Here is a 287,013-nt window from a genome sequence, read left to right on the forward strand (position 1 = left end):
CCAACCTGACGCGCAGTCGAAAAGAACAAATCGCGTAGTTGAAACGAGAAGTCTAAGGAGACTGGCTCTTATTTCTCCTTGACATGAGGTTGGATTAGCTACTACACGTAGTCAGGGAGTCTGGAGACGGCATAGTGAAACTTGGAAACTGATCGCATAAGTAAGTTATATTATTTATTTATTACTTATTTATTGCAAATTATAGACCTGTTTCCAGAATGAGATTTTCACTCTGCAGCGGAGTGTGCGCTTATATGAAACTTCCTGGCAGATTAAAACTGTGTGCCCTACCGAGACTCGAACTCGGGACCTTTGCCTTTCGCGGGCAAGTTCTTTACCATCTGAACTACCGAAGCGCTTCGGTAGCTCAGATGGTAGAGCACTTGCCCGCGAAAGGCAAAGGTCCCGAGTTCGAGTTTCGGTCGGGGACACAGTTTTAATCTGCCAGGAAGTTTATAGACCTGTTACCTGATGTTTTAAAACACGTCGTACATCTTACAAATTCCGGATTTCATTTTTTTACGGTTTTCTTTTCTTTTGTTTTATCTACAACATTTACAAAGAATGATTCTTCTCAAAATAACAATTTAATGTTGAAATATAAATAAATTTCGTTGTTTTTTTAAGAAGAATATAAAAAGGTGATAGGATAGAGGAGAGATTTGTTAGTACCTCCACCGAATGTTACTGACCGTGAATACCTCGGAATGGTTACTTCGAGCCGTTGACCGCCAGTCACACGCACACACGCACACACACACGCACACACACACGCACACAAATGGTTATTAGTGGAGAAATAGTATTGCTTATCGTATTTAGTACTAATCCTTTGTATTAACTTTAGCTGCCCATCCGTGTACAGCATTTGGTGATTTCTTGGCTAGATCGCCAGCACCTTATGCATATATACTGTCACATCTCGGCTTCCTCTTGCTGTTCCTCCTCATTGTCACTGTTTTCTGTCACTTGGAGTATTGCTGTCCACCCTCTGGAGATTGTTGTTACTTTGCACATAGGCATGTCTGTTATGTCGTGTCCGCATGTACTCTTCATGTGTTGTTTTTGAAATACTGTTTGTCAGTACGTTTAATAGTGCCCATTGTTCTTCGTCTCTTATTGCTGTGTATATATCTATGTCTGTTTCTGTGTAGTATATGTCTATTGTTCGCGTATTGCCCGCAGAAAAAGACAGTCTGTTCTGGGGAACCTTCCTCCGCGCATGTGCATGTAGGTGTGTCCCTCAGACTCACGCGGTTTAAGTGCGTTACATTCAAAATACAGACTTCTGAAGGTGTTCTAAGCTTTACATTGTATATCTGGAAGGAGTTGTTAGGTCTCATTTGGTGGCGAATAGCTACTGCCTTACCGAGGTCGTGTACACGTTGAGATACAGGCAGTCCTCGGCACCCGATGCGCCCCCCGGCATCACCTGCAGGCAGTCGCTGCCTTCCTCCAGGGCATCCCTCACTCCCTCCCAGCCGGGGTGCGGTTGCGGCGGCTGCAAGCAAACACAACATAGTTACTGTATATCCTTTCATTCGGCAGGAGGTCTTTGGGACGACGGCCGTTTACTATTGTGACAAAATAAAACACTTACAGCCGTCCTTACGATTTTATCTTATTTTGTTGCAACCAGTTTCAACGCTTCAGTGCGCCATCTTCAGGCCTGTATGCATAAAACAGTAACGATAGCGACATGTGGAATAATCGGGTCTACTGCCGGATGTTTGTGTCGCTCTGGCACAATATTTGCCCAAGTCGGGCGCGGATGTCCGAGGGAACACCGGGGAAGAGACAACACATTACTAGTAGCGCCACGCGGGCGCGGACGGCAAAGAGAGCACCCAGCGCCCTCTGGGCATAAATACTAGAGAAGATCCTTCAACACGGCAGTCTCAGGTAGCACCTGAAGAAGGCAACGAGTTACTTCGCCGAAATATTGTGCCAGAGCGACACAAACATCCGGCAGTAGACCCGATTATTCCACATGTCAAGATCTCGCCGGGAAAGCTTGAAGAGTTACAGTAACGATAGCATTATCAACTTATCAATCGAGTTACATAGAAACTGATTACACACAGAATGAGAAACAATGCAAGACACTATTACATTCAACTGAGAACATTTATTGGAACCATTATTATTCTAAGAATTATTATTGGAGCAATTTACACCGAACGTTTGATAGAACGAACAGATACATCCATTGCCACATATCAAAAATATACCATAACGAATTTCCACTCAATATATTGTACAATTATACTATCTATTAAAGACTTCTTTAAAAATCTGTTCATGATTTTCATTGGCCAGTCGTATATACATTATCTGCACAAGCCTGAAATAACCTTCTGTAAGACAAAATAACTGTATAAGCTGATAAATGGAAGGAAATAATACCTTGAAAAAAAGTAGAGAGAAGGAACTTGACCTATGTGTCGTGGCGGGCCGGAGTGGCCGAGCGGTTCTAGGCGCTTCAGTCTGGAACCGCGCGACCGCTACGGTCGCAGGTTCGAATCCTGCCTCGGGCATGGATGTGTGTGGCGTCCTTAGGTTAGTTAGGTTTAATTAGTTCTAAGTTCTAGGGGACTGATAACCACAGATGTTAAGTCCCATAGTGCTCAGAGCCATTAGAACCATTGTTTTAAGTCCCATAGTGCTCAGAGCCATTTGAACCATTTTTTTTTTGTGCGTCGTGTCAGAGTATAAAATGCTTATGAAACTTCCTGGCAGATTAAAACTGCTTGCCGGGCCGAGACTCGAACTCGGGACCTTTGCCTTTCGCGGGCAAGTGCTCTACAACTGAGCTACCCAAGCACGACTCACGCCCCGTCCTCACACCATTACTTCTGCCAGTACCTCGTCTCCTACCTTCCAAACTTTACAGAAGCTCTCCCGCGAAACTTACAGAACTAGCACTCCTGAAAGAAATGATATTGCGGAGACATGGCTTAGCTAAAGCCTAGGGGATGTTTCCAGAATGAGATTTTCACTCTGCAGGACGGGGCGTGAGTCGTGCTTGGGTAGCTCAGTTGGTAGAGCACTTGCCCGCGAAAGGAAAAGGTCACGAGTTCGAGTCTCGGTCCGGCACACAGTTTTAATCTGCCAGGAAGCTTCATATCAGCGCACACTGTGCTGCAGAGTGAAAATCTCGTTCTATAAAATGCTTAGTTGTACACAGATGAGGGGCGTACGCTATGTCATATCCATAAAATGAATGTCCAAGACGTGTTATAAAGCCAAATGTAAGACCCACCTCAGATCATAACATACGTGGAACATATGAAAGAGGTTGGGTTTGGCTGTTTTGGCGGAGGAGACCAGACAGCGAGGTCATTGGTCTCATCGGATTAGGGACGGATGGAGGAAGGAAGTCGGCCGTACCCTTTGAAAGGAAACATCCCGGCATTTGCCTGGAGCTATTTACGGAAATCACGGAAAACGTAAGTCAGGATGGCCGGACGCGGGATTGATATGAAAGAGGTCCACAACAGTTTCCTAGTGGGCCTCTTTCATACCTTTTACTTATGTTATGTTCCAGTGGAACAGTGGTAGCGTAAAGTTCCTGACTGCCAGTCAATTCGCCAATGCCATGGATCAAATTCCGAAGGTCTCTAAAATGTCTCATGTAATGAGGGCATGTGAGACTGTCGATAGTGATCCGTTCGTCTGTTGGGGGTGCCAAACTCGTCGGCCCCCTTGCAGATACTCGAGAGGAGCGGGCTATGTGCCAGCACCAGGTTTCATCTTCTACCACTTTCCCCCCCCCCCCCCCTCCCCGACTTCTTCACCAGAACAACCGAACACTACCACTGTACAAGCACTCACAACAGTCATCGACCAGACAAATGTGTATACTCGACATTACGTAACAGATCGGAGGAAGGCAACGTCAAACCACCTTCAATAGGCCCTTTGCATAAGGCGACACTGCAGCTCCCTCTATCTTAGCCACTACGTTCATCCGCTAAAGGACTTTATATCAGCGTAAATGACGAAGTGTACAGCAGGTATGCCAAGAAAGTAATACTTTGTTAAGAGACGCATTTTTGATGGGCAATAACGGCTACTGCCGGCCGATGTGGCCGAGCGGTTCTAGGCGCTTCAGTCTGGAACCACGCGACCGCTACGGTCACAGGTTCGAATCCTGCCTCGGGCATGGATGTGTGTGATGTCCTTAGGTTAGTTAGGTTTAAGTAGTTCTAAGTTCTAGGGGACTGATGACCTCAGATGTTAAGTCCCATAGTGCTCAGAGCCAATAACGGCTACTCGGCTCAGTGAACTGTGAATACCTCTACGACACTCTCAATTTTTTTGGAAAAGATAGAGTACTATCAGTGTCTGCTTTCAAAAGAATCCCTTAAAGCTGTACTGGAAGAGAAGTTGTGTTGAGATGTGGGCCTATACAACCTGTGTGACGCTGCTGATATCAATTTTTTGCACTCTCAAACTTGAAGAAAAATGCCTGGCTCCAATATCAAGTAAATAAATCGATTAACAAGTAACTCCGAATAAGACCACATACCGTCTGTGAAAGGAGATTTAGTCTAGATGAATATATCTTGCGACAAATAAAAAGTTTATTACAAAAAAGATGTTGGCAGATATCTGACGGTAAACCTAGATCAACAACAGAGTTTTCAACATCAAGGGAATATTAAATCAGAATATGCATCCAAGATTATTGTGAGCAATTAAACCAGCTCATGCTGACTGAAAGAATGTTGAGTTTAACCATTTTTTTGATTCCCGATAATCTTGTTCCCCCCCTTCCCCCCCCCCCCCCCCCCCAAAAATCCATATCAACCTCCCTCCCCCTTTAACAGAAATGCAGAGAATGAGAAGTTACTTTGTCAAAGCAACCTATTTGGCTCTTACCTAAAAAGCTGTATGACAACGTAATTATGCATTGCATATTCGCACGCAGCCTGAGGAACGTGATAGAAGCATAACAGGGCACGGCCGTATTTTTCTGCTGATGCATCTCATCTAAAGGGCCAAGGCAGTCCAATATGGACCGAACTGAGCCTGTACTTTGGTCTCCAAAATGATCTTATCTCAGTCCTCCGCATTCTTCTGTGTTAGGTCATCTCAAAAGGGAAGAGTGCAGCATTCCCATTGTTACGACTGAAACTCTGGAGCATCGAACTGTACAGTCTTTTGAACTCACTACAGGGACGAGCGCGGTACTGCAGCTAAATGCGATTATGACAAGTGAAACACCTCCTTTTACACGTGTGAACGTACAGTAAAATTGAAACATGTGGCGTGCTTGAGTAGTTCCGTACGTCTTGTTTAGGTAAGCCATGGACGAAATCTGAGCCTAATTTGTTAGCTGTAGACTTATTGAAAAGTTTTCATTTAAAATGCATTCACACTACCAGGGATGATATTTCACGATGAAGTCAGTACAGACTCGTAACCAAATACTGATTATCAGCCCGTAAATGGCTCGTATGCGGACCAGTGGAGAATGAAACGTTTTGGTTCTATTACTGTGTGCCGGCCGGAATGGCCGAGCGGTTCTAGGCGCTACAGTCTGGAACCGCGGGACCGCTACGGTCGCAGGTTCGAATCCTGCCTCGGGCATGGCTGTGTGTGATGTCCTTAGGTTAGTTAGGTTTTATTAGTTCTAAGATCTAGGGCACTGATGACCTCAGAAGTTAAGTCTCATAGCGCTCAGAGCCATTTGAACCATTTTTATTGTTGTGTACATCCAGTTTTCGCTACTACATGGTCCAGTAACATTAAACTGACCATCTCATCTACTCGTCGTTAACAAGCAATAACCGCTCACAAACGAAATGCGGCATCACTATCGGAGAAGGATACATAAAGCAAGTCCGGGGGGACGCGGAGAACAGTGCAGTCGCTTTCGTAATGCAGAAATGGAGCGATTAATCTGACATGCAACAAGACATGAATATTGGCTTTCGGGCCAAGGGTAGAAGCGTTTCCGAAACGACTATGTACGTAAATTGTGGTTAATGTATACCGTGCATGGAAATATGGCGCTATTCAAAATCAGCGCCGAGGCAAATGTGGTGCACTGTGGGCCGTAGATGACAGGGACGAACGATGACTGCAGAGATATATACTGGTGAATAGACGTGCTACTGTTGAGCAACTGACCGACCAGGTGGATCAAGGATCTACCAACAGTGTCTCCTCAATGATGGTTCAGCGAACGTTGCTGCGTGTGGGCCTCTCTCGTGCACCCATAGTGACTGCTAGTCATCGGAGAGGAAGGTTGGAATTTGCACACCAATTCCGCGACTAAACATTCCAATGCGTGGCGACTGGTGGCCTTTTCAGGTGGGACACGTTTCATGCTGCATAAGACAAACGGCTACTTGGTGTGTATGGCGTGAAACGTATGAAAACAAAAGGGTCCAGGCCGGACGAGGGAGCATAGTGGTTTGGCGAACGTACCCGTAGAATTTCCTTGTAATCTCGTCATTATAGAAGGCCCAATGGATAAACACAAGTGTGCATCTATCCTTGCTGACCATGTTCAACCCTACATGCAGTTTGTTTTTCAGTGGCACAATGGAACCTATCAGCAGTATAGTGCAACGTGCCACGCAACTTTTCAATGTACGTGGTCGGTTCTAAGAGCTTCAGAATTAGTTTACCGTACTCCCCTAGCTACCAACAAAGTCAGAATATTTAGCACTGAAGGATGTGGAGATGAGGTCTTGCAAGACCCAGGATGATGAGCTGAAATCGGTCTGCAAATTTAAATACCTGGCTGCTTCGTACATACAGAGGGATGAAGGACTGGAAAGCGAGATACAACAGAGAATAAATTGCGGTTGGAACAACTGGAGGAAAATGAGTGAAGTGTTGTATGAGAAGAAGGTGAGCACTGGGTTGAAAGGGAAAGTGTACCAGTCGGTGGTAAAGCCTGCTATGGTATACGGGGCAGAGACATGGCCAATCACAGTAGCCCAGGAAAGGAAGATGGAAGTGGCGGAAATGAGAATGCTGGGGTGGATGTGCGGGGTAACAAGGAAGGACAGGATTAGAAATGAATTTGTTAGAGGAGCTGTGAAGGTGAGACCCATGGAGAAGAAGATACAAGAGAGCAGACTAAGGTGGTACGGACACTTACAGAGAAAAGGGGGAGAGTATATCGGAAACAGAGTTGAAGATAAAAAGATTGAAGGAGCGAGAAGGAGAGGAAGACCGAAGATGAGATGGAAGGATAAGATATCCGGGGACCTAAGGGGGAAAGGATGGAAAAAGGAAGAGGCAAGGCATAGAGTACTATGGGGGAGAAGGATCCAGAAGAGCAACGCCGACCCTACGTGACGTGGACAAGGCGGCGATAAAGAAGAAGAAGAAGAAGAAGAAGAAGAAGAAGAAGAAGAAGAAGAAGAAGAAGAAGAAGAAGAAGAAGAAGAAGACTCCCCTAGCTACCAACCGAGTCCTTCCTCGGGCATGGGTGTGTGTGTTGTCGTTAGCGTAACTTGGTTTAAGTTAGATTAAGCAGTTTGTAAGCCTAGGGACCGATGAACTGAACAGTTTGGTCCCATAACACTTTACCACAAATTTCCAACACCCCCCCCAGGATTTTAATCCAACTGAGAATCTGTGGGACCATCTCTATCGGTCTGTTTGCAGTTTGGATCCTCAACCCTGAAACCTGCGGTAGCTGTCCATGATGGTGGAGTGGGGATGGCTCTATCCCTGTCGGCACCTTCGAGAACCACACTGAACTTCTTCCTGCGCAGCTCGCGCTCTAACGGGTGGTTATTGGGGCTTTTGACACTGGCTGGAGCGTATAATTATGATACAAGCGGTATAAAAACATAAAGAAACTGAAATATACTTTATTTTCCTGTTCATCAGCTTGAAGCATACATATACGCAGCAGTACACTGTGTGTTGGAAGCTTTCTTACCTTGAAGCGCAGCTCACCGAGCGGAGGCGCTGCGAAAGGAACGCCCGAGAAGCGGTAGTAAGCTGTGCCGTTCACTGTAGTGGTGGCCACTCCCCGCAGGGTGCCTTCGTTGGTCTCCACTGTGACGTACTGACCCGCCTGCAAAGAGACAGACAAAAAACAGTCACCTTCAAGTGATATTACCGCTTTTAACCTTGTTAATTACCTGGATTCAGCAAGGAAGAGACTCTGCGAATTTCTTCTGATATGCTATGTACCCGTGGTCTAGGGGTAGCGTCTTTGATTCATGATCAAAACGTCTTCGGCCCCGGGTTCGATCTCCGCCACTGCCTAAATTTTGATAATCAGCATTGGCGGCCGAAGACTTCCGGCATAAGAAGTCAGCGTCATTCTGCCAACGGCCTTGTCAAAGAGGGCGGAGGAGCGGATAGAGGTTCAGGGCACTCTCTTGTCCTAGGAGTGGGAAATTGCCCCTAAAGGCGGAAGAATCAGCAATGATCAACGACATGAGGATGCAGAAGGCAACCACTGCATTAAAGACACGTAACGTGTATCCACAGGACATGTGGCCTGAAATTGAAGAAGTGACATGATGATCTCTCCACTGGCGAAAGATTCCGGAATAGTCCACCATTCGGATGTCCGGGAGGGGACTGCCAAGGGGGAGGTTACCATGAGAAAAAGATTGAATAATCAACGAAAGGATAACGTTCTACGAGTCAGGGCGTGGAATGTCAGAAGCTTGAACGTGGTAGGGAAACTAGAAAATCTGAGAAGGGAAATGCAAAGGCTCAGTCTAGATATAGTAGGGGTCAGTGAATTGAAGTGGAAGGAAGACAAGGATTTCTGGTCAGATGAGTATCAGGTAATATCAACAGCAGCAGAAAATGGTATGACAGGTGTAGGATTCTTTATGAATAGGAAGTTAGGGCAGAGGGTGTGTTACTGTGAACAGTTCAGTGACCGGGTTGTTCTAATCAGAATCGACGGCAGACCAACACCGACAACGATAGTTCAGGTATACATGCCGACGTCGCAAGCTGAAGATGAACAGATAGAGAAAGTGTATGAGGATATTGAAAGGGTAATGCAGTATGTAAAGGGGGACGAAAATCTAATAGTCATGGGCGACTGGAATGAAGTTGTAGGGGAAGGAGCAGAAGAAAAGGTTACAGGAGAATATGGGCTTGGGACAAGGAATGAAAGAGGAGAAAGACTAATTGAGTTCTGTAACAAGTTTCAGCTAGTAATAGCGAATACCCTGTCCAAGAATCACAAAAGGAGGTATACTTGGAAAAGGCCGGGAGATACGGGAAGATTTCAATTAGATTACATCATGGTCAGACAGAGATTCCGAAATCAGATACTGGACTGTAAGGCGTACCCAGGAGCAGATATAGACTCAGATCACAATATAGTAGTGATGAAGAGTAGACTGAAGTTCAAGACATTAGTCAGGAAGAATCAATACGCAAAGAAGTGGGATACGGAAGTACTAAGGAATGACGAGATACGTTTCAAGTTCTCTAACGCTATAGATACAGCAGTAAGGAATAGCGCAGTAGGGCGTACAGTTGAAGAGGAATGGACATCTGTAAAAAGGGCCATCACAGAAGTTGGGAAGGAAAACATAGGTGCAAAGAAGGTAGCTGCGAAGAAACCATGGGTAACAGAAGAAATACTTCAGTTGATTGATGAAAGGAGGAAGTACAAACATGTTCCGGGAAAATCAGGAATACAGAAGTACAAGTCGCTGAGGAATGAAATAAATAGGAAGTGCAGGGAAGCTAAGACGAAATGGCTGCAGGAAAAATATGAAGACATAGAAAAAGATTTGACTGTCGGAAGGACAGACTAAGCATACAGGAAAGTCAAAACAACCTTTGGTGACATTAAAAGCAACGGTGGTAACATTAAGAATGCAACGGGGATTCCACTGTTAAATGCAGAGGAGAGAGCAGATAGGTGGAAAGAATACAATGAAAATCTCTATGAGGGTGAAGATTTGTCTGATGTGATAGAAGAGGAAACAGGAGTCAATTTAGAAGAGATAGGGGACCCAGTATTAGAATCGGAATTTAAAAGAGCTTTGGAGGACTTACGGGCAAATAAGGCAGAAGGGATAGATAACATTCCATCAGAATTTCTAAAATCATTGGGGGAAGTGGCAACAAAACGACTATTCACGTTGGTGTGTAGAATATATGTGTTTGGCGATGTACCATCTGACTTTCGGAAAAGCATCATCCACACAATTCCGAAGACGGCAAGAGCTGACAAGTATGAGAATTATCGCACAATCATCTTAACAACTCATGCATCGAAGCTGCTTACAAGAATAATGTACAGAAGAATGGAAAAGTAAATTGAGAATGCACTAGGTGACGATCAGTTTGGCTTTAGGAAAAGTAAAGGGACGAGAGAGGCAATTCTGACGTTACGGCTAATAATGGAAGCAAGGCTAAAGAAAAATCAAGACTCTTTCATAGGATTTGTCGACCTGGAAAAAGCGTTCAACAATATAAAATGGTGCAAGCTGTTCTAGATTCTGAAAAAAGTAGGGGTAAGCTATAGGGAGAGACGGGTCATATACAATATGTACAACAACCAAGAGGGAATAATAAGAGTGGACGATCAGGAACAAAGTGCTCGTATTAAGAAGGGTGTAAGACAAGGCTGTAGCCTTTCGCCCCTACTCTTCAATCTGTACGTCGAGGAAGCAATGATGGAAATAAAAGAAAGGTTCAGGAGTGGAATTAAAATACAAGGTGAAAGGATATCAATGATACGATTCGCTGATGACATTGCTATCCTGAGTGAAAGTGAAGAAGAATTAAATGATCTGCTGAACGGAATGAACAGTCTAATGAGTACACAGTATGGTTTGAGAGTAAATCGGAGAAAGACGAAGGTAATGAGAAGTAGTAGAAATGAGAACAGCGAGAAATTTAACATCAGGATTGATGGTCACGTAGTCAATGAAGTTAAGGAATTCCGCTACCTAGGCAGTAAAATAACCAATGACGGACGGATCAAGGAGGACATTTAAAGCAGACTCGCTATGGCAAAAAAGGCATTTCTGGCCACGAGAAGTCTACTAATATCAAATACCGGCCTTAATTTGAGGAAGAAATTTCTGAGGATGTACGTCTGGAGTACAGCATTGAATGGTAGTGAAACATGGACTGTGGGAAAACCGGAACAGAAGAGAATCGAAGCATTTGAGAAGTGGTGCTACAGACGAATGTTGAAAATCAGGTGGACTGATAAGGTAAGGAATGAGGAGGTTCTATGCAGAATCGGAGAGGAAGGGAATATGTGGAAAACACTGATAAGGTGAAGGGACAGGATGATAGGACATCTGCTAAGACATGAGGGAATGACTTCCATGGTACTAGAGGGAGCTGTAGAGGGCAAAAACTGTAGAGGAAGACATTGGAATACGTCAAGCAAATAATTGAGGACGTAGGTTGCAAGTGCTACTCTGAGATGAAGAGGTTAGCACAGGAAAGGAATTCGTGGCGGGCCGCACCAAACCAGTCAGTAGACTGATGACAAAAAAAAAAAAAAAAAAAAAATGCTATGTGCGGCTGAAACCACTCATAATGATTAATTACGTGGAGAAGGGCTTACCAACAGCTTGTTTTTGTGCGGGAGCACTTGCGCCTGCTCTAGAGAATGCATTATGAATGGTTACAATGTCTGTGTCCGTACAGTGCCTGTATCTTCAAGTTACAATGTACAACGTAATGTAATACTGTATAAACACAAGGATTGCAACCATCCATGATGCATAGACTACTCGACCGATTAAAACGAGATAAAATATTTGTCTCACCTTGCGCAGGAATCAGTAAATTCGCAAGCGTAATGATTGTAAACACACGGTAGGTTGGATAGGTCCTGGAGGCGTACACTAATAACTGAAGTGGTTAAGGCGAACGCTCACGATAAGTAGGAAACCAGTTCGAATCTCAGTCTGGAACAAATTTTCTTGTGTTGCATACGGCTGACGAGATTGCATATTCCCGAAACGTAAATACATTTCGTAATGCGAAAGTCAAAGAATTCGTAAACGTAAAATGTCGACGTTCTGAGCGTGTCAACTGGTTTTAATGATAAAAGAAAGCTCTTAGAGCCGGCCGGAGTAGCCGAGTGGTTCTAGGCGCTACACTATGGAGCCGCGCGACCGCTACGGTCCCAGGTTCGAGTCCTGCCTCGGGCATGGATGTGTGTGATGTCCTTAGGTTAGTTAGGTTTAAGTAGTTCTAAGTTCTAGGGGACTGATGACCTCCGAAGTTAAGTCCCATAGTGCTCAGAGCCATTTGAACAATTTGAAAGCTCTCAGAACAGGGCAACAAGACGAAAAATCGAGTATATCTGGTTACAAAACTGCAGTTATTTTAGTGAGGTCCTTGTGACATTTTGACGTACGATTCCGTCATCATAAATGGCAAACATACGTCGTCAGCAAGATACAGCTGAAGAGGTTCACGATTAGCTTGCGAACCTCTGTAATGACTTCGCTGCATTATATTCAGCGCCAGATGGGAGTGTGGATGTCACGGTCACTTTTACCAGAGGCCTAAACAGTGAACTTCAGTCTCCTAGACTTAGAAACAGTGAAGAATACCGCTGCTGAATGTGACAATATTGGCAGCGTTAAAGAAGCGTAGAAAATACACTTTTATAGTGAAATTTATTTTTTCTGCGTCTACAGACTGAGTGCCAGTCACGGTCGTAATTAAATCAAGATCTATGGGGCAAATTGATGAGAAAATAACAAAAATTTTGCAATACCCAATGAAATCAGTCGTGTTCGTTGCTTGATTCACTAGGAGAATTTATGATTGAAGAATGTACATCTGAAAAATGTAGAGAATACTGTTGTTTGTGGGACTGGTCATAGAAAAATGCCACCAAATGGTCACTAATTTAAAAGCTTCGTTAAAGACCGTCATTATGGAAGACTGCCTATTTACAACATCACAAAACTACCTCCAGTTTGAACATAGCTCCTCCAGACGTTGAGTGGTCAGTTCACTCGACGCCTTGGATCATTTAGAAAAGAGGGAGAATCGCGACACACTATGGTCATTGGCAAGCACAAACACGATGTGCTCGTTTCTGCCACTCTGTCCTGTCTCCGCGTTGACCCAAAATACTTCACATTCCATATAACCGACTTCCGTCAGTACTGTAGGGCCACATGGCCACCTGGTACCTCTACTATCCCGTCTACAGCGCTCTCTATAGCGTCCAATGTGGTCTTTTCAGGGGTTGAATAATATTTTCTCTGGTGAGCTTATTTTAGTCACGGCAGTGTGTTCCGCCTTGGGACCTCTTTAGACTGTCGCCTCTAGCCAACTTTGTAACATAATTTTAATAATAATTAATAATTTCATGAACTGTCTGAAAAGCTTGTAAGATTTTTGCGGGGTACGTTCTGCTGAGAAATAATTCTTAAGAAAAAAATTCTGTAAGTTGCACCGGCTATTCAGAATTTAAATTAGCCTATTGGGTTTTCACGCGCGAAAATTCAGCCTGCCACAGACGGTTTCTTCAAAAAAAAAAAAAAAAGGGCAGAGAGGATCGAACCTCGAACCTGCTGCCATTCATGCTGGTTGGAACTCGTTTGCTATTGATCGACAAAACACCCTAGTGCCTTAAGAACAAGAGTACTGCTCATAGTAGTTGTGTACCGTAGTATACTCTCGTTTTGCGCTTAGGGCGAGTTGGTTCGGACCCGTTCCGCCTCAATCGCAGCCCCGCGAGAGCTTCCTTGTTTTTTCCCTTACAGTGTCATGTTAGATCTTGTGCGCGCCGCAAAGTTGTCTTTCAGAGTTTCATGTTTGTGAATCAGTTTTGAAGTTCCATGTACGGGTACAGTCAGTTTTAGTTTTGACAAGTCCCCACATCATGTGCAGCCAGGTTTGTTAGAAATTGATGATTGGCTTGTCAAAATGATCAAGACACACTGAAGAACCAAAGAAACTAGTACACTTGCCTAATTTCGTGTAGGGACCCCACGAGAACGCACAAGTGCCAAAATACGACGTGGCATGGACTCGACTAATGTCTGAAGTAGTGTTGGAGGGAACTGACAACATGAATCCCGCAGGGCCGATTATAAATCCGTAAGAGTACATGCGGGAGATTTTTTTCTGAACAGCACGTTGCATGCCATCCCAGATAAGCTCCATAATGTTCATGTCCGGGGTGTCTGGTGGCCATCGGAAGTGTTTAAACTCAGAAGAGTGTCCCTGGAGACACTCTAGCAATTCTGAACGTCTGGGGTATCGTAAAGTCCTGCTGAAAGTGCCCAAGTCCGTCAGGATGCACAGTGGACATGAATGGAAGCAGGAGTCCCATATCACTCCAACTGCACACGCACTACACCATTACGGACCCTGCACCAGCTTGAACAGTCCCCTGCTCTCCATACTCCTAGACATCCATCCGCTAGATACAATTTGAAACGAGGCTCGTCCGACTAGGCAAGATGTTTCCAGTCATCAACACTCCAGTTTCGGTGTTGACAGGCCCAGACGAGGCTTAAAGCTTTGTGTCGTGCAGTCATCAAGGGTACACGAGAGGGCGTTTGGTTCCGTTAGCCCACATCGATTATGTTTCGTTGAATGGTTCCCACGCTAACATTCGTTGATGCCCCAGCACTGAAATCGGCAGCAATTTGCCGAACATCTGCACTTCTGTCACGTTGAACGATTCTCTTCAGTTGTCATTGGTACCGTTCTTGCAGTATATTTCTCCGAGCGCAGCGATGTGCGAGATTTGATGTTTTACCGGATTCCTGATGTTCATGGTACAGTCGTGAAATGGTCTTAAGGGAAAATTCCTATCTCATCGCTACCTCGGAGATGCTGTGTCCCATCGCTCGTGCGTCGACTATAACAGCACGTTCAAACTCACTTACATCTTCATAACCTGCCATTGTAGTAGCAGTAACACATCTAACAACTGTGCCAGAAGCTTGTTGTCTTATACAGACATTGCCTACTGCAGCTCCGTGTTCTGCCTATTTACGTATTTCTATGTTTGAATACGCATGCTTATACTTGTTTCTTTGGCGCTTCAGTGTAATTTTGGAATAGGTTCATACGGCTTACTTCGATTCTACATCACATACGTTTCATATCAAATTTTTAGACCCGCTTCAGGTTGATAGTTCAGGTATACATGCCGACGTTGCAAGCTGAAGATGAAGAGATAGAGCAAGTGTATGAGGATACTAAAAGAGTAATACAATATGTAAAGGGGGATGAAAATGTAATAGTCATGGGGAACTTGAATGCAGTTGTTGGAGAAGGAGTAGAAGAAAAGGTTATAGGAGAATATGGGCTTGGGACAAGGAATGAGAGAGGAGAGACTAATTGAGTTCTGTAACAAGTTTTAGTTAGTAATAGTGAATATCTTGTTCAATAATCACAAGAGGAGGAAGTATACTTGGAAAAGGCCGGGTGATACGGGAAGATTTCAGATTGCATTATAGTCAGAGATTCCGAAATCAGGTAGTGGATTGTAAGGTGTACCCAGGAGCAGATATAGACTCGAGTACAATATAGTAGTGATGAAGAGTAGGCTGAAGGAAGAATCAGTACGCAAAAAACGGTGATACGGAAGTACTAAGGACTGACGAGATACGCATGAAGCTCTCTAAGGCTATTGATACAGCAATAAGGAATATCTCAATAGGCAGTACGGTTGAAGAGGAATGAACAATCTAAAAGGGGCCATCACTGAAGTTGGGAAGGAAAGCATAGGTACAAAGAAGATAACTGCAAAGAAACCATGAGTAACATAAGAAATACTTCACTTGATTGATGAAAGGTGGAAGTAACAGAAATACAAGTCGCTGAAGAATGAAATAAATAGAAAGTTCAGGGAAGCTAAGACGAAATAGCTGCAGGAAAAATATGAAGACATCGAGAAAGAAATGATTGTCCTTAGAACTGACTCAGTATACAGGAAAGTCAAAACAGCCTTCGGTGACATTAGAGGCAAGGGTGGTAACATTAACAGTGCAACGGGAATTACACTGTTAAATGCAGAGGAGAGAGCGAATAGGTGTTGAGAGTACATTGAAAACCTCTATGAGGAGGAAGAATTGTCTGATGTGATAGAAGAAGAAACATGAGTCGATTTAGAAGAGATACGGGATCCAGTATTATAATCAGAATTTAAAAGAGGTTTGGAAGACGTAAGGACAAATAAGACAGAAGAGATAGACAACATTCCATCAGAATTTCTAAAATTAATCATCGGGGGAAGTGGCAACAAAACGACTATTCACGTTGGTGTGTAGAATGTATGAGTCTGGCGACATACCATCTGACTATCAGAAAAGCATTATCCACAAAATTCCGAAGACGGCAGGAGCTGACAAGTGCGAGAATTATCGCCCAATCAGCTTAACAGCTCATGGATCCAAGTTGCTTACAAGAATAATATACAGAAGAATGGAAAAGAAAATTGAGAATGCGCTAGGTGACGATCAGTTTGGCTTTAGGAAAAGTAAAGGGACGAGAGAGGCAATTCTGACGTTACGGCTAGTAATGGAAGCAAGGCTAAAGAAAAGTCAAGACACTTTCATAGGATTTGTCGACCTGGAAAAAGCGTTCGACAATATAAAATGGTGCAAGATGTTCGTAATTCTGAAAAACGTAGAGGTGAGCTATAGGGAGAGACGGGTCATATCCAATACGTACAGCAGCCAAGAAGAGTGGACGACCAAGAATGAAGTGCTTGTACTAAAAAGGGTGTATGAGAAGGATGTAGCCTTTCACCCCTACTTTTCAATCTGAACATCGAGAAAGCAATGATGCATATAAAAGAAAGGTTCAGGAGTGGAATTAAAATATTCAAGGTGAAAGGATATAAATGATACGATTCAGTGCTGACAGAGTGAAAGTGCTATACAGAGTGAAAGTGAAGACGAATTACATGATCTGCTGAACGGAATGAACAGTCTAATGAGTACACAGTATGGACTGAGAGTAAATCGAAGAAAGACGAAGGTAATGAGAAGTGGTAGAAATGAGAACAGCGAGAAACTTAACATCAGGATTGATGACCACGAAGTAGATGAAGGTAAGGAATTCTGCTAACCAATGACGGACGGAGCAAGGACATCAAAAGCAGAGTAGCTATGGCAAAAAAGGCATTCTTGACCAAGAGAAGTCTACTAATATCAAATATCAGCCTTAATTTGAGGAAGAAATTTCTGAGAATGTACGTTAGGATTACAGCATTGTAAGGTTTTGAAACATGGGCTGTGGGAAAACCGAAACAGAAGAGTATCGAAGTAGTTTAGATGTGGTGCTACAGACGAATGTTGAAAATTAGGCGGACTGATAAGGAATGAGGAGCTTCCATGCATAATCGGAAACACTGATAAGGAGAAGGTACAGGATGATAGGACATTTGTTAAGACATGGGTGAATGACTTCCATGGTACGACAGGGAGCCGTAGAGGGCAAAAACTGTGAAGGAAGACAGAGATTGGAATACAGCCAGGAAATAATTGAGGACGTATGTTGCAAGTGTTACTCTGAGATGAAGAGGTTAGCACAGGAGAAGAATTCGTGACGGGCCGCATCAAACCAGTCAGAAGACTGACGACCAAAAAAAAAAGATATTTGATTAGTTTTATATTCCTGGCTTTTCTACGTCATTTAATGTGGCTCCTGAAATATTTACTGTTGCTGCTTTGTTTTACAGAGTGTGAGTACAACTGACCGATTTTGAAGTTGTTAATTACAGCTGAGGTGTAGGCTGCACCTTTTATGACAGTACTGTAATTTTTCTTTATGCCTCTTCCGGATCCGGCCATTCCACGATCGTGCGTATTTTTACAAAGACTATATAAATTTTTTTTGTAAAACTCCGCAGAAACTTCTGTTTTGCGTCCTTAGAATCAGAACCCCCAATTTTAGTTTGACTCAGGAAGTATATGATTAGGTGTGCTCTTCGCATTACGCAGTCCATGGATCTGTCACTACCCCACTCTTCTCAGGTTCACACATTTTACAGCTACCTCCAGCAGCACACTCGATCGTTGTTATCTTTATGATTCCTTGTTGGCAATTGCCAGAGACAGACGTGATACCCACTTTTTTCACCGATCACTGTGCCATAATTCTATTCTTAAATCATGTGGCGCAACCAGTGAAACCCTATGACCTCCTACCCCTGCTAACCAGTCCGGTGAACACATTTTTCTTAAACGACCCCTCCCTCGAGATTATCGTTCGAGAGGTTTCGACCGTAGCTTGCGTTCCCAAAAACACCACCTTTCCCTATGGATTGGTGATCGAGGCATGCAAAACAACTGCTCCAGAAAGCGTTAATGCGTTACGGTGCTCAGAGGATGACGAATCTTCGACCGGCCCAGGAATTTTATTATTCGGTCTTACGACAGCTTTAGAGGAGGCCAGACGAGTACTGTTATGGATTATGGATGTTCGCCATATTAAAGCGAAGCTTCTTCAATTAAAGAGACAATAAATGGGCCGGCCGGAATGGCCGAGCGGTTCTGGGCGCTACAGGCTGGAACCGTGCGACCGCTACGGTCACAGGTTCGAATCCTGCCTCGGGCATGGATATGTGTGATGTCCTTAGGTTAGTTAGGTTTCAGTCGTTATAAGTTCTAGGAAATTGATAACCACAGCAGTTAAGTCCCATAGTGCTCAGAGCCATTTGAACCATGTGAACAATAAATGGAAAGATTGACGATGCGATCAAAATCCCGCTCATTACTACAGGTTGAACTGACTTTTCTCATCTGGTTATGGCCGCGTCGAAAGTGAGTATGTATCGCGTCCCTCATTCACGAGAGTGCCATTTCCAGAGCGATCTATAATAGACTTAACGACCTTTATGACGTCCGTGCTAGTGATACGATTTTCCCTGATGCATTTTCCTCTCCTGCATTAAATTATGAATTTATAAATTACTTTTGTCGAGATGATATACGCGTATATTTCCTCATTGTTTCTTCACCATCGCAAAAATCACCGGGGTTCTAAGGTATTCCTAAGAAATTGTTTGTACCTTTTTGGCCTCTTATAGGTGATACCATTAAGTCGTCGGTAAATGTGCTGATATGGAATGGTTTGATTCCTGCCCCTTAAACGGTTTTTAATATCGTTCTAATTCCGAAGATAACCGGACGTCCAGACATTCACCAATTCTGCCCTACCACACTCCTTAATTTCGATTACAAAGCTGTCTCGCCAGCGGTTAATAGCCGTTTGTCGATATTGCTGGAGAAAAATCTTGTAGTTAAAATGTGTGCCTGAGTGTGCGATCTTTACTCCTGTAGTCGAATGCCGGGACATCGTCTCAGTGGCTGCAGCTTCTTCTGTTTATGTAGCACTACTTTTCATTGATTTTGATTAGGCATTTGACCGGGTCATCACACTTTCTTGATACAGGTGATCGAAGCGACCGGTCTCAGCCATGCTGCGTGTCAGATATTATCCAGTCCTTTTGCTGGTACTCAGGCGTCGATCGTGATGTAAGGACAACTTAGTGCCCATGTTACAGTCCAACGGGCCTTACGACAGGGAAGCCCCCTCTCATTTTGCTTTATTCCTACAACCTCTCTTTCTCTGTATTGCTACTCAGTATGCGGCCGGAAGATACTGGCTGAAATGTTTTCGGTGCGGGCATACGCGGATGATGTTATTGTATTGCTACGTCACATCGATGACACATTGTCGCTCAAGGACAATTTGATTTCTTTTATTCTCTCTCTGTGCCCGTATTAATGAACGGAAATGCACCCTATTACCAATTAGGATTTTCATCAAGCTGTCATTCAATGAGCAACGGAGATTTCTCGCCACAAATCGTTGAGGATTACCATGGGTCATTGTCCGATGAAAATGGCTGCACTTAGTTGACTGCGCACTTTGCGAAAACGAACGCAGTTCCCTTTAGCTACTTCACAAATTACGAATCTTAGATTCCTACATTTTCACTGAACTGTATTATGTTGCACAAATATTCCCGCTCCCCCCGATGACGACGCGCAAATTTATGAAATTATCTGGTCGTTTCGTTCGTAAAACTTATTGTGATAGGGCTTCCTGACAGCGTACAGTGTTCGGGCTTCCGATATCTAAGCAAGGCTTCAGTATTGTTTATACCGCGTGTCTTCACGTGTTCTCGAGCAACTCATTCTATTGTATCTCGCTTATTTACGTCTCTTCGATCGGCCATTCTGACTTCCCTGAAGATGTTTTCCGGATAAATTCTAAACTGCAGGACGTAAGTGAGTTTTGTGCTGTAATAAGTTTTCCGTGAGCTGATATTTTAACAGTGACACGGCGTATCACCAGATCTTTGATTTCCCCTTGGGGGTGCAATCATCTCTCACCCTGTTGAAATTTCCGCCCCATTGATATCCTGGAAAACAGTGTGGTTTGACGTTGGTCTTCCTGTCCTCCCGATGAAAGTCACGTCATCATGATACACGTCATCAACCGGATACATTACCACGCAGTGTTGTCTTTCTGACGAGAACAGTGACACCAGACTCACCGTTGACTGGCTTTCCTTACCATATCAGCTGAAGCTGGCTCCTCGGTTGAACCTCTGCTCTCCACGAAGTTTTCCATTGTCCCTTGGATGAACACTAATACGATCGTATCGCTCCTCAGACACCACGCCCACTATATGGATGGGTGACAACAATCCTTACTCCAGCGCTATTCACCGACATATGGTGAACACGCACTGACAGAGGCTTCCAAGTTACCGTGCTTTATTTGTGAATGCGTTGCACCTTGTCTTTAATTGTCACAGTATTGGGTAGTTTTTGTTTTTTCACCCCCTTGTTCTGGAGTATTCGCTCATTGCCTTCTTCATAGTGAAAAACTTTTCTCGGAATTTTTTTATTTTGTATATCAAGTTTTATTTAAAAAATAAAAATACCAGACCAGTACCATGTGAGGGGACTGCACAGTGATGGGTGGGGTCAGGTCTCTGGGTTCGACCCCTGCGCACATTGTCTTCTGCCAGACTGAAGATGACTATGACCGTTCTTTCCTCATGGTGCAACCATTTTATGTTATAGAGAAAAAGCGATAAAACGCTTGCGTGGAAATTGAAACGTCAGGTAATCGAATACCACTCGGGGAGTTAGGTTTTCAGTTTTTCTTCTTCATAGCATTGAAAAACCCGTTAAGGGACATTTCAAAGGAGCTGAAGGTTGATGATATGAATTTTTTATTTGTAATTCGTTATCAAACTAATTTCGATAGAGACTTACAAACGAAAAATATCAAAGCACTTAACAAAATTCTAATCCACAACCTCCTGCACGTGATCAATATGGCTTTCCCAATACACTACCCCAGCAAACTATGGGGTAGTATTATGTATAAGGCAATAGCATATCACGCCAAATTCAGATAGTTTCAAAACGGTATCTCATCGCTGGTTACTCCTCCTTGTTAGTCAACAGCCAGAAACAGGGGAAAATAGTGATAATGACTAGGCAATAAGCATATCTGTTTCTCAAGTCATTCATGTAAGAACAAAATAATCAACAAAATGCCACGATCATTATTCACAGTAGCGGCTCAAAGTGTCGTCTATCAACCTGAAAGCACGCGTAGCAACACTATGCGATGGAGTTTCCAAATTTTCAGAAATCACAGGTTTTCATGACTTCATTAAAAGTTAAAATTATCCTCGCAGGAAGTTCTTTGACAGAGCCACGCGGACAATTTTCTCCACATACCACCACAACGAATAACTAAAGAGTAAGGTCTGACGAACGAGCTGGCTAGGGAACTGCACCACCTCGGCCAATTCACCTCTTAGGATACAAAGCATCTGAATGATCCCATAGTGCAAGTTCGTCGGTGCGCTATTATGTTGGTACGATATTACCTGACGGACCGCTGGAGGATCGACTTGTAAATACAACGAAAGGCCGTTTACATGGAACGCTAAATAGGTTCTCCCGTTTAAACAGTAAGGAAGTGGGACGATACCCAACAAACAGTCGCCTACGATACCTGCCCGGATGTTTACGCCAAAATTATGCTAATAACATCACATTCGTGCCATGTGTATTTTCATCGTTCCAAAAGTGGCTGTTTGAAGCGCTGATTGACCCTTCTCTAGTGAAACATGCCTCCTCTGTCAACAACACCAGGGTTTCGAAATTCGGAATTTCGATGCATTGATCCAACTACCACAGGGAATACTGATTCCGAGAACGGTGTTCCTCCTCCCAATCTTGCACTTTCTGTAAGTAGTACTGAAACAGGTTCTCGTCGTGTGGTACGCCTAATACTAGAGCGTGCATCCCTGTAACGACAAACGAACGGATATATTTTACCATGTTTAGTTTTCAACAATAATTTCAGTACACTGGAATAACTTTAACTAATCCCGACGAATTTCCAGTGGCGCTCTGGAAATAATAGCACAATTTGCAAGAACCATATAAATACGTTTTCTTCGAAATCAACAGTCACACTTAACATTGTCGTCCAGTGTCGACTTTGTTTATAACAAAATTTCCCCTCTCCATTAATTGTCTATCAACGGCTACAAGCGTATTCGCACTTAGAATAAAGCAGTTCGGAAATCATGTGTCGTAAACTGTGTGGGTCTTCATTACGTTTGGATCCGCAGAGCCGTACGCTGAACGCAAATCGACGTATATTTTACAAGTCACATAACAGTCGCTGAGTGCACCCACTTTCCAAATGGAAGGTAACCTGATGCATATCGGCGTATTCACCGAAGGAATATAGATGACACCTATCTCCATTGTTGACCCCATCGCTCCTCTTTCCCGGTAGATTCGTAGCTAATGGGACACTTCCGACAACGATGGACTGCATCAATGTGATTTCCGAAGATGGTCGAATGACTAGCGGATAAAAGTCTAATACAGTAATATCATTTGCTCTCGTAGTGTGCATGACAGCGGACGAAACTCTTCAGTCGTTGCCTAGGGTTCGCTCCCTATTATCGTCAGTTGTTTCATTTTTGTATTGATCTCTTGTTAGTTTTGAGGAGACCAAATGAAGAACACGTTTGGCAACACGGCCTCTCGCAGACCGCTTGAATTTGCGCGTGCAACGACCCGACTGGCTAACTTCACTGCAAGATAACTCGGAAACGGCGCAACGTATCGAATTCTTTTCTTAAGAATTATTTCTTAGCACAACCTTCTTTGCACCACCCTTACAAGCTTTTCAAACGTTTCTAGCCAAGCTGTATTTTCTTATTCTATTTTGAAATTATAGCATTCACATTATGTGTAATGCAGTATTTTTCTGAAATTACGAACACTGCCTTGGAAAAGTATGGTTTGTCCAACTGTTAAAAAAATATTCGAAGGTACAATGTGGTCATGTACCTATGAACAAATATTATAATCTAACTTAAATGGAGATCTTCTCAAAATTGTATTTAGAAGTCTATGTGTTACTCTATTAATCTACAACACACGATTAATCATCCAGTGGAATCAAATTAAGAAGACGTGTTATCAAAAACCAGCAACAATTTAAAAATACACTCCTGGAAATGGAAAAAAGAACACATTGACACCGGTGTGTCAGACCCACCATACTTGCTCCGGACACTGCGAGAGGGCTGTACAAGCAATGATCATACGCACGGCACAGCGGACACACCAGGAACCGCGGTGTTGGCCGTCGAATGGCGCTAGCTGCGCAGCATTTGTGCACCGCCGCCGTCAGTGGCAGCCAGTTTGCCGTGGCATACGGAGCTCCATCGCAGTCTTTAACACTGGTAGCATGCCGCGACAGCATGGACGTGAACCGTATGTGCAGTTGACGGACTTTGAGCGAGGGCATATAGTGGGCATGCGGGAGGCCGGGTGGACGTACCGCCGAATTGCTCAACACGTGGGGCGTGAGGTCTCCACAGTACATCGATGTTGTCGCCAGTGGTCGGCGGAAGGTGCACGTGCCCGTCGACCTGGGACCGGACCGCAGCGACGCACGGATGCACGCCAAGACCGTAGGATCCTACGCAGTGCCGTAGGGGACCGCACCGCCACTTCCCAGCAAATTAGGGACACTGTTGCTCCTGGGGTATCGGCGAGGACCATTCGCAACCGTCTCCATGAAGCTGGGCTACGGTCCCGCACACCGTTAGGCCGTCTTCCGCTCACGCCCCAACATCGTGCAGCCCGCCTCCAGTGGTGTCGCGACAGGCGTGAATGGAGGGACGAATGGAGACGTGTCGTCTTCAGCGATGAGAGTCGCTTCTGCCTTGGTGCCAATGATGGTCGTATGCGTGTTTGGCGCCGTGCAGGTGAGCGCCACAATCAGGACTCCATACGACCGAGGCACACAGGGCCAACACCCGGCATCATGGTGTGGGGAGCGATCTCCTACACTGGCCGTACACCACTGGTGATCGTCGAGGGGACACTGAATAGTGCACGGTACATCCAAACCGTCATCGAACCCATCGTTCTACCATTCCTAGACCGGCAAGGGAACTTGCTGTTCCAACAGGACAATGCACGTCCGCATGTATCCCGTGCCACCCAACGTGCTCTAGAAGGTGTAAGTCAACTACGCTGGCCAGCAAGATCTCCGGATCTGTCCCCCATTGAGCATGTTTGGGACTGGATGAAGCGTCGTCTCACGCGGTCTGCACGTCCAGCACGAAGGCTGGTCCAACTGAGGCGCCAGGTGGAAATGGCATGGCAAGCCGTTCCACAGGACTACATCCAGCATCTGTACGATCGTCTCCATGGGAGAATAGCAGCCTGCATTGCTGCGAAAGGTGGATATACACTGTACTAGTGCCGACATTGTGCACGCTCTGTTGCCTGTGTCTATGTGCCTGTGGTTCTGTCAGTGTGATCATGTGACGTATCTGACCCCAGGAATGTGTCAATAAAGTTTCCCCTTCCTGGGACAATGAATTCACGGTGTTCTTATTTCAATATCCAGGAGTGTATTTTAAAATAGAACTATTGCCTACCAACGTAAAAACTCGTTTTTAAAGATAGACAGCACAGTTAACATACGAAAGAAGTTCAGTTCATTTGCAGATGCACAAGGTTGGAACGTAGGACATCCGCAACTGAGAAAGATGATAATTAATTCATAGAGATCCGCTTAAATTGTACTAATATGTATTTAAACCACGATCAGTTTCGAGATTTTAAAATCCCCTCTTCAGGTGTATGTAATTACAGCATTTGGTAACACACAACATGCGGTGGGGCCAGTCAGTGCAGAGGTTCGAATCGTTGCATGTTGGTGGAAACTGTCCGCTGCTAGCCAGCCGCACGTTAGGAACGCCAACCACTACGAAACCTCGACAGTGGTCCGGGTTTAACTAAATATTAGTACAACTGAAGCGAATTTCTCTAAATTAATTACCACGTGTTTCATTGTAAAGAGACCTTCCGTTTCAAGGTACAAAATGATACACGGCTGATGAAGTATAGCTTAAACAACCTCAGGTTATGTAACCTAGATTTAAAAACTTACTGAATTTTACTCATCATAACACCATGAAACTGAAGAATTAACAAATCTTCAAAGTGTTGTTGTTGTTGTTGTTGTTGTGGTCTTCAGTCCTCAGACTGGTTTGATGCAGCTCTCCTTGCTACTCTATCCTGTGCAAGCTTCTTCATCTCCCAGTACCTACTGCAACCTACATCCTTCTGAATCTGCTTAGTGTATTCATCTCTTAGTCTCCCTCTACGATTTTTACCCTCCACGCTGCCCTCCAAGGGACATTTCGAAAGCTTCTGTCCTCTTCTTGTCCAAACTATTTATCGTCCATGTTTCACTTCCATACATGGCTACACTCCATACAAATACTTTCAGAAACGACTTCCTGACACTTAAATCAATACTCGATGTTAACAAATTTCTCTTCTTCAGAAACGCTTTCCTTGCCATTGCCAGTCTACATTTTATATCCTCTCAACTTCAACCATCATCAGTTATTTTGCTCCCCAAGTAGCAAAACTCCTTTATTACTTTAAGTGTCTCATTTCCTAATCTAATTCTCTCAGCATCACCCGACTTAATTCGACTACATTCCATTATCCTCGTTTTGCTTTTGTTGATGTTCATCATATATCCTCCTTTCAAGACACTGTCCATTCCGTTCAACTGCTCTTCCAAGTTCTTTGCTGTCTGTGACAGAATTACAATGTCATCGGCGAACCTCAAAGTTTTTATTTCTTCTCCATGGATTTTAATACCTACTCCGAATTTTTCTTTTGTTTCCTTCACTGCTTGTTCAATATACCCATTGAATAACTTCGGGGAGAGGCTACAACCTTGTCTCACTTCCTTCCCAATCACTGCTTCCCTTTCGTGCCCCTCGACTCTTATAACTGCCATTTGGTTTCTGTACAAATTGTAAATAGCCTCTCGCTCCCTGTATTTTGCCCCTGCCACCTTTACAATTTGAAAGACAGTATTCCAGTCAACATTGTCAAAACCTTTCTCTAAGTCTACGAATGCTAGAAACGTAGGTTTGCTTTTCCTTAATCTTTCTTCTAAGATAAGTCGTAAGGTCAGTATTGCATCACGTGTTCCAACATTTCTACGGAATCCAAATTGATCTTCCCCGAGATCGGCTTCTACCAGTTTTTCCATTCGTCTGTATAGAATTCGCCTTAGTATTTTGCAGCTGTGACTTATTAAACTGATAGTTCGGTAATTTTCTCATCTGTCAACACCTGCTTTCTTTGGGATTGGAATTATTATATTCTTCTGAGGATATTTCGCCTGTTACATTTGTCCTCTAGCCATCCCTGCTTAGCCATTTTGCACTTCCTGTCGATCTCATTTTTGAGACGCTTGTATTTCTGTTTTCCTGCTTCATTTACTGCATTTTTATATTTTCTCCTTTCATCAATTAAATTCAATATTTCTTCTGTTACCCAAGGATTTCTACTACCCCTCGTCTTTTTACCTACATGATCCTCTGCTGCCTTCACTACTTCATCACTCAGAGCTACCCATTCTTCTACTACTGTATTTCTTTCCCCAATTCTTGTCCATTATGATCTCCTTGAAACTCTGTACAACCTCTGGTTTAGTCAGTTTATCCACGCCCCATCTCCTTAATTTCCCACCTTTTTGCAGTTTCTTCAGTTTTAATCTACAGTTCATAACCAATAGGTTGCGGTCAGAGTCCACATCTGCCCCTGGAAACGGGCCGGCCAGTGTGGCCACGCGGTTAAAGGCGCTTCAGTCTGGAACCGCGCGACCGCTACGGTCGCAGGTTCGAATCCTGCCTCGGGCATGGATGTTTGTGATGTCCTTAGGTTAGTTAGGTTTAACTAGTTCTAAGTTCTAGGGGACTGATGACCTCAGATGTTAAGTCCCATAGTGCTCAGAGCCATTTGAACCATTTTGCCCCTGGAAATGTCTTACAATTTAAAACCTGGTTCCTAAATCTCTGTCTTACCATTATATAATCTATCTGATACCTTCTAGTACCTCCAGGATTCTTTCATGTATACAAACTTCTTTTATGATTCTTGAACCAAGTGTTACCTATGATTAAGTTGTGCTCTGTGCAAAATTCTACCAGACGGCTTTCTCTTTCATTTCTTAGCCCCAATCCATATTCACATACTATTTTTCCTTCTCTACCTTTTCCTACTCTCGAATTCCAATCACCCATGACTACTAAATTTTCGTCTCTCTGAATAATTTCGTTTACCTCATCATACATTTCATCAATTTCATCATCATCTGCAGAGCTAGTTGGCATGTAAACTTGTACTACTATAGTAGACATGAGCTCCGTGTCTATCTTGGCCACAATAATGCATTCACTATGCTGTTTGTAGTAGCTTACCCGCATTCCTATTTTTTTATTCATTATTAAACCTACTCCTGCACTACCCCTATTTGATTTTGTATTTGTAACCCTGTATTCACCTGACCAAAAGTCTTGTTCCTCCTGCCACCGAACTTCACTAATTCCCACTATATCTAACTTTAACCTATCCATTTCCTTTTTTAAATTTTCTAACCTACCTGCCCGATTAAGGGATCTGATATTCCACGCTCCGATCCGCAGAACGCCACTTTTCTTTCTCCTGTATCGCACAGCACTTAAATATACAGCACTCGCAATATTTACTAACGCTGCACAAAACACAGTCTTATGTCGCACATCAACAAAAATAGTAGAAATTGCAGGGAACTGCTTATGCCAGATATCTGCTACTTAGTGACATGGGTCACTTAGGAAATGTGCAGACGGTGTACTCACCACGCAGGCCGTGAGGCTGGCCAGCAACAAAGCCAGAAGTCCCATGTCCTCTAAAGATAGGTGAATGCAGCTCACTAGGTGCCGCTCCTCTTTACAAATAAATACCTCTCATTATCTCAGAGGGGTACTTCAGTCTATTTGCAGTGGTGATGGCTCACCGATAACTGAAGAAGAAGAAATTACAAGGATAAACTGACAAGTGTCAGATACGAAAGGGGAATACCTATAATGTCTGGCTCTTCCGACAACCCACTCAGCTGATTATCGTACCTGCATTACGATAAAACGTGAGATGAGTTTCGAATGGGCACACTTTTACACCTCTTGACAATTAACGATATGCTGTGTTCAAGCGTGTCCGTGAGAACTCTCGCCCTGTAGAATAAACGGCATAAAGTGGAGTACTAAATAGGATCCAGAAATGAATAGTCCCTCTCTTCGATCTTACTAACAGACTGTTTGCTGTCAACTGCTGACTTGGTTTAAGGAAGTACCTCATTGGTATACCAGAAACAGATGTGACTCTTCTAAACGATTAACAGCAGATCATTGATTTAAATATAACTTTTTCATTTCTGCTTCTTTGTGACGCCATGTTAACTGTCGTAGTAACATTTCATTTGTCTTAATTTTTTTTCATACCAGTGTATTGACTATTGGAATATTTTTAGAGTGATTTGGATTATTTTTATTCGTCAGTCGTAACACTAAAAGGTTTGAAATGGCCAATCTATCGGTTAAAAACCAAAATACGAAATGATCTATTTATACGGAGGTGTAAAATGTGCGCATTTGATAATGGTCTCACGTTTTATCGTAATGGAGGTACGCTGACCAGTGCAGTGGGTTTTCGAAAGAGTCAGAAATTATAGGTATTCCCCTATCCTATCTACCACTTGTCGGTATATCCAGTGTTGCTACTACTACTACTACTACTGCTACTACTACTACTTCTCCTACTTCAGTTCCTATTCTGCATTAGAAACTATATTCGTCAAGGTTTCTAACGCGTATCTCAAAATTAACCGTTTACAGAACATTTACACTGAAGTTCCAAAGAAACTGGCATAGCCACGCATATTAAATCACAGAGACATGTAAACAGGCAGAGTACGGCACTGTAATAGTCAACGCCAAGTGTTTATTGTAGTTGTTAGTTCGCTTCCTGCCGCTACAATGGCAGGTTATCAAGATTTAAGTGAATTTGAGCGTGGTGTTTTAGTCGACCCACGACCAATGGGACACAGCATCTCCAAGATAGCGATGCAGTGACGATCTTCCCGTTCGACCATTTCACGAGTGCACCGTGAATATCAGGAAACCGGTAAAACATCAGATCTCCGACATCGCTGCGCCCGGAAAAAAGATGCCGCAAGAACAGGACCAACCATGACTGAAGAGAATCTTTCAACGTGACAGAAGAGCAACCCTTCCGAAAATTTCTGCAGATTTCAGTGCTGGGCCAGTAACAAGTGTCAGTGTGCAAACCATTCAACGAAACATCATCAAGGGCTTTCGGAGCTGAAGGCCCACACATGTATCCTAGATGATTGCACGACACAAAGCTTTCGCTTGGCATGTGCCCATCAGTACCGACATTGGCCTGTTGATGACTGGAAACATGTTGCCTGGTCGGACAAGTGTCGTTTCAAATTGTATTGAGCGGATGGACGTGTACGAGCATGTAGACAAACTCATGATTCCATGGACCCCGCATGTCAGCAGACGACTCTTCAAGCTGGTGGAGGTTCTATAATAGTGTGGGACCCTGATACATACAGATACGACTCAGACAGGTGACACGTACTTAAGCAACCTGTCTGATCATCTGTATCCATTCATATTCATTGTGCATTCCGACGGACTGGAGCAATTCCAAAAGGATAATGCGACACCCCATACGTTCAGAACTTCTACGGACTGTCTCCAACAACAGTCTTCTGAGTTTAGACACTTCCGCTGGGTACCAAATTCACCAGACCTGAACATTATTGAGCATTTCAGGGGTGCCTTGTAACGTGGTGTTCAGAAGAGGCCTCCACCCCCCTCGTACTCTTACGGATTTAAGGACAGCCCTCCAGGATTCATGGCGTCAGTTCCCTCCAGCACTAGTTCAGACATCCGTCGAGTGCATGCCACGTCGTGTTGCAGCACTCGTGCGTTCTCGCGGGGGCCCTACAAGATATTAGGCAAGTGTAACAGTTTCTTTAGCTCTTCAGTGTATAAGACCAGTGCTTTCATATGCCCCAGAAACTTGGCCATTATCAAAAGATACTAGAATGCCTTTAACAGCAAGGGACTCCGACAATCATTGACCCAACCTGTGAATGAGAAATATGGAGGAGATGTATAATAATTAACAGTCCACTATACATACCAGAGCTCAAAACGTAAGGGGGGAAAGTAACTTTTCTCATGAAGTTTAACTGCCAATTAAGACAGCTCGACGAAGCTTGGGCCTTACATACACTACTCGACATTAAAAATGCCACACCACCACGAAGATTCCGTGCTACAAACGCGAAATTTAACCGGCAGGAAAAAGCTGCTGTGGTATGCAAATGATTAGCTTTTCAGAGCATTCACACAATATTGGCGCGCCGGCCGGAGTAGCCGTGCGGCTCTAGGCGCTTCAGTCTGGAACCGAGCGACCGATACGGTCGCAGGTTCGAATCCTGCCTCAGGCATGAATGTGTGTTGATGTTCTTAGGTTAGTTAGGTTTAATTAGTTCTAAGTTCTAGGCCACTGATGACCTCAGAAGTTAAGTCGCTTAGTGCTCAGAGCCATTTGAACCATTTGAACCAAGGTTGGCGCCCGTGGCGACACCTACAACGTGCTGACATGAGGAAAGTTTGCAATCGATTTCTCATACACAAACAGCAATTGACCGGCGTTGCCTGGTGAAACGTTGTTGTGATGCCTCGTGTAAGGAGGAGAAATGCGTACCATCACGTTTCCGACTTTGATAAAGGTCAGATTGTAGCCTATCGCGATTGTGGTTTATCGTATCGCGACATTGCTGCTCGCGTTGGTCGAGATCCAATGACTGTTAGCAGAATATGGAATCCGTGGGTTCAGGAGGATAATACGGAACGCCATGCTGGATCCCAACGGCCTCGTATCACTTGCAGTCGAGATGACAGGAATCTTATCCGCATGGCTGTAGCGGATCGTGCAGCCACGTCTTGATCCCTGAGTCAACAGATGGGGACGTTTTCAAGACAACAACCATCTGCACGAACAGTTCCACGAGGTTTGCAGCAGCATGGACTATCAGTTCGGAGACCATGGCTGCGGTTACCCTTGACGCTGCATCACAGACAGGAGCGCCTGCGATGGTGTACTCAATGACGAACCTGGGTGCAAGAATGGCAAAACGTCATTTTTTCGAATGAACCCAGGTTCTGTTTACTGCATCATGATGGTCGCATCCGTGTTTGGCAACATCGCGGTGAACGCACATTGGAAGCGTGTATTCGTCATCGCCATACTGGCTTATCACCCGGCGTGATGGTATGGAGTGCCATTGGTTACTCGTCTCGGTCACATCTTCTTCACATTGACGGCACTTTGATCAGTGGACGTTACATTTCAGATGTGTTACGACCCGCGGCCCTACGCTTCATTCGATCCTTGCGAAACCCTACATTTCAGCAGGATAATGCACGACCGCCTGTTGCAGGTCCTGTACGGGCCTTTCTGGATACAGAAAATGTTCGACTGCTCCCCTGGCCAGCACATTCTCCAGATCTCTCACCAATTGAAAACGTGTGGTCAGTGCTGGCAGAGCAACCGGCTCGTCACAATACGCCAGTCACTATTCTTGATGAACTGTGGTATCGTGTTGAAGCTGCATGGGCAGGTGTACCTGCACAAGCCATCCAAGCTCTGTTTGACTCAATGCCCAGGCGTATAAAGGCCGTTATTACGGCCAGAGGTGGTTGTTCTGGGTACTGATTTCTCAGGATCTATGCACCCAAATTGCGTGCGAATGTAATCACATGTCAGTTCTAGTATAATATATTTGTCCAATGAATACCCGTTTATCATCTGCATTTCTTCTTGGTGTAGCAATGCTAATGGCCAGTATTGTAGAAAGAACTGTCATATAAAATATCTCAAAGAAATATTTATTGGGACAAGGAGAAGTAACACTTTTATTGAAAGACAGTAAGTACTCTGAAGTCTCGCCTTATAATCATGGCCATAAGAATCTAAAGGTACTCGATGCCTTCAAGAGAAATGTACTGCGAAGATTCATTATAACTACACTCCTGGAAATGGAAAAAAGAACACATTGACACTGGTGTGTCAGACCCACCATACTTGCTCCGGACACTGCGAGAGGGCTGTACAAGCAATGATCACACGCACGGCACAGCGGACACACCAGGAACCGCGGTGTTGGCCGTCGAATGGCGCTAGCTGCGCAGCATTTGTGCACCGCCGCCATCAGTGTCAGCCAGTTTGCCATGGCATACGGAACTCCATCGCAGTCTTTAACACTGGTAGCATGCCGCGACAGCGTGGACGTGAACCGTATGTGCAGTTGACGGACTTTGAGCGAGGGCGTATAGTGGGCATGCGGGAGGCCGGGTGGACGTACCGCCGAATTGCTCAACACGTGGGGTGTGAGGTCTCCACAGTACATCGATGTTGTCGCCAGTGGTCGGCGGAAGGTGCACGTGCCCGTCGACCTGGGACCGGACCGCAGCGACGCACGGATGCACGCCAAGACCATAGGATCCTACGCAGTGCCGTAGGGGACCACACTGCCACTTCCCAGCAAATTAGGGACACTGTTGCTCCTGGGGTATCGGCGAGGACCATTCGCAACCGTCTCCATGAAGCTGGGCTACGGTCCCGCACACCGTTAGGCCGTCTTCCGCTCACGCCCCAACATCGTGCAGCCCGCCTCCAGTGGTGTCGCGACAGGCGTGAATGGAGGGACGAATGGAGATGTGTCGTCTTCAGCGATGAGAGTCGCTTCTGCCTTGGTGCCAATGATGGTCGTATGCGTGTTTGGCGCCGTGCAGGTGAGCGCCACAATCAGGACTGCATACGACCGAGGCACACAGGGCCAACACCCGGCATCATGGTGTGGGGAGCGATCTCCTACACTAGCCGTACACCACTGGTGATCGTCGAGGGGACACTGAATAGTGCACGGTGCATCCAAACCGTCATCGAACCCATCGTTCTACCATTCCTAGACCGGCAAGGGAACTTGCTGTTCCAACAGGACAATGCACGTCCGCATGTATCCCGTGCCACCCAACGTGCTCTAGAAGGTGTAAGTCAACTACGCTGGCCAGCAAGATCTCCGGATCTGTCCCCCATTGAGCATGTTTGGGACTGGATGAAGCGTCGTCTCACGCGGTCTGCACGTCCAGCACGAAGGCTGGTCCAACTGAGGCGCCAGGTGGAAATGGCATGGCAAGCCGTTCCACAGGACTACATCCAGCATCTGTACGATCGTCTCCATGGGAGAATAGCAGCCTGCATTGCTGCGAAAGGTGGATATACACTGTACTAGTGCCGACATTGTGCATGCTCTGTTGCCTGTGTCTATGTGCCTGTGGTTCTGTCAGTGTGATCATGTGATGTATCTGACCCCAGGAATGTGTCAATAAAGTTTCCCCTTCCTGGGACAATGAATTCACGGTGTTCTTATTTCAATTTCCAGGAGTGTATTTGTGAAGGACGAAGATGGAGTAGGAGGATGTTAAAAAAATAAGCGGTGCAAGATACACAGGGAGTGAACAAAAATATGGAAACATCAAAAACACAACACAATACAATGCCTAATGCGGTGTAGGAAAACCGTTTACTTTCATAAGAGCTTCCATTTCTGTCGGAATGGATAAATATGGACCCTATATGGTTTTCAAGGGAAACGTTTACCGTTATTCCTGCAAAGTAGTGGAATGTTCATGTAACTACGACGGAACTGGATAGCGATCACCCACCCTTCCCTCCAAAGTTAACCACAGATGATATACGTTGACTGTGGTGACCAGGGGATATGCGACAATTCAGGCTCGTGCCCACAAAACTGGCTCCCGACATTGCGAACTATGAGAACAGTGTCCCTGTCATCCTGGAACACAGCTTCACAATTTGGGAACAAGTATTGTGCCATGCACTGGGCCTCGTCAGCCGAAACGGGCACATAAACCTTGGCAGTAACGTGACCTCGAAGATTTACCATGAAGCCCATGGAGTTCCACAATATGGCTGCCCAGACCATTACCGAACCCCCGCAATATTTTACTCTTGGGATGCAAACTCGGCCAGAAGTTGGGAATAGCGTGAAACAAGTTTCATCCGACCGAATGACTTTCCTCCAATGCTCAAAATTTAAGTTTTTGGATTCGGCACCACGTTTACCAGTTACGGGAATTTGCATATCTGGAATTGTAATTCGCCCTGATATTCCTGCTAACGAAGCTCCCTTCAAGTTCTGGTACTGACTGGGGTCGCGAGGCGAGTGCGACCTCCAATTCTGCAGTGACTTGTGCGGCTGTTGTCCTCATATTTTTCATCACAATCCTCTTTACTGACCGACTGTCATGGCCACTCAGCACACACAGTCGTCCGCGTTGTGACTTACCGGATGATGTTTTTCCGCTATGCCGGATTACGGTATATTATCTGACAAATTTATGAATCTTACACGTATCGTGTATTACGTATTTTGTAATAACGCCCAAATGGCTGTGCATTCCACAAAAGTTCTTAGCAGCATTTTCTTCGTTTATCCTTATCTCTAATGCAGATTCCTCCGTAATTAAAGCAAAATTTCCAAAGTTCCCCACTCATTGACAGGTTTCTTCTAAGGAAGTATCCGAAAATTTACGATCGTGACTGAGTTAATGTATATTCTATGCATTTGTCATCAGTTTCCACTGTTTTTTAAGTTCGTTACCAGGATATGTAATGAATGCAACATCAGCGATCCAACGTTTCAAGTAGCCTCACCGAATTAATGAATTCTATTTCAGGTTTTTATCTCGTGATAACACAAAATTATCTTTGTTGTCAATAGCTTCAGCTCTTAAAGAAGTACTTGGCGTCTACATGTAAAACACCCAGAAGTTAAAAGGAAATGAGCATCCTTAATTTAAGTTTTTATTCTTAAAAAAAAAATTACCTCAAGTAGAACGGAGTGTTGTGCCTGGAAGACAATGTACATAGGAACACAAGATGTTTGCTTGTTGGCGTTTCAGTCTAGCGATTGATTTTAGAATTACGTGAAGCAGTCTCTCGCATTTCCTGCTTCTTTGGGAGACATGAGGTTGTGTTTTACCGTGTGTTTGTAAATCTTAAGAGTTCTACTTATTTAAATATCGTATAATATATTAAAGGAATTTAAATTAAATGAAACAACAAGTTTAGTGTTACCAGTCACCGTTTTATTGATTTCCACGACGCATTTCAAAGGTTTAAACCTCCATCATCGGGTGGATTTACATTAGTTAGTATGACATTTGTGTGTGTGTTGTGTTACGATTTTGGAGGAATTTGTGGCACTGCCTAGTGGAGGAACAAGACACTATTTCAGAACATGGTTTAGAATTACTTTTGACAAAAAATTAAACTGATATCTAACGATAAACATAAAATAAGTAAAATAGAGTACCTGCAGTGGTCACAGGTTCCTTTCGCTGTCGTAACACATCACATGTATACTGTCACATTTGTAAACAAATATGGCGTCTGGAATCTGCTGGGTGCTTTAAACAATTATTCTGTAACAATGTTGCTCCGATGTATATTCTTTGCACTATGCGATTATGTGTTCTCTTCTGTTATACGAACCTTGCACCCAGCCGATTCCAGACGCCATTATAACTGTTTCTACAGGATTCCCTCCCTGTAGACTGACGTTCTCATGCCCTTCTTAACTTAATTCGCCTCCCACGAATGCATACACGTTTTGCTCCATAATCTATTACAGAATTCTATCTTGTTAAGAAATGTCTCCCTAGCAGACCTCCAAACGGCAAACTACCTCTGTCCCTATAACATGAACTGTATGTTTTACAAGCAGATTCTTTGCAATCTGCAATTCCAACTCTATTGAACCTTCAGTCTTTGCTATTATTAGCGATCCCCCTTATCCTAATACCGTCTCTTGGGTTACATTTCCCAATGTTCCATAAACTTCCCTTTTTTACTAAATTAATTTGTGCCCCACTATCTATTAAAAAATTCATTAAATGTCTTTTTCCTTTGGTGAACCCTAACTCTATAAAATCGTTTCTATTTGTGCAGTCTGCTGTAAACACCGTACACCGTACTGGATGTGGCGCAATGCGACTGCCTCATTGCGCCTGCTCCTATTTTACCGACCACCTCTTTTTTTTTCTTTTCTTTTAGTTTCGTCAACCATGGGCATTCGTTACACTGTCTTGCGTAATGACCTCTCTGGTTGCATTTAAAACATATTACATCACTTGAATCTCTACACGGTGCTTTGTGCTCTGACAAATTACACTGAGTACACTTAACCGGTGTTGAACACTCTATTACTCTAAATGCCGCTTAAGTTCTCAATTTATCTCCGCTAGCCTGTCCGCCCTTTCCTGTTCCAAGTTCGCTAGCCTGTCTGTATTTTCTTTCTCTTCCGGACGCTTTCTATCCGCGTCTTTTTCTAAAAATCGTACACGTCTGTGTGCACGACAGTCTTTCGCCATTTGCCCTGGCTTTCCACAATTATAACATGATGGACTTTTAACCTTGTCCATCCTTGGTGTTCTAACCGTATTTCTCTTGATCGGCTTCTCTTTAGCCGATGCTATCGCGCTTTCCTCCGTAGCAGCAATGTCAACAGATTCAGAGAGTGTCACGGACTCTCCTATAGCACTCACTATTATTTGGACTCTGTCGTCATAGAGTCCCTGTATGAACACTGCTCTTCCTAATTTAAACACTAGCGCAACACTCCCAGCCAATTCAGCTTCTGTTATCACACCTCGGATGGCTTCTCTAAAAAGATGTTGTAATACGTCAATACGTGAACCCTAATGAGCAGTGCTTTCACCTCTTTCCTGACGACTTGCAAACAGTTTACACGCATAGTAATCCAACGTGCGTTTACAAGCGTAATTTTCAACAAGTATAGCACATACATCGGACCAAGTGGTTGTCAAGTCTAATAACTTACTTCTAGCTGCACGCACTACGTGCGCCTTGACAAACTTCAGTAACACACCGTGCTGTTCAGGGGTCACTAACTCAAACGCACTATCACAGATGTCTAGAAACTCGGTCAGCTGAAATTTATTACCATCAAAAGGCTGAGGCAGCAACTTTAAAGCATCCCTCAAGCTAATGTGTTGCCTGATTGGTAATGATTGCGTAACATTATTATTGGTTGATTCTGCCTGCCCTGACTGCGGCATTTCGTACCAACAATATTTGTTTTACCTTATTAAGTGTCTTTGTGGTCTGCGCTGATTCGTGCACCACTTCTTGTTGCTCGCGTCGGCTCGCAGCCATGCTTTCTTTGCTAGGCAGCCACGCGCCTCGTTATCTGCTTCCAGCAGCTGACGGGCCTCTGCAACCCTCCCGAAGACCGATAGCACCCCCCCCCCCCCACCCTCACTGGAGCGGCGTACTGTTTACGTCTCGCCGTCGTCCGCTTCCCGCATGTCTAACCCACGCCCTGACAGACCTTCACAGCCCGTCGAAGTCGTCTTCTTCTTTCTTCCTTCTCCGCCACAGTACGCCTGGAAAGGCATGCTGTGTTACGCCTATTCGTCAAATCCGTGGCCTGGCTAACCTCGGTACTGTGTGGAAGAACAATAAGGCTAAGGCTTCCACAAAAAGCCAACACCTGATTTGTGCCAACCCCACACCTGGCACAAAAAAAAAAAAATGTGAATCGTCATTTGTCGCGTCTGTAGTTTCCTGCGAGGGAATCAGGATGGAAGCTAGACGCTAAATTCAGTAATGAGATGGCTCGTCCAGCTTGAAGTCCTGGTGCTGGAAAACAAGACGGAAATTCTTTCCAGATAAGGGAACTCGGTGGGATAAGGGACGTATACTACTGATGAAATAACTGAGATGAAACACGAGGTAGGATAAGACTACTGTCGAACCCTAAGAGGCACCAACACATTGAATGTAAGTTGGCCAGTCCTGCATGTACCAAGTGCAGCTAAGTGCCACAAGAAACTAAGTCCCGTCCAAAGGGCAGAGTAACTCAGGTCCAGCGTCTGAGGCAACTGTCGAAGGAATTCCTAGCATTATATATGACGGTAGTATCTGTTCTTGAAAGAACAGTTACCGTAGATGACCATGCAGATTTGCTAGAAGTGAAATGATAATTAAATGTACACCCTAGCTGTAAACAGGCGTTAATGTACTTCATTTGAGACATGTTGAAAATGTGTGCCCCCACCGGGACTCGAACCAGGGATCTCCTGCTTACATGGCCACCGAGGACACAGAGGACAGTGCGCCTGCAGGGACTTATCCATTGCACGCCCCCGTGAGACCCACATTCCCAACATGTGCACACCACTACATTCCTAGTGCGTCTTATAGATGTTTGCCCATCTCACGGGGAGCGCGCAAGGCATAAATCCCTGCAGGCGTACTATCCTCTGTGTCTTCGGTGGCTCAGATGGATAGAGCGTCTGCCATGTAAGCAGGAGATCCCGGATTCGAGTTCCGGTGGGGGCACACATTTTCAACATGTCTCAAATGAAGTACATCAACGCCTGTTTGCATCTAGGGTGTACATTTAGTTATCATTTCGAATCCGTAGCAGCACCAGCGGCCCTACTTACATAGGCTCGTCTGATGGAATCCCCCACGATCAGGCCCGAACATTTTATCGTTGCTGGTCATGTAGCTCCAGCGTCCCTTGCCACAAAAACGCAACATCTCCTGCTGCCCAGCGCCATGACTGACATTAGGTTGCTTTCCTACATGTTCATTTTATGCATTCTTATGCACTTCTACTCACATCCGCGACCCATTCGCGACACAGCTTCGTCTGTGCGAGTGCTACGACAGTTGCGTTGTCGTGGGTTGAAACTTCCCGTTTCCTGATGCACCGCAACAAGACGAGAAAACATCCGTCTGGAAGGTGTGTTCTTGTCAGGATATCATTCTCTGTACAGTTCCGCTGCCTGCGTAGCATTTCGCCTACCTTCAACAACAACAATAAAAGAAACGTTATGTTGATGCAGTTCGTAGGAAGGACAGCCTTTACTGTATACCTACTCTACACAACAGTATTTAAAAGGACTAAACTGCTGTACTAAATGTGCCCTTACATAAGAAAACAGTGTTCCAATTACTGTTCTGTATTCCCCATAGATGAGTAGCATTTCTACCTTCTCTTCGTTGGTGTACAGTCTAGTCACACAACTCTTCAACTGACGATGGTTGACGGAATGAAGGGTGTGCATTCTACTTATGTTTACATGTGTCTTCTGTCAGCGTCAGCACGTGGATGTGTTACGTTACCCAAAGTACCTGCACTAAGCGCTAGGAGCGTCAACGTAAATAATATGTTATGTAATTAATAACTTTGTACTTAAGTGAATGGTACACATTGATACATTTTTGTATATGTCTTTAGAGAGGAAACGAATTACCGAATAAAATATACGGGGTTCCACTTTAAAAAGTCATACCGCTGTTCATATCCTTGTAAAAAAACAAAGTTACAACGAAAGAAATCATGCTGATTGACGGCCCCCTGACGGCTAAAGAACATTTGCTTGAAACGTTTTGTAATTTGCATCTGGACAAACAGTTATTTAGGGTGGCCAAGATAAATGGGGACCCTGTATACTACTGAAATTTTTGGGATATAGATTTAAAATAATTCTGGAATCTGTTGTAAGACTTCACTGAAAACAATAAAAACTTTTTCAGAATTTTAAAATATATGTAAACTGAATAGAGTACAATATGTTCAAGAGGTGGGCATAAAGTACCCCTGCGCTAGTTGGTACTGCGAGAGGTGAGGAATCAATACACTCCTTGCGATAAGAACTACAACACTGCGAAGGATATTAACGATACATGTTGACTATACAACTTAGATATTAACGATATTTTACTTATTGTGCATGTACAGTACTTTAGGAACAATACATTATTAAATCTGTAATTGATTTAGGGGCGTACATGATGGAAAATTTAGTACACCCAGCTGCCATATCTAGCAGTAAAAATGGATCTAACTAGGCTGGGCATTAAGTCGAATTTAGCTTGGATAGGAAATACAGGTACGTCATACCAAGCTGCTTCACCCCTATGCCATAGTTTGTCATATTGTATGGTGAGAAGTGGAGTGTCAGTCTTTCGTCAGTCTATGACTATGATCAGTAGGTGAGACATCTGGAGAATGTGCTGGCAGGACCAACGGTCGAACACGCTGTGTATCGTGGTAGGTCAGCATCAGGGGCAGCATGTGATCTTGAGTAACGGTGTTAAGAGATAACGTCCCAGGGTCTTCGAAGACAATCAACAATGACTGACTTTAACACTGTTGTCCAGGCCTGTGAACCAGAAGTGTGCCCAGTGGCATCCCATACCATCGTGTCTGGTGCTGGGCGTGTATGCCGATGACGAGTGCGACGTGGCAAAGTTGTTGGAGCCCAACACGCAGATACATCATCCTGACGCTGTACATAGCAAGTTGACTGAGAAGACGTCGCGCTGCCTCCCCTGTGTCAAGTGTTAACTTGAGCGCACCACTGCCGGCGCTCCTCTCTGCGGCCGCGCCAAGAGAGGGCGCAGCAACTTTCACCATGGTGAAAGAGAGTGGGCCCTCCGGAGCTGAGCACACAGTCCATGTGCACACTTGTCTTGTTGCAAGGCCGCTTCCTGATTCGAGGTATATGACGCGGCTGTACGATCCCGCACGGCCGAGCGATCAGCGTCTTTTCTCATCTGCGCTAGTCGCGTGGAGCCAATGACATCCTGCATCGAGTTCAGTATGCCATTCCTGAACCCACCGGTTCAATATTCATATTTCAGTCGTGCGATCCCGACTAATGATAGCAGCAATATCGTAGGCGATAAACTGCATTCTCGATGGGTCATGATCCTGCCGCCCGCATCTCGTGGTCGTGCGGTAGCGTTCTCGCTTCCCACGCCCGGGTTCCCGGGTTCGATTCCCGGCGGGGTCAGGGATTTTCTCTGCCTCGTGAAGGCTGGGTGTTGTGTGATGTCCTTAGCTTAGTTAGGTTTAAGTAGTTCTAAGTTCTAGGGGAGTGATGACCATAGATGTTAAGTCCCATAGTGCTCAGAGCCATTTGAACCATGATCCTGCCAATATCGAAATGTGACACGTTCTATTAGGCGTTTGTTCTTCTTACGTCTCCTTCTTCTTAGGCCTCCTTCAACAGTCCCACTCTAGAATAACCAAAGTATTATCAAAAAAACTTTAAAACCTAAAGCTGAGATATATATATATATATCCTACATGTTCATTTTATGCATTCTTATGCACTTCTACTCACATCTGCGACCCATTCGCGACACAGCTTCGTATATAAAGTGCACCAAAATAACCTAATAATAAGTCACACAATTAAAAGACACACTTTATTTTACAAGGGTTGACTGAAAAGTAATACGTCCACCTTCGTGACTCTTCAACAGTTGGCAGCATTGGTATGCGGCAGGTACTGGCTTGTTCCGTAGCCTCTCCTCTACAGCTACAGTTGTCGGGAAGCATTAGCATTGAAAGGTTGTGTTGTTACAATGTAAGGTACGGAACCCTGCGGAGACGGTCGGTCAATGAGATTTAAGCAACGTGCAGTCATTGAATTCTTGACAGCAGAAGGTGTCACCCCAAAAGGAGATTCATCGGAGAATGAAAGCAGTTTATGGTTATTGTGTTGATGTGAGTACTGTGCGTCGTTGGGCGAGTAAGATTGAAGATGTTGAGGTGGGGACATCTGACCTGCGTGACAAACAATTACTTGGACGTCCTGTCACAGCAACCACCGATTTTCACAAGCAAAATGTTGACAGATTGATTCAGGACGAGCGTCGTATCACTCAGGGGGAAATTGCAATAACACTCGGTATTTCACAACAACGTGTGGGTCACATTATTTCTTTGTTGTGCTATCGGAAGATCTGTGCGCGTTTGGTACCCCGGATGCTGACTCCTGAAGTGAAAGCGCACAATCTTGACACCATTGCCGGCCGGTTTGGCCGAGCGGTTCTAGGCGCTTCAGTCCGGAACCGCGCTGCTGCTACGGTTGCAGGTTCGAATCCTGCCTCGGGCATGGATGTGTGTGATGTCCTTAGGTTATTTAGGTTTAAGTAGTTCTTAGTCTAGGGGACTGACGACCTCAGATGTTAAGTCCCATAGTGCTTAGAGCCATTTGAACCATTTGACGCCATTCTCCATTCAGTTGTGACAGGAGACGAAACGTGGGTACTTCATTACGAACCGGAGACGAAACGTCAGTCTGTGGAATATCGACACAGACTCGCCCCAGAAAAAGAAATTCATGACGCAGACCTCAGCTGGAAAAATCAAGGCCACAGTGTTCTGGGACGCAGATGGTGTTATCCATGTTGAGTTCCTTGCTCGTGGAACAACAATAAATTCAGAGCGTTACATCACAACGCTGGGAACTCTGAAACGACGGCGAACAAGGGTTCTAAAGGAAAAGAAAAATGTTTCCCTGCAGAATGACAATGACAAACCACACACTTCACGAGCCACCACAGCAGAACATCAGAGACTGAATCTCACCACCGTATGGCATTCTTCATATAGTGAAGATTTAGCACCATCTGACTTCCATCTGTTCCCGATAATTAAAGACGATCTGCGGGGACGTCATTATGCTTCTGATGAAGACGTTGAGAGAACTGTGAGGCTGTGGTTGCGGAAACAGAGTGTCGACTTCTTCTGTGACGGTTTCAGAAAACTTGTTCACCGTTGGCAGAAATGTATCCAATTGGCTGGTGAGTGGAAAAGTGAGTATTGGTAACTAAAGATCGCATTCTAAGGATTATTTCTGCGTTTGATTTATTAAAATATTCCCATCCAAACCCAATTAACGAAGGTGGAGGCATTACTTTTCATTCAACTCTCGTAGATGGTAGTTTACAAATAACGTTCAAGCAAGTGCTGAACATTCTCGGTTACAGGAGAAAGGGCGCAACCAGCCCCCATGGGAACATAATACCAACAGCGGCCGCCTTCAAGCACGTAACATAATGTACGCTTTGAAAACAGCAGCTTTTCTCAAACAGAGGAGGACAGTTTGTAGCACCACAGTACAACTACTGTCTTTCAAAGCCCTTAAATAAAACCCATCCAACGCTCGAGCCAGCCCTATTAATCAAAACAAAATTCTCTTGCAAATAACTGAGGGAGAAAGCCCTTAACAGAGATCTTAAAGTGATTTAAAAGAATTTATGCAAGGAAGACAGCAGCAGTATTGTTTAACGCCCGTGCAACAGAACGCCCGTGCAACAGAAACCAACTTACGCACGATCACAAAATTTTTGAACATGATCTAAGTAGTGAGAATCTATTTCACCAGCTAGACATTAAAAATGAAAATAGACATTTAATAAAAGAACTGTAAAAGGAAAAAAACCTCTAGACAAAATTAATCACGCTGAACTTACCGCAGTTAGTTCTACTATAAATATGATTTGCACAAGATGCGAGACTGAAATGTTCCTGGAACGGGCAAAAGTCACAATTGTAATTATGTAAGACTGCAGTGGCAGATACTCAATGTGATTCATCGAACCAGGAAGTATAGCTTACATGACTCTAGCAAGCTGGTTCCCCACCCATCACGAAGGCATGGAGAAACCGAAACATAGGACAAACCTCTGCTGCACCGCGTCTCTCTTCAGGCTGACTCTGGTAAAGAACAGCACGAGGAGAAAGCAGCGCTAACTCGGCGCAATACAATGTTTACTTCCTACAGCGCCACAAACTCTAAGCCGGCAGGCGAACATCATTCTATTAAAACCACATTACAAGAAGTCAACGCAAGTGCACTACCAGAACAGATAACAAACAACACTCGAATGCGATTTCTGTGTGAATGCTTCTACGTAATCTTTTCTTATATTCACAACACATATGGTTTTTATTCCTACCTGATTTTTGTGGTTGCGCTCAAACACTGATGGTTTGCATATCCAAGCAAGTTGCACGTTTCATGCCACTTTGACCGTGCGAGGTGGCGCACTAATAAACAAACAGAACTCACATTCGGGAAGACGAAGGTTCAAATCCGCCTCCGGCATTCTAGATTTAAATTTTCAGTGATTTCCCTAAATCACTTCAAGCGAATACCGGGATGGCTCCTTTCAAAGGTCACATCCGATTTCCTTCCACATCCTTAATAAAAGCTATCCGAGCTTGTGCTCGATCTCGAATGACATGATTGTCGACAGAAAACTTAGTCTTCCTTCCTTCATACCAGTGACTTCCGTTGCACGCAGTTTTCATGGTTTTGCATGTTTTAATGGCCACTGCTGTTTCTTAGTAAGAAAAAGCTGGTTTCGACACTTCTTTTTACAGTGTTCTGAAAGATGATCTTGTATTCACAATACAAATAATTCGTATTACGATATTATTGCCTGTGAAAACCTTAGCATGGTTTGATAGGTTACCCTAAAAAATGGCCGTATATGACGTTATGGAAAGAAAGTAAGCGAAAGATCTTACCTTTTTTATTTTTATGTCTCCAGTATCTTAAAATACCCATATTACGTATAAAGATTAGTTTGGGTGATTCAGAACTTTCGTGATATACTTCCATCAATTAAACTTACCGAGTTGTAATCTCAAGAATTTAACGATATCCACGTTTTCTATGTACTTTGCATCATACATTATACAAATGCTCGGAAGAAATCTCGTACAAGTTCGGAAACTCATATGTTGTATGTTTTCAAAGTTTAACGATTAAGAATTTTCTAGGAACCGTTCACTAATGCCCATGAAATTTCATATATTCTCGCTCTAAAAGTAAACTTATCACTTATTACAATATTTCTGTCATCTGCAAACAACACAAATTGAGCATCTGATTATCATATTGATGATGTTTATTGATATACAGAAGAAGAAGTCGTCCGTCTGGGTAGCTGCGTGGTCAGCGCGGCGGATGGCTAAGCGAGGGGCCCAGATTCGATTCCCAGCTGGGTCGGAGTTTTTCTCCGCTTGGGAGCTGGGTATAAGGTCATAAATGGCATTTCACTGTTGAGATGGCTGAATGGCCACGTCTAGAAAGCCACCAAAATAAATTAAATGGACTTACAATGACGTGGAAAAAGTTTTGGTGTAGCGATATCCACATATACAGCTGGCGGTAGTATCACACACACGTGGTATAAAAGGGCAGTGCATTGGTCCACCTGTCATATGCACTCAGGTGATTCACGTGCAAAGGTTTCCGCCGTGATTATGACTGCACGGAAATTAACAGAATGTGGAATGCTAATTGGAACTGGGATGATGGTTCATCCCATTTCGGAAATAGTTAGGGAATTCAATATACCGAGATCCATACTGTCAAGAGTGCGCCGAGAATACCAAATTTCAGGCATTTCCACTCACGCAGTGGCCGACAGCCTTCCATTAAAGACCAAGAGCAGCGAGGTGTTCAAATGGCTCTGAGCACTATGGGACTTAACATCTGTGGTCATCAGTCCCCTAGAACTTAGAACTACTTAAACCTAACCAACCTAAGGACATCACACACATCCATGCCCGAGGCAGGATTCGAACCTGCGACCATAGCGGTCACGCGGTTCCAGAGTGAAGCGCCTAGAACCGCACGGCCTCACCGGCCGGCGCAGCGAGGTGTAGGTAGAGTTGTTAAAGGAACAGACAGGCAAGAACAGACAGGCAACACTGCATGAAATAACTACAGAAATCACTGTGGGACGTACGATGAACGTATCCGTCAGCACAGTGTCGCGAAATTTGGTATTAATGGGGTATAACAGAAGATAATCGATGCGAGTGCCTTTGCTAACGGCACGACATCGCCTCTCCTGGGCTCGTGACCCAATCGGTTGATCGCTAGACGACTGGAAAACTGTAGCCTGGTCAGATGTATCCCGATTTCGGGTGGTAAGTTCTGATGGTATAGCTCGAGAGTGGCGCAGATGTCACAAAATCATGGCCCCCAAGTTGTCAACGAGCCACTGTGGAAGTTGGTGGTGACTCCATAATGTTGTGCGCTGTGTTCAAATGAAATGGATTGGGCTCTCTGGATGTTCATCTACTTGGAGACCATTTGCACCCATTCATGGACTTGCCCCAAAACAACGATGGAATGTGTATGTATAAAAATGCGCAATGTCACTGACCCAGAATTGTCATTGGTTTGAAGACTTTCTGAACAATTCGAGTGAATGGTTCAACCACCCAGATAGCCCGACATGAATCCCATCTCACATTTCTGGGACACAATCGAGAAGCCAGTACGAGCACAAAATCGTACACCGCCAACACTTTTGCAGTTATGGACGGCTGTAGAGGCACCATGGCTCAATATTTCTTCAGGAGACTTCCAGCAACTTGTTGGATCCACGCCACGTCAAGTGGCTGCACTACGCCGGGCAAAAGGAGGTCCGACATTATATTAGGAAGTTTCTCACTATTTGTGTCACCTCAGTGCACCTGCCGGGTTCCCCAGAGCTTACCGTGAGAGCAGAGCTGCGCTTACAGCAGTTTTATCGCTGACTGCATCTGAATCCTAGAGATTAGGACATACACTACCATTTCGCATGTTGATCTTCTTCTAGTACAATCAGTGTTGTCGTTTCACACTCAGTTTCTTTCTTCCATTGGTCGATATGACAGGAGACACTTCGACTTACTGTACTGTCTGCAGAGGGGTTTGTTGTGCTATCCATCACTACTTCTTCCCCATCCAGGGACAAAGGTATCTCAGGGGAACTAAGAGCAGCATGACATGAAAGTTTGGAGGATATTGGTACCTACCTTGATTATTTTCCATTATCCTCGTTGTTGTTTCCAGTCTAAAGGCTAGTTTGATGCAGGTCTAAGGCTCGTTACGTCTTTGTAGCTACTGCTACATCCACTTAAACCTGCTTGCTGTTGTCAAGACATGGTCTCCATCTGTAATTTTTAAGCCCCACACTTGCCACCATTACAGAGTTAACTAAAACTTGATGCCTCAGGATATATCCAACTAACCAATCCCTCATTTTAGTCAAGCTGTGCCTTGATACTCTGTTCTACTTGATTCGATCCAGTAGTTCCGCATTAGTCATTACACCTACAAGTCCATTCGTCAGCGTTCTTCTGTGGCACCACATTTCAAAAGCTTCTGCTGTCGTCCTGCCTGAGCTTTCACTCAAGGCTACACCCTAGTCAAATATTTTGGGGAAAGCCTTCTTAACATAATAATATACGTTAGATGTTACCAGATTTCTCATTTTCGGAAGGCTGAGAGGTTGTTTTTGGGAGGAGACCAAACAGAGAGGACATCGGTGTCATCGGATTAGGGAAGGAAGTCGGCCATGCCCTTTTCGAAGGAACCATGACGGCATTTCCCTGAAACGATTTAGGGAAATCACGGAAATCCTAAATCAGAATGGCCGGACGCGGGATTGAACCGTCGTCCTCCCGAAAGCGAGTCCAGTGTGCTAAGCACTGCGCCATCTCTCTTGGTTCCGGAGGAGTGATTTAGCTGCGCTGCGAACCCTTGTCCACGTAGATGTAGGTGGGGATATACACACTTACCTCACTAAACCTAGGTTGGTGTAGAATACTGTAGCAAATTTTGTTTGTCGCAGTACAACGAGTTCTCGTCTGTAAGAGTCGTATGTTTGTCGAAAACAATGGTCGTTGGAAACCCAGAACCCTAGTCTGAATAGTGTAATTTCGGAGACCTCTCATACAGCCCTTCGCTTTTCTGAATCCTGTCTTTCATGTAAATGTTCCTACACGTGCTTGCTGATCCTCTAACTTGCGAAAGGAGAAGTCCTAACGTTTCAGTTATCTCGACTCATCCACATCTAATTGTAAGAGGAACAATCTCTCTCGTCATCTTTGCTGTATATAAACGAGATGGAGCATCCTTCTCCTGTAGAAAAAGGAAGGAAGATTTTGTTTTACGTCCCGTCGATATCGAGGCCATTAGAGGCGGAGTACAAGCGCGAATTGGTGCCTTTTCCAAGAATCCATTCCGGCATTTGCCTGGAGCGATTTAGGGAAATCAAAGAAAACCTAAAACTAGATGGCCGGACTCGGGTTTGAAGCGTCGTCCTCCCGAATGCGGGTCCAATGTGCTAGCTACTGCACAACCTCACTCGGTACGCCTGTAGAATACCGTGTTGTCAGTCTGGCTCCAAATGAGCGTGGGAAATTGATTAACTTTCTCATACGAAGCCTGTATAGCTCATGCGCATAACGGTTGCTGTGGATATTGGTCGCTAGAAAACGTGGTTGGAATGCCTGTTACGGAAAGTCACAGAGAGAACTGGAAACGTACACAGAATAAGAGCACAGTGTAACTTGTGTATCTCGATATTAAGAAAATTCCCGTTCAGTACTGTAAAAGTCCCAGATTGACTCAAGAGGCCTTCTACAGAAGACAGTACTTTCCCATTCTGGTATCATGGGAAAGTTTGTATGCAGTTCCAATTTTTGTACGCTATCTCTATCACGATCATTATCTACCTCAAGAAACAGGAGTGTTCTTAATGAATGTCTCCCTGGTGGTATTTCATTACATTTTCTTGATAACAACGACTCAGTGAAGTAGTTGTTTCCCGAATGCATGTTCTCAAGAGTAAGCACTGATCTCAGACAATTCCAGCCATCGGATCTTTATCTTTTAATGTACGAACATTTAATTCACAGTGAACAGGTCATAGGTTTCAAGTGTTCCTGAAAGTTATTTAAAAGTGGTACCAACCGTTATCTGGAAAAACCATCACACCTCTGTACAACTGAGCATGCGTCCAGTCCGTCAGAGATAGAACCGTTAGAGAATCCTGCTGTAGATTTTATCTCAATCTTACCAACGCAGTAACATTTTTTAGATGATCGGTCTTTCGACTGCTTTCATGCTGAATTTCCATTTTTCCTCCATTCTTCCAACCTTTCTATATTTAGTCACCACTGCAGACAAATTGGCCCATAATTTATCGTCTTTGACCCTACTATTTTTCCTCTCTCGCGCTCCTGCCAGTTCCAAGCCAACTATTCCTTGTTGCTACAGCAGACTGTCCCACTAGCCCATACCTTCTCCTGCTTAGTCTTCTTCCCTCACTTGTTCTTTTCACTACTTCTTCATTACGTACCCGCTCATTTTTATATTTCTTAGATAGCACTGCATTGGGATTGCTTCAGGTATCTTCCTTAGATTTTCTGTGATCCACGTTTCACACTTTAACTACGTTAATGTCTGATCTCAAACAATAGTGGCGCAGTGGCCAGCACTCGGATTCGACACGAATAGTGTTCAAATACGCGTACGCCCACACAGATTTAGATTTTCTCTGATTTCTCTACATCGCTTCGGAAAAATGCCACGTTGGTTCCTATGAAAGTGCACGAATGATTTCCTTTCCCATCCTTGAAGTATGCCCAGCATCTGCTACAGCATAATGATCTCGATGGTGTCAGGACTTTAATTCCTGATATACCTTCCTTCCTTCAAATGGCAGCTTAAAAGACATAGAATACGTCAGAAAAATAATCTATGGTAATATCATCTAGGTACAAAGTGACTCTGCCATAAATAATAATACTAGACTCGTGCCGCATTCCTGTGAAGACTGTTGTAAAATTTTTGCGAATCTTCATCGGTCAAATGTGTGCATAAAACGCGTTGTACACAATTCGTAGGCACATATCAGTATAATGACAGCTATGGCGAAAGTGAACTTCCAGATAGCTCAAGAATTGTCAATGACTCTCAGTCGTTAGTCACTGAAAATCTAGACAAAATCAACAAATCAACAAATGTCACTAGAAAACAGGAAAATTGTGAAGTGTGCATGTGATCCTGGCTATTACGGAATTGTTAACTTCTTACTTTCATACTCCGATATGCACATTTCTGAGAGCAAGCCATGTTGATCCGTAATCTTTGGTTGTGTTGCCACACCGTCGCTGTGTTGAGTGTGCTTAGAGAGAGCATTATTATTATTAGTCGAGATGTGTTGAGAAGCAGACGTAGAACTGAGTATTCAGGAAATTTTTATCTGTAATTGGTCTGCTATACATTGAATACAAACTGTCTAAAAATGATTCAATAAGATGTGAGTATTTATGAATTTTGTAAAGAATTGTGATTCGAGGTAAACACACAGCTGTGCACATTTTCGCATAGTTAGCACTCTGTGTCATAAAATTAACTGTAGTACCAAGATTAGGTTGAAGCATTCACCTCATGGACCGCTCACAGCTAGAAAAGTTACCTCTCCACCCCTGTACATACATTTTGTGAAAAAAAAGCAGAGGTCACTTTGAGTAGGTTAATCTTTTGTGTAAAGTAAATTTTTGAAAAATCAGTCAGAATTGTTTCTAAAACCAGTTATTTTTATATAAAGTCAATATTGTTCACGCTCTTGAAGGTGAAGTTCTAAAGCAATTCTTTACAACAATATTGTTGTCGAAATTTTTTTTTGTAGAACATTATTACCCAAAATTATTCCTATGTTAGAAATTTTATGTTGCCTACGTCTGCATTGCCTGTGATGGTACACTCGCTTTTGAATATCATTTTTAGCTTACCGTTTTAACTTAGCTTTGTTGAGACGCTGCTTGCTGTGCTCCACTATCGAGAGGACATTATTACTGTACCGAGATAAATGAAAGAACAGTTCAGAGCCGTAGTCATACACTTACACTGTACATACAGAACAGTGTCATTGCAGCCGCGCGGGGTAGCCACGCGGTCTCATGCGTCTTGTCACGATCCGCGTGGCTCACCCCGTCGGAGTTTCGAGCCCTCCCTCTGCCATGGGTGTATGTGTTGTTAGCGTAAATTAGTTTAAGTTAGATTAAGTAGTGCGTAATCTTAGGGACTGATGACCTCAGCAATTTGGTCCCATAAGACCTTACCACCACAATGTCATTGCAGAGTTAATCAGTGATCATGTCAGATAGCTTACATTATGCAAAGCACATTTCAGTGAATAGTGTGATATACCCATGTGAAACATTTTTCGCCTTCTGAGTCTTATTTCGCAAGTTAGCTACATAAATCAGCAGTGAGCTTTTTTAAAGTAATTTGGATAATTTATGCAGACAGTACTTAGTAGTTCATCTGTCGTGGAATGTGTTTTGTTTTTATTTTCGCGTATTTTTGAGATGTTGAAAACTGTCCACTGTGTCGTCAGGCAACACACGAGTGCTCACTCTACTGCGCAGTATAGGCCTTAACTAATGGCACTTTTCAGTAATTAGTTTGAGACACACACACACACACACACACACACACACACAGAGAGAGAGAGAGAGAGAGAGAGAGAGAGAGAGAGAGAGAGAGAGAGAGTTATAAGGGACAAAAATTACAATATGCAATATGTTTGGGAGCAACGCATCTCGTTACAGCCAAAGTTCTGTTGGTTGAAGTCTCTAATTCATCTACGCAGGGTATCTTACATGAGACAACTTTCGTTTAAAATCAGCTCTAATAAACTGCGTAAATGGATTAATACGACTTTTCAATTAATAGAAACGAGCATATATTCAGGGACTTTAAGTACGACTTCAAGTAAATAGGTTTGACGTATAGTTTCTAGAAAATGATTCTAGGTAAAGGTGATAACCGTAATTTTATTGATGACGTTCACTTGAATGTTCACTGTTAAAAACAGGCAACATCCTGAAGCAACCACTATCCACTCTGATGGCTAGAATATCATTGACTGTTGATAGCGGACTCTACATTCTAACTTAATGAAATTTCCATCCAAGGGTAGCACCATGACCACGGATGTAGTGACTATACTATAAGCACCACTTTTAGACTGCGTGTGATCGCAATTTCGTATGTAACTTTAGCAGCAGAGAGATGGTAAACCCTGCTACATATGCGATCTCTAAAGTGCTAGATGCGAAAAGAAGACAAATATGTTATCTTCTCCTGCTTTAAAACTCATAGTGAAATTACCAGTAATGAAATAATTAACCCTCTAACCAATTAAACGGCGGCATCAGGGAACATCAATTAGACTTAAAAACGAAAGACTGTGTTATAAACGTGTGCTATGTAGATGCATGACATAAATGTGACAGTGATATTGTAAGTACACAACAATATTCAATAGCAATAAGTTACCCGAGGTTCCTTCAGCCCACGAAATGATGGAAATATTCTCTTTTGGACGTAGTACATATTGAAATTCTGATTGTTTAGGCAACTATTCTGTAAATTTCAAAAATGATATCGAATGTCCTCTGATCCAAGAATGTAGGGAAAGAGGAGGGCGGGGGGGGGGGGGGGAGGTAGAGGGGCCCGGACCTCAGCTGTCACCTATATGAAATCACGCGCGATCTAGCTGCTGTGTAGTAAAATTGAAAGATATTTTGATTTTCAGTCAAACGGTGAAAAAGTGATGCACACAATCGATTGTTTTAAACTATCGATATAATGACACAACTGTCGGCCGTCACCCATACCTACTTTAGCAAAGACCAACTACTGTACTTTGTTGGTCTTACTTGTGCCCAGTTATTGTTTTGTTAATTAGTTAAGTTCTTACTTGGAGATCAAATTAATTTTATTGTTTTTGTGCTGTGCGCTGTTGTGACAATTTCTATTTATGGATAAGTTTGCAACAAGAAAGTGATTTTGATTCGTCAAATAGCGTTATGGTAAGTTAAAAACACGTTTGCACGGCTGTGTGTGTGTGTGTGTGTGTGTGTGTGTGTGTGTGTGTGTGTGTGTGTGTCACATCTCCTCTTAAATCACTGGACCGATTTCGACCAAACTTGGTACACATATCCATCACTGTCAGGCAACGAACGCTATTGGGGTAAGAACCACTTGTTGATCATCGTTGAAGAGATATGAAGTCATAAACAATGAGACGCATGAAAAACTGCCACATCATGCATGACGTTTAAATTTACTACTTCCTTACTACTAACTCTGTTCGCAACACATTTCGCAGAGAGTATCCACATATGCCGCTAACTGTACACACAAATACATAGTTCAAAAGGTATGACGTCATAAATACTGATATGCGTGATAAACGTCGAGGCATACATGGAGTTTTCATACAGTTATTCTTCACTACTAAGACACCCTCTTTTCGTCGAGTCAACTTAAGGAAATTCCGAACACTTGGCAGGGCTTTCATAGTTTTCACCTGTGAAGGGTCAACGGCGGTAGGCGAAAACGACAGCAACAGATTGAGCTATGAAGTGGCGTTCCCATAGATATTTGCGCACCGCCAGGTCCAGGTTTGTCAGCTAGTATTTCAATACTTTACAAGGCAGAGCAGTGGCAAACATCATTATAAATGAAATTAAATTGAAATGATTGCATAGAAATACACTTGGTTGTGCCTGTATCGCCCAAGTGTCGTGTTGATCGGTAAAAATATCACCCAAATGGCGATGGCCCTATTTTCTCAAAAAATTACTCAAACTCCTATTATCAGTAGCCCAAATGGCAGAATGTCGCCCATTCTGGTCAGCGTGGCGCTGATAATTGCAATTCTAGATGACTTAAGGTAATAGAAGAATTTTAATTAATGGAAACATACTTTAATTAAATTCGAGATTGAACTGAGGAACGTGGGATGCTGTGATGTGCTGAACGAATTCTGACTTGGTGTCAGATAAGCCGTAAATTTAAATACAGGACTGTAGTGGGTGAAATATAGCAATTGTCTAAATACATTTGAAATAGTTTAACTTCAGAAATTATTGAACCCAAGCTTAAGATTTTCTGTTAGTGAACATTGTATTAGAAGACTGAACTGTGATTTGTTAACAAAGAGGCAAAACATACTATTAGAATTTTAATTTGTTTGGTAAAAGAGTGAAGTTATCATATTACCAAATAAAAAAATTTTTATTTGTGCATCTTTGTACTTCACAGATACCACACATTTATATTCTCGGGTATATACGTTATATTTATTTTAAGAAAAGCTTTTCTTGCTTAATTTATAAACCAAATGCTATTTGTATGAAGGTTTCCTGAAACCAAATCATGTACACAAAATTAAAAAGTAGATGTGCCCTCAGAACAAATGAAAACATGAATCTTTTTAAGGTCCTTTCTAACAAATTGATCGGACACTCCGTGCCCTCCATTTCCTTTGACAAAATTCTGGTTACGTCTTTTTTGAATGTTCTAGCAATGTCAGTAATGTTCCTAAATTCTCTAAAAATTCTAGAAATATTTTTAAACATTCAAGAATTTTCTGGAAATTTCTGCAGTGTTTTCGAATGTTCTGGAATTGGAGGTGAGATGTTACAGAAAAATGTGAAAAGTGCTTGAGTGATCTTCAGTGTTGTGGGAGTGGAAATCCCGGAAGAGATGTTGTAAACGTTACTGTAACACTCAAAAGGCATAGTTCAGCTCGATTATGTTAGACTCAAATAACAAGACAAAAAGTATTAAATTAAGCTCGAGGAATACTACAGGTCGCAGGGAGTATTGAAACAGAAGAACAGATCGTAAACCTACTTTTCAGGTCGTAGACATTTTCGAGATAGAGGACGAGTCAAGATGCAAGGTTACTCTTGTCAGCTAATGGGCCGAAAACCTTATTAGCCTACGGCCTGCGAGATCTGTGGCGGGGAGTGAGCAGAGCGCTCTATGACGTGATCATGCGAGATTACGTTGTAGTGCTCCAGAGTAGCAGTTCGTCCAGCGGTGTGTAGTATCGTTCTGGAGTCAAACAACAGGTCCGGATATAGAGGAGGAGGAGGAGGAGGCCGGGGGCGCAAAATTCATATTCTTGAAGAAAGAAACCTTGTTTCACAAAGCGCCTAGCATTCTACGCACGTTTGTTTATCGATTATTGATATGATTTTGAAACGCATCCTTGTTGGTTTTTGAACATTTATGATTCGTTTTGAACATTATTTGAAAGTTGATTTCTGAACTAATCATATGTTGATTTTTGAGTGCGTGCTTAGTGTACGTGATGTCTCTGTCAGGGGAAACCCCGTCGCATCAAACCCGAATTGGTGAATACCAATAGCGGTTTTGTGTTGATTGTGTGTGCAAACGATAAGCGTAGTTATAATTATTAGTGAAACTGGTAGATTCAGACATCCAGAGTGGAAATAAACGACTAAAAGGGATAAAAGAAAAATTACATATTATCGTCTCGGTATATCCAAAGAAATGAAATTTTGACAAACTTTGTGCCGTATCGCTACACCACTAAGGGTCCGTTGTAGCCGCTTAAATTCTATTCTCGGAATAGCGTGGGAAACACGTTGTATGAACATGTAATAATCCCTAACCGGGAGATTAAACGAGGGATAACCGAACCGGTAATTCTGGCAGGTTTAGTAAAGTTAAAAGGAGAATAAGTTTTGAAAATGGCAGGAATAGTTACAAAGTTAGTGATGATGAGGTTGATTGTTAGAAAGAGAAAGAAGAAGAAACTGGGACATCACATGTTATATAGAGGAATAAGACGATTCCATATGCATATAAAAATTTTTTACTGCCAATGCTTTTCGATCTCATGCTTGAGAAACTCGACCGTATGAATGAAACGTGTAACTATTACGTAATATAAAACTTTTTGCTTATAGTAGGTATGATAGGCATTTGATATTGGTACTTCGTGAATCATATTTTGTCGTGTTATTTATGTAAATGAAGTAGATGAAAATAGCTATTTGTGAAAAAAAACAGTCTCGCTTATTTGGCGTGTGTTACAACTGCTGCAATATTACAAATGCCTACTTCGTTTTGTCTAGCAGACAGTGATAAAACAGACATAATGCAATCGAGAAACCACACAACTCTTGGATAATATTCTTATTCACAGCTTTTTCAGTATAATTCAACATTTTGATTTCTTATCTAGCAAAACGTTTGACGGGCTTTGATGAGGTAATGCGTTCTCTTGCAGAAAGGGAAGCACACTTTGTAAGGCTGCAGCAAGATTAGAGAGAAAAAAAACGCTGGGACCTAAGCGTCGAAGAAATGTGCAGTGTCTTCTTGTCTTTACTCGTTTTATATTTCCCATATTTAATTTCATCTCACACAGAAGAGGAATTTATTAGCTAATACCTAAAAAAGACTGCAGATTTTCTTAAGACTAATAGCAAATAAGAAGTGCAAATTTTCTTAAGTGTCCTTATTCTTTCAGTCACAAATAATCCCACCCAGTATTAACTGCGAGTTTATTCTAAGGGAAATGTGATGTCAAACCGACTGACTGGGAGTAGGAGAGGCAGCACAAGGCATTTTAATTACCACTGTCCTGAATATAGGTTTGATGGTTTCCATTACTGAATATGCACATTTGAATTCCACAGAGCTAAATACAGTGATGTGCAATAAAAGTATGCTGTGTGAAGAGGCGTGACACTGCACTTTGGCGCACTTGAGTCCAAATGACGTGTCTTTCATTCCCTCGAACTTCTATATTTTGTACCTCAAACTCATCAGATTGAAGTGCTCCACAAAATGAACAAATTTTTGAAAAAATCGGTTTTCCTTTAAATATTTGACGTCCTATCTCAAACTTTCGAGTGGGAGAGTGGGGAGCGCTACTATAAAGTTTTTGCCCCGGTTGGGGATATGTCGTAGATCCTGGGCTGGCAAATAACGAAGTCGGAAGCATGTCGAATTAAGTGTGCCTATCGAAACGCTTGTCGCCAGGACACTTCCTTATTGTCCAATAGATTTCCGTCGCACGGTATGGAGGAAACAGCGGATAGCGCTGACCGCCCGCTCCACCCAGACCACAACCTTTTCTGTAGTTGTCCTATAATTTACTGATCCATGTTTATGAGATAAATTAGTGGCCAAAATCAGGCATGCAACTGTTAACTTTAGGTAGATAGGTATCTGAAAGTTACTGATAGACGATCATTTTAATCGGAAGTTGTACATACAGTATGTTAAGACACAGTGCTCCTTTCACTGAGTCTTTCTTTATTTTAGGGTTATCTTGTGTGTATTTTAGCATGTACATGTACCTCTGGTCTGCCGTGTGCAGATTATTCTGATTTAGTGGGAAAGGCAATGCCTGTTGTCCAAGCTTTACATATTGCTGAACCATACAGTCGAAAATTCTTAAAACGAAACCGGCTTAACATCTGCCTACTCGTTAATTCATCCATTAGAAATATGGAATATATTACTGTAAAGGCCGGCCTCTGTGGTGGAGTGGTTCTAGGCGCTTCAGTCCGGAACCGCGCTGCTGTTACGGTCGCAGGTTCGAATCCTGCCTCGGGCATGGATGTGTGTGATGTCCTTAGTTAGGTTTTAGTAGTTCTAAGTTCTAGGGGACTGATGACCTCAGATGTTAAGTCCCACAGTGCTTAGAGCCGTTTGAACAATTACTGTAAAGGACAAGGAAAAATGTGAAGATGAATGCAAAGTACTAATCCTTTTATGTAATTGTTGCTAAGCACTAATTCTTTACATTACAAATAACAGGATCCGCCTGGAAGAGATGTAAATGTACTTGTGTAATATAAGCAACAAAAAATCTGGTGTGAAAACTCCAAGTTGTAACTGTAGTGAAGTTTCTGCGAGTTTCTTAAAGGACATCTACATACAAACGCCGCATGGTGCGTTGTGGAGAGTACGCTGTACCACTACAAGTCGTCCTCTTTCCTGTTATGCTAGCAGGTAGAGCGTGGTAAAAACGACCGCCTGTATACCACCATATGAGCCCTAATTACTCGTATCTCATCTTCGTGGCCTCTACGCGAAATATGTGTTGGCGGAAGTGGTATCGTTCTGCAGTAAAGTTCAAATGCTGGTTCTCTAAATCTTCTCAGCATCCTTCTTCGAAATGAGTGTCTTCTTCCCTCTAGGGATTCCCACTTCAGTTCCCGAAGCACATCCGTAACACTTGCATGCTGATCGAATCTACCGGTAATAAATCTAACAGTTCGCCTCCGAACTGCTTCGACGTCTTCTTTCAACCTGGCCTGGCACGGATCCCCCACACGCAAGCAATAGCGTTAAGTTACATGTTTCTACATTCAGAACTAGCTCTCATTCGTCACACTAACTAGAAATTTTGTCTAAGTCATCTTGTACCATCATACAGTCATTGATAATCGACACCTTCCTGTACATCACAGCATCATCAGCAAACGATTGCATATCGCTGCCCATCGTATCCACCAGATCATTTTTGTATACAGACAACAACGCTCCTATCACACTTACCTTGGGCACCCAGTATGTTCCCACTGACTCCGATGAACACTCGCCGTCGAGGACAACGTACTAGGTTCTATTACTTAAGAAGTCTTCTACTCAACCACATATCTGGGAGCCTATTCCGCATGTTCGTACCTTCGTTAACAGCCTTCAATGGCGTACCTTGTCGAATGCTTTTCGGTAATGTAGAAGTATGACTTTTGGCAATGAAATAAGGAATTTGCTGGAAGAGTGAAATTCTATGACTGGCGTGTGTTGCTGTGCGTAACCCGACCGTTTCGTCGAAAGATGCTTTGAGAAATGTGGAAATTTCACTTACCGGAGTGTAGTCTTGGGAACACTTGATTGCCTGTGGTCAAATGAGTAGAGGAGGGATGTGCTTGGAAAGATTGGCGAGGAATCCCAGATGCACATGAAAATACGCAAAAACGTTGGACACGAAGCGGTAGCACTAACTGTTTACCGCTCCCGTGGGGATGATCTTCCTGACTATCCTCAGTCACGCAATGCATATTTAAGTGTAGAAACGGAGTGTCGCGTAAGCGGCCCCGTTACAAACATTCAAATATTACGAACAAATTTAAGAGAAAATAAAAGTTTAATATGGACACGCACTGTGTCTATTGTAAATATTGTAAATGTATATGGCCAACTAAACACCCGTTGTCGTTCTGATATTCAGTGACAAGAAACTTTCTAAAGACGTCACTCATCCTGCTCTACAACTATTTCATAAAATCGAGCCATTGCAGAACATACAATGCCTACAAGAGTGACGACCTGGTTGATTCGTGACACCCTGTGTTGGACAACAAGAAACTGAATCCACTCCTTTTGCATGTTGCTGTCTGTCAGCTCTACAATCTCCTGTCACCTGTCGTCCGTAGCTCTATGCTTTATTCTTCTAAAGAATAAAAAGATAATGTTTACAATGAATCAATAACAATAACTCATATGTCGGTTCGTGATAAGGTAGCATTTAAGCTTAAGTCTGATTATCTTGTGAGATGAAAGTTCAGTCGTAGTTTACATACAATATAATAATAAAGCATTTCCGAGAAATGTTGGCAGCTTCCCAAATCCAAAGATGACATGATTGAATGTATGTGCGGCTTCAAATATTCTACGTGAACTTGATTTTTGTATTTCGTGTAGAGAACAAATGCTGAAGCTGCAGCTCCTGCTACTGTTCTCTTCTTTCTTTGGGCTGTTCCTGACAGCACATTTGGTGCAACGTGGTTTCATTCTTTGTAGTATAATGTATGATAATTATAAATTAAATGAGATACAACTGCTAATTATTTAATGCTTTAAGCATTTCATTGCCCTAATTTGTCTTCTGAGTTCTTTTACAACAAAAGTTGTTTGATAGTGTGAATCAAATCGGCTGTCTTAATATGAGGATGCCACTGATCAGCCGCCATTGTAGCAGCTTTAATTGCACATCACATCATCAGTGCTCGAACCTGCCTTCACATTCGATTTTGATTACTTTTATGAGTCACTTTTCAGTAAAGCCAATACTAACGTTGTAATTCTTAATTATCTTCCCACAGCCGGGCATCACATTATTAACAGGAGGCCGGCTACGGTTACTAACAGTTTCGCCGATTTTCCACCCTCTCCCCTTTTCCCCAGTCACTCAATTGTAATTTGTCATTTCTCGCTTTGTTTTCTTTACTCATTTCTCAGTGTGTTTTCTTTGCTCATTCCGAACAGCATTCAGAACTGTATAACAGGGAGGGTAGGTTGCAAGAGCCAGTTGCTGTCTGCTACTGTAGTTTCGTCTGCTCCACAAGGTTTGTCAATAGCTATAGAGGAAGTAGAAAGGCAGAAAGAACCAGCCTGGTCATCGGAAATGGTACAGCAGCACATGTTAGGTTGGCAGGTAACGACGTCTACATCTTTCGTTCGCCCCCCCCCCCCCCCCCCCCCCCACCACCACTACCCCCACGCACCACCACAGGGAAACCAGAAGCGGTTAGGTAGGGTGCTGAAAGGGTGACAGTTCTGCTCGATCTTCATGAATAGGGACTGATCTGTGTATAACCCACGGATGGCGGAATTTGAATATTTTCTGTCATTTCATTGCAGTTTCTTTTGGAGTCAGGGTTAATCATATTAGTTATCGGGAGGATAAATTTCATGTGGAGTTTTAGTAATTTTTTTCTTTTTTTTTTACTTTTGGTAAGCATACTGTGTGCATGAATGAGCTGGGTTCCATGTGTGAGGTAGAACAAAAGAGACTTGGCTTCCAGACCGATTTGGTTGTGGATTCACTCTGAAAATATAGACCACATTGATTAAACAGTAGTGTGATAGCCGCGAGTTTATATTTTGATTTGTTATTGAGTTTTATGAGTAATTCCAATTCCAAAGAAATCAGGTTTGACCTGGTGTGAAAATTATCAAATTACAGAATTATCAGTTTAAAAAATCGCAGCTGCAAAATACTAACACGAATATTTTTGCAGATGGATGGAAAAGCCGACTAATGAAAGCCGACCTCCGGGATGATCAGTTTGGATTCCACAGAAATGCTGGAATACGCGAGGCGATGCTGACACTACGAATTATCTTAGAAGATAGGTAAAGGAAAGGGAAGCCTACATTTATACCACTTGTAGACTTAGAGTAAGCTTTTGACCATATTAACTGGAATACTCTCTTTCAAGTTCTGAAGGTGACAGTGGTAAAATACAGAAAGCTGAATGGTATTTACAATTTGTACAGAAATCAGATAACAGTTATAAGCGTCGAGGGTCACGAAAGCAGTGGCTGAGAAAGGAATGAGCTTATCCCAATGTTATTCAGTCCGTGTACTGAGCAAGCAGTAAGCGAAACAAAAGAAAAATTTAGATTAGTAAATAAAAGCCAGGGAGAAGAAATAAAAATATTTACGTTTGCCGATAATACTGTAATTCTGTCGAAACAGAAAAGGAATTGGAAGAGTATGTGTTTCCGAGGGAATCAGAGTGGGAAACGAGACAATTAAAGTAAGAGATGAGTGTTGCTATTTGGGCAGCAGAGTAGCTGATGATGGTCGAAGGAGAAAGGGTATAAAATGTAGACTGGCGATGACAAGGAAAGTGTTTCTGAAGAAGAGAAATACGTTAAATCGAATGTAGATATGTCAGGGAGTCTTTTCTGAAGGTATTTGTATGGAGTGTAGCCATGGATGGAAGTGAATCATTTAAGAAAATAAGTTTAGACAAGAAAAGAATAGTAGGCTATGAAATGTGGTGCTACAGAAAAAAGATGAAGATTATATGGGTTGATCATGCAACTAATGAGAAGATACTGAAAAGAATTGGGGAGAACAGGAATGTGTGGCACAACGTGATTAGAAGAAGGGATCAGCTGGTAGAAAACGTTGTGAGGCATCAAGGGATCACCAGTTTAGCACTGGAGGGAATAGTAGAGGGCAAAAATTGTAGAGGGAGACCAAAAGATGAATATACTGAGCAGATTCAGAAGGATGTAGGTTGGAGCAGTTACTCGGAGATGAGGCTTGCACAGGATAGAGTAGCATGGGGAGCTGCATCACAGCAGTCTTTGGACTGAAGACGACAACAGCAAACAACACATGTGTTTTGGTAAAAATACTTGTGTTTGATAGAACTTGGTTCCACGTGTGAGGTGGAACAAAAGAGACTTGGTTTCCAAGATCCGGTATGGTAATGGATTCATTCTAAATATATAGAATAAATATATTAAAATACACTCCTGGAAATTGAAATAAGAACACCGTGAATTCATTGTCCCAGGAAGGGGAAACTTTATTGACACATTCCTGGGGTCAGATACATCACATGATCACACTGACAGAACCACAGGCACATAGACACAGGCAACAGAGCATGCACAATGTCGGCACTAGTACAGTGTATATCCACCTTTCGCAGCAATGCAGGCTGCTATTCTCCCCTGGGGACGATCGTAGAGATGCTGGATGTAGTCCTGTGGAACGGCTTGCCATGCCATTTCCACCTGGCGCCTCAGTTGGACCAGCGTTCGTACTGAACGTGCAGACCGCGTGAGACGACGCTTCATCCAGTCCCAAACATGCTCAATGGGGGACAGATCCAGAGATCTTGCTGGCCAGGGTAGTTGACTTACACCTTCTAGAGCACGTTAGGTGGCACGGGATACATGCGGACGTGCATTGTCCTGTTGGAACAGCAAGTTCCCTTGCCGGTCTAGGAATGGTAGAACGATGGGTTCGATGACGGTTTGGATGTACCGTACACTATTCAGTGTCCACTCGACGATCACCAGTGGTGTACGGCCAGTGTAGGAGATCGCTCCCCACACCATGATGCCAGGTGTTGGCCCTGAGTGCCTCGGTCGTATGCAGTCCTGATTGTGGCGCTTACCTGCACGGCGCCAAACACGCATACGACCATCATTGGCACCAAGGCAGAAGCGACTCTCATCGCTGAAGACGACACGTCTCCATTCGTCCCTCCATTCACGCCTGTCGCGACACCACTGGAGGCGGGCTGCACGATGTTGGGGCGTGAGCGGAAGACGGCCTAACGGTGTGCGGGACCGTAGCCCAGCTTCATGGAGACGGTTGCGAATGGTCCTCGCCGATACCCCAGGAGCAACAGTGTCCCTAATTTGCTGGGAAGTGGCGGTGCGGTCCCCTACGGCACTGCGTAGGATCCTACGGTCTTGGCGTGCATCCGTGCGTCGCTGCGGTCCGGTCCCAGGTCGACGGGCACGTGCACCTTCCGCCGACCACTGGCGACAACATCGATGTACTGTGGAGACCTCACGCCCCACGTGTTGAGCAATTCGGCGGTACGTCCACCCGGCCTCCCGCATGCCCACTATACGCCCTCGCTCAAAGTCCGTCAACTGCACATACGGTTCACGTCCACGCTGTCGCGGCATGCTACCAGTGTTAAAGACTGCGATGGAGCTCCGTATGCCACGGCAAACTGGCTGACACTGACGGCGGCGGTGCACAAATGCTGCGCAGCTAGCGCCATTCGACGGCCAACACCGCGGTTCCTGGTGTGTCCGCTGCGCCGTGCGTGTGATCATTGCTTGTACAGCCCTCTCGCAGTGTCCGGAGCAAGTATGATGGGTCTGACACACCGGTGTCAATGTGTTCTTCTTTCCATTTCCGGGAGTGTAAATACATTAAACGGAATTGCGAGAGCCGCAAGTATGAACTTCAATTTGTCCTTGAGTTTGCCACTTGAAAGTCGGTAGCTTTGTATAGCCACAATGTTACATGGTTGTTGGTGTCATATAAGCCCATTATTTGGTAAGTTACAGTAAATGTATGCACCTTCAGTGCGTGAGTAATGTGTGAATGTGTTTTAAATCCTATTGTAAATCGATGCCATTTCATTGTGGGATGCAGAGTTTCAAGCACGTGAGAACAGGATAAAAATATACTGCTTCATTTAACTAATCATTAATATGAAAGGCAATGGCAAACCGCCTCCACTAGGACCTTGCCTAGCAAGGTGGTGTGGGTCTCCCGCATCGTTCCCCTACGCTTTGTAAAGAAGCGTGGGACTTCATTTTCATGTTGTCCATAATATGAAATATATTTACTTAGCTGATTTATTTGGTGTTTCAACAACTGACCAGTTTAAAGAATTTTCGCGATTTGTGCTACTTGATTACATTTAAATCATTATCGCAGGGAATTTTCGGAAATCTTCTGACTCCTTCAGCGTTCGTTGAGCATTTGCGTGCTTGACATTTTTTCTTCAATTTTGATGAAACTAAAACACAGCTTTTCTTTGTATGCTTTATGCCTTACGCTTGCATGTGTTGATCAATTCACATTGTATCTCCTAGACTTAGCACAGGTACACTCTATTGCATAGACCTTACGTTTTAAGACAGAAGTAGCAGCAATAGTAGTAGATTTTTATTCGGGATGTTGTGGAGTGAATATGTGTAGGAATGTTAGATTCATCTTCCTAATTTCCGTTTTCCGGCCACTGTGGCCAAACGGTTCTAGGCGCTTCAGTACGGAACCGTGCTACTGCTACGGCCGCAGGTTCGAATCCTGCCTCGGGCATGGATGTGTGTGATGTCCTTAGGTTAGTTAGGTTTAAGTAGTTCTAAGTGTAGGGGACTGATGACTTCAGATGTTAAGTCCCATAGTGCTTAGAGCCATTTTTTCCTAATTTCTGTTTTTCTTGTCCCATCCTATTCACCCCAGTACAATGTTTAGATTCAATGCATTAGGATAATTCGTTAAATGCTCATGTAATGTAGAGCATCGCATCTATTTATTAATACCTGAATACAGCTGTTTTGCCTGGACTTGGTCCATAAATAATCAAATGGCTAAATAAGCTTTGTGGCTCAAATATTCAAATATTTCATGTTTTCAACATTGCAATTCCTCATGCTTAATGTACTTGTGGATTAGTAAGCTGAAAGATTCATTTATTTGCTCCTCTTGAATCGTGCGTTCCATGTCTGTCTGTATTAAATAACGCGAACGATAAGCAAAATTTCCATTCGCTATCGAGAGAAATGAAATAATGCCGTATACATTATTTAATGTGGTCTCCCAGTGTTATGATGTTTTTCCAGAGTACAATCCGTCCCGGTAAACTGGCAAAGACTTATATTCCCAACAGGAACGCAGTAGTTCTACATTATTGCTGTAGTAATAGACAGGTTTAGTTTAAAATTTCAGTATAGGTCATATTAATGTCTTCATTGTCACTGCCTAGTGCAAAGCTGCTCATTCCCATTTTATTTTAACGGGAAACATTAGGCACTGTCTTTTGATGGGCTTGTAAGCTGAAGACCGGTTACCAAGATCAATAAACTACTGAAGGACAACCGCAATTAATATTATAAATACTCACAAATAAGGAACTAAAGTGTAAGACATATATTTTGTTGCGACGACATTTTGGTGCGACGACAAACCGGAACTTAAGTAATAAAGTCGATATGAACAATTTTAGGGGATGTATAACGGGGAAGATGGTCTACATAGAAAATTAAGTTTTATTAACAATAAGAACAACAGTATGTTTACATGGTAACTAAACGTTACATTGAGTGTATTTCATTTTCCCGCCGTCCTCAGTACACCGCACACAACTGAAGCACTTTGGCCTGTGTGTGCTCAGCACTAATCTTCATATTTTTGTCACCTGTGACGTTTGCCTGATTTGACACAGCTTGGAAACCTTCCACCGCTGTCCTGCACTGCAGCTACGCGATTACTGCAGACTTCCTACGGCGATCTGCTACCTTCCGCATAAGTGGCTGTCTTCTTGTTTCGCCGGGCCACTAATTCTTATGCTGCTGGTGTAGCTGAGATGTTGTCGGGACAACACACGCCGAGGAAACTGGAAAAAAGTAAATGCTAATTTAGACAGATTTTAGAGACGCACATCAACAAATGGCTAAGGTTACAGATCAAAATACCGAAAATTTAATACATAGGCAAGGCCCTTTCCCTGGCCTATTGTGCTCGGTATTTTTCACTTCGGATCGCAGAAACATTAAAAACATTTAAATAGTGTCAGCTGTAAAAGAATTCCGCTTAGGTAAGTACTTCGTGTTGGCAAATAGAACAGAGACAGCGAGGTAACTAAAAGAAAGGACGACTGCTCTCGGGATGCTTAGGATTCTCATCGATAAACAAATGGTAGCCTAGCATTGACAGCTCCGACTGTGTTACCGCTTTCGTTGTACAAAACATTGTGCCTGCTAGAAGGCGGTGAGCCATTGCAGTTGGAGATTAGTTTAACGCAGGGGTGCTGAGCTTGTCGATCGCGATCTACGAGTCGATCGCTATGTTTTTAAGAGTCGATCTTCCAAAACCTTTCAACAAAATCTGTTTAAATGGGCTGCTTTTGTAAAATATGACTTTGTTGATAATGAATCTTCGCACGGTATTTGCAGGCGGTAAATCTGACAACACTGACTTTGCCTCTATCGACTCGATTTGCTTTACGCCTCGTTTAAAGCTCGTGCCAAGTAACAGTCTTTCCTCTTGCACAGTTACAGAAATTAAATGTGAAATACTTTCCCCAAATACAACCAGAGCTGTTGGATCAACAAACATCATTGAATCAAGAAACTGCAAAGAAGTACAGGGCCAACATGATAGCACTAAGACAGACTTTGAAAACCAATTTTCAAATTTCAGCGTAATGGAATCTGTTCTTCCTGTCATACCTCAACTTTTCCAAAAACGGGTGTGGAAGTCGTTATAAGTGGAATGACTACCCTTTTTCTCTTTTAGTGAGACTGATCTTGAAGAGGGAATAATTGATTTCAAAGTGACATTTCCTTAAGGTATTAATACAATGGAGATAGCTTTTGATAACTAGTAACTGTAAAAACCTACTCTAACGTTGTAAAAGTTACTTTGTTCGTATGTTTCATCGCTTTTTGGATCAACTAATCTATGTGAGACAGGATTTTCAACAATGAACGTATGTGTAGAATTAAACTGACTGATCGTCGTCTTTCTGGATGTGTAAGGGTACCGCTGATAAATTATTCACCAGATTAGAAAAAACCAAGTATAGCACTAAAATTTTCATCATTTATAAAAATGTATAATTTAATTTTTTCACACTTTAATGTCTTGGAAAATTGAGTGGTAGGCCTACAACTTTTGATGGTGAGAAAATTAACATTTATGTATTTTGTTCGATTAAAATGGTTTATTTTCGCTATGGTGTTGTTTTATGCTTAAACCTTTATAAATTTTTAGTCAGTAGATCTCTGCATGGCCTAAATTGCTTGTAGTAGAACTCAAACCTAAAAAGGTTCATCACCTCTGATTTAAAATTTCTTTTTGCATGCCTACAATGTGCTACGAATATAGTCGAAACACTGACATAGGGCCGACACTATGGAGATCCACACCTTACATCAGTTTCGGATGTTTGAGGTCATTTATGTAGGAGACAGAGACTTTCAGCGTCGTATTTGAGAGACTTTCAGCGTCTTATTTGTTACTAGTTATATATAGCTAATGAAATGAGGTAGGAAAATTTGGAAATATTTAATACTGAGACAGGAATTTTGGGGAATCAACGAAAGAAAAGTATGTCAGAGAGTTTGATAGTTTTCTAAGCATAACGCGATACGTTCAAACCTGTTTCCCCGACGGGGAAATTTAACCAGATTCGAAATAACGTAACTCTGGTCCAAATTAAAATAAGTACAGATTTTTCATATACTTAGAGACACAATAGAGAACTAAACCACATGTTAATATCCGATTTTGGCGTGGTCTTTGATGAGCTAGTTATTAGCACTAAAAAGGGCTTTGGATTTATATATTAGAAGAAACAATCTTATGGAAAATATACTTACAGGTAAGCATAACTTAAAAGATTTAAAACCTGTATTACTGTATATTTCAAAAGTCTTCAACAAATTTGCAATAGATAATCTGTATGACTGTTTTAAGCTTAAGGGCTGTGAAAGACACTGGATGAGCCTCAGCCATACAAACTATTCACGCAAACTAAGTTGGCACACGGCTTGGTGGCTGACTGGAGCGACTGTAAATGGGAAATGCCTTTATGGTCGCTCTCATTTTCCACCGCATGGAGTGTCAACTTAGTTTGCGCATATAGTATTCTTGGTATGCACGCATCAGTAAACTAGAAGCACATAACGGTAATAACGTACGGACTCCATATTGAGATGTTGAACGAGTTTGACGTGCCTGTCGTTTTCTACCCGATGCTGTATCCAGATGACAAAATCAAAACGATCATCTTAAATTCTGGGCGCGTCCTGTTTCAGTCGCATGGCAAACGGACGAAGAAGCTAAATTCAGTTGCGAGGAAAGACCAGGCTAATTGAGACCGGCAGGTCACAACAGAGGTAAAGTGGCATCGATTGAACTGTGTTCCACTAGAATTGTAACAGCTGGAAATCCAGTAATTTAAAAAGAAATGTTCAAAAATGTTAGTTTAATCTTGCTAAATTTTGATGTCCTCTTAATCATTAGCCTGATTTATTATTGGATTCCTTTTTACATTATCAGCTGATAATACATCGTTAACTTTAGCCATTGAACTTGTTACTGATAGTAATAATTAGCTGTCAAATAATAACAACTAATACCTGATTAACAGCATTGCACAAGTACTGCGCAATATTTTCTTCACTCCAGGTAACAGAAGTTACAAATGACGACAATGACGAATCTTTACACAGTTGTATTTCACAAATGTTTCTATCATGCATTGCATATCTACGTAGAATATGAGTGTGGTATGAAAATGCTAATAACAATGTGCACGTGTGTGTGTGTATGTTTCCCTTTTCATAATAGTCTTTGCTGTTGTGACTTGCATTGTATCTTGATTGCTTTCATCTTTGTTGTGTCGTGTTACTTGTTTCATACGATATATGTATTGCCTCTGTTAGGGAACCGTGGGAAAATAAATGTTTTGTTTTGAGTTTTAAAATGGGGCTCTGAGCACTATGGGACGTAACATCTAAGGTCATCAGTCCCCTAGAACTTAGAACTACTTAAACCTAACGAACCTAAGGACATCACACAACACCCAGTCATCACGAGGCAGAGAAAATCCATGACCCCGCCGGGAATCGAACCCGGAAACCCGGGCGTGTTGAGTTTTAAAACTAGGCTATGTAAATCATTCTCGGAGTGTTAATTTTAGCTGTGTGATTGAGTGGAGGAATTCGATTTAACGATGCCAGTTGAGAACATAAATAAAAAAAAAGTTTTAACTACCTAAATTTGTGACTGTCTATTTATAAATCAACGAAGCTCTAGTTTGCAGATTAATGTTTATTGTACAACGTTTAATGATAACAGTTTCGTTACGTCTAAAAACCAAATGTGATATTTAACTGAGCTGCTTATATTAATTACCTGAACCGTTATGACTTTATATTATTCTGGTATCAAATATTCAGCTCGAAATAAGTATCTTGCTTTGTATTTCAGAAGTTCTGTGGACCACATAGTAGTGCTGTACTACTCTTCTCCGGAATAATAACACGAAAAAGAGCAAACTAGTCAGTATATACTGTATAATACTGTATATACTGTATAAGATTTCAATGTACTTGTGACCATCGTAGCTAGTGGACTAATAATGTTTTTTTCTACTCATTTTACTAAGGTATGAAGCTCTTCTTTTCGTTCTTCCGTGTTTGCAATTTAAAAACTGGGTTGTTTTGGAAATCAGACTTATGCAAACACAATTAGTTTATTTTTATATTTATCCAGACATGTTTCGACACCAATGAGTCATCTTCTGTGGGTAAAATTTTTATTTCTGTGGAGAACAAAAACAAATTAGTAATAATTTAACTACTGTAGGCCTAAGAAATACAATATTTGCAATTTTTTCGTTTGGTTTAGAAACTCGCCTTAAAATTACATTGCTAAGTGAATTGTATTATTATAAATCGATACTGGTGCTCGTTTTCGTCATTTTTTTGGCAGCAAGTCAGCTGTAATTTGGCCATGAAGAAAATTATTGCGTATTTGTGGAGAGCTGTTTCGAGGGTAGAGGTTATGTACGTTTCTGTAATTACATTTTTCGTCCTGTTTCGTGTCCCTGGTTGGTGCTATTTAGTGCTCTGTTTTCACTCAGTTTTTCACAAATTTCCTTTCTCTACTTCATCTCAAATGTTCTTACACAAAATGTGGTGAAATGTGATCTGAGCAGACACTTCTGACAACATACTCAGTGAGAGGTGTTATGTTATTGTTGTTGCTCACTTTTTCACCGTTGGTCTTGTGTTTGTTATGGCGCTGCTAGAGAGAGAGAGAGAGAGAGAGAGAGAGAGAGAGAGAGAGAGAGATATGGAAAGAGGGGCGCGGTGAGAACCAATAAAAGCAGTAGTTGTTTCTTTTTTTCTTTTACTGCTACGTTTTCTGTGGGGAGTCACCTTTGTATAGTTCATGTGTGTATTTGAGTTTGTCCAGTGGAGTGATGTTGAGCGTGTGTAGCGTGTGAGAGTTTGTGTGCTTGGGGATGGTTGGAGCTGATGGGGATCGTTGTACTTGTGGCTGTAGGTTTCCTGAAAATTCCCAAATTATATTTGTTGTTGATTCTGTGTATGGTAATATCTAAGAAATTACTCTTAATTTTCTCCACAGTGTTTTGTTGCACAGTGTTGTATTTTCATTCAGGACTCTCTTTCCCTGTATTCTTGCTTTTTGTATGTGGTAGTTCTCCTCTATTGCGAGTTTTTATTAGAGACTGTTGCTTTCTCTGAGAAACTTAAGATCAGTCTCCATGTTTTTTGAGTGGTCTTTTTCTTGTATTAGATGATCTGCAAAAGTGCAGTGTGTACTATTAGGACTCTCAGGTGTTCAGAGTATCTCGTTTTGAAATTTCTGTATGTTTGGTCTATGTAGACCGACTGGCATGAACTGTAGGTTAACTGATATATTCCAGCTTTGGAGAATTTGTCTGCAGAAGTGTTCTTAGATTCTTCTGTACTGTATTATTTGTGCGGAATGATATTTGTAGCCCTTGTTTCTTCAGTATGTTTCCCACCATGTGGAAGATTTTGTTACTGTATGTTAGTATGTGCCATGCAGTACTCTTTGTAGGGCGTTCCTGGCAACTTGTGTTTGTCTGAATCTTGTGTTCTTGGTTCTCTGTTGCGGCTGGTGATTTGTTGATAGTTTGTTCTATTTAAATTTGTTTTTTAATTTTGTTATTTAGTTTGTTTATCATTTGTGTGTTGTACCCATTCTCTCTGGCTATTTGATATAATGTATTTTGTTCACCCAAAAATAAAATTCACCACTGAGACAGAACAGGGAATGAAGCTTAATTTGTTAGACATTACCATACACAGAATCCACAACTAATATAATTTTGGAATTTTCAGGAAACCTACAGCCACAAGTACAACCATTCACATCAACTCCAACCACCCCCAAGCACACAAACTCTCAAGTTTCAGACACATGCTACACAAGCTCAACACAACTCCACTGGGCAAACTCAACTACACATATAAACTATACAAAGGTGACTCCCCACAAAAAACATAACAGGAAGAAAAAATAAAAAATCTTCTATTTTCTTGATTCCCTCCCCACCCCTCTTTCCATCTCCCCCCACCTCTCTCTCTCTCTCTCTCTCTCTCTCTCTCTCTCTCTCTCTCTCACACACACACACACACACACACACACACACACACACACACACACACACACACATATATATATATATATATATATATATATATATATATATATATATATATATATATATATATATATAATGCTGTCACAAAAACGACGAAAACGAGCATTAAAATACATGTATGATAATACAATTCAGTAAGCGATGTAATTTTAAGGTGAGTGTCTAAACCAAACGAAGCAAATTGCAAATATTGTAATTCTTAGGCCTGCTGCAGTTGAATTGTTATAAATGTGATATTGTACTTTACAGAAATAAAAATTTGACTCACAGAAGTTGACACATTGGTGTTGAAACATGTCTGGGTAAATATAAAAATAAACTAATTGTGTTTGCATAAGACTGATTTCCAAAACAACCCAAAATTTGTTTGTTTGGCGAAGAGGATATTTATATGTACAAAGCTAATAATAATCAACTGTCATGTGTGGTTTTAGTGACTTGAGAAATTTTTATTACGTTTCTCAATTAATAGTTTCATAAAATAAGGTACATAGCATGTTAGTGGACAAATCGGTGAAATAAAATTTCCTCACACGTCATTTCAGATATTATATGGAAGTGAAATTACAGGTTCATAAAAATGCTGATTAGAGATCCCGCAATTTTTCAGAGTTAAGGAATCCTCCTCCCCATTAGTCTTAATTCGGTCCTGAAGACAACAGGTATATAAAGGCTGTCTCACCTATCTTCGACGACGCACAGGTAACCGGAGAGGAAGACGTCCAGCCTCTCCTTGAACTCGGGGAGAATACAGGCGGCCAGGTGTCGGCAAACGCCAGATCCGCCGGGCGGCGTGGTGCAGTTCTGGAAGCTGCCCTCCGTCTGGAACACACACCATAGGCTGCATTCAGCTGCCACATCTCGGACTTTCCAGTATCGTAAAGGTGTACAGAACGGCCCAAAAACATGTACACTCTTTGATAATTAATGTTAATGGAACAAAATGTCATACCGTTACAGTTCTTGAACAGGGGAGAGGTTTTTTTTTATGTTATAGGTCTTATAATTAAAGTTTTCCGTGAGACATTTAAGTCTCGTCTTTATCTGCGATAAACTAAGAACTTAAAATTTACGCCACTGCCAGGACTCCAACCTGGGTCTTCTTGCTTACTAGGCATAAACGTTAACCATTACACCACCGCAGCTATATTGCAAATATTGCTGCACAAACTACATACGTCGAGTACCGTCCCCAATACAGACTTCATTTCTTCAGCTTATTTTTCCCGGGCATTGGGTTCTCCTGCATTGGACTATCACCCCTAGTAAGCAAGAAGACCGGCCGTGGCACAAATTTTAATTTATTTTTCTGCTTCCATCATTATCGCAGATAAAGATCAGACTTAAATGTCTCAGGGAAAACTTTAATTATAAGATCTAAAACATCACCTATGGTACAGGACTTTCCCATTACGTCCAGTGCTGGGGTGTCATTCCAATGTCGGAGAGCCCTATCAATAGTGACAATGTAGGGGGAAAATAAACTGAAGATATGAATTGAAGTTTGTGTTGGGGAGGGCACTTGACTTGGGTAGCTCGTGTAGCACTGTGCACTCTGCGCTGCGGTGGTGTAATGGTTAGCAATTCTGCCTAGTAAACAAGAAGGCACGGGTGCGAGTCCCGGCTGTGGATCAAATTTCAATTTCTTTTTTTTTGCTCACACCATTATCGCAGCTGTTTTCTGTGTTCAAAGTGACCCCCATTAGCAGCCAAGCAACATCGGAGCCGCTGTATTGTTGACCGAACTGCGACTGTTAGCGTTGTCAGTATGACAGCCGCACACGACGCCTGGCTTCTGCTGATAAACTTCATTTTTCAAGGTCCTCCATACGTAGAACTCAAGAGGTGTAATGTCTGGAGATCGTGGTAGGGTACTCAACAGCTACTATTCGACCTATTCATCGTCCAGATAGATTTTCATCCAAGAGCCTCTGAAGCCTCTACGGCAGTGAAGTGGAGCGCCACTTTGTTATAGGTAATCCGTTTCATTTCCAAATACCTCTCGGTTAGCAGGTGAAGATGCAGCATATGAAGGTACACCTCTCCAGGTACGCTACCTTCAAAGAAGAATCGACCAATCAAGCAGCATGATGGCAGAACACCCCACACATTGACATCCTGCAAAATTTACATGTTTGTCCAGGTGAACATGAGTATTTTTAGTAGCCCAGTACGAGCAGTTGTGACGGTTTGCCGTGCAAATCAGTTTGAATTGCATCTCATCATCCCTGCAAACCGTTTATCCTCGCGAGGCATGCCTTCAAAACAATCGCAGTACGCTATCCTTCGATTTGGGTTATCCTCCTTCTTAGCGTGTGGCGATCTTGGAATGTACACTTTCCACTTTGCAGCCTTCAGAACTCGTCGTACTCTTGATCGGCTTAACCCGCCTTCACGTCCAACCTGCTTCACAGATTTTTGAGGTGACCTAGCAAATTGTTGCAACATAATAACACGGCAGCTGCACTTGTTAATGTTTTTGGTCAGCCAGACCTTTCGTTAGGCACATCCTGAACAGTACTGTCGGCTTCAAATTTATCCAGACTACGATAAATTGTTGTACGTGTTGGTGGCTGAGTTCCGTTCGACCTCCATCATGTTTTCATACGCCCAGTACCACTTCAATACCGCCTTCCAATGCTGAAACGACTATCTTACTTCATTCATTGCTACAGGGTCACCTGCTAGAAAACACGCACCGAGATCAGTTGAGAATTAATGGGTTGCACTACCTCCCAAAATTGTTACGATATCTCATTTTGTTGCAAGGATATTTCTCTGGACCCTATGTAAAGGCTACTTTTTAGTGTGATAAGAGAGAGAGACATTGACTGATAGAAAATTTAAGAATCTGGATGAAATGAATCAATGTTGGCACAGTTTAACACAGGTACATATCGACAGAAAGTGAGCAAATGATCAGTGTTGCTATGATCTCTGATGGTCACAGCCGCAACCTCATTTCGTTAGTGTTGTCGTCATTTGACTATGTTACCAGGCCTTACAAAATGTACACCACTGTCCATTAAAATTTGCAACACCATGAAGGTGGCGTGCAACGAACACCAAACTGGTGTGAAGTGTACAACTTGCTTGCCGCGCGGAGTGTCCGCGTGGTCTAAGTCGTCATTTCACGGATTTCGCGGCCCCTCCCGTCGGAGGTTCGAATCCTCCCTCGGGCGTGGGTGTTAGTGTTGTTCTTAGCACAAGTTAGCTTAAGTAGAGCGTAAGTTTAGGGACCGATGACTTCAGCAGTTTTGTCCCTTAGGAATTCATACACATCTGAACATTTTTTGTACTACATGCTTGTTTACGCAAATGGTTAAGAAAACAGCGCAACTGCACAACATAGCACAAAGTAGATAACGCCGTCTACATTCTGTAAATAAGGAAAGATTAGATAGCGTGTTTCTCATACAGAAATATGATTTTTAGTGTTGCTTTCTTGTGAAAAGATAGATTTATGCTTCAATGTAGAGAGATTTCTATCAGCGCATGTCGGTAGTCCACCGTCGGAGGATCACCCGCTTTCGAAACTGTGGTTTAACGTCTGCGACACTACTTTCCCTTTGTTCAGGATCCCACGAATGTCTCTGAATATGGAATACACAACGCTATGAAGGGTCCCAGTTGCCACCTGCGACTAGTGCCTGGTAGGACAAACATAATATTCGCTCATCTGTGTAGGGTAGTACAGCGACTTCACGTGCCTGAGTCAGAAAGTAAACTTGCAAGAAAAGTATCCACGAAGGAAGTGTGACGTCCTCTGGACCGCTACTGAGTGTCTGGTTGGCCACCAAGGGACGGCTACCCTTGACACGGCGGAAGGGAGAAGCGTGGGACGTGTTCCAGTTCTGCGTACATCATCACAATGGACGCACCCCTGATGGGGTCTCCGGGCAGGAGATCGAATTTTGCCACATTTCGTGGAACGGCGTAATGTTATGGTGACCAAGTGGGTACAAAACACGATCACCTCTGGTTCGCCTAAGTTTCATTTATGACGTGGTAAAACTGTTGCTTGTGGTCTACGTTCGAGCACTCCAGACGTTATTATTCAACAAATTTATGCAAGACCATAAGTTCTACAAGTCTGTCAACCGTTAAAAACACCTCGTCATGGGTTACCGAGAGTCTGATTACTCTGGCATAGCCGCGCAGAGTGGCCGCGCGGTTAGAGGCGCCATGTCACAAATTGCGCGGTCCCTCCCGCTGGAGGTTCGAGTCCTCCCTCAGGCATGGGTCTGTGTGTTGTGCTTAGAGTAAGTTATTTTAAGTAGTGTGTAAGTCTAGGGACCGATGATCGCAGCAGTTTGGTCCCTCAGGAATTCACACACATTTGAACAATTCCGGCCTATCATTGAAGCTTGTAATGACGTACTGGCATGGGTCATCAAAGCTCAGTTCTGCTCGATGTCCAGCGAGGTTAGAATCATTGTTGCTGCAAAAGGCGGCTGCCCAGTATATTAATTTTTGCACTCTGTACGCCACCAAAAAATGTTCAGATGTGTGTGAAATCTAAGGGGACTTAACTGCTAAGGTCATCAGTCCCTAAGCTTACACACTACTTAACCTAAATTATCCTAAGGACAAACACACACAACCATGCCCGAGGGAGGACTCGAGCCTCCGCCGGGACCAGCCGCTACGCCACCCAGTCATCTACAAATTCAATCATGTTCTTTCTACTATTTTGCATTGCACAGTAAGTAAAATTTAATTTTTAGCTATCTTTTCTACTGCTGCAGTTTTAATCACCAACAATACGTAGAGAAAGTGCCCTGCCCCGGAATGTTAGTGAGAACGACATCGGAGAATACCTCGTGATGGTGTGAGAAAACGTCAGCGGCACTTTGCGGAGTTTCACGGGGCCATTACTGTTGGCCAGTATGGGGCGGTACTATCAGTTCGTGCATTATTTAAGTGTCTGAGATGCTCGCATATTACTTGCTGCTGGACTGAATGTTAACGTGAGGGAAACCACAGGCATGGTCAAGATTCTGGTCAACCAGCTCTGACCACATAAAAGAAGGGTCGCCGTATTTTACGCTAGACACAATGTTATCCATTCACTGTAGCACATGATATCATGACACAAGCTGTCGATTCACTGAAATAAAACCGACGATTTGTTGGGCACTGTCAGAAGCCTGGTTAGTAAATCTGTGTGACTAGCGTACACTGCCGTTAACACCACAACACAGAGCTGCGTTTTGAATGCCATCCGGAAATATAGACTTCCGACTAATGGCGTGGAATAATTTTGAACCAAGAATCTCGGCTCTGCACTACCTGGAATGATTATTATCAGAGATTATGAAGTCCTCGAAGGGACATAGACCAATTCTACCAATGTTCTGGAGCGAGAGGTCGGTATTACCGCAAGTGTTATTGTGTGGCGAGCCATCGGGTGCGACTTCAGGTCACTTCTGGTAGGCCGGCCGAAGTGACCGAGCGGTTCTACGCGCTTCAGTCTGGAACCGCCTGACCGCTAAGGTCGCAGGTTCGAATCCTGCCTCGGGCATGGATGTGTGTGATGTCCTTATGTTAGTTAGGTTTAAGTAGTTCTAAGTCTAGGGGACTGATGACCTCAGATGTTAAGTCCCATAGTGCTCAGAGCCATTTGAAACATTTTTGATCTTCTGGTAGTCCCAGTGACCTCTGGCGGCACAGAGGTGGCTCACAGACGCTCTGCGTTCTCCGATGTTTCCTACCATTAAACTGTATTTCGGTACCATCTTTCAACAGGACAATACTCATCCACACACTGCACGTTATTGTCTTAAATGGTTGGATGATGTTGAAGTAGCCAGCAAGATCTCCCAATTAGTCCCATGTGTGGGACCAAGGATGTCAAATCTATACCGGAATCAACATCGGGGCTATGGAGGGCCAGATTCAGTAGTTACAGAACAATGTATTGCGAATACATGGAAAGAAGGATCCTTTATTGTGTGATTATATGATAGCGGAACAAATACTGGTAGCATTTACTTCTGTAAAATATCTGGGAGTATGCGTGCGGAACGATTTGAAGTGGAATGATCATATAAAATTAATTGTTGGTAAGGCGGGTGCCAGGTTGAGATTCATTGGGAGAGTCCTTAGAAAATGTAGTCCATCAACAAAGGAGGTGGCTTACAAAACACTCGTTCGACCTATGCTTGAGTATTGCTCATCAGTGTGAGATCCGTACCAGGTCGGGTTGACAGAGGAGATAGAGAAGATTCAAAGAAGAGCGGCGGCGTTTCGTCACAGGGTTATTTGGTAAGCGTGATAGCGTTACGGAGATGTTTAGCAAACTCAAGTGGCAGACTCTGCAAGAGAGGCGCTCTGCATCACGGTGTAGCTTGCTGTCCAGGTTTCGAGAGGGTGCGTTTCTGGATGAGGTATCGAATATATTGCTTCCCCCTACTTATACCTCCCGAGGAGATCACGAGTGTAAAATTGCAGAGATTCGAGCGCCCACGGAGGCTTTCCGGCAGTCGTTATTCCCGCGAACCATACGCGACTGGAACAGGAAAGGGAGGTAACGACAGTGGCACGTAAATTGCCCCCCCGCCACACACCGTTGGGTGGCTTGCGGAGTATAATTGTAGATGTAGATACGACTGTACTACACCTTTACCATCCGAATCAAAGTATGCATCTACACCCAACAGGTTATAAGATCCAGAAGAGGGAACATCAGCGTGCTTGTATTGCCAGTTTCACCGTACATTTCACTTTATTCACAAAAATAAAGTCAGATAATATCTCAGTGCATCAGGTTTCGTTCAAAAGCAATTAAAACAAGGAGTACAGTGATATATAGAGCATTTCACGAACTTTAGAACAATGTTAAATGAGATGAACGGTTACGTTTTACAGACCATACTTGCTTTGCTACCTCTGTTGAAACGAGATTTAGGAATATTGATCACGCAACAAAATTACGTGCTTATCTGTGTATTATCATTTGCCGCAAACCTCGTTTTGATATCTTAAGCCGTTCACGAAAAAAAATGGTATTACGTCTTACGCTATTTACCTTGCATATACGGTGGTTTGAGTGAATAGTGAGACAGAATGTAGTACCGGGCCGTGTGGATACTGGCAGAGTGACTTGCGTAGTTACGTGCATCACCATGGAAATGTGCCCGTAATTTAGCGTGCACTTAGTACATATTTAAGCGTTCCATAAAGTGGGCATCACAAGACCCACTAAAGGAAATGGGAAGAAGTTCTGTTTGGACGCACAGCAAGGCACATATTAATACTGGTTTCAAAGTATTATAGCGTCTAGAGATGTCAAGGTATTATAGCGTCTAGAGCTAAAACAAAATCGGCTGTTCATACTTTAATTACAGCCACTGCAGTATATGCCACCGCAGGTACTACGCAAAATAAAGAAATCGGTCATTGTGATTGATAAAATGGATGAGAAAACGGGAGGAAAATGGAAACTGCACATTTCTGCAACGTGAAAGTCTTCTAGAAAACGAATATTCGTGTATACATTATTTGAAAATGTGTGAGGTTAATTCATGATTTCTACCAGAGATTGCACAATAGAAATTAACGAAACAGGGTACCGTGATGATAAAATTCATTGCACATAGCAGGAATTATTTGTTACCTGAAGATCCCTTGCTACCCCTTTTTTGATACGTCAAGATCATTTCCAGTGTCAATTCTGTTTGAGTCTCTAACGGAAAAGCTTTCTTGGCAGTTTTCAGGTGGTTTTTCTTATTGATTGCAGTTTACGTGGCAGACTTCGTTTAGTGCTTGCTTCTGCTCTGACAGTATTGATTGAAACTCTCATTTAGGCTTTGCACCAAGTTAATATATTTTTCCTTCTTTTCCATCGAAAACACTTCATCAGGTGCCGACAGCGTTCCCTCTGCGTTCAGGTTGAAAGAAAACACATCCGTGAAAGCTTGCATTCGTGTATTATCGGATGCGAGTTCAAGCACCAATATATGTTCGCCTTCATTTCCATACAACATGCATACGCAGGGTGGAGTTAGTAACTTTAGACAGTCTGTACAATAAAGCAGCATCTGTTCTGAGCTAAAGGGAAATGCAGTTAAGTTTCCCACAATATGTTATTACAAGTGTCCATTTCCTTTATAGGAGGAGCATATTTCCATACATTCCGTCAACATAAAAATGTTTTTCACTTTAGTCTCATGAACACCCAAATCCCAAAAGAAAGAGAAGGCAATCAGTGGATTAGAAGGGACGTGCTATTAATCAAGATCATTGAACCTTTCTCCATTTGGAACTACCATTTTGTTCCATACCATCTCTTGCGTATTTCCATACTACGGCGCTATCAAGAAAAACCTGAAACGTTCGTAACAGTAGCTGTAGCAGCAGTGCAGGTCCGGAGCCTGTCACAGATCTGTTCCCTCGAAAACTGAGCACCGTATCTACAACAGGGGACTGGTTCGCTGCAGAGGTAGAGGTACTACACATCTGCGCCAGCGGTAACACTCTTGCTAAGACAACGCACAGCTAGTGAGCACTTACCTGGCTCTCAGCGAGCTGGAAGTGTTGGTCGGTGCCGTTAACATTCAGTGTGACCTGAGATCCGTTCCGAAGTGGACCCAGCCACGTGATGTCCCCCAGCGTTGGCACGACCTCTGCAAAAGACCACAAAGCGAATACCAGAATATGTGATGCTTCATGCATATTTCCGTATTATTGTATTTCTTAACCACTATGTTGTTTCACTGTTGGTGACTGACCAAGATATTTGATTTCTTTTACTGTTGGTCCAACACGTCGCTCCACAGAGGTAAGGGGCGTGATTTCAGCGGCATAACCAACATACTTTCAAGCAAAGTGCCTTGAAAAAGCAGTGTATTTCGAAGAGATTGGTTCAGATTCACAAGAAAATAACTTCTAAATAAATGAAGATGGAAACTTCAGACAAATTTAAACTTGCACATCGAAACTAAAAGATTATATAAGTACCGATTCATGTGTAGGTATCTCCGGCGCAACTGCTAGAACGTGCCGAAAATTTCAGTTTTCGACCCGCCGTTGCTTGTGAGGGCATTTCTTAGCAATAATTCAGAGTGGCTTGATGGTTGGTTGCAAGTATTTCAACTGGACACCACTTCGGCGACGTCCGTGTCCCTACTCTGGGGTAGGGAAACCTACACTTTAACGTGGAACCCGAACCACGTGTCATAGCTGGCGATTCCTCAGGTCGTTAAACGGTGAAGGCTAGGTTAAAGACTGGAAATTTCCGTGGTTTGAAAGGAATTCGATCCGCTTAGCTCCCGGTTACCGCTAGACCATAAGAACCGATAATTCTTAACAATAACCTGCCTAAATGTCGAACCGCCCGTGTCGGTACATGGATATCGCATTGCATCACTGGCCTTCTAAGTCACATGATCTCATGCTAAGAGTCTTTTTTTCTTTTTTCTTTTTTCGTGCCGTTTTGTCAAACACTCTGTTTACGTGCTTCCGTTTTCAACAACTTTGGGAGAACTGTGACACAAGATAGCCACGTCAGTTAAGGAAAACTATGGAAGTTTTACTTTCGTCTACAAGGAATGATGTAGACACATAACTGAGTGTCTGTACACTGGTCATAAAAATATCGCAACCGACAGGGAACTTTTTGTCTCATTCAAATCCGATAATAATAACTGATTTTAAAAACAGGTCCATGTCAATTAGTTTCCGAGCAAACATTGCGATGGGAACTGGATGCGAAGGGCATCAGAAGCAGACTGCTTCGCAAAAGGCCTTTGTTCATAGTGACACATAAGACTGCACTAAACAACACAAAATACGGCCAAAAGTTGATTTTAAACGCGAAGTGTGGTCCGACGAGTGGTGATCTTGCCTCGTGGTGTGCACCAACGGGTCACTGTAGCGTTTTACCTCCAGATGTGGAGGTGGTCCTGTGAAAATTTGGAGGTATTTCTAGTACTACCACTTGGGCCCACTTCTTCAGGTTGCCGTGAAAATGAGGCAGAATGTTTATTTCAGTCTTACTGGTGACAAGGCGTTGCTCTGAATTTGCTGTGCACACTTCCAAGATGATAACAGTTATAATCACAGAGCAGGAAGGGTATTTTCGTGGTCTGGCGAACACCCAGGCACTCTACCCCACCTCGACTGGCTGTCTTAATCCTTTATGTGGCAGTGGTAAATATACATTGAGATGACAAATGCAATTGGTTAGCGATATGCACAAATACTGGTGGCGGTAATATCACGTACACAAGGTATAAAAGGGCAACGCATTGGCGGAGCTGTCTTCTGTACTTAGGTGATTCATGTGAAAAAGTTCCCGACGTGACTGTGGCCGCAGGACGGGAATTAACAGACTTTGAACGCAGATAGGTATTTGGAGCTAGACGTGTGGAAAATTTTATTTCGGAGATCGGTAGGTAATTCAATATTGCGAGGTCTACAGTGTCAAGAGAGTGGCCAGAATACCATATTTCTGCTATTACCTCTCACCATGGACAACACATTGGCCGCACGCCTTCACTAAACGACCGAGAGCAGCGGCTTTTGCTTAGTGTTGTCAGCACTTATAGACAAGCAACAGTGCATTAAATAGCCACAGAAATAAATGAGTGGAAAAACTTGGCCGTGTCAGAGGGGTCCCGATTTCAGTTGTTAAGAGCTGATGGTAGGGTTCGAGTGTGATGCAGACCTCAAGATACCATGGAACCGTCAACAAGGCACCGTGCACCTGGTGGTGGAGTATGCTTTCTCACTGGGTCCTCTGGCCCAGAGGAACCGCTCATTGACTGGAAATGGTTATGTTCGGCTACTTGGAGACCATATGCGCTTACAGATTTCATGTTCTCAAACAACGATTTCACCGGGCCATAGTTGTTCGTGTGTGGTTTAAGCAACTTTATGGGCAATTACCGCGAATGATATGGCCACCCATATCGCCCGACATGAATCCCTTCGACCATGTATGGGAGATAACGTAGAAGTCAGTTCGTGTACAAAATGCCAACACTTTTGCAATTATGGACGTCTATAGAGGCAACATGGCTCAATATTTCTTCATGGGACGTCCAACGTCTTAATGAGTCCACGCCACGTCAACACTCTGCTCTACGCCGGACGATAGGAGGTCTGACACTATATTAGGAGGTATTTGATGAGTTTTGCCACCTCAGTGTATACACTACTGTGTTACATGCTGTGTATTACTTAATTTAGTAAAGTCTATTGATATTATTGGTATTAATATTTCCACAACAGTCTCTATAATAAATATGAATAAAATTCTCATGTGCCTAAGTTATTAGGCGTGAGTTATCAGTGAACAAGTCAGAAATGGTAAGAATATTTACCGATAGGCTTAGAGCCGCTCGTCTACATTTCTGGTTTCCCGTCCGCTAGTATTAGTCTCATGTGGATTTTTGTGTTCTGGTATCTTAAGTTCAGTTCACAGTAACATTTAGTACATTATAAAGTTTAAAATCAGTATGGGAGATATTTTTAATCATACTTACAACTAGTTTTGTTCTGCACCGTACATGTCAGCACACACATTGTCGTGAATTCAGCTCTCAGTTACAGCCTACTTTACTGGTTATATGCTGAGAAATGCTTCTTCAAATGTAGAAATAAATATTTTCATAAATATTTTCGCAAACATTAGAGATAATATAAAACATTTTTGCTGACAGTGAACTTATAGTATGATTACTCAAAATATGCAACACGACTAGTTTATGCACACTCTTGAATGTAACTGGTATGTTATTTACTTTTTTTGTTTGGTGTTTAGAGTTAGAGGGATCTTATTGGCATTTGTCAATGTTTCTTTTGCCTATTGAATGATGTCAAGGAGATGGAGGAGCTGCGTGGCAGATAAAGTTCGGCCATTGGCTGGGAGAGGAGGAGTAAATTAGTGTTTAAAGTCCAGTCGACAGCGAGCTCATTAGAGACGGTCCACAAACTCTGATTAGGGAAGGATGGGGAGGGAAATCGGCAGTGTCCTTTCAAAGGAACCATCGTTGTATCTGCCTGAAACGAGTTAGGGGAATCATGGAAAACCTAAACATTGATGCAGAAGGTTTACCTACTCACATTTCCACAATTTCAAACACTTCTACAGTAACTGACGGAAGTCTGAATAACAAAGTGCCAAGTCGATCAGTGGGTCCAACGATTGGTACACAGGCAGCAGGTTGGGTAGGCTGTTTGCATGTGCTCTAAGCAGCTTTTCAAACAAGCCGCGAAACGCACTCTGTTCATGGTGAGGCTGAAAATGTGAATTTGTATGCATGGTCTAAAATTGAACCCCAATCTTTTGGGGACTGCCGTCCTTCTGTGGACATTGGTGTACCAGCAGAAGTCGAAATTGATAATTTCCTGTAGATTCTTTTCGAACTTACTAGTAGAATTACTATGTACAATTATGAGCTACTGATTGTTTTGTATTAATATTCACCACTCTATAATTCATGATTGTAGTAGAAGTACACTACTGGCCATTAAAATTGCTACACCACGAAGATGACGTGCTACCGACGCGAAATTTAACCGATAGGAAGAAGATGCTGTGATATGCATGTGATTAGCTTTACAGAGAGTCAACAGATGGGGACGTTTGCAAGACAACAACGATCTGCACGTACAGTTCGACGACGTTTGCAGCAGCATGGACTATGAGCTCGGAGGCCATGGCTGCGGTTACCCTTGACGCTGCATCACAGACAGGAGCGCCTGCGATGGTGTACTCAACGACGAACCTATGTGCACGAATGGCAAAACGTCATTTTTTCCGATGAATCCAGGTTCTGTTTACAGCATCATGATGGTCGCATCCGTGTTTGGCGACATCGCGGTGAACGCACATTGGAAGCGTGTGTTCGCCATCGCCGTACTGGCGTATCACCGGCGTGATGGTATGCGGTGCCATTGGTTACACGCCTCGGTCACCTCTTGTTCGCATTGACGGCACTTTGAACAGTGGACGGTACATTTCAGATGTGTTACGACCCGTGGCTCTACCCTTCATTCGATCCCTGAGTAACCCTACATTTCAGTAGGAAATGCACGACCGCATGTTGCAGGTCCTGTACGGGCCTTTCTGGATACAGAAAATGTTCGTCTGCTGCCCTGGTCAGCACATTCTCCAGATCTCTCATCAGTTGAAAACGTCTTGTCAATGGTGGCCGAGCAACTGGCTCGTGACAATACCCATCCAAGCTCTGTTTGACTCAATGCCCAGGCGTATCAAGGCCGTTATTACGGGCAGAGGTGATTGTTCTGGTTACTGATTTCTCAGGATCTATGAACCCAAATTGCATGAAAATGTAATCACATCTCAGTTATAGTATAATATATTTGTCCAATTGTTATGTCGGTATCTGGGCCGACACCGTGAAGTGGAGATGGCTGAAAATGCAAGCTACACTAACGCTGTAGCCGATAGGGCACGCAAGGCTAACGCCGACGGGCGTGAAGTCTGGAACATGAGAACTTATAAATGAATAAGAAGAAAAGTATGTAGATGCTTATTACTTATCTTTTTATTAGTCCTTGGAATACATCTATCTTGAATACCCGTAAGCTATAGGCACTGATACAAATGGCGCCTTGCTAGTTCGTAGCCATTAACTTAGCTGATGGCTATTCTGTCTCTCGGCTAATGAGAGAGAAAGGCTTCGTACATCTGGTCGGTAGCTAGGTTCTCGTACAACTGGGGCGAGTGCTCTCTCGTATCACGAGACCTGCCTTGGTGGTGGCGCTAGGTCTGCGATTACACAGTGGCGACACGCGGGTCCGACATGTACTAAATGGACCGCGGCCGATTTAAGCTACCACCTAGCAAGTGTGGTGTCTGGCGGTGACACCACACCAATGAATGCCAATTTATCATCTGCATTTCTTCTTGGTGTGGCAATTTTAATGGCCAGTAGTGTAGATAATAAATTGAGCAGTTCTATTTAATACTGCTCTTTGGAACACATTCTGACATGTACCCTCTGACTGTTATGTTGGATGAAAATTTTTTTACTTAAGGATTAATACTACAGAAAATATTTAGGGTTATTTAGAGCAGCGGGTGCACGAGCAAGTCTTTCCTGAAACCCTTACCTGTTGTGGCCACTACGGTGATATCCAAATCTAGACTGGGCTCTGAAACAAATGGAAATGACATTAGAATTAGATCGAGAGTAGTTTATTCTATAAGATGTATCAAAAAGTTTCCGTTTGAGGGCGTTGGGACAACTTAAATGCCACCCAGTGCGACTCCGATGTGGGTGTGTAAGCACCGACATGCAGAGAAATAATTAGTGTGGCCTTCGAACGAGAAATTTTAGATCGTCCCTTCTAATACACATCGTGCACTGAAATAAAATTGTTGCTTTGCTCTGTTATAGCTTACATCTTTGACACTTTTCAGAATTCAGACTTTAATTTTTATCTCCTTGACTACCTTTCTTACTTCTTCTATTTTTAATAGTGGATGCCTTGGAAGATACCAGAATATAAGATTGAGAGTAGGATGGGCAGAATACGGGACATCTAATCGAGCAACATAATCGTAGGTCGAAAATGCACCCTTGTGGAGCTACGCCTATAAAACGGCAGCCAATCTCCAAAGAGAGAGTGAACATGTGCACATTTAACACAAACTAATTTGCCCCAGTTGATCCTCGTTACCTTAAAGAACACTATGAATAGTTAAATTAACTCAAGATAACTGTTGAATTAAACTGTCAAAGCTAGGCTAGAATTAAATTTCTACCCTAGTGTGGTTTCGTTACACACGATTCTTTGTTATTTTTACTGTAGGAAACTGGATTATTAACTCAGTCACTACAGATGTATTGTAACTCCATTAAGTTGTCAAGGTAAAAAGCTGCACTTCAGAAATAGGACTGCAGCAAGGTAATGATATTTGTATTGTATTGGGCAGTGCTTTTAATCATTACATCAATAGAGTAAGTGCTTTAAATTTCGCTAACTAACTGAGAACATGAACAACTTCTGTTCCGTAAAATAGATCAATGACTATAAACTAGGCATCAACAAAAATGAAAGAAAACATGTCAAAGACTCTTATTTTCTCATATTACATTTTTACAGCAAACCATTTAAGTGGATCAACTCAGCCTAATTCTGCATCCAACATTGCTATAAAGTTGAATTGTCGAAGATATCCTGAAAATATTTTGCGACGAGCTCTTCTGGGGTGTTGACTTCCATGCACTCTTCGTTGCTAGCTAGCCATTCTGTGGCCGTGGCTCGACAACTTGCGTATCCCACTAATCTGGGAAACATCTGTACTATTCGTCGAAATCTTTCTCTTCTGTGGCAGTGCTGCCATTTTTCTTTCGACCTCTGTGTCAAGTGCCCGAGGCCAATGTACAGCAATTGTTTCTCGTCCTATAGGCTGGAGGCACAAAGTACCCAGTTACACGGCTTTCAGTCTGCTATAAATGTTTAAATCACACAACTACTGTCTGCTCATGTAAAAACGTCCCACATAATGTCAGAGTGTCACATAATAATTACTTTCCAGCATTTTTTGATCTGGTTCTTCATTTTTCTCATCAAATATTATGTAGTTAATTAAATTTTACTTTTACTCACATTTCTTTGCTAATTTGGAGATGAATCAGTGGACTGATAGTGACTTAAATTTTTCTGCTCCAAGACTTGAACTGTCCTAGATGACTTACCTGTAGCTACTTCACGACAGGAGTAGCTCACCGACGCACTAAAACATGTCAACATTCCCACTTGGTCCTGAAGGTGTCTTCCATAACGAAATTTTCCGCATTGAAATAAACTTAGGACATCGAGCAATTGTCTGGTTAAGGACGATAGTTTCTGTTCTTCTTTGCTATGTGTACCGTGTGGTACCTCATTACTAGAACGTTTCCTAACCCATTATATTATTGACATGTAACTGAACTTATATTTGCATCCCTCTGAGCTCTTTTGGTGGGTTACAGTATTATTTTCAACTGACACTGAGTTTCGCTGTAGATATGCCTCGGTATGCCTTTGAGCAGTGTAAATGCATTTGTCAATAGCATAAAAGTCAAAAGGAAGTCCGCACGAAATTCAAAAGGAAGGAAGAAGCAATCAGGATTAGCATTTAACAGTTCCAAAGAGTGACGACGACAACGGCTTGCTGTCGTGGTAAACACCGGCATCCAAGGCCACGACCAAAGACGACAGCTTCGCAAATAGGCCCCTTCCACATTGCCATTAGGGGGCACGCCTGTTGCGGCCCTGCTTGTATCTGCGATGTTTCCTGGCCCCAAGTAGCCCGAGCTATATCCTTCCTCCACGACTGTATTGGTCGTGGACACCATCACTTTCGGAGCCCACATGTGGCACCAGCAGTCCACCGCGAGCAACGGACGTTCTCATCAGGATTTGGTATCCAGTGGGCTCAGACCTTTTCTGTGAATGTAATCTGAGAAATTACCGATTGATCGAAGAAGTTTTGCAGTGTCTCTATGACGAAATTATCGTCTACCCTTGTGGTTTCATGGGAAAAGTCTCTTTTACGTTTTTGCTAATAGCGTGTTTATTGTCATTTGCCTACCTAGGATATTGCTCTTGCTAAATGAGCCCTTGTCAGGCAACTTCAGTCATTGGCGACGAGATTTTTGGTGAATTTCTCTCTAAATTTTCACAGTTCCCCTATTAGATGGTGTTCTTTAGACAATTTTTCCCTACATGTGGTGTACTAACATACACTTCTCGTTTCAGTATGTTCGCTGTCAACATAGACGTAACCACCCATTTGCTCATAAGATTACAGTATTCACAAGAACCTTTGTTTCAAACGATTGCCCCAGTCACCACGACTCCATAGGTCTGCCATCGTCTTTCCCCACACCGACTCATGCGGCACCGCCATTCCCATTTTCCGCATTTGATAACAAAGCCTAACTGTCGGTACCTGTATACCTCACCTGGAACAGCATTTCATTGATGTTGGAATTTCAGGTGACTGGCATTAACGAGATTCTTATAGCCTTACTGAGGTGATGAAGTGTATTGCCTTATTCAACACCCGAATACTGAAGTCGAACTACATTATTTGTCTTATGATCAGATTAAAATTATATTAATGGTACAGGTTGACTCTGAAATAGAAGATAGTAGCAAACAGCCACATTTTACAATGCTATATATTTATTTAGATAGGGTCGATACCGGTTTCGAACCGACAGATTCATTTTCAGACGGCTAGTTCACGTTTTACATTAGCTTTCGCCTTTTTCTTCGCCAACTGACGAAACGATTTTAAGTGAAATAACGAATTATTAAAGGAATGATGTTTCGGTTACTTACGGTGAAAAATCCACACCATTATGTTCCAGTACAGACCGCTTATGATCTAGCAGCAGCGAAAACAGTATCATGTACTTTCTTTGTATATGTATGCACATAATCTAAAGCACCACTTACACACTCAGACGTTTCATCACATGGAGGTATGTATACAAAGATGGCGATATTACAACCATAACGATGCCAAAGACATCCACTCTCAGAGATATTTCGTTATATACATGTATGTGACAGCAGAAATTTTTAAATTGCTAATGTTGCATTACTTAATATTTATATTGAAAGAAAGCCGATTAAAATTAAGATAAATAAATAAAGCGGTTATAAAGCGTTACTGCAGTGATATTCCGTAAATATTATGGTATTCATTGGAATCAAAGTAAATGATAAGGGCCAGATTTACATAAATAAATATTACAACTATTGACATATTATGTAAATATTATGGCATACACCGAAACGACGGTAAATGGTTTGGGACGGATGTGCAAATATAAATATTACAACAACGGATATTTCATTATTTTTTATTATTATTGCTTTAAATTAGAAACCAGGTGAACGAAATTTTGAAGAAAGAAAGGCTGCATTGGCTAACTCAGTTTGTTCACTGAGGACATTTTATCGTCATTTACTTTTATGTACATATATTTCAATCTCTTCAGAGCAGGTTCATAAAACTATCTTTCTCAGAATGGTAGAATACTTGTACATGGTCTTCAATTCTCTTTATTCCATGACTGTTAGTAGTTGTGTGCATGAAAAATGTGGATTTTGAAATGTTGTTCAAACGTATGGGGTCTATATGCTCTTTGAACCGAGTCTCAATGCTTGTATCAGTTTGTCTTGTATAGGAAGTTGGGCAACTTTGGCAGTTGAGTTTGTATATCCCAGATTTTTTGTTTGGGAGGTTGTTATTCTTTAAGTTGTGAACTGCTAACTGCTGGAGTTTGTTGTTTGTGTAGAAGCTTATTTTTTGTGATAGTTTGTCTATCATGAGAGGGCTGTATCCATTGTTTGAGGCTATGGTTTTAATATAGTGATTTGTTTTTATTTTTGAACAGGTTCAAGTGGAATTCTGCGTAGCCGATTCAATGTGGTCTAAAATAACCCATCTTATGCTGGTTTGGATGAAAAGATGAACTGTTGATACATACATCAGTGGATGTTGGTTTTCTATAAATCTCAAAATCTTGTTTATGGTTTTATTGGTGATTTTTACATCTAAGAAATTGATGCTGTTGTTGGTCTCGTGTTTAGTGGTGAATTTAATGTTTTTGTGCTTGCTACTCATACTTGTTGCTAATGTGTCTATTTCCTCATTGGTACCATGTGTCATCATCATTTCTTTTGTAGTGGATGATTTTGCTGTTGATGTGGTTGTGTGATTGTTAGCTTCAAAAAATATCAGACGTGTATGGACACCATCTGGTAATTATCCCTCGAGGTCACTCAGGACCGCACTGTTTGTTGAAAGTCTGAAGTGAACGGAAGACACGCGTACAAGAGGGTTACTGAGTTGAGATCAGTTTGCATAGCCTCATTGGGTGCATGGGTTAATATCATATATGGCACCAATGAATCAGCATACGATTGCTTACACTATGAATTTGTGCACTGAAAACAACCGTCTGGAAGAAGGGTTGTACTATCCATTCCCAGTGTGTTTAGCAATTCCTTGTGAGGGAACTGAAGAATTTGTGGTGAGCTAGTGTCACATGAACTTGGGAATCTAGTAGCTCCATTAATATAGTGCTATTTTGTCAAAAACTGACATTTTGAGCCCGTGGCTGTGTGCTCACCTTGGTACTGTCATATAATTACTTCAGTTGTAATAACAAAATATACAGACAGAAAGATGGGTTGGCAACGGGTAGCACCCTAGCTGGGATGTTGGCAGATATTTGCATAAATCACTAATTTTTATCACCTAAAATATTCGAAAAACTGTCACTCAAATGGCCTGCAAATATTTATAAAATTAAGCGCAAATAATACAAAACATGTTTAAAGTAACTTACAAATTAATTAGAGAAATGAAAAAAATTGATAGAAGGTTGCAAACGAAATGACAGAAAGGACAATTATATTAAAATCTCTTTGTTTTTCCTTACGAAATCTCATTCTTCGAATATGTTAGAAAAATTTTCTACACTGAAGAGCCAATGAAACTGGTACACATGCCTAATATCATTTAGGACCACCGGGAGCACCCAGAGGTACCGAAACACGACATGCCACAGACTCCAAGAATGTCTGAAGTAGTGTTGGAGGAAACTGACACCATGAATCCTGCAAGGAAGGAGATATTTTCTGAATAGCACATTACAAGGTGTCCCAGATATGCTGAATATTGTTCATGTCTGTGTAGTTTGGTGGCCAGCGGAAGTGTTTAAACTCAGAAGAGTGTTCCTGGAGCCACTCCATAGCATTTCGGGATGTGTGGGGTGTTGCATTGTCCTCTGGAGTTGCCCCAGTCCGTCGGAATGCACAATTGATATGAATTACTGCAGGTGATCAGACAGGATGCTTACGTACGCTTCATCTGTCAGAGTCGTATTTAGACGTATCAGTGGTACCATATCACTAAAACTGCATAGGCCTCACACCATAACAGAGCATCCAGCGACTTCAACAGTCCCCTGCTAAAATGCAGGGTCCATGGATTCATACCTGTACACGTCCATCCTCTCGACACAATTTGAAACGAGACTCGTCCAACCAGGCAATATGTTTCTAGAGATCAACAGTCCAAAATCGGTGTTGACGGGCCAAGGGGAGTCGTAAAGCATTTCGTCGTGCAGTCATCAAGGGTACATGAGTGCTCGTTCGGCTGCGGAAGCCCATATCGATGATGTTTCTTTTAATGGTTCGCATGCTGACACTTTTTGATGGCCCCCACAGGACAGATATCAATGTTTGACTGTTATAGAGGTTTCAGTGGGGAGTTTAACGGATTTAAAATAAGGATAAGTGCTCTATAACGCCCCCTATAGATTATATCTGTGTGCCAGACTGAGACTCCAACTTTCGTCCTTAGTACTGGGTTCAGATTTAGAGTCTCAGTCCGACACATAATTTTAATCTACCAGGAAGTTTCATATCACCACTCACTCTGCTGCAAAGTGAAAATTCTCTCTGAAAGTGCTTTATAGTTGTAATACCTGGTGGGGTCCCAACAAGTGCTGCTCTATAATTGTGAAAATCAGTGACTTTTCGTCATGTTGAGCTTAGATTGAGTTATTTTCAATTTCTCGTCATTTCTGAACTTAGAAGAAGTGAATTTTGGGAATTTTTCCGCTATGTAAGGCTAGTAGAAGTAAGCTGTTGGCTCTTGTATTTGAAATTAAATGTAGCTCTGGAGGGTTTAATTGTTTAAACTGTGATGTCAAATTAGAGAAGGGGTGTTGCTTAAAATCTTAATGTGAGATAAATAGTGCTTAAACATAGCATTAGTGGACATAGGACAGGTTAGTACGCTTATAGATACATAGTTTTAAATTAAGTTCCAAAATAACTAGTTTGAACTATAAGATCACAAGGGCTGTTGTGTAAACTTACGGGGAAAGGTAGGTTTACAATTTTGGTACTGAAAAAGTACGAAGCGGGACGACACATGTGTTGACAATTTTTGTCTGCCAACCTCAAACTTGATGCAACAGCTGTTTAAATGGTAACATGAAAGTGGAAATTCTGGAATTCTATAAATGACCTGACAGCTACAAAGAGAGACACACATCATAGTGAATAATATGTTGAGGGAAACATGTTAAGTAGATCAGCATCTTGGTTGCTGCTGTATACTGTCACAGAAACTGTTCCAGTATCCCAGGTCGGCCATCTTGGATTCTGTACTTAGCAAAAGTGACCCCAGTGTAAAATCTGATGGCCATCTTTAATTCTACATTTAGCACAAGTGGTCTTCGTCCACAAACATGGCAATGCACCATTTTGGATTTTCGAATTTTCCTCCAATTTATACTTAGCTCAACAACAATATTTCGACAGCGACGCCCCACCATTTTATACACAGGGTAAGTGATCTATGTCAGAGGGGTGGGGAAATCAGGCAACTGCAGATGATGTCAGAGGGGAAGAGGGTCGGTTGAGGAAATTCAAAAACTTATCATTAATATCTTCAGTAATATACTTTTGCATCAAAATCCGCACTGCCTATCTGCTAGTGTCGATGAGGATTTTTGCCATTCAAGATTTTCCAGAAACAACTGAGCCTCACAGACACACTACGTTGCTGGCTTCAGTTCTCTCAGCTCTGTATCGTGAGACCTGTAACCCACGAGCTCTCCTCTCTCAGTACCAGCCTCTATCGCTATACGACTCGCAATAATGTGTGGGCAATGGTTTCTTCATGAGTCCCAGCACACATCATCCACCTTATGGTACGGAATAGTGGAGGTTCAGCTGCGACCTCGAGGATTCTGCGTGTTGCACTGTTGCAGATATCCCACGTTCAACGTTTGGACTCGACCAACAACTGCAGCAGGAGCAGCAGTGCTTGCGAAATGGGAGCCAGGCGGTCAGCACGACACTGACACTAGTGGCCATATTGGGGCCTACTTCGCAGCCGACGTCCCCATGCCCATGGTCGTCGACAGCAAGGATCCATGCACTTCGCTTCCAGCAGCTGTCGACGATGACTCCCCTTGACTCCACGACGGTCAACCATCTCTCCTGGTGAACTAGTAGTCCACCTGCCTAATGCCCTGGATATGCATGGCCGAAGAATGACTCTATAGCTGTTATTGTATCGTCAGATAGAAACGAACAGTCATGGGAATATGCAGTACCCCCAGTAAGATCAGAGGTGCCCATTTCGCGAACAAGAGTGCCCACATCGACTTTAGGAGGTGCAGCTATCACGACGCTACCTGCATCCACGACGTCAGGTGGTCACAAATACACCATTCCGTATCATTCTGCCACGTATATCTTAGGACATCGCAAAGCTACAGCCAAGCCAATTGAAAGCGACGCACCATCCTGGACACCATCGCGGGCAGTCTATCACAGGCTGTGTAGTAATTCGTCAAGCCAACGATCGCTTGGATACATAAAAGTGTTATCATTACCGTTTTCGGAAATATTTAAGACTCTGAACGTGCTTAATTCACAAAAAAGTTTTCTATAGATAAAACAGACTTCGAACATCATTAATTCATTTAACAGTTCTACTAATGTCCTTTACCATGTGATGCTATGATGTCCATCCATTGAAATATTAAACGAGTTTATATTTGTTTTATCTGTACGAAACTTTTTGTGGATTAAGCACATCTGGAGATGGTGAATCTTTGTCGAAACCGGTAATGTGAATATTTTTTTATACATCTAAGTGATTGTTGACGTAATGAATTATTATACAAACATTACCAAAGTCGCCTACTTCTAGTTGACAAAGTTTTAACGTTCAGTAACATTCTCCTTTGATATTCAGTGGTCTTAGATTTCTTCTGTGGCTGTGAATTCTGGACAGCCGTCCAAACAGTGGTCCAGCTGGACATTGTTAGTTCACAGAATTAATGTTCCGTTACCGGTATGTAAATTTATACTTATTAGTGGTAATAAAGGTATCCAACAACTTGACACTTTTCTGGTGACTAAATTGACTACAGCCATTGTGGTTTAGTGAGAAGTGTCCCGTTTTGTTATCAAATTGGTTATTGTTATTTATATACCTGGGAGCTCGTTCTTGTTTAGTAAGGCCTTGTCAGATCACTTCATGTATTTAATGCCTTTGTGAAACCACTGAAATCCAAACTGGAGGTCGAACAGAGATTTAAATACCACTCATCCCGTATGCATGCCCATAATCTTAATCACTACACTGCCTCGTTCCATATCAGTCTCTTGGCCTAGGCAGAAAGCAAGAAAAGCTTAATGTTTTGGATCTGGGACTCCAAGAATAGAAGAGAACGAGTCTCAAAGCAGAGACAAAGTAGAAACTGTAGCATTCTCTGGATTAATGCCTCCGAGAGCGTTTGTACGGTAAGTAATGCCTTTGAGTCATTCAAAGTTACAAGTCTGTATGTGCTGTGACGTTTATAAGAATTTGTAAATACAGGGGGCATAGCGTGAGAGGAATATCCGAACATCTCCGCCCTATGCTTCGCTTCAAGAAGCTACAAGAGGCCAAGTGTTAAAGATGAATGTTGCACGTCGAAGAAATAGTTGCTAACATGTTAACTGTTTGTAGATAATATTTAAACAATCTATACGTTTGCCTTCCGCATCTAATTAGTCAGGGATTGTGTTACCCGAAAGATCTGGGATCGATTCCCGATATTATCAAGAAGTTCCCATAGTGGTAGGAATCGAACAGGACACAGTCAGCCTAGTATAGACATTAAAAGAACTATTTAAGGAGGAAGTAATGGTTATTGTTGAAAAAATTAGAGATTCGTCAGTCACACGGCGGAATGCAGTGGACGCCCATCTTCAGTCCGCAGAGACAGGAGAAGGAGTTATGATTCTTATTGTATAAGGTATGTGGGAATTCGTGGAAACGAAGTACCCGATACCACAGCTAAGAAGGCACGTACCCTACTTAACGGGATGCAAATTACCACCCCCCTGGCTGTCGCATTGTCATTGCTGTGAACTCCCGTAATGCGTCTATGGGAGGAACGATGGCTGGGCAAGGCGGATAACGAGTTTCAAATAAGGAGTCTGTAAAACCGTGGCGCAACTTCTTCCATCCAGTTACAGGTAATCATGTCTGCTTAACGTGTCTTCAGACAGGGGACAGCCCCTCAGTCTTTCGCATCTTTTCAGATGTGAAGACCAACTACTTATAGACGCTTGTGGGGTATAGATTAAGAGTTCCCCATACTTTGACTGAATGTAGTTTTTGTTATTACAAGATGGTTGAAACGAGTTGATTAGCGTGATGATGAAATGAATGTGGTAAGTGTTTTGTGGTCTTTGACCTTCTCCCTAAACTCTTTGACACGAGATTTTAGCAGAGAAAGGGCAGTCTCATCCACTTATTGTCTAAGTGATCACGTAAGTACCACCTCCGGATTCGTTGATTCGAGCTTTTTCTGTTTTTGTATTCGTGTTTCAATGATCACAGCCTGTGTTAAGTTTTGCATTCTGAAAGTAGTTGTGCGTTATGTGGTAGAGGGTGAGGGAGAGCAAATATAATTTTATATAACTTTTAGCATGTCTGCGTACTATACGTAGGGTCTTCAAAAAGATTCATCCTATTTCATCAAGTTCTTACAAATGACTGAAAATAGAAAATTCGGGTGAATTTTAACTTACCATCAAACCTGAACCATAGCTTTGGCGTAGTTGGAAGCTGCCGGTTCATATTGTTGACAATAGCGGTATCCCTAAAGCAGCTACCTCACACACTAACTTGCTTGTTCATTATGTAACGTAGGTCTAGTCGATGGAGATGGCCCCAACACATCAACAAATCACCCAGAAAATTACATTTTTCAACAGAGTGGAACGCCTGATTTCAAGAGGTGAGATTCATTTTTGGGGATTCGTAAAAGACTGCGTCCATGTGCCTCCTCTTCCAACAACTGTGAATGAACTGCGGCGACGCATAGCCACAGCAGGGAACGCAATGACTCCAGACATGCTTGTAAAAGCATGGGGTCAATTGGGCTATCGTCTGGACGCTTGCCGTGCGTCCGGTGAAAGACAAATTTAACATTTGCGAAACTTAAATGAAAGCTCTGATGTTAAACATAACTATAAACAGTAGCACAAGTTTGTATGTGAAGCATGTAAAAGATATACCCTCTTGAAAATGAAAACTATACAGTATTAGCAGTTACAATCTTCTCGTGTATACTAAGATGGTATCTGTTCTTTCGGACCATGGAGCTCGTTAGAATCAAAGTACAATGAAACGAACACCCTTAGCTGCTTACAGGCGTTGACATCACTATAACGTAACCGAATTTCACAACTAATTCTTAAACTTACAATGACATGAACACCCTTAGCTGATTACAGGCGTTGACATACGCCAACGGGGACTGATGAAAATGTGTGCCGCGACCGGGACTCGAACCCGGGATCTCCTGTTTACATGGCAGACACTCTATCCATCTGAGCCACCGAGATCACAGAGGATAGCGCGACTGCACGGATTTATCTCTGGCACGCCTCCCGCGAAACCCACAATCTCAACGTATTGTCCCGCACTACATTCGTAGTGCCCCCGCCCATTATACGCATTACTCGCGGCGCGTTGCCGATTCTCGTAAGAGTTCGGGCACTGTTTGTGCATTCGCACAGAAGAAGAAGATGGTCAAGTGGCCGGCTATGTATATACTGGTATCTGTTCTTTTGGACATGTCCGAAAGAACAGATACCATCGGTGACCATGCAGCTCGTTAGAATGAAAGTACAATGAAACGAACACCCTTAACTGCTTACAGGCGCTGACATACGTCAACGGGGACAGATGAAAATGTGTGCCCCGACCGGGACTCGAACCCGGGATCGCCTGCTTACATGGCAGACGCTCTATCCATCTGAGCCACCGAGGAAATAGAGGATAGCGCGACTGCAGGGATTTATCTCCGGCACGCCTCCCGCGAAACCCACATTCTCATTGGTAGGAATGTAGCCACTGTACAAGACTGCCGGTAGCGGTGGTTACGAGAATGTACGGTCGCAAGAGAAACGAGCTTTGGACGGCCACACGGTACCACCGGAAGGGTAGACCATAGTGTTTGGCGTAGGGCTTTGGCTAATCGTACAGTATCTGCAGAAGCAATCTGAGCAGCAGTTGACGCCACAGTGACATAACAGACTGTTACAAGTCGTTTACTTCAAGGAAAGCTCCGAGCCAGAAACCCTGTACTATGCGTTCCATTGACCCCAAACTGCCGCTACTCACGCCTTCAGTGGTGTCAAGCGAGATCTCAATGGAGGGTAGGGTCGAGTTATGGTCTGTTTTCTGGTGAAAGCTGGATCTGTTTCGGTGTCAGTGATGGCTGTCTGTTGTTTTGAAGGAGTCCTGTTGATGGCCTGCAAACAACCTGTATGCTTGCTAGACAGACTGATGCTACACCTGGATTTAAGGTCTGGGGTATGATTTCATACGACAGCATGACCACTCTCGTGGTTGTCCGACTCACCCTGAATGGAAATCTGTACGTCAATCTGTTGATTCTACCTGTTGTGCTGCTAGTGACTAATAGCATTACAGGGGCTGCTTTCCAACAGGATAATGCCCGCTCACAAAACGCTGTTGTAACCCATAGCGTCTGTAAGCAATCCCTTTACGGCTAGATACTCATAGCAGTTGACAATGTGGCAGTTGAAAGACTCACATGTACATGAGCAACTCTTGTTTCTACAGTGTCGTCAAATCTGGCAGGTAAAAGAATCACGTTTCGATATCTCCTGTTATTAATGGCCAGATTGTTGCTGTTAAGAACTTAAAATATCGTTGCAACTCTTATCTGAAACCGTAGTGATTCCTTGGAACCATTTATTACTTACCGATATTTTGAAGTAAATTACTTCCACAATACTTACATAGAAATAGTCGTAACATGCAGAGTCAATATTGTACAATGTATAATTATTAATAATAAAATAGTAACAGTGTCGATACCTTCAGACCCTTCTTCGCGAGCCGAGGCAGAGGCGGGGACCAACCGTCCGTAACGCCAGTGCTGACGTGGTATCGGCACTGATGTGACGCCAAACAGGCGACCAATCATATCCCCCCAAACAAACCAGCTGACGTTTACCTCTAGTAGAACTGGGGTGCTGCTCGTTCTCTCTCTCATACAATGAAGGCTTTCACGACCGTATGGTACTGTTGTTGATAATTCTTCCGGGTTATAAGGCCGAGGTCCATGGAATTCTTCAATTACTAACGTTTCGTCCAATACTACGTTGGACATCTTCAGAGGTATGACTGGTCCTGCTGAGTCCTGCCAGTCGGCAGAATTATCAACAACAGTACCATACAGTCGTGAAAGCCTTCATTGTATGATTAGAAGACTCTACGGGGAGAATGTCTCGAAATCAGTTAGACTTCTGGAAGTTTCACGTAAGAAGAAAGCACATTTACTTTGAGTCGGCAGGACTCAGCAGGACCAGCCATACCTCTGAAGATGTCCAACGTAGTATTGGACAAAACGTTAGGAATTGAAGAATTCCATGGACCACGGCCTTATAACCCGGAAGAATTATCAACAACTGTTCTCTCTCTGTTTCTGGCTAAGACTCGCAGTGGGCCAATACTAAACCCTGATTTCCAAGAGACTGAAGTTTCCCTTTATGCCTTCGACTACGTAGAGCCCATGTATTCTCCTCTGAATAAACCAGCTGTGTGTTTAGGAAGAATCTTTATTGACCCTATCCTTATTATTCCTATCCTGGCATCAACTGTCTAATTTGGCCATTCTATGCGATCCAAATTTTGTGCATGCATTCATCTACAACATCCTTCATTTATACTACGTATCTGGACTATTAAACCTGTTGCTGTACTCACCTGCAAAGTCAACCGATGGAAATGAGTGATCTGAAACAGATTACCGAGCATTCATTAACATTATGCTCAATATTGCTTGTAATAACAAATTACATAATTGCATTCTATAATACGTACAGTAAGCTCAATTGAATGTATTACGCATGAGATAAGGGTAATCCCTTAAACCTGTACAGGTAAAAAGTCTGTGTTCTTAGAAACTATAGAATAACTCGACACCCTGTTGTTGACTGCCACAAGCAAGGTAGCATCACCTTACATCAGTTTTACAGTCTCATTATTTCTTCTTAACAATGTACAGCATTTCATTCGACAGATATACGTTAAGTGTATTTGAGTTTCGAAAATCCTAGCTTTATAGCTAACAACTGTATCTGGGGACAATAAGTCGTTTATTGTGATTCAGTTTCTAAAACAACAATACAAAGTGGATTAACTACATAGTCTATTAAATAACTAATTACTGAAATAGACCTGATTGAAAATGAATAGAGATCAGGTCACGTAAAAGTGCTAATTTATTAAAATTCTATAAGCTTGTAATCAGAGAGGATATCAAAAGAAACAAATGCTTTTGCTTTCAGTAACCTATGAAACAAGTCCTCCTGCTGGCATCCAGAATGATATCTCTAACAAAGCTACAGAGAACACATACACATAGCTACCCTTATAAAACAAATGATAAATTTCATACAACAATTATAGAACATTGTTATTACTATTGCAAGTCTAATTGTGTAATCTTCTTAATAAGAGCTGATTACTATTTAATGCTTAAAATGATTTTAAGCAAAAACAGACAACTGAAATATTTGCTTTTTTTTACACAATAGAGAGTAGTAAAATGCCACAGAAAACAAACAGTGCCTTCTGTCATATGGGAGACAATTATATGACCTGCCAAGCTCTATAGTATGCGATTCATTATATTATACATTTGTAAATGATACCCAGAACAGTTTAGTATAATTCCATGCTTGGTCACATGAGTAGATAAGTTTCTTTCAGTTTGTAACAAGAAATATCGTAACAATTGATATAATGATATATAATGTATGCAAGCACCACGCTTACCATAAAAATAATAAGATTAATAATTTTTCTGTTAACCTTTTTCCAATACATCAGTCATTATAACGCCATTGGTTTCCATTTAATTTTGTATTTTTCGTTTAATTTTCAGTACCTAGTACTTTTATATTTTACATTAAATTTTTATCTCTACACTTCAGACTGCGTACAGCTCCCAATAAACTTCTCATGTCATTTTCTTTTCAGTACACTTGGCATCAATGTAAACTACGCTACAGTGTGTACATATGGGACTCCACAGAACACAAGTCTTTCATCTCCATGTTCTTCTAAAGTAAGATTATTTTAGATGATATCTTGAAATATCTTATCGTAATTTCCAAGTATATTTACTTTGTGATAGCTTGGTATGTCTAATTAAAGCGCTTCACACGGTGTTGCAGTTAGCTCATTCTTTCATAGGTTTTAACAAATATTTGTATTTATCTTGAGCTCATCCCCCGCTGTCATTTTGACATTTGATATTATATATCTACCGAATTCTCACTTTCTTTGATGTGTTATTCGGAGCTTGCCATCTGAGCTATTGTTTTTATGTTTCATCATGTTATTGCGGAATGTAATACTACACTGGTGCCATTTCTTTATTCGACTTTGCTTTATGAATCACAGTTAGAATTAAGTGACTATGAAACATTTTTCTCTTTGTAGCAATTCTAGTTCAACTTACAGCACTTACAATGGGTGCAGCTTGAGTATACTCATGACTTCTTTTCTTAAAGTACTTAGAACAGTGAAGGATATTTATAAACATAAAACGTCAGATTTTTTCACAATTTCAACCTTTATCACGTGATTTTCTCCCAGAAGAGAGACGCTGTTTATTGACTTACTTCATTTTCTGTCATTTCAGCTAACTCTTCTTTATAGGTCTTGTATGCCTGCAAATAGCTTACTGTCATTAATGCTGAAGGAAAGAACCCATACTCCCTTGAGAGTTACTGAAGATAATAACCAAACTCAGAAAGTAATATTCCTCACCTGTGAAAAAGACAGCAACAACACAAGAGACCCCCGACCCACTATATGATTGGATTTTATGAGGTCCATTTTAAATTGTGCAGCTCTAACAGCTGTGTAAATGTAAAACATGTGGAAATTTGAGTCTCATATTTTTAAAGGCCACCTTCCCTCATTCACTATCATAAGGCAGTTCTTTGATTTTGTATACAATATTGCTCATTTTATTCGTTGTTCCTGTCACTATTATGATAAAGAAGGTTCCAAACGTGGCACCGAGCAATTTATATCTTCATAGTACCTCTGAGTACTTTTTTATTAACGTTTCATAACTTCTTTTTAAAAATTGTATTAAATATTCTTTTGTGGAAGCCTTCTCTTACTCAGTCTTTTATGGGTACCATTGAGCTGTCATTGGCGTATCACCCTTCGATAATTTATAAGGCAAGGTAGTGTTCATGGTTTGGTTTTTTATTCAATACAGCTCAAAAAGTTGTTTATATTCCTGACAGCCTGTAACTACAATTCCTATTCTATCTAAATGTCGTCCATAATATCCAACAACCATCTTTTGGAAATTTATCATTAGGTTCTGTTTTTCACAGTGTTCTTGAAGTTACAAGATTGTATAGTTAGCTTCAAGTAGGTCACCTTTCTTACTACCTCATTTGTGAAGAGAGTGTATATGCATGTATCATGCCTATTACAAGGCATTCTCTTGTGTAGGGTCCAAGAGCACAGCATAAATGCCAAAAGAATACGTAAGCTCTCCACCAGTACATTCTGTGTTTCAAATTTTACAAAGGTAATAGCGTGAAAAGTCAAATGGAACATTTCATGGACACCCACATAACATCCACTAAAGCAAGATTCCATATCCTATCACTATTTTGACATTCGTGCTGTATTGAATGCTTTCGTTGTGACCTGAATATTATCTAAATTCTTGCACGTATGTGTATTATCAAACTGGAGTACCAGGCAGCTCCTCAGTACCTCAGGAAGCTTCCCACAATAGTTCCCTAATATGATAAGATTATAAGACCAAGTAAGTCTCTCAAATCGTTGTCACTGAGCAGTGAGTATGGTGCTGTTTATTGGCATAGAAATGATGAAGCCGTAGAAGGAGGCATACTGCATGGAGGTGATAAAAGTAATGGGACAGCGATATACACATGTACTGATCGCGGTAGTATTACGTACACAAGTTACAAAAGGGCAGTGCATTGGCGGAGCTATCATTTGTATTCCTCTGAAACGTTTCCCACGTGATTATGGCCGCACGACGGGAATTAGAAGACTTTGAATGTGGGATACGTGGGATGGTATTTGGAGCTAGACTCATGGAAAATTCAATTTCTGAAAGTGGTAGGCTGAGATTCACAGCGTCAGTAGTAAACTGAGAATGCCGAATTTCAGGCATTAGTTCTCACCGTGGACAACGCAGTAGCCGACGGCCTTCACTTAACGACCGAGAGTAGCGGCGTTTATGCGTAGTTGTCAATGCTAAAAGACAAGACACACTGCATGAAACAATCACAGGAAAAAATTTTGTGGGATATACGACGAACCTATATATTTGGGCAGTGTGGCGAAATTTGGCGTTAATGGGCTGTGGCAGCAGACGACGGACGCGAGTGCCTTTGTTAACAGCACGACATCGCCTGCAGCGCCTTTCCTGGGCTCGTGACCGCATCAGGTGGACCCTAGAGGACTGGGAAAACTGTGGCCTGATCCGATGAGTCCTGATTTCAGTTGGTGCGAGCCGACGTTAGGGTTCGAATGTGACGCACGCACCACGAAGCCATGGGTTCAAGTCGTCAACAAGTCTCTGTGCAAGCCGGTGGTGGCTCCATAGTGGTGTGGGATGCGTTTATGTGGAGTGGACTGCGTCCTCTAGCCCAACTGAACCGATCATTGACTGAAAATGGTTATATTAAAAGTCCATTTGTAACGATTCAAAGATCGAATTTTTATGGTTGACAATGCGCCATGTAACCGGGCCACAGTTGTTCACGATTGGTTTGAAGAACATTCTGGACAAATCGAGAGGATGATTTGGTCACCCACAACGCCCGACGTGAATCCCATCGAACATTTATGGGACATTATCCAGTGATCAGTTCGTACACAAAATCCTCCACCTGCATTACTGTCATTATTATGGAGAACTGTAGAGGAGCATGGCTCAACATTTCTGCAGAATCCACACCACATCGCTGCACTATGGCGGGAAAAAGGGGGTTCGTCATTATATTGGGAGGTATCTCATGACTTTCGTCACCTAAGTGTATAGGACATTATATATCATAGCTGTCGCTGGTTGGAGCGTCGTATGTTTTAAGTCGCTAACGCCGTGATGTTCCTTACGAACAGTATTTTTAATTACATACTATGCGTAGTTTTAAACTATGCTCTTAACAGCAATTCCCCACCGAATTCTACCGGGCACAAAAACTATCTTGTGTTTCACCTACAACACCTCGCGTCTTTGAATGTCATTTGCTTCCATCAACAATGATTTGTCAGAAAGGAAAGTGCGTACCAGTTGAGTCTATCAGTAGATCGGCTTTCACTAGGCATGGCCTGAATCTCAGTAGGTATGGTAGGTGGAGGCTGGCAAAGCTTACAGGTGACAATGTAGTGGGTGGAGGTGAGGTCACTCATGGAAAAATTCTTATAGTAGTTGGTATTAGAGGTGCACTTTTTTAGATTGAAATCAGCTGATAGGTATACCTGCTTAAAGGAAGACCCTCTAACTAAGGAATCACCTTCAGAGGACATCATGATTCCAAGTAGAGAAAGAATTAGAACATTTCATCAAAATATAAGAGGTATTAGAGATAAAGTTAGTGAACTGCTTATAGATATTGACTCTGACTTTATTGGTATATCGGAGCACCACTTAAATAATTTGACAATTCACAGGCTTTCTTTACCAGGATACAGACTGGCTGGTTGTTTTCCAAGGAGGTCCTTGCGGGGTGGCGGAGTGGCCATGTACGTAAAAAAACAATATTCCATTTCAGTTCATAGACGTATCATGGCACTGCACTGAACACATATTTGAATGTTGTGCAGGGCCAATTCAATTTAACGACACTAAACTTCTAATTTTTCTTCTTTATAGATGCCCTAACTATGAGTTTCTGCTCAAGCTAGAGAGGGCTCTTGATTCACTTTGTAGGAAGACCAGAAATTAGTTGTATGTGGTGACTTCAATAATAATTTCGTATATGATGGTGCAAGGAAAAGGATGTTGGTAGATCTCCTAAATTCATATGAACTGATACAGACTGTGTTTGTTTTCCAACTAGGGTTCAGGGGAACAGTAGACAACATTTATATTCATCCTTCATTTTTCGACGGGCATTCTGTTAGTAAAGGGGTGAATGGCCTTTCAGACCATGATGCACGAATTTTAACACTAAAAGGCTTTTGTACTCAAACAAATGTCAAAGATACTCGTAATTACAAACTATGTAGGAAAGTTAATTCAACAGCAATGAAGAGTTTTTTTAAACTTCGTCAAGAAACAAGAGTGGCAGAATGTTTATAGTGCCGATAACATAGATGCCAAATACAATGTTTTCCTTAACACATTTCTCATGCTCTTTGAGAGTTGCTTTCCATTAAAACGTTCTAATCAGGGAACTAGCAGTAAAAGGCTGCCTGGTTGGCTGACAAGTCGGTTAAGTGGAAATTATATCAAAATGTTAGTAGTCACAATCAAGCAGGTGTAGCCCGTTACAAACATTACTGTAAGCCGCTTAAAAATGTTATTAGGAAGGCAAAGAGTGTGTTATATGCAAACAGAATAGCTAATTCACAGGATAAAATTAAAACCATCCGGACAGTTGTGAAGGAAGTGTCTGGTCAGCAGGACAAGGTCGACGATATAAAGTCAGTTCGTAGTAAAAATAGATAAATCAGATATATGTACAGTATTTAACAATCCTTTTCTGAGCATTGCTGGTGAATTAAATAAAAATTAGGTTTCTACAGGGAATCATATAACTCTCTTGGCAAATGACTTTCCGAGATTGATGTCCGAAATACTCCTCTGTGATACAGACAAGGGAGAGATTGAGCCAATAAATAAATCACTGAAGACCAAGGACTCATGTGTATGATGAAGTGCCTAGCAGAAAATTAAAGTACTGTGCTGCACATGTTAGCCCTGTATTTAGCCATATTTGTAATTTTTCCTTCAGGAATTGTCAGTTTCCTGAACGATTAAGGTACTCAGTAGTAAAGCCGCTTAATAATGTAGACAATTTTAGATCTATTTGTATGCCATCAGTATTTGCTAAAGTTATTGAAAAGGCTGTGTATGTAAGGATAATTGATCATTTTACATCACATAATTTGCTACCAAATGTACAGTTCGGCTTAAGAAGTCGTTTAACAACTGAGAATGCTATAGTCTCTTTTCTCTGTGAGGTACTGAATGGGTTAAACAAGAGGCACATTCTTTGATTTAAGTAAGACGTTTGATTGTGTTGATCACAAAATATTGCTGCAGAAGTTGGATCATTACGGAATATGGGGAGTAGCTCACAATTGGTTCACCTCTTCCTTTAACAGCAGGCACCAAAAGATCATTACTCACAGTGTTGAGAAAGTGCTGGGGTCACTCCTGTTCCTTATTTATATAAATGATATGTCCTCTAGTATTACAGGTAGCTCTAAAATATTTCTGTTTGTTGACGACACTAGTTTGGTAGTAAAGGATTTTATGCAACATTGGCTCGGTTTCGAATAGTACAGTTCAGGACATAAGTTCATGACTTGTAGAAATAAACGAACGCTTAATCACAGTAAGACTCAGTTTTTGCAGTTTCTAACACACAATTCAAGAAAACCTGACGTTTTAATTTCACAGAATGGGCATATTATTACTGAAGCTGAACAGTTCAAATTTCTAGGTGTTCAGATAGATAGTAAACTGTCGTGGATAGCCCACGTCCAGGATCTTGTTCAAAGACTTAATGCTGCCCTTTTTACCATTCGAAAGGTGTCTAAAGTGAGTGATCGTTCGACACAAAAATTAGTCTACGTTGCTTATTTTCATTCGCTTATGTCGTATGGTATTATATTTTGGGGTAACTCTTCCAATTGTAAAAGGCCATTTTTGGCTGAGAAACGAGCGGTTCGACAATGTGGTGTAAGTACACCACTGCTCACAGGTCTGGGTATTCTGACATTGGCCTGTTAGTTTTTGTTAACAATATTAGCTTATTCGCCACAATAAGCAGCTTTAACTCAGGTAATACTCGGCAGAAATCAAACTTGCATTTGGATCGGACTTCTTTTGTGCAGAAAGGTGTGCAGTATACTGCTGCATCCATTTTTAATAAGGAACCACTAGACTTACAAAATCTTAGCAGTAATCCACGCGCTTTCGAATCGAAATTGAAGAGTTTCCTCATGGATCACTCCTTCTGTTCTGTCCAGCAGTTCCTTGAAAAGTTAAGCTGATTCTTGTTGTATTGTTGATTGCGTTTACTTAAACTTATGGACAGACTTTTTTTCGGGTTCATAAACGTTTTATTTTTATCTGGTATTTCTTTTATGTTGTAATTTCATCTACTGAAACGTTCCATGACCTTGGATATTTGCTCCTCGATTTGGTCCTACGGAACTTGACGCGTAAATTAAAAAAAAAAGAAAAGAAAGAGCTTACGCATTATTCTGGCGCATAATGCACTGGTAGAAACCCCTCTAGACTGTCACAGTGATGTGGGTGGGGGACTAGAGTCATGCTCGGTGCAGATTTCAGGCCGCGCCTTATGACTGACCCGTGTGGTACAAATCATGACAACCAGGCTGTGAAGAAAGGGACAGCTCCCGCCATGACTGAGCCGCTTGCCGAAACCACCGCTTCGCCGCCTGGCGGGACGGTTACTCGCCACACAAGTCTATAGCCTTTGCTGTGTTTCGTTCTGCGCCCGTCAGCAGAGCCATGCAGTTGTTATTTGGATTAACTATCCGTGGACAGGTTGTCAGAGGTTCTAACAAATATTTGAGGTTCAGGTAACGCTGTATTGGCTGTATATACATTTATTTTTACTTCCAGCCAGTCACAGTATATACGTTTGCATTTTATTATGATCTGAAGAGTGCATGTTCCAACAATAACAGTTACAGAATAGCTTTCTGTGGCATAAAGTCTTAATTTTCAAGTAGTGGTAATCAAGCTTACGTTGAAGAAATTAAAATCTTATACTCTTAAGGGTTGAATCGCTGATAACTGTGGTCAACAACTGTTTTGCATCTGATGTATTATCTCGAATGTATTTTCAATTGTAGGGACAAAATGAACCATTGGAAACGTGATGCCACGTAAGGATTTCGTGATAGTTAACTTTTTTTTCTTTTTATCACCTAATTTTGCTGTTATCTGTTCCTATGGTCCAAGTATGACCAAAAGGTCTTAAAGAGCGCTCTCTGTTTTCGCTTTCCAGCAATAGCATAATATTATGTATCCCAATGTCTCTTCAACAAATAAATCTGCGTCTCATGGTGAAAGTTTCCTGTTTTTGTTGGCACCTTGAAATCAAGCCTATTAGGGTTAGCTGACGGAAGTGAATCAGGAGCTCCACCAGAGGAGTAATCCGTCCTTGCACGTAAAACTCTTTGCCTACCACAGTACTCCAGACAGAAGTAAATAATTTAGAATGCGACACGAAATTATCAAAATATCTAGTCGAAAAACTGTGTTCTCGATAGCTGCAATGAAACCCTTTAACTCACGGAACAAAATTTGTACGGGTTACAACTCGGAAAAATGGTTTTTCTTCATACTTTGAAAATCAAAACGGCATGCGTACATGCATAGATGTGTACCGTTTGATGTAAGATTTGTGTGTTCAATATAGCCCTTAATGCTGGTGACTGTTTACTGTTGCCCCTGGAAGTAGCTTAAAAGGCTGTTATTGCATAATGGCTTAAGCTTACAGCGGTACCGTTGGCTCATTCACTGGATAAGAAGGAAACATGAATTCATGGTCCTCTGAGCCATAAGATACAGATGAATGGTTGATCTGCTGTCATTTAAAAGTTGCTGATTACTTATAGGCTTATTGCCTGGCTTAGCTAAATACTATTGTTTCCTGTGTTTGTGGAACAACCGAGGCAACAAATACTTCCACAATGTCCAAAACGTCCTGTGTGAGATACTTATATTGAAGGAAGGAAAACGTTACTAACTAATCATGAGTTGTGACAAAGTCGAACTGCTTCCTCTACGTGTAACGTTAGACTAAAGGAACATCTACATCTACGTGATTACTCTGCTATTCACAATTAAGTGCCTGGCAGAGGGCTCAATGAACCACATTCAAGCTGTCTACCGTTCCACTCTCGAACGGCGCGGGGGGGAAAACGAGCAATTAAATTTTTTTCTTATTTTATAGTGACGATCATTTCTCCCTATGTAGGTGGGTGCCAACAGAATGTTTTCGCAATCGGAGGAGGAAATTGGTGACTGAAATTTCATGAGAGGATCCCGTCGCAACGAAAAACGCCTTTGGGTTAATAACCGCCCCTCTAATTCACGTATCATGTCTGTAGCACTGTCTCCCCTGTTTCGCGATAATACAGAATGAGCTACCCTTCTTTGTGCTTTCTCGATGTCATCCGTCAGTCCCACCTGATGCGGATCCCACACCGCACAGCAATACTCCAGAATAGGGCCGACAGGCGTGGTGTAAGCAGTCTCTTTGGTAGATCTGTTGCTCCTTCTAAGTGTTCTGCTAATGAATCACAGTCTTGGGTTTGCTCTACCCACAATATTATCTGTGTGATCGTTCCAGTTTAGGTTATTTGTAATTGTAATCCCTAAGTATTTAGTTGAATTTACAGCCCTCAGATTTATGTGACTTACCGCGTAATCGAAATTTAGCGGATTTCTTTTAGTAATCATATCAATAACTTCGCAGAATGAGATTTTCACTCTGCAGCGGAGTGTGCGCTGATATGAAACTTCCTGGCAGATTAAAACTGTGTGCCGGACCGAGACTCGAACTCGGGACCTTTGCCTTTCGCGGGCAAGTGCTTTACCAACTGAGCTACCCAAGCACAGTCACGGTTTATGAGCTCGTCATAGCAAGGCTTGGGAAGCAGCGATTGGGTTAATCAAGAGTAAATCGAGCAAACGTATAGTTGTGACGACCACGGCGGACAGAGCCATCACACCGACGTCATCTCAGACGCCATCGCAATCTGTTCCACCGCGCGACCGTGGCGCGGGTTGCGGACAGCGGAGGGAGCGCGCCGGGGGCGGAGGGTATTCAAATCGGCCGCCGCCGCGACCGAACCCAATTGCCTCTGAGCAGCCATGCGTACGGATCTCCGTGCCGGCACGTTCACAGGAGCTCAGTCCATCAGTTCGCCTGATCATGGCGACATGTATGATCGCCGAAATATTGTGCCCGTTGGACACTGTAGACCGGCATTACACCCGTGGATATTTTGATTCGCTTTCTACATTTTTGCTGTTCACGCAGTCAGACTTCATCATAATTTATCACTCACCTAGATAAATGTTAAGTTATGTATTCCCAATATACAGTTGTAACAGAAGAAGCCGATTTAAATAATGTAATGCTAGCATGCATTAAGTATCTACCACAACAAACATAATTATACCATAAGCCGAACCAAAAAAAAGATCCATTACCTACATCGATTACTGTTCTCTTAAAAACGAATGATATAAGGACCTATCACATCACATGAATCTGCACAATAAATTCACACATCAATGTGTAATTTCATTTTGGTTTGAATGCTTACAACTGTATATATAATCATGTGCAGAATGTGTATGCATGTAGCATGTAATAAGAAGTGTATCATGTGTAGATGCACAAACAAAACGTAGAAGGTGAATTGGTGGATAGCTCTAAAATTAAAAGATAAAATACAGCTCCGACATCTACATTCCGCAAGCTAAGCAATATATTCGTTGATTCTTCTAGGAACGCACATTCTCAGAACTTTAACAGCAGACAATAGCGTGATGCAGAACGCCTCCTTTGCAGCGTGTGCCACTGGAGATGGCTGACCATTTCCGTGACAATTTCGTGCTTGTGCTTGCTGGATGAACCTGTAACGAAACGTAGTGCTCTTTTTCGCATCTTCTCTATTTCCTCCATCAACCTTGTCTGGTATGGATCTGAGACATATGAACAGTAATCGAGTATTGATCGAAGGAGTATTTTGTAAGGTACTTCCTTTGTTGATGGACTGCATTCCCTGAGGATTCTTCGGATGCATCTCAGTCATCTGGCTTACTCGTGATCACATAAGATATAAAGCTATTAGTGGATAGCCACATCTAATGAGAAGGAAATGCTAGTTTCCTTTTGACAAGCAGCAATATCAATACATCGTTATATCTCATATCTTATAGCGGGTGGTAAGTGGTGCCCTTGTACAATACTCACATGAAGGCCATGAGTGTTGAATCCGGGTCCGTGGTAACGCCTGCATTGCGTGAACGCCAGGAGGCCCTGGTAGTCCAGGTTGGAAGAAAGCCAGAGGAACTGATGCTGCAACACAACAAATGTTCCACTGCAACAAGTGCTGATATCTTGCATCCTACTCATGAGATCTTATTACAGCGTGGGCAATAAGATCTATCACTAGTTATGTTGAAGAGACAGATGAAAAAGTCTTGAATCTCTATGTTTCAGAAGATCATGGAATGTGCCCATAAGATTATAAGCATTTATTAACGACTTGTGAAATTGGCTTTCTTAATTTGAACGATGGCCTAACTGTGTTACTTTGTCTGTACTAAATCTAAATTATCTAGCGACTTTTCAGGAAAGCGTTTGGTCTGCAGCGCTGGTGCATTTGGATCGTAATCAATCGTGAAGGCTGGCCGGGGTGGCCGAGCGGTGCTAGGCGCTACAGTCTGGAGCCACGCGACCGCTGCGGTTGCAGGTTCGAATCCTGCCTCGGGCATGGATGTGTGTGATGTCCTTAGGTTAGTTAGGTTTAAGTAGTTCTAAGTTCTAGGGTACTGATAACCTCAGATGTTAAGTCCCATAATGCTCAGAGCCATTTGAACCAATCGTGAAGGAAAATGGAAGTGTCCTTATAGAGATTCCCTAGATATTTCCTGATGACGTCATAAATGCCTAAAGGCCATAATATACATCTTTGAGTGGATCCGCTACTGTCTAAAGGATTATACTTTGCAATGACTGCAGTCTTTACATCTGTATCTTAATGTCTACTCATATCGCTCACACAAGAAAATTTCCCTGTACGTGGAGTACAATGCAGTATAAGGCGTATACCGTCAGCGCTATCCTGGAGAAATGTTAATGTCCTATCTCCTTGAAGGCCTAAATGAATTGCGAGGCCAGTTTTCTCCAAGTTACGGATGCCAACAGACATGTGACTGACGGAAATCTTAGTTTTGACGTGAACTTGACAACAACAAAGTCCAGACTCAATAGCGAATGGTGGGTACGAGTACTCGTAGACGTGCTTGGAGTTCTTTAGTTACAAAATTAGGTGTACCCCTCCTGTTCACTACTGCCGTGTTGTCAGTATATAGGGTAATCTTTCTAACACTCTCCACCCCTCCAGTTTTGACGTATTGTCGTATGATGTCATACGGGGCTTAGGGCTTAGTGTAGAGAACTGCAGAACTTCAGCATCGCAAATTCTGGTCATCATAACATTCTAGCTGGACTCACAGAGGGATACCTCCCCATCAGAAAAGGGACGCTTTTGCTGACAGAGCATGTCGTGACATGGCTTGGAAAGTTTGTAAATCAAGCGATCAAACGTGAAAAGTTGTCTCCATGTATCGACAAAATCTTCTTCTTGTTCCTACCGCTATTCGTATATGAATATGCTTCATTCAAACACAGGAATCAATGTATCGCACTACGATGTAGGTAGCAGCAGAACTGCTCAGGAGTTGGAATCGCTCATGAATTTATTAAAACAATTAGCACCGGATTACGTTTTGAAAATTAAACGCTTGTGAAATACGAGAGGTGGCTCAATGGTGACATGCAGTCCGACATATTACTTCTTTCAAAGCACACAGGGTGTCTACTTTCTTCAGTTTTTACTGCTTTTATTCCAATAACAAAAAACTATTTGAATTAATCGAGAAGTTGAGTCGTCCTACAACAAAAGAACGGAGAGGAAATTAATATCACGTTGTAACTGTACTGTGCACTACGCTAGTTTGAAAAATTCGGAAATGATAATGCTGTTATGTAATGTGTGTGACGTTTGTTAATGCCAATGGGTATTAATGCAGACGACCCAAACGTGCAACGTATTTCAATTTTCTGTTCAGTTTTCGATTAGAACCAATAACCTGTAATAAGAGTGATTCAAATGTCATGTCCGATAGTATAAATTTTGCTTTAGTGGCGATAGCGAAGACGGCAAAGAGAGAAAAGTCCCACCATCGCCACACCGCAGAAAAGATTATTCACGTGCAGTGCGTAGTAACACAAGGCCGGTTACCCTGATTGATCCATATTTTTAACGATGTACTTACTACTGCACACTACACGCATCATCTTGTTTAAACGGTACCACTGAGGAAACGGCGGACATCCACACTTCGGACGAAACGTCAATCAAGTCGCGTATAGGGTTATTACAAGTGTTCGATTGGTGGAGAGGGTTCGCTGGAATGGCTGCACAGTTCGACAGACCTGTTGCCACTGTACTTTTTTCCTTCAGCGGCCCTCAAGGCTAGAGTGCACACCAACAAACGAAGAACATTGATTGATCTACAGGAGAGTATCACCAGAGCCTGGTCAGAAATACCAACAGTGACTTTACAATCAGTGTTCAATAGTGTCCATGCCACTTATATAAGTGGATACACCGATACGCATGTATTTATCCCGTGCTTGTTATCATCACTGCCATGTCAACACGTATGTAAACTAATCATTTACGTCGTTAATACAGACAGATCTGGTTTAAGAATACCCTGGATTTTGTCCTAGCGCTACACACGGATGTCAATAATTTGCTTTCAATATTGGTCAAAAAGTTGGCTTAAGGCTTTGGAAAGATAAGCGCCAAGGGAACTTCTTATTACAATGAAATGAACACCCTTAACTGCTTACAGGCGTTGACAGATGAAAATGTGTGCCCCGACCGGGACTCGAACCCAGGATCTCTTGCTTACATGGCAGACGCTCTATCCATCTTTTTTATTTTTTTTATCCTCAAAGCCAAAATCAAATTTCTTTTTCCTTTCAGAACAAATTATGAGGAATAAATAAGGAAAAGTTTTTTTTTTTAATTAAAGTCGTGCGACTTGTAGTTAAAGACCAGTTCTTACAGGAGCTCCTGAAGTGTCTCCGCGTACAGCATGCCAGCTCGGCCAAACGTATCTTCTCATGGCGTAGGCGTGGGTTCTGGGTAGCAGATCTATTCAGTTCGGTTCGGTTTATACAGTTTTCAGCTTCTCAGGGCTTGGACGTTCCAGCTACTAGGTGGGTCATCGAAAGTGCTCCGTAAGAAATTGGAAAAAATATTGCTTATAGCTTGGGTTTCGTATCAGGACGCAGTGTCGTTCGTTGAGATAAGTCCAATATCCTAGCGTAGACCTGTCGCCAGAAGTAAAAAGATAGCGGATCGTGTGGCCACAGATCCAATTCACAGAGTGACTTTTGGCGGAGGGGTAGAAAGTCTTATCGGGGTACAAAAGCATGTGGACGTCGATCTGAGCCGGTGTCTGGCGAGTAAGAAGCGCCAAAATTCGCCGCGCAAGTGTCCAGACGTCGAAAGCTGTGCCACAGTGGAACCGGTGGACATCCGTGTCATCCACTCCACAGTGGGTGCAGAGGGATGAATCGGCGACATGGATGCGGTGCAGACGATCTCGGTTAACTTGTTTGCCTTTCACGGTGATGTACCACGCTGATTGAACGTCTGATTCAAGAAAACGCGCATGGATCGCCTTCCATATGTGTCGCCACAAGTACTGTGGATACTTACGTTCGATGGGGTTGGACGGGCGGCACTGTTGTAACAATCCGGAGACTGTTTTCGTGAGGTACGAACGTGTAAGTGGTAAGGATCGGTAGATATAACTGAACTCCAGCAAAAATCGTTGGATGTAATAAAAGGGGGTTGGAATGGTCGATACCAGTACTGGGGCGGACAAGGAGGCCAGTGCAAAGTTGTGAAGCAGGAGGCTAGTAAGGCTCTGCGGGTAACGATGCCAAAGTTTTAGTTGGGAGCTGACGTATAGTGCCTTGACACGAGTCGGCACGTGGATGAGTCCCACCCCGCCACGATCTCGTGGCAGTGCAAGGGATTCATATTGCACCTTGAATAACATCCCCGAGCTGACGGAGCCGAAAGCCATCAACAGTCGTCGCGCCAGGAGATTTGGGACTGGTAGTACTTGAGCCACGTGTGGTATACGGGAAGCATGATACATGTTCACGTATTGCGCGCGTTGGATAACGTCGAGAGCTCGTAGCCGGTGACCTGCGAGATTTGCTCTGATTGTCTGTAGCAAGCGTCTACCATTGATAATCGCTGAGCGGCGCAGGTCTGCTGTGAAATCAAGTCCAAGACACCGTATGGTGGCGGCGACAGTAAGGGGGCAGCGCATCTCTCCGGCAAGCCCTCACCAATGAGCAGGACCTTGGATTTTGACACGTTGAGGCAGCTCCCCGACGCTTCGTCGTAAGTCGCCACCCATGTCAGTGCTGCTCGTACGTCATCCTCACTGCGCAGATATAGTACTATGTCGTCTGCATAGGCTGTACAACAAAAACGGTGGCCGTGCACAGTCATACCTTCCAAACGTTGGCGCATGCCCTGGAGCAGGGGTTCCAAAGGCGAAAGCATACAAAATCGTGGAAAGAGGGCAGCCTTGCCGCACAGATGACCAGAGGCGGTGTTAGGCGACCATTGTACATGATTTTAGAGGTTGCACTACTCAACAGGCGCATAACCACTGTGACAATACCGCCAGGAAAACCCATATGCTGAAGAACTGTCCATAAATAGAAGTGGTCAACACGGTCGAAAGCCTGGCTAAAGTCCAGTGAAGCCAAGACGGCAGGGAGACGCTGATAATGCGCTAATGCTATCATGTCTCTGTAATGGCAAAGGGCCGTAGGGATGTTGTTGTCGCCTCCTAGGGAAGTCTGGTCGCAGGATGTGACATAACGTGTGACCTTCTTGAGTCGCGATGCCAGTAGCCGTGTGAATATTTTCATGTCGCTGTTGAGCAAAGTAATTGGTCGATAGTCCTGGACCCTCGATAACCCGCGCGGATTATGTACGGGGATAACAATGCCTTCTAGAAAGGTGCTCGGGACCACTGTCATCGGTGACATCAGCTCTTGTGCGATTGCCATCCACGTGGAAGCCAACAAATAGTGAAAACTTTTATAAAATTCGATGGGTATACCGTCAGGTCCAGGAGATCTGTTATCGGAACCCGCCTTGATAGCATCTACCACTTCATCTGTGGTTACCTCTTCTTGGAGGTCTTACACTGCATCCTCCGGAAGAGTAGTCGTAGTAAGCTGAGCGACTTCTGTGATCAGTGCTGCAGAATGCGGTACGGCTGCGTATAGCCCGGCAAAATGAGCGTGGAGAGTCCGACCGATGCTTTGTTGGGTGTCGTGCCGGCGCCCTTCCACATCAGTGAGGACTTGGATCAGAGCTCGTCGTCGTCGTCATTCCTGAAGGAGGTGGTACATCGACGGACGTTCTTGACGGATTCGATTAGAAGCTCGAGAACGGACTACAGTGCCTTCCAAGTGACGCCGCATGATCAAGATCTGCGCCTTCGTGCGATGGACCATCGACTGCCGGGCTAGCGAGAAAGGCATCGTCGTACAGTCACGTAGTATGGTGTAGTAGAAGTGCAGGGTATTAGTTTGCCACGCCTTTCCTTCCCGTAACTCATCAGAGTCTTCCGGAGGGTCGGCTTTGCACAGGAGAGCCACCATGATAAGATGGAGTCATAGGCTTCTCGACGATGGTGGCAGCGTGCCCACGCTTCTTCGACCATAGGCGACAGTCTGAGGATGTCAGGTGAGCGACATTGAGTTTCCATAGACCACGACAATGCCACACTTGCTGTCGGGCGAGAGTGACGTCACAGAGGTACGCATCATGGTCTGAAAAGGCCAAGGGCCAGACTTCCGCATGACGTGTGCCATCAGCAAGGGAGCGGGTAACGTAGATGCGAGCTATGCGGCTTGACGAGTGAGAGGTGTAGAATGTATAGCCCGGTTGAATTCCGTGGAGCTTCTTCCATGTGTCAACAAGTCGTGGACGGTCGATGACCACTGAGAGAGATGCACAAGGGGAATGTCGCGGGAGTGGTCCGCGGGCTCTTGTGTCGAGTTAAAATCCCCACCGAGTACCAAATCGTCCTGCGGACCGGTGAAGAGGGGTGTGACGCTTTCGGCAAAAAAGTTTGCGGTCATGACGGCGGCCAGTGCCGGACGGAACGTAGATATTAATAATACGCACGCCGAACAGTGTGAGGGCCATACCTCGCGCAGTGGGGAGGTAGATGACGTCCTCTGCAGGGAGTCCGTCACGTAGCAGGATGGCGACGCCGCTACCGGTGTCGGATGCGGGGGAAACATGGGCGTTGTATCCGGTGGGAACTAGAAAGTCAGCCACAAACACCTCTTGTAAGAGTGCTATATCCACATCCGCAGAGTAAATAATGTCTCTGAACATGGCCAGTTTATGGGGGGGCACTAATGGTGGCAAGACTCATCGTGGCGATACGATATTTCTGTGTACGGCCATCCTCAGTATTTGCAGAACGTGCGGTAGAAGTAGTCGACAGGTGAAGACCCGCCGGTGGTCCCGCAGTGTTGATAATTACTGGCGGGGCGCCAGCCCCAGTGTCGCCGAGGTGGACTCCTGTGCAGACACGCTGGCAGTCTGTTCCACTTCTTCTTCAACGTCATCGGACCAGGAAGCTGACGACGTGGACATGTGACGGTCACGTACTTCCGGAACGGGTGTTGTGGATTCCGCAACATGAGTGGCAGGGGGACCGCCGTCATCATTCGTTGACAACGGCGAGGATACGTCCCGAACCGGGAGAGGAGGCGTCACAGGAGGGGCGCCTGTTGCTGCTGCATCGCGTGACTGGACGCAATGTGGGAGATCACCGTCAGACAACAGGTCGACATCTGGCGGGGCCGTCTGAGAAAGGGCGTCATCGGAAGGCGTTCGTCGTCGTTTCCTGTGTTTGCGAGGCGACCGCTGTTTTCTGATGTGGCCTTATGAATCGTAATGTGGTCGCCCGTCGTCTGACGCCGAACCCGTCTGGACAAAGGCAGACGTCGGCACGACACCGAGGTCGACGTCCATCGTGCCAACAGGAACATCGGTTTCGGTCTGCAACCCGGACGATCCTGAAGCGAGCACTGGAGGCGACGCCGTGCTTGTGTCCTCGGCGCGTTGTGCTGCGGCGGGTGGCGTTGACGATGCTGCTGGCGCAATCGAGATTGGTACGACGGGGTCCTGTGCAACCTTGGCGTAGGTGATGGGTAAGGACGTGACCGTCGAAGCCTGGGTCTCTTCACGTAACGGCGTCTGTATTAAACGGCAATGTAAGCATTCGGAACGTACATGTCCCTCCTGGCCACATCCTGCGCACGTTCGTGGCTGTCCATCGTACATGACGATGGCCCTCACACCGCCAATCAGCAGGTACGATGGGACATGTTTCGTCATCTCAATTTTTATTTGCCGGACGCCATTTAATACGGGGTAGGTCGTAAATGTTTGCCACTTCTCCGCGACGTGACCCAAGACGGTGCCATATGGTTGGAAAGCGGCAATGACCACATCCTGAGGCACCTCGAACGGGAGCTCAAACACCCGCAATGTCCGGAGACCGAATCCAGCATGGGCGACTGTCACAGCACCCAAATGTCCATCAGACTGTTTAAATTTGAGTCCGGTGGCATGACGGTGAATTATGTCATTGCAAATTTCCTCCGTCGACATCTTGATGTAGACAACACTTCCAGTGATGGAAAAATGTATGCCGATTACGTCCTGGGGGTTCAAACGTAGATCCTTGCGTATGAACTGTTCGACTTCGAAAGCTCTGGGTCGTGGATGTTCGGCCTGAAACGTTACTTTGATCGTTGCACGGCGGTAGGAGTGCGCCATGGCGTACGTTAGTACTGGACTCGATAGACACAAACACCGCGACGCGGAAGTAAACACCGCCGAGAGCGGAGCGTCGGACGGCGCGCGGAGCAGCTCCGCACGCTAACACGGCTGCGAGCCGACTGAACCATCTGAGCCATCGAAGACACAGAGGATAGCGCGACTGCAGAGATTTATCTCCGGCACGCCTCCCGCGAAACCCACATTCTCAACGTATTGTCCCGCACTACATTCGTAGTGCCCCCGCCCATTACACTCATTACTCGCGGCGCGTTGCCGATTCCCGTAAGAGTTCGGGCACGGTTTGTGCATTCGCACAGAAGAAGATGGTCAAGTGGTCGGTGAGCCTTAACTATATATTTACTAAGATGGTATCTGTTCTTTCGGACATGTCCGAAAGAACAGATACCATCTTAGTAAATATAAAGGAAACTTCTCTTATTGGCGACAAGTGTCACAGCTCAGATGTAGCTGTTTTTATTATAAGCAAAGATAGGAATAGTCATTCTTTCTTCTAAGATTTGTACTTTATTTCATCGTATTCCCATGTTTCCATAAATTACGCTACGGTGCGAGCTCGAAATTTCTTCTGTTTTTACTTTCTGATGCCATATGTTTAAACTTCGTTGGAAAAACAGGAACAGTAATTGTGCGTGCTTATTTTACACGCCAGTTTGAAAGTTAACTGTAACTGGTGTCAACTTTTGGTTCCTGATATTTTCTACATGTAACTCGCAAGCACTTGTGGTCAGACCATCTGTGACCACTAATCGATGACTGTGGTGATGACAGTCTTTGCCCACTCGAGATAGTGAGTCTAAACGACGCTCTTTGTAAAGCCGAATGTGTCGCCCAATAGGAAGTCTGCGTTTGTGTGCCAGGGACGGAATGTTCCGTATTTGGATGTGATACAAAGTGTCTCGTCTGGTGCTTTGCTGTGGCTGAAGCGTCATATGTAGACGCAGAGGTTGGGTGGTTGTTTCAGCTTGGATTTATATGTGTAAACTTAACAGTGACATTTGCTTCCTGCATTTTTTGGCTCCGAGCTACAAGTTATAAGGTAACACATTGCAAACTGTAGTTTGGCGTGATACTTTACTGCAGACTAAACACGTCTGTACTATTCCACATGTTTTGTACTGTGAGGTAAGTGGTCTCGATCCATGTGGGTCACAGTTGGTGTATCTTGTGCATCTGGATCGCAGGCGAATTAAATAAATCCCTTTGTCGTTGATCTAAAGATTCTTTACTTTCGTCGGTTTCTTGAACATGTCGTGAGTAACGTCTTTGTTAGGCAGTGGTACAGAATCAGGCAGTGGTACAGAATCCCATGTAGTTCATGTGACTCTATGCTCTCCCATGAACTATGAGCTGTGTCTTGAGTTGAAATTTACACACGGTCTCTTTCAATTTATTTACGCCCTCCTGTCTTCATTAAACTGATGCGACACATTTAATGATTCTATTTACTAAGACTTGCGTTCATGGACTTTATGAATAAACGTTATTAGGGATTATAATCTGGTCATTAGCCTTCAGTACACGTTTTTACTTTCTGAGAGTTGCTTGCACAGTCAGTACTCATTAATTCAGCTCAAAATTGCTAATAATGTTTTCGTGTCAATCTGTCAGGCTACAGAAAGAAAGTTTGTTTTGCTACCTACGAAGCAGCTAACAGTTTCGCACGAGTATTCCGTAGTTCATTCTGTTATTCAGTAGCTTCAGTCTGCGTGAGAAAACATTTTAGCTACAATTGTGATCCAAGTATGCTCATAGCACATGCTTCATCTTTGAGACGGCGTGTTTATAAATTTCGTTGGTCAAGTGGTAATTGCAATGATAGGAAGCCGGATCTTTAGGCGTGTTTAAAATTCATTTAAACGTTCTGGCTACTCATTTCGCAAAGTTATGAGACGCTGTATTGACTAAACTTTAAAAAGAAAATTTTCGTGAGTCAGTATTCAGTTTATAAATGGATATTTCTAAGCAGGACAATTTTTTGTAAACATTGTTACACGTATTCAGAATTTAGCAACAACCAGTGTACTTACATTTTGTCGACCAATCTGCTAGGATCTTTTCGCATGCCATTTCTGATTAACTGCTGTATCCTGTTTATGTAAGCTAAAACGTACTATTTTTCTATTATAATTACTTTAAAATAAGCACAATAGTTTGGAGATCTACGTAATCCTTATGTGCAGGTCAACATTCCTCCAAATGTGGACATATTCAACGGACTGACTTGCAGCACTTTCCCACATAATCGAATTTGTCTATCAATTGTCTCAAAATTATAAACCCATTCCGTTACGTAAATCAGCTTTGCGATAGTTAGGTTTTGCTATACTATTTCTCAATATTTTTCAACTCATAAAGTGTCTCTTACTAGAACGATAATTATAAGAAATTCTGTTTGTTACTCGAGTTTGACGTATTACAATTTGTATTCGTAGCTGCAACAATTATTCAGCTTACCTGTTTTACTAATAGATATGTGTTTAAAAACAATCTTAGCGCAACGTGTAAACAAACAGCTTTGCATTCAACTCATTTGATAGTTCCAGGTTAATGTTGGCGATATGCAATCTCGCTACATCGATGTTCCTACTCTATGATTGATACCCTATGTATTAAAACAGTATCTCCATTGATTCACTAAGGTTTTTGTGAAACAGACGAATGATAGTGTGAGAAATTTACATACGCGCTTCACGGAAGAATTTTAGAATACGCTTAACTTTTAACGCTAATGAAACAAGTCATGGAATAAAATAATGACCTGGTGGTGATGGTAATTGGATATAGGAATAAAAGAGTATTATATTTTATTTGGAAACAGTCGGACCGGATTTATGTCACTACTTATGGAAGCGCACGCCGAAAATCTGTGGATCATCATTACCTTCTAAACCAGGCGCGTCGGGTTCGTCGAGGTTGACTGCTGACGTTGCGTTCGGCTTGACTACCACCAGTGACGTAACAGATGTCACGAACGAGTACTGTAAGGAAGAAAAGAAGAATTTAGAGATTCACCAACATAGATCAAACGTCTCGCTGGAGGAATGAGAGGCAGGGTATGATATAAAGAAGATAATTATACTGCTATCATCACTTCCCTTGTCATTTGTAGGAAACTGAATGCTTTGCCTTCATTTGTAGGTAACCATCTTTATCCGTCTGTAGAACAATGTCGCGCCTATGATTGTGACGCGAGCTCGGAAGGTGCTTTTGTATTGGCGTTGCTAAGGGTCAGTATGTAAATGAAAAATGTGACATAACTTGCTTCTCTATAATTATCTAATATCGCTAAGGGCTACTGCGATCTTCAAGTTGCCTCTCCACATATAAATTGTTCTAAGGAATGTCGCCCGCCCTCAGTTCCAGGGACATTGACTGAAATAACACCGATGCATAATTCGATAATACGGTGATCAGAAAACATAGGTGCCTTCTCCACTCCGTCTGGTGACTGAATATTGTCGACGGGAATGTCTTTAACAATCAAGGTGCGAACCGGCGAGTTCCTCATCAGGCGCCACCGTAGTGTCGACCGTTAGCGACATTAGCAACGAAGATCTGTGAGCAATTACTAACAGATTTAAAAACATTGTATTGAGAAAAACCAATAATTTTTTTCTACTATCTTCGACTGCATTTTCGGTCGATAACCCCGTGTTTGGCATAATTTGAGAGACCATAATTCACGCTGATTCCAAATAGCAATACCGTCCAGTATTACTGGCGTCTTTCTGATATAGAATCTTAGAGCATATTCTGAGCTCAGAGTTACGAAGCATCTCGAATGGAATGAACTTATACATGACAACCAGCATGAATTCCGAAAACCTCCATCAAGCGAAACCCAACTCACGATTTTCTCACATAACATTCTGAAAACAATGGATCAAAGCTGTCAAGCAGATTCATTTTTTCTTGGCTTGCAAAAGCCGTTTGACTCAGCACCACACGTACGTTTGTTAATGAAACTACGATCATATGGGACATTAAACGAAATTTGTGGAAGGATTGAGGATTTCTTGGTAAGGATGAAGCAGTGTGTTATCTTGGATGTAGAGGTAACTTAAGGCGAATATTGCACAATCGCTGTTCGTGTTGTATGTTCATGGCCTGGTAGACAAGATTAATAACAACCTCAGACTTTTACAGATGATGCAGTTATCAATCATGAAGCATAACTTAACCAAGGTACACAAATATACCGTCGAACATTGTCGAGATTTCAAATTGGTACAGATACTGACAGCTTGGTTTTTATGTTCAGGAATAGAAAATACATAGTATCCCATGACTACACCACCAATGACTCACAGCTGGAAGCAGTGAATTCATACAACTGCGTGAGTGTGATAATTTGTGTGAATATGTAGTGCAGTGAAGACGTTGGATGGTGTTTTAAGTACTTCGGGTGACAGACAGCAGTTCGCCAATACGATACTGTGAAAATGCAACCAGACTACAAAGGAAATTCGTCACAGAACACTGATGGGTCCTACCTATTAAAATATTGCTCACATCGTTGGGATCTACATCACATTGGACTGATATACTGGACATAAACAACGTTGCGTATAATTAACCATAACCAACTGCAAACTCACCTCAGAATAGTAGTCGTGCTCATCAATATTCAAGAAACTGTTCATATAAATATTAAAAAAAAATTGAGGATAAATAATTTCGATATGACCTTGCAAGTACTGACAAATAGTACTATAAGCATTCAATTCATTAATCGCAAATACTTAAGTAAAAATAAGGTAAATTCATTAAATAATAGCCACTGATAAGAACCGTCAAATAAAAGCCACATAAACGTCGAAATTACAAGTTTACTCGCTAGCAAAAAGAAACACAAGCATGTATTATAATTAGCAGAGGTGTAAATATTCTCTTTCCAAATGGTTCAAATGGCTCTGAGCACTATGGGACTTAACTTCTGTGGTCATCAGTCCCCTACAACTTAGAACTACTTAAACCAAACTAACCTAAGGACACCACACATACCCATGCCCGAGGCAGGATTCGAACCTGCGACCGTAGCAGCCGCGTGGTTCCGGACTGAAGCGCCTTGAACTGCTCGACCACAGCGACCGCTATTCTCTTTCCAGCCTGTTTGCCTCTATCTCCACAGCAAAACGGTTGAATCAACTCAGCCTGTAGCAACGGAGATAGAGGAGTGCATTTGTACTGAGGGGCAATGGTTAAAACGTGCCAACTCGGGCTTCCGCAAGCCTGCCGCACCTGACACCAGTTTGAGCCATTAGACCAACGTGAATACAGAATAGCCAGGCATATGTCTGCGTAGATAGTTTTTCTGGAGCTACCTGATCATAAATGAGGAAGCAGCAATATTAAAAAATCAAACTTAAAGGAGACAGTGGAGATTAAAGAACTGGGGAATATGTACCAGCCACGACAGAGTCCAAGTCCAAGAGAGAAAAACTTTTCGCGCGTTTATGAGGCAGCTTCAAACGAATCAGAAGGTGTCTCGCGATGCAAACTATCTAGGAAGTTACTGAATACTCCTTCAGGAACCTAGAGTATGTTACATATTTTTAGATTTGACCAACAGTTTACTCATTCCATAAAATTTTTGAAAGAGGACAAAGTGTGTGCAAATATGTTCTAAGGAGCTGACACCGTTTTGCAGTGTATAGGCTTCAAGACGTAGGGCAAACGTTGAACGAAATAGGGAAAAACAAGGCTCAGTGGATATTAAAACCTCATTTTGGTGGTATGTAACTTAGTGCGAAGAAATATTGGTATGTACTTTTCAGAATAATTAATATGAAAAATGAACTTCACGTTTACTACAATCCATTAGAGGAGTTTAGAATGAATTATTTTGGGCACTCAGAAGGAATTCGGCGAACTCACAATACGCATCCCGGAAAAAGTAATTAAAAATGGTATAACTATGGTTATATTAGACTGAAACACACTGAGGTTACAGAAAGTAGAATTTAAAAACCTTAATTTAGTTGGCGTTACACTATAATAGACTTCCTCAAGTTCTTAAATGCAAGAGATCTCCACTTTCAGAGATGATTCCGCTTGCTACAGAAAACATATCAGAGGTGACCTGATAATGATTCAAAATGAGAACAGCCAGTACATGTAGTCAGAGGGCGTAGTTGCAGAGAAAGCCGTTCATACCCAAACAAATAAATAATCCCCAAATATGACGAAAAGGAAGAAAAGGACCAATAAAATCCACCATTTTCTGGCCTACAATGAACCAAAATGATTGTTTTTTACTGAACCTCGGTATGTGATACTCGTGTAATAAGACATTTCATCAACTTCCGAACCCAACTAAAAATGCTACAATGAAAACTTACAGAAATACCAGCTGCGCACCACAGTGGGAAGACAGGTAGGCAAGCGGGATTCCTTTAGCCTGCTTGGATTAAAAGAGCAGAAAAAAGAACAATTGAGATAAAAAATCTAACCTGTAAATGATAACAAATTTATTCTCAACATTTGACCCATCTACCTCGGCTTGGATAGGTGCAAATCAGCCTGCCCATTTCGCTGATAATGTGCAGCGGCTTGCCCCTCCCCCCCTCCACCCACCTCACCGTGGCACGTTAAAAGCGGAATTTGTTCATCTGTGATAATTATCTGTTCTGTATTCAAACAAAAATTTTAGACATAGCGTCTATCGAACTACAATGACTGATTACGAAAAAGCTGGTCTTGAAGCAGTCCAACTCGCCTCTTATTACTGATTGATGACCGAATTTAGTTAAATAATTTTCAGAATATACTATGAGGAAACATCGTTGGCAGAGCTGATAACGTAATACGTTATACTAGGTGAAACTAGACAAAATTAACCATAGCTGGAATTGGCTTGATCATTTAAGTGCAGCCACGCCCCAGTTCAGCGCACTACTACTTCACTACTTCATACTGGAGTCACGGAAAGTGATGGCGGGAAATGCCCCACCGGCAGTCGCGAGAGCTTGCCGTTGACGTCAGTGATCTGCCGACGATGAGATGAACAGCTTACAGAAAGGTGATGGAAAGTGCGAACAGAGTTTTAAAAACTACGGAATGAGGGACACATGTCATCCCCAAAGACAAAGTAGGGAAATACACATCATAAATATCCCAATGACGACACGTATAAAGGTGTTATTAGGCAGCAGTTTCTGAAGCATTATAAAGAATGAACATAAATAGCAACTTCGCGAAAACATCACAGCTTCTTTTCACGTAGACCTAGACTTCAAGGCCATCAAGAAGACTTTAGTTGTAGGATTTGTTTTTAAATTGTACTAGATGACAAGAAGCATCATGTGTTAGCGATACAACATATTTTTTCAAAGTAGGTTTACTACACTAGATTTCACATAAAGTGTAGCTTAAGAAATATAGCGGCCAGATCATAGGGAACCTGGCTTGATAGTCATAGCACTGTGAATAAATGTTATCACAGTGATTAGCACAAGAAGAATACTTTACACGTTAATGTACTGCAACAAATCAACAATTTAACATTGACTGGTTCTATTATTTTACAGTATATATCTTGTACTTATCACTGTGATAAAATTTATTCACAGCGCTATGTACAAGATGAATACTCTAAAACAATAGAACCAGTCAATGTTAAATTGTTGATTCGTTTGAGTACATTAGCGTGTAAAATTGTAGGTTATGACAGCTTTCAAGTTATAAGAATAATGAAGTATGTACCATTACTTCCTCCCCTGTGTATTTTTCACGCGTAAACACAAGGATGTTTTGTAATGTCAAAATGTGTAGTAGGGCACACATATTTATCCCGCTTCAGTAACAGTCGGTAAAGAGAACAAAGAACACTTACAATTTTATTAATTTCTTCAAGGCGTGAGAAATGATTTTTCGCTTTCTTCTCGTATTTTTCATTTCAGCCGAAAGCGATTGCTGCCGAGCAAAGTTCAACCCGTGTAAATTAAAGACGAGTCTCGGAGATACTGATTATGTAAACGCTCGCTGCGAGTCTGTGACAGCAGGAGGTTCGATTTTGTCCAACTCCGTGATCAGATGACATTATTATTTTATTGTCACGGAAACAAAATGAAAGAATTGATTCTTATTCAGTTACAGTCACATATGGAATCAAATTTCAGTTCCTGAACTATTGTACTTGCCTGGTGGGTCTGAGGGTATCTGATGTGATAGTTTAAGTATGTGATCGGAACGCCGGCCGGTGTGGCCGTGCGGTTAAAGGCGCTTCAGTCTGGAATCGCGTGACCGCTACGGTCGCAGGTTCGAATCCTGCCTGGGGCATGGATGTGTGTGATGTCCTTAGGTTAGTTAGGTTTAAGTAGTTCTAAGTTCTAGGGGACTGATGACCACAGAAGTCCCATAGTGCTCAGAGCCATTTTAACCATTTTTTGTGATCGGAGCAGAGACCAAAGGGGAATTGTTATACTGACGATACGAGCCGAAAATGAGGGAGATACTCTCGCAAAGGACAGATCGTTATGGCACTGCGCCTATCAACCACCATCCGTTGGGGTGCTACTGTCGTGAGTATCTGCGAAAAGCGGGTGAAAATGGTAAAACCCTGAGGAGACAATAAGGTCTTGACGTCCAGGCCTCAACGCACAAGCTCGAAGTCGGAGGCGTGCCTACACTGTAAAGAAGGATAGGCGGCGATGTGTGGCAGACTCGACGACAGTGTGTATGGCTCTGAGCACTATGGGACTTAACATCTGTGGTAATCAGTCCCCTAGAACTTAGAAGTATTTAAACTGTACTAACCTAAGGACATCACACACATCCATGCCCGAGGCAGGATTCGAACCTGCGACCGTAGCGGTCACGCGGTTCCAGACTGAAGCGCCTAGAACCGCACGGCCACACCGGCCGGCCTCGACGACAGGAAACAATACTGTTGCACTCACAAGCGATTCTGAGCACACCGTTCAGCGCTCATTCTTGGACAAGGAGCACAGCCCCCTACTTTTTGCTATATTGACCCAACAATCGTCAGTTACGATTACAGTCGGTGCGGGATCATCGAAACTGGACTGTGAATCAATGGAAACGTGTCTCCTGCTCGGATAAACCACCTTTCTTGTTACTCTAGGTTTATGGTTGTGTTCGATACCCCGTCATTCAGGCGAATGTCTGTTGGAAACGTACGCAGCACGGTCGCACGCCGGTAGGGCAGTATTATGCTATGGGGAACATTCACCTGGAATTCCATGGCTGCTCTGTTACAATACCAACCTTGTAGTGTTTATTTTACATAATGATAACTTTCGCTGAGTGACACCAGGCCAGTAGGGAAGTATGTCAAAATTTTCAATTGCAGATTTTTATGAATTAACGTACACAAAATGCTTCTTTGATTTCTTTTTTTTAGGACTGTTAGGTTCCCGCAGGAGGTCGAACGTAATTGTTCATACTGACTGAAGGTGGTGGATTCATTTTCCATCCAGGCGAGTTGGTTTCATAAATGCGTAGTGTCTGTTCTTTCGGATACGTCCCCAAGAACGATTGAGTAATGATGCAATTAACACCCCGTTCGGGTATTCGTCTCTCTTTGCTGGATCACTGGACAGTACCAGTCAAGTGCGTAAACATTTTATGTTGATCGGTGTGTTACCCTGAGAGCGATGTCCTTGGCCCTGGTGCGGACAGTCTCGTTGGGCGTTGCGGCGTCCTGGTCCAGCAGCTGCCGCACCGTCAGGTAGGCCCACAGTCGCTCTGCTGACGTCACGTTGACCACGGCGGGCGCCGGTACGGCGTCTGCCGCGTTGCCGTCCCTGCTCCTCACGGCACACCACGGCTCTCTGGTCCCGGAGGACAGACGGCCCGCCACCACCAGCTCCCCGCCGCCGAACAGAGTCGGGAACCTCGACGTCGTCAGGGAGTCCTCGTCCACCTGTTGAGAAATCCACAGTTTTTAGCAGTTTTAACTGCAGATCTACATTATGTGATCAAAAATATCCGGACACCCCCAAAAACACAAGTTTTTCATATTAGGTACATTGTGCTGTCACCTACTGCCAGGTACACCATATCAGGGACCGCAGTAGTCTTTAGGCATCGTGAGACAGCAGAGTGTAGCGCTCTGCGGATCTCACGGACTTCGAACATGGTTAGGTGTCACTTGTGTCATACGTCTGTATGCGAGATTTCCACACTTCTAAACATCCCCTAGGTCCACTATTTCCCATGTGATAGTGAAGTGGAAACGTGAAGGGACACGTACAGCACAAAAGCGTACAGGCCGACCTCGTCTGTTGACTGACAGAGACCGCCGAAATTTGAAGAGGGTCGTAATGTGAAATAGGCAGACATCTATCCAGACCATCACACAGGAATTCCAAACTGCATCAGGATCCAATGCAAGTACTATGACAGTTAGGCAGGAGGTGAGAAAACTTGGATTTCATGGTCGAGTGGCTTGCTCACAAGCCACACTTCACGCCGGTAAATACCAAATGACGCCTCGCTTGGTGTAATGAGCGTAAACATTGGACGACTGAACATTGTAAAAACGTTGTGAGGAGTGACGAAATGCGGTACACAATGTGGCGATCAGATGGCAAGGTGTGGGTATGGCGAATGCCCGGTGAACGTCATCAGCCAGCGTGTGTAGTGGCAACAGTAAAATTCGGAGGTGGTGGTGTTACGGTGTGGTCGTGTTTTTCATAACAGGTCTACATTGATGTTTTAAGCACCTTCCTGCATTCCACTTTCGAAAAGCAATTCGGGGATGGTGACTCCATCTTTCAGCACAATCGAGCACCTGTTCATAATGCACGTCCTGTGGCGTAGAGGTTACACGACAATAACATCCCTGTAATGTACTGCCTGCACGGAGTCCTGGCCTGAATCCTACAGAGCACCTTTGGGGTGTTTTGGAACGCCGACTTCGTGTCAGACCTCACCGACCGACACCTATACCTCTCCTCTGTGTACCACTCCGTGAAGAATGGGCTGCCATTCCCCAAGAAACATTCCAGCACCTGATTGAGCGTATGCCTGCAAGAATGGAAGCTGTCATCAAGGCTAAGGGTGGGCCAACGCCATATTGAACTCCAGCATTACCGATGGAGGGCGCCACGAACTCGTAAGTCATTTTCAGCCCGATGTCCGGATACTTCTGATCACATAGTGTTTGTAATACTCCGGTATTTTCATCTATTGGAATGCCCGTTTAGTTGGCTCTTTTATTGACTCAGTAACTGCTTTCCTTTTTCAAGATCCATAATATTTATTTTACAACTATGTCTGAGATGTTAACCTAACCAGCTTCAGTACGTATCGATGTAGCTACTTTCGTAAACTCTGTGACCAACCACCTTTTCGGAAACATAGTCACTGCTGAGCGGTCGACCATCAGCTTGGATAGTATAGGTTCCCACGTGATAGCATATTCGAAAGGAAGTTGTATTCCATATCCGGATGTGGTTCTAGCTGCGTTACTGTCGTCAGATAGCTGCTAAGACGTACCTCCCATGGGAGGTTTATTTTCATCAAACTTGCTGTTCTGATGAAATCACTTCTGCGTGGCTGAGATCCATGGTTTTCAATAGTTTGTACAGCGTGCAAGATTACCAGTAAGCTCATTACTGTTTATTTTGCTGTGCTGAATCATGTTCTACAGTTTGAAGTGAGTTAGGTCGTTATTTTGTATTATACTGGAAGAGTATTTGGATACAGCATTGTAGGAATAAACAGATAGCAAATTATTAATAAACTGACAACTAAATCATTTTTAAGCTCATTTCATTCAGTTTTGAGTTCGATTGTTCTATATGAAAACTGATTAGGAGTTCATGGTTTGTTTAGTGGTTGGTATCGGATTACGTTTGCGATTACAGGAAATGAAATACGAATAAGACTCTTCCGATGAAATTGTAATTTATGTTTGATATATGAAGAATAATACAACTGATTATTAACAGTAAGAGTTACATAGTTTATTTCAAAGACAAAGCCTTCTCTGTACTCATGCTTTACGTAAATGTTCTGAAAGAGAAGGCAACTGTTTTGTTGATGTGAGGTCAGACAAACTATTGGCTGAGGTAAAACTCATTCTGATGATCAAGTTTGCGTATTGTGTGGCATGTGTGGGAGCAGATGCTAGAATTCAGCAAAAATCTGGGAGTACTAGTTCATTAGTAGTTACTGAGCAAGATAAGTCGACGTCCACTACCTTGTTGCTGGTCGCTGCTGCTTACGTGTGTCGCTGAAATATTGTTATTTTATTTACAAGAGATGCTGGAGTTCTATTGAATGGTTTCTCGAATAGTTAATTATTATATTCACTGTAAATTAAGAAGACATGCTTAGGTAAATAGCTTCTGTGCACTGCCTGTCGCTGTAATCAAGATGCCAACAGTTGTTAGTGCCACTTCTTGCTTTCACGAAGTTAGTTGCTTATGTACTTGTGTTACTCTTGAGATATACAGGCTCCTATAATTACGTTGCGGACATTTATATGAAAATGTTTTCTGTTTGACGAGGGGTATTTCCTCGAGTCAGATAGCATTAGAAACTTTTTCATGGGCATTATATTCGCCATTGCTAATCATTAGCTGCGCGGCGTGGCCGCGCGGTTAGAGGTGCCATGTTACTGACTGCGCGGGCCCTCCCGCCGGAGTTTCGAGTCCTCTCTAGGGCACGGGTGTGTGTGTGTTGTTCTTAGCATAAGTTACTTTAAGTAAATTTAAGTAGAGTGTAAATCTATGGACCGATGACCTCAGCAGTTTGGTCCCTTAGAAATCCACACACAATGTACAGTGCTAACCATTAGGTATATCAAGACTTCCTCACCACTTCCTATGAGGGTGGCTTACGGTTTATCAAGCAAAAAATCTCCGTTTCATTAGTGAGCTGTGCCGTTTTGTTTTGGTTTATCTGGTTGCATGCTACGGTTTTGCGTAGCAGGAGTTTCGATATGCACACACAGTCCAAAAAACAAAAAACAAAAATATTATGTAACTACATTTTTTGGTATGGCAGTTTAAAAGTATATTTTATTCCATTTTAAACCAGGTTACCTCGTTCTATAAATTTTTCAAACCTAAATGGCTGATACAGCACTGTTGAATATCCACCATCCAATAAAATTCACAAAATTAAGTAATTTACATTGCTAGACACAGAGATTGTACAGTCCACCAGACTTGAAACCTGGCCCTGTCTGCCCGTGTCATCGTGTGCATGCGTACAGGGGTGAGCGAAAGCTAACGTGCAGGTATTGAAGCCCCTAGGCCGTTGATAAGTCGTCATACTTCACCTGGCCTGCTGGCAGCAACGTGGCGTGACCACATGGCTCACGCATACATAAAACGCTTGCAAGAAATCCACCTTGAGGATAGCCTATACTGCCTACACCAGTCTGTGTGCAAGCTGACTGGCATTCGCAGGCGTCCGTAGCGCAATGGGCAGCGTTGGAACTTCTTGCTCCAAACCAACAAAACCTTAAACTATCTCATTCATAAGTTCGCCAACGTCGTAAGAGCCTACGGTCTATAAATGTTAAACGCCATTCTCTCGTTTCCGTATCTTGCCCTACTTTGTAAGCTTACATCACATTTCACTAGTTTCTCTTGTTATTGACAGGAATCGGAAATTATTTTGTTGGTGGGTGAATATCTCATATGTAAGTAAACAAAAGAAATTTAAAAATCGTGACTGTGTATTTATTAGCAAACCCATTCCCTTGTTTTGATGTTTTAAGACGGTTCAGTGAAACCGACTTTAAGAAATTTCTGCTCTCTCACACACTTGTCATTCCTTTACAATTCTCTGGCGAGTGTTATTGAAACATTCCGCATGAAAATGCTAAAGCTTATGTCGAGCATCGTATGCTACATTTACTGTTTTTTACGGTGTATGTATGACTGTTAACCTTCGACATTTCGGTCACTGCCGCTAAGCTGACACTGACTCACTATCGGTCTTTTGCATTTGTTTATCTTATAATTCATTATGTCTTCTGTCGACAATGCCTGTCATGGTTAAGGTGTTTTTTTTTAATGTTGAGTCGAAACGCCTTCAGGCGTCCTAGTTTCCAATTGTTACTTTATTTTTCAGCACTACGTTACGTTATTTTCAGGCCCTCTGACCGACAGATAGGAAGAATCCTCCCTCTGATCCAGTCAAAATAGGGGCCAGCATTCAGTGACTAGTATTGGCAGATTTTTAGCACTGTGCTTCCTTCGATTATCACTTGTCGGTCCTGTTAGCAATTTTGTCTACACAGGTCTAGCAAATTTTGAAATTTCGTTATAAGGTTTAATATAGATTAAAAACTCTCGAAAGCTATTATTTGAAAGAAGTGTAATGATGAAAAATACTAAACATAACGAATTCAATGTATCTTTGTAAATTACAAATTGCATAAACTTTCTAAAAAAATTGAAAATGAAATGTATATTTTATTGTTTATGGCAGCTACTGAACATTAACACAGATGAGCACGACCGACTGCCACAGTGAAACCAACTGTCCAGTGAGATTTGATACAAGAACTATATGGATTAAGCGTTTATCACAGTGATGCTTTAGCATGATTTAGAGTTTCATTCATGCTAATATAACAAAACATAGTTAATGCATATGTAAAGCGTGCTTCCAGTCACCAGCTATTTGAACAATGCACCCGATGACCAACAATAGCATGGAACAGACTTCTTTACACATGGATTCAACTTTGATGAACGAAGTACAGCAATTTAAAGACACGAGGACTAACAACTTCCATAATATTGTTAAGAAGCCATACATGCATTATTCTCGAACTCATTTTTATGTACACAGCTGATCACAGCAAACGGAATTTGTGAGCACCAAAAATACTACCAAGAAGGGAAGTATTTAATATCCTCTCCAAATCTTTTGCTAGCAGGTTTCCTCTACTGTCACATCTCGCTCCAGTCATCAGTCAACAAAATTTACAGAAATAGAAAGTCTTCTGGCGAACAGCATAGTTGCTTCCGCATTCACTCATCGGCTTTTGAGATCCTAAAATACCACAGCGAAATAGCAGCAAGAACTCTGTTGCTGAATATTAATGAACTGTGCAGGCAGCAGCTGAGTAACGAAGTGCGCTGTTGGCACATAAATCATGGTACAGACAGAAATTTGTTCTGTGGTGGCCGTTTCTTTGCGATACTAAAGTCTATGGCACTCAACCTGTGAACTTTTTTATAGCCTGACTGCAAGTAGTGTACAGCTTTTCGCACAACACAGCGCTAGAAGATGTAGAGTGGAAAATCAGTCGCACTTTCATCCCAGGCTGAGAGGATATGCTGCCTTACTCAGAAATGAACATGGACCTCCACGGCAGATTACTGATCTACCCCCTACCACCAAGGCCACTACCTAGTAATATGACTCTAACGAAATCACTAAGAATGACAGCATCAGATCCCAGGGGAAAGAATTCTTCTCGCAGGGAGCACATTGGCACACATGGGGGAGGGAGGTAGGGAGCCTTGCGTAGCTCTTGTGGTTCGTTCTAAAAGCTGTCCTTCTTTCTTGTTTAATTTTTTGGTCAGTTATTACGTCCCCCGTGTCACTTTGTCCTTGGCAGAAATCTGTCTTGCCAACGTCCTGGTATGGCCCCTTTAGTTAGGGAACAACTCTTCCTTTAATGTAAAATTTCGAAACTGTGATCATGACAATAATCCCTGTATAAAGGAAATATCAGCAAATGTTGGTAGCGTTACCTCTTATCTAAGACACAGTCAAATGAAAACGAGACAGGTGGAAAAAAGCAAATGAATCGCTTATATTTCAAAAGTAATCACGATAACTATTAATAGGCATTAAAGTGCCAAAGAAACTGGTATGGGCATGCGTATTCAAATACAGAAATATGTAAACAGGCAGAATACGGTGCTGCGGTCAGCAACACCAATATAAGACGACAAGTGTCTGGCGCAGTTGTTAGATGGTTCAAATGGCTCTGAGCACTATGGGACTTAACATCTCAGGTCATCAGTCCCCTAGAACTTAGAATAACTTAAACTCAACTAACCTAAGGACATCACACACATCCATGCCCGAGGCAGGATTCGAACCTGTGACCGTAGCGGTCACGCGGTTCCAGACTGTAGCGCCTAGAACCGCTCGGCCACTTCGGCCGGCGCAGTTGTTAGATCTGTTATTGCTGCTACAATGCCAGGTTATCAGGATTTAAGTGAATCTGAACGTGGTGTTATAGTCGGCGAACAAGCGATGGCACACAGCCTGTCCGAGGTAGCGATAAAGTGGTGATTTTCCCCTACGACCATTTCACAAGTGTACCATGGATATCAGGATTCCGGTAACACATCAAATCTCCGACATCGCTGTGGCCGGAAAAGTTCCTCCAAGAACGGGCCAACGACGACTGAAGAGAATCGTTAAACGACAGAGAAGTGCAACCCTTCCGCAAATTACTGCAGACCGCATTGCTGGGACATCAACAAGTGTCAACGTCCGAACCATTCAACGAAACATCATCCATATGGGATTTTAGAGCCGAAGGCCCACTCGTGTACCTTAATGACTGCACGGTACAAAGCTATACGCCTCGCCTGGGCCTGTCATTGGACTGTTGATGATTGGTAACATGTTTCCTGGTCGGACGAGTCTAGTTTCAAATTGTATCGATCGGATGGACGTGTAAGGCTATGGAGACCACTTCATGAATCCATGGACCCTGCACATCAGCAGGGAACTGTTCAAGCTGGTGGAGGCTCTGTAATGGTGTGGGGAGTGTGCAGTTGAAGTGGTAAGGGACCCCTGATACGTCTAGATACGACTCTGATGGGTGACACGTACGTAAGCAGCCTGTCTGATCACCTGCATCCATTCATGTTCATTGTGCATTCCGACCGACGTGGGCAAATCTAGTAGGACAATGCGACACCCCACACGTCCAGAATTGCTACAGAGTGGCTCCAGCAACACTCTTCTGAGTTTAAACCCTTCCACTGGTCACAAAACTCCCCAGACCTGAACATTACTGAGCATATTTTGGATTCCTTGCAACATGTTGTTCAGAAGAGACCTCCACCCCCGTCGTACTCTTATAGATTTATGGACAGCCCTGCAGGATTCATTGTATCAGTTCCATGCAGCACTATTTCAGACATTAGTCGAGTCTATGCTACGTTGTGTTGCGGCACATTTACACGATATTAGGCAAGTGTACCAGTTTATTTGGCTTTTCAGTGCATAGATCCTACTGTGAGACAAGACGGTCAATGTCCTCATATAAAAACGCCTACTGTTGTCTATGGAACCAAGACTGTCAGACATGCATTCTTTTGTCTGCAGCAAATCGACAGCCACAAATGCCTTTCTTCAAGACTCAAAAAATATGAGACTGCCAGTGAAGATACAGGGACTGTATGTGAAAGGGCTTCCCTGTGAAACTTCTGCAGCGTAGTCCAAACGCCCAGGAAAGTTTATGGATGACATCATTTTGTTGCCGAATAATGCCTGCCATCATGTTGCCGAGGTTGTTTAGACTATGCTGCATAATATCCGGTAGGAAGTCGTTACACATCCTCCATACAGTCCCGATCTTTGCCCATGGGATTTCCATATTTTTGTAGCTCTGAAGAAAGACGTTGGTGTCTGTCGCTTTGCATCAGACAAAGGAGTGCACATCTTGGTACAGTCATGGTTCCATGGGCAAAGCATTGACCATAGTGTCTCGCAGTGGGATAAAATTGTTAACAGATGTGACGATTAGTTTTGAAAAGATAAACGGTTTACGTGCTTATTTCCAACTGTGTCGTTTTCATTTGGGTGCCCCTTAAACAACGATCGATTTCCAGACTGGGGAACTATCACTAAGTTAGAAGTTTGTATGACACGAAATTATAGAAAAGCCATACCCTAATTTTTTTCGTGGCCAAATTATAAGGAAAATTGCCGGTTATATTCGATGCAGCACGTGGTATGGGAAGCCGGTAAACGAAGTTTTGTTGGCGAGAGGTTTGCACTGAACGTTGCCCACACCTACCTGCTGGCCGTCGTAGTTGAACGTGACGTCGGCGAGCAGCGGCGAGGCGATCTGGCGGTAGAAGTTGCGCAGCTGCAGGTGGGCGTCGGCGGCCTCGTAGATCCTGCGGCCGACGCCGCTGTTGCGCAGTGCGAGGCGGCGCAGGAAGCCGTAGTCGGCGCCGGTGCCGAAGGCCAGCGTGAAGATCGCCGCGCCCGACTCAGCGTTGCGCGCGGTGATGCGGCGAACGATCTCGTCAGTGTCGCTGACCTGGCCGTTAGGCTCGCCGTCCGTCAGCAGCACCAGCATGGGCGCGTGCCGACGTCGCCCCGGCGCCGAGCCCCCTCCCCCACTGTGCACACCGGCATCCGACACGCGCAGTGCCGTGTTCAGTGCACTGAACATGTACGTGGCTACGCAGCGCGAACATACGTGAAGTTGTTAGCGTTTGGCTTCCAAATAATTGTACTACATTTTTTTGAAAAATTGATTAAGTGAATGAGAGTTTCACTCTGCTGCGGAGTGTGCGCTGATATGAAAGTTCCTGGCAGATTAAAACTGTGTACCGGTCCGTGACTCGGGACCTTTACTTTCGCAGGCAACTGTTCTACCATCTGAACTACCCAAGCGCGACTCACAACCCGCCCTTACAGCTTCAGTTCTGCCAGTACCTCGTCTCCTACCTTCCAAACATCGCAGAAGCTCTTCTGCGAACCTTACAGAACTAGAACTCTTGGAAGAAAGGATATTGCGGAGACATGGCTTAACCACAGCCTGGGTAGAGCACTCGCCTGCGAAAGGCAGAGGTCCCGAGTTCGAGTCTCGCTCTGGCACACAGTTTTAATCTGTCAGGATGTTTAAAAAATTGTTCAAATGGCTCTGAGCACTATGGGACTTAACGTCTGTGGTCATCAGTCCCCTAGAACTTAGAACTACTTAAACCTAACTAACCTAAGGACATCACACACATCCATGCCCGAGGCAGGATTCGAACCTGCGACCGTAGCGGTCACGCGGTTCCAGATTGAAGCGCCTAGAACCACACGGTCACACCAGCCGGCGGGAGTTTCAAATTGATTAACTATTTAACAAGGCTATAGTTATACTCTTCTAAGGCCATGTGTGAGAAGTATTAGAACCAATGCTTCAATACAATAATTGGGTTCAAATGGATATAAGATACAGTAGTTATGCGGGTAAGAAAAGAGTTGCACAGAGTAGACTAACGTGGAGAATGGCTTCGGGGCAGTCTTCAGACTGGGGAGAAGAACGCTAAAAGACAGAACATAACTGGAAACCTATTGTGACATAAAGCTTATCGGTAGAACATCACTAAACCAGACGATGGGCAATATATCATCTCCGGCCACACACAGGGACATCCTTTTGGATTGTGGATGCTGGGGCTTATTTGTAGTGTGTGGGGAAGGGGGCTTGGTCCAACCAGGAGATGGTGAGCTTTCCATACTCCTCCTGAATGGGTTGTAGATGGAGCCTACTATGCTGGCTTACAGGAGACTGATTCTCACTTCATAGCAGGTGAATTCCAGCACTTGTACGAAATAAACTTTTTAAAGGTGTTATTAACACCAGCAAGACGTGGTCAATGAAACTGTTCAGTTGTGCTTTTGCATCTGATTGGCTAAGATGCCTTGATATATGACTATTTTTTGTGGAGCTCAAACTCACGACGTCGAGGGGTCAGTTGGTATCCCTGGGTGGTGAAGGGGCCTATGGGGCTGATATGACAATTTAAGGGTTGTGTATATGTAATTGGGAATGAAAATAAGTGACTGATAAAGTTATTCTGATGGTACAGAAGCCTACAGAAGTTTTAAATTGTTTTCCCTTGTCCAGACATGGAAATTTTATTTAGTGAGCGACCACATGCTTAGTAGGTAGAAGTATCACAACAGAATGGAAGTATTGGCTAACTGGAAATGGAGTTTAATATAAGCATCAGACTTGGCATGATCTAATTGAATCGATGAATTGTTATTACTCCCGTGGAAACCCAGAGTTTGGTGTCCTTTGTACGACTTATTTTCTTTTTACTTTGACTGGCATCTGTTTCAGTCTATTAGTCGGATCAGATTGTCATCCTGATAGCAACTGGATTGCTACAAGGCATTTACTAGTGGCTAAGGAGACGTGACACTTTTACCTCCAAAAATATATTAGTGAACCTTTTGTTATACTGATTTAACATTTTATCGGCACAGAGGATTTATCTGGTCCCACCAATAAATATTTCCAGTTATGTCTGCAGTACGATCAACTGTATAATTTGTCTCTCACACCACGCTTTCTTTTGTACAATAATATGCGTTAAGAATCCATTTCCTAGCGAAAACACAGAAATAGCAAATTTTTTTGTATTCTAATTACTGCATACTTGAAGTCCTGGATGAGACTACAACATACCTCCGTTCGCTTCAAAGGAGTTAATGCTGTCTTTGGCCTTGACGATGTTCTCAGATGTGGCTTCGACGATGGCACTGGAGTTGAACTCGGGGTTGAGGTTCCCATCCCACACAGACTCAAACGTGAGTGGCACGTCTGGATGCCACACCTGCAGTCAAACATCACCATCCGAGTCTCACTACCATCAGCATGCTACAGAATTCATTCACGAAGCCAAAAACTCTCTTCATATGAACACAGCAAAGCATATGGATGATCAGTAGGACAGAATATACAGGGTGATTATAATGAAAGTTAAACTTTCAAAACGCTGTAGAAATAACACCACTGGTCAGAATGATGTCAAATTATAACGGAATATTATCGGAGAAGGAGGAAAACGTGTAGCAGAAGAATAAAAATAGTGTGAAAATTGAGCAATAGATGGCGCTGTATGTGTCAATGTTTCAGGATAGGTAAATGAAAACACCTGTCATGCGCACGACCCACTGAAGTTGATTTAAACACACCGGATACACGGCTTTTCCTCCTTTCGCGTCTGCGAAGTTCGCCATGACTATCACAATGCAGGATCGCGCTCGGCTTGTAAAGCTGTATTACAAGAATGCTGACTGTGCTCACGTCCCTCTGCAGAAGTTCCGGACACTGGAGGTTTTGAAAAAAAGGTATTGGTCCGATTCTTGCCGTGGGTCTGGAGAAAATGATTCGGAAATTCGAAAAGACGGGTTCTTTCGGTGTGCAACCTGGTAGAGGGAGGAACAGAATTGATTCGACGTCAGTGGAGGCAGTGGCCACAGAAATGCAAGAGGAGACAAGTGGTGGTGTGCAACGTGTAGTGCACGGAGAATTACTCGAACATTGGACATAAGCGCGAGTACGATGCTTAAAATCTTACGAAACATCTATCTTTTATATCAATTCAAAATTACCCATGTGCACGAGTTGCTTCCTGTTGACCTCCAAGCAAGAGAAACCTTTGCTTTAGAATTTCTAGCTCATGGAAGTGGAAAATGATTGGTCGTCGAAGATTCTGTGAACAGACGAAGCCCACTTCCATCTGAGAGGATACGTCAATACATAGAAGTGTCGAATATGGTCATCGGAAAATCCACACGCAAATAAACCAGTACCACTTCATCCTGAAAAGTTCAATGTGTGGTGCGGGTTTACGGCATCATTTTTTTCGAAGAGACAGGTGCTTCCGGTCCTGTTACCTGTACCATCACTGGTAAGCACTATGAGTGTCTTTTGCGCAACCACGTCATTCCAGCTCTCCAACAGCGTGGATGTGTCGATGGGATCATTTTTATGCAAGATAGCGCACCTCCGCACTTTACAAAATCCAGTTAAGCAGCTGCTGAAGCGCCGTTTCGGAAATGATAGAATTATCAGCCGCCTTTTCCCTACAGCCTGGCCGTCCCGATCACCTGATCTTACCCTGTGTGACTTCTGGCTGTTGGGCTATCTGTAAGATGTCGTGTTCAGTGTTCCGATTGCAAACTTAGCTGCATTGAAGGCACGCATTGCGAAACACATTCATAACGTAACCCCAGAAACACTTACATCAGTATTGAACACGCTGTTTCTCGACTTCAACAGTGGACAGCGTACTGAACATGTTTTCCGCCAGTCACACAGATATTAATAATCGTATTTGATTTTGATTTGTGCTTCTTATGCGGTTTTTGGTCTCAGGTCAATTACAAACCGATGTGAGTGATGCTTTTTATGATGTTATTAGCCTCAGGATAGTTAAAAATAGATTTTTCCCATCTGATGAGATATGACCTTGCCGTGCTGGATGGGCTTACACAACTAACAGTATCACACCTGTACACCCATGCACACTGAGAAGTAAGTTTGTTTAATGTAAAAATACACCTTACGCATTGTTGTATGATTCATTTGTCATTTGTAGTCGACAATTATTAAATTATGATGCTTACAGAGCCATCTATTGCTACATTTTGTAGCCATTTATTTTTCTTCTGCCATACGTTTTTCCCCTTCTCCGATAATATTCCGTTGTAATTCGACGTCATTCTAACCAGTGCTGTTATTTCTACAGCGGTTTGAAAACTTAATTTTAATTATACTCACTCTGTACATTGCCTTAAAAAAAGGTTGTAAGATGAACATCAACAGAAGTAAAAGAAGCAGAATAATGAAGTCATGTGACGCTGAAAGAGTAGATTACAAAATGAGACACTATAAGTTGTGAGAGACTTGTACTATCTGGGCCGCCAACTCCCCCTCCCTGATGATACCCTCATCCCCTCCATCTACCCCTCCTACCAATTTTGATCCTCCCCCTCCTCTCCCCCCGGTCTTCCACTACCCCCCTACCTTCTTTCCTCCCCCTCCCCGCTCCTCTGACACTGGCATCTGCACCCTCCCCTCTCCCTCCTCACCAACCTTTTCCCCTTTTGCAGGTCCTCGGACTCTTACACATACAGTCAACATTCGCGCGCCGGAGATATCGCCATCGGTTTTTTGTGTGCCATCGTGTTAGTGCCTTAGTGTTTCACCGTCCGTGCTCCATCGTTCATGTGTGTCGTTTCTGTCATCTATGTTCATGTACCTGTGTTAACCTTTTTTTATTTCGGAACGTCTGTGAACGGCCCCATGTATTTTCCTTTGTGTCTGTTTTTTGTCCATAGTTTTGTTTTTATTTTGTATGTCTTCCTCTGTACTAATTGTAATATCTGTGGCCGAAGAGCGGCCTAGTTTTACCGCTGCCGGCCTACCTTGTATAGGGTATTAAAATGACAATAAAGAGAAAAATAAATACTATCTGGGCAGACTACCTTGTATAAGGTATTAAAAAGATAATACAGAGAAAAAGAAATATTATCTGGGCAGCAAAATAACTGACAATAGCAAATGAAAAAGGGATGTAAGTGCAGACTGATTACGGCAAGAAATTCGTGCCTAAAAAACAGAAACCTGTTAGGGAAATATATTATGTGAGCTCGACGTATGTAGTAAACGTAATAAAATGAAAATGAGGTGCATGGCGAAATGAAATGACCTAAAAAGAATTAACAAAGTCTAAAATCAATTAATACACAAAGTAGTAGTATTAAGCTAGTATTATTCATTATAATGAACATTTTTCGAAAGCGAGTAACTGTGTTATAACTTAAATACTGAAACACTGCACCTGTTATGTTTTTTTTCAACCTTAGCACGACGTGTTTCAGGACTTTATTGCAATGTTATAGTGTTACTATACACATTAATATTCAGATCCTCCGCTTCCTTTAGTTCTGTTAGCACAACAGATCGTTCCACTTACAGGTTTCTGTCCCCAAGTTGTTTCCCAGTCCCCGTCGTCCTCATGCCTGCTGCAGATACTAAGGTTAGTATTGTAAGTGACAACTTCATGTGGGTGTTGTTACGCACCTTTTCTCTTGCAGTCATCTTTTTTATATACAGAATATAACACTGTGCCAGGTACGTATTTACATTGATAGCGTAGCACATTTCAGGATCGAAAATAAGTCTCCATCACAAGTAGAGAACAATACAAACACGCAAAATCACATAGACTACTGCAGTAAATGACAACACTTGTAAATGTTGTGCTACGCATGAAAAAAGGTTTTTTGTGCAGTGTTTTATTACTCTTACCGCAATAATAGCAGCGTTGAGTACTGCTTGCTTCCACCTGAAATGTGAATGATTATGCTAGAGCTTAGAAGACATATTAATGGGGGATAAAACTATATCCGAACAAGCCTTGAAGGCCCAAGAATACCGATCGGCCGCCGTGTTATCCTCAGCCCAAAGGCGTCACTGGATGCGGATATGGAGGGTCATGTGGTCAGCACACCGCTCTCCCAGCCGTTGTCAGTTTTCGTGGCCGGAGTCGCCATTTCTTAGGCGAATAGCTCCTCAATTGGTCTCACAAGGGCTGAGTGCATTGCGCTTGCCAACACAGCTCGGCAGACCGAACGGTCACCCTTCCAAGCGCGACATCGCCTAACTTCGGTGATCTGACGGGAACCGGTGTTACCACTACGGCAAGACCGTTGACATTAATGGGGGATATCCAATATGAAAATGATTTATCCCCATTCGTCTGAAACGATTTGAGTTACAGTATTTAAAACCGTACTCAAACAACATTTCAGCCATCCTTCATAGACGGACAATACTATTTTGTACCGTCAGAGACTCATAAATGACCCTTACCTGCACTTCAGAAGAGAAAGGTATCAAGGAAAAGACGTCGCCGGCGTTGAGCTCGTCCAGGATGGTGTGCATGGCCGCCTTGAGCTGCTCGATCTTGCGGCCGTGCATCGAGCCGCTGACGTCGAGCACGAAGACGACGTGTTTGGGCAGCGGCGGCAGGCCGGGAGGCGCGTAGAAGTGCACGAAGTAGCCGTCCTCACTCACCTGCACACGGGGACACCACTACTAAAGGAAGACGTAAGCGGAAAACAACAGGAAAATGGTAACGTATTTTGCGTCTACGTACCTCTATTTTAACTTGATGTTACAGTAATAGCAGAGGAACCACTGCTACAGAGAGATCATCTTACGTCTTATCTGGAAGCGTGGCAGTCCGATTATTTGTATCAGTTGAACTAATATTCGATCTTTGCGCTCACGTAATCTTAATTTTAAATCGGTGTATGAGTTTCTCCATGCATCTACATGAAAATCGTTGTTTTTCTGATTTAGAAAATGTACGAGGGAGAGTCAAATGATAACCTTCAATATTTTTTAAATATTATTTACTATGCAGAAGTGGTACAAAGCTGTATCACGTCTCAACATAATGTCCCCCACGCTCAATGAAAGTCCTCCAGCGCTTACAAAGTGCATAAATTCCTTTAGAAAAACATTTTTTTGCTAGTCCACACAACCACTCATGCACTGCGTGCCGTACCTCTTCATCAGAAGGGAACTTCTTTCCTCCCATTGCGTCTTTTAGTGGTCCAAACATATGGAAATCACTTGGGGCAAGGTCTGGTGAGTATGGTGGATGAAGAAGACACTCAAAATGCAGGTCTGTGATTGTTGCAGCTGTTGTACGGGCAGTGTGGGGCCTTGCATTGTCATGTTGCAGAAGACCATCTGCTGACAGCAATCCACGTCGCTTTGATTTGATTGCAGGACGCAGATGATTTTTTAGGAGATCTGTGTATGATGCACTGGTGATAGTGGTCCCTCTAGGCATGTAACGCTCCAAAATGACGCCGTTTTCGCCCCAAAAGAGAGTCAGCATAACCTTCCCTGCTGATGGGTCTGTTCGAAACTTCTTTGGTTTTGGTGATGAGAAATGGCGCCATTACTTGCTCGCTCTCTTCATTTCCGGTTGGTGGAGGTGAACCCAGGTTTCGTTCCCAGTAACGATTCTTGCAAGGAAGCCATCACCTGCTCGTTCAAAGCGCCGAAGAAGTTCTTCACAAGCATCAACACGTCGTTCTCTCATTTCAGGAGTCAGCTGCCATGGGACCCATCCTGCAGACACTTTGTGAAACTGGAGCACATCATGAACAATGTGGTGTGCTGACCAATGACTAATCTGTAAACATGCTGCAATGTCATTCAGTATTACTCGGCTGCTGCAATGTTCTGTGGAGTCACAATTCGTTGTGCCTGACCTGGACGACGAACATCATCCACTTAAGTCACACCATTTGCGAACTTCCTACTCCATTCGTAGACTTGCCGCTGTGATAAACATGCATCACTGTACTGAACCTTCATTCGTCGATGAATTTCAATAGGTTTCACACCTTCACTAAGCAAAAACCGAATAAGAGAATGCTGTTCTTCCCTAGTCCAAGTCGCAAGTCGGGCGGCCATCTTGATACTGATACTGCGACGGTATGTGCGCATCTGCACTGTGCTGCCACCTACAGGCTATTCTGCACGCTGTCTGTAGCACGCTTACCAACTTACAGAAAACGGCGCTAAATTAAGATTTGTTATTACAAATTTAAGGTTTCTTTGCTTTCCTTAACCTGGATAAGACTTTGAACCGAGTACCACTTGATGTTATACAGTTTGTATCTCTGTCGAATAAATTCATCGATCCCGCCGCTGAAGATATCGACGTTATCGAATCAAAGAGGTTACAGGCCCTGGCAACTCAGGATAGGCGGTGCTCCAGCAAATCACCTGCCCACCACACCTAAGGACCAGAATGCGTTTATAATCAACAGCCGTGACTCCACAGCCGTGTCATTTTCCGAATGAAAATTGTACGAGGGTTGGAACGTAAATAGTGGCAACTATTTCGTCACCACCGATACAAAAGAGTTATATGTTTGCACCTGTTCACGTCCTTCAAAGTCGTCACCAGCACTGTGTAGAACCCGTTGCCAGCGATGTGGAAGGCATAGTATACCTTTAGCAGAGCCTGTTCTGTTGATGGTGCGAATGGAGCGGTCTAAAGTTATGGTCATTCTAGTGTACTACTGTAATGATGTTATCCTAACGCCTTATGTTCCTCCACGGCAGACCGTCTGTGCACAATGTTACTGTTCGTTTTCGGAGCATCACCTACTACCAGCTTGGCAAGAGAAGCAGCGACACTTTCTGCGCAGAATGAGATTTTCACTCTGCAGCGGAGTGTGCGCTGATATGAAACTTCCTGGCAGATTAAAATTGTGTGCCCGACCGAGACTCGAACTCGGGACCTTTGCCTTTCGCGGGCAAGTGCTCTACCATCTGAGCTACCGAAGCACGACTCAGGCCCGGTACTCACAGCTTTACTTCTGCCAGAACCTCGTCTCCTACCTTCCAAACTTTACAGAAGCTCTCCTGCGAACCTTGCAGACCTAGCACTCCTGAAAGAAAGGATATTGCGGAGACATGGAAGGTAGGAGACGAGGTACTGGCAGAAGTAAAGCTGTGAGTACCGAGCGTAAGTCGTGCTTCGGTGGCTCAGTTGGTAGAGCACTTGCCCGCGAAAGGGAAAGGTCCCGAGTTCGAGTCTCGGTCGGGCACACAGTTTTAATCTGCCAAGAAGTTTCACTTTCTGCGCAACCCACCCATCATTTTGCACGAGAATGCGCGGGTGCATACAGCGCAAGCTGTGGTTGCTCCGTTCAGTCGATGGGATTGGGAAGTACTGTACCATCCATCTTACTGCCCGGACTTAGGCCCTTGTGACTTTGATTTGATTCCGAAGATGAAGGAACCACGTCGTAGAATTCGCTTCAGAACTGTTCCAGAGATTCGACTGGCAGTAGACCGCTCCATTCGCACCATCAACAGAACAGGCTCTGCTAACGGTATACCACGCCTTCCACATTGCTGGCAACGGTTTCTACAAAACTCTGGTGACTACTTTGAAGGATAGTAACAGGTGCAAACATATAACTCTTTCAGGTTCTTGGACCAGCACACTGTTTTAATTTGCCACGGAATTTCATATCAGCGTACATTCTGCTGCAAATTGAAAATCTCGTTCTGGAAGTATCCCCCTACCTGTGGCTATCCCATGTCTCTGCAGTATCCTCCCTTCTAGGAGTGCATATCTTTCGAATTCCGAAGGAGAGCTTCTGTGAAGTTTGTAAGGTAGGAAATGAGGTATTGGCAAAAGTAAAGCTGTGAGTATGGACTGTGAGTCGTGCTTTGGTAGCTCAGTTGGTAGAGCACTATCCCATGAAAGGTAAAACTTCTGAGTTCGAGTCTCGGTCCGGCTCACAGATTGTACCTGCCAGGAAGCTTCATGTAACTGGTTGTTTAAATTTATATTTATAAAAGCTGTGCACCTTGGTACACGGGAACCAAACCAGCACTCTCGAAAGTTTTCCCTCCGAGAGTACAAGTACCTGAAGATCAAACTGAATGCGTCCTGTCGCGCGGGATTAGCCGAGCGGTCCGAGGCGCTGCAGTCATGGTCTGTGCTGCTGGTCCCGGCGGAGGTTCGAGTCCTCCCTCGGGCATGGGTGTGTGTGTTTGTCATTAGGATGATTTAGGTTAAGTAGTGTGTAAGTTTAGGGATTGATGACTTTAGCAGTTAAGTCCTATAACATTTCACAGACATCTGAACATTTTTTTGAATGCGTCCTGGTACTCTACCGTAAAAGTAAAAGTCGAGTATTTTATGCAGTTTTCTTATTTGTCTATCATGGATCTGCTCTTTTCCATCTTCACTTCTTTACAATTAACGGACACGGTCGCCAGATATGTTCAGATATCAGCTTCCTGAGCGATGCTGTATGCTGATGATGTTCTACTGCTGCTGAAGTCTCGAGCAAGTTTCAAAAAAAGCTCCAAGTATAGAATAACCGCCCTGAATAGTCTGTAATAAGCCTCAATGTAAAGAAGATCGAATACTAATCAGCTTGTGCAAATAACACCATCAAGAGCGACGGTACAAATCAGCCAAAGACACACATCTTCAAGTATCTTGTGTCAAAAATCGCTGACGGTAACTCACTCGTCCCAGAAGTCACAAATCTTCTTAGAAATGCATGATTTAAATGGCGTACAGTGAATGGTGTGATTTGTGATCGCTAAGAATCATCCGAATCGACGCAAGTCAAAAATATTCCTACGGTGGCGAATCTTGGCCTGCAACTTAAGAACAAGAGCAACGACTTGCTGTAATTGAAACCAAAATGGTTCTGTGGACATCAAGCCTGACACTTTGCGATTACGTAATCCATGACGAAATTTGTAGGCAATACCGAGTAGCACATATCGTTGATAAAATGGAGAAAAAACGTCTACAATTGTATAGACACTTACTTCGATCAGATCAAGAAACAATAGTAACACGGGCGTTTTCATCGAAAATCGACGGTAAAAGATGTGTTAAGGGACCGAGGCAATGTTGGCTAAATACTCTCGATGGAGTCCTCAAGAAAGCGAGTGTCCACTCTGATTAAGCACGAGATGATGCGACCTGGAGACAGGGAACCAGAAACGTGGACCCCCTACAGTGCTGTACAAACGCCCAGAAAGAAGAAGAAACAGACGACATAACGCAGAAGAGCGCGCGCCAACTACTTTGTTTTTGTACTTGCCAAGTAACAAGGGACAACATTCAGAGAAATGTCAAGGGATTATGTAAAAGGAGCAGTCTTGATGTAGGAGAAGGCAAGAAGTCGGAGTTCGACTGCAAGGCTGCCATGTGGAAGCACTGTGCTGTATTCCGAGAATGATCTGGAACATCGACGTAGCTCGGAATTCGGTTCACAGAAAATGTATGACAATAAAGATGCGACGGTACACCTCTCCCGGGAATTTGGATCATCCCTGTTAATGGAGTTGAAAGAAAGTGCACTACAAAGTGAAATTTTTCACTGTGAAATAAAACAAGGACAAATTCCACTGTACATTTATCTTGAAGTCTGACGTCTAAAAGAGTTTTTATTAAAGCGTAAATCTGAATCGATTGCAATAAACAATGAATTCAGTAATTTATTTGTTGATTTAAGATTTCGTTTCTCTCTAGAAGAAATACGGACCCCTACGCCTTGCGTTTTGCTTTCGTCGTATCTGATTCTCGGTGTGAATGTTTATACTGCTGATCACTAAATTGTTCTTTCACAGTGCGGTTTGGTAGCGAGTAATATTCATTTAACATTGTGAAGTCTACTTTCTTACGGTAGGCGCAGTATATTGTACCTTGTACAATTTTTTTTTTTTTTTTTTTTTTTTTTGCAAACCTGCGAGGCAGAAAAAGTATTTCCATGAGTTCTAATTGACAGTCATTGCTGTAAACGTTATATGTTCCGAAACGCTGTAGGGAAGGCAGATTCTTATGCAGTGGTTCACAATGTGGCGCTTTTACGGCAAGCATAGGCTAAGTATATTAGCGGCCACAATGGCTCGATGACAAATTTTCTTTATACCGAACATGGTTCGGTACTTGTTTCTAGTCGTTACGGACACTTTCCCAGGCCTACTATTCTGAAAGCTTCTCGAGGTTCTACAAATGCGTCAAATAGAGAACGCTCTATCGAGAACGATCCTGTCCTAAGATAAGAAGGTAAATTTGCAGGGCGATGAACTTCAGATAGGAGGATTACGGATAAGTATAAAATGAGAGATCTGGCTTATATTGCAACTTGTTAAAATATTAAAATATAACAGTTAAATTTTAGGTTCTTGGCATAAGCCTGTTTCAAAACTCAAAAACCGCAGAACGATGATGCACCAAGTTCTCTCAAATGATCGTATTGAATTTCAATTTCAAGTTCGTTACAATTTATTCAGTATTTTTTAATATTTTTCCAATATAAAAAATTTTTGATGTGTTTTCATACACATTTTACAAACCAATTTTCGATAAAAGCATTCAACTTTCGATAATACTTATCTTTATGTTTTTAATGGTCAAAACGTTTTCTCTCTTTCTTTTTCAATACAATGGTGAGTATATTTAGAAAGCCTTTTAAGCACTTTTTCTACAAATTTCAGAAGTATAACTTTGATTATTGCAATTATGAATTTTTCTTTGCTACGTAGCAGTGTTGCATTTGATATTCGAGACTCATTTGGAAGAAAGTTAAGGCTCATTTTTAAAACTAAACAAATACATGGACAGCAGTACATGGAAGAAGATAGTACTTAGATCATTTCTTCATATTATTCTTTTTCAGACAGAATGTTGCAATCTACATCTAAAAATGTAGCATGAAAGAAGATAGCATACGTTTTTCAAGCTCAAATTTTGTATCAGTTGTTACTCAGTGGGTAACTGAAGATGACGATTTACTTTAGACATAAGTACTGCTTTGGATGAAAACCATGAAGATGTTCCTTAGGCAGCACCATGCAACTCTTTGGATGAAGAACAAAGTAGTTTTTGAGGAGGTAGTGGTTGCGATGAAGATGATGATGATGATGGAAGTCATAATGCCTCTGATCGAATAAGCAGTGAAACTGCTAACATATATATTGTTCCAAATCGTATGCCATGGAGTAAAAGCACCCGCACACCCCCTAACCCCATCCAGTGCAAAATAAAACGCCTGCACACAATTTGTTGAAATATATACCAGGACCAGCAAGGGTCGTAATCACTTACCTACTCAAAGATGCTTGCAATTTATTTATTCCTGTAGCCGTTGTGGACGAAATTGTGAGATGCACAATCCTAGAGGCAATGAGAGTTTGTGTATCAAGAGAAATAAAGTGGTACATTGTAACTAGAAAAGAAATGGTCACCTTCTGGGGAATTTTGCTTCATATTGCAGCAGATAAAGGCTGGTATGTTCCAGTTAGGGAACTAATCGTGGTAAAGTTTTCCAATCCTTTATATAGGGCTGCAATGTCTGTGAGGTAGTTTGAAGAAATAACAATTTTCATTAGATTTTTTGACAAAGGAACAAGAAAGGCTAGTTTACAAACTGATAAGCATGCTGTTATAAGCTATATCTGGAAAATGTTTATAGGATAGCGCAGGAAAAACTCCACAATGGCCACTAAACGGAACCCGTATCATGAAATATATGCCAAATAAGCCTGAAAAGTATAAAATGAAAAAGTTGTGGATGTGCCAGGCTGAAACTGGTTATACCATTAATGGGATTGTGTATACGGCACAAGAAGAGAACAGGGTGAGCCACTCGAGAAAATTTTGGGTCTTACCATAGAATGACTCTTGGCGGAAATATTGCTGGTATTGTAAAAATGCTACTGTCTCTTGAGTAAGAACCGAACTGTTATGGGAACAATGAGGGTGAATAAAAGAAAAATTCCGAAAGAGATGACGTCACATAAAAGTAGACAATTTTAAGTCCATTTGTATTTGCAAAAGAAATGACACTGATTAGTTTTTCGCCGAAGAAAAACAAGTGTGTGGTACTCTTATGTGCCATGCATCGTGATAACTCTTTAGATGAACAACATCCAAAAGAGAAGTGTGAGACTGTGAAATTTTATAACGAGACAGAGGATGGTGTGGATGATGTGGATCAGCTAACAAAGGGCGGTGTGGATGTTGTCCATCTGCTAATGCGCTTATCGTATTAAGACAGGTTGCTGAAAGTGAAAGTGCTTTGCAAAAGCGTGCCGGTGGTCTCTGACGGACCACCACACTGCAAACAGGATCGATACGTGGCCTTGGTGCCGAAAAGTAACAGACATGTAACTCGTAGGCAGATCGCTTCAGATCTTACATCCACTACCGGTAGTGTATCTCTCTCAGAATCATTTTGCGGCGATTAAACCAGACCGGTTTGTATGCTCAGTAGCCAGTTAAATAGATTCCACCTCAACTATGCCTTCATCGAGAAAGGGTTCGCAGGTGTAGGGAGCATGTTGGGGTCCAGAGTGATGTTCTCCAACGAATCCCGCTTCGCTGTGGCAAGTGATTCTAGCTAGTGTGGAGAAAGAGAGTCCCGCTTTAAGCAGCACGTTATGGTGTGCGTAGTCATTATGTACCATGGATCAACAGTGTTGCATATCTTTTGTGCGAAGTACCGTTAAATCACCGCATGAAGATTATTCTGTGTCGTGTCCGTTTGTTTAGGGGTGCTCTTGGCAGTCGTGTTTTTGAATGAAAATACCTTCCCGAGTCGTAAAAGAACTAAAAACGGCCTCGAGAGAAGAATTGAACAATCTCCCCCAAGGATCCCTTAGCAGTTTCGCAGCCAGCACGAATAACAGGTGCAAAATGTGCATTAGAGCACGAGGAGGGCGTAATCATTGGCTTTTTTATGTCTGGAGTCTGACCTGTGCCCAACATCAAAGTTATTTGTGTTCATTATACTGCTTTCCCATATGGTGAAAGCTATACTATATTTTGTTATAAACATACCTTTCCATCTCTATTATGTATGTACTGTCATATCGTCAAATGTTCAAATGTTTGTTAATTCCTAAGGGACCATACAGCTGAGGAATCGGTCCCTAGTCATACACACTACTTAAACTAACTTATGCTAAGAACAACACGCACACCCAAGCCCAAGTAAGGACTCGAACCTCAGGCGGGAGGGGCCACACAATCAGTGACATGGCACCTCAAACCGCACGGCCACTCCTTGTGGCTATCGTCCATGATTGTCTGTGATTACGCCTTCACAACAATTGCCAGCTGTGTATGCAACCGGAGCAGAGACGAATCGGATACCATCATAGTGAGAATATGAATCGCCAAGGTGGACATTCTTGACATAAGTGACTTCGACAAAGGGCAGATTGTTGTGGTCCAGCGTCTACGAACGAACATCTTTGAAGCAGCGAGTCTGGTCGGTCGTTCAGGTGCTACTGTGGTGAGTACTTATGGAAAATGGTTAAAGGACGGAGGAGGCTCCAGTAGGCGAGAAGGTACAGGACGCTCACGCATCATTACAGAACGTGGAGATCGGAGGCTTGCTCTCTCTATAAACCATGATAGGCTGATAGCTATGCCAGATCCGACAGCAGGGTACAATGCTGGTGCAGGAACAAGTGTTCTGGAGCGCACTGTCCAGCGCACATGTTGATCATAGGCTGTTCAGCAGTCTACACCTAAATGCTCCAATCTTGGCCTACGACATCGTCAGTTAGGATTTTAGTAGGACAGGATCATTGAGATTGGATGGCGGATCAATGGAAATTTGTCGTCTGGAGAGATGAACCAAGTTTCTTGTTTCACCAGACCGATGGTCGTGTCTGGAGAGGCTGCCATACAAGCGGACGGCTGCTCTCAACATGCAACCACGCTATGGGCGCAGGCTAGTGCCGGGTAGTACTATTCTGTGGAAGAAAACCACCTGGACATCAGTGGGATCTGTCATAGTAATCGAAGGCGTCATGAGAACTGTGGGCTGTGTGGACATTATTACAGGCCACCACCATCTTCCCTGACGGTAATAACCTCTTCCGTCAAGGTAAATGACAAGACCAGAATAGTGCTACAGTGTTTCGATGAGCGTGACAGTGAAGTCACATAGATATCTTGGACGCTAATCACCCGATCTGAACCAAACAGAACACATCTAGAACACTATCAGTTGCCATGTACGCGGCCGCAAACGTAGTTTACGGGAACTACGTGACCTACGCATAGATTTCTGGTGCCACATACCTACGGAAGATTACCAACAACTTGCCAAATCCATGCCATGTGGAATCATTGCTGTATTACGGTGAATCAGATGCTGTAAAAGAGATAGTCATTTTGTTTCTGATTATCAGTGTATCCCGACGGCGTACGTAACGCTGACAAAAGCCATACAAGTTCATATCGTTTCATTGCTTTGTTCATGTTAACTTCTGCCTTGTTTCACTACTTAAACCATTTCATAATGACTTAAAGCCAAAATTGCCATTCCGTGATTTACCCTAAATGCATGGTAAGGAAAAAAATTCCGGCGCACTACAAAGGAATTTTCCGAATGGAACGAAAATCGGTAGATGTGATGTACTCGTACATATACAGACAAGCAAATGATTACAATTTCAGAGGCATTCAATGTTTTACTCAAGAGAAAGAGCTCCACAAATTGAGAAAGTCACTAACACCTTGGTCCAGCTCCATGCCATGAGTTACTTGGCTTGTCATTGATTGACCGAGTTGTTCGATGTCCTCCTGGGGGATTTCATGCCAAATTCTGTCCAATTGGCGCGTTAGATCGTCAAAATCTCGAAATGGTTGGTGGGCCCTGTCCGTAATGCTCCAGACGTTCTCAACTGGGGAGAGATTTGGTGATCTCGTCGGCCAAGGTAGGATTTGCCAAGCACGAAGACAAGTGGTAGAAACTCTCGTCGTGTGTGGGCGAGCATCTGTTTGAATTGTAAGCCCAGGATGGCTTGCCAAGGAGAACAACAAAACGAGGCATAAAATATCGTCGCCGCACCGTTGTGCTGTAAAGGTGCGGCGGATGACAAACAAAGGGGTGCTGCTATGAAATGAAATGACACCCCAGACCATCACTCCTGCTTCTCGTGCAGTATGTTGGGCGACAGTCTGGCTGGTATCCCACGACTGTCTGGGCCGCCTGCAGACACATCTTATGCCCAGAATTGTCTTTATTGATGAGTTCCGCTTAGAAACGAGCCCGATGACCTGTGAAGATGTGTCTGGATGAGCCCCATATAGAGGTGGAATATCAAAATGACTGTCACCCACCATATGCCCTGACAACCAAGAATGATAACCTGGGGTGTCAATTCTTTTCACAGAAGGACCCCTTTGGTTGTCATCCAAGGTACCTCACAGCACATCGGTCGTCGATTATATTCTTTGTCCCGTTTTGTTGGTCCTCACTGCGAGCCATCCTGGGCTTACATTTCAGCAAAACTCCCCTCCCGCACTCAGCGAGAGTTCCCAACGCTTCTCTTCGTGCTTGCCGAACCCTATTATGGTCAGTAAGATCGACAAATATCTCCCAATTCAGAATGCTTGGAGCATTATCGGCAGTGACCTCCAACCATTCGGGATTTTGACGATCTAACGCTCTAGCTGCACAGAATGTGGCATGATACCTGTCAGGAGGGCATCCAGCAAGTCTGTCAATCAATGGCAAGCCGAACAATCGTCTGCATACGGGTCAGAGGGGGACCAAAGCGTTACTGATTCGCTCCAATTGTGAATCTCTTTCTCTTGAATAAATCATAGAAATTTTCTGAAATTGTAACTATTTTTTATACGTGTTCATCACATCCACTAATTTCCACCCCGTTCAGATAATTCCTTCCTGGTGTGTCTTTCTTTTTGTCTTAGACTGTATAGGGGCGATCAAATGTTTCCGTTCGAGGGTGTTGCTGCAGCGTGTATCCAATGTAGTGTGACCCCGATGTGGGTATATAAGCACCGATATCTAGGCAAGGAATTAGTGTGGTATTCGTATCTCTCCGACCTGCTTGCGATAAAAACGGAAACCTGAACCATGGCGACGTTATTACCAAATGCGTCCAAACAGGAACAACGTGCTCTTTTCCTTTTCTTGGCTGCCTGAGGACGAACACCGGTAGACGTCCTTCGATGAACGAAGAATATACACTCCTGGAAATTGAAATAAGAACACCGTGAATTCATTGTCCCAGGAAGGGGAAACTTTATTGACACATTCCTGGGGTCAGATACATCACATGATCACACTGACAGAACCACAGGCACATAGACACAGGCAACAGAGCATTCACAATGTCGGCACTAGTACAGTGTATATCCACCTTTCGCAGCAATGCAGGCTGCTATTCTCCCATGGAGACGATCGTAGAGATGCTGGATGTAGTCCTGTGGAACGGCTTGCCATGCCATTTCCACCTGGCGCCTCAGTTGGACCAGCGTTCGTGCTGGACGTGCAGACCGCGTGAGACGACGCTTCATCCAGTCCCAAACATGCTCAATGGGGGACAGATCCGGAGATCTTGCTGGCCAGGGTAGTTGACTTACACCTTCTAGAGCACGTTGGGTGGCACGGGATACATGCGGACGTGCATTGTCCTGTTGGAACAGCAAGTTCCCTTGCCGGTCTAGGAATGGTAGAACGATGGGTTCGATGACGGTTTGGATGTACCGTGCACTATTCAGTGTCCCCTCGACGATCACCAGTGGTGTACGGCCAGTGTAGGAGATCGCTCCCCACACCATGATGCCGGGTGTTGGCCCTGTGTGCCTCGGTCGTATGCAGTCCTGATTGTGGCGCTCACCTGCACGGCGCCAAACACGCATACGACCATCATTGGCACCAAGGCAGAAGCGACTCTCATCGCTGAAGACGACACGTCTCCATTCGTCCCTCCATTCACGCCTGTCGCGACACCACTGGAGGCGGGCTGCACGATGTTGGGGCGTGAGCGGAAGACGGCCTAACGGTGTGCGGGACCGTAGCCCAGCTTCATGGAGACGGTTGCGAATGGTCCTCGCCGATACCCCAGGAGCAACAGTGTCCCTAATTTGCTGGGAAGTGGCGGTGCGGTCCCCTACGGCACTGCGTAGGATCCTACGGTCTTGGCGTGCATCCGTGCGTCGCTGCGGTCCGGTCCCAGGTCGACGGGCACGTGCACCTTCCGCCGACCACTGGCGACAACATCGATGTACTGTAGAGACCTCACGCCCCACGTGTTGAGCAATTCGGCGGTACGTCCACCCGGCCTCCCGCATGCCCACTATACGCCCTCGCTCAAAGTCCGTCAACTGCACATACGGTTCACGTCCACGCTGTCGCGGCATGCTACCAGTGTTAAAGACTGCGATGGAGCTCCGTATGCCACGGCAAACTGGCTGACACTGACGGCGGCGGTGCACAAATGCTGCGCAGCTAGCGCCATTCGACGGCCAACACCGCGGTTCCTGGTGTGTCCGCTGTGCCGTGCGTGTGATCATTGCTTGTACAGCCCTCTCGCAGTATCCGGAGCAAGTATGGTGGGTCTGACACACCGGTGTCAATGTGTTCTTTTTTCCATTTCCAGGAGTGTATATGAAACAAACACGTCCCCATATCGTCAACTCAAATAGGAAACACTCGAGCACCGACCCTATAGTCTTGATCTCTCTCTCTATGTGATTCTTAGATCTTCAGTCCCTTAAGAAAGGCCTTGGAGTGTCGAACATTCCTAATGGACATGTATGTACAGCAGGCAGATGCAAACTTCTCCGCGCAGCAGATCACGGTGTATTACCAGACGCGTATCCTGAACGTGTTGCGTCGGTTAGATGATTTTCCTGAAAGCTCCCGGTGATTTTGCGTGATTGCCATACCGATTCTAGACTGATCGGACTTTGAACGGAAACTTCTTCATCGCCCCTTATGCATGCGATGGTAAAATAATTCCCGTTAAAAAATTCACAGAGGCATCTAATCATAGGCAGAATACAATTATATTTCTGTCTCTCTTATATGGTTTATTGGCGCTTGGAAATAATAGCTAGAGCAGTATGAGGGTGTTCCAGTCACAATTAAGTTGGAGTACAAACAGGGAGCATCGACATCTTCCCGTGATACCTGACGAAGACAATTGGTAAATTACTGAAGTATAGTGAGAGTAAACCGACAACATGAACCCGACTGCAACTCAGACACTTGGAAATCACTAGTTCCATACTGGATTCATTTCCGTTATTTAGCACCGGTTTTCGATTGCCACCACCGTTGTTCTGTGATATACATTACTGGCCATTAAAACTGCTGCACCACGAAGATAACGTACTACAGCCGCGAAATTTAACCGACAGGAAGAAGATGCTGTGATATCCAAATGATTAGCTTTTCAGAGTATTCACACAATGTTGGCGCCGGTGACGACACCTACTACGTGCTGATATGAGGAAAGTTTCCAACCGATTTCTGATACACAAACAGCAGTTGACCGGCGTTGTCTGGTGGAACGTTGTTGTGATACCTCGTGTAAGGAGGAGAAATGCGTACCATCACGTTTCCGACATCGATAAAAGTCGGATTGTAGCCATCGCGATTGCGGTTTATCGTATCGCGACGTTGTTGCCCGCGTTGGTCGAGATCCAATGACTGTTAGCAGAATATGGAATCGGTGGGTTCAGGAGGGTAATTCGGAACGCCCTGCTGGATCCCAACGGCCTCGTATCACTAGCAGTCCAGATGACAGGCATCTTATCCACATGGCTGTAACGGATCGTGCAGCCACGTCTCGATCCCTCTGTGAACAGATGGGGACGTTTGCAACACAACAACCATCTGCACGAATAGTTCGACAACGTTTGCAGCAGCATGGACTATCAGCTCGGAGACCATGGCTGCGGTTCCCCTTGACACTGCATCACAGACAGGAGCGCCTGCGATGGTGTACTCAACGACGAACCTGGGTGCACTAATGGAAAACGTCTTTTTTTCGGATGAATCCAGGTTCTGGTTAAAGCATCGCCATGGTCGCATCCGTGTGTAGCGACATCGCGGTGAACGCGCATTGGAAGCGTGTAATCGTCATCGCCATACTGACGTATCACCCGACGTGATGGTAGGGGTTGCCATTGGTTACACGTCTCGGTCACCACTTGTTCGCATTGACGGCACTTTGAACAGTGGGCGTTACATTTCAGATGTGTTACGATGCGTGGCTCTACCCTTCATTCGTCCCTGCGAAACCCTACATTTCAGCAGGATAATGCACGACCGCATGCTGCAGGTCCTGTACGGGCCTTTCTGCATACAGAAAATGTTCGACTGCTGCTCTGGCTAGCACATTCTCCAGACCTCTCACCAATTGAAAGCGTCTGGTCAATGGTGGCCGAGCAACTTGCTCGTCACAATACGCCAGTCACTACTCTTGATGAACTGTGGTATCGTGTTGAAGCTGCATGGGCAGCTGTACCTGTACACGCTATCCAAGCTCTGTTTGACTCAATGCCCAGTCGTCTCAAGACCGTTATTACGGCCAGAGGTGGTTGTTCTGGGTACTGATTTCTCTGGATCTATGTACCCAAATTGCGTGAAAATGTAATCAAATGTCAGTTCTAGTATAATATATTTGTCCAATGAATACCCGTTTATCATCTGCATTTCTTCTTGGTGTAGCAATTTTAATGGCCAGTAGTGTATCTTGCAACAGGCGTAAATAAAAATCGCATATATCAGGAAGAAAAAAGCAAAATTGTCAAATTCGATAGCAGCACATCACAGAGGTTAGTATGCACTTTCTTGCCTGAAATTGTGGGATTTGTTTAGGAAAAATAGTGATTAATGAGATCAGCGAGCAGAGTGGAGACTCACGAGTATCTGGTTGGGGCTGGCGTCGCGGTCCACGTCGTAGCGCACCACCAGCTGGCCGGAGACGCCCTCCTCGCCCCGCTGCCGCTGCTCCTCCTTTGTGGGCGACCAGCGCACGATGGCAGACGACGGCGTGGGTCGCTCGACGCGAGCCAGGGGGTCCGCTGCAACAGGTTAACACTCAGCACTTCTAGTCTACGTGTTTCCTAATTAGCATTGCTTATACACTGATGGAGCTGTAAACCTGAATTGACTGACTACAGCTGCGAATGATGCAGGTGTTCCGAAGCCTAGCCCCTAAGGTACACAGGAATGCCCGGCTGGCTCACCGAGAGGCTGAAATAACTCGTCAGTCCGTCACACAGTTTTCGAGTTAGCGATGTCATCCAGTAAGACTGTCACCAAGCACGTTGCGGATGGATTCACGGCAAACTTTGCTTTGTTAACTTGCAGTCGTGTCCCTGCCCATTTCCCTGCGTGAGGCTCGCCAAATGCCTTCCTCGTCGGGACGTTTGACAAAGGCGAAGAGCTTGGAACAAAAGCGTACACCAGATGAAGATAGCTTCGCACAGATCTTTGTACCACGCTGGAAAGCTGAACAGCCCACAAACGAAACAAAGCCACTGCCAGTCTTCTTCTAATTTGCCGGAGATAGTTACAAACTTCTCAAGCAGCTTATAGGCAGTGAGGCTTCACTATTAGGCCCAGGGAGAATTATTTCTAGTAAGGTTTCACCGAGACTGGGTGAAAACGTCAGGACTGTGACTACAGCTTTCGGAGAGTGGCAGCTGCTGCCATACTGCAATTTTTTTTGCATAAGGTGAAGAATCTATTGAAAATGGTATCTTGTGTTCTACTGCATAAATTCATTTTGGAGCATATAGCTGGTTGAGGACATCGGTCACTGGTGAGACCTGCACTCTGTGACACGCCTACCCTCACCGAAAAAGCGCAAAAAGGCGCCACTGGCGCTCGTTGTAGCGAGATTTATAGCCTACAACCGTGACATCTAGCACGTCATGCACGTCGTAGCGATCCGAAAACTCATGCAGCAGGAGAGCAGATAAACATTCTACAACTGTCAGGTCGTTGGCCGCATCGCATGTCGCTGCCCCTGCTGTCACGATGCATAAAATGCGCTGGAGAATACACCAAACATGACTACGCTCACAAAACGGAACGGTCATCTCTCTGCACACGCTGCGGCCAGGAAAACGTGTCCAGCTAACGTGAAATGGTTCAAGTGGCTCTGAGCACTATGGGACGTAACATCTGAGGCCATCAGTCCCCTAGACTTAGAACTACTTAAACCTAACTAACCTAAGGACATCACACACATCCATGCTCCAGGCAGGATTCGAACCTTAGACCGTAGCAGCAGCGTGGTTCCAGACTAAAGCGCCTAGAACCGGTCAGTCACAGAGGCCGGCTAGCTATCGTGACTGCGTCTGCTTAAAGCGTACCTCCACGTGAAGACAAGTTTTGCGTTCTGTAGCCGCAAACTCATCGACCATTCGCCCACGAGCCAGTTTTGTTGCCACCAGCAAGGCAACCGCACCTATCAACGGGAAAGGGACGTAACCTCGCCGAAGCGCCATGACAGGTGCCCCCAGGCACGCATCTGAGATGCCTAACCCTCGGCCAGCTGACTACCATGTCAATGCTGTTTCATCCAAAGGCTTGGCAAGACTAAACATAACACGACAGCATAGATGAAACCGCAGTGGATGACAGTGGGACAGGCAAGAAAGTTCGCTGTAATGACTGCTGTTGCTGTATTATCTGTCACAACGTTGAAGTGACGGAAACAGCATTAGCAGCTGGCGTAAGTACCGCGGTACAACAGATCTCCCTCTCGTCGCTGCAGCTTCATCTTCCAGTGTGATAACGAAGTCAAATGCGCCAGAAGGTGCACACAGCCTAATGCCGAGACGTGCGTCTGTGTCCTTAAGGTCTTGAGCCGTGACGACGAGGCCACATTTCCTTGCTAGTTCTTGTATCGTATTGATCATACAGAGTTTGGTTTTAGCGCTGCGGGCACCAGACTGCCATTGCGTCTGAGCGTAACCTGTCCCAGAATATACAATCGCCGCCGGCTGTGGCGTTTGAGTGTACCTGCCGGCGCACTCGTTGGCCATGTTCTAACAATAGCATCTGAGTCAGCGGCGGCGGGAAACAAATCTGTCAAATTGCGCTACACATGTAAGCTGCTAATGAGGTTTCAGTCGGTTTCACGTTGACAGCTGACACAGCAAAGGCAGTCGCTGAGTCATCCGCTCTTTAATGGTATGGCATCCGTTGCTGCTGTACACCAAAGTCCTCCAGCTGAGCTGCACCACTAGTTTGGTTTCTGTCTGGCCAGGTCTTGTGACAAGTTGGCGTCGGTCTCGGTGCAGGCAGATGGCTGCCGTCCCTGTCCGACAGACATGATGCAATAACGAGCATTTCTGCAGCTCAAGGGTAGAGGCAGCGCCGTCAGGCAGGTATTAACGTAAGAGACCGTCAGGCCTGCGCCGCTGATAGTGGTAACATCAATAGAACTAACTACAGCTGAGGAAGAAGAATTCCAGGACTGCAGCATCTCCACGAGACAGGTTCTCAGACGTCATAGTAATCTTCAAGACGCCTCTGACTTCTATGGAACAACTGCTATAGATCATTCCACAGCAAAGCACAGCTGCAAACGAGGAGGTCTTCTGGCCTATCACCACATTATAGTCACAACATCTCTATGGTCCATAGCCTGAGAGGCCTAAATCTGTCTAAATTTGTGTCTAACGCCAGTAGCCCCCACACACAGGATGGGGAATTTCTGTAATTCTTGCATGAAAAGGCTGTGATGTTTCTATGGTGAGGGGGACCTACTTGAGGTCTGGAGTGCATGGGTGTGCAGTCAGTTACTTTTGCTACCAGATGGACAGCTCAACGGCTGTTGGAGGAATTTCAGTCTACAGGCACACATTTCTCGCAGATCGTCAGAAACAATATACTCCAACGTAATACATGGAGGCTACTAGAGTCATCAATGGCCTATCTCAAGGACATATCTACATCTTCATTTATACTCCGCAAGCCACCCAAGGTGTGTGGCGGAGGGCACTTTACGTGCCACTGTCGTTACCTCCCTTTCCTGTTCCAGTCGCGTAAGGTTCGCGGGAAGAAAGACTGCCGGAAATCCTCCATGCGCGCTCGAATCTCTCTGATTTTACATTCGTGATCTCCTCGGGAGGTATAAGTAGGAGGAAGCAATATATTCGATACCTCATCCAGAAACGCACCCTTTCGAAACCTGGACAGCAAGCTATACCGCGATGCAGAGCGCCTCTCTTGCAGAGTCTGCCACTTGAGTTTGCTAAACATCTCCGTAACGCTATCACGCTTACCAAATAACCCTGTGACGAAATGCGCCGCTCTTCTTTGGATCTTCTCTATCTCCTCTGTCAACCCAACCTGGTACGGATCCCACACTGATGAACAATACTCAAGCATAGGTCGAACGAGTGTTTTGTAAGCCACCTCCTTTGTTGCTGCACTACATTTTCTAAGGACTCTCCCAATGAATCTCAACCTGGCACCCGCCTTACCAACAATTAATTTTATATGATCATTCCACTTCAAATCGTTCCGTACGCATACTCCCAGATATTTTACAGAAGTAGCTGCTACCAGTGTTTGTTCCGCTATCATATAATCATACAATAAAGGATCCTTCTTTCTATGTATTCGCAATACATTACATTTGTCTATGTTAAGGGTCAGTTGCCGCTCCCTGCACCAAGTGCCTATCCGCTGCAGATCTTCCTGCATTTCAAAAAAAATGGTTCAAATGGCTATGAGCACTATGGGACTTAACATCTCAGGTCATCAGTCCCCTAGAACTTAGAACTACTTAAACCTAACTAACCTAAGGACACCACACACGGCCATGCCCGAGGCAGGATTCGAACCTGCGACCGTCGCGGTCGCTCGGTTCCAGACTGTAGCGCCTAGAACCGCTCGGCCACTCCGGCCCGCTCCTGCATTTCGCTGCCATTTTTGTAATGCTCCAACTTCTCTGTATACTACAGCATCATACGCGAAAAGCCGCATGGCACTTCCGACACTATCTACTAGGTCATTTATATATATTTTTTGTGGCAGCGTATCATCGACCAAGAGGCCTAATGAATCCAACTAGTCTTACTATCGGAAATGGAAGACTACTGCTCCAGTGGAAAGGCACAACACTGTCGTTATGGACCCTCACGAGCCTACGATGTATCTCATTGTTGGCAACCAACCAGAATTCCTTGATGCAGGCATTATCGAGAGACTAATCCATATTATCTACGTTAGCATACAGATTACCCTGAGCTCGGGTCAAGTGCCCATCATTTTCGATCTCAATGTTGACAGGAGACTAGCATCACACCAGCGTCTGGACAACTTTCTCACAGAATGGAGGGGAGTACAATGCGCAGCTCGATGGGTGCTGAATTCAGTACCTGCACCTTAATAGGTTGATATCGGCTGACCAGTTCGCCATCTCACAAAGTAAGCGCAACACCAACAGAATGTCAGGAACTGCCAGTCTGTTCTCGACAGATGACTCCATGGTTGTGATAATAACCGAGAAAAATAGGATTTCCTTGGAATGTTAGCAAAGACGACACAGGGAAACCAAGCAGCAACTAAATCAAATTTGGTCTAAGGTTAAGGACACTATCAATCGGAACTGCTATCAGAACTGGTCGAGTCACCTGATGATGCTACGTGTTAGTGATGAGTCATCGTGGAGAGCGTCGAAGACCTTCTAATGCAGACGAGATAGGTTACAACCACTGCAAGTCGTCTCAGGGACTGTCTGCAGTTGGCAGCCGAAGTCAGTGGTCTTGAAGACATGTCTGAGACAAATTTCATTAAATAATTACTATTAAAAACAGTCTTGATCACGATTTATTTAACAAGGTGACCGGTTTCGACCACTATTGTGGTCATCTTCAGACCATTGAGTAGGAACCTCTTTCTGTTGGAGAATCAGTGATTCTGTTGGAGAATCACTGATTCTCCAACTGAAAGAGGTTCCTACTCAATGGTCTGAAGATGACCACAGTAGTGGTCGAAACCGGTCACCTTGTTAAATAAATCGTGATCAAGACTGTTTTTAATAGTAATTATTTATAAGACATTGATCACTGCTGTTCCCATAATGCATTCAAAAGTAATAAATATCATTAAGACACTGTAGATCCTGGTCACGTCACTCTCGTCGACCAGCAGCTCCCTTATTTTCTGTCAACCAACGCAGACGAGGGACAGCAGCTGGAAGAAGTCAGACAAGGTAGTTCGACAATTCCACTGCCAAACATTTGCAAAGCAGGAGGTCACCAGCCAGTACAACAACCATCTTCTGCTTCAGGGGCCTCCCATTGCCACATTCCATCTAGCAGCAATTTCCAACAATATCCTGGTCACAGGGAGATATGTAGTAGATTGGAAGAGAGCTGAACTTATGGCCAAGCGAAATCCTGGTATAAAACTGATGGTTCCCACCTTCCCATCCGCCACCCTCCATAGGAGACGCTAAGTGCTTCCTATCCATGAGAGATTTCAAAAACTTCATATACAATAACTGGTGAGGATAAATCCTTTAAACTTCTGGAACAACGTGGCCTCCTCATTATAAATTAAGTGACATCCAGAAGAAAACTGCGAAGTTAGTGATAACTGCAATATCATGCTAAGGAAAATGGAACCGCCAAGTTACAAACACTATTTGTGTAAATCAACTGTCGCTCGGAAAACGTGTTTGATCAGTCTATCAAAATGCATTTAGAACTAACATGTAAATATGTGACTGCGAAAAGTGGTTTCCAATACTTCGTTTTCGTTTTCAGGGAACTGTAACACAAATTGTAAATGTGGTTAATGTAATGGACCTCGAGATTGAAAGCCGAAGTGTGAAGACTGGTTGATGTAAATGTCGTATGACTACGGCCTCCCGTGGGGCAGACCGTTCGCCGGGTGCAAGTCTTTCGATTTGACGCCACTTCGGCGACTTGCGCGTCGATGGGGATGAAATGATCATGATTAGGACAACACAACACCCAGTCCCTGAGCGGAGAAAATCTCCGACAAAGCCGGGAATCGAACCAGGGCCCTTAGGAGTGACATACTGTCGCGCTGACCACTCAGCTACCGGGGGCGGACGACTGGTTGATATCTCATAAAAACAGATGATGGCGGCCCACACGTATAACCCTGCATTTCGCAAACTATTCAGGTAGAGGGTGTATGAGGAAAAGTGAATTGTCATGCAATAGTAATACCAAAACGTGGACTTTTTTGTTATAGTGAGCACAGGTTTCAGGCAATCAACTATGCACAGTGAATGCTGTAGCGTGTATTCAGAATAGGGTTGTCAGACTCGGCGAATGGCTATGAATGTTTTTGTGAAAGCTAAAGGTAATTTATTCTGCTACAGAACGAATTTTTCGCTCCGCAGCGGAGTGTGCGCTGATATGAAACTTCCTAGCAGATTAAAACTCTGTGCCATACCGAGACTCGAACTCGCGACTTTTGTCTTTGGAAGATAGAAGATGAGGTATTCCCAAAAGTAAAACTGTGAGAACGGGTCTTAAATCGTGCTTGGATAAGATCAGTCTATAAAGTACTTGCTCACAAAAGAGAAAGCCACATAGTCCGAGTCTCGGTCCGGCATAGTTATAAAAATAATAGTTGAAATAAAACTATTTATCTGTGTCAGTCACTTTTTATTTTCTCCCACGACTCGTTTCGAGAGTTTATACTCTTATCTTCAGGCGGAAAACAGCGATATCTTGTCACATGTGTACCGGGTGGATGCAGCTAGTGCACATTTTTGTGAAACGATACCAAAGTAGGGAAGGCATACTGTCCTGTTGTCTTCTTTTTGTTGTTCTTATTTACGTTTCTGCCTGTTCCTTTTTTAATCCGTTCCTTTCTTAACTTTCTTAGATATTTTCTCTGTGAGTGTAGGTTGAAAATCATTTGCGGCTGCTATCTGTTTGATGACACCAGCTTCATCTTGGAGCGTTTCCGTACTTAATCGCATTTTGTGTGCTCTGTGCAACATGGATCTATAGGTTGCTAATTCGCGTGTGTGTGGATGGCATGAAGAAGTATGGATATTTTACATCCGTAGTTGTCGGTTTTCTGTAAATACTAAGCACGTGTTCATTTCTTTTTTTAGTCATCGTGAGGTCCAGAAAGTTTATTGAGTTCTGATTTTCATATTCATAAGTGAACTGAATGTTCTTGTGCAATACACCTACGAATATGATTTTGCATGCAAGTGGTACACATGTAACAATATACCGCTATTTTCCACCCGAAGATAAGAGTAGAAACTCTCGAAACGTGTCTTAGGAGAAAATAAAAACTGGCACAGATAACTTGTTTTACTTCAGTATTTATTGTCAAAACAGTCGCAGTTTCCTTAAAAAACTCTCCAACATGGACGATAGAAGCTTACAGTTTTAACATCCAGGAAGTTTCATACTCTAGAATATTGCCTTCATGAGCATATTAAATCGAATCTACAACTGTTAATGTTTATTAAATTTTCTCAGCGCATTTGAAGCGTTAATTCTCTATGAAAATGATACCATTCATCTGTGTCCAATGTTGGCTTCGTCAGAAAGAGCAACAGTCTGTCGAAGAAGCTACAAAATGGTACAAACGTAACTGACGCCCTAGTGTCCATTGGGATTTGCGTTTACATCAGCACCAAGAATCAAGTCACTTTCAGCATTTTTATATCCAGCACGACATATAATACACGGTATTATCTTAACCGTCTCTCGGTATCAAGTGTCCGCTTCCACCTATGTTGAGTATCATACCAGTATTATTACTTACGTTTTATCTTCCACAGTCTCTTTGATGACTGTGCCCCCGCAGTTTGTAGAGTGCACTAAAATTCGTGTATTCTCAAAGATGTTGTATTTATTTGTAAGGCAACAGCAGGCTCTTGTGAAGCCCTGCATGTGATTTACCACCGTCGTTTGGTGCTGTGCTAAGTAATCACTCAGGCTCTGAGACTAAGATTATCTTTCTGGCGTTAATCCCAGTGACAGAAAGTTACTAAGAAATTGCTGGGCAACAAGATATATCAATCTAAAACAGTTTTTTAGTATTCCTTAACATTTCATCCAAGCTGAAACTCACGTTTACCTCATTTTTGAAGACTTACTGTCATTGTCCGGCGACTCTAGTACTTCGTTGCTCTCCTGCAACCTGGGCACCTCCACCAGCCGCAGGGGTGCCTGCTCCTCTATGCGCACCTCCACCGCCAGGTCATCTACGAGCTGCAACAACAAAATGTTGGCAATCATTGTTTAGTCCTGCTGTAACAAAATTTCACTACTATCAGTTTCACATTATAATATTATTATTGCTCGCCATTGCTATTACCATTCACCCTGCGGCTCTAGAAATAAGGCAATGGAAAATCGTGCATTGAACTAATCACTTAAAAGAGGCGAAACAATTCTCGTGAAGTATTGCAATAATTGTGACAGTTCGTGGTCATGAGAAATCCAACAATTCGCGGTGCTATTATTGACTTTAAGGATTAGGAATATATTTTCCATTGTGGAATATGTTTTTCACTATAACTGATAGAACTTTGTCATCATAGCTACTACGATCTGACGTGTCGCCATATGCCTGAATCTGATGCGTGACGGAGACAACAGAGTCTTCAGTATAGTATTTATTTATTTTCAAACTATCTATTTGACTTAATTTATCAGTAAGTGCTAGTACTGTCTCCTCTCTTACGACTTCCAACCTTCTTCCTTGACAACGTTTGGGAACCTGGACTCACATATGGAACGAATTGGATCCTAATCCCGATACAGCCGCTGTGTGTGTGTGTGTGTGTGTGTGTGTGTGTGTGTGTGTGTGTGTGTGTGTGTGTGTGAAGACTAATTTTTTGATCATTTATTTCGTCACTTACAGATAATTAAACCTTCTTATCCACAGAACTACACTACTGGCCATTAAAATAGCTACACCAAGAAGAAATGCAGATGATAAACGGGTATTCATTGAACAAATAGATTATACTAGAACTAACATGTGATTACATTTTCACGCAATTTGAGTGCATAGATCCTGAGAAATCAGTACCCAGAACAACCACCTCTGGCCGTAATAACGGTCTTGAGACGACTGGGCATTGAGTCAAACAGAGCTTGGATGGAGTGTACAGGTACAGCTGCCCATGCAGCTTCAACACGATACCAGTTCATCAAGAGTAGTGACTGGTGTATTGTGACGAGCCAGTTGCTCGGCCACCTTTGACCAGACGTTTTCAATTGGTGAGAGACCTGGAGAATGTGCTGGCCAGGGCAGCAGTCGAACATTTTCTGTATCATGTCAACCTAAAATGTGTCGGCTCATTTTAGGTTGACATAGCCTAATAGCCATAACATCTTCACTTGATAGTGGCCTAAGGCCGAAAATGCAGTCGTGAAATAAAAAAAGTGTTACAGTCACTGGCATAAATATGATGTCTTTTATAAAGTTCTACATGACTGTGGATCACAGGTATAAAAAGTTAATTAATTTTCTTCCGTTTACTTGTCGTCATTTAGGGCATATACAGGTACGAAACGTTTTACAAGTTCTGAACCGCATATAGTACGTTTTTTTCTGGGCTTAGTTAAAGAGAATTGGCTAGGAACCATATATTAATGTCCATCAAAATTTGATTAACCAACCTTCCTAAGGCTGTACTTGATTTACTGTTTACTGCAATGTTTGTATCATCTGCAAACAAAACAAACTTGGCATGGAAGTTGATTGATATACACGAGAAAAGTGAGGACCTTAAGATGGAACCTTAAAGGACACCACACGTTATTGCTTTCGCTGGGTGATCCCTGATAACTTAATACGTCTCTTTCCTATTGACAACCTTTGTTTTCTGTCAGGGATACAGGATTTGAACGATTTTGCAGCATTTCCAGTTACATCACAGTATTCTAATTTACATCAAAGTATTTTGTGATTTACACAGTCAAATGCCTTTGACAGATCACAAAATATACCAATATACCAGCAACCGGTAAGTTATCGTCCACTTTATGTGTAGAAAGCCTTCTCAATATGGAACACTTTAGAAATCCGAATTGGCACTTGGATAATATTTTATTTGTGATCAGATGGTTAAGAAGACGCTTAAAATTTTGAGAATGCGGGCAAAAGTGCCGTTGAATGAAAGTTTGATGGTGCTTCTCTATCTCATTTCTTACATAAAGACTTAAATTCAGCACATTTCAACTATTCAGGAAATGTTCCACTGTTAAGACTGGTTACACTAACAACTTAAAATGTCATTAAACTCAGAGGCACACTGTTAAATCAACTGTGTTGATATAGTATCATGGTCACTAGAATTTTTGGATTTTAAGGATTTTATGGTAGACATTACTTTCGCTGACATTGTGAGGTCATACTCATATTATTGTAGTTATTTCTAGTGATTGGTCTGAAATTACTAGAATATGCCCGCACCTTGAACAGCGCGTCACGTTGAGAGATTCCAGAGTAATACTTGTCATTATTAATAAGACCCACGAGAATCAGAGACTATGGCAATCCATGACGTTATACCTCAACGAAAACAAGTCAGGTAACAGGCAAATGGCAGTAGTATGTAGTCCTCCATTCCGTACAGATCCTAGATTTCGTACCCTCCAAACTCTGTTTCTCCCAATACAGTGTAGTGTTCAGGGGCAACGTTTTGCTGTTACACTAAAGATGGAAGTGGCTGTGAAGCAATGAAAAAATAGTGCCCACCTGATGTATCTCAAAGAGGTGTTGACAGTCGGATCCTGTGATGGCGGAGATTGCGTTGAGAAACAACTCTGTATGAAGGAAACGCCACTTCAGCTGCATTAGTTAATACAGAAATGATGACTAGCTTTGCATTACTTCCCTTACAGCCATTGCATGACCTCCTTGGCGTGGCGGTTCAGTTTCCGAAATCTTCAAATGCCATATTTCGAAAATGGGAACGTTCTTCACTTTCGAGCCTTTCAAATACTGTGGATACAGCATTCATACCACGACTCCTGTCTGTACCGTTCATCTTACCGTGCAATTGGCACTTACCAAGCGTCGCAAAAAAGAAAAACGAACGTGCCACAACAGAAGTCACGTACGATAATCAAGCAGCTAAATCAGTGTACTGTCGTTAATTTATGTGCGTAGGAATGTTGCTCATAGCGAATGGTGATATTTGGTGATGTTCGTTACTTCTCCTCCCCCCCCCCCTCCCACCCGCAACAACCAACCATCCGTCTTTGATGATTTATAATAATTTTTTTTCTATTTTATGAAATTTAACTATGTTTTACTATATTTATGTTGATACGAGGATCTCTTATTAATTGAATATGCAAACATTGCAACTTGTTTTTGATCTTCTTTGTAATACTTTGTTAAATGACCCATGTAAAACCACATGTTGTATGCAGAACTGTTATACGAACTGTGATATGAGAACGATATCGATAGTAACAGTCCAACAGAGATAATCAGCGTGTGCGATGTGGTGTGTAGAGATTCAAGTATGTTTTGTCATGTGTTAGTACTGCGTCAGATGTAAGAACACTCAACATAGACGACTGACATATTATGTTTCGCTCACGTTTTGAACTAGACGTTAGACTGGCTGAATACTGCGAGCTTCGTTGTGCTATAAAGAGCATTGATAATGCACAATGAGTGGACGGTGATTGTTGTTATTAGAACCAATTTTTTTCCATACAACTGAATAGCACAAACTTACGTGGTTTAAAGATTATTACTTTGTTTGCAACTTAACGAAGTGCCAGGCGTGTTGAAAAACCGCCGCTGTAGAAATATTTAAACTGTCTGCTACACGTGTGACTGGTTCGTCAAAACTGTAAATTTTGGGTCATAATATGCATCCTAAAAGCGGACAGACAGTACCTTCCCGATCGGAGAGTTAAACTGAATTTTACACTGTTTCAAAACCGTGTACAGAACGTTAAAAGGAGGGCTGTGTGTGCAAAAGACATTACGGCCACGTACACTACTGGCCATTAAAATTGCTACAAAAAGAAGAAACGCAAATGATAAATGGGTATTCACTGGACAAATATATTAGACTAGAACTGACATGTGATTACATTTTCATGCAATTTTGGTGCAAAGATCCTGAGAACTCAGTGCCCAGAACAGCCACCTCTGGCTGTAATAACGGCCTGAGCATTGAGTCAAACAGAGCTTGGACAGCATGTACAGGTACAGCTGCCCATGCAACTTCAACACGATACTACACTTCATCAGGAGTAGTGACTGGCGTATTGTGACGAGCCAGTTGCTCGGCCACCATTCACCAGACGTTTTCAGTTGGTGAGAGATCTGGAGGATGCGCTGGCCAGGGCAACAGTCGAACATTTTCTGTATCCAGAAAGGCCCGTACAGGACCTGCAACATGCGGTCATGCATTATCCTGCTGAAATGTAGGGTTTCGCAGGGATCGAATGAAGGGTAGAGCCACGGGTCGTAAAACATCTGAAATGTAACGGCCACTGTTCAAAGTGCCATCAATGCGAACAAGAGGTGACCGAGACGTGTAACCAATGGCACCTCATACCATCACGCCGGGTGATACGCCAGTATGGCGATGACAAATACAGGCTTCCAATATGCGTTCACCGCGATATCGCCAAACACGGATTGGACCATCATGATGCTGTAAACAGAACCTAGATTCATCCGAAAAAATGACTTTTTGTCATTCGTGCACCCAGGTTCGCCGTTGAGTACACCATTGCAGGCGCTCCTGTCTGTGATGCAGCGTTAAGGGTAACCGCAGCCATGGTCTCCGAGCTGATAGTCCATGCTGCTGCAAACGTCGTCGAACTGTTCATGCAGATGGTTGTTGTCTTGCAAACGTCCCCATCTGTTGACTCAGAAATCGAGCCGTGGCTGCACGATCTGTTACAGCCATTCGGATAAGATGCCTGTCATCTCGACTGCTAGTGATACGAGGCCGTTGGGATCCAGCACGGCGTTCCGTATTACCCTTCTCAACCCACAGATTCCGTATTTTGCTAACAGTCATTGGATCTCGACCAACGCGAGCAGCAATGTCGCGATACGATAATGCGCAATCGCGATAGGCTGCAATCCGGTCTTTAGTAAAGTCGTAAACGTGATGGTACGCATTTCTCCTTCTTACACGAGGCGTCACAACAACGTTTCACCTGGCAACCCTGGCCAACTGCTGTTTGTGTATGAGAAATTGGGTGGAAACTTCTCATGTCAGCACGTTGTAGGTGTCGCCACCGGCTCAACCTTGTGTGAATGCTCTGAAAAACTAATCATTTGCATATCACATCATCTTTTTCCTGTCGGTTAAATTTGGCGTCTGTAGCACGTCATCATCGTGGTGTAGCAATTTTAATGGCCAGTAGTGTACATAGGAACTTCGGTCTATATGGCAACAATTACGCTTGACTAGTTTGTCACTAAAGGAATGCCACGTAGGACAATACGAGTTACCACCTGGCGAATAATATACTAAGTAAGAGGATATAACCATTGCAACACACGACTGATGGAGCTACTATAATTACTCCGTAGCCATCGCCGACGTAGCAATTAACTGACCACTTGTAACACACACAGGGCTGTTCGGAAAGTAAGTTCCGATCGGTCGCGTAACGGAAACCACTGTGAAAATCGAATGAAGCTTTGCACAGATGTGTTGGGTAGTGTTTCTAGTACGCCCGCCGATCGCGTCACATCCCTTTTTCAGTTCTGAGCCCACAATGAGTACCGATAAGATGCCGATAAAGTAGTGTCTCCCGCCAAGTACGAAGTTCACCTGAAGGAATACAGCCCACATAACGTAACTTTTCTTTTTTAAGAGGTGGAGCCCCTCCACGCCCACACCGGCATGATGGCCAACACAAAAGGTCTACTGCCATCTCTGCATAAGGGTTAGTATTCACTAATGTGAGCTGTCGCAGGATGTGGGTACCGCGATGTTTGCGTACGTCTGGCTAAGATCAGCCATTTATACGCGCTCATCTGGAGATAGATTGGGTCGAAAATCGAACGAAGGGTAGCCGTTTTTAAGGGCAGAGGAAAAAAAGTGCCAAGGCAAGCACCAAGGGAAAAAAAACCTCTCCGATAGTTAGGTCTGTTAGTAAGAGCAGTAGCGGATGTCTTGCTGACTGCGATAGGTCACGCAAGGATAGGTTATGTTAGAAAGCGGGTATCATGCAATCGGATACCGTGTCATGCCAAGTTTCGTCATAAGAGATCAGTCCCAGACTGATGTGGGAGCCCCTGCCGCGCTGTCAGTGATGACATGGCGCGGGCTAGGGCCCAGGTCGTCCATCGGCGTCTGGCGGGCGTGCGTCGTAGCCAAGTGCTCGGAGATGAGTGACCGCGTAGCGGCACCACTCCTCGCTTGTCGGCCGTGCAGAGAGGCTCAATGCGGGCCGTGGCTGCGTCTTCCTAAACCCGTAACTGTCATACTCTTCCTTTCCAAGACAATTCTCAGCCGCATTCTGCAGGGGCATTGAAGATGTTCCTGCAGCGTTTTCGATGGTAAGAAGTGGGTGATCATCAAAATACAGCCCGTGAATAACACGCTCTGAGTTTTCACTCTGTTCACATGCACAGTTGGCTATGAAGGCAACATTTAGGCACAGAGGACGAGCTGTAAAGTAGTGCAGAGAATTGGCGGAAAGCGCAGGCGGCTGCCTTCTATGACAAGGGTATTGTAAAGTCGGTACAACGGTACGACTAATGTGTAAGTCGGATTGCCGGCTATCTAGATAAGTAACTCGAAGTTGTAGCTAACTGTTGCAAATAAAACATTTTTCATTTTCATAGTGGTTTCCATTTCGCGGCTGATCGGAACTTACTTGCCGAATACTCATTGTAAACTGCAACTCAAAGCGCTCCATTCCTCTAAATAGGCTCAAAGGTTATTCAGTAGTTCAGATTGTAATTTTATTTTCTTTGTTATGAACTTGTAACCAGTTTTTTGACATTGTTGATCCCACTACTGGCTGTAGCTTTTGATATTTACCGCCTCCATCTTTCATTTTTATTTTATTATTCTTTCGGAAGGGTGCATTATTACCTACGTACGCAGTACTTATACTGGGAGAGTTCACATGTCCAGCTTAGTTTGTGGTAGCTTCATAATGTGTGACATCCGACATTAGATTCCGAGCTTCGACTAATAGAAGCTAGGCTACTCGCATGTGATTGGTGCGAGGAACAATACCGGTGGAAATTTTAAATTTGACAGCTGTATAACTAGAAGGACTATGTTTGCGTTTCGTGCATCGTCATACTACAGCATATTCAGGAGCAAGTGCGAGCATATTTGTTTTTCGTAACTAACCAAAGAAATGGTTCAAATGGCACTAAGCACTATGGGACTTAACTTCTGCCGGCCGGCTGTAATTAACAACTGAGCAGTATTACAGCCTGCTCTTTCATTATTTACAACGTACTACATACACTTTTGAGCTTGCTGATCGGTTTCTCATACAGATCATATCACTAACTTCCGTAGTCATACAGGAACTTTACAATTTAAAAAAAAATATTTGAAATTAATACACTGCGTTTGCAAGTTAAATGTTCCGATAAATTCACAGTCAAAATTTCGTAAAATAGTTCACGTTAAACTAATTTCCTTGCTTTCGACGTAAGTAGTGAATCAGTGATGGCAAAGTGGTTCATCTCGTCACACGTGTCATGTGACAGTGAGTTGAAGTTAGTCATTGGTGAGTGTGCTAATAATGAAATAATACAGCGCTTTCGTTATTGTGAAACAAATTTTATCGCACCAACACTACCACTAAACTACTGCTGTTCGAGAACCACATCGCATTCGCATTTCTCCAGTAGCTCTCATTTTGGCCTGTTATGCAGTAGAGAGAGTTTCTCACTTTCGTCATAATCAACGAGCCAACAGCAACATTTTAGGCATAATATAGACGACAGCCGGGTCAAGAACTCTGACATTGTTGCGAGAAACGACGTAGACAAAATAGTGAGCTGAGAATATAGAGGAAAGAAGGGAAAGGTAGAGAAGCGGGAATGAGTGCGCTTTTGAAACCTGCCGTGGGCAAGCCTTGTGGCACAAGGTGTACCCCTAGGCCGCCCCGCGCTTCACTCCATTACCCCCCTCGCCCCCTCGATGACCGAAACCAGGAGAGGATACCGTAAAAAAGCAAAATGTCATTCAGCGTATAACGGCTGATAAGGACAAATATCACATGGGTGTTTCTCCAATACAGTGGGGTAACATTTATGTCTGGACGGGGACGGAACTGGGTGAATACCCTTATCGGGTAAAACAAGCTATAGGTAGCGTCCACTTCACACATCTATACGATAAGTAGACTAATAAAACAAATGTTGAAAACTCCTCGCAGGGAGAATGAAACGCGGGCTGTTGTCGTTGCCTCGTCTAACACGATTTGTGGAAATGACTGGTCGAGTTCTGATCTACGCCGTGTGTTACTTGAGTCTGGACACGCTAGAAGTGTGTGGCGGTGTATCAGGGTCATTCCGTAGATGCACAGGCGATGTTACTCTTGCCGTACTATGTAGCTGTGTGTGTGGTGGTGTGTGTGTGTGTGTGTGTGTGTGTGTGTGTGTGTGTGTGTGTGTGTCTGTGAAAGAGAGAGAGAGAGAGAGAGAGAGAGAGAGAGTGAGTGAGGGTGTGAGATGTAAGCGATACGGATGCGACTTAAGATTCTAGCTTTTCTTCTATTGGGGAGAAGTTACATTCTCCATTTCTGGGGGGAGCCCTTTATCATCTCCAGATTTTCGGATCAGGTGTTGGTTATCCACTCTTCTTCCCAGTTTTGTAGAATATGGAGTCTTAGGTGAGTGCGCAAGTCAGCTTCTGGGATTTGTATTTGCAACGGGTCAGTTGTAGAGGTTTACTGAAGTAATGTATCAGCTTGATCACTGCCCGGAATGCCTTCGTGGTTCGACTCCCAGAGGGATACCACAGAGTTTCCTGTATTACAGGGTTCGTATTTGCCTTGCACAACGGCGAAAGACACTGCACAAGAGAACATATGTGGCAGGATACTGTTTTATGTATGAGATAGCTCTGTGTACTGTTACTGATTCCGCAGTGTAGATACTGCGTTTAGTGAGATAGCACTGGTCTTCGTTAAAATATTTTGTTGATAAATGCATAGACGACTTTTTCATTGTTATTGGAGCTGCTGGTATATATACAATTTAAGATTGCATACGCGTGTAGAACTGAACGGAACCTACGGCTATTAATATTGGGTCTGTCTCATTCCTAGCTCTCGAATGGGCAGTATGGGACAGAAGCGACCGTCGCCTGCGGTGCACTAGTTGCTCTCTGTTTCCATGTGGCGGACGTACCTGCCGGGGGCTGATGTTGATGCGCAGATTGTAGGCGCCTATTTCCCTCTGCAACAGCTCCTCGTACGTCAGGTTGAAGGTTACTTTTTTCTGCGCCTCAACGTTCACCGAAACGTGTACCACGTTGGAATCGCGTGCGCTGCAACATTCAACAATAACGTTGCCAACTAAAGAGGACTGCAGTAATAGCATAAAAAATATGTAATACAGTGAACGAAAGTCACTTATTCAAAGTCACTTATTCAAAGAATACATGTAGAAACAAAGAAAAGACGCAACAAATTATTCTGACTTCAAATAACAAATAAGACATGTGTTTCTGGACTTCCTGATTCTACATACAATGTTGGTATACATATGATCAATGCAGAGTTACTAAACAAACAATAAATACTGGTAAATGAAATTTTACATATCGCCTACAGTATTTATTTTCATCGGAAATCCGATTTTTATTCTAGATAAGCACTTTAACATGGGCGGATAGTATAAAGTTGGCAATCATAGCAGGACCACTTTGTGCTATCCGTCGCAGGCTAAGAGTACGGATAAAGAGCATTGATAGGACTTCAGATAAAAATTAGTATAGTCAATATGTAGGGGAAGGCGGGACAAGATGGGGAAGCTAACTTTAAACCCTTACAAAAGGGTCAAAAATAAACAAATTCAAGTAGGTTTATCATTTGTTTACTTAACCCTTGAATTACAATAGCATGCAAAGAAACCTGCAAACTTGTTACTTTTAGTTAGAAATATCTCGCTTTGAAACATACCCATATGCGGGGTAAGATGGGGAACTAGCATGAATTCATCTCTAAAGCTTAAATAAGGACTGGAATAACGAATAATGTGACGATAAGGTTTCGAAACATCGTTCTGCGAATTGTAGAATCAGGTATTACGCTTTATTTAGGCCTCTTACTTTCACATAGTACACAAGTGTGGACAGCCTCGTCATCATTTTCTATCCCTGCACAAGTCTCGTGGGCCCAGCGTCCGCAGCTAATACACCGTATCCAGCCGCCTTTCATAGCAGTATAAACATTCTTCACTCTCTTCCTCGTTGTCATTCGACCTCAGTTTATTATCCCTTGAGCGTGAAGGGGTGGTTAAGACGTCAGTAACGTTTGTCACTTTTTCGTTCTCATTATGTTCTTTTGGTGGTATCCCAGGTTTATTAAACGTCTTTGAGATGAGTTTTCGTTTACATTCAGCACGTTTCGGAACTCCTTTTCGTTTAATTTCTTCAGATAGTTCACTCCTATAAGGAGATTCGGTTAAATCTACGGGTTTTCCAAGACTGTTACATGGTTTCCTTTTGGTTTTTTTTTTATCCACCTTTGGAATAGCTAACACCATTTCAGGGCTGGTAACCTGAAAGTTAGACGAAACAGATGCTTGATCGTCAGTTGTGAATTGTTCAGGTGTTTTACATCTTGACAACATCTCTGGTATTTGGTCTTCCGTTTTTGTAACTTCAGATGTGTGAGCTTGATGAATATCTGTAGTTGAACAGGGGAGGTAATCACTTTCTTGAAACACATGTTTTAGGACCTCGAAAGGTGTAAAACATTGCAAATCAGTATAACGGTTGTACGTACCTTGCAAAGCTCACAGAAACCGCCCCGAAACTAAGGTTCAGCAATGTGAACACACTGGGACCTGTGTATTAATGATGTTGACGTAGCTATCCACAGATGGCAGCACTGTAACTGTAGCTTATAGCCCTTCCCCGTCTTACCCCACCTCCCCGTCTTACCCCACCTCCCCGTCTTGCCCCGCCTTCCCCTACAATTACACTCTCCAGAACATTCTTCGAAAGGAGGAAAGGTTGAGCCAACAAGTTGCGTAACACAGGTTAATTAGAATACTTGACCTAGGTTTCGGTAGTTATAAAATTATTTTCGTCAGAAGCAATTTTTTAACGCCTAAAAATTACGCACTGGCCACAAAAGGCTCAAGTAAAACAGAAATGGCAAGGTCCCGGATAAACTACCAAAATCCAAGATTACACACTTACTTGTTACATATTGTATATGCATTTTTTATATATTTTATTTTTTTATATATTTTGTATATTAAAATAAACCGTTTGGACCTTATCAGCCGCGCGGGATTAGCCGAGTGGTCTTGGGCACTGCAGTAATGGATTGTGCGGCTAGTCCTGGCGGAGGTTCGAGTCCTCGCTCGGGTAAGGGTGTGTGTGTTTCTCTTTAGGATCATTTAGGTTAAGTAGTATGTAAGCTTAGGGACTGATGACCTTAGCAGTTAAGTCACATAAGATTTCACAAACATCTGAACACTTTTGGATCTTATCAAATGAAATTTCACCTCAAAACAATAAAATACAAACATATGGTCATTATCTTTTCCAAAACTATCGCTTATAGCTTTAGTGATGCCGATTACGGCTATGTTCGAGACTTTATTTTAATTTGAAGTCACGGTAATTTATTCTATGTTTGTTCCCTTGTCTCAGTTATATATACGACAAAAGAGAGGAACCAGCATAAGCAGTTTCTCCGCCTTACAACTCGCTGCGGAAAAAAAGAAAAAATACTCGACAAACTGAGAGGTATCTGACTTCATATGGTGGCAAAAGTGTTTCCAGTCCTATCGGGAATGACGTGATATTACAACAAAAATACACACATACTTACCAGAAGGTCCTAGGTTCTCTGAAGTGCATTGCTACTTCTGCGACATTATTAGACGAGAATTGTGTTGTAGTTGCCTGACTGTGGGCATGCGCCAGCCGCAGCCCCTACGACGTCACCATCAGTGATGAGTACCCACCTGACAGCGACGTGTGCTGCGCCGCGGCCTTCTGCCACAGCTGCGTCGTACTGCTGACGGGCCTCCTCTTTGCCCCGAACGTACGCCTCGTACGCGACGTCGTCCATCTCTCTGTAACAACAGCCACCACGTCACTCGCTCCCTCTTAAAACGTTTGCACACATTGGGCTCATAGAATGATTTATCCATAGTTAACACCAAAACACCCAACATGGAACATAAACCTCATTTCATCAGATGAAACGTCCCCTTCATGCACTGTGTATTGACGTAGTCAATTCTCATCGATGGTAAGGTGAAGTCTATGGCGTAAGCCTGTGACCAGACAGTCGGTCTGGTGCAGCTAAAGTGCAGCCTTCCCATCCGCAGTCGCATTAAGATGGGGAGGGATGGCGGGTTCCTCGCCCCGACCGCCTTTTACCCCAAAGCAAAAGATCTCCGGTTCACATTTTGACAGCAAGATGAATGGACTTTCGCCATTCTGTTGGTACTGGCACGAGGAAAAAATCCTTGCCCCTGTCTGGGAGTGAACCTGGGATCTCTCGTTCCAGAGTCTAGCGCCACGAAAGCACCATGGCCGCCGTTACTGGTACAGCAATTAATTTTCTTTCGTAGTTTCTTCTTAATCAGTCTTCAATCATCTTAGCGTATGCGCCGATATACATTAGCAATCATGTGACACATTGGGCACACTCGGCTTACGCACGGCCACTTATTGCGCCGTGAGGATGCGCCTCTGTCGCTGCGGCTCCGTTTTATCCGTGGTTCATGTTTTATTGGAGTGTCCGTTTTTAGCTGCGCTCAGGCAGTCGTTCGCACTGCCTGACTCGCTCCCTGCCCTTTTAATAGATGACCCGGCTATGGCTGACTTAGTTTCACGTTTTATTCGGGCAGGGGGTTTTTATTCTTTAATCTGAGTGTTTCTGTTTTTATCTTATTGTTTTGTGTTGATTCTGGCCTTTGGCCTCCGGTTTTAAACTGATTTTTTAATGTGTTTCAAGTGGTTGGCTTTTCCTTTTTTATTTCTATGGTCGGCCAACCACCGTCACACTCTGTGTGGTTTTAGTTCGTTTTGTCTTGTCCTTGTCTCAGTTTCTCTTGTTCTGTATCGTCTGTGATCTCTTCTGTTCCTCGTTTTTATTCTCTGTGGATGTTCTTTGTCTTTGGAAAAAGGGACCGATGACCATGGCAGTCTGGTCCCTTTAATCCCCCAACCCAACCGACCAACCAACCTGTTAGTGCACAGGAATGGCTGTCGGGTCAACGTGAACCATACGGACTCGTTCCCTCGGGAAGAAGCTATATCTCCACTTTCCAGTAAAAATCCACTATTGACCTCTTCACGTGTTTCACTTATACTGTATATTGTAGGTTTAAAAAATCAAAGCTATAAACCTTTTAGTGACCACAGAAGTCACACAAAAATTATCTTGAAAAAGGAAGAGGTATGAAATGACTTTTCTGGTTTTTGTATGCTGGATGTTTTTCTGTCTTGTTTAATATGGCAACTGTGAAAGTCAAATCGTTTCCGAGGAAATTTTCAGGCAAAGAGTAGCTATCGTACTAATTTTCAACGGAAGAGAAATAAGAAATCAGAAAGTATAAAATATACTCTCGTCACAAGGCTCGTGACGAGAAGCACATCTCAAACACGGAATACAGTTTGCAATCCTTAAGCACTTCATCAGCGACGGGAAACCTTAATATGGATGGCCGTAGGAAGGTTCGAACTGCCGTCCTCCTAGTTACGATCCACTAGCTTGCCGTTGCGTCAACTCACACAGTGCGCGTACATCGCTCTGCTGGAAGAGCACGTTTCCATGTCGTTACAGGAATAACAGGAGTTTAGGATGGATGATATACAATTATACAGTACTAATCAGTGTTTCCTCTAGATCTTAGTTCCACAGGGTTTAAAACACAGGCTTGTGGAGAAACGTTTCTATTTTATTTGCAATTGTGATGGTTGAATAACTGAAGTAAACATTCCCAAACGGTACAGCAGAAAGTATTCAGTCTCACTCAACACGTCCGAGAGACCAGTCATGCCTAAACTCATAGGACCGTCACAGAAAAGTATGGTAAAGGTGTAGCTATTAAGACTGCCATCAAGCGACTGTTAGCTAAGTTCAAGAAGACAGGAAATGCAGCAGGTGCAACAAAAAGGTGTTGACCGAATGAGTTAACACCAGAAATGTAGAAAGAAGCGGAAGCTGCGTACTTATCGAGTCCCATGAAGTCTGCGTGTTTTCTATCCAGCCAGCCTCGCCTCTCTGTTGATAACTCTCACAACGCAGTGCACAAGTCCCTGAAGAAGCACGCTGCTCATTGGTTGTCACCCAAATACGATGGAAAATGTGTAGTTTCTTGTCATTGGTTGATTGCATCAATTGCGCCTTGCGGTTAGGAAGTCGCTGACTCGTTGTCATCTGCCGAGTCATTGTTTCACCTTCATGGTTATGTCATTCTATAAAATTGAAAATCCACAGAACTGAATAGGCCCGCTGTGTAAGCACAAAAAGTAGTTGTTTCGTGTGCAGTGTCACGTAAGCGAATCTTCACCACATTCTTTCATGAAGCAGTGGTCAGTTGTTCATGGTCTTATGACTAGCGTTCGTGACTCTCGATCACGGGGCATCGGATTCGATTCCCGGCCGGGTCGACAATTTTCTCTGCTAGGGAGTGTGTGTGTGTGTGTGATGTTCTCATCATCGTATCATCATCGACGCGCAAGTCGCCGAAGTGGAATCAAATGAAAAGCGCCAAGTGGCCGAACATCCAATACGGGATCTCTCTGCAAAGAAAGCCATAAACACAATTAATTTCTTGTCGTAGTTAACAGTGTCCGCTACATACAGATCGTGCTATTGGTCGTCAATGCTATTCCTGAATATGAAGCACACTACACATGGATTCAACAGGGCAATGCTACGGCTCATATTGCCAAAACGCTATGGGTCTCTTGGATGAACGATCCCAGTGATTTCGAAGAGGTTGTCACATCCTCGGTCTCTTGATTTACCCCCACCCGTCTTTATTTCGCAGGTATACCTTAATGATGATGCTTGTAAGACCGTCATTCTATGCAGACGCAGCTGGAAACTCTACTGCTGCAATTCATCAAGCGTTACAACATTTGATTAAGAATATGCAAAATCACATTATGTGAATCATGTTATGGAAGTCGCTTTTCAAGAACTTCTGTAACGTAGCCATTTTCCAAAAAGACCATGTTACTTTTTGAACAACCTGTGTGTGCCGGGATTCTGGTGGACGCTGTACTCATAATCTTCTATTCCCAACACCGTGGGAATTGATACCACCACTTAAACAATTACCTCTAGTTACGTCTACCACTCTTTTTTTTCTTCTTTTTTTTAGTCAGTCTTCTGAGCAGCACTTGCAACCTACGTCGTCAATTATTTGCTGACTGTATTCCTCTACAGTTTTTGACCTCTACGGCTCCCTATAGTACCACCTGATGTCTTAACAGATGTCCTATCATCCTGTCCCTTATCCTTGTCAGTATTTTTCACATATTCCGTTCCTCTTCGACTTTGCGCAGAACCTCTTCATTCCTTACACTATCAATCCACCTAATATTCAGCATTCGTCTGTAGCATCACATCTCAAATGCTTCGATTTTCTTCTGTACCGCTTTTCCCTCAGTCCACGTTTCACTACCATACAGTGCTGTGCTCTAAACGTATATCCTCATAAATTACTTTCTCAAGATGAGGCCTGTGTTTGATACTATTAGAGTTCTCTTGGACAGGAATCTCCTTTTTGCCAGTGCTAGCCTTGCTCAGTCCATTATTGGTTATTTTGCTGCCAAGGTAGCAGAAATCACTAAGTTTATCTACTTCGTGACCATCAATCCCGATGTTAAGTTCCTCGGTGCTCTCATTTCTACTACTTCTCATTACCTTCGTCTTTCTTCGATTTACTCTCAATCCATACTCTGTACTCATTAGACTGTTCATTCTGTTCAGCAGATCATGTAATTCTTCTTCGCTTTCACTCAGGATAGCAGCGTCATCAGCGAATCACATCATTAATATCCGTTCACCTTGAATTTTAATTCCACTCCTGAAGCTTTCTTTTATGTCCATTATTGCTTCCTCGATGCACAGATTGAACAGTAGCGGCGAAAGGCTACATCCATGTCTGACACCCTGTCTAATACGATCACTTCGTTCTTTGTCGTCCACTCTTATTATTGCCTCTTGGCTGTTGTACATATTGTATATGACCCGTCTCTTCCTATAGCTTACCCCTACCTTTTTCAGAATTTCGAACATCTTGCACCATTTTACATTGTCAAACGTTTTTTCCAGGTCGAAAAATCCTATGAACCTGTCTTGATATTTCTTGCGTCAAGCTTCCACTGTTATCTGCAACATCAGAATAGCCTCTCTCGTGCCTTTACCTTTCGTAAGGCCAAACTTATTGTCACCTAGCGCATCCTCAATTTTCTTTTGCATTCTTCAGTATGTTATTCATATAAGCAGCTTGGATGTTTGAGCTGTTAAGTTAACTGTGCTGTAATTCTCACACTTTTCAGCTCTTGCCGTCATCGGAAATGTTTGGATGATGCTTTTTCGAAAGTCAGATGGTATGTCGCCAGACTCATACATTCTACACACCAACGATAGTAGTCGTTTTGTTGCCACTTACCCCAATGAGTTTAGAAATTATGATGGAATGTTATCTATCCCTTCTGCCTTATTTGATCTTAAGTCCTCCAACGCTCTTTTTAATTCTGATTCTAATATTGGAGCCCCTATCTCATTTAAATCGACTCCTGTTTCTTATTCTATCACGTCAGACAAATATTCCCCATCCTAGAGGCTTTCAAAGTATTATCTCCATCTATCCCAGGGGCGGGCAAACGTTGCACGCGGCTCATGAGCGCACAGCGCTGCACGTGTGCTGCTCGCGTGCAGGCGTCGACCGGGGCTGTGGCGACAGCCGGCAGGTTGCGGCATTGTAGTGCCAGGCTAAGCTGCGGACGTTGATGCGAAGCGAACACTATGTAGTGAACGTTGTATTTTAAGAAACGGAGAAGTGGAGATTTGCTATCTTTTAAAAAGTAATGGGAGAATCATTTTTTCTTTGTGCAAAATCGTGAAAATTCGAAATGTTTAATAGGTGGCAGCATTCTCGCTGGTCAACGGAAGTTTAGTATTGAAGGCAATTATAATAAATTTCACAAGGACGAGTACAATTTATTGTCGGATTCCGAGTGGATGGGGAATTGACTGAGCTTAAGAAGAGCGATCTGACGATACCAGATGAATCTGTCGTAGTTGGCCGGCCGGAGTGGCCGAGCGGTTCTAGGCACTACAGTCTGGAACCGCGCGACCGCTATGGTCGCAGGTTCGAATTCTGCCTCGGGCATGGATGTGTGTGATGTCCTTAGGTTAGTTAGGTTTAAGTATTTCTAAGTTCTAGGGGACTGATGACCACAGCAGTTAAATCCAGTAGTGCTCAGAGCCATTTGAATTTGTCGTAGTTGCTGTTGTCACGAGAGATATGCGACTTTCTCTCGTCATGTCTCTCATCTAACTGATTTAAAATTTTATGGAGCACTGTTTTCAAGTTTTCAGGACGACAACAATAATAGCCCAGCGGTATGTGCAAAGTTATAAGACTGCGCTTAATATTGCGAGAGCTGGAAAACCATTTGCTGAATTAATAAGTCTCGGTTAAGAGCAAACATCAGTGATGAAAATTTACGTAACTGTTTGTGTTTGTCTGTATGTAGAAATTTTGTTCCAGATATTAAACGTATTGTAAACTCCACCTGTGATAATTAAATAAAACGTATCGTAGGTAATAGGCACTCTTTCAAACCATGATTTCCTTCAAGCACTCCTACTGGCCTTATTCATTCACTCAATAAAGCAAGCTAGGAAACAAAACGCATTACAGATGAAGGAGCGGACAGAAGGTATGGTGGGGATGGGAGATAAGCGGGTGGCCAGCTTGCCCCTGTGTGCACTTGGAACACCTGTTAACTGCACGCGTGCAAGTGCACCGCACATGTGCAGGATTCCTGCCCGCCCCTGGTCTATCCCCTCTCTCCTCTGCATTTAACTATGGAATTTCCCTTGCACTCTAAATGTTATCACCCTTGTTTTTAATGTCTCCGAAGGTTGTTTTGACTTTCCTGAACACTGAGTCTGTCCTTCCGACAATCATTTCTTTTTCGATGTCTTCACATTTTTCCTGCAGCCATTTCGTCTTAGGTTCCCTGTTTTTCCTGTTTACTTCATTCCCCAGCGACTTGTATTTCTCTATTCCTGGGTCTCCCGGAACATTTTTGTACTTCCTCCTTTCATCGATGAATTGAAGTATTTCTTCTGTTACCCATGGTTTCTTCGCAGTTACCTTTTTTGTTCCTATGTTTTCGTTCCCAACTTCTGTGATAGCCTTTTTAGAGATGTCCAGCCCTCATCAACTGTACTGCCTACTGAGCTCTTCCGTATTGCTGTATCTATGTGGTTCAAATGGCTCTAAGCACTATGGGACTTAACTTCTAAAGTCATCAGTCCCCTAGAACTAAGAACTACGTAAACCTAACTAACCTAAGGATATCACACACATCCATGCCCTAGGCAAGATTGGAACCTGCGACCGTAGCGGTCGCGTAGTTCCAGACTGTAGCGCCTAGAACAGCTCGGCCACCGCGGCCGGCTCTTCGATATCTGCAGTCTTTATTACTAGACGGCTAAAACGGTGCAAGGTACCAGTTGCAGGATGTCTATTTAACGGCTTCCGGGGGCAACAAAAATATGATTTTCAGTATTTCATATAAATATTTATTGACAGAATTGAAAAATTAAAAATGCTGTAATAATCTAGTCATTAAGAGGTATAATCTTACTTTAAATGTTTAGCACTACAAGCCAAATATATTTGTTAAGAACTGTGTACATATATCAAGACAGCGTAATTCACTGCGCGCAAATTGTCCAAATTATATACATCCAATTCTTGAGAGAGAGAGCACTCAGTGACTTACAACGAACTTTACACATATTTACAAATCATTTCGAAACTTTTCTCTCTCTGAAACCTATCTCCGCCCCCCCCCCCCCCCCCCAAACATTTACACATAAAATAATACATTTTCGCTGTTCTTGCAATGAAGTTTCAGCATCATGTACGACGTTTTGTGTACGAAAAGTCAACAACCAATTGCATAAAAAATGTTTATTTCCTTAAACAGTTTCACACACTTAGTGTCCTTCTTCAGAGGGCTGTACCGAAAAATATACTACGAATAACAGAAGTTACATAAGAATATTAAAATTAAGGAGGAAAAGTATTAAAAAATTAAAAATTTATAGATAGCTGTCACATTATTTACGAGTGTCAATAATACGATGCAAGCGGCATATTGCTATGATTCTAAAAAAATACAGTTGCTTTAGGTATTCCAATAATGGATCCATTAATACAAAAAGCGCTCCTTTGAGGTTGATCTCAGGGTGGGGATGAAAGAAGGATAAAATAATAAAACAAAATTTTAGGCTACTATAGTATTCAAAATGTAAGTGCTCATAAACAATGTAATAAGTAATACGTAAAAACCTTATGATAAAATGAGTTAATATCAACGAAAAGTGGAGTTATGGGTATGGAAATTCGGGAACTAATATCCAAACAGCTGTAGTGAGATCAGTAGCATGCCAGCAGGGAACCTGTCTGCAAAAACAAAGTGGGAAGCGCATCATAGGACGCGACCCTGTAACTGGAGTATGTGGGGAGACAATTCTAGGAAAAGAAGCGTGGGCACAAAATCTATTATACTGACACAACTATTACTGGAATGTATGCAGGTCGCAAGTACGTTTCGTGAAAGAAATGTAACTAGCGGCATTTATACCAACTGTATGGTACTGAAGTTTAATAATGCATCGCTGATTTGGTGTAGAGATGCCAACAGCGTGATAGCAGGAAATACGGCCGTGCAAACAGTGCACGGGATGCATCAAGGTGCGAGAAGCAATAACTACAGTAAAGGGAGAAACAATGCCCAGTAAGCAGATAACACAAAGAGACAAAAATAACTACAGCAGAAAGGAAATGTGTGCATCATCGTATACTTTTGTTACAGTGGAATTGCTAGTTCAGAAATGTATACAAAGTCTTAAATACGCTTCGTGAAGTAAATACAACTAGCGACATTCACATAAGTTGTATGAAATACGTATCGTAGATTTGACTATCTCATCGTCAATGGCTGAAGATGCTTATTAATCGTAAACACTACTTGAAACTATAGAGTGGAGCATCTGTAACTTTAAGAATAGAATGTGTATAGGTCATTGTTTACATATAATTAACCACCTGTAGCAAAAATACAATAGTAGATGGTTTAGTATTTGCAACAGTAAACGGTTAACTACACAGTAATGTAAGTGGCTTAGCACTTAGAACTGGAAATACTGCCCTACTTAAGGCTGTACATATCTAATAACCTGTCACTACAGATGATCAACTAAAGAAAGTTAAAAAACAAGCTCTATGTAACAAATGTACCAACAGTAAAATGCTGACTAATTGTAGCGGTGAGCAGCTGTTTAAATGTCACTGTCTGCAGGTAACTAACAGCAACTAAATGCAACAATGTATGGCCAAGCTGTAATGTGTCAAATAGCACTAAAAATTTACAGACTGTACATAGCAAATCAGTGAGAGTGCAGTCGCAGGGCACCATGCTTTCGCACTTTTACGGAGGAATGCTGTAGTCTCCCTTGAGCCAAATTTCGAACTTAAGCTGTGCAACGGGAGACAATTACGAGCTTTCGAAAAAGTGAATCTTTTATTCTGCTGCGCAGTGTAGTTGTTATGGGCTCGCCCGGAAATGAATAGAATCTAAGCAGTTTGTGATATATTGTTTCACAGGCAGACTAACTGTTGAGATGAAAATTAGTTGGGTCTCCGTCGAAACGTCGAGGAAAGTAATGTGCGGAAAAAAGCAAACTTGAAGAATTAGAGTACGATGGGATATTTACTAAGACGTGAATAACTTCCTTCTTACTAAAGCAAAACAGAGATTCTAATACACGCAAGAAATAATTAGGAGGTTGAGTGTGAACACCACTCTGAGACGAAGAGTTTGATGAAAAAGCAGGAACCCTGGTAAACATCATTAAATATGTCGTCAGACTGTCTACACCCTCCGCACACAAAAGAAAGTTCTCCGTTTACGTTCTGTATGCATACATGTTTCGTACTCCGATCACAAGATCCATGTAACCATCACGTTTTTTTATCACGTCTTTATCGGTGTTTATTTTTTATTTCCCACTGGTATATTTAAAGTAACTGGTTGCAAGAGATTCAGGTTCAGCGGGAATTGTTTAAGCATTCTGTTCATAAATAAAACTTACGTTTTGCTTAAGCCGTTCCCCACAACATTCTTTGTGACATTTTCAATAATAATAATACTCAGCAACCTCCACCCCTCGCCTCCCATGTCAGCTGAAAGAGCCTTAGAGACTTTTTGGTAGATTAAAACTTTGAAGAGAGACTTGTACTGTGATCAGATAGCTAATTTTGTAAAAAGTTACCTGCTAAATGGAACTTTACATTTTTGCCCATGTGCAGTTGTAATCTCACTGAAATTTTGTGAGTTATCTTTGTCAGTTCAACAGTACATTAATTCCCAGATATGGGAGACTGTTTCTCGCTCCTATGGAGCACCCTATCTTCCCCCACAAATGGATTTGTTATAAAACTCAGGTGTAGAGCAAATTATTTGAGCAGAAGTCGAATGAAACACCGAAACGTGTCTCAATAGTGATCTAATAAACATATGTACTCTACAAAGCTACACAAATATTTTCTCACTGAGATGCTGTTGTTGTTGTTGTTGTTGTGGTCTCAGTCCAGAGGCTAGTTTGATGCAGCACTCCATGCTACTCTATCCTGTGCAAACTTCTTCATCTCCCAATACCTGCTGCAACCTACATCCTTCTGAATCCGTTTAGTGTATTCATCTCTTGGTCTCCCTCTACGATTTTTACCCTCCACGCTGCCCTCCAATGCTACATTGGTTATCCCTTGATGCCTCAGAACATGTCCTACTAACCGATCCCTTCTCCTGGTCAGGTTGTGCCACAAATTTCTCTTCTCCCCAATTCTATTCAATACCTCCTCATTAGTTATGTGATCTACCCATCTAGTCTTCAGCATTCTTCTGTAGCACAAAATTTCAGAAGCTTCTATTCTCTTCTTGTCTAAACTATTTATCGTCCACGTTTCACTTCTATACGTGGCTACATTCCATACAAATACTTCCAGAAACGACTTCCGACACTTAAATCTGTACTCGATGCTAACAAATTTCTCTTCTTCAGAAACGCTTTCCTTGCCATTGTCCGTCTACATTTTATATCCTTTCTACTTCGACGATCATCAGTTATTTTGCTCCCCAAGTAGCAAAACTCATTTACTACTTTAAATGTCTCATTTCCTAATCTAATTCCCTCAGCATTACCTGATTTAATTCAACTACATTCCATTATCCTCGTTTTGCTTTTTTTGATGTTCATCTTATATCCTCCTTTCAAGACACCGTCCATTCCTTTCTACTGCTCTTCCAGGTCCTTTGTTGCCTCTGACAGAATTATAATGTCATCGGCGAGCCTCAAAGTTTTTATTTCTTCTCCATGGATTTTAATACCTACTCCGAATTTCTCTTTTGTTTCCTCTACTGCTTGCTCAATATACAGATTGAATAACATCGGGAATAGACTACAACTGTGTCCAACTCCCTTCCCTTTCATGCCCCTAGACCCTTATAACTGCCATCTAGTTTCTGTACAAATTGTAAATAGCCTTCCGCTCCCTGTATTTTACCCCTGCCATCTTCAGACTTTGAAAGAGAGTATTCCAGTCAAAATTGTCAAAAGCTTTCTCTAAGTCCACAAATACTAAAAACGTTGGTTTGCCTTTCCTTAAGCTTTTTTCTAAAATAAGTCCTGTGCTTCAACATTTCTACGTAATCCAAACTGATCTTCCCCTAGGTCAGCTTCTACCAGTTTTTCCACGTGTTTGTAAAGAATTCGTGTTAGTATTTTGCAGCCGTGGCTTATTAAACTGATAGTTCGGTAATTTTCATATGTTAACACCTGCTTTCTTTGGGATTTGAATTATTATATTCTTCTTGAATTCTGAGGGTATTTCACCTGTCTCGTACATCTTGCTCACCAGATGGTAGAGTTTTGTCAGGATTGGCTCTCCCAAGGCTATCAGTAGTTCTAATGGAATGTTGTCTACTCCCGGGGCCTTGTTTCGACTTAGGTCTTTCAGTGCTCTGTCGAACTCTTCACGCAGTATCATATCTCCCATTTCATCTTCATCTACATCCTCTTCCATTTTCATAATATTGTCCTCAAGAACATCGCGCCTGTATAGACCCTCTATGTACTCCTTCCACCTTTCTGCTTTCCCTTCTTTGCTTAGAACTGGGTTTCCATCAGAGCTCTTGATATTCATACAAGTGGTTCTCTTTAATTTTCCTGTAGGCAGTATCTATCTTAACCCTAATGAGATAAGCCTCTACATCCTTACATTTGTCCTCTAGCCGTCCCTGCTTAGCCATTTTGCACTTCTGTCGATCTCATTTTTGAGACGTTTTCATTCATTTTTGCCTGATTGATTTACTGCTTTTTTGTATTTTCTCCTTTCATCAAATAAATTCAATATCTCTTGTGTTATCCAAGGATTTCTACTAGCCTTCGTCCTTTTACCAACTTGGTCCTCTGCTGCCTTCACTATTTCATCTCTCAAAGCTACCCATTCTTCTTCTACTGTATTTCTTTCCCCTATTCTTGTCAGTCTTTCCCTAATGCTCTCCCTGAAACTCTCTACAACCTCTCCGAAATAAATATTATATTTCCACTATGACTGACAATTATATTTTTAAATAGCTTTGAGTGTAACACAAGAGCTGTTATTCTGATAATTATTTCTTCTATATAACGGACCTGAAGATATCGATATGAGAGTCGGCTTTGGAGAATCATGTAATAATCGGGAAGTAGTGAGCCGCATAAAAAGTATGGTAGCTTCGATGGATTCCTTTACCCATTGCAGCTATAGAGGTCAGTAGCTTTTGTTTCCCAACATTTGTGATTTCTGTAATATCTGGAACAGTAGGTACTCCAACAGTACGGTTTCAGCAGGCATCAATCGCCAACGATGTAAACGACAAAAGTGTAATGAATGATACAACAATGATGGTAAGGTACCGAAAATGCCAAAAATGGCTCACCAATCACTTAGAGATGACTGCTTAAGTTTGAGAGGAAACCGAAAACTACGAAAGAATGGTGGAATTAGGAATTAGAGGCTTGTTGATAGCGAGGTTATGAGAGATGAAACACAAACATCAATGTCGTAAAGATGAGGAAGAATATCTAATATGTCTTTGTCAGAAAAATTTTAGGAAAATCAGAGAAAAATTAGCATGGCCACTCAAACACGATACTCAAGAACATAGCAGGAAATTCGGATGGAAACGATTCCAGCATATGCCCATAGACCCCAATTTGACACCATGTGATTATTCAATTGTTTTCTCTTGTTGAAAGTTGCTGTGTTAAATGCAAATCATGAATTCAATAAGTACAGTAGTAGCTGTCATCACGCACAACACCTTCCTGTAGTAAAATTATCTCGTAACAACGGATTTAACCAGAAAAATATTGTGCCGAAACATGAATTGCGCCATCTGAAAAAAAAAAAAAAATCACCGGGCGCATTATCTATGGAGTTTAGGCAGATACTTGCAATTTCGTTTCTTCGACGTATAGATTGAACATTTCCGAATAAATAATGCTCCTCACGTGTTCCATGGGACGTCAAGTCTCGACGCATTATGTACCGTTACAGACAAATATTTTTAAGGTGAAATTTTAAGTGCACATTCGATAAAGTGGTCTCAAGTTAGCCTAGTATGATATTCGGCTTAGCGTTGTATACAACCAAAGTACATAAACGCGAAGAACAGCCATTCCGCCTTGTTCTACTGACCAGCGCTTTTACATGGTTGTAGAACTGCGGCACTGGACAGCACATGAGACTGGGAAGTCGGGCAAGGAGACCGTGGCAAACAATGGCTGTCCATCTTTCAATGTTGTTGTTATCGACTGCATTAGACTCTGATAGAGACTAACCTACGCAGTCACAGTATTAATACAGGCCGGTCCATATCATGATGTTTTTCGTAGAATGGCGTGGTGTTTTAGTCCCAGTAGCACTACTTGCCTCTTCTCGTGTAGCAGACTGTGTGTAAGATACTGCCATTCAGCAGCGCTGCTAAGTTACTCTTGATTTACTGGGTACTCTTGGTGTTTTGCTGTCCACGTTAACACATACCGTTAAACTAAATATCGCATTGGACTACTAATGGAGCATTCTATCGTATGGACACATTAACTTTCACTTGATAATTTTTTTTCTTTCTAACAGGTGACGAACTGACGTTTCCTGCTGACACTTGACATCCCATGAAATACACGGTGAGCAATATGTTTTGGTTGACTGGGCGAAGTGCAAAAACGAAAATGCGACTTCCTGCTGAAACACGGGACGCGCTTGTCAACTCTTAGAGGAAACACCTGACTTGTTGAACACAGGGTTGAATATTGTCTAAGAAAGTAAAATAATTATTCAGTGTTTCATTGTTATATGAATAACCTTAGTGCATATCTGATAATAGTTCATCGGTATGAAAGTAGAGTACATTATGTGGCAGAAATGCATGCAGCATTCAGTCGCTAATGCTTTCACAGGTCTTTGCGTACTCACATGACGAAGCGGGAGATGAAGGCTTTCTCAGGCAACACAGCGTCAAAAAATATTTCCTGTGCTTGACTCGCAGGGTTGCCGACCCTGCTAGTAATCAGCGTCTTAGCATAACGGTTGCGTATCTCGGACAAAACATGCAGTCTGTACACCTTTGGTTGTTCAAGTCCCTGGAAAAGAAAACTAAGTCAGTGAGAGTTAACTGTGATACACGCAATCTCGCCCCTTCCCACACCCTTCGGCGAACACACACACACACACACACACACACACACACACACACCCACACACACACACACACGTACTAATAATGAGCAAGTGAATAATTGATGCAACTGCTAAGCGCTCTCTCTCTCTCTCTCTCTCTCTCTCTCTCTCTCTCTCTCACACACACACACACACACACACACACACACACACACACACACACACACACACACACACACACACATTAATGAGCAAGTGAATAATTGAAGCAACTGCTAAGCTCCCTGTTTGACCAAAGAAGTGAGGCATACACAAGGGAATGAGGAAACTATATGAAACTTATCATGTGTGTCAGGTTATTTTAGTGATTATAATATTGAGTCATATCTGCAAAGAGCTTGACAGTATGAGCCCAGTTACAGTACTATGTAACACCTCTCTCTGGCCTGGATGCAACCACTGATTTGGCTAAGATGGGTGTTGTAAGGCCGTCGTGCTGTGGTGGTGTGACCCACAGCTGTTGTAACTGGTTGCTGATGCTACGGCTAATGGCACTTGGACAAAGCTGACATAGGATATGCCACACAAGTTCCATTGGGAACAGATCTGGGGATCTTACTGAACACAGGAGTACCTCTCCATCACACACATTCATAGATACACGTGCCATTGGAAGACGACCATTGTCTTGTTGAAAAATCGCACCACAGTACAGTCACAAGACACGTAACAAATGAGCGCATGTGATGTCTGTGACATACTATTGTCCATCAGATATTCCTGAATCAATAGCAAAAACGGTTCAAATGGCTCTGAGCACTATGGGACTTGACATCTGAGATCATCAGTCCCCTAGAACATAGAACTACTTAAACCCAACTAACCTAAGGACACCACACACATCCATGGCCGAGGCAGGATTCGAACCTGCGACCGTAGCGGTAGCGCGGTTCCAGACTGAAGCGCCTAGAACCGCTCGGTGACTGCGGCCGGCCGAATCAATAACAGTTGCGATCTATTTCTCTAAGAATGGGACCTCTCCAGAGGTCGCAGTCATACATGCTAATGGTGATCATATGGGACATCTGGGGTAATGCCGAATGCGGTTCATCACTGAACGTAATGTGGTACCAGTCATCAGCAGCCTATGCTTCCCGGTCACAGTATCACTTAAAATGCAGCTGTTTATTTTGTGGTGTCAACGGTAGCCCACACATGCGACGGTAATTCCATACTCTGGCTGCCTCTAGTCTCAGACCGATAGCGAGGGATGATATAAAATGTGAGTTGCTGTCTCGCTTTCGTATGAATCAGATGAACAACGATTGAAATTCACGATATACAGTTTTATGGCGCTATACAAGAAATTCGTTGATTTGAAAAGAGCGTACGGGGTCTGAAGATGGCAAAATAAATTGCCGAAACTGGTTGCTTTCAGAGTAAAATAAAATATCTTAAATTGTACGGCTGTTGGTAAAGTTTATTGAATTGAAAAGATATAAAATGTTTCCGTGAGGCCATTACTTGTTCTCGGATGTGTAGCTGTACCACGTTGACAAATATGCCTCCCCACATGTTCCCATGCAGTCCAACATTGAGCCACTGAGACACCCGAAACCCTCACAATTCTGGATATTGCACAATTCAAGCAGTCAGCCAAACAGAGACCCCCCAATGAGGCCCCTGTCAAACTCTGTTTGGCGCTGATAATACTGTCTCATACACCGCGTCTCCTGCACAGCCATCACTCAACCTCTCACACTGTTCACGTAGCGTCGCGGCTGTTCTACCTGTCACAGAGAATTATAATTCTAATGATTTACATGCCTGTCCATGCTGTGTACAGATATAGATTTATACTGACGTACTACCATCTCTTCTGTATGCTTCATATTTTTTCATCACGCATTGTGCTGTGATGAGATTGTCTGTCAGATCCATTTCATATAGCTTTCTCCTATTGCTTGACTCTGTTCTTTTGATCTACCACTCGCAACCTTTTTGCGAAGGAAGGAAATGAGTCATTTTATTCCCTTTATTATAATTCCTAATTATGCACCAGTGTCCTCTCCATATCCTTGTCTTATCATTTAACGTGTTGCATAATTGATGCGAGTGAATGTGAGTTTTCGTGAGAGTAACCAGTATCTGTTGTCTGCTACTTTTAGTCTTGCCAGTTGTTGTAGCTCAGTTGGAAAGGTAAAGACGTGTAGCCTCGTCATTACGGAAGATGTATATCTGATTGACAGAGGTAGGTTGGCAAGTCACTGCCTTGGAGTGTACTCTTCACTACAGCATCAGAGAAAGCGGCTAGTGTGCGGTTTGTACTAGAGGCACTTTGCTGTAATTACTGTGTGAGAATGAACGTGTCTCTAGACAGTCAGTGCATGGAGGCGTTTTAGATATTTAGTGTGTAATATTTAACCATTTTTATTTGAGCCTTTTGGATATTAAGGGTGAATTGTAGAAGTAATTTCGTGAGTGGATTTATCATCATTTTCACGTTCTTGGTAGGGAATGCTTTATGCATATGTTAGTTAGGTTCCATTCGGGGTGTAGCATAAAGAAGTCTACAACCACTGATGTAATAATCAGTGAGCAGTCATAACCACCCCATGACATACAAACACGCCTTCTTCAACTCCATTCTGAACACAGTTCAAAGATTGCCATTGTCTGATCAAAATGTAAACAAAGAACTAATTATCCTAAAATACATTGAAACCAAAAATGGTAACGACCCTGAATTAGTACCGAAATTATATTTCAAAAAAATCAAAGCTAAAGAGAAGTTAGGTAGACAAAAAATCACTTTGGAAAAGATAAAAGATAGGCCACATTTGAGATTTGCTACAATTCCGTATTGTGGAAAAGTATCTCATAAATCAAATATTTATTTTAAAAAGGTGGCACTGTAAATTCAATTCAAACTAAAGATAATTTAGGGAAAAATTACACTATAATATTTATCAAGAATCAGTCTACAATCAGTCAGGCATGTACAAAATTAGCTGTCTGCACAAAGTGACAAAATGTATATTGGCCAGACAGGAAGGAAATTAAGAATTAGGTTCAATGAGCATTCGTATCCAAGTAGAACCTCTGCATTAAGTACACACATAAAATCACACAATGATACAATTGATATAATTGCTGATCGGGTGGAAATATTGCATAGAGCTGAAAGAGGTGTGATAATGAACTTTCTAGTAGAAACAGAGATTTTTGCAAATAGGATTATTCAGCGACAAAAAGTTCTCGATGAGCAGCTGGAACTCAAAAACAAAAGTTCCTTAAATAATTTCGTTGACGATTTCAAATATTTTAGTAGACCTTCTTAAACTACAATTCTGCCCAATTATGTCCTCCCTTTCTTATTTCATCCATGCCCTAGCTCTCCAGCTCCCCTCCCCTTGACATTACCCAGTTCCTGGTTTCTTAACTTACAGGGCTCTTTTAAACGTATATATTGCTTTTAGTTTGTTTCGTACCATATCTCTTTATCAATTTTTGTCTGCATCATAAATGAAAATCAACTACATTTAGTGATTGTGTAGACATTCGGCTGAATATTCTTCAAACTGATAAATGGAATTTCAGTTACATTTTGTGTTTGGGTAGACACCGGATGACATATTCTTCCAACTGATGTGTAACATTTTGGATGAATTTTACACATGTTTTGCTTTGACTTTTGAATTTTTATCTGTATGATAAATGGAATTTCAGTTATATTTCATGATTGTATAGACATTGGATGACATATTCTTATATCAAATACTTAACAGTCTAGACATAAACGGTGTTTCTTAAAAAAAATAGGTGTTTTACATCTGCATATTATACTTTCCTTTTGTTTGTATTGTAACCTTGCTATGATTTTTCATTTATATTGGAAAATATGGTTTTGAGAAGTAACATAAGTCAAAGCATATATGACGTGTTAAATCTGCAACAAGTTTTGTGAGTATTTCCATTTATTCAAAGTGTTTTTTTTCTGTTTTGATCTTATTTCGTTTTGCTTTGTCATATTGTCCACTTTGCATCTTGTACAGCTCCAGATGAAGATGTTTTAAGACTGAAACTGGTAGCAGAATAAGTATTATTATCACAGACAGCACAATGTAATGAATTTTGTGAAATTAGTACATACTGTCGACTAGTGTCTAAACAAGGTGATTTTTATAAAATCGTTAATTTTAACGCCTAGCTCTCTCTATGGCTGTTGTTATATTTGAAGGGGATCACTACAGACATGAAGATGTCAAGCGACGAACAGGGATGTTTCGCAAAGTCGATAACGTTCATACCCAACTATTTTGTGGGCTGTACCTTGATTTACATATTTTAGCTTGACAGTTGCATCTACGTACAGCCGTCTTCTCGTCACATGATTGTTGACATGATTGAATTTCGCGAAGCATCATTGTTTGTCACTTGACGTCTTTATATAGTAAGTCACTAACACAAGGAAATTTGTTTTGTCTGAGCCATAGACAGACAGCACGACTCAGAAAAGACATACTTTAACCTCTCGGTCGTTCTTGTACACTAATAGTGTTGGTTCAGTGAACAGTTGTGTTGGTAGTGATTTCAAAGCATTTTGTTACGAGTGCCCCATTGTCTGTATGTAACAAGGACGAAATGAGGAGGGTGATACATTTTTTGTATTCTGAAGGGGCTAAAGCTGCGGTGACTATCAGCAAAATGTAGCGGCAGTTTGGTTATAGATGTTTTCTGAAAGAAAAATTTATGAGTAAATAAAGCGCTTTAAAAGTGAACTAACACAAGGAGGTGAGAAGTCATTGTATACCTCCTAATATCGAGTCGGACCTCATTTTGCCCGTCGTAGTGCAGTAATTCGACGTAGCAAGGACTGAACAAGTCTTTGCAGCCCACTACAGATATATTGAACCCTGCTGCCTCTATAGCCGTCCATAATTGCGAAAGCGTAGCCATTGCAGGATTTTGTCCACGAACTGACTTCTTGATTACGTCCTACAAACGCTCGATGGGTGTCCAAATCATTCACTGGAACGGACTGAACAAGTCTTTGCAGCCCACTACAGATATATCGAACCCTGCTGCCTCTATAGCCATCCATAATTGCGAAAGCGTAGCCATTGCAGGATTTTGTCCACGAACTGACTTCTTGATTACGTCCTACAAACGTTCCATGGGTGTCCAAATCATTCGCTGGAACTGTCGAGAATATTCTTCAGACGAACAACTGTGACCCGCTGACATTACATCGTTGAATGGCTCCACGTAGGCGACCACAACCATTTCCAGTAAATGATCGGTTAAGTTGGACCGGAGGAGCTAGTCCATTCCATGTAAATAAAACCCACATCATTATGGAGCCACCATCTGCTTGACAGCTTCAAGGAATCTGCCACAGCTCGAGCCCTAGCATCAGCTCTTATCAACTGAAATCGGTAGACATCTGACCAGGCCACCGTTTTCCAGCCGTCTAGGGTCCAAACCGGGTTCGGGCACGAGCCCAGTTGAGACGCATCAGGCGTTGGCGTGCTATTAACAAAGGCGTTTGCCATAGCCGTAGCCCATTAACTCCAGATTTCGCCGTACTGTCCTAAGATATACTTTCGTAGTGCGCCCCACATTGATTCCTGCGGTTTTTTCACTCAGAGTTGCTTGTCTGTTATCACTGACGGCTCCACGCGAACGCTGCTGCTCTTAAGTGAAGGCCGTCGTCCACTGCGCATATTGATTTCTCTAACGATTTCCGAAATGGAATTTCCCATATTTCTAGCTTCAAATACCATTCCGCAGTCAAAGGCTGTTAATTCCCATCGTGTGGCAATTATTACATCGGACATATTTTCGCACGAATCACCTGCCCTTTTATACCTTGCGTACGCGATACTACCGCCATCTGTGTATGTGTTTATCGATAGCGCATGACTTTTGTCACCTCAGTGTCTCTGTCTGCGACAAAGGACGTTCGGTAGGGTAGAGCAGCAAAATCAAGACACGGGGCGAATGATTCGTGATGTTAGTCGTGTTAGAACTGATAGTATTGCGCAGACAGCATTTGCAGACGTCCACAAATATCTAAACTATAGGAAAGTGTGTGCTCGCTGGGTACCACGTGAACTGACAGACTGTCATAAACGGGAACGTTTGCGAATATTGAAGCTACGTTTACGGCGTTTTTAACAGGAAGTAGGAGACTTTCTCAATCGCTCAGCAACCGTTGATTAGATGCCGTTCCATCACTGCGAACCACAGAGTAGGCGGCTGAGCACCGTCTTCGCCTACAATAAAAAAATTCAAATGCCAAGTCTCTGCAAGAGAGTTAATGACGACACTGTTTTGGGATATGAAAGTTCCACTGTTGATTCATTACACCCCTAAAGGAAAACAATGGGTAGTGTCAAGCACTTCGCGGTACTGCGAGATCTGGAACCCAAAACGAAAACGAAAATGAGAGAGATACTTTCAAAATGCTTCCCTCAAACCTCTGGAGAAACAATGCTATCCATTAAAAATTTTGTCTTAGAGCTGCTGGAGTACCCGATTTACAGTCCTCACATAGTTCTAAGTGATTTTCACCTTCCTGGTTTCATGAAGGAACATCTGCATGAGTAAAAGTTATCACCAGACGACGAAGTCGTGGAGACGATGGAAGAGTGTATGCGGATTACACCACAAAACTCCATCCAGGACAAAACAAGAAAGTTCGTCGAGGGGTGGACCAAGAGCGTAGACGCTGAGGAAGATCATGTAGACTAATGACAGAAAGAAGATAAGGATTTCTGGTCCAATGGGTATAGGGTAATAACAACAGCAGTAGAACATGGTAAAACGAGGGTAGGATTCATTATGAATAAGAAGGTAGGGCAGAGAGTGTGTTACTGTGAGTAGTTCCGTGATTAAGGTTGTTCTTGTCAGAATCGACAGCAAACCAATGCCGACAACGATAGTTCAGGTATACATGCCGACGTCGCAAGCTAAAGATGAAAATAAAGAGAAAGTATATGAGGATATTGAAAGGTTAATACAGTATCTAAAGCTTGATGAAAATCTAATATACGTGGGGGACTGAAATGCAGTTGTAGAAGAAGGAGTAGAAGAAAAGGTTACAGTAGATTATGGGGTTTGGACAGGAATCAGAGAGGAGAAAGACTAAACGGGGGTTCTGTAATAAGTTTCAGCTATTAACAGTGAACGTTCAAGAAACACAAGAGGAGGAGGTACACTTGGAAAAGGCCGGGTGATACGGAAAGATTTCAGTTAGATTACAACATGGGCAGACAGATACCGGATACTGAATTGTAATGCGTACGCAGGAGCAGATATAGATTCAGATTAAAATGTAGTCGTGATGAAGAGTAGGCTGAAGCTTAAGAGATTAGTCAGGAAGAATCAATACTCAAAGTAGTTGCCTACAGGCTACTGAGGAATGACGAGATTCGCTTGAAGGTCTCTAAGGCTGTAGATAAAACAATAAAGATAGCGCAGTAGGTAGTACCGTTGAAGAGGAGTGGACATCTCTAAAAAGGGAAATCACAGAAGATGGATAGAAAAACATATGTACAGAGGAGGGAACTGCGACGAAACCATGGGTAACAAGAAATATTCCAGTTGATCTATGAATGAAGAAAATACAAAAATATTCAGGTAAATTCAGTAACACAGAAGTACGAGTCACTGAGGAAGGAAATAAATAGGAAGTGCAGGGAAGTCAAGGCGAAATGGCTGCATGAAAAATTTGAAGAAATCTAAAAGAAATGACTGTGGGACGCACTGACTCAGCATACAGAAAGTCCAAACAACCTTCGGTGACACAAAAAGCAAAGGTGGTAACATGAAGAGTGGACTGGCAAAACGGGCATTTCTGGCCAAGAGAAGTATTTTAGTATTGAACGTAGGCCTTAATATGAGGAAGAATTTCTGAGAACGTACGTATGGAGCACAGTATTGTTGGTAGTGAAACATGGACTGTGGAGAAACCGGTACAGAATAAAATCGAAGCATTTGAGATGTGATGCTACAGACGAATGTTGAAAGTTAGGTGGACTGATAAGGTAAGAAACAAGGAGGTTCTGTGCAGAATGCGAGGGGAAAGGAATAAGTGGAAAACACTGATAAGGAGAAGGGACAGGATGATAGGGCATCTGGTAAGACATGAGGGAATGACTTCCTAGATACTAGAGGGAGCTGTAGCGGGTAAAAACTGAATAGTAAGACAGAGACTGGAATACACTGAGCAAAAAATTAAGGATGTGGGTTGCAAGTGCTACTCTGAGGTGAAGAGGTTGGCACAGGAGAGAAGTTGGTGGCGGGCTGCATCAAAGCTGTCAGAAAATTAATGACTAAAAAAAAAAAAAAAAAAGTTACTTACAATGTTGTCTTCCCGATAAAAAGTTTCTCACTTAAAAAATCCTTTGAATTTTAACTTACCCTCACGTATCTAAACTGAAAGCGTAGTCCGCATACAGAACTTTAACACGTCTTTGCAGACTATCACTTGATGGAAATTATGTTCGATATCTTGAGTTGTAGGTTACGTAAATTGCCTGGAATGTTTAAGTTTCTAGGTATACCCTGCACATAAACTTCATCAGTTTTTAAACTAGTTTGTTGGCATGGGGAGACTCCAGTATCAGCACCGTTTGGCAACTGTAGTTTACTTTATTACCTACTGTAGAATTCAGAGATCAAAATATTGTACGAGTCTCAATGTAACTCGAGCTGTCATGTCACATTTGGGCACGAATTTGTATCACAGCCTAAATTCAGTGTTCCTGCACAATTGTTCTTGTTGTGGACCTCACCCCGAAGAGGGGTTTGATGCAGTTTTCCACGATAGTCTATCGCGGGCAGGCGTCTTCATTTCTGCATAATGTCTGTAACCTACAGCCGTTTGAAGCCGCTCATTGTAAGCACGCCGCGGTCTTCGTCTATAGTTTCTAACCTCTACACCCTTCGCATACTTCATTCCAAACTGACGATTCCTTACTATCTCCGGATGTGTCCTCTCTAAAGGTCCGTTCTTCTAGTCTAGTTGGGCCATAAATATCTCTCATCACCAGTGCGATTCAGTACCTTCTCATTAACTATTCGTCTTCTTCTATTGCTGCCTTCGTTGTCAGTCACATATCTTGATTTATCTGCCAGATGTACTTAATTGTTGAAATAACATCATGTAACGTCTTTTGCTGCTGTTCCTCGTGCGTCCTTTCCAGGCACCTTTCATTCTGTTAGTTTCAAAATAAATGCGAAATATCTGTATAGGTGTCCAACCGATCCGTTCCTCGATTCAAATGGTTCAAATGGCTCTGAGCACTATGGGACTCAACTGCTGAGGTCATTAGTCCCCTAGAACTTAGAACTAGTTAAACCTAACTAACCTAAGGACATCACGAACATCCATTCCCGAGGCAGGATTCGAACCTGCGACCGTAGCGGTCTTGCGGTTCCAGACTGCAGCGCCTTTAACCGCACGGCCACTTCGGCCGGCTTCCTCCATTCCTTGATAGTCCTCCTGTAACGATCTTTTCCCTCGTATTCTGTGAAAGTCTTCTCTTCTCCAGCACAATGTCTTAAAAGTTTGCAGTCTTCTCCGTTCTTGCTGCACTGCTGTCCATATCTCCGAGTCATATAGAACAGCGCTCCACGCGAAAGATTTTACATATCTTTTCCTGTTGCTTAAACTAATATATTTCGATGTTAGCAGCTTCTTCTTATTATTGGATGTTGTTTTAGATTTGTAACTCTATGTTTAATCTCGTGGCATTAATGTATCATCCACTGTCATTTCACTACACAGGTACTTAACGCTGGTAATTTGCTTCAGATTCTTTCCATTCCTACATAGGTCTGCTGCTATTGGGACTTTACTACATATCAGCATTTAGGTTTTTCTACTCATTTATTTTCATATTATAAGTTTCCGAGAATGCTTTGTTCATGAATTCTATAGCCTTTGGGAAATTCGGATAACACAGATGTATCACCTGCAAATACAAGCATTTTTATGTATCTCCATTTACAGTTACTCCTTCAACATACTTGTATGTATCTCTACATTCGCTTGTTGCATCTTTAGTTCATGTATTGAACGGGACATATTTATTTAATCCTGAAAGTTTTGTGTCATTGTCTTTTATTTTTGCAACTGCAGACTGGTTCCTGTAACGCTTCGTTGCCGTATTATTTTCTTGCGTAACTGACGTGACTCACTGCACATTAAAGTTTCCAGCACTTTAGACCAGTGTACTATGTCGAAAGTCTTTTCGGAGTATTTTTTCGCGCCGTATTGTTAAAGTAATTATTTACTTTTTGGATTTTCTATCTTTGCTAAAACCAAATAGATTTTCAGCGAGTTTTTGATTAATTTTGATTGATATGCTGTTCCTATCCGTCGTTATCTCGGAGCCATGGAGACTTAGTGCACGATATTCACTCCCGTTTGAGCCGCGCGGGATTAGCCGAGCGGTCTAGGGCGCTGCAGTCATCGACTGTGCGGCTGGTCCCGGCGGAGGTTCGAGTCCTCCCTCGGGCATGGGTATGTGAGTTTGTCCTTAGGATAATTTAGGTTAAGTAGTGTGTAAGCTTAGGGACTAATGACCTTAGCAGTTAAGTCCCATAAGATTTCACACACATTTGAACATTTGAACACACACGTTTGACGTTGTTTTCTTAAACACTGGTACAAGATCTGACCTTTGGAAATCTCTAGGAAAATCTCCTTTTTCATGCATCTTATTGCTGATCTCATAAAAAAAAAACTTTTTTGTTTTCTCATATAGAGCTTGGAGTATTTCTTCAGTTATTGAGTCCCATAGTGCTCAGAGCCATTTGAACCATTTTTCAGTTATTGAATTATAATAAGGTCCCTCTTTTGCTTTTTATCCTTTAACTACTTTATCGAATTACCTCTAAGTATTTTAGGCCCATGTTCATCCAGTGAAACACCTTGCCTTTTTCACTAACTTACCCTTTGACCCAGTTCTGTAACATAACTTCGTTATTTTAATCCTTCTAGTGTCCTCATAAGTCATAAATCTCCGTGATATACATTCCATCTTTCCTTTTGATCACAGCTCCTTGGGCCTTAGCTCGAAACATTGTGCCTTGCCAAGCTGGTGGCACTATCTCCCTTCTCTCTCTCTCTCTCTCTCTTTTTTTTTTTTTTACAACTCACTCTCTCCATACTTTCTTTCAATTTTAGTACATTCTTCCACACTTCAGACTTCTTAAGCTAATCTTCAGTATTCTTCTGTAGGTCCAAATTCCAAAACCTTGTGTGGAAAGCTAATCATCCTAGTTCCAGTTTCGTACAAATCTTGCCTTCACTAAAGATTGCATTCGATGTTAACAACTTTCTCTTTTTCAGAAACGCAGTTTTTATGTTTCCAGTCTGCATTTAATATCTTCTCTTCACACTTGTACGATATGTAAAAGTAATTAATCAATCTATAAAAATGATGAATTACAGTAAACAGTGTCTGGAATGTGGATGGAGTTTCAGTTGTATGTCTCCATTCCGCTATGAGCATAATTGCCCCTCATATAATTGGCGGCATCATTTACATTTGCCGACTTGCAAGAAGTTCTTAATGCAGAGCGAAGGCCTGCACTTACAGCACCAAGTCATTTTTATTACAGGGTAAAGGACACCTTAGTACATCTTCGCCGTACCCTTTCGTAAATGTCATATAGATGCAGGCGGTGCGGACAGAGTATCACGCGACCGAGGCTGGTCCAACGTTGCATTGCTCATCTCCAAGCGGGGATTCCCATCGTTCTGATAACCTTGAGTATCTCGAATAGCTGACGAAATAGCGTGTTTGGGAAACTTTACGGCACTTTTGCTTACGCTGTGGACGGCAAATGTGGCTGTTTGCCAGACGAACTCGGCAGGGTCCAGTAGTGCGTACAGCTGCCTTTTCTTCTGGATGCTTTCAGTATTTTGTATGAGTATCCTTAGTGCTACATCTGCACTACAGTTAACATTCCACTGAAATGAGTAGTACATTATATGACAAAAGTATCCGGACACCGTTTAATGCAGAACATTACATGTCGCGAGAGGAGGAGCCGCTAGTACAAAAGGAGGCGAGAAGTATTGAGTTGTCAGTGCAGAAGCAGCAACGTCTGAATAGGCCAGTCACGACAACTCAGTGGCTTCGAACGCTGCCTACTCATTGGATGTAACCTGAGTAACATAGCCATGAAGGATATTTAAACTCGTCTAAAGTTCCCCAAGGCAACTGTTGGTGGCGTGATTGTGAAGTGGAAACGAGAAGCAACAACCATACCTAAAGCCAAAAACAGACAGACATCTTCTACTGCCGGCCGTGGTGGCCGAGCGGTTCTAGGCGCTACAGTCTGGAACCGCGCGACCGATACGGTCGCAGTTTCGAATCCTGCCTCGGGCATGGATGTGTATGATGTCATTAGGTTAGTTAGGTTTAAGTAGTTCTATGTTCTAGGGGACTGATGACCTGAACCGTTAAGTCCCATAGTGCTCAGAGCCATTTGAACCAGCCATCATCACCTCGAACACCTTCTGTAAATGGACGTTCATGCCACATTTTTGACCTTCGTTGACTCTCAAAGACCTTGCTGTCACACATCATTGGTTTCGTCTGAATAGCCGCTATCAGAAAATAAGTACCATTCTGTAGCATCCCATTTAAAAAACAAAATTGACCTTCTTGTCTCCGACGCGACCCCACCTAGAAACAAAAAAACCAACGTTATATTATGGCCCCCGTTGTCGCCCGCAACATTTGTCCCACACATTTTTCAGCTACTATCATACTTTGGGAGTTGTTCTAGGTGGAAGTAACAAGTGACTCACCCTCTATATGTCCAATAATAGGTTTTCAGATTCTTGTGATCGGATACTATGTCGCTGGCTCACCCGCCACGATACAGCAACGTTTAGCGATGCTGCCTGTCAAGGCCTTTTGTTTTGTCTCTCTGGCTTCCTTCTTTGAGATACATCCCTACTGCCGAACGAGATGATAGCAAGCGGATCACAAGTCGGCTGATAGCTTGCTCCGGTGACCTCAGCTATAGTGGGACAACGAATTACGAAAACCTGTTCTGAATGAAGAAAACTTTTCTTGCCATTAAGAGTTAATTTCAGCGCGCTTCGTGGCTCAGACATAAGGTACTAATGTTCAGTACAGTTTGGAGACAATGACTGTATTAGCATTGATTGCTATATCAACATTGATTAGTTCATCACTTTCAGTGAAAGTTGTCCGGGCATCTCCCAGTTACCACGTGAAGCAGTTGTCATCAAATATCCATCGTCGCTTCGACGATTTCTTACTTGATCACCATCATTAAGAATGTGGACTTGCTGTATGTGAAATAGGTACAAGTTTTCCGCATGTAACGATCACCATACGCGAGTTTGTGTGGTACTGGTACGTGCAGAAAGTCGCCGTGTGCTGGCAGTAGGACTACGCAGCATCATTTCAACAATGTGTTGCTGTTCCTGCACAGGTTGTCGATTTACATGTTCAGAAGATAAATGGGAGCTTGGAAGAACACATATTTCACTGAAAGTGCTGCAAACTGAGGTAAACAATTTACGATCAGGAAATCGACGTATCGGAAAGTCAACAACAGCAGGAGCACTACCTTGCAGAAGCCGTAAATAATCACCTTATCTATATATTCTTCATTAGCGTGGGTGTGCGGCATTTTAGTCGGCCAGTGTATGAACACAGTTAACTGATACTTCTCTATGATACGCTCTCAGCCCGTCGCACCACTTCACTGACAACACACCATGAACAACTGCGCTTTCGTCGGGCTATTTTAATGAGAGAAAGATATTTCGAGCAATGAATGGTAACCATTTGGAATAGGGCATGTGTCGATATGAGTTTTTTTTTTTTTTGCTTTAAATGAGCGTTTGTGTCACATCCCTGAACACTGACATTCGTCTTGGTACATCCTGTATAAGCAATCTAGAAAATTATATTAATGGGCAACAAGCAAATACCTGTGAAGTGACGAAACATTTAAACAAGAGCGGCTACATTAAGCATTAACATAATCAACGAAAAACAATGGGAAGAACATTATAAAAAGTTGTAGGCTGACCAAAACATAATGAAACAAGGATAAACGTACGAAGATGTAAAATGGGATAGATGTACTAGTATTAGCTGAAGCTGGAAGAAGCTTTAAAAGCAATTAAAACAGAAATGTATCTGGTATAGATAGCATTAACGGTGAGTTGTTAAAAATGCAACGGAATTCTCCTTCAATCAACGTTTAATGTTGGGAGAAAACGTGAATCCGGAAATCTGGCCAAATGCTGTTCGTGTATCAACTTTTAAGAAAGGAGGTAAAAAAATAGCAATAATTATATCGGAATAACTGTTTTATCAGCTGAGTATAAAATATAATCAAAAATTTAAGCTCTTAGGCTATGGTCAACAGCCGAAAAGATTTCAACTGAAGGCCAGAGTGGATTCATATTTGGATGAACAACAATCTATGTCTAATGTATTCACGCAATTTTATCGTTTATGGAACTGGTTTGAGACCCTGGCTGTTACACAAAATAAATTATTGATGGTGTACACCAACCAGCCACTAACTGGTTTTAGGTTACTTTATTCAAATTTTGTACAGTTCATCATCAGACGGTTTTTTCATTGCTTTCATCAATACAGATTATACACTGACTTCCTGTGAGTTTCCCTATGATAAACAACAATTTACAAATTTCAAACGTGTAACCGAATTGGTTGCGCCGAATATTTGTGTTAAAATACAGCTTACATCAAATGTCTGTCTTGCGCACTTGTTTTAGCAGTTTCCTTACAATGAATTACGAGTACATTCTCAGGCATGTTTGTGACTTGAAATACAAATAACCTTCACAATGTATTTCATTGCAGCTATAAAAATGCATACATCCTTGAGAATCTATTTCATTGCAAGACAACTGCTAAAACAAATACGCCAAATGAACATTTCACGTAAGTTGCATTCCAACACGTATATATATAGCAACCATTTTCCTTTCACTTTTGTGTTTTGTAAATTATTCTTAAATTATTTCCACCCCCCAATGAACCATGGACTTTGCCTTGAGTGCCTCAGCGATACAGATCGCCGTAGCGCAAGTGCAACCACAACGGAGGGGTATCTCTTCACAGGCCAGACAAACGTGTGGTTCCTGAAAAGGGGCAGCAGCCTTTTCAGTAGTTGCAGGGGCAACAGTCTGGATGATTGACTGATCTGGCCTTGTAAAGCTAACCAAAACGACCTTACTGTGCTGGTACTTGGAACGGCTGAAAGCAAGGGGAAACTACAGCCGTAATTTTTCTTGAGGGCATGCAGCTTTACTGTAGGGTTAAATGATGGTGACGTCCTCTTGGGTAAAATATTCCAGAGGTAAAATAGTCCCCCATTTGGACCTCTGGGCGGGGACTACTCAAGAGAACATCATTATCAGGAGAAAGAAAACTGGCGTTCTACGGATCGGAGCGTGGAATGTCAGATCCCTTAATCGGGCAGATGGGTTAGAAGATTTAAAAAGGGAAATGGATAGGTTAAAGTTAGATACAGTGGGAATTAGTGCAGTTCGGTGGCAGGGGGAACAAGACTTTTGGTCAGGTAAATGCAGGGTTATAAATACAAAAGCAAATAGGGGTAATGCAGGAGTAGGTTTCATAAAGAATAAAAAAAAATAGGAACGCGGGTAAGATACTACACACAGCATCATGAACGCATTATTGTGGCCAAGGTAGACACGAAACCCACGCCTACTACAGTAGTACAAGTTTATATGCCAACTAGCTCTGTGAATGACGAAGAGATTCATGAAATGTATGATCACATAAAAGAAATTATTCAGATAGTGAAGGGAGACGAACATTTAATAGTGATGGGTGATTGGAATTCGACAGTAGGAAAATGGAAGAGAAGGAAACGTAGTTGGTGAATATGGATTCGGAGTAAGAAATGAAAGAGGAAGCCGCCTGGTAGAATTTTGCACAGAGCATAACTTAATCATAGCTAACACTTGGTCCAAGAATCATAAAAGAAGGTTGTTTAAGGTTGTATACATGGAAGAAACCTGGAGATACTGGAAGGTGTCAGACAGATTATATAATGGTAAGACAGAGATTTAGGAACCAGGTTTTAAATTGTAAGACATTTCCAGAGGCAGATGTGGACTCTGACCACAATGCATTGGTTATAAACTGTAGATTAAAACTGAAGAAACTGCAAAAAGGTGGGAATTTAAGGAGATGGGACCTGGATAAACTGACTAAACCAGAGGTTGTACAGTGTTTCAGGGAGAGCATAAGAGAACGATTGACAGGAATGAGGGGAAGAAATACAGTAGAAGAAGAATGGGTAGCTTTGAGGGATGAAGTACTGACTGCAACAGAGGATCAAGTAGGTAAAAAGATGAGGGCTAATAGGAATCCTTGGGTAACAGAAGAAATATTGAATTTAATTGATAAAAGGATAAAATACAAAAATGAAGTAAATGAAGCAGGCAAAAAGGAATAAAAACGTCTCAAAAATGATATCGAGAGGAAGTGCAAAATGGCTAAGCAGGAATGGCTAAGGGACAAATGTGAGGATGTAGAGGCATATATCACTAGGGGTAAGATAGATATTGCCTACAGGAAAATTAAAGAGACCTTTGGAGAAAAGAGAACCACTCGTATGAATACCAAGAGCTCAGATGGAAACTGAGTTCTAAGCAAAGAGGGGAAAGCAGAAAGGTGGAAGGAGTACGTAGAGGGTCTATACAAAGGCGATGAAGTAGAGGACAATATTATGGAAATGGAAGAGGATGTAGATGAAGATAAAGTGGGAGATATGACACTGCGTGAAGAGTTAGACAGAGCACTGGAAGACCTGAGTCGAAACAAGGCCCCGGGAGTAGACAATATTCCATTAGAACTACTGACAGCCTCGGGAGAGCCAGCCCTGACAAGATGTATGAAACAGGCGAAATACCCTCAGACCTCAAGAAGAATATTATAATTCCAATCCTAAAGAAAGCAGGTGTTAACAGATGTGAAAATTACCGAACTATCAATTTAATAAGCCACGGCTGCATAATACTAACACGAATTCTTAACAGACGAATGGAAAAACTAGTAGAAGCCGACCTCGGGGAATATCAGATTGGATTCCGTAAAAATATTGCAACACGTGAGGAATACTGATCCTACTACCTATGTTAGAAGATATATTAAGGAAAGGCAAACCTAGTTTTCTAGCATTTGTAGACTTAGAGAAAACTTTTGACAATGTTGACTGGAATACTCTCTTTCGAATTCTGAAGGTGGCAGGTGTAAAATACAGGGAGCGAAAGGCTATTTACAATTTGTACAGAAGCCAAAAGGTAGTTGTAAGAGTCGAGGGACGTAAAATGGATGCAGTGGTTGGGAAGGGAGTGAGACAGGATTGGAGCTTATCCCCAACGTTATTCAATCTGTATATTGAGCAAGCAGTAAAGGAAACAAAAGAAAGATCCGGAGTAGGAATTAAAATCCATGGAGAAGAAATAAAAACTTTGAGGTTGGCCGATGACATTGTAATTCTGTCAGAGACAGCAAAGGATCTAGGAGAGCAGTTGAATGGAATGGACAGTGTCTTGAAAGGAGGATAGAAGATGATCATCAACAAAAACAAAACGAGAATGTAGTCGTATTAAGTCGGATGATGCTGAGGAAATTAGATTAGGAAATGAGACACTTAAAGTAGTAAAGGAATTTTGCTGTTTGGGGAGCAAAATAACTGATGATGGGCGAAGTAGAGAGGATATAAAATGTAGACGGGCAATGGCAAGGAAAGCGTTTCTGAAGAAGAGAAATTTGTTAACATCGAGTACAAATTTAAGTGTCAGGAAATCGTTTCTGAAAGTATTAGCATGAAGTGTAGCCATGTAGCCATGTAGCCGTGTTGGACAAGAAAAGAATAGAAGCTTTCGAAATGTGGTGCTACAGAAGAATGCAGATTAGATGGGTAGATCACATAACTAATGAGGTATTCACTAGAATTGGGAAGAGATATTTGTTCAAAAAATGGTTCTGAGCACTATGGGACTTAACTTCTGAGGTCATCAGTCCCCTAGAACTTAGAACTACTTATACCTAACTAACCTATGGACATCACACACATACATGCCCGAGGCAGAATTCGAACCTGCGACCGCACCGTTCGCGCGGTTCCAGACTCAAGTGCCTAGAACAGCTCGGCCATCCCGGCCGGTGAAAAATTTATGGCACAACTTGACTAGAAGAAGGGATCGGTTGGTAGGACATGTTCTGAGGCAGCAAGGGATCAGCAATTTAGTATTGGAGGGCAGCTTGGAGGTTACAAATCGTAGAGGGAGACCAAAAGGTGAATACACTAAGCAGATTCAGAAGGATGTAGGTTGCAGTAGGTACTGGGAGCTGAAGAAGATTGCACAGGATAGAGTAGCAAGGAAAGCTGCATCAAACCAGTCTCAGGACTGAAGACCACAACAACAACAAATTATGGTTTATCCTAGGACAACGCGCAGGAAACCAATGTATAATCTGTATTGATGGAAGCATGAAAAAACAATTCGATGATTAATTGAAAAAATTCGAAACCGCTGTCGGTATTTTTTGAATAAAGTATCCCAAAATCAATTTGTAGCTGCTTGCTGTACTCCATCAACAATTTATATGATAGGATAAAGTATTTATTTTGAAGTCATTGATAAATAAAAGAATGGAAGTTAATGGTGAGGCACACATCGCTTTTATCGACTAGGCAGATTAAACAGGACGACACTCTCGGTAATACCATAAGAAAATTGAGTCTCGCTACACTTGATACGTACCATAAAAAGCTCATATAATGAATCTAAATTTTTGATAGAACGTGGGACGAAATACGAAGTAATGGTATTACGACTAACAAATGAGTTAAACAAGGCTGCAGCCTATCTCCATTATCATTCAATTTATATATAAATGACGCGGTTAAAATATGGTCTGGGGAAACAAAAAAGAACAAAGGAGTAACACTAGTTAAGGACTGTTGTATAGGAACATTAATATATGCTGAGAACAAGACTATAATAACCTCTTCAGAAAGATAATTAGAAAGAAATATTTTTAAATTATAGAAGGTTGAACAAAATTGTAATTCCATAATATCCACAGAAAAGACAAAGTTAATGGCATTCCGAGGTAAACGACAGGTGTGATGAAAAGTAGTAACATAACACATGATAATTGAGCAGTCATGTCATTTTGACTATCTGGGCTGCGACATTTCTCTTGAGTACGACAATGACATAGAGGATAAAATAGTAATATTTCAGGTTGTCTGTGGAACAATAACAAGAACATTCAACAGCAAAACAACTAAAGTAAGCCAACTGAAATTCTATAAAAAACCATCTGCTCCTTTGCCATTTTACAGTCTGAGGCTTGGATAGCAAACAAGGCAAACACAAATCGAATAGTGACGTCAGAAATGAAATTCCTCACATAAATAATGTAAACTAGGAGACAGAGTAAGAAATGAAGATGTTATAAATGAGCTTAACATATCTGCAATAACAGAAAGAAATCGACAAATAGTAGAAAGGGAAACAACATTAAAGAGAAATCAATAAGACAGACAACCTACAGTAGCCTAGCAATATATACCCAAAGGAATAAGGCATGTGGGTCGGCCTAGGAAACTATAGAGCTAAGAAGCTGAAGCCGGAACACGTTTGTCAAACCAAACCCATGAATATAGATGATGGTGATTATGGTCTTCTGCTTCAGTTGCTGGAAGATATCCCCCTGCACAAAAGGTAACCCGTGTGTTACGAAAAAAACTGCTGCGTTGCCCATAACAAAGTAATAATTACAGATCTTAACAGAAAATTGGAGGTCGTTGGATTGGTCGATTTGGAAACATAAATTCATTTCCGTGTTCAACAGACTAGGCATCTCTACAACTTTACCTTTGGGAAAAACGCACGTCTTTATACTAACATGACCAGACGAGATCTGTCAGGCTTTCTCGGTGTGGTTGATTAATACCGGGGTGTTCTGCCGAGTTGATCCCATTTTACACATAAAATGAAAACAATTCGACAGAACACCCTAGTGAACAATATCAAGTCCAGATGAAATTCTGTGGATATTACTGTCTGTCTGGAATCGCTTTTTATCATGTATCAGAGCTCCAGGTCAACATTTTGAGCACTTGCTATGTCATTCACAATGATAAACCCGTGAACCGTGCCTGAGTTAAGAGTTTTATCACGTGTGATACAGTACGGTAGGCGTTGTAAGGCGCTGAGCGTTAGTTTAGCACCAACAGGTGAGCCAAAAATGCACCGAATCAGCATTCCGAGATGACGACCTAAGGTTTGGTATCTTGCGCGATCTGGGTATCATTTTTACATGGTTTCAAAACTGAACTCAAAGGATGTTATAACAGGAGATCGCAATGAATACAGCATCAATGGTTTCTAGACTAATGACATGCACATGTTTCGCCCTTTTAGATCTCAGATGTGCATTCAGCTTAGGAAACAAATTGCAGATCGACAAACAGCAAAGGTTCATGAGTTTTGAACTTCGCACAGAACGCAATATACGTTTGTGGAACTGTAAATTCTAAGCAGAACTGTCTTAACATCCTATATTGGACGGCGTGATACAGTGTGAGATTATTGAGTTACAACCTGAACGTGTAACTGATGTGAAGTCATCAAACAACTGTCATTCAAGGAATATTGAGGACCTTCAGCCCAGTTGTCAATCGTGTGATTATTGCCAGAATATGTTTCAGGACAACATTCCACCCATTTTCAAGTATTAAAAACAAGGAAAACAGATAAAACGATGTCCCTTATATCGTCAAATACATAAGGATTACGGGCGTCCTGAGTTCTAACCTACCTTAAGAAATTTTATGCCATTAGGCCTCCTCACAACTTAAAAATAAGTTGCACCCGTCCATGGTCAACTCAAATCATAAAATATAAAACATCACAAGCCGATGTATCCACCGTTCCCGAGGTACAGTTGCAAACTGAAAGCCACTGCCATCGCCCATCAACGATGATATTTACTTAATACCTAAATCTCAGCACCGACGATACTACTGTCTGTCATAAAATCTTTGAGAAAAGCCTATCTGGACCTAGTCCATTCTAATTTAACACTACATCTACCCTACAATCTAAACGGAAAGAGCATGAGGAAATCCTGTGTCACTAGGTAAAATACCTTGACGGCTGCATCTTAAGGAGGACATCGCAGAAAGTGTGACCAGAAATATCCTTTAGACACTTCCGATCTCTCATTTAAAACGCTGACGCACTTCTCTTTCAACGTGGATAAATCTCTATCTCCTCTAAATCCGATATAAACCACCTTGTTCCTTCAACAACCTCACGTTTTTTGTTATACCTCCCAACGAATGCTGCTCATTTTTGAGATGCTATTGCTACAGCTGACGAGCCATTCTCTTCCTTATTATGCTCATTAAATCTAACTGTAAAATTCCGTCCCGTCTGCCCCACGTATCTCGCTTCGCAATCCTGATATTTTACTTCATACACTCCCGATTTGCTCATCCAGTTCTCATCTGTGACGATCTTATGCCTGGCCAGTCAGTTTCTCAACAGTCGCAGTTCCACTCGCCCGTACACATCTCCGCAGCCATCGTTCACATTATGGCCCGTGGCGCATCACACTTGCTTCAGCGCCGGTTTTGGAGAGAGCAATTTTGTCACGCACGGTATACTTTAAGCACTGCAAGTGAGCAGCTAATAAACTTCGCTGTATCGAAAATGTTTCTACCCTTAGATCGAAAGCTACTGATAATGCCGTCTGCGACGTCAGATAAAACGTTGCGTTTCCGCATGCACAAAGTCTGCACTTTTTTCCACGTCCCCGTCCCGCTCCAAAACCTTTCCCCCCCCCCTCCCCCCCATTCACCTACCGCCCCCCACAAGCTACCCACTCGACAAACCTTACGTACCAGCCAGTGCTAGCACTGCCGCCTGCCGTCTGTGAGTAGTTATTGCACTTTGATGTCGAACCTAGGCTGTGGTCATCTTAATGTGAATGGGCCGTTTATAAGCTTTCAGCAGCATATGCTTGCCAAGACCATTCAGCCAACTCTAATCACAAATGGTTCAAATGGCTCTGAGCATTATGCGACTTAACTTCTGAGGTCATCAGTCGCCTAGAACTTAGAACTAATGACACCTAACTAACCTAATGACATCACACACATCCATGCCCGAGGCAGGATTCGAAACCGCGACCGTAGCGGTCGTGCGGTTCCAGACAGTAGCGCCTAGAACCGCTCGGCCTCTCCGGCCGGCATTTAGAGAATCTTCAAGGCTAGAAAATCGCAGCCAAATTCAAGAAAACATGGAGAGGTTCAAATGGTTCAAATGGCTCTGAGCACTATGGGACTTAACATCTATGGTCATCAGTCCCCTAGAACTTAGAACTACTTAAACCTAACTAACCTAAGGACATCACACAACACCCAGCCATCACGAGGCAGAGAAAATCCCTGACCCCGCCGGGAATCGAACCCGGGAACCCGGGCGTGGGAAGCGAGAACGCTACCGCACGACCACGAGATGCGGGCAAACATGGAGAGGGTTGTCGCTTTGTGCAGAGATTACTATTTGGCCCTATACATAAACCGATTTAATGGGATGCGCACAAATAGACGGAAAGACCATTTCTTGCTTGATTACACAACACCCAAATGATTACTCGAAATCGTCACACCCATGAAATATCTGGGAATGTGCGTTCGGAGAGATTTAAAGTGAAACAATCTCATAAAGCTAAGCGTAGGAAAGCCAGATGCCACACAGATTCATTGGAAGAGTCCGTAGAAAGTGTAGACGACAAACTAAGGAGGTACCTTCCAAAACTGTCATTGAGCGACACGTTTCCTACTTAAGATAGCTACAGGAAACTTACTAGGAAATTTAAAGGAGTGAGGAGCGATTCGTCACGGTTTCGCTTAGCAAGCGCGAAAGCGTCTCGGAGATGATCGTCCAACTCCAGTGAAACACGCTTCAAGAGGTGGCGCCGTGTATCACATTATGGTGTACTCTAAAAATTCTCATACCGTGTCTCCAGAGAAGAATCAGCCTGTGTAACGCTTGCTCCTACGTATATCGTGCGAAAAGACCATGGAGGCGAAACTAGATTCGAGCTCACACCAGTCCCTGCCGTGCATTATTCGCGACTTGAACAGGAAAGGAAGAAGTGAGAGTGGTGTGAGAAGTACTCTCCACCACACACCTCACCCTGGCTTTCAGAGTACAAATATGGATTTAGATGTACATAACAACAAAATAATTTCCTCGAATAATTCTTTTAAGATGAAGATTCAGCATTTGAAAACAATTGCAACTGCAACTGAATCTAGGTTACGAATGGAGTGACTGATGAGCGAGATAACCTGAGCAGAGACGGCGACCAGCAGCACCGCCGCCGACACCACGACCGCCCTGAAGTCCATCGCCAGCTGCAACTGCGGCTGCAGGCCGCGCCGCCGTCCCATCACCAGCCAGCCGCCCAAACCCTGTGACGTCAGCAGGCGACCTTTGACCCGCAGCGCTGGTCGCCGCCTCCGCGACTGGCAGCCTGCTCCCTTTACTCGATACCGCCCGCCTCTTTCCATAAGTGCAAACAACGCCAGCCTGACTCACTATTGATAATATCGACTTCGCTGCGACAACTCATTCTACTCACCTACCAGCCTTCGCAAAGTTCTTTTTCTTTTGAATAATATCGGTTATTCCAACCGAAAGCTGTTAACCTATTCTCGTCCACTCCTCTATCAATACGAATTTGCATGAGAAGGTTTGCCGTCGAAATTCAGTTCTACTGGGGGCTCATATTAACACTTCCTTGGCCTACCTTGCACTACTCAGTTCTTTAACATGCCCAAACAACTAACTTTTATTCTCCAGTCTGCTCGTTGTGGACTATATCACTTTCATTTCTCTCCAAGAATTTGATGTTTCGATCTTATCTTCACGCTTGACTTACAGGCATCATCACATAAAATCTAATTCCATTGTCCTGACTTCCATTCTATTTCTCGTAAGTGGCTACATTTCTGCACCATAAGCAACTACATTCTCACTACCACTATGGAAAGCCCTTTTTTGGTCTGTTGGCTAATACTATTGTTCCAGATTAATACACGTAGAGATTTCGTTGCTCATTTACCCATCATTACTTTGATTTCAATAACTTTGTCATAATATATAACAGAACATAAAAATTTAAATTTTCACATTCTGAAAATATTTTTCTTGAAAATCAAATCATTCCTTTTTTACCTATAGATACGTACTGTGTGTTCTCAGAATTAATTTTGATGCACCTTGTCCTTGTAAAACTTAGTCTGTATGTATGCCACTTCTTGACTGCTGCTTGCGAAAATATTTGGTCATCTGCAAAAAGGAGTGAATGCATCCATCTAACTTAAACACCGTAGTACCATTGACTTACACTATGTGATCAAAAGTACCGCTCGGTCACAGAGGCCGGCCCAAAAACATGCGTTTTTCATATTAGGTGCATTGCACTGCCACCTACTGTGAGGTGCTTGATATCAGAGACCTGTATTCATTAGACATTGTGAGAGAGCAGATTGGGGCGGTCCCCGGAACTCACGGACTTCGTACGTGGCCAAGTGATTTGGTGTCACTTGTGTCATACGTCTGTATGCGAGATTTCCACACTCCTAAACATTCCTAGGTCCACTCTCTTTCCGATGTGATAGAGAAGTGGAAACGTGAAGGAACACGTACAGCACAGAAGCGTACAGGCCGACCTCGTCTGTTGACTGACAGAGACTGCCGACGGTTGAAGAGGGTCGTAATGTGTAATAGGCAGACATCTATCCAGATCATCACACAGGAATTTCATACTGCGTCAGGATCCACTGCAAGTACTATGACAGTTAGGCGATGGATGAGAAATCTTCGGTTTCTTCGTCGAGCGGCTGCTCATAAGCCACATATCACGCCGGCAAATGCCAAATGAGGCCTCGCTTGGTATAAGGAGCGTAAACAATGGACGATTGAACAGCGTTGTGTGGAGTGACGAATCACGGTGCACAATGTGGCGATCCGATAGCACATTGCCAGCGTGTGTAGTACCATCAGTAAAATTCGGAGGTGATTGTGTTATGGTATGGTCATGTTTCTCATGGAGGGAGCTTGCACCCCTTGTTGTTTTGCGTGGCACTATCACTGCACAGACCTACACTGATGTTTTAAGCACCTTCTTGCTTCCCACTGTTGAAGAGCAATTCAGGGGTGGTGATTGCATCGTTCAACACGATCGAGCACGTGTTCATAATCCACGGCCTGTGGCGGAGTGGTTACACGCCAATAACATCCCTGTAATGGACTGGCCTGCACAGAGTCCTGGCCTGAATGCTACAGAACACCTTTGGGGTGTTTTGGAACGCCGACTTCGTGCCAACCCTCACTGACCGACATCGATACCTCTCCTCTGTGCAGCACTCCGTGAAGAATTGGCTGCCTTTCCCCAAGAAACCTTCCAGCACAGGATTGAGCGTACGCCTGTGAGAGTGGAAGCTGTCATCAAGGCTAAGGGTGGGCCAACACCATATTGAATTCCAGCATTACCGATGGAGGGCGCCACGAACTTGTAAGCCATTTTCAGCCATGTTTCCTGATACTTTTGATCACATAGTGTACATCTGATCAACGACCCTCATCTAAAATCATATAAATGAACTGACTGAATAGCTTGTGGGAGTCCACAATAGACTGAAACTAGTGACAGGCCGAGCGAGCTTTACATCCCATGACCATCGTTCATTCATATGAAATTCTTATCCGCCCCATCCATACATGTGCCAGTGTAGCCTGGACTTTTTGTTGCTCTCTCTAAATCATTGAATGACATTCACCACTTCTCGCTTTCTAAATCCGGATATCTCTTACCGTTCATAAACTGCAATAGAGCATAAATTTCTCACATCTCCTCAAACACGTAGAAAACCTTCGTCCCTCCTACAGCTGCCGTAAACGTGAGTCCCGACACCCTGTCAGACCATGAACTCATCCCATATACCTAGCCTTCTTTCTAATCATTATATAATTACCACACTATTCCAAATGAATGCTCAAATCCGCCCTTTGGTTCCCCAGCTGTCACCCAACTCATCTCTCAACATCTACATCGTACGTGTCAATTCCTTTCTATACAGACATGTCACCTCCTTCTCCGAATCACATTCCTCCAAAACTTCTCGCATCACACAATTCCTAGCCAACGTTACTAAGAGCCCTAACAACATTGTCCTGATTGTGAAAAGATTTTATATCACATCACCATCATGTTTCTGTAAACATCATATTCTAGTTAATTCGTTACATGTTCCATAGATCACTTCAACTATTCTTTTATCGAAATGATGTGAAATGAGTCAGTTTACAGGTTCAAAAATAGTTCAAATGGTTCTGAGCACTATGGGACTTTAACATCTGAGGTCATCAGTTCCATAGAACTTAGAACTTCTTAAACCTAGCTAACCTAAGGACATCACACAAATCCATGCCCGAGGCAGGATTCGAACCTGCGACCGTAGCAGTCGCGCGGTTCCGGACTGAAGCGTCTAGAACCGCTCGGCCACCGCGGCCGGCCAGTTTACAGGATATTTTCACAGGATTAGTGTTAACATTCGTCAATGGAATAGAAGCTGTACAAGAGAACTGATTTTAGGTTAGATTTAAACATTGCTTTATTACCTATCAGGCATTTTATGTTATTGGGAAAATGTTCAAAAAATTTTGTTACTGCATATTGGTTACTTTATTGAGCCACTGGCAGCTTTAAAAATCGATAATAAAGAAAATTGTAGATATGGACGTTGCCGTTCTTGTCAAACCACAATAGATTATTTATGACTAATTTCATCAGCGAATACATGTTTTGTGATGATGCAGTTAAAATACCTAGCTCGTTAAAAAGGTACCTACACGACGTCCTTGGGTGAACATCAAATATTGTCCTTAGTCAACCGAGTGGTTGTAGGCGCTTCAGTCCGGAACGGCGCAGCTGCTAGGGTCGCAGGTTCGAATCCTACCACGGGCATGGTTGTGTGTGATGTCCTTAGGTTAGTTAGGTTTATGTAGTTCTAAGTCTAGGGTACTGAAGACCTCAGATGTTAATTCCCATAGTGCTTTGAACCATTTGAAGCAATTAGTGTTAGTATTTTGCAGCAGTGACTTATTAAGCTGATAGTTCGGTAATTATGACACCTGTCAACATATGCTTTCTTTGGGACTGGAATTATTTTATTCTTCTTGAAGTCTGAGGGTTATTTGGCCTGTCTCCTACATCTTGCTCACCAGATGGTAGAGTTTCGTCAGGGCTGGCTCTCCCAAGGCTATCAGTAGTTCTAATGGAATGTTGTGTACTCCAGGGGCATTGTTTCGACTTAGGTCTTTCAGTGCTCTGTCTAATTCTTCACGCAGTCCCATATCTTAAGTTTCATCTTCATCTACGTCCTCTTCCATTTCCATAATATCGCCCTCAAGTACGTCACCCTTGTGTAGACGCTCTATATACTGCTTCCACCTTTCTATTTTCCCTTCTTCGCTTACAAATTGTTTTCCAACAAAGCTCTTGATATTCATTCAAGTGGTTCTCTTTTCTCCAAAGATCTGTTTAATATTCCTGTAGGCAATATCTACCTTACTCCTAGTCATATATGCCTGTACATCCTTACATTTGTTCTCTAGCCATCCCTGCTTAACCATTTTTGAGACGTTTATATTCCTTTTAGCCTACTTCATTTACTGCATTTTTATATTTTCTCCTTTCATCAATTCAGTTCTGTTACCTAGGTATTTCTACTAGCCCTCGTCTTTTTACCTACTTGATCCTCTGCTGCCTTTAATATTTCATATCTCAAAGCTACCCATTCTTCTTCTACTGTATATCGTCTCCCCGTTCTTGTCAATCGTTCCCTTATGGTCTCTCTGAAACTATCTCCAATCTCTGGTTCTTTCACTTTATCCACATCCCATCTCCTTAAATTCCCACCTTTTCACAGTTTCTTCAGTTTTAATCTACAGTTCGCAACTAATAAAAAATGGTTCAAATGGCTCTGAGCACTATGGGACTTAACTGCTACAGTCATCAGTCCCCTAGAACTTAGAACTACTTAAACCAAACTAACCTAAGGATATCACACACATCCATGCCCGAGGCAGGATTCGAACCTGCGACCGTAGCGGTCGCGCGGTTCCAGACTGTATCGCCTTTAACCGCTTGCCCACCACGGCCGGCCGCAACTAATAGATTGTGGTCAGAGTCCACAACTGACCCTGGAAATGTCTTACAATTTAAAACGTGGTTCCTAAATCTCTGTCTTATCATTATATAATTTGTCTTAACTCCAGTGTCTCCAGGTTTCTTCATGTATACATTCTTCTTTCATGATTTTTAAACCACGTGTTAGCTATGATTAACTTATGCTCTGTGCAGAGTTCTACCAGGTGGCTTCCTCTTTCATTCCTTACCCCCAGTTCATATGCACCTACTTCTTTTCCTTCTCTTCCTTTTCCTACTATCGAATTCCAACCCCCATTACTATTAAATTTTCGTCTCCGTTCACTATCTGATTAATTTCTTTTATCTCATCATCCATTTCTTCAATCTCTTAGTGGTCTGCGGAGCTAGTTGGCATTTAAACTTGTGCTACTGTGGTAGGAGTGGGCTTTGTGTCTATCTTGGCTACAATAATGCGTTAGCTGTGCTGTTCGTAGAAGCTTACCAGCGTTCCTACTTATTTATTCATGACTAAATCTTCTCCTGCATTATTCAAATCTGGTTTTGTATTTATAACTCTGTATTCACCTGACCAGAAGTCTTGTTCCTCCTGCCACTGAACTTCACTAATTTCCACTATATCTAACATTAACCTATACATTTCCCTTTTTAAATTTTCTAACCTACGTCTTCCCATTTAAGGGATCTGATATTCCACGATCCGATCTGTGGAACGCCAGTTTTCTTTCTCCTGATAACGACGTCCTCCTGACTAGTCCCCGCCCGGAGATCCGAATGGGGGACTATTTTAACTCCGGAATATTTTACCCAAGAGAAAGCCATCATAATTTAATCATACAATACAGCTGCATGCCCTCTGAAAAAACTACGGCTGTAGTTTCCCCTTGCTTTCTGCCGTTCGCAGTACCCATACATCAAGGCCGTTTTAGTTAATGTTACAAGGCCAGATCAGTCAATCATCCAGACTATTACCCCTGTAACTGCTGAAAAGGCTGCTGCCTCTCTTCAGGAACCACACGTTTGTCTGGCCACTCTAAAGATAACCCTCCATTGTGGTTGCACCTACGGTACGCCTATCTGTATCGCTGAGGCACGCAAGCCTACTCACCAGCGGCAAGGTCCGTGGTTCATGGGGGGTGGGGAGGGTGGGTTGCATGTAGAGCTTATAGGTACGTGATATATACCCCTATTAACTAGCACTCGTAAAGATCGTATCAGTTATGCTGTAATCCCTTAATACAGACTTACAATATCACTCGTTGTCTTGAGAACGGTTTAGTCACACTGTTTCTCCTGTCACGCTCTGTTATAAAACAGGCCACGGGTAACTGTTCTACTTTGGGCATAAATAATAATTAATTCGATCTTTGCGAGCCGTAGCAGTTGGTAGTAACAGACATTATCCATGTCGTCCTGGAGAATAGTTCTTACATACTTTTTTCCCAGTTACATCCTGTTGCAACTATACTGTTGTGACTATAAATAACTGGTTAAATACACTGTTTCTCCTGTTACATTCTGCTACATCGTAAATCTCAGGCAACTATACTGCTTTGACCATAAATAATTGATACGATCTTCACGAGTGCTAGTTGCTAGTAGTATATATTACGTACTTATAAGCTTTACGTGCCTATAGAAGTTTGGAGACGTACTTCTCGTGGACATGCCATTTACTTGGTCCACTTCCATCACATCTCAAACCGGCATGTTATCTCCTACAATGTTACTAGCTGTGTTCAGTGACATTGGCGAATGTGCTGTGATTTCGCTGTTTGAAAGAGAATTTGGAAAAAAAAACATCCGAGTTGTTTCGAGTACAAGAATTCAAAATAATCAATGAACGAAAGCGTTCAATCGGTATTCATTTGCAAATATTTTACCTACAATCTAAGTACCTTACAAAAGACTGCAACAGCATATTTCAATCCCCGCAAATCGGGATTAATGCTTGGAAAAAGACTGTTACTAGGTGAAACTCTCGAAAGAAACGAAGGAAGCCTGTCACCATGACTGGGTTAGATACAGAATGACCAAGGAAATCGGTTTGGCGTTCCCGAATAAACCACCCAGGCAGACGCCGGACAGAGAGATTAGGTTTTAAACATATATCTGTCCAAGCAAGATTGCTCAAGTAAGTTGCCCAGCCTTTACTAGCAGTCAAATACATTGCTGGAAAATCTTACTTCAAAGCTCAGTATCTTACTCATTATGGGGGGATCCCGACTCAGTTTTCCAAATAAATCAACAGCCGTGGTGCAAAAAATGGAAACCAAACAGTGTCGTCATGGTACTGGCGTCAGCTGATAGTGTGTGTAGTGATACAGTGCGAAATAACGTGTGTATAGTGTTTGCAGTGTGCATGGTGACCAGCATTCAGATATTAATTAACATGACAGCACCAGCTTTTTAAGTCAGTAGGTAACATCTTACCAAAACCTATTGTACATTGAGCATATTCCTTGTGAGGTTGCACAGTTTTAAACAGACTGGCCTTGTATTCGAGAGGAGCTCTAATCTCTGGCTTGTCATCTTGATAATTTAGGTTTTCCCTAAATTACCTCAGGAAAATTTCGGAATTGTATCTACTTAAAGCCATGGCCAATTGCCCGTCCCACAGTTGTCAAACTAGATTCCGCAATGATATAGCTGGTCTACATAAAGCACGCACGAGATTTTCATGTTCTTTGCCTCGCTACGTGAAAAATATTAATCCTACAGAAAAAAGAGCAAGGCCCTTTTGTAGGAAATTTAATAGAGTTAAATTTTGTACTGAGATACGTTTCCACTGGAGCGCACAGTTATTCAAGAAAAAAGTGCAAAAGTGACTTTTTAAAGCACTTTCTCCTCACATTCATCCTCACCGGTCAGGATTTCTCGTGTGTTGTTCGTAGGACTCTATCCTACAACTACACAACAATTACCGACTGCAGGAACTATCCCAGATGTTCGACCTGTTTTAGTCTATATTGATTCAACTCTTACGCCACTAGCAGAGTTGGCTGCTTCCTTAGCATTATTAATTAAACATGCCTTTCAGGTTAATGAACGAAAAATGACTTTTATAAATGTTAGGCTAAAAATAATTAAATTGGCGATTCGGTCAGAACTTAACCCTTATAAGTACAGTAGTTCCGTAGTCAGAAGGCCTGACAGAAACAACGATGGAATTGTTTATATTATAGTATAAAAATTCATTAAAACAGAGAATTTACATAAACGTCAATTTTACAATTTGTAAGCCTAGTCAACGAATACCAGTAAAGATCGAATGTGGGAAATAATTCGTGTAGTCGCAAATACTTGTACAGTGATAGGAGGATGTGCCATGGACAACCTACTATATGAATAAAATTTCAACCACTACTAGTTTACAGTCAATTATGTAAGCACACGACCAACGACAAGGAAAGCACAGTAACGAAAACTACCAGGTTGAAATACTTCTTTTGCTCACGAGACACTTTCCACCCGGCTTCTCTGAAGGCGAGCGAACGCTCCACGGTGCAGTGTTCCAGCAGAGATGAGACAGTAGGTCATCGGTGTCAGGAGATTACGTGTGCAGCGGTCGCGGCCGTGGCCTGGGCATTTACGTTAGAACTCTGCCAGGCGGCGCTACACCCTGACGTGTGGCTCCCACGCAAAAATAACTGCTGCAGCAGAATCTTTCCAACGGACCAGGGTCACATCAGAACATCAAAATGTGTAGGAGATGAGATCAGGGCTCAAACGGCCTACTGAGGAAAATAATTCACTCTCACAGATTGGCAGATTACAGAAACTATTCCAGGATCTGAGAAGTGAGGTGCAAAACTTGCCGTTAGTCAGCAGCTGTGCAGCTACGTCTACATCTACATACTCCTCAAGCCATCACACGGTGGGTAGCAGAGTTTACCCTGGACCGCTTTTAGTCATTTCAATTCCTGTTCCATTCGCAAAGGGGCCAAGGGAGAAACGACTCCCTGTATGCCTCCGAATGAGTCTTGATTTTTCGTATTTTATTCTCGTGATGTTTACGTTGTGCAATCAGCTTGAAACGCCGTTTCTCTAAATTTTCTCAGTAGTGTTCGTCGAAAAGAAAGTCGCTTTCCCGCGAGGAATTCCCATTTGAATTCCCGATGATTCTCCGTAACACCTGCATGTTGGCCGAACCTACCGTTAATAAATCTAGTGGTCCGCCTCTGAATTGCTTCTATACTGAAGAGCCAAAGAAACTGGTACACCTGCCTGATATCGTGTAGGGCCCCCGCGAGCACACGGAACTGCAACAACACGACGTGGAATGGACTTGACTAATGTCTGAAGTAGTGCTGGAGGGGAATGACATCACGAATCCTGCAGGGCTGTCCGTAAATCCGTAATAGTATGAGAGGCTGGATAGCTCTTCTGAACAGCACGTTGCAAGGCATACCAGATATGCTTAATAATATTCATATCTGGGGAGTCTGGTGGCCAGCGGAAGTTTTCAAACTCAGAAGAGTATTCCTGGAGCCACTCTGTAGCAATTCTAGCAATTTTGGACGTTTGGGGTCTCGCAAATCCGTCGTGATGCAGAATGGACATGAATGGATACTGGTGATCAGACAGGATGCTTACATACGTTTTACCCGTCAGAGTAGTATGTAGAAGTATCAGGGGGCCTATATCACTCCAACTACACGTGCCCCACACCACGGACCGAGCGAGGTGGCGCAGTGTTTAGTTCACTGGTCTCGCATTCGGGAGGACGACGGTTCAATCCCGCGTTCCGCCATCCTGATTTAGGTTTTCCGTGATTTTCCTAAATCGCTCCAGGCAAATGTCGGGATGCTTCCTTTAAAAGGGCATGGCCGACTTCCTTCTCCGTTCTTCCCTAATACGGTGAGACCGATGAACTCTGTGTTTGGTCTCTTCCCCCAAACAATCCAATCCATACCACACCAGTGCAGAGCCTCCACCAGCTTGAACAGCCCCTACTGTCATGCATGGTCCTGGAATTCATGAGGTTGTCTCCATACCGTACACGTCCATCAGCCCCATACAATTTGAGACGAGACTCGTCCGACCATTCAACATGTTTCAAGTCGTCAACCGTCCAGTATCGGTGTCGACGGACCCAGGCGAGGCGTACAGCTTTCTGTCATCAAGGGTACACGAGTAGCGCTCCGAATGCCCATATCGACGATGCTTCGTTCAATGGTTCGCACGCTGACACTCGTTGGTGGTCTACTATTGAAATCTGCAGCAATTTGTGGTAAGGATGCACTTCTGTCGCATTGAACGATTGATTTCAATCGTCGTTGGTCGCAGTTTGGAGCATCTATTTCCGGCGATGTCGGAGATTTGATGTTTTGCCGGATTGCTCATATTCACGGTACACTCGTGAAATGGTCGTACTGGAAAATCCAGCTTCATTGCTACCTCGGAGATGCTGTGCCTCATCGCTCGTGCGCCGACTACAAGACCACGTTCAAACTCACTTACATCTTACTAACCTGCCACTGTAGCAGCAGTAACCGATCTAATAACTTCGCCAGACACTTAATGTCTTATACAGCCGTTACCGACCGCATCGCCATATTCTGCTTGTTTACATATCTGTATTTGAATACGCATGCGTAATAAGTTTCTTTGGCGCTTCACTCTATGCCTCCCTTTAATCCGACCTGGTGCGCATCCAAACACTCGCCCAGTACTCATACATGCGGTTTCCTTTACAGGTGAACCACACTTTCCATAATTCTCCTAATAAACTGAAGTCGCCCATTCACCTTCCCTACCACAAACCTCACATCCTCGTTACGTTTCATATCGCCTTGCAACGTTACGCCCAAATATTTAAACGACCTGACTATGCCATACATTACACAACTAATGCTGTATCTAAAGGTTACAGATTTGTTTCTTCTACTCATCTGCACTAACTGACATTTTTCTGCACTGAGCTAGCTGCCATTCGTCACAATGGCTAGAAATCCGCCAAGAGTCACTCAACGACGTCACTTTCCCGCACACCTCAGAGTCGTTAGCAAACAGCGACAGATTGCTGCTCACACTGTGCGTCAGATCATTTATGTGTATAGAAAATAATACCGTTGCTATCACTCTTCGCGGGGGATGATAATATCCTTGTCTTTGTTGAACGTTCGCCACTGAGTACAACATACTGGGTTTTGATACTTAACAAATCACTGAACCACTCAGGTATCTGGGAACATATTCCCTATTTTCATTCCTTCGTCAGCAGTCTGCAAAGGGCACCTTGTGAAATGCTTTCCGTCTTAGGTTGTTTGCAGTTGACGCTGTCGTTTATCGACTGGTAAAGTCATCAGAACATCAAAACAAATTGCAAAACGATTTAGAAAAGATATACGTGGTGCGAAAATTGGCAGTTGACCCTAGATAACTTAAAGTGTGAGGTCATCCACATGAGTTCTAAAAGGAATCAGTTAAACTTCGGTTACACGATAAATCAGTCAAATCTAAAAGCCGCAAATGCAACTAAATACTTAAGAATCACAAATACGAACAACTTAAATTGGGAGGAACACACAGAAAATGTTGTGGGGAAGGTTAAAACGCAGTGTTTTATTGGCAGGACACTTCGGAAATGTAACAGATCTACACTCGCTTGTCCGTCCTCTTTTAGACTACTGCTGCGCCGTGCGGGATCCTTACCAGATAGGATTGACGCAGTACATCGAAAAAGTTCAAAGAAAGGCAGCACGTTTTGTATTATCGTGAAATAGGGAAGAGAGTGTCACTGAAATGAAACAGGATTTGGGATGGACGCCATTAAAACAAAGGCTTGTTTCGTTGAGGAGGAATCTACTCACGAAATTCCAATGACCACCTTTCTTCTCCGAATGCGAAAATGTTTTGTTGACACCGACGTACATAGAGAGAAACGTGCTCCATGATGAAATCAGGGAGACTGGAACACGTCCGGAGAGATATAGGTGTTCGTTATTTCCGAGCGCTGTACGAGATTGGAACAGGTGGTAAGTTCCTAAGGGACCTAACTGCTGAGGTCATCGTTCGCAAGGCCCACACACTTGCAAATCTAACTTAAACTCACTCACGATAAGGACAACGCACGCACCCAAGCTCGAGGGAATTGTGAAGGTGGTTTCATGAACCCTCTGCCAGGTACTTAAATGTGATTTTCCGATTATCCGCGTACATGTGTACCTGTACATGAAACCTAGAAATATGGAATCCGCACGTTGCCCTTTATCCACAGTTCGCAAGACATCATGAGAGAAAATGGAAATCCGAGTTTCAAGTGACCGATGCTTTCTAAAACCGCGATGATTCGTGGATTTTCGGTCTCAAGGAAATTTGTCACATTCTTCCTAAGTATATACAATATTCCTGAATTCTGCAGCAAACCGATGTTAAGAATGTTGGTATGTAATTTTGCGGGCCCGTTATTTCACCCTTTTTTTAAACACGAATCACCCGCGCTTTATCCAGTTTCTTATGACTTTGTGCAGGGCGAGAGATTCACGATAAATGCGAGTTAAGCCTGAAGGGCCAATGCTTTAGGGTAGTCTCTTTGAAACCGAGTTGGGATTCCGACTGGACCTACCACTTATTTGTTTTCAACTCCTTCATTTTCTTCTCTACGCCAGCTATGCTTTTTACTATGTCCTCCATAACGGAGCCCGTTAGATGGTCAAACGAGGATATGTTTGCACGATTCTCCAGCGTGAACGATTTCTTAAATGCGAAGTTTAAGACTTGGATGTTAGTTCTGCTGTCTTCAACTGAAACACTAGGATGGCCAACGAGAGACTGGATGGAAGTGCTAAATCCACTTAGCAGTTATCGGCCAGGTCTTTTGTTAAGGCATTAGAATTATATATTAATACCTTCAGTTGCTGACGGACGCTGATATATATCAACGGGGACAGGTGAAAATGTGTGCCCCAACCGGGACTCGAACCCGGGATCTCCTGCTTACATGGTAGACGCTCTATCGAGCTGAACCACAGAGGACACAGAAGTGCGTGCAACTGAAGGGAATATCTCGCGCCCGCCTTCCTTGAGACCCACATTCTCACCTTATATGTCCACACACTACTTTCGTAGTGCCCCTACCCAACACACTCATTACTCGTGGAAGACATTCTTACCAAGTTCCGTAAGAGTTCAGGTAATATGTGTGCATCCGCACAGAAGAAGAAGGTCTGAAAGAACAGACACCATATCCATATAAGGACATAGTTCTGGCAATACCGGCTGTGACCTTCTTCTTCTGTGCGGATGCACACATATTACCCGAACTCTTACGGGACTTGGTAAGAATGTCTCCCACGAGTAATGTGTGTGTTGGGTAGGGACACTACCAATGTAGTGTGTGGACATATAAGATGAGAACGTGGGTTCTTGCGGGAGGCGTGCGCAAGACAGTCTCTGCAGTCGCACTATCCTGTGTCCTCGGTGGCTCAGCTGGATAAAGCATTTGCCATTTAAGCAGGAGGTCCCGCGTTCGAGTCCCGGTATGGGCACACATTTTCACCTGTTCCCGTTGAAATATATCAACGCCCGTTAGCAGCTGAAGGTATTAATATATAATTCTAATTTCATTCTAGACGGCTGCAGGTCATCACTATATCCATATAAGTATTTGTTAAGGCATGTCGGTGCCAGTTGCACGCTTCGCCTGTACATCTTTTCAAAGACGCAGGACTCTCAACAAACCTCCGCCTGTCGTCATTTGCACGTTACTTTTGAACCGAGAGTGTAACAGCCTTTGCTTCTTCATCATTTTCTGAATTTCGTTGTTAAACAATAGTAGGTCTTTTTCGTCCAGATTCCACTTACTAGGCACATACTTGTCGAGAGTACGATTTACAATCCGTTTAAACTTTGACCGTTAATTACTCTACGTTTATTTTACTCCATCTTGGAACTGTGGCAATGTCAGTTGGATCTTTGGACAGACATTTAAGAGGAGTGAAAGCAACACTCATTATAAATTACACAACCGTATTTTGTCCGATTTTTCATAGCCAGACGAAGAGTGGAAAATGGAGGAAAGGAATATCAAATTGAAGAACGTGAGACCTAGTTTTGCAAAGTAGGATTTATTTGCTTGAAAATAATCAGCATATTAGGAAAAATTAAATAGTCATTTGAAGGAAAATTGTTGTCCAAATATTCATAGCCAAAGTAAGATGGGAAATGGACAAACTGGAGCATGAGATGTCGTTTTGCAAGCATGTAGTTAATTGTTTTCATGTGAATAATGAAATGAAATGAGCGTTTGGCGTCATTGATCGGGAGGCCCTTGCGGAGGAGGTCCGGTCACCTTGGTGCAGGTCGTATTACATTCAACGCCGCATTGGGCGACCTGCGCGCCGGATGGGGATGAAATGATGACGAAGATAGCACAACACCCAGTCCCTGAGCGGAGAAAATCCCCGACCCAACTGGGAATCGAACCGGGGCCCGTAGGACGGCAATCCGTCACGAAGACCACTCAGCTACTCTTTCTTTTTCATTTTGTTCGGTATTGTTCGTTGTGTTTGGTCTGGGCAGACGTCACAAGACATCCGTTCAAGTTGATCGCTGATGCCTTTACTCAGTTTTTTATTACAGAGGGCGAACAGCCCCCTGACAGAACACGCTGAGCTACCGTGCCGGCTATCGGGGTGGACATTGCTTTGAGGTACGTAATTATGGTGTTTAAGAATCGAGGGAAAGTGAAATATTCCAAGACAGCTGCTACAGCTATGCTCCTTGTCTTGTCCCTCACATCCTTGCTGCGAAACTATGAACACCTACTTTTTGTCCCATTTAGGTACCCATTTCAGCTTCTTGGGATTTTGTTTTCTATTGTTGAATACCATTTTGAGGATTAATTTTTAATTTCACACATTACTTCAGTTAGGAGAACATCTTAGCAAGACATTTTTCTAATTTTTAGTGGAGCATATATAGGCCAGAGTAATCATTTATGACGAGTTGACTTTTGTTGTGGAACCTGGAGACGAACTTTGACCTTCACCTTTCGCTGATGAGTTGAGAATGGGGAGGGGGGTGGAGGGGATGGAATTTTGCAAAGTGTGCTTGCAGCCAATAGAACTACCAGTGCTCGGTTTACTTTCGAAGCCATTGTTTATTATGGTAACCGTTTTGCACTACAACTGATACAGAACGGTTTAAGATTTTTTGTAAACATTCATATAGATTCCTCAATTTATCCTACAATTTCAGAACATTGGAGTTATCTACAATATATCAGACATTTTTATTTGTGGCTGATCTCAAGTTCGTTCCCGGAGATCAATCACTGTGCCACAGCTAAAGCAAGCCAAACTTTAATACAGGCCTGGCCAAATGGCCAAACAGCCGTCCGCAAGTGCCCGGGCCGCGCTCCTGTCCACCGCTGCGAGAGCTGCGGCGAATGGGCTGAGGAGCGACAAGGAACAGGAAAAGGCAGGTGGCTGGTGGACGCCGCTGGAGCCAGGCACTCGCTTTGTCAGATGCCAAGCACTTGGCTGACAGCACTACTTTTGTTAAATTAGATTTACGTTCTCCATTAGAAATACTATGAACGTCTGTACACTTCTGCAAAATGATAAAGTGGGGAAGCCACATCGTTCAGTGCCAAGTGAGAATTGCCTTACTTGTCTTATCGTTTAAGAAACATGCAGAGTGATAGATATACAATCTCAATATTATGAGCAAGAAACAAACTTCCTGGAACGTCATTACTACACCAGGCACAAGGACTTGTCTCCTGACGAACGACAGTGAATGCTATTTGAACTAAAGATGACCATTAGGGAAAAAAACAGAGTTAAGGGAAAGTAGAGTGGTGACAGAATCTTTTGATGTTGACATCACAATTTATTTGAATTCATTAATCGTGTCAATGCAGCCGGCCGAGGTGGCCGAGCGGTTCTAGGTGCTACAGTCTAGAACCGCGCGACCGCTACGGTCGCAGGTTCGAATCCTGCCTCGGGCGTGGATGTGTGTGATGTCCTTAGGTTGGTTAGGTTTAAGTGGTCCTAAGTTCTAGGGGACTGAAGACCTCAGATGTTAAGTCCCATAGTGCTCAGAGCCATTTGAAGCACTGTTGGCTCCACTTTTGCTGCCTCTCCCACTGCGCGAGGCCTGCCAGTTCTCAGTGAGCCCTTTCAGTTTCACCTGTGCGAGGATACTTAAGGGATTACAACAAACGTTCTTTTCAGAGTTTTTATTTGAATTTTGTGAGAAATACGGACTTTAAGCTTCATACTTGTTGTTGTTATTGTTGTTGTGGTCTTCGGCCCTGAGACTGGTTTGATGCAGCTGTCCATGCTACTCTATCCTGTGCAAGCTTCTTCATCTCCCAGTACCTACTGCAACCTGCATCCTTCTGAATCTGCTTAGTGTATTCATCTCTTGGCCTCTCTCTACGATTTTTTCCCTCCACGCTGCCCTCCAATGCTAAATATGTGATCTTCTGATGCCCCAGAACAAGTCCTACCAACCGGTCCCTTCTTCTTGTCAAATTGTGCCACAAACTCCTCTTCTCCCCAATTCTATTCAATACCTCATTAGTTACGTGATCTACCCATCTAATCTTCAGCATTCTTCTGTAGCACCACATTTCAAAAGCTTCAATTCTCTTCGTGTCTAAACTATTTATCGTCCATGTTTCACTTCCATATATGGCTATACTCCATACAAATACTTTCAGAAACGACTTCCTGACACTTAAATATATACTCGATGTTAACAAATTTCTCTTCTTCAGAAACGGTTTCCTTGCCATTGCCAGTCTACATTTTATATCCTCTCTACTTAGACCATCATCAGCTATTTTGCTCCCCAAAAAGCAAAACTCCTTTACTACTTTAAGTGTCTCATTTCCTAATCTAATTCCCTCAGCATCACCCGACTTAATTCGACTACATTCCATTATCCTCGTTTTGCTTTTGTTGATGTTCACCTTATACCCTCCCTTCAAGACACTGTTCATTCCGTTCAACTGCTCTTCCAAGTGCTTTGCTGTCTCCGACAGAATTACAATTTCATCGGCGAACCTCGAAGTTTTTATTTCTTCTCCATGGATTTCAATACCTACTCCGAACTTTTCTTTTGTTTCCTTTACTGCTTACTCAATATACAGATTGAATAGCATCGGGGAGAGGCTACAACCCTGTCTCACCCCCTTCCCAACCACTGCTTCCCTTTTATGTCCCTCGACTCTTATAACTGCCATCTGGTTTCTGAACAAATTGACATAGCCTTTCGCTCCCTGTATTTTACCCCTGCCAGCTTCAGAATTTGAAAGAGAGTATTCCAGTCAACATTGTCAAAAGCTTTCTCTAAGTCTACAAACGCTAGAAACGTAGGTTTGCCTTTCCTTAATCTTTCGTCTAAGATAAGTCGTAGGGTCAGTATTGCCTCACGTGTTCCAACATTTCTACGGAATCCAAACTGATCTTCCCCGAGGTCAGCTTCTGCCAGTTTTTCCATTCGTCTGTAAAGAATTCGCGTCAACTTTTAGCAGCTGTGACTTATTAAACTGATTGTTCGGTAACTTTCACATCTGTCAACACGTGCTTTCTTTGGGATTGGATTATTATATTCTTCTTGAAGTCTGAGGGAATTTCGCCTGTCTCATACATCTTGCTCACCAGATGGTAGAGTTTTGTCAGGACTGGCTCTCCCAAGGCTGTCAGTAGCTCTAATGGAATATTGTCTACTCCCGGGGCCTTGTTTCGACTTAGGTCTTTCAGTGCTCTGTCGAACTCTTCACGCAGTATCATATCTCCCATTTCATCTTCATCTACATCCTCTTCCATTTTCATAATATTGTCCTCAAGAACATCGCGCCTGTATAGACCCTCTATGTACTCCTTCCATCTTTCTGCTTTCCCTTCTTTGCTTAGAACTGGGTTTCCATCTGAGCTCTTGATATTCATACAAGTGGTTCTCTTTACTCCAAAGGTCGCTTTCATTTTTCTGTAGGCAGTATCTATCTTACCCCTTATGAGATAAGCCTCTACATCCTTACATTTGCCCTCTAGCCATCCCTGCTTAGACATTTTGCACTTCCTGACGAGCTCATTTTTGAGACGTTTCTATTCCTTTTTGCCTGCTTCATTTACTGCATTTTTATATTTTCTACTTTCATCAATTAAATTCAATATTTTTTCTGTTACCCAAGGATTTCTGATAGCCCTCGTCTTTTTACCTAGTTGATCGTCTGCTGCCTTCACTACTTCATCCCTCAGAGCTACCCATTCTTCTTATACTGTACTTCTTTCCCCCATTCCTGTCAATTGTTCCCTTATGCTCTCCCTGAAACTATCTACAACCTCTGGTTCTTTCAGTTTAACCAGGTCCCATCTCCTTAAATTCCCACCTTTTTGCAGTTTCTTCAGTTTTAATCTACAGTTCATAACCAATAGATTGTGGTCAGAGTCCACATCTGCCCCTGGAAATGTCTTACAATTTAAAACCTGGTTCCTAAATCTCTGTCTTACCATTATATAATCTATCTGATACCTTCTAGTATCTCCAGGATTCTTCCATGTATACAACCTTCTTTCATGATTCTTGAACCAAGTGTTAGCTATGATTAAGTTATACTCTGTGCAAAACTCTACCAGGCGGCTTCCTCTTTCATTTCTTAGCCCCAATCCTTATTCACCTACTATGTTTCCTTCTCTCCCTTTTCCTACTCTCGAATTCCAGTCACCCATGACTATTAAATTTTCGTCTCCCTTCACTACCTGAATAATTTCTTTTATCTCATCATACATTTCATCAATTTCTTTATCATCTGCAGAGCTAGTTGGCATGTAAACTTGTACTACTGTAGTAGGCGTGGGCTTCGTGTCTATCTTGGCCACAATAATGCGTTCACTATGCTGTTTGTAGTTGATTACCCGCACTCCTATTTTTTTGTTCATTATTAAAGCTACTCCTGCATTACCCCTATTTGATTTTGTATTTATAACCCTGTATTCACCTGACCAAAAGTCTTGTTCCTCCTGCCACCGAATTTCACTAAATCCCACTATATCTAACTTTAACCTATCCATTTCTCTTTTTAAATTTTCTAACCTACCTGCCCGATTAAGGGATCTGACATTCCACGCTCCGATCCGTAGAACGCCAGTTTTATTTTTCCTGATAATGACGTCCTCTTGAGTAGTCCCCGCCCTGAGATCCAAATGGATTTCCCCTTGCTTTCAGCCGTTCGCAGTACCAGCTCAGCAAGGCCCTTTTGATTAGTGTTACAAGTCCAGATCAGTCAATCATCCAGACTGTTGCCCCTGCAACTACTGAAAAGGCTGCTGCCCCTCTTCAGGAACCACACGTTTGTCTGACCTCTCAACAGATACCCCTCCGTAGCGGTTGCACCTACGGTACGGCTATCTCTATCGTTGAGGCAAGCAAGCCACCCCACCAACGGCAAGGTCCATGGTCCATGGGGGGGTCATACTTGTTACGAGTTGAATACTTTCTTCATGGCACATATGAAACCAGCAAAGATCCGCTGCGAAATACGATAATTTGCTGACCAACGGAAACAATAATATTTCAATGAGTTGGATAGTTTTCGAGATAGACATCTTATTCTGGCCCTAATTAAAATTAGAAACAGATTTTTGACGTTGCTAGAGATTTGTACCATACTCGAAGTTCAGATTTTTACGTGATTTTTGTAGTAGGTGAAGACTTTAAAACGATTTTCTTGTCACAGCGGAGAGTGTAGCTCTTCGGCGACTGCTCGGAGACAGTACTCGTGACAACGTCGCAATTCTGTACCGTAAACATCGTATGCCAACTAATTACATCCTAATACAGTCTCTTAGTTAGCGTGTCGAGAATCTTTGATAAAGCGAGTACCTAGTTGTCCAGTTTCTCATGGACTATACGGAAGAATCAGCCTTACGACTCTTGACAAGGAAAGTTATTGCCACTGAAACAAGCCTAAGGATATTTTAGGTTTACGTATAGTAATACACAACCTTATTGTGCGCATAACAACCTACACATACACTATCCGATCAAAAACATCTGGACTTTAATGTGGAATGGTCTACTTTTCGTCTTTATGACGGTTTGAACTCATCTAGGGACACTTTCAGTGAGGTTTCTGAATGTCTCCGGAGGAATGTCGGCCCAGTCTTCCTCCAGAGAAAAAAACCGAAGGAGGTAGAGACGTTGGACGCTGGAGCGTTGTCGACATTCTAACTCGTCCTGAAGGTTTTCCTTCGCGTTAGATCGGGACTCTGGGCAGCCGAATCCATTTCAGAAACGGCAAGTTTACCAACCATTGCTTCAAAAATGTTGCTTTACGACAAGTTTCATTGTCATGCTAATAGAAACAGTCATCATCACCGAAAAGTCCCTCTACCGTACGCAGTACACAGTGCTATAACGAGTGTTCTTATCCTTGCGAATTTAGCATTTTGTTAAGCACAATAAGGCGACCACACCCAAACCACGAAAAACATGATCATACCCCAACACGTCACATCGTACATCACTGTTAGCACTACCCGTGGCGGCAGGAACTTTCTCCAGGAATTGGGAAAACCCAAACCGATCCAACCGATGGCAGCGTGGTTCATCACTCCTACAAGTCACCCGTTTCCATTCATCCACTGCCCAGTGTCGTAGATCTGTACATCATCTCAAGAAATATGTAACTCACAAGGAGCTGCTCGATACTGAACTTTTTTTTCAGTTCCTTATGCTCAGTCATTGTGCTAGCCGGACTGCTTGGAGCCGTTTGGAGGTCACAAGTGTTTCCTTCTCCTGAATCCAGGCGAACATTTACAACCAGTTTACGCAATTATTCGATGGATCCTCTCTGACAGAACATGACGTCTATCTGCTCTCGGTTTAGCAGAGGTTGTTCCACGATCAACAGTCGACGTCGGCAGTTTTAAAATGGTTGGAATGTTCCTGATGAATATATTACTCAGGTGGCATCCAATGACTAGTCTAATAGCCGAAGACAATGAGCCGTCCTAACTGACTCCTTCTGCTGCTTCTTTATCTCTACTGACAGAACAATACTCTCTGCCTCGTTTTATACTCGCAGGTTTCACCCTCGTGACATCTAGTGATCAATACACGATTGCATTTTAAACAGATTGTGTATAATGTCAGTATCAGAAATATTTGCAAGGATACTGTCATGTATATGTCGTGAGCAACAGAGATAAAAAAGTACGTCCTGCTTACTTTGTTGGAACGACTACATACTGAATAGGGTGCTCATTTCCCCGAGTATCATGTACGAATCATGAACGGGCAGGTGTGCCGGTGCCCAGCACGAATCTGCACGGCGTATTAGTGTCGAGGTCCGGGGTGCCGGCCAGCTGTGGATTGTTTTTAAGGCGGTTTTCCATTTGCATCGGCGAATGCGGACTGGTTCCCCTTATTCCGCCTTAGTTACACTATGTCGGCGATTGCTGCGCAAACAGTCTCCACGTATGCATACACCATAATTACTCTACCACGCAAACATTTGGGGTTACACTAGTCTGGTATGAGACTTTCCCAGGAGGGACCGGGGGGGAGGGGGGGGGGGGGGTCCACTGGGAGCCGAACCGCACCATAACCCCGGGTTCGGTGTGAGCCGGCGGTGGTGTGGGTGGACTGCTGTGGCCTGTTGTGGGGTTGTGTACCACTGAGGACTACGGTGGGACGAAACCTCTCCGTCGTTTCTAGGTCCCCTGTAAAATATGCAATACACACAATCGTGTAAAACATCCAGCTTATAACAACACCCAAGTATACCTGCAGTATGCCTCGGACTCTCTCTTTGTTTGCAGTGCAGCCACTGTGGGCTAATACAAACAGTCTTTATTTCCAGCGTAGTTTCAGAAAACACCTACGGTGTTACAAAACAAAATGTACCTGCAGTCCACATTTCACCAATGGTCGCGCCGCTCCAGACATCAGCGTGCACACTGTATAGCTGTAAAGACTAATCAGACGAGTTACATTCCTGGTGTCCGTACATTTTGATGCTACAAGATGCGCTCAAGCTCTAAGGTTTCAGTTTTCTTTCTCAGGAGTGGGGGAAGATAGAAACGTGCAAGTTGGCTTAAAATATCCAGGCGCTCTTTGCGCATGCGTGATACAGATGAGGTTGCTGTATGACACACACATCTGTAATGGCTGAAATGAGTCACAAGACTGTTCGTCGTTTTCATTACAATAACGGCGAGTGATTTTTATGTTTTCGACTTTTATGGTTCGACATTCATTCAAATTCATCACCAGCTGGGTCAGATCTATATCACGAATATGAGGAATGTGTGTTCGTAAATCCCACTGTTGAAAAAATACTGAATTGACCAAAATAATCTCGGCCTTGCACCAGCAGGTCTGACAAGCAGACATGAATGAAGACAATTGTTTTGGAGAGTCACCGATTGGCTTTAGAAGATATCACTTCCGTAGTTGGAATTTCCGTGAGCTCTGTGGAAACAATCGTACATCGTTTTCTGAAAATGCGTTGAGTGTTTTCCAGGCGTGCCATGAATTCAGGCGGTCGACTTCAAGACTATCCACGTTTGCTTTAACAGGCGACGTTGAAACTTGATGGTGACAAGCATGGAACTTCCTTTTTGGAGTGTGTGACAACAAATGAAGTATGGATGACATTTCAAAATCCTGAAACGAGGAGCAAATCAGCTCAGTGGAAGCACAGAGACTGGCCGCCATTAAAAGGGCCAGTACGGAAAAATGAGAGGTGGCATTGTTTTAAGAGACATTTGGCAAAATCCTTAATCGCAGTGTTTCAGAGAGCACTACGGTGACAGACAGGAGCTACCAAGATGTACTGAGGAACAAGCTCCTTCTAGTATAGCGAAAAAACGGCCGGAGAAGGTTGCACGTATGCTCTGTCATCAAAACAATGCACCAGCGCATTGATCGAACGTAACGAAGTGGTTTATTCGTGAAAACAACTCTTAACTGGTTTCCCATGCTTCTTACTCACATGGCCAGGCTCGTAGCGATTTTTTTGGCTTATTCCAACGGTGGAAGACAACGTGGTCGGACATCGTCCGGTCGTATTGGTGGTGAAGACATACTACTAGAGAAGCGTTCGCAGCGAACATAGAACCATGGCATCGACCGACGTTGAGAAAATTCTGTGCAAGTGCAGTGAGATACGTTGAGAAATGATAGAAATTTCAGACATTTTGTGAAACGACTTTCTGAAAAAGGAAATCCGACGTCTTACAACTTGAACACTCATATTTTGGATTCACACAGCAGTTACTCAATTACTCATTTTCGTACCTAGATACTAGCTAGAAGCTAGTCTTTCAGGTGCATTTAAAACGGTACAATCTTGGTAGAAATGGACTCTGATTTCCAGAATTCAAATAGGCAGTGATCGACTCACAAGAGACCGTCTTTCTCACCGTACGTGTCTACAGGAAAAACCTGAAGTGCGTTCGTCATACACTTGTGGTCGGCCCGGATTAAGCTTCATCTAACATTGTCTGTAGGATACTGGAGTCCACCCTTCACACTCTCGGCCTCTAACACCCCAATTCTTTTGTTACCTCCTATAAGTTATTGGCGAGGCATCTTGTATCGATTATCATCCCACGTTAAAAGTCAGTGAACTCGCGAATGATTGCCACGTTCACCACACATCTGTTCCTGACATACTGTGAAGATGTAATATCTACACTTGTATCATACGCAGCACTTTGCCACAATACTAGAGTGACACACACGGCACATCTTCCAATGAGTAAACCCTTCACCTGACATTTGGCCACTCCGTTTATTTTTTCCTTGGTTTAATATGATTACTGACGAACTTCCTTGGATAACTGCACGTGATAGCACTTCGCTTTTGGGATCCGGTGAAGCATGTTGGCCTCCGATGGAACATCCCACAGATTAACGACGAGGGCCGACATACCTGCCAGCCTTAATGTGATTTTTAGACCGTTTCCCAAAACCAAATAGGTGAATACGGGGCCGGTACCCAGGTCCAACCCCACATACAGAATTCGCAGACATTTCGAAAACGTTCTCACACCTTCACATGAGATAACAGGCAGATGGGGTACACAAATTCCGTGCTGGAAGGGTGTGGTGGGAGGGTGGTGACCCTTTACTACTGACGTACCAAACCCAAAATAACTAGAAGAAACCATGAAGCCGCGGGATAAGGTAAGGCGAAACAAGAAACAAGAATATGAATGAAGACAATTTTCTTTGACGTGAGGGGCGACTGTGGGTTGGGAGCAGTACAGTTTCCAATTTTTAGCAAAATGAATTGAATGTACAAGAATAACTCACATAATGGAAAGGTAGCCTACAGATGAAGCTGCTATCAATCTTATGGCTGGTTTGAATACCACGCTGCTTTACTATGCCAGGTCCCATTCGAGCTGTCATGCCCTCGCCTTGCTTCAGTCTTTGAACTCACTTAACCAGTCAAGGTGGACTCTGAACCATGGTGCAGCCTCTCAGTTTTTAAACTTAGTCATATGTCATTGACGCGTTAACTGGCACAGACAACACCTAGGCCAGTCTAACATAGAACCTCGAACTGTTAGAATTGAACTCTGACACTACCGAGCCGTACTTACAAGATAAGAAACATATGCAGTTCATTTAATTACTGAAAAACGCAGTGATACATTGATCATGAAACAACTTTGCTGTTTTCAAAAATCATATGTTGAGGGTACTCCTTATGATGAGAACGGAGAGCGGCACAAGATTTTAGGACTGGGGTAGCAATAGCAAGTAAGAAAGAAGATTAGGGTTTAAAGTAAACTCTGCTTACATATGGTCCACTGGCACGGATTGGGGAAGAAAATCAGCAGTGACCATTAAAATTACCACCCGATCGTTTGCCTTAAAATATTTAGCTTAAGAATGAAAAAACATAAATATGGGGGGCAAAACAGGAATCTGAACCACTGCCCTCCTGAATACGAGCCCACTGTCAGATCAATGCACCACCATGGTTAGTGGCTGGATGTAAAGTTAGGGTGTTAGCATATGGGGAAAGATAACACTCTAAACATGAGATTTGGGGCAGGGGGAATTGGAATGGAGGCTATGTTATCGTTACATAGAGAGCTGACTTAAAGGACAGAATGACAATAGAGGACAGAACCTTGTTGCCGGCCGTAGTGGCCGTGCGGTTCTAGGCGCTACAGTCTGGAGCCGAGCGACCGCTGCGGTCGCAGGTTCGAATCCTGCCTCGGGCATGGATGTGTGTGATGTCCTTAGGTTAGTTAGGTTTAATTAGTTCTAAGTTCTAGGCGACTGATGACCTCAGAAGTTAAGTCGCATAGTGCTCAGAGCAATTTGAACCATTTGAACAGAACCTTGTTGAGGGAAGGTGGGTAGGAATGTTGGATTACATTAGGTAGGAAGGATAAATAGTGCTGGTTTCATTGTCTGCATGTGGGGGGCGACGAGGGAAGGGGGAGGGCTATCGTAAAAGTAATAAGGAGTAAATGTACCTGACTCACTACATAAATAACACTGAAAATACTGAGGTAGTAGGCTTCAGTACCACAGGAGTATGTCTGAATACTACTCTTCCACCAATGCAAATGTGACTTAATGCCTGATGCTGTGCAAAATGTCACTGTAGATACCCAATACTCGAAAAGCTACCTGCGCAAGCAAGCTACTGTTTCGTCAGTTGAATCAGGCTGTACAAATTGCCTTCGCTAAATCTATCTTCTGTAGTAAGTCCATAGGTGTATACACACAGCTCACATATAAAACGGTTACAAATATAACATCACAATAATATGTACACAACTATTTAGATAGGCAAAATACTTCTTGGTCTTGATTGATTGGTCCAGTATCAATGTAGCAGCTAGAGTTAATTTTATTTTGCAAAATTAAGTATGTCCAAACTGACGTGAATTGTTCAATGGACTGAGCAGTCCGTATGTAACTGAGAAAATCGGGAATAAAGGAAGAAACTACACAATGAAATGATTAATTTAAATTACTACAGCAGTTTGTGGAAATGTATATTCGTATGTAGGCCGTAAAGTTTAGTTTTAGATAATATACACTGACAGAAAAAAAAACGCAACGCAATATGAAGAAAGAGTTGTGCGACATAAAAGAAAGTTTAATCTGAAAGATAATGTCAACTCAGATTTCACGCCAGTCGCGTGGTAAGAAACGGCCTAGTACCGCCACTATGCGGATTCAAATCAGGTTTGTTTTAAATACAAACTGCATCGGTCATGAGCGTTAGTCATCTTCGAGATTGGAGGTGGTGAGTTGGTGTTAGTCGAGAATGCCTTTAATGCGACAAAGACACCATTATCAACACTCACATGGTCCAAGTCTGCCAGGTACTGTTGGCAAGAGGGATGCACTCAGCCCTTGTGAGACCAGTTGGGGAGCTGTTTCACTGAGAAGTAGTAGCTCTGGTCACGAAAGCTGACAACGGCTGGGAGAACGGTGTACCGCTCACATGGCCCACTCTATCCGCATCCGGTGACGCCTAAGGGCTGAGGATGACATGGCGGGCGGGTGATACCTTTTTTTTCACTCAATTTGAATGAAGTCGTGCAGTATGGCTACGAGAAGTTGCATGTTCCTTCTACGACATTGCAGGAAGACTTGACAGCAATGTAGCCACTGTACACGAGTGCTGGCCATGAAAGTCACGAGGAGGTACAGTCACAAGGCGACTGAGGTCCAGACGGCCATGGGGCACAACCGAGAGGGAAGATGTGACATTACAGCCTTTATCACTGCGATTTTTAACATGTAAAAGTTTTTTTTCTGTATTTGCGTCAGTATGTGCGAACTTCTAACATATACCAATGAATGTTGAAACCAGATATCTTTGCCGCGCTCCTGAAAAGCGCAGAATATCACGATAGCTATAAACTGTTATACGCTGCTATCGATCATTAAAAAAAACAAACGATGCACTTATGTTTCAAAAATAAATAACAATTGCCAGTTTTTACTTCTGCAGGGAGCCGCGCCGCTGTCTAGCTGTTCTGTGAATGTGTTGCGAGTGGGATGCAAAAGTATTGTGCTCCATACTGATATAATCATTTTCTTGTAAATTTAAGAGTTTAAGTGATTGAAAAATATATGTAGCCACAAACAAGCGAGAATGTGTATCATGAAAATTCGCTCCACCGCCACAATGGGTGGCCATGTTAATGTTAAGTTTCCGTTTCATAATATAATACTTGAAGCCTTGAAGTTTATTTAATTTCAAAGAAAATCTCTCAACCTCATTTTCATTAATTATACTTGTGATAATCTTTTCTGTTTGAAAGATTTATGCAGTTTATGATCCAGCGTGTGTTCTGTCGGAACAGGAGGCTGTCGTGACGACATCGTTATAGTATTTATTCCAAGTTCTTTCAGTTCTGTTTATATGTTCGTACAAATCCAATTAGTTGGTCCCTTAGGTTTCTTTCATGTAACTTCTGTCTGTTTTCTCCGCGCGATCTTCCTCCGAAAAAAAAAATATTTCTGTTCATTTTTTAGTAATTTTCGATATCGCGAATGAGAAAAGACAGCCGCCTCCTGCTCCGAACGGAACACCACGACTTTTCTAACGTCGGAGAGTACCGCACGAATTTTCCGCTAAAAGGTAATAGAATTTCTTAAAGCTGGATCAATTACACATGTTGCTGCTGTTCTCCGACAAATCTGGTGTGATTAATAGTAATTTATTCTGTCACGACAAAAAGAACCAATTTTATTTTTACCAAAGCAACAAAGCTTTCAATGAAATAACTAAAAAAAAAATCATACCAGATCTGGCGCCCGAACAGGGACTTGACTAAAATATTGAAAGTGTCACGGTACTAATACATGATTGTCTTATTTCATGTATCGCTCTTTGGAACCCAATGCTGCATAAAATTACGGATGAGCAATAAATATACGCAATCTTGAAGGACGCGGTATTTACACAAATATCTTGGGATTTAGTAAAGCCCGCATCTCGTGGTCGTGCGGTAGCGTTCTCGCTTCCCACGCCCGGGTTCCCGGGTTCGATTCCCGGCGGGGTCAGGGATTTTCTCTGCCTCGTGATGGCTGGGTGTTGTGTGCTGTCATTAGGTTAGTTAGGTTTAAGTAGTTCTAAGTTCTAGGGGACTGATGACCATAGATGTTAAGTCCCATAGTGCTCAGAGCCATTTGAACCATTTTTGATTTAGTAAGACGCAGATTTGCAGTTTTGAAGACAACGCCGAGTGAGTACCAAATTTTCGTTTGCCATAGTTCTGTCTAAAGAGTAGCTCATTGACCTTCAAATTCGACCTCACTCTATCCTTTCTGTAGCTTAACGTAAAAAACCATTTTTTTTCCTACGTAAATATTTGAACATTTTTCTGTAACCTTTTGCTTGGCCTATTTGTTTTATACTGTAGTTAGTATTCTCGTGTAAGTTCAAGATGGATGCCATTTCAGTCTTTTCTGGGTAATAGCGTTGGCAATCAATTTTTTCAACGGCGTTGACTCCATCTTGTCTTTTTGCTACAGACGTGTGTCAGTTATTACCCACGTAACATTAGACATTTGACGAACGCGCCGCGACTTTAACTTGCGCGGTAAGAATAATTGACAATCAGAATTTCAGTTGGCAGTACCCATTTTAAGTTGGCAATAGTTGAATTTCATTATGGCGGACGGACAATCGAGCGCGAACTCTGCACACGAAAGCGACGGCACTGTTAACGAACATTACCGACTCCGCTCACGCGGAACGACGGCCAGGACAGACGACAGACAAGAGGTAGCTAACGTGGACGACACTCAGCAGGAAACACCCACCTCCCCGATAACGGTATCAGTTGACATTGTCAAAATGTTACAGGAATTGATACTAGACAGGCAGGAGAGGGAACAGCGCGAACGTGATCGCGAACAACGTGAGAAAGACAGAGACAAGTTTTTATCAGAGCTGAAAACGGATATGACAACACAGATTGACTCAGTTAGGAATGACGTAAATACCATCATTGATGCGAAAGTAGGTACCCTCACTACGCAAGTAGGCTCTCTCACAGCACAGATAGATTCGGTTAAGGGTGACGTCACGGCACAGATAGATTCGGTTAAGGGTGACGTCACCGAGCAAGTAACCACTTTGACAACCCAGATAAGCACTCTGAATAACAAAATTGAGAACATCGGTCAGAATCTCACAACTCAAATCGAAGCGTGTCGCAAAGAAACCGATTCGGTAAAACTTGCGTATAAAACAGTTGCACGACAGGTAGACGAGTTAGCGACAGCGGTAGCCACTGTAGAATCAAAAGTAAGTGCAATGGCGAATGACATTTCGGACCGAACTATTGACGAAAGAGTTAACAGTAGTGTTGCTTCGCACACTAAAGCACTTACCGAACATTACAAAGAATGGATTGATGTACAAGAGAAGCTAGTTGAGGAGAAGGTTACACGTGACTTGAAAGATGTTGTTAAATCCGCAACCTTAGACATATTATCTGCACCCGGCAGTTCAGGAGACACTGTTTGTACTGAACTAGGCCAAATTAGACGAGTGTTTACCCGGGATTTGCCGGAATGGCGGAAGCAAGTAACAGATGAGATATCCGACCTGAAACAGCAAATTCAAACACTACAGTATGATAACCAGAGTGACGGGAAACACTCACTACCTTCTGAGCCAGATGAACATCAATACCAGACAACACAACACACCACAGTACATTCCGCGACTGAAAAATGAATTTAACGATTCACACAACAACAACACTGAACAATTGACACTCACAACCCTCATGAAAGAGGAGAGTGTATTGAAACACAGAGTTTTTCAACCATTCCAACCGGAAAAGCGAAATATTCATCCAGTCGTTTTCCTAAAGAACTTTTCAGGAGTCTTTCCAGCTGCCTGGAATGACAAACAGAGAATACAATTCATTACCGGATACATACAAGGAGAAAGTGCTATATGGGGAACCGAGGTGGTTGATAAGTGCAAAACATTTAGCGAGTTTGAAAAAAACTTTTTAAGCAAATTTTGGAGCGCAGGTGTTCAGCAACGCCTACGCAAAGAGGTCTATAACGCCGAACCTTTCCATTCGAACAGTGGCGGACTTCGCCGGTACTTTGAAAAGTACTTGAGAAAGATACAATATTGGGACACTCCCATAACAACAAAAGATGTTATTATGATCCTTAAGTCAAAACGACCCATTTCCATACGCGAAAAATTAGTGAACGTGTCAGAGGAAGATCAGGACGCATTTTTATCCGTCCTTGATTCGCTCGATCTTATACACGAAGACGCGCGTGCGAATGCTAACCGTAAGAACAACAACGCAGGCACGTATTCGAATGGAAACGGTAGTAATGGAAATGGTTCACACGAAACACAATACGGAAACAAACAGTACAATAACCGCAATAGAGGCCGAAACAATGGTTACCGTAATGGTAAACACAAAAACAAGCATTACGGCAACCAACGGTACAATCCAATATACAACACGCAACAACAGTATTACGGGAATGCCCCATACCAATCAAACAATAACGGTAGTAACTTCTACGAGAATGGGAACAAATACAAGGGTAAACGTTGCAACAATCAAAATTGCGGAGGTCAGCTACCTCCACCACAACCCTATGGGCAGCTACAACACCAGCAACAACAGCAATACACGCCTCAGCAACAACCATTCATGCAACAACAACAGTACACGCCACCACAACAGGACTTTAGATACAATAACAATAAACCAAGAAAACAATACAATCCACCGGTATATTTTACGCAGGCAAGTAATGTACCGATTTTTCAGCCTGGTAATCAAGTGCATTACCAACAAGGGTTTGATACAAATCAACAAACACAATGGGTAAAAAACCAGCGAGAATGGTCAAGTGATGTGACAGAAGAATCAAATCAGTCGCATCACAAGAAAGCGGAAAACTAAAGGCAGCACCTTTTCGCCTCCTTGGGGATGCTGCGGGACATAATGGGGGCAAACTCGACCTTGAACGACTTAACGTAATACGTTATGATCGCGACACTGACTTGAGAGACGATTTGTTGCAGGAAAATATTGAGACAGACTTGAATGACGTTTGGGAAGACGAAGTACAAGCAATGACTAAAATTTACATAGCCAATACACCAATAGATGCTATTATTGATACTGGTGCAAACGTAAATGCTTTATCACTATGTATGTTTAAGAAAGTTTCTGCAGGGATGAAAATTTTAACGTTACCAGTACAAGGTTGTTCAGTAACAGGAGCGGTAGGATCTTTATCACAGCGAGTCAATTTGCAAGCTCAGGTACCTATAAGGATTAATTCTACTTCTTTCATGTGTGTATTTCTAGTAGTTAAGAATTTGTCAGTGTCATGCTTATTAGGAATGGAGTTCCTGAGGAAGAATAAGGCAGTGATTGATATAGAAAAGGGTATCTGTACAATCCGAGTAGGTGAACAGGAGGTAACGCTGCAATTGTTGCGCGGCAAGGTCAAGAGTCAACGCTGAGCACAAAGTTAAGGTACGCAGACTGGTACAGCGAATGTTTTTGAACCAAGCACACATGACAAGACAGGGTAACAGTTGGACGGATTTTGATACTGATGACGGACTTCCGACTAGAGAAGAGATTTTGAATAATGTAAGCGAATCAAGTGAACTTGATTACATACAAAGGCAAGATTTACTGCACTTACTTATGAGGTATCTTCATGTCTTTTCTTCGAAACCTGGAGTAATACGTGACTACGAATATGACATGAAGGTCGCTCCCCATTCTACTTTTTGCAAGACAACGTACTCTGTCCCGTATGCAAGGCGCGAGGCTGTGAAAAATGAAATACGTAAAATGCTTAAGTGGGAGATCATTGAACCGTCAGACTCACCTTACAGTAGTCCGTTATTGCCAGTTTTGAAGCAGGATGGTAGTGTACGTATAGTTTTGGATGCAAGAAACATAAATAAAATAATTATTCCAGTAAGAACTCGACCTGAGGCTATGGATGAACAATTACAAAGGTTTCATGGAGTAAAATTCCTCACATCGGTAGACTTGAGATCGAGCTACTGGCAAGTCAAGATGACATCACAGTCTCGAAAATATACAGCGTTTATATTTGCAGGTAGATCATACCAATTCAAAGTAGTTCCATTTGGTTTGAATGTGAGTTCAGGTGTATTCATAGCTGCACTTGATCATGTATTAGGACCTGAACTGTTGGATCGAGTAACAGTGTATGTTGATGACTTACTGATTGCTACGAAATCTTGGGAAGAACATTTAGACATAATAAGCAAAGTTTTCCAGAGGTTTGTTGACTATGGAGTCACAGCTAATCTACATAAGTCTAAATTTGGTAAAAGTGAGTTTAAATTTTTAGGACATCTTGTATCATCACAGGGAATTACCCCAGATCCAGAAAAACTAGCAGCTATTAAAAACTTTCCTGTGCCCTCTTCTAAACGCCAGTTGAAAGGCTTCCTCGGAATGACTTCCCTTTTCAGAAAGTTTATTTCGGACCAGTCGATGAACAGTCAAACATTGCATGATCTTCTAAAGAAAAATACTCACTGGCATTGGACGCCAGAGTGTCAGGCAGATTTTGATCGCATTAAACAAGCACTTCTTAACAGCAATATTTTGTTCCATCCAGACATGGATAAAGAATTCTGTATTTCGTCAGATGCTTCATTTCAGGGGCTTGGTTCTTGTTTGTTTCAAATAGAAGTAATTGATGGAAAAGAAGAGATAAGAGTTATCAGCTTTGCAAGTAGGGTTCTCACAGAATGTGAGAGGTTATACTCGGTGACAGAGTTGGAGGCTCTGGCCGTTGTATGGTCCTTTAAAAGGTTCAATTACTACATCCATGGTCGGAAAATTAAGGTCTTTTCTGATCACCAAGCTCTTAGTTTCTTGCTCTCGTGTAAACTTCTTCATCCTCGTCTTACACGATGGAGTCTCTTCTTGCAAGAGTATGATTTCGAAATAGTATACATCAAGGGTAAAAACAACATTATCGCGGATGCTTTGTCACGCATGCCGCAAGGACTTCCCGAGTCCAGTGAACTAATAGAGCAGATGTCTAACTACCGAATTCTTCTAATGAAAGACCCACTACATAGAAAGTATTTCCTTCAGCTCTGCAAGCAGATGCGCATACTCCAAGAAACAGATCCCAAATGGCGTAAGATCAAACAACTTCTTCTAACAAAACCCGATCACCACTTGTCCAAATTCTATAAACTACACAACGATGTTTTATTCCATCGAACTTCTCTCCTCTCTGGTAGATGGTGTGTGTGTATACCACACGCATACGTTGAACACCTTATCTGGTACACACATCTTTCCTGGGGTCATTATGGACCTGAAAAATGCAAACGAAAGATTTCTGCCTATTGCTATGTACCAAACTTGCACCATCGAATCCACAAGTTGTTAAGTACATGTCTTATCTGCCAGAAGGCAAAACCCTTCAACCATTCGAACCTAATTCCTCTGAATCCAATTATTACTGAGAGACCAAATCAAGTTCTGGCCCTTGATCTCGCCGGCCCCCTGCCGCAAGGGAGGGGAGGGGTGAAATACCTAGTCGCATTGATGGATCTTTTCACAAAACATGTGAAACTTTATGCAGTGAAATCATCCAGTGCACTTCCGATCATCCGTCGAATCGAACAAGACTATTTTCCTCGATTTGGCAAGCCGGAGGCCATTCTATCAGATAATGCATCGAATTTCACTGGCAGACAATGGCGTAATTGTCTTGCCAGACATGGCATCAAACAAATACTTATATCTCGTTTCAGACCGCAATCTAATCCCACCGAACGTATCTTCAAAGAGTTCAATAGATTCATTCGAACCTACATACCTAATCGACAAACCCGTTGGATTGACTTTGTATCTTCATTCGAGCAGATTGTCAACAATCTTCCACACTTCTCAACTGGATTTACCCCTGCGGAATTAATGACGAGTCATCGGGAAAGAAATGAATGGTTAGATCCCATACCTAAAATTGTAGAACCAGAATTAGATTTAGATGCAAAACTTAGGCAAGCATTGGTATCCTTAGCTGTACAGGCGAATCTACGCAAGAAGTCTTATGACAAGAAAGTATCTAAGGCTCTTACATATGATATTAATGAAAAGGTGCTTTTACGGACACATTTTAAGCCATCGAAGTTGTTGAAAAGAAATCGGAAATGGAGGCTATTCTACGACGGACCATTTGTAGTAATTAGAAAACCACATACAGGATGTTATCTAATAGCGGATCCAGCATCTGGCAGAATGAAAGGATTGTATCACCACCAGGATCTCAAGAAGTATAACGCGGCAAAGTAACGAGCAAAGGAACATTAGCCTAAGGTTTAACCTGTGAAACACCTCGCTATTCAAACACACCAATACGAGTACTCACACTTTGGCGAAAAAAACTATGGAGGTAATTGAAGATTTGATTTATTATGGCGTACAAAAAGGAAAGCACATTCCATTTGAGAGGACAGATTCTCAGTTAGTTTTAAGTTAGTCATAGGTGTAAGCAGTCCAAGTTGGCTGTTGGCATTGAGGAATGCCGTTATTGGTGAAAGGAGATACGGAAGGAAGTAGCAGATTGCCACCTTCCAACTCCAATGAATATATATGTATGTGAAATATTAGGTTAAGCAATTTCATTTTCAGCCCTCAAGATGGAATGTTAGTCTTTAAGTGTACAGAGTACATCCTATTGCGTGTAAACTGTGCGTTATTGTAACACCGCCATGAACTATATACCTTTTGTTAGCGCGATCTTTAGAATTAAACAGATTTGTGTAGCCAAGTGTTTGAACTGTCAAAAGCAGTAAATAACAGAGAGAGTATCACGTAGTATTTGATAGTTTTCAGGAGATTCAATCTCAGATTCAAAGTATCATCTACGAACAGTAAGCCTCATAAAGATTTAATAGCTAAGCAACAAAGCATTTCCTTTATTCTGTTTTACAACAGCTGTTAGGTCATGTAGTCGAGAGTGCCACTACATGGAAACATATACGTCGTACTGACAAGTCTGAAGTATTTCTGATGGTAAACGTTTCTTCTTTAAACGGGTAAGATGCACTAAAGTAATTAGCTATTTCATAGCCAAGCCCGACAATCGCCCAGAAGGAAGCGTGAGAAACTAGAAAGCTGTCACCAGATATGACTCACATTATAATAATAAAACTAAGATCTGATATTAGATTAACGAATAGCCACTTGAAGGCACACGTGACGCATGTCATGCATCTAAGGTCACAAAAATATCCTAGTGTAGTTGTGCTAGAATTTGTATATGTATATAGTGTATTTATGTTCATATTTGATCCTCTCCTCTTCCACTTCCCCATCCTATCCCATTAAAAAAAAGTGAGGATTAGAATTTGACAGGCTCATCTGAGTGCTCTTTAGACGGTTGAAGTGGAAACGAAATTTGTGGGAGAGATCCGTTAGCGAAAGTTTTGTTCTAATCGCGTATCGCGAGTAGCAATGTTGAGAGATTATAATACATTCCGCGAGTAGTACTTACAGCCAGTAACTTTATGAAGCATGAATCTTCCGGAGAGAAATGCATGAGTATGCTCGACCAGTAGAGACAGAATTTGTTCAATCTGTGCTCTACATAAACAGTGACACTAAATTTTGAAGAGAAACGAAATAACAAGCTGCTTAAAAGATTTGTTTTAAGAAAAATTTTACCTTTGTAAAAGGGAGAGAGAATAACCGAAATAATCGTGCCTTGATGCACAAGTAGTGGTATTCAATACGCTAATCCGGCGTGGCGTGACTGAAAAGGTTAACAGAATTTTGTGACTGTAAGCAAACTTAAGAAATGTATGTATGTATGTAATTTATGGACATTGTTTAATTTTGTAATGTATTTACCTGTGAGTAACTTGAACTGTGAACTTTGAAATCGCAATGTGAGATGGGAGATGTGAATTTGCAGACACTCTAAGACGTTCTAAACAAAATGCGAGTGATAAAGTGTACAAAATACGTGTGCAGTGACATGTGTACACGCAAGTGCAGGTAGTGACAGCGATCACAGCAAAGCATTTTGCAAACTATATGTAAAACGTTGGCTTCACTTACCTGTGTGTAAGCAGCATGGCAGGTCGCAGGGACTGTCGTGTGAAATCCTCGAAACAGACGGTGGTATTTTCTACCCAAGTTTTCGATACGCCGATCGACGATGGAGAAAGGACACTAGACGTGTGTTTTCCGCGTGTTCTCATTTTAGCAGAGCGCGAGTGACACACGTTAAACATCTTACGAGCATACACGAGCGCGTGTTGCACTGGACTAGTAACCTGCAACAGCGCGAAGCTGCTTGCAATTGGACTCAACAATTAACATTTTAAACACAACCGACGCGCGCGCTGTGGAGGCGTGTCATTGACCTTAGAATGTTTTCCGTCTCACAACTACGCAAGAGACATTGCTAAGGCCATCACAGTGAAACTTAATTATGAACTTTATTTATTCTGTAAAACGAGAAGTCTTAGCTTCAAATTAATTTCCATTTAATCAGTCACGTCGGATATTTTGCGATAGATAGTTAAATAAAGACAAGGCATTACTGAGCACTGAAACGTTAACTGGAGGGGAAGGTTATCAATCCTGTCCAGAATCCTATAAAACCTTTACCTGTAAGTCTACATTATAGCACGAACCTAACACAGGTTTCTTTCTGTTTATTTGCATGTGAACGACATGACGCTTGATGCGAGACACTAGAGAGGCAACACGAGCGAACACAAAAAAAAAGACGCTACCCAGGGTCGTGACCTCTCGGACGACGCCGCTCACCGAACGAGAATAGACGTTGCAGACTCCGGTTAAGTGAGCGCGTGACAAATAAAAGTGTACAGTGTAGTGTCAAGTGAAACGTCCTGATTAACAACGACATTCTAAAAGAATCTAATGAAACGGATAAAAAAAACATTACGAGACCAAACAGGTCACAGACAATTTTAGAGGACTGTTTAAGTAATTATTTCAATGTATCAGTGTATGTTTGTCTACTGACATGTTTTGTTTTCTATATAGAGTATTATTCACTTATATTTGTGTGTGTTAGACTTAAGATTGTTTTTTTGTCATATTTTGTTTCACAGTAAAAGCAATTAAGATGACAGTGCAAGGACACCATACAATGAACTGAGAGAAGTGCCAAAGTGCACAAAAGACACTGAAAGACTTTGTTTTCATAACTGTACTGGAAGCATAAAATAACTAGATGACAAACTCATTCCAATTTTATGTTAGAACGAAAGTAAACAGATGATAAAACACAGTAATGTCTTGAAACTACATGTGAGTCCTGATGATCCTTCCGGAATCATCATGCCTCACATGGGAGGCATTGTGACATTACAGCCTTTATCACTGCGATTTTTAACTTGTATAAGTTTTTTTTCTGTATTTGCGTCAGTATGTGCGAACTTCTAACTAATACCAATGAATGTTGAAATCAGATATCTTTGCCGCGCTCCTGAAAAGCGCAGAATATCACGATAGCTATAAACTGTTATACGCTGCTATCGATCAGTAAAAAAAAAAACGATGCACTTATGTTTCAAAAATAAATAACAATTGCCAGTTTTTACTTCTGCAGGGAGCCGCGCCGCTGTCTAGCTGTTCTGTGAATGTGTTGCGAGTGGGATGCAAAAGTATTGTGCTCCATACTGATATAATCATTTTCTTGTAAATTTAAGAGTTTAAGTGATTGAAAAATATATGTAGCCACAAACAAGCGAGAATGTGTATCATGAAAATTCGCTCCACCGCCACAATGGGTGGCCATGTTAATGTAAGTTTCCGTTTCATAATATAATACTTGAAGCCTTGAAGTTTATTTAATTTCAAAGAAAATCTCTCAACCTCATTTTCATTAATTATACTTGTGATAATCTTTTCTGTTTGAAAGATTTATGCAGTTTATGATCCAGCGTGTGTTCTGTCGGAACAGGAGGCTGTCGTGACGACATCGTTATAGTATTTATTCCAAGTTCTTTCAGTTCTGTTTATATGTTCGTACAAATCCAATTAGTTGGTCCCTTAGGTTTCTTTCATGTAACTTCTGTCTGTTTTCTCCGCGCGATCTTCCTCCGAAAAAAAAATATTTCTGTTCATTTTTTAGTAATTTTCGATATCGCGAATGAGAAAAGACAGCCGCCTCCTGCTCCGAACGGAACACCACGACTTTTCTAACGTCGGAGAGTACCGCACGAATTTTCCGCTAAAAGGTAATAGAATTTCTTAAAGCTGGATCAATTACACACGTTGCTGCTGTTCTCCGACAAATCTGGTGTGATTAATAGTAATTTATTCTGTCACGACAAAAAGAACCAATTTTATTTTTACCAAAGCAACAAAGCTTTCAATGAAATTACTAAACAAAAAAATCATACCAGATCGTGCTGGCCATGAAGGTCACGAGTAGGTACAGTCACAAGGCGACTGAGGTCCGGACGGCCATGGGGCACAACCGAGAGGGAAGACCATCGTGTTTGGCGTATGACTCTGGCGCATAGTACTGCATCTGCAGCAGCAACCTGATCAGCGATTGGCACCATAGTGATACGACTAACTTTCTTCAAGGGGCAGCTTCGACTCACATGCCCTGTAGCGTGCATTCAACAGACCACGAGCCACGGCCATTAGCGATTTCGTGGTGTCCTGCTCGATCACCAGATCTGTCTCCAATCGAGGACGTATGGGACATCACTGGACGACAACTCCGTGGTCATCCACAACCGGTATTAACTGTCTCTCTATTTACCGACCAAGCGCAACAGTCATGGAACTCCATCCCACAAACTGACGTTAGGCCTCTGTACAACACGTTTGCATGTTTTCATTCAGCATTATTGCTATTATACCGGTTATTAATGTACCAGCATTTCACATTTGCAACAGCTTGTTTCACTTTAACATTAACTTGTGGTACTGCAATGTCATCACTTAAAGAATTTATCTAGACAAATATATTCCCGAAATTTCATTATGCTACATTAAATGTTTTTTGGTGTTGCAATCATTTTCTGTCAGAGTTGTAAGTAGGCTGTATAGGTTTTTTTTATTGGTAACGCCACGTAGCGCTCTGTATGAAAATCACTGACTGTGCTGTGTGCAGTCTGTGGCTGGTTTGCATTGTTGTTCCTGTTGTAGTGTAGGGCAGTTGGCTGTTAACAGCGCGTAGCGTTGCGCAGTTGGAGGTGAGCCGCCAGCAGTGGTGGATGTGGGGAGAGAGATGGCGGAGTTTTGAGAGCGGATGATCTGCACGTGTGTCCATCAGAGACAGTAAATTTATAAGACTGGATTTCATGAACTGCTATATATTATGACCTTTGAACACTATTAAGGTAAATACATTGTTTGTTCTCTATCAAAATCTTTCATTTGCTAACTATGCCTATCAGTAGTTAGTGCCTTCAGTAGTTTGTATCTTTTATTTAGCTGACAGTAGTGGCGCTTGCTATATTGCAGTAGTTTGAGTAACGAAGACTTTTGTGAGGCAAGTTATTTGTGAAAGGTATGGGTTAATGTTAGTCAGGGCCATTCTTTCGTAGCGATTATTGAAAGTCAGATTGCGTTGCGCTAAAAATATTGTGTGTCAGTTAAGTGTTGATCAGAATAGGTAAAGAGCGAAATGTCTGAGTACGTTCAGTTCTGCTCAGCTGTTTGAAAATCAAATAACGCAAGGGATTTACCAGCACAGTAATTCAATAATTTTTCTAAGGGAACGTTTCATATGTCGACCCTTAGCCGAGGATACCTCACTGGAATCTTCTGATTTTTTCTTGTAGTTTGTGTAATTAGTGTAGCTATTGTTTATTGCTAGCGCGTAATCATAGAGAGAATTTCCTTTGTAGTTGCAGTCTTTCATTGTTGTACAGTAAAACAGTTGTGGCATGCATGTAGATTTGCACCAAGTATTTCGCAGCAGCGCCTGCAATTAACTAGATATTATTTTCATTGCTATGTTAATGTGTTTTCTTATTTTGCTCTTCAAATTGTGCTTTTCTCTGTTATCGTGTGAAATATTGTGACAATAATGGCGTGTGAAAAACTTAACACTAGGCTCCAAAGTAAACTGAGAAATAATAGTGATGACGAGCGTAGCTTATCAGCACCACTGTGTAATGAATTAACAGACATTCAAAGTCGTAATTTGGTAATTGTGCATAGGGAAATGGAGCGGGCGGCAAATAATGGCGTGGACAGTGAGACAATTAGTGAACAGGGAAGCATTATCGATCGATCGGTCGGCAACAGCTCGCGTCAGGAATCCGAAATGACAGGACACAATCTCGCAAATACTGTAGATTCAGGTTTTGGGTCCTCACCGTTTTCTCAAACAGGTCAAGACACATTTTCTGCTTGTCAAAATGTGAATGTTGCCGGTGCAAATTCACTGCCGAAAAGCACTGAGGAACATGTTTCAGACACCAGTGTATTGTTATCACAATTAATACAACAAATGAGACAAACACAGCAAAAGCTTCAAAAGTTAGACACAATGGAACAAAATCTTCGAAAGTTAGACACAGTGGAACAAAATCTTCAAAAGCTAGACACAATGGAACAAAATCTTCAAAAGTTAGACACAATACATGAACAAACACGTGAAGATTTAACTACTGACTTACATAAAATCGAATCGAAATGTCAAAAAGTCTGTAATGATGTAAAAACACAAATTTGTGAGCATTTACAACCTATTTTTTCGTGGCATGAAAATACATTACAGAATCACGAAGCAGCCATAAAAGAACTGCAAACTATTGTTCATGAAAATCATGAGACCTTGCAAGCTAAAATTGACTCAGTTGCATCTACCGATTCAATTACGCAACTTGCAAAAACTCAGAAAAACTTAAAGGATACAGTAGATACGATTTCAACACAAATGGACACTCTGAAACTTGGTTAAAAAAAACACACTGAGGAGATAAGTTCACTATCGGAGAAAGTAGCCGAACTTTCGGATCAGTCCACTAACTTATCTACAAAGGTGGATGATGATCTGAATGACACAAGACCTCTTTGGTGTTGCGTATCAATTTGATTCTGATTTTGTTTGAATTTCCTAATTTGTTCGTACTCTTCTGTGTCAGTGAAGGCTCCAATACGGGAAGAGGGGCATAGAAATACGGAACAGCCACAAAATAATAACACAGGGCACTTCGGAAATCATGAAAGAAATTTGCAAGCTACACAGAATTTTGAGATGGAACCACCGAAACGACATAACAATGACTGACATGCGACTCGCCGACATCATGATTTTGACTATAAGCTCTCATTACTACACGTAAATTCAAAACATTTAAGAATTCCGGCAACGACATTCATCCACATGCGTGGCTTTATCAATTCTCTCATTATTTTCCTCCCAACTGGTCATCAGACACAGATTAGAATTTATGTGTGGCTACTTAGAGAATGAACTAGCTGTAAGAATGCGATCGGTCATTCACGATTGCCACAATGAAGGAGAATTTTACAATGCCTTCCTCTCAGCATATTGGTCTCAAGCCACACAAGACCGAGTAAAACATAGCATCATAATGATGAAACATTTCGAACAATCTGTATTTTCCAGTCTTGTCAAATATTTCGAAGACACGTTACATAAGAATCAGTATCTTTCAAACCCATACAGCCCCTCAGAACTCATCCACATTTGCTTAATCAAATTGCCTGAACATTTATGACATATTATTTTGGCAGGACGTTGCAAAGACGACACTGAAACTTTTCAGGGACTGTTACAAGAATTGGAAATCGACACTGACAATTGCGGGATGCGAAAACAGGAGCACAACAATTACATGTCGTATCTGTCACAATTCCGCGATGACATAAATAATAACTGGACACGACAAGGCTATTCTTACAACGTAAATCATGACCAAAACAGACACCACCCGTATACAACCGTTGGCAGAGTAAAAATAATTACAGAGAAAGATCGCATTTCCATAGTAATGACTATCACAGAGACAACCATAGAAACAGACAATATGGAAACCAAAACAATTATTATTACGGGAGAGAGAATGACTTCAGACGCAACGGTCCACCGTGCAGTGATAATTCAGGGAGAAATTCTCCACCACTTAACCGACAAGAAAGAAACTACAGGAACTACCGACATCACGACAGACGATATAATCATAACGATAGACCTCAATTTCATCAGAACTGGTGGGATTCAAACAGGGCTAGGCCCTCTCGGCAAGGTGAATTTGTTGACATTAAGTCTCCTAATCCCACTAACGACGCATGCCAACAAAGAGACAGACAATGACTCGCACCGCAGGCAGCCACGTGCGCCGGCTGGCTCGGGGAAAAATTACATAGACGCTAACCTTGAGAAAAATTCCAGTATTCTTTACCAACGTATACGACATGATGATTGCATTGAAGTTGAAACTCTGCGTACTAGGAAGCGTAAAGGATTGCACCACATTTCACATGTAAAACCGTCTATTGAGAGATAATGTTTTTTTAACTTAGTCTTTGCTAAAAAATTTTTCACTTTACACTACTAGTATGCTTTATCAGACTTAGAATCTGTTAACATGCAACAATGTTTGAAGTTAAATATCCAGTCAAGAACCAAGAGAACTATTTAAACAGAAATTACGAATGCATTGTTATAGTGAACAGAGGACACGGATTTATTGTGTGTGTACATTCTTGGTTGTTAATTGCACGATTACGTAACGACTAAAGGCTTACATACTTAGAACATATACTGCTAATGAGATTTTAATGCAACATTTTGGTTTAGTTGAAAAGACATTCTTTATTTGAAGTACTTTCTGTGAGATTAAAGATGACTTAGTATTTGGTTTCTTTGACAGCTACACGATTATATCACGACGCTACTAATGTGTGACACAATATACATTGTTGCTTTTGCGGTGTATCTGTTTTATATCTACACAGTTTTTATGTATTATTCTGGAAAGTAAAACATGTTTTAGTAGTAACTTTTGTGGTATAGCTACAATGAGGCAGCCTTTTCCGTAGCACAACAATACGTTACAGCACAGTACTTTCTTCATCACGGCAATAAGCATAACAACTACGATATCTATACGCAAAGCATTTCACTTTTGATTGTGATGAGGTGAGTACATTGACTTCAGCAGAACTTTGCTTACAGAGGACGATAACTACGACACTTCCACAGAATTATCTTACAGCAAGACGCACATTTAGCGCTACAGGACACGCATTTGAGTGATTACTTTTGTATTTAAAACATTTATTTTTAAAGATTTTTGAATTACAAAGAAAGCTTTCCGTGACACATTTCATTCCATTGCTGTAATCCGTAACACCTGGAGGTATAATTACATTAATCCTCAGGGGGGTACACGCTAACTTTGTGTACCATGTGTGTGGCAAGCACAAGGAGCCCTAGCTAATATGGTATTTGCTTATACAACCTTACTCATCGGTACCGTATTTCTCTAACAAATAAATTACGCAGCTATCTGATCATTTAACTGAGAGACAAACATTTTTTTTTACTACATCAGTGACACATGTTTACACAATTACACAGTTGGATAACTTCACACTTATGAATTGTATTTTGTCTGTACTGTGTGAACTGTTCATATTTTTTCGGAACCATTGTGCTACTATGAGAGCTTTGAATGATATATTTGGTATGGGATCACGATTTTTAAAGTACGATTCAGGTAGATGACACTATTGAAATGAACAGAGAATTTTTTTTAGGTTTTGAAATTATTGGAGGAAGCTACGACGATTTTGAGATTTGACTGAGGTGTTATGATGTTATTATTACTATGACGATGTGTATTATGCTGTTGAGGTACGTTTATGATCAATAAGCTGATGCTATATGAGGAATTTGATTATGCTACATATTTATTATGATGAAATATTGAAGAAGTGTCGACGAATATGTACATGTGTAATAAGGTAAGGAATAATGAGTAGTGGTTAGCGACTCTGGGTTGTGAAAAAGGTTGTTGGAAAATCAAGACTCGTACTTTAAGAGTTATGAAATGTGTGTAAATGTGTGAATGTATCACAATGCCGACGAATATTTTTTGGACACTGTTATATTTATAGGATTTTGTTTCTACACATTTGCAACGCAAATTCTCGACCTGTGAAATATTTATATGAGACTGTCACTGTAGTGCAAACTGCTGTCGTAAATATTTCGGTAATAAAGACAAGTGACCTTGACGTAATGCGTCGTGAGCGGCCAGCTGTGCCAGCCGCCAGGTGAAACAGCCATTAGGTGGAGAAAAAAAGAGGCCATTAGCCTCGCTATTGACATTCCTTTCTAAAAAGCATCGCAAATACGACACGCTCATTACTTGTAAACATATGATTACTCGTACTTTGTGCTACTTACTGAAATGCTTATGAATTGTTGGGAAATATTCTTACATCTGCACACCAGATTATGACAAATGTCTTTCTACGAGAGTTGAGAGAATTTCTACTGACTTATGAAATGTCACAATGTCACATGACTATTGAATGAAGTTTTTATGCTTTACTTTGTACATAGTTGCTTATTTTATTTGATATCTGTTTTCCAGGTGTGTTGCATCATTGGTTTTATAAAATAAAATTAAATGCATTTGCTCATGTGAACACTTTCTGTCAACAGAACTGTTAGATAATAATTTTATGATCCACATTCTTAAAAAACAAAAACGGAGCACTTGGAAAGGAAAGAACAATAGAACAATAAGAAGTGACTAGTAACAATAACTGCATACATAATTTTCTTTTCAAGTACTTGGTAATTTTTAGGGTAGAATAAGTTGTGGTGCGCCACTTTAATGGCATAGACATTAAAATGTGAATAGACATTTTCCTTATCTGCATTGTTGTCTTTAGTGTACTATTTTTTCTGCTTGTGGGTTTGTCATGTTTAGGTATAAGTTATAGCATTTGCTGCTGCTGTTTGCCAGGCATAGTGCTACTGAATTTCACTTTGTATTACTCTGTTAAGCCAGTTTTACTACTGATTTATTTTTCTTGTTGCTGCACATTGGCTGATATTCGTTGTAATGTTGCTTTGCTCTCCTAACTTAGATACACTGCTGCTTGCTTTGCCAATTTGCGTTTTTTTGTCATTGCTGTTCGTGTTAATTGTTTTGTACTGCTGCATTGCCTCGTCCCTTAGTATATATATCTGAGCTCAGTAGATTTAAGTTATCTCATGATGGGGTAGGCTATATATGAGAACGAGTTGTGATGAATTGGATGAAATGCATTGAGAAGCTATAAGAAAATGGTTTGGCCAAAAAACGATTTTGAAAGAGGATATGAACAAAAATTAGGGTTTAGGGACAACAGGTTTAGGTAGGATTTTCTTGGAAATAAATGATGAGGTAGGGTAATGGATAATAAATAATGAGGTAAGAAATATGTGAACATATAAATACAGAAAGCATGCTTGGATAGGATTTTTTTGGTGGAAACAAATGTTGAAATGAGACGAAAGATCTATGGAATGAAGTTTTCGGTTGGACTGCAGTGCCAAATGTTACACTGAAAACAAACCCTGTCCTTTCCTCCTGTGTTATTCTGCTATGTGTTTGTGTACTCTTGTGTATTTGTGTTTTTCCTGTCTTTATGTGTTTAGCTAATACGATTTATGTTGTAGAATTTTTCTAGTACTAAGCTACATTCACTATGAGGAGGAATGCTGTTATCCTCAAATATAATTTGCATTAATAATATGTTATTTTCTTTGTAAAGATGTTTATAGACATTATTAATTCTGTTCTGTTTCAATGCTCATGTGTCAAATTAATGTTTCGAAAACTATTCTCATTATTTTATATATTTACTTATGTCACAATTCCTGTAACACTGATGTATCGGTCTATTTCTATTCTTTTGTAAAGCCCGTATTATTACAAATGTTATCTATACTATTATGTTCTTTAATGATGTATTTTGTACCTTTGTAATTGTATTCTTATGTTGTAAATTTATAATTGTATAGACACCAGTTCATCAAATCAAGTAACTTGTAAGATTTCATTTCACTGCACATGTTGGTCATAGTATATGCACAATATGTGAAAAAAAGAGGACTGTTAGTGCTCGCACGTGTGTTGATAATTCAGCAAGGGACTGATTAACAGCATTGCTGGTTCTAAGGACAATTCCAAAAAGCTTTGTGCCGGCCGGTGTGGCCGTGCGGTTCTAGGCGCGTCAGTCCGGAACCGCGTGACCGCTACGGTCGCAGGTTCGAATCCTGCCTTGGGCATGGATCTGTGTGATGTCCATAGGTTAGTTAGGTTTAAGTAGTTCTAAGTTCTAGGGGACTTATGACCTAAGATGTTGAGTCGCATAGTGCTCAGAGCCATTTGAACCATTTGAACCAAAAAACTTTGTGAGTGCACAAGTGGTGGTTTTTGGACTCACTATATTGTCCACAAGACTCTTCGATGGTGATTGTGCACCTGCACAGTTTCAACAAATGGCTGCTGGTCGTCTCTACAAGGACTAAAGTGGGTCTGCATGTTTGATGGCCCACCAATACCATTATTTCTACAAGGACTACAGTGGGTCTGCATGTTTGATGGCCCACCAATACCATTATTTCTACAAGGACTGCAGTGGGTCTGCACCTCTGGTGGCGCACCAACACCATACTCTCAACCAAGACTATAGTGGGTCTGCTCTGTGATGACCTACCTACCAATATTCTTCAAAACTTCGAATGACTCTGCTGTGGGTTTGCTCTGTTGTGGCCTATTACCTGTCTGCATGTCAAGAGTCAGCACTGTCTTTCCGTTGGAAGGACAACACTACTTCTTCAAACTGCATGGAAATCCACTACTTCCGTGTGCATTTTTTTTTTTTTTTACTGTTCAGACTTTGAGAAAAACACTGCAATTTTACTGTGATGAATGATCAGGACTGTCTTTATGGACTGTGAGAAAATTTTAGCTTTTGACCAACGCTGTATCAATAAGTGTGTGCATTTGATTTCTTTGTTATTGTAATTATGAAAAATTGTTTCAAATCTGTATTGGCCACTGCCAAAAACAATTTGTAAAATTTTTTGTGGGGAGCGTGGGGTCTATGTAAGTAGGCTGTATAGGTTTTTTTTATTGGTAACGCCACGTAGCGCTCTGTATGGAAATCACTGACTGTGCTGTGTGCAGTATGTGGCTGGTTTGCATTGTTGTTGCTATTGTAGTGTTGGGCAGTTGGCTGTTAACAGCGCGTAGCGTTGCACATTTGGAGGTGAACCGCCAGCAGTGGTGGATGTGGGGAGAGAAATGGCGGAGTTTTGAAATTTGTAAGACTGGATGTCATGAACTGGTATATATTATGACCTTTGCACACTATTAAGGTAAATACATTGTTTGTTCTCTATCAAAATCTTTCATTTGCTAACTATGCCTATCAGTAGTTAGTGCCTTCAGTAGTTTGAATCTTTTATTTAGCTGGCAGTAGTGGCGCTCGCTGTATTGCAGTAGTTATAGTAACGAAGATTTTTGTGAGGTAAGTGATTTGTGGAAGGTATAGGTTAATGTTAGTCAGGGCCATTCTCTTGTAGGGATTATTGAAAGTCAGATTGCGTTGCGCTAAAAATATTGTGTGTCAGTTTAGTGTTGATCAGAATAGGTAAAGAGCGAAATGTCTGAGTACGTTCAGTTCTGCTCAGCTGTTTGGAAATCAAATAACGGAAGGGATTTACCAGCACAGTAATTCAATAATTTTTCTAAGGGGACGTTTCAGAGTATTTCCTACCTCCGCGAAAATCGACTGGAGCTAATCATAAATGGGGTATCACTGTTCGAGGCAATCATTCAGGCTAGCGCTCCACCTCCAGAGCTCAGTTCCAGTGCAGCGAACAGCCCCGGAAAGACAACGCCAGGACACAACTCGCTACAACGCGGACGCCTCTCCGCTCTGGTCGTCACCGAGCTACCAGACTCCGTCAGTGTAGTGGTGTCGTGCTGAGAGAAAAAACTGTTCAAATGTGTGTGAAATCTTATGGGACTTAAGTGCTAAGTATATCAGTCCTTAAGCTTACACACTACTTAACCTAAATTATCCTAAGGACAAACACACACACCCATGCCCGAGGGAGGACTCGAACCTCCGCCGGGACCAGCTGCACTGTCCATGGCTGCAGCGCCTTAGCATGCTGGGAGACCTTGGTATACACTGCTTCACTGCTTCTTCACCACTCTGACAGTGTCGGACTTAGTACTGGTAGTATCTGCATAAACTTAGATGATTTTTCTAGTTCTTTCTTCGGGACTTTATCAGCGAAATACAACCTTCAAGAAATTCCATTTATAGTGATTCCGTTATAACTTTTGTACCTACACGTCTGCCCAATTCTCCGCACTTAACTTTTGGTTCCTATTTCAGAACTCAACTTGTTCACGTAATTCCGAAACTTAATGTCACACTTCGGACTTTGATTTCGTCAGAATTACAAGTTTTAACTTTGTCAGACTCCGAAACTGTTTTTGTTATTGATCACTCACTTCTAACGGACCCAAGTTTGTTTCTTTGGAAGTTATCGATTGTGTTATAATACCGCCAGTAAATTACGTATGTGACATATACAATAAAACATTTTAGTGGAGCGTATGGCGTATTTTTGTACAAAATGACCTTCGGGACAATATATGTCACATCTAAAAATTTCTGACATTGATTTTATTCCGGACATACAAGCAACGTCAGATTAATACTTACAGTGGCAACTAACAACAGTAAACAACAGATGTGCATCAGACCTGTGAGTTGTGATCAGGCTGCACTAAGTAGTGGACATGCGGCCATCTTGTGTCTGCGACATTAAGTCACAAATTGTAATGGAACAGGGAACTGAACGTCTCTAAATCAAGTACTCAAGAAAAAGAGAACAGCGAACGCAAACTTTTTTCCGCACACCTTGAGAAGTTCCTATTTTGCACGTCGTCTATCAATTTTATTAATGTTATATGTCATTGCACAGTAATAACAGACATTATTGTAATAAGAGTATTTGTTCTGAGAACTCAAAAAATACTTTTCACTTGATTCCTAAACATGTTGGTTTACTTCCCTGGATGGCTTGTGCGAGGCAAGCATCAGAGGACGCGGCACACAGCATTTCCGGTTGGGGGCTGCACTTCCCTGAATTCTGAGGGGTTCATACAATAGGCTTAAGCACCTCGAGTTTCGTGTATTGTATGCTGGGCAAAATGACATGCGAAACGTCTGAGTGTCGCCGCAGTTTGTGTTTACCTTTCTGGCGTGTCTGGAAGGAAGATTCCTGGCACCGACTGACTGCATTTTCCTCTTGATTCTGAGAGTACTTGTGGACCATGCCCTGCTGGGTGCGACTGCCGGGCGCCGTACGGCCGGTGGTCTAGGCAGGTTGTTTTCGTAGTCGGTCAAACGCCAAGTTCAGTGTCCCCAGTTGAATAGCAGAGGCATGACTGGTCAACTTAAACTGAGGCTAGTTGATGTCATAAGGCCCTGTTCGAAATTCGAGGGAACGGTCGCTATTGGCGTGACTGATGTTCTGAGACAGTGTGGGGGAATTCTGGAATCAGAACTGAATGCTGATTCGCGGTTTTTGAGGAGAGTATGGAGTAGAGCAATGTTGGCTTCGATCTTGCGTTGTGCGGGCAACAGATTGGGGGATCTGATCTTCCTCACAGTTGGACGGTCTTGCGACTTGGTCGCTCTTTTTCGAAAGAACTTAGAACTCTTCTGACAGCCTTCAAGGTCAGGGGTTGGCTCTAAATGGTTCAAATGGCTCTGAGCACTATGGGACTCAACTGCTGAGGTCATTAGTCCCCTAGAACTTAGAACTAGTTAAACCTAACTAACCTAAGGACATCACAAACATCCATGCCCGAGGCAGGATTCGAACCTGCGACCGTAGCGGTCTTGCGGTTCCAGACTGCAGCGCCTTTAACCGCACGGCCACTTCGGCCGGCAGGTCAGGGGTTGACACAGAGTTGCTGCACGGCAGAAGTCGGCGCCTACATCATCAGGACGCTGCCTACCGACGACGTGCTGCAGATTTCAGTACTGGTACAGTATTTTGCGGATCTGGCATCAGGACCTTATCAATTTTATACTGAATCCCTCAACATAAGCGCGCTCGCTTTGCTACTAGTCTACCTTGCTTGTTTCTCCATATGATCCCATTTGAGCTCTCACTACTAATTGTGATACTGCTGTATAGACGGGAGATTAATATTTGAGTCATTAGGGTCTCCAGTCATTATCGTCAATCTATTGCATCACAGAGAGCAGGAGCCTCTTATTCTCGAGCCAACTCTTATTCTCATAATATTTCAGTACGCCCTATCCTGTAACCTACTGTTTGTGTCGACAATCACGTGCATTTATGTTCTAATGTATAATAAATCTCATTGTAACATTTAATCAGCATATTATTTCGTAGATATATTCGGAATCGCATTTCCTGTTCTTTATTATGATAAAGTTCTTCTTTTCTGTGTAGATGACGATTTTTATTAAGTTATTGTGAGTGTGCACTCCTTATTTTACCAACTAGCAGCGTCCACCATCATTTCCATCCGTTAACATTGTGCGCATAATTAATTAGGTGGTACATAAGGAGGGGATCGAGTGTATGTCTCGTTCTCATGCAAAATTCGTCTGAATTAAAGGGTACAAAATATTCTCCACCCCGGCACCTCGCAACCTTGACTATCGAACAAAAACCATTTACGCTTCGACGCATGCTGCAACTTGACTGAAATGAAAAACACTGACGTTTCCTTTCTGTAAAACGTCATGACGGGTGACGAGATTTTGTGGCATCAATATGAGCGTACCACAAAAGGACAATGTACAAAATAGGCCTCCCTCTAATGATGCTCTAAGGTCGATGAAGGTAGAAATGAGACGCACGAGCTGAGCAACATCCCAAGTAAGGACATTTCTGACATTTTCACATGGCAATATGAGCGTTCTGAGCGATCTACTCAAATGGGCAGAGAATACGTTGAACACACACTATGTGATCAAAAGTATTCGGACACCCCCAAAGCCGGCCGATGTAGCCGAGCGGTTCTAGGCGCTACAGCCTGGAATCGCGCGACCGCTACGGTCGCAGGTTCGAATCCTGCCTCGGGCATGGATGTGTGTGATGTCCTTAGGTTAGTTAGGTTTAAGTAGTTCTAAGTTCTAGGGGACTGATGACCTCAGCAGTTAAGTCTCATAGTGCTCAGAGCCATTTGAACTAACACCCCCAAAAACATACGGTCTTCATGTTAGGTCCATTGTGCTGCCACCTACCGTAAACCCATATAGGCGACCTCAGTAGTCATTAGACATCATGAGGGAGCAGAATGGGGCGCTCTGCCGAGCTCACGGACTTCGAACATGGTCTGGTGATTGGGTGTCACTTGTGTCATACGTCCGTACGCGAGACTTCCACACTCCTAAACATACCTAGGTACACAGTTTCCGATGTGATAGTGAAGTGGAAATCTAAAGTGAAACGTACAGCACAAAAACCTACAGGCCGACCTCGTCTGTTGGCTGACAGAGACTTCCAACAGTTGAAGAGGGTCGTAATGTGTAACAGTCAGACATCTATCCAGACCATCACACAGGAAATTCAAACTGCATCAGGATCCACTGCAAGTGCTATGACAGTTACGCGGGAGGTAAGAAAACTTGGATTTCAGGGTCGAGCGGCTGCTCATAAGCCACACATCACGCCGTTAGATGCTAAACGACGCCTCGCTTGGTGTAGGGAGCGTAAACATTGGTCGATTAAACAGTGGAAAAACGTTGTGTTGAGTGACGAATCACGGTACACTATGTGGCGATCCGATGGCAGGGTGTGGGTATGGCGCATGCCCGGTGAACGTCATCTGCCAGCGTGTGTAGTGTCAACAATAAAATTCTGAGGTGGTGGTGTTATGGTGTGGTCGTGTTTTACATGGAGGGGTCTTGCACCCCTTGTTGATTTGCGTGGCACTACCACACCATAGGCCGACATTGATGTTTTAAGCACCTTCTTTCTTCCCACTGTTGAAGGGCAATTCGGCGATGGCGATTGCATCTTTCATGACGATCGAGCACCTGTTCTTAATGCATGGCCTGTAGCGGAGTGGTTACACGAGAATAACATCCCTGTAATGGACTGGCCTGCACAGAGTCCTGATCGGAATCCTACAGCACGCCTTTGGGATGTTTTGTAACGCCTACCTCGTGCCAGGCCTCACCGACCGACATCGATACGTCTCCTCAGTGCGGCACTCAGTGAGGAATGGACAGTCATTCCCCAAGAAACCTTCCAGCACCTGACTGAACGTATGCTTTCGAGGGTGCAAACTGTCATGTAGGATAAGGGTGGGCCAACACCATACTGAATTCCAGCATTACTGATGGAGGGCGCCACGAATTTGAAAGTCATTTTAGCCATGTGTCCGGATACTTTTGATCACATAGAGTATCAAGCGATAAAAGCACTATCCTAACTATAACTCTCTTTTTTATTAGTCCACTGTCGAAAAGTTTTGGACTGACCGGGGTACTTTGCGATATTGAATAAACTTATCGAATTGTTTACGACGAATATTTCTTTTTAGAAACTAGTTTTGAAAAGTAACAATAGGCCGATACATTTACTACGTGTGTCATTATGCCGTACAGTGTAAAATGATCTCGTCAGCCTACAGCGATTTGCCACCACATGTCAAAATCACTTCGATAATTTCATCTTGTATTCCAGTGTGCTTTTTTTCCCAGGTTCATTGCTTCAAAAATAGATGGTCTCCTTACTGAAATAAGTTCCTAACGTTCAGGAGATACCGAAATTTCGAGGCGGATAAAGACATCCAGTTTGTTATTACATTTCAGTTAATGAATCAGATAGTCCATCTTCTTGTTTATTGACAAGCGTCGGTATTAGCATCTGTGACCCAGAAAATAATACTGAAAATAACTAAAAAGAATTATGTAGATAAACGCATCTTAAGTGATGGCTGCTACAGAAGCTGCATAACTGACGACTATTTCCTTTGTTGTTATTGTTTACGTCTCGCCTGAAAAGCATATTCATTCAAGTATCTCAGTAGCATGGACTCCACTACATACCTGTGATGCCAAAGACATAAAAGGACAAAAGAAAAGTAAACGAAAGCTTTCTTTCTTACATCTATAAATCCCTAGTCGCCCGGAGAGATATCCGCAGTAGGTTTATTTCATGGTTCACATGACGGTTCCCAAGCCAGCGTTGTTGACAGACAGGTTGCCTGCCAGCCATTGAGCTTTATACTTATCCACTACATGATTTATATGTTTTCCAAATATTAAAGAGCATGTACAGCTCCCTTGGGGAAATCCCGAAATCACCCCTACGTGTGTCAATTTGGTCCCATGAAGTTGCATGTTTTTTTTTTTTTTTTTTCTTTTTTTTTTTTTTTTTTTTTCAAAACAGCCATTACGTCCGGTACTAGGTAAGCTTCAAATTTTTTCACTAAACGTCAGTTTTGGACTGCATTGAAATCAAGGGGTATACCATAAACCAAGGTGCCGTTTTCGAAGGTGTGTAATATTATTGGGATTTCCGTACTACGAAAGCTGTGAGTACCCTTGGAAAGGCATTCACCTATCTGTATACACGGTGTTACAGAAAGGTATGGCCAAACTTTCAGGAAACATTCCTCACACACAAATAAAGAAATGATGTTATGTGGACATGTGTCCGGAAACGCTTAATCTCCATGTTAGAGCTCCTTTTAGTTTCGTCCACCTACGCTCAGTGGAGCACGTTATCATGATTTCATACGGGATACTCTACCTGTGCTGCTAGAACATGTACCTTTACAAGTACGTCACAGGATGTGGTTCATGCACGATGGAGCTCCTGCACATTTCACTCGAAGTGTTCGTACGCTTCTCAACAACAGATTCGGTGACCGATGGATTGGTAGAGGCGGACCAATTCCATGGCCTCCACGCTCTCCTGACCTCAACAATCTTGACTTTCATTTATGGGGGCATTTGAAAGCTCTTGTCTACGCAACCCCGGTACCAAATGTAAAGACTCTTCGTGCTCGTATTGTGGACGGCTGTGATAGAATACGCCATTCTCCAGGGCTGCATCAGGGATTCCATGCGACGGAGGGTGGATGCATCTATCCTCACTAACGGAGGACATTCTGAATATTTCCTGTAACAAAGTGTTTGAAGTCACGCTGGTACGTTCTGTTGCTGTGTGTTTCCATTCCATGATTAATGTGATTTGAAGAGAAGTAATAAAATGAGCTCTAACATGGAAAGTAAGCGTTTCCGGACACATGTCCACATAACATATTTTCTTTCTTTGTGTGTGAGGAATGTTTCCTGAAAGTTTGGCCGTACCTTTTTGTAACACCCTGTATTAAATGATCAACCTATGAGATGAGACCTATTCTTTGAAAGACATTTGTTTTATATAATTTACGTAACTGTAAAGATGCGCATTAGCGCGGACGCTAATACATCGATTGCGCAGTCAGAGAAACGTTTTAACAGTAGCTGAACTGACGTTCCACTTCGATCTAAATAAAAGAGGACAGTAAAAAAAAAAACTTTTGTAGATCTTCAGATTTTAATGTACTACTTCTGCTAGTAATGTGAAAACGTAAAAGAAGGTCGACTTTAAGCTAGAAAAGTGAGCGGTCTTGCCAGCGTGCAGACAACATTATTAATTAATAACATTCAAGTAATTTATGTTCGAAACTGTAAATCGGCAAGTTATTGTTAAAAAGGTGTTGAACAGTGCAAGAATTGTCTTTAACGAAGGAGAAAAGTAATGGCTGTAATTTGTGACAAAAACGTGAACCAAGGAGACAGCACAAGGCAGGCTGAAATCTGATCGCACCATACTGTTAGAAAAGTACTTATGTAAGTTATATTGTTTATAAATAAGCCCCAATTTGCTAGAGAGAATTGTTTGAATATATTTATTGTTTACCAGATTTCTTATTCGGTTCTTTTCCTTTATTCTTTTTTAACCTCCATGCCATATTATTTTTATAAATGTCAAACAGCCTTTACTACAGCAGAGAATACTGCGGCATCCTGGTCGTGTACAGAAGGCCGCCCCTTGTCTTCTATACAACTCATAGCTGCCCCATTTATTAATGATTTCATTTGCAAATGTAATTTTTTTTTACTGTTCTTTGTTAAAGGTCCCTTAGGTAATTATAAAATTCATACTGATTACGTAAAGAAATCCGGGTTGTTCTTTTCCAAATAATAGAAGTCTTTGCGTAATCAAAAACTAGTCTCTCTCTGACAACGATCAGGAGCCGACCAGAAGACGGACGTCTTCGACCGCTTTCGCGTCTCCTGTGGCAAAGCTGTGCCAAACTGGGAACACGACATTCTAGTATGAAACACAGATTTAAATTGAAAGAATTGAAATATATTTAACCTAATAATAATTTTTTTTATCATACTAGATGTGGCGCCCGAACAGGGACCTGATAAAAATGTTTTAATCTGTTCTGTTATTGTGTCATGACATCATCCGGTGGACATCGGGAAGCCGTAAAGGAAGTACTGAACAAAACCGTGGAAGTAAAAAAAAAATTCGAAAAATAACAGCAGTGCGCAAAACGACTTATGTAAGTACGGTTTTCATTACGCATAAAATCTAGCGTCTTGTATTTAAAAAAAAAAAAAAACTGATTTCCGGAATTTATTTCCTTACTGCTACATTTTATCCTATTGCTGTTATTTCAGTTGCTTATTTACGTAGTTAGAATTCATTTCTGATCATCTCTTCATGCAACGTTTATTTGTTAGCATTATTAGCATCTTCATTGTTGCTACGGTTAAGAACACAAGATGGATGCCATAATAGCAGGATTAATTGTCTAGTAGGTGTTTGTCACTTATTTTCAAAGTTAGGTGCCATCTTGTCTTCTACCCGGTATAGCTCTGCAGTTGTCAGCTACCGCGGTGTGCCGTTTGACTATCAGGAAGCGTCGCAGCGTGCGCATCTGAGAGTTGACGATCGGCGTGCTGCGAAAGATTTCTTTGAGCAGTTACGCCAAAAACTTGAAAATAAACATGTCAGATGACAGAGGCAAGCCGACAAGCAGTGTGGATGACGTTGATGACACTGTTGTCAAGTTATACCCACTACGTTCGCGAACGGGAACAGGCAGACCCGATTCGCGAATGGAGAGAACGGCAGACGATGATGATGATGTGCGTGACGTATCGTCACAGCAATCATCGTCACAGCAAGCGGGAGAAAATTCGATGGTTGAAATGATGAGAATTTTTTTTAAGAAAGAGAACAGGAAGCTTATAAATTACAAGAACAACGTGATAGAGAACAGGAGAAACGGGAAAGGGAAGCTTATAAATTACAAAAACAACGAGATAGACAAGAAATGGGACCAAAAAGAAAGGGAAAAGGAACGGGAGACAGAGCGAAAATGGTTTGACCTAAATACCATGATTGGTACAATGAAAAATAGGTTAGATAATATTGATGCCAACTTAGAGGCAAGAATAAGGAAAGTCACGGTGGAATAGATCTCGGAATTAAGTACTTAAATTAATGAAAGGATAGAAGGTATTCTGCAGGAGGTAGATGCATGTGAGAGCACAGTAGGTAACGTGCACAAAGACATCAAAGTACAAATCGAAAGTTGCCAGGCAGTTACAACGGAAGTTTCAAAAAAGTCCGCTGAGGTCGGAGCTAAAGTAAACAAGCTTGCAGACAATGTCATCACCCTGCAAGGCCAGGTCAATGACCTGACAAAGGCGCTATCCGAAATTAACATTGAAAAGAGGCTGAATGATGCTGCAGCAAACGTACGTTCCACAATAGGAAAAGAATTTGTAGAATGGGTCGACACTAAGGAACAGTACATAGAAAACATGGTTCAACACCACTAAAAAGATGCCGTTAAGTCAGCCACAGTTGAAGTTTTAGCTGCTCCAGGTACATCAGGAGATACGATTCTCACTGAATTAGGAGAGATTCGTAGAGTTTTTCACCGAGATCTTCCCGAGTGGAAACGACACCTCACTGAGGAAATCGAGCAGTTAAAACAACAAGTCAATGATTTTCCTAATGACAATAGAAGTGAGTATTCACACTTTCTTTCTTCAGAACATGAATACAATAATAATCCCGTGTCCCGTGTAAAATTATCTCCACTTGTACATGGTCACAGCAGTAAGAATCCGTTAGTACGCAACCAGAATGATCAAGTAACTCTTGTCGAGCTCATGAAAGAAGAAAGCGTTCTCAAGCACCGCGTATTCCAGCCTTTTCTGCCAGAGAAACGCAACATCCACCCAATGGTTTTTCTGAAGTCATTTAATGGTGTTTTTCCTGAGAACTGGGATGACAAGCAACGTATGCGCTTTGTAGTAGGTCACATTCAAGGAGAGGGTTCTGTCTGGGGAACAGAAGTAATTGACAGATGTAATAATTACGCTGACTTCGAAAAGCAATTTCTGAACAAATTCTGGAGTTCAGGTATACAACAACGCCTTAGAAAGGAAGTATATAATGCTGAACCGTTTAACACGAGAAGTGCTGGTCTCTGTAGGTACTTCGAGAAATACCTGCGAAAAATACAATATTGGGACACGCCCATTTCCACGAAGAACGTAATTATGATCCTTAAGTCAAAGCTACCGGTATCAATCAGGGAGATGTTCGTAAATGTCAGTGACGACCACACGGAGGCTTTTGTGTCAGTACTTGACAACCTTGACATGATTCAAGAAGACGTGCTTGCTAGTGCGCGGAGTAATTGAAATCTTGGCCTGCACACTACACAGCCGCACGGTGTAGGCGCAGACTCAGGTATGTCGTACCAACCCAACAACAGTAAAGGACACGACGTTCCGTGTGATAATAAGAACTACTATCGCCGTAACGGGAAGCAGAAACATAAATTCCAGGATCAAAACAGGTACCACCCCATATACCGGACAACACAACAGCAATACGGTAATTCACCAGTTAATTACAATGATCGCTGTCACTACAATAACGATCGCCAAAATAATAATAATTTCAATGGAAAAGGACGTTGGATTAACACCAACAGTCAACAGCAGTATGGTAACCAGCCTAGATTCCAGCACTGTTCTCAAGGGAGAAATGCTCCAGATCCTTCCAAGCAATACAAACAACGGTATGCTCCAAACTTTAGGAATAGTCCTCCACCTTTTACTAACTATGAAAGTCAAAATCATGAACCTCAAAATTCTCGCATCTATTATGCCCGAGCAAACCCACCAACACACACCATCTCGACTGAAATTCCGGCAAATAGCTCGCAACTTAGGTGGAATACGGAAGCAAACTTCGTACCGAGCGTACCGCCCGGTACTTCAAAAGTAATTGTGAGCGAAATTCAATCTAATGAACATGCGGAAAACTAAAAGCAGCTTCTTTTTCTTGCCTCCTTGGGGAAGCTGCGGAACATGTTGGGGGCGATTTCATTAGAGGGCAAATCAATCTTATACGATATGACAGTGACTGTGACGTACGAGATGACTTGCTGAAGGAGAATGACGTTTTGAAAAGTGAGAATTTATGGGAAAACCAGGTTCAGGCATCCACTACGATTCATATTCATGATGTACCACTTGTCGCTATAATAGATACTGGTGCCAATATCAATGTTTTGTCTTTATGTGTATGTAAGAAAGAGTGTTCTGTAGCAATAGTTCTGCCATTGCCAGTACAAGGGTGTACCGTATCCGGAGCTGTAGGCTCTCTAGTTCAAAAGGTGACGCTACAAATTCATGTACCAGAGAGATTTGCATCAGACACCGTACCATGTACTTTTCTAGTTTGTTAAAAATCTGTCAGTACCTTGCCTCCTAGGAATGGAGTTTCTACGTAAGAATCGTGTCATCATAGATTTGTATGAAGGTACATGTACTCTCAGATGCAGTGATAAGAGTTTAGTGATTCGACTTATGAGGACCAAAGTTAAGTTGTCTAGCCAAGAACATAAAGTAAAACTCCGCAAGCCCACATCTCGGCAACAATATTTCAATTATTTAGACGAGTCAGGAGATGCGGACGAAAACTTTGACTTATTACCGACACATGAAGAATTACTGACGAAGGCTAATGAATCTGAAGGATTAGGTGACCGACAAAGAAAGGAACTATACGACCCGTTGGCACAATTTATCAATGTGTTTTCTAAGAAACCGGGAATCATAGCCAACTATGTATTCGACATGAAGGTTAAGCCCCACAGCACCTACTGTAAAACCACCTATGCAGTTCCTCAATCCCGCAAGGAAGCAGTACGACAGCAAATCCGCAAAATGTTAAACTGGAAAATAATTGAGCCCTCTGACTCTCCATATTCGAGCCCATTATTGTCTATATTTAAACAGGACGGAAGTGTTAGGCTTGTTCTAGACGCTAGGAACATCAACAAAATTATTGTTCCTGTGTGTACCCGACCGGAAGCATTGGAGGAGCAACTGCAAAGGTTTTATGGTATCAAATTTCTAACCTCCATCGACCTTCGAAGTAGCTATTGGCAGGTGAAGTTGTCGCCATCTTCAAGGAAGTACACGGCCTTTATCTTTGCGGGTCGGTCATATCAATTTCGTGTCGTACCCTTTGGCTTGAATATTAGTTCAGGTGTCTTTATTGTCGCACTTGACCATGTCATAGGTCATGATTTACTGGACAAAATAACTGTCTATGTCTAAGATATCTTAGTAGCCTCGACTTCATGGGAGGAACTTCTTGACTTGACTCGGAAAATCTTCGTGAGGTTTGCTAACTTTGGCGTTACTGCCAATTTACAGAAATCAAAGTTTGTAAAAAAGGAAGTAAAATTCCTTGGTCATATCATCTCTTCTGAGGGAATCTCTCCCGATCCTAACAAACTGTCTGCAATAAGGAAATTCCCTGTGCCCTACACCAAAATACAACTAAAAGGGTTTCTAGGGTTAACGTCTTTCTATCGTCGCTTTATACCAAATCAATCCATGAACAGTCCAGTGTTGCACAATCTATTAAAGAAAAACGTTCATTGGGTATGGACCTCTGAATGTCAGCAAGCCTTTGACAAAATCAAACAAGCTCTTCTGAATAGCAATATCCTCAGTCATCCGGATATGAACTCCGAATTCTGCATTTCTTGTGACGCCTCATTTCAAGGCTTGGGCGCTTGTTTGTTCCAGCTAAAGAAAACTGGAGATAAAGAAGAGGTTAGAATAGTTAGTTTCGCCAGTCGTGTGCTGACGGAGTGCGAGAGATCGTACTCTGTTACAGAGTTAGAAGGATTGGCAGTTGTATGGGCGTTCCGCCGTTTTAATTATTACATTTATGGCCATCCGATCAAAGTGTATTCCGACCATCAAGCTCTTAGCTTTCTCCTTTCGTGTAAGCTCTATCATCGGAGGCTTACTCGCTAGTGCCTATTTCTACAGGAGTACAATTTAGAAATTGTTTACGTGAAAGGCAAGAAAAACATCGTTGCAGATGCACTGTCACGCATGCCGGGAGGTATGCCGGAGCCTACGGAACTTGTAGAACAGATTTCCAATCACAAGATACTCCTTATGAAAGATCCCTTGAATCGTAGTTATTTTCTACGTCTTTGCCGACAGATGAGTACTCTGCAAGAAAGTGACCGTAAATGGAAGAGAGCCAAACAGCTTCTACGAGACAACCCCAATCATCGTTTGTCGAAATTTTATAAATCACGCAATGGTGTTTTATTTCATTGTACATCTATGTTGACGGAGCAATGGTGTGTTTGTATTCCTGAGGAGTACGTTGAATATCTCATATGGTACACTCACCCATCCTGGGGACATTATGGCCCCGAGAAGTGTAAAAGAAAGATTTCTGCCTATTGCTACGTACCCAATCTGCATAAGAGAATTCATAAACTGCTAAGCACTTGTTTAATCTGTCAGAAGGCAAAGCCCTTCAATCTTTCGAATGCCATACCTTTGAATCCTATCTACACTGAGCGTCCTAACCAAATAGTCAGTCTCGACTATGCGGGTCCACTTCCTAGAGGAAGAGGAGGTGCTAAGTACCTTGCTGTTTTGCTAGACCTCTTCACTAAGCACGTGCGTTTATACGCGATGAAGTCTTACAGTGCAAAATCTTTAATAAGACGAATAGAAAAGGATTATTTTCCTCGTTTTGGTAAGCCGGAAACCATGTTGTCTGATAATGCTTCAAACTTCGTTGGAAAATAGTGGAGACAGTTTCTTGCCAATAATGGTATTAGACAGATTCTAATCTCAAGATTTAGACCGCAAATTAACCCGACAGAACGAGTCTTCAAAGAATTTAATCGTTTTATTCGCACCTATGTACCGAGCCAGCAAACACGGTGGTTCGATTTCGTTACTCCATTTTAAGAGATTGTAAATAATCTTCCGCGCACTTCGACCGGTTTCACACCTTCAGAATTAATCTCCAGGCAAAAGGACAGCAATGAATGGACTGATCCTATCCCCAAGATACAAGGTCCAGAAGTCAACCTAGATAATAAGTTAAGACAAGCCCTCATCTCTCTCACAACTCATGCCAATTTAAGAAAAAAGGCATTTGACAAGCATGTCAATAAAGTTCTGTCGTATGGCCTGAACGAGCGTGTTCTTCTGAGGACGCACTTCAAACCATCTCTTATCTTACGTAAAAATCGTAAGTGGCAACACCTATACGAAGGACCGTTTGTTACAGTCAGGAAGCCACATATTGGTTGCTACGTGTTAGCAGGTCCAGTTAGTGGACGAATAAAAGGACTTTACCACCATGTAGACCTAAAGAAGTACCATGAAAAACATTGAAAAAATATCATTTATTATGTTAAGCTGCAACTTGAAACAAGAGTGTGATCTGTTTAGAAAGTATGTGAGTCAACAGCATGTACATGTATTCTGCAGGTGACGTCATCATTTGAGTGAGGTGGACACAAAGTAATGATGGAGCTGGAAGGATATTAAGTGACTGAAGAAGGTACTCTACGTACTTGGAAAATAAGATTTGCCTTAGTTTTAAGGTACTTTTAAGTTTCTTGAGCAACAGATGGCAGCAGTCGTTGAATTGAGTAAGGGATGTGCCAAAGTGCCACCTGCTGCTTTAGTTTTAAGTTACGGCAAATCTCCTTTTTACCAAGTAGTAAAGGTTTTCTTTAAATTCCTCATTCAGACCCGAATGTCCGTATATGTGAAGTAATAACCTAAGTTAAGATTTCAAAGGATTGATATTTAAAGTCGCTAGAACCATGTACGAAGCAAAACTGATACATTGTAATCTGTAGATTACACCGAGTATAAGCAGCAACATATAGTTAATGTACAAAGAAATGAATAATGGTACTCGCAACTGGAGAGCAACTTTAATTTATTTATTATTATGAGTTAACCAGTTAAGAAATATGCATTTATAATGATAATTAGGTCCTTTATTGGAGGAACTTAGAGAGACTATTCCTATGTCATGAGTATCATGCAGAAACCTTCGATACTAAGATACCTAGTTGAGGACTGAGATAATCTGCTTATATTCTCCTGCTATGTCCGCATGCCGTGATTTTGAGATGTATTTGAAGATGCTTTGGAAGCGGATTTGTGCGACATTTTAATACTGAAGTCAAGTTATGCCACGTGGATGACACTAAAAACGGTGGAGCCGAGGAATGAATTTGCTCAACTGATTATTTCACCTATTATCTATCTTCGTATCTTTCATTTCCTTGCACTATCCTATTGTAGTTTTCTTATTTAGCATTCTTACCTTTCTACCCTACCCGGTAGGGGAAGAAATTTGGAAATTGGTTCAAAAGACTTGACGTGTGTATATTGTGTGTATTGACGATCGTGGCTCGTTGGTTAATGCGTATCTGCAGTTACTTATCGAAACGTGATGTAAATCTGATTTGCTGTGAGCAAAAGCATCGTAGGAAATATGAATAATTTTCCCGATTTCTGTTGGATGAAGTTTTGAACGTGAACTGTTCGGCACGCCAAAGAGGGTATATTTTACTGATTATTGATGTAACCGAGTAAATGAACAAAGAAACTTAAAAAAAGGCTGTTGTAGAACAATAATAAAAGGAAAAGAATAAGATTTAAAATATATATAAAATCTAACGTGTTTCAGAAGCACCATTCAGAATAGCAAACACGTTTTTCGTTAGGTCTTGGACAGTAATAAAAAAAAAACTATGTATATTTTGTAAATGATCATTTCATGATAAGTAATTTTAGCATTACCTGTACTACTCTGTAGTATAAAGACACCTAAATGGACACGTGTGGATTGATGCGTGTGACTCAGCGACAAAATGATGGACACGTGAGTAAAATCGTAATTTGACACATATATGTACACGAAAAACTAGTTATCTCTGTGAATCAAAACTGTAATAAACCTATGGACACGTGTGATGTTTCGCGTGTGAAGTAGAATTACAAATATTCTCACGTTGTAACGACGATACAGTGACTATCACTCAAAGGATAGACAAGCTATTGTACTCACTGCAATAGGTGACAGTAGTCATTTTCATCGATGACTGTTCTTCGTCACTGGTGCAGTCAATTTACCGTCCAGGTTGACCATGTCGCCTTGACGAGCTGCTCCAGTACCCACGATTCAACAAAATGCACAAGTTAAAAAAAAAAAGGGGGTTGGTAGCCACTGAACTATCTGCCTCGTGCAGGACGCGGACTGCCAACGCTGTTAAACCGCCAGTTCGTTATCACGTGACTGTGAAGCACTGTGGCAACATTCAGTGACTGCTCGCCGGCCCGTACTCAACAATAAGCACTCCTCTCCATAACGGGCGCGAGCGTGCTCCAGATTTGAGATGAAAATGGACATAAAAATAATAAAACGTTGATAAACTACGCACGATTTTACTATATTTACATGAAAAGGACACTAATGATGGCTTTTCCTTAACTATGAAAATTGCTACGGCAATATTGCTAAATACATTGCTTAAGAAAGACCTATACAAGACGAAACGTGTTTTGCTAATATTTGCTAACGAAAGAATATAAAACCTAGACACAAAACAAACATGAATAATATATAATGTATATGTACATAGTCTATGTAGTAATTTTTATTGTCTTAAATACTTACTCTCTATTCCCTTAGATTAAGATGCTAGTTAATGAGCAAGTCCTAATACAGATTTTTTTCTGTATTTTCATGTGCTGAAACATGAATTGGAATGAGGTTAAGACAGCCACCAAACCGACTCATTCATCATTGAACCAGTCATCAGCTTTCCTGATTCCCGACATGGCCCGATGGATCGTCGAGTCATATCACTTCCCCCTTCACATAGTGAAATTCCCAGTATTTTCCACCAGAATGTGAAGAGGTGATCCCCAGTTTTAGTGCAGTGGAAAGTGAAAGGTGATGAAAGAATTCCCCTGTGAAAATCACCCGAGTTCATGGGAAATACTCCCAACTACAAAGTGAAGAGTGACGTCGCTACGAGAAAGACTGATAAAAGTTTAATGTTCTGTTCAAAATTGGTGGAAATGCACCGATACTGTAAGCGAATTTTTTCTTGTTGTCAATATTTATGTATATAAGTGTCTGTAAGTGTATTTGATTTGTACTTGTATCTATGTTAATATTTATATGCTTCTATTGATTGAATGAGAGTAACTCTTGAGAACACGCAAAAAAAAGGAACCTATGTTAAATCGTTGAACACTTATGATGGTATCATGCTACAACCAAGTTTGTTAATGATCAAGAAACTGTGAGTAGCTTTGACGACAGTGTTAAACGTATATAATTCTATGTGCCTTATGTTATTTTTGTTTTGCTCCCTACAAGGAGAGATCCTTAAATACTTCATTCACTAAGTAAGTGAATCCAATAATATTACGACTGCGCGTTGAGTCGTAACGATCTTTCAGAATCATTATTCCTCACGCGGGAAGCGATGTACTATTATTGGGATTTCCGTAGTATGAAGGCTGTGAGTACCCTTGGAAAGGCATTCACCTATCTGTATATTAAATGATCATCCTATGAGATGAGACCTATTCTTTGAAACACATTTGTTTTATATAATTTACGTAACTGTAAAGATGCGCATCTAGCGCGGACGCTAATACATCGATTGCGCAGTCAAAGAAACATTTTAACAGAAGCTAAACTGACGTTCCACTTCGATCTAAATAAAAGAGGACAGTAAAAAAAAACATTTGCAGATCTTCAGATTTGAATGTACTACTTCTGCTTGTAATGTGAAAACGTAAAAGAAGGTCGACTTTAAGCTAGAAAAGTGAGCGGTCTTTCCAGCGTGCAGACAACATTATTAATTAATAAAATTCAAGTAATTTATGTTCGAAACTGTAAATCGGCAAGTTATTGTTATGAAGGTGTTGAACAGTGCAAGAATTGTCTTTAACGAAGGAGAAAAGTAATGGCTGTAATTTGTGACAAAAACGTGAACCCAGGAGACAGCACAAGGCAGGCTGAAATCTGATCGCACCATACTGTTAGAAAAGTACTTATGTAACTTATATTGTTTATAAATAAGCCCCAATTTGCTAGAGAGAATTGTTTGAATATATTTAGTGTTTACCAGATTTCTTATTCGGTTCTTTTCCTTTATTCTTTTTTAACCTCCATGCCATATTATTTTTATATATGTCAAACAGCCTCTACTACAGCAGAGAATACTGCGGCATCCTGGTCATGTACAGAAGACCGCCCCTTGTCTTCTATACAACTCATAGCTGCCCCTTTTATTAATGATTTCATTTGAAAATGCAATTTTTTTTACTGTTCATTGTTAAAGGTCCCTTAGGTAATTATAAAATTCATACTGATTACGTAAAGAAATCCGGGTTGTTCTTTTCCAAATAATAGAAGTCTTTGCGTAATCAGAAACTAGCCTCCTTCTGACAACGATCAGGAGCCGACCAGAAGACGGACGTCTTCGACCGCTTTCGTGTCTCCTGTGGCAAAGCTGTGCCAAACTGGGAACACGACATTCTAGTATGAAACACAGATTTAAATTGAAATATATTTAACCTAATAATAATTTTTTTGTCATACTAGAGGTGCTCCAGATCTCTTGGATGTTCACAGTGAGGTGAGGGTTGCAAGATTTCTGTTCATGGAATCCGTACTGATTTTTATAGAAGACGTTCTCCATTTCCAAGAACGTCATAATGTGTGAATATAAAACACGTTCCATAATTCTACAGACGAATGACGGCAGTATTATAGTTCTATAAGATTGAAAACAAGGTTCACTTGTGCCTTTTCCAATAGCTCAGTAGTTTTCGTTTCTCCAGCGACCTACGATTAACTGCCATTAGAAGAGGAGCAGTTGTCCATACATTACTCGTCACCTGAAAGTGTTCCTGTGTGTGAGTTCTGTTCTGGAACTATTCGAAATTTACATGCGGTAGAGACAAGAAGATAATAGAAGCTTTTGAAATGTGGTCCCACATAATAATCCCGAAGATTAGAAGGCTATATCACGTAACAAATGAGGAAGTACTGAACATAATCGGGGAGAAAAGAAATTTGTCGCACAAGCCGACTAGAAGAAGTGGTCGTTTGACAGGACATATTCCGACATCAATGGTTCACCAGTTTAATACTGGAAGGAAGTGTGGGGGTAAAAATCGTAGAATAAGACCAAGAGACGTAAGCAGATTCAGAAATATGTAGGTTGCAGAACTTATTCGGAGATGAAGAGGCTTGAAAAGGATGGAGTAGCAGGGAGAGCTGCATCAAAAGAGTCTAAAGACCAAAGCAGCAACAACAACAACAACAAAGATATTCCGTGGCTTTCATATGGAAGTTCAGCCTTCGTATTAGACAGGAAAAGTTCATTTGGGTTACCGCTTCTTCAGTTATTCACTTGTTCATAAGTTGGTAACACCAGGAACGGTTGGAAAACCAGCAGCATGCTCAACAGAAGCCACAAAAATTCAGAGTTAAGTCTTGTAGGTGACTCCAGAAACAAGATTATTCATATAGAGCCTTGGGACAACATGTAGACCAAAGCCACAAATATGGAAGTAGCAAAATTGCGTAGCCTGGAGTAAGAGTTTCCGCGAGACACAAATTATCGTCGGATGCCCCCTGTACTCTTGAAACAATTAAAAGCATTGAGATATCAATCGCCAGCAAGCTGAAAGGGGACTCTCATGAACTGCAAAGAATGTTAGTAGTTTCGCGAGAGATTCCGTTGGCACTAGACAGATGTCAGAAGTCATTAGAATCCTGAACTAAAGAATTGTAGTGTTAGTTTGGCCACTAAAACATATTAGTGTGTAAAAGACAGGAGGCACGCAATATGAAAGCATAGTAGTTGGCTCAACTTGACAGTTCGATATCACCCGTCGTGTCTGAGATCTGATGTACTGGTGGCATCGCGGATGACGTCATGCGTCTTCGGAGTGTTGGTTTGTTTTGCTCATGGGTACTAAAAAAAACTATCAGCTTGTTTGTGTTTTTTGGGTAAAAGTTTAGATTAGGGCCAGTGGCCTACTTACGTATTTCGTGCAAGAATGCTTTCAACGCTTGCCTTGAGATATGATGGGAACAAAAGGTGTCCGAGCAATTTGTGTTACACAGTCAATGCGAGAGCACGAGGTAGACGACTTGTTTCGAAGTGATATACATTTAGAACAAAGGGCGAAACATTGCTGTAAATGAGGATTATAACGGTAATTGCTCCCTGTCTGAGTGGCAGCAGTTTTTATAGTATCTACAAAGGAAGGACAGCGTCACAGTACATGATATATTCGAAAAAGCAGTAACATAATTTTCCGCTCTGCGTTGTTACGCAGTCTATCTGCGCGAGCACACTAAGTAGATCAATGCTTTTTAATTAAATCATGGGAGAAGGTAGGGGGATCAATGTTTAACATATCGAATATGCAACTCTTATTAATAAACTATGATCCACCTACCTTCTCTCATAATTCAGTTACAAAACATTGATCCATTTAGCCAAAATGACAGCTTTTTTGCCCTTTCAGATGATTCCATCGCCAACAACATTTGATTCTTTAAGAGTCATTTCAGCAGCCATTTCATACATTTTTGTCTGTGCAACTAAGCCGTGAGACATGCCCCAATGGATGACTTGGCCGTACAGACCTAAATCACTTAAATCTAAATCTACTTGTCTACATCTACATGGATACTCTGCAAATCTCACTTTGTGCCTGGCGGAGGGTTCATCGATCCACCTCTACAATAATTCTCTATTATTCCAATCTCGAACAGCGCGCGGGAAAAATGAACACGTGTATACGTATTTCCGTGCTAGCTCTTATTTCTCTTATTTTATTATGATGATCGTTTCTGCCTATGTAGGTAGGCATCAGCAAAATAATTTCGCATTCAGAGGAGAAAGTTAGTGATTGAAATTTTGTGAGATTCCGTCGCAACGAAAAATGCCTTTGTTTTAATGATGTCCACCCCAAATCTTCATGTCAGTGACACTCTCTTCCCTAGTTCGCGATAGTACAAAACGTGCCTCCCTTCTTTCGACTTACACGATGTACTCCGTTAATCCTATCTGGTAGGGATCCCAGACTGCGCAGTAGTGCTACAAAAGAGGGCGACAAGCGTAGTGTAGCCAGTCTCTGTAATAGATCTGTTACATTTTCTAAGTGGTCTGTCAGTACAACGGAGTCTTTGTTTTGCCTTCTACACAACATTTTATATGGGTTCTTTCCAATTAAATTTGTTTGTTAGTATAATTCTTAGGTATTTAGATGATCTTTAGATTGGACTGATTTATCATGTAGCGGAAGTTTAACGGATTCCTTTTAGCGCTCATGTGGATGACCTCACACTTTTGGTTATTTAGGGGCAATTTTCAATTTTCGCACTATATAGATATCTTTTCTAAATAGTTTTGCAATTTGATATGAATCAATCCACTTTGTAGTACTCGCTTCCATAATGACAAAACATTTCTCTCTAAACTCACTAATACACCGAAAAACAGTGAACAAGACAATGGCTTCAGCTCTGGCGCTTTGGTTATGTCAACGAATCATGCCACTGGCTCCACGAAACTGACACATTGCCATCCTATCAGCAGCAAATAAGCACCGCCGTGACTACTGCTGGCCCTGATCAAGACTAGTCGTATTTTGTGTTAGGTTTGTAGAGACCGCTGCAAGTTTGGATATTGCGAACATGTTGTTGATTTCACAAGTTCAGCTACTTAACCGAAAATAACGAGCGTATGCTGGACTCTGCTTACCCTCATAATCAGGCAAAGCTTAAACATAATCTTTGGTTGTCTTAGTAACGAGAGTAACCAGAGATCACAACATGTGTGATTCTCTAATTTATTTTTCCTTCGACGCATATTTTTCTCAAAGCTGAGCCAACAAGCAATATAATGATAATAATTATTTTGTGAATAATAATGTCATTGAAATAAGAAAAGCTGACACTTCGACCACTGCGAATTACGTAAGTCTGCAAACATTTAACTGTAAATCAAGACTGAATATTTTAACGTAAAGTGTAGAGAAAGCGGTGTTGATAATTGAAAGTAATGTACAGACGTGTACCACAAATAGCTTAGTTGGACAGCCGATAACCCGGTCCAGAGCGGTAGAATAAAGTAATTCACAATCGTCAGGTTCAGAATAGTGCGCACCAACTCATTTCTCAGTGATACCAAGCATGCTTAGTTCCAGTAATTTTGGAATTTGCAGCTATTAGTGAAGCCATGGGCAAAATTTCGCTTGCGGCAGCTGCTGCTTAGTGTGTTGATGTAGTCAACGACCGGTGATGAAGTGGGTATTTAATGCTGTTCCAGATACCCCAGTCCACTCAACAAATTAATTACCCTCGCAAAGCGAGCATTTCATAACAAAACCTTTCCGTTAGTATAGACGTCACATAATTCCGAGCATTCAACGGTCGTTGCCAACATAAGCACACTACACCGCCGCTACCATGTTTTGGTAATTGTGGTGACTTTTGATTATCTGTATTGGTATCGCTTTTGGGTTTCCGACTTATTGCTCGCTGTGTTGCTGTTGGTTTATAGTTCTTCTTTTTCCATTGACTAATCAGTTGACCCTCTTATTCGAGGGTAGCAGAGTTAACAGGGGGGCGCAGAAAGCTATGCGCAGAAAGCAACGTGTTTTCTCAGTTGTGCGCATGACGTCACGGTGGAAGCAGCTGTGCCAAACAGTACACAGTTCGAATTGTGTGTGATTGTTTTTCTTGTGTTGTTTTGTGTTTGAAGGAGTATTTTGATTGAGTTCTTTCTTCTGAAGTACTCAGTCAACAGCGGAAACATTCGGAATTCGGGAGTGTTAATGGTTTTGCTGTAATTGATATTTGATTCGGAACTGAAATAGTTAGCGATAGTGGACAGCGGGTTGAACATTGTGTGCGCCATCTCTATAGTTTATGATTCGTCCTGTGAAATTCTTATTGGATAATCTACAAGTGAGTGAGAAAATTAAATTTTACAATGCTAGGCTGTGCTGTTACGGGCTGTTTTTCCTACAACCGGAGCACAAAGGGAACTGACGTAATGTATCACAGATTCCCGCGTAATGAAACTAC

At 42.5% G+C, this 287,013-nt stretch overlaps 2 protein-coding genes and 1 non-coding gene across 3 annotated transcripts; all 3 read right to left on the reverse strand.

Annotated features, from left to right (window-relative positions):
- Positions 1 to 1,357: 1,357 nt before the first annotated feature.
- LOC126463092 (esterase E4-like) lies at positions 1,358 to 37,703 on the reverse strand. Its single transcript, XM_050096129.1, has 3 exons — positions 37,632 to 37,703; positions 7,913 to 8,050; positions 1,358 to 1,501 (listed from the first exon to the last, which is right to left on the reverse strand). The coding sequence occupies exons 1-3, from the start codon at positions 37,701 to 37,703 to the stop codon at positions 1,358 to 1,360; spliced, it is 354 nt and encodes a 117-aa protein (XP_049952086.1).
- A 27,830-nt stretch (positions 37,704 to 65,533) lies between these two features.
- On the reverse strand, positions 65,534 to 216,676 carry LOC126466705 (inter-alpha-trypsin inhibitor heavy chain H4-like). Its single transcript, XM_050096403.1, has 17 exons — positions 216,512 to 216,676; positions 192,851 to 193,017; positions 179,021 to 179,131; positions 176,225 to 176,363; positions 166,989 to 167,103; positions 158,780 to 158,940; positions 143,379 to 143,582; positions 139,182 to 139,329; positions 136,779 to 137,170; positions 128,403 to 128,681; positions 121,677 to 121,773; positions 111,043 to 111,147; positions 99,539 to 99,568; positions 85,816 to 85,857; positions 80,245 to 80,357; positions 72,413 to 72,552; positions 65,534 to 65,898 (listed from the first exon to the last, which is right to left on the reverse strand). The coding sequence occupies exons 1-17, from the start codon at positions 216,611 to 216,613 to the stop codon at positions 65,847 to 65,849; spliced, it is 2,397 nt and encodes a 798-aa protein (XP_049952360.1). The 5' UTR covers positions 216,614 to 216,676; the 3' UTR covers positions 65,534 to 65,846.
- Positions 97,498 to 97,571, reverse strand: Trnat-ugu (transfer RNA threonine (anticodon UGU)). The gene has a single exon. It is a non-coding gene; the product is annotated as a tRNA-Thr (tRNA).
- Positions 216,677 to 287,013: the final 70,337 nt, after the last annotated feature.

Source organism: Schistocerca serialis, chromosome 1 (genome assembly GCF_023864345.2).
Source record: "Schistocerca serialis cubense isolate TAMUIC-IGC-003099 chromosome 1, iqSchSeri2.2, whole genome shotgun sequence".
Taxonomy (NCBI): domain Eukaryota; kingdom Metazoa; phylum Arthropoda; class Insecta; order Orthoptera; family Acrididae; genus Schistocerca; species Schistocerca serialis.

Coding starts and splice junctions, on each gene's coding strand:
- LOC126466705 (XM_050096403.1), bottom strand. CDS start 216,613: ATGGGACGGCGGCGCGGCCTGCAGCCGCAGTTGCAGCTGGCGATGGAC. Junction 179,132..192,850: donor TTCATCTCCCGCTTCGTCAT/GTGAGTACGCAA, acceptor CTGTTGTTACAG/AGAGATGGACGACGTCGCGT. Junction 139,330..143,378: donor CTTTCTCTTCTGAAGTGCAG/GTAAGGGTCATT, acceptor GTTTGACTGCAG/GTGTGGCATCCAGACGTGCC.
- LOC126463092 (XM_050096129.1), bottom strand. CDS start 37,703: ATGGCTGCGAGCCGACGCGAGCAACAAGAAGTGGTGCACGAATCAGCG. Junction 8,051..37,631: donor CCACAAAGACACTTAATAAG/GTAAAACAAATA, acceptor GTCTCTTTGCAG/GCGGGTCAGTACGTCACAGT. Junction 1,502..7,912: donor TCGGTGAGCTGCGCTTCAAG/GTAAGAAAGCTT, acceptor GTTTGCTTGCAG/CCGCCGCAACCGCACCCCGG.